Raw genomic sequence first — 269,543 nt, 5'->3', positions numbered from 1 at the left:
GCCCGTTCCCATTACACCCTCCTGGCCAAGCATCACGCAGACTGGGAAGCAAATATTCCCTTGGAACAGTTTTCTAATGGCTCTATCATCTGAGTCCTGCTGTGCAGACTCCCTCAGGAATAAGAGCATATGCATTGTCTGATCACCTAAATGTGCAGTGCGTATATGTAGTGGTGTGTGTGTGTGTGTGTGTGTGTGTGTGTGTGTGTGAGAGAGAGTTCAGAGACCAACATGAGAATGCCTTAAGCAAAACAGAAGTTGTATTTCCTTCTCACATAACAATCAGAGCTGGTAAGAGGTCCAGACCCATGCTTCTCAAATTTTAATATGCACTTGAATCATTTGGGGATCTTCTTAAAATTCAGGTTCCTGATTCACTGGATCTCGGGTGGAGCTGGAGGTTTTGCATTCTAACAAGCTCCCAGGTTGATGGTGAGGCTGCTGGGCTGCAATCCACACGTGGAGGTGCAAGGCCCTGGAGCACTGATTCTCAAATTTTGCTTCCTTCTACCATCATCTGGGGAGATTAGAAAGCTCCCCATGCCCAGGTCTCACCACATAGGATGAAAGCAGAATCTCTAGGGGTGGGACCCAGGCATTAGCACTTTTGAAAGCTCCCCACACAGCAGTCATAGGTTGATAGCAATGATCAAAATGTGCTGGTCAGGAATTTATGGATTTCCTTCCATGGCAGTGGAGTAACTTCTGGGTTAGAGCTCTCTCTGCCTCTCCTCTCCTTTCCTGGGGGAACTCCACTGTCCACTGTTCTCAGTGCTCTTGGCTTTGCCCTCTGAGAAGTTCTTTCATATCCATGAACCTCCTAGGGATCTCAGAGAGTATCCTCTCCTTGGGGTGGCACAGCTTTCACATTCGGCTTCCTCCTGGTGCAGGTTTGGGATCCTAGGGTTACCTTACAAGTCAAATATATATAGAATTTTGGAGTCCAGGCTTGTGGTTTCTTGACAATGCAATTCCCTCAAAACTTAGCGTTGACCCTGTGGGTTCAATTGTGCCCCTAAAAATGATATGTTGAAGTCCTAATGTCTTGTACCTGTGAATGTGATCTTATCTGGAAATAAGATTGTTGCAGAGGTACAGATGTATTTAGTTAGGATGTCATACTGAAGTAGGGTGGGTCCTTAATCCAATATGACTGGTATCTTTATCAGAAGAGGAAAAGAGATACACAGAGAGAGACACACAGGGAGAACACCACATGACAATGCAGGCAGAGAGTGCAGGGTTGGGTCTACAAGCCAAAGACAGCCAGCAATACCAGAAGCTGAGAGCAAGGCAAGGAACAGATTTTCCCCTGGAGCTTTCAGAAAGAACACGGGCTTGCTGATACCTTGATTTTGGACTTCTAACATCCAGGACCGTGAGAGAATAAATTTCTGTTGTTTTCAGCCATTTCACTTTGTAGTAGTTTGTTATGGCAGCCCTAGGAAACTAACAAACACAGTAGGCTTCTGATCTATCTTCTAGTCATTTCCATGGGCAAATAAATACAGCTATGGATTTCGTCTGATGGTACATTGTGCAATAGAGTAGCCACTAGCCATATATGGCTATTTAAGCTTAAATGTAAATTAAAATTAAATAAAAATTCCATTCCTCAGTTGCACTGATCACATTTCAAGTGCTCTGTGGTCACATGTGGTTAGTGGCTACTGCATTAGACATTGCAGATTGTAGAACATTCCCATCAAAACAGAAAGAACTACTGAACACCGTTGGTCTAGTGTATCAGTCAGTTTTTTCCTGCAATAATGTTGCATAGCAACCCCAGAATTTCAGTGGATTATAAAAACAAACATTTTTGGTATCCATGGAACAGCTCAGCTTTAGGTGGCAGGTTGGTTGGACCTGGCTCCAGGCTACAGTTTGTGTTGGGTTTTCTCCACGTGACTCTCATCCTCTTTAGACTCAGGGCATGTTCTTCTCATGACTAACAGCAGGAGAGTAAGAGGGCAGTCTGAGCCACACAAGCACATTTGAAGCCTCTGCTCAGATCATACCTGGCTAACAGTCCACTGGCTAAAAGTGAGTCCCATGGCCAAGCCCAATATCAATGTCTACGGTGAGAGAGGCCCAATAAACTTACATGGCAGATGGTATGTATGTTCACTCCTCTATAATCCTATTATAGAGGAGAGAAGAACTGGGAACAATAATCCAATCTACATCGCCTATACATAGTGCTCCCCCCCTTAAAAGGTAATACTTTCACACGATTAAAAAATAAAAAAGTATATGAAAAAGTATGCAGTGAAAAAGTCTCCCACACCCGACACACTCACCTTGTCCCTTTCCTTTACAGGCAAACTCTTTTCTTAGTTTCCTGTCCATCTGCATGAAAATACAAGCAAAAACATGTATATTTTCTCCCCACCCCCTTTCTTAAACGAGTTCCCTATAAACTGCACTGCCTTATTTCTTTTAAATATATATCTTGGAGATTTTTCCTTATTAGTATACTTAGGTGTAGTTCTTAAACTTACAATCACTTATTTTTACTCTGTTCTGCTCCTCCCCACTTTCTCAGTTTAATGGTGGATTCCTTCAGATGTCTTGAGAAAATGGCTTGTATTGAAAGGCAACACTTTTAATCTGATTTTGCCATTAACTGGCTCCCTATTTGTCCTAGAAGTGCTCTTAGAGGTTCTTGAGAACATTCTGGGGTCTCATCTCTTGCTAAGGATGTTTATTTACAACCACCTTTTACAATTAACTTGCTTTTATCTCTCAAAGTGTTCCAGAGCTGGGAGGTTAGAGTCAAGGCAGCTGCTCTAATTCTTGCAATCCCCTTGGCTGGTGGAAAGGGGGAAATAGGGCAGGGGAGAGCGTGCCCAGTCCTTTTAGAGCTAAAATTAACCGGCGGGGGGGGGGGGTGTCCCGGTCACATTACCTCCACTCCCACCCTCATGGGCCAGAACTGAGTCACATGATCACAACAAGCTAGGTGACCATGCAGGGGAATTATACCACAAAAAGGAAGAAAGAGAATATGCACATAGTAGGTAACAATTAGCAGTCCTTTTCTCAGCGTTTGAGGTCTGTGAGAGGGTACAGTCTGTAGGTCTTAATAAATAAATCTATTTTAAAACTTTATATTGTATTATATAACACACGTGCAGAAAAGTGCACAAATCGTAAAGAGGACGGTTTGATGAACGTTCACAAAGTGAACACGCCTGACTAGCGAGCTCCTTGGTCAAGAAACTGAGCGGTCGGTACCCCCGAGTTTGTTTCCTTGACAGCAAGGCTAACGGCAACGTAATCATGTGGGGGCAGAGCCAAGGGAGGTTTAAGATGATACCCGACAAATAGGACGTGCCTAAACGGAAAAGAGAGCGCCGCGGAGCTCAGTTCTGGAGGCCAGGAAGGGGCTTGGCCCCTGGCCTTACGCACTCGGGGCGGGGCTTGCTGGCCCAGAGTCCCGGCTACAGCGTAGGGGCGTGGTCAGGACGGATGTTGGGGGCGAGGTTAAGCCACAGCCAGGGAGGGCGGGGCCAAGCGCTCCCGAAGGCGGCCTGGGCCACCTGGGGAGAGGTGAAAAGGCCGTCCGGGATTAGAGAGGAGAGGAGGCTTGGAGAACCCCTTGAGATGCGCGGGGGCGGAGTCTCGCGCGATCTGGGCGGACGCTGCGTCGGGGGAGGGGCTTCGCGCCGTTTGGGCGGACGCTGCGGCGAGGGGCGGGGCCAGTGCGCGCGCTCCAAGATGGCGGCGCCCAGTGTGGTAGGGCCGCCTACGAACGTGTTCCCATTCCGCGATGCCCGCGCCGCGCCGGATCCGGTGCTGGAGGCCGGTCCGGTGGCGCACGGGCCACTGCCGGTGCCTCTGGTGCTGGACAACGGGTCGTTCCAGGCCCGCGCAGGCTGGGCATGCCCCGGGCCGGACTCGGGCCCCGAGCCCCGGCTGCAGTTCCGCGCAGTGTGCGCCCGCGGGCGGGGCGGGGCTCGGGGCGGGGCGGGCCCGCAGGTAGGCAACGCGCTGGGCAGCCTGGAGCCGCTCCGCTGGATGCTGCGATCGCCCTTCGACCGCAACGTGCCGGTGAACCTGGAGCTGCAGGAGCTGCTGCTTGACTACAGCTTCCAGCATCTGGGTGTCTCCTCACAGGTGAAGGGCGGGGTGGGGTCGTCCCTGCTCACTCCGCTCTCCGAGGGATAATAGTCACTCCAGTAGTTCTGATTGTCATTTAGTCATTGATTTAGTCAGTCGATCAAATATTAGGCGCCTAACGTGTGTAAGACCTGTGCTAGGCGCTTGGGGTATGGCAGTGAGCAAAAACAACGTCCTTTTCTCTTGGAGCACATATTCGGGCTCGTTTGTTAATACATTAATTTATTATCAGGTATGTATTGAGCATCTACTCTGTGTCAGGCACTTTTCTAGGTGTTTGAAATACGTCCGTGAACGTATCTTCTGTGCTTATGGAGCGGGTGTGGAAAGTCACTCTAGTATGAAAAAACAAACAATAAACGATAGAATTAAGTAGTATATTCTGTGGCATGATAGAAGGACAGGAGAGGGTTGCATGTTTTCAATAAGATGGTTAGCGGGAGGACTCGGGAAGAAGGTGTTGTTTGAGCAGGGACTAAAGGAGATGATTGAGGGAGCGCTCCTTGTGAATATCTGAGGGAATAGTATTCCGGAGAGAGGGCACAGCCAGTAAAAAGGCCCTGAGGCAGGAGTGTGCCCTAATCCTAACTGAGGGCAGCCAGAATGAGGGGGAGGGTAGTCAGTGGAAGAGGAAGTCGGAGAGATAATGAGGGGACAAGTCACACCTTATAGGCTTTTACGCTGAGTGAAATGGGGAGCCGTTGCAGGGTGTTGAACAAAAGAGGGACATGACTTATGTTCCAAAAGGATCACCATAGCTGCTGTATGGAGATGGCCGGGGTCATAGGGTAGAAACAGGGAGACCAGTTAGAAGGCTGTTGCAGTTAGGAGGTGAGGGATGATGGTGACTTAGATGAGGGAGGAGTTGAGCATGTGGTAAGAAGCAGTTGGATTCTGGAGATATTTTGAAGATAGAGCCAGATGATTGGCTGACAGTTTGGATGGGGCTTGACTTAAGTTGACCTTACTTTCATAGTTTCCAAAGCAACTTGCAGGAGAGATGGGTGTTTTACAGTTGCTTCTGATCCAGATTTTTGATTGGAGACCAAAAGCCAGTTGAGCCCTTGCAATAAGGATTTCTGTTTCTTTTTAGGCTTTATTATTATTATTTTTTTGTGTGGTACGCGGGCCTCTCACTGTTGTGGCCTCTCCCGTTGCGGGGCACAGGCTCCGGACGCGCAGGCCCAGCGGCCATGGCTCACGGGCCCAGCCGCTCCGCGGCACATGGGATCTTCCCGAACCGGGGCACGAACCCGTGTCCCCTGCATCGGCAGGCGGATTCTCAATCACTGCGCCACCAGGGAAGCCCTCTTTTTAGGCTTTAAAAGGAGTATTCTCTTAGCACTTACCAGTTTACTCTTTTCTTTCCAAGTAGGGCTGTGTCGATCATCCCATAGTTTTGACAGAAGCCGTGTGCAACCCACTGTATTCACGACAGATGATGTCCGAGCTTCTCTTTGAGTGCTATGGGATTCCTACCGTTGCCTATGGAATAGACAGCCTCTTCAGCTTCTACCACAATAAGCCAAAGAACTTGATTTCCAGCGGGCTCATCATTTCATCTGGATACCAGTGTACACATATTTTACCCATCTTAGAAGGGAGGTGAGTTGCACTTATGGCATTTGGGTGCTGTTTTGAGAAGCATTCAGGAAACGTTTATTGGGCGCCTGATTTAAAGGTGGAGTGGAAAGAGCAAGGACAGGACCATGAACTGGCCTCTGGGCTTAGTTCTGACTTCCCTCACTGTGTGAGTATAGATGTCACTTCATTGTCCATCCTTTGTGACCTCCTGGATCGAATTGGGGTAGATGGTCCCTGAGGTCCAGATCCATAATTCTAGAACTTTATGGTTCTGACTTAATGGTGAGATGGCTAACACTGTACCTGTAGGTAGTAGGTGCTCAATAAAAATGTTCTGGGTAAATTATTTAAATAGATTTAATTTAGACTGTCGTGTTCTGGAGTCACTTTTTTCTTTTTCAAATCCCAGCTTTTTATTTTTATTTATTTGTTTGTTTTTGTCTGTCTTGGGTCTTCGTTTCTGTGCAAGGGCTTTCTCTAGTTGCGGCAAGCGGGGGCCACTCTTCATCGCAGTGCGTGGGCCTCTCACTATCGCGGCCTCTCTTGTTGCGGAGCACAGGCTCCAGACACGCAGGCTCAGTAGTTGTGGCTCATGGTCCCAGCTGCTCCGCAGCATGTGGGATCCTCCCAGACCAGGGCCTGAACCCATGTCCCCTGTGTTAGCAGGCAGACTCTCAACCACTGTGCCACCAGAGAAGCCCTGGAGTCACTTTTTAATAAGAGATTTTTTATGTTTTAATTTAAAGCTATTTAATGACAATCATTTAGACCTTTCTTTTTAACTACTGTACCTGGTACATAATAGGTACTTAATAGATGTTTTCAAGTTCTATAAAAGGTGAGGGTAGTTTCTGTCATGTTTAAAATCTTCTTGTTTTATAGCTGGGTTTTCGTTGTCTGATAAAGAGACTAGGCCGGGGAGGGAGGGATAAATTGAGAATTTGGGATTAACAGATGCACACTACTATACATAAAACAGATAAACAACAAGGATTTACTATATACACACAGAATTCAATATCTTGTAATAATCTATAATGGAAAAGAAACTGAAAAAGAATGTATATATAACTGAATCACTTTGCTGTACACCTGAAACACTGTAAATTAACTACACTTCAATAAAAAATTAAAAATTGAAAAGAGAGAGAGAGAGAGAGAGAGACTAGGTCAGCATCATGCTCTCCTGAGAAGGTTTCTCTTTGCATAGAGATAGAGAGGGTGTGTAAGTAGTGAGAGAAGACCTGGCTTCGGAACTGAAAGCCTGGATTTGCAGCTCTGCTGAGGAGAAGGTACTTCTTCACTGAGTTTCCTAACATATAAACTTGGGAAAAACTGATTTCTCAGGGTTACCTTGAGAATGAAACGAGATAATGTAGATGATGGCACTTTGTAAAACAGTCTGAATATTTAAGTGAAAATAAATGCTGTTGAATTTATTGAGCCCTATAGTGGGAATTTCTCTTGACGTTCTTACAAAAATTTATGAAGAAAAAAGTAATTCTTAGATATTACCAAACCCTCCTGCTATAGAGTTTTCTATCTTACGTAACCAGAATATGCAGAAATTAAAAATAATATTGTTATGTTATATTGAGAAAAGTGATTTTACCCAAAGGCTAAGAAGTGATCAGATTGGGGCATATCATGGTCTGTGCCGGCATCTGCTGGTGAGGTGTGATACAGCCGTGACATTTTAGTACACAGCAAGTTCCTAGTGCTCTGCTCCTCTGACTTTCTCACGTTGAGAAAATAAAGGTACTCTGGTTCTCCTCCCCTTCCCTTCATGTCAGAGGGACCTGGGTCTCTTAGGAGATTACAGTAAGCCATTGTGTATGTGATTACTTAATGTGTTTGCATAAGTAGAAGTGGAGTGTCTAGGGGAGGGGTACTCAAAGTCTGGCCTACACTAGAGGGACTTGGGAAGCTTGTCAAAATGCATATTCCTGGGGAAAATGCATATTTCTAGGCCCTTCCCAGAGCAGATGAGTCCTTCCGAGATGCTTGCCAGAAGTTACCTTCTGAGATGCTTGCCAGAAGTTAGATGTTCATGTGTCTGTTTGGATGTGGTCTAGGAATGCCTGCATTGGGTAAGAGGTTGCACTAAGACAACTTTAAAGTTCCTTCCAACTGTTAGGTTTTATTTCCCCCAGCTGGTCAGTTGCTTCCTTATTAGCCTACATCAAACTATTCTCTGCCCTAGTGCACATGCTCCATATTCTCTCCTCCACATTGCCAAAAATTTCAGTGCTGTTTCCATCCCTTGGTTGTAGGTTGGATGCTAAAAACTGCAAACGCATCAACCTGGGAGGAAGCCAAGCAGCTGGCTACCTCCAGCGTCTCCTGCAGCTGAAGTATCCTGGGCACCTGGCAGCCATCACTCTCAGCCGCATGGAGGAGATCCTGCATGAGCACAGCTACATCGCTAAGGATTATGTGGAAGGTACAAAGAGGATGTTTGCTTGCAGCTTTCAAATGTTGTCTACCTTTGGGGTGTTCCTTAAATTGTTCCCAGGGTGACTCTTTCTCTCTTTTTTTTACTCTTAGTACTTTTTAGCATTCCCTTCCCTTTTTGGTATTTGTTTTCCTAACAGACTTTTTCAATTAATTGATAACTTGCATATGTAGGTTCTTTTTCAACATCGTTTTGGCTACTCTGGTTCCTTTGCCTTTCCATATAAATATTAGGATCAGTTTGTCCATATCTACAAAACAGTTCTGTTGGGATTGTGATTGAAAGAACATTAAATCTGTAGATCAGTTTGTATATAAAACAATAACATTCTAAATGTAGATTCAGATATAATGTTAAATCCAGATTGGGGAGAATTGACATTTTTTTTTTTTTTACTATGTTGAGGCTTCTAATCCATGAACATAGTATGCCTTTCCATTTATCTAGATCTTTATTGATTTTTTTCATCAGCATTTTATAATTTTCAGTGTATAGACCCTGTACATGTTTTATTAGATTTATGCCTTATTATTTCTTTCCTTGTTTTTTTATTTCAGTTTTCAGTTGCTTATTGCTATTGTATAGAAATGCAGTTAATTTTTATGTCTTTACCTTGTATCCTGTGACCTTGTGAAATTTACTAGTTCTAGTTTTTTGTAGATTCCTTGGGAATTTCTAGGTAGACCTGTCATCTGGGAATAGGGACATTTTTATTTCTTCCTTTCCAATCTGTTTGCCTTTGTTTCTTTAGGAGTGGTAAGAGTGGACATTTTTGCCTTGTTCCTAATTGCTGATCTTGTGGTGGGGAAAGCCTTTAGTCTTTCCCTATTAATTATATGATGTTACCTCTAGGTTTTTTTTTTTAACCTCTAGTTTTTTTACAGATATTCTTTATCAAATTGAGGAAGTTTCTTTCTGTGCCTAGTTTTGCTGATCATTTTTATCATGAATGGATTTTGAATTTTGTGAAATGCTTTTTCTGCATCTGATATGATCCTATGGTGTTTGTGCTTTGGACTGTTCATATAGGAGAGTATCATGATTGCTTTTCAAATATTGAACTAGCCTTGATTTGGGGGGATAAACCCCACTTATTCATGTATATTATTTTTTAATATATTGCTGGATCCAATTTGGTAAATTTTGTGAGGTTTTTGTGTATATTCATGAGGAATATTAATCTATACTTTTCTTGTACTGTCTTTGTCTTGTTTTGGTATCATGGCAATGCTGGTCTTATTAAATGAACTAGAAAGTGTTCTCATCTACTTTCTGGAAAAGACTGTAAATAATTGATATTTTTTTTTTCTTTAAATGTTTGATAGAATTCTCCAGTAGAACCATTTGAGCCTGGGGATTTCTTTTTCTGAATGAATTCAGTTTCTTTAATAGAAGTAGGCCTATTTAGGTGATTGCATTGGTGTCTTCTTGTTTGCTTTAGGTTTATTTTGCTCTTTTTTTCTAGTTTCTTAAGGTAGAAGCTTAGATTATTATGATAACTTCTTTTTAATATAGGCATTTAAAGCCTGAATTTCCCTCTCAGCAGTACTTTATCTACATTTCACAGATTTTGGTATGTTATGTTTTCTTTTTTACTGAGTTCACATATTTTCCAATTTCGCTCAAGCCTTTTTTATTTGGAACCATTGATTATTTAGAAATATATTATTTTATATCCAAGTGTTTGGAGACTTCCTTGTTATCTTTCTGTGGTTGATTTCTAGTTTAGTTTCATTATGGTCAAAGCACTTATGTTGTCTGGTATCAGTTAAACTTGTGAAGATTTGTTTTAGGACCCAGGCACGATCTGCTTTGGCGAATATTCCATATACACTTGCAAAGAATTTGTATCCTGCTGTTGTTGGGTGGAGTATTCTGTGATGCCATTTAGGTTCTATTGGTTGATGGTGTTGTTCAGTTCTTCTATACCCCTCTTCATCTTCCATCAAGCCATATTGATTATTAAGAGTGTTGAAATCTCCAGGGATAATTGTGAATTTTCCCATTTCTCCTCTCAGTTCTGTCAGTTTTTGCTTTCAAGTGTCTGAAGCTCTTTTGTCAGGTAAACATTTAGGATTCTTACGCCTTCTTGGCAATTGATCTTTGACCATTATATAGTGTCCCTTTTTATCCCTTGCATTTTTCTTTGCTTTGAAGTCTGCTTGGACATTAACATAGCCACTCCAACTTTCTTTTGATTGGTGTGTCATTCTGACCTTTTAATCTGTATCATTATATTCAAAGTAAGTTTCTTAATAGTTGTGTCCTTTTTTTAAAAAAAATGATCCCTTCTGTCAGTCTCTATCTTTTAATCGATATGTTAAGACCATTTCCAATTAATTTAATTCTTCTTATGTTTGGGTTTAGGTCCACCATTTGATTTTTTGTTTTCTGTTATTCCTTCTCTTTGTTCTTATTGGTCTCTCTTGCCTTCTTTGGGTTATTTGAACGTTTGAAAATTTTTTTTTTGGTATTCCATTTTAATTTGTCTATTGTGTTTTTCTTTTTTTTTTTTTTTTGCGATACACGGGCCTCTCACTGTTGTGGCTTCTCCCATTGTGGAGCACGGGCTCTGGACGCACAGGCTCAGCGGCCATGGCTCACGGGCCCAGGGGCCCAGCCGCTCCATGGCATGTGGGATCTTCCCGGACCAGGACACAAACCCACGTCCCCTGCCTCAGCAGGCGGACTCTCAACCACTGCGCCACCAGGGAAGTCCTATTGTGTTTTTCATTGTATATTTCTCGTGTAGGTTTTTTTAGCTGTTGCTCTAGAGATGACAGTAAACAGGCTTTTCACAGTCTTCTTAGAATCTCTGTTTTACCAGTTCAAGTGGAACATGGAGATGTCAGCATACCAGAGGCCCCCCCCTTTTTCTTTTTTAAATTTATTTATTTTATTTATTTTTGGCCGCATTGGGTCTTCGTTGCTGCTTGAAGGCTTTCTCTAGTTGCGGCAAGCGGGGGCTACTCTTCATTGTGGTGCATGGGCTTCTCACTGCGGTGGCTTCTCCTGTTGCGGAGCACGGGCTCTAGGCGCGCGGGCTTCAGTAGTTGTGGTGCGCAGGCTCAGTAGTTGTGGCTCGTGGGCTCCAGAGCACAGGCTCAGTAGTTGTGACACATGGGCTCAGTTGCTCCACGGCATGTGGGATCTTCCCAGACCAGGGCTCAAACCCGTGTCCCGTGCATTGGCAGGCGGATTCTTAACCACTGTGCCACCAGGGAAGTCCCCAGAGGGCCCTTTATCCTTCCTCCTTTATGTCAGACTTGTCTTCTGTGTCGCATCTACATACATTGGAAACCTATCAGACGTCGTCATGGTTTTTACTTCCAATTGTCAATGTATTGTAAGGAGCTCAAGAGGAGGTTAATCTACTATGTTTAATCAGATTTTCATCATTTCTGTTGCTTTCCCTTCATTTCATGTGCTCTAGATGGTATCCTTTCTGTCTGAAGAACTTTATTTAGCAATTTTCTCAGAGCAGGCATGTTGGCAGGTGTGTCCAGGTCTTATAGCTGCATTTCGCTGATTGGGTGGCTTCAGAGATGGGATGGAGTGTGCTTCCTCCATCTTACCCACACCTGGAACCCTGGAACCCTGGTGCCGACTTTCTAATCTCAGTGCTAATGGTGTTTCCGTTTCCTAACTTCCAAAATCATTGTGTTGAAGAATTGCAGAAATGGCGGTGCCCCGATTACTATGAGAACAATGTCCACAAGATGCAGCTCCCGTTTTCCAGCAAGCTCCTGGGCAGCACCCTGACCTCCGAGGAGAAGCAGGAGAGGCGGCAGCAGCAACTGCGGCGGCTGCAGGAGCTCAACGCGCGGCGGCGGGAGGAGAAGCTGCAGCTGGATCAGGAGCGGCTGGACCGGCTGCTCTACGTGCAGGTGACAGCGTAGCCTCCAGGGCGGGACCTCAGCCTTGCTCCATAAAATGCATCGTGCATCTTTTTGACCTGAGGTCAAGAAGGGGTCTTTGGGGGGGGTGGTCATCCATGTAGAGATCGTGCGTGTAGAGGACGATGTAGCAGCAGGACCTGAGAGCTGTGGACCTGGCTTCGTTGATTTATTTTATCCTTGTGGTCCCCTTTGTTTGATTTTTAACTTTTTGGTTTAAATGTAGCACACGTGATGTGAAGCGCACAAATCTTAAGTGTCCAGCTCAATGAATTTTCACCATTGAAACAGGTGATGTATCCAGGTCAAGAAACAGAGCATTACCAGCAGCCCAGAAGCCTCCCTCAGCCTCCTCTTAGTAACTTTCCCATCTCTTCTCACCCAGAAGCTAACATTTCTGACGTCTGTCCCCATAGATGAGTTTTGTCTGCTCCGGTGGTGCTGGGATGGTGATGCATGGGAGCCCAGAGATGGCTGGGGAGGAGGGCTTCGTTGCGAAGCTTTGATGGTGGGGGGTTCCATGGGGAGGCACGCTCAGGGAGCTCGGGGAGCCCTCTCCCGCCGTCGTTCTCTGTCCAGTTTCTAAGTTCCATCTCCTTCCCGTGCGTGATTGCCCCAACGCACATCTTTGAGGATGGATTGTGACTGCTCGGCTTGCAGGAGCTTCTAGAGGATGGCCAGATGGATCAGTTTCACAAGGCCCTGATAGAGCTGAACATGGACTCCCCGGAAGAGCTGCAGTCCTACATACAGAAGCTCAGTGCTGCAGTGGAGCAGGCGAAGCAGAAGATCCTTCAAGCAGAAGTCAGCCTCGAGGTGGACGTGGTAGACAGCAAGCCAGAGGTACTGCGGGCCTCGGGAGGGAGGTCCCGTGGGGTGCTGTAGAGCAGGGGTCTCCGACCCCCGGGCCGCAGAGCAGGAGGGGAGCAGTGGGCGAGAGGGTGAAGCCTCATCTGCCGCTGCCCGTAGCTCGCGTTACTGCTGGAGCCATACCCCACCGTCTGTGGAAAAATTGTCTTCCGTGAAACCGGTCCTTGGTGCCAGAAAGGTTGGGGACCGCTGGTGTAGAGAGAACAGCCCTTTCTGGGGGCGGGAGGAGTGTCCGGAGAAGGCTGGCCTCAAAGGGGTTGTGACCAGACTCGGGGGAAAGAGAGCAGAGTGGTGTGTGAATCTACGGGGACACGGGTGGGGGCAGGGATGGCACTGACCTTGTACCAACTGAAGTTCTGACCCAAGGGGTTTCAGCTGGTAGAGCTCTGGCCCCCGGGAAGGGGATGTGTACGAGTAGAGTAGGAAGAACATACACACGCCTATCGTGTGGCCCATCTTGAACCTGAACCTGCCCCTCTGATGGTTCCTGGGCAGTTAGTCATATGCCCCCTTAACTTTCTTCTGATCTTCTATTAAATATATCATGGTTGCTCTTTCATGCACCTCCCTTCCATCTCCATGCACCCTAAGGACAGGGTTCATGCTACATGTACAGTTTAGGAATTTTTTACAGCCGCTAATAGTCATGCTCAATAAGATATTTGTGGGTTGATTTAAGATCAGCTTTTTGTTAGTTACTAAACACTAACTCTTTGATCTTCTCTCTGCTTTTTGTTTCCCTGCCAGTGGGCTGTTACTGTTGATGTGGCCAAAAGGGCAGGTGGCGGGGCTGAGATAGGATCCTGGCTAATTCATACCGTAGCGCTGGGCCCCTCATGGTGGAGGGGCTGCCTGCAGGTCACACCTCGGCCCCAAGTCACTGGTTGGCTCTCCTGTCTCTAGAAGTGGACAAAAGTGTTAATAAGTGGACACATTGTTGCTGAATCTGTCATCTTTAGAGTGCTAAAACAAAGGAACTTGTTCATTGCCTTATGACACTTGTGGGGCAAGATTAGCCAGTCCAACTGTTGATTTTTGTTTTTAATCAACTTTACCTATACTTTTAGAAAGAAACAGTCTTGTGGAAAACTCCAGTTTGCTGCTGGATGTAGTGTGGTGCTTACCAGGGACCTCAGGGCCGTCCTTGGCTCGGCAGGCAGCCCGCTTTGCAGTGACTGTGTCTCAGCTGGAGGCTGACTCTCGGTTCCTGCTCTCAGCCTCACCTTCCCCACCTCTCCGACAGTCTGTAGACCACGTGAGGACAGTGACTGGCCGTGAGCATGCGTGACTGATGAAGCAGATCCTGAGTCAGGCTTCGTCGGCACAGCGTACTGGATCACTGAGATCCAGGGTAGAAGTGCCTCGACCACCATCTTATTCTCGCACAGCGTCCCACATCAGCTTCCAGAGAACTAATGTGCCTTTTCTAGTTTGCTCCTTTTCCGGTCTGTGTTTCAGATTGGAGCTGTTGTTTCCTAGGATCCAGATCCACATTGCCTTTGTTGTTTATTCATCTATACTCAGTTTTATCGTGCTTATCAACATGTCCACAGGACATCAGCACCTTTATATCAGAGATGGACCACTAAGCCACATGCACGTGGGGGATTTCAGATTTAAAAAGAAAAAACCAAGCGGCTGTGAAGATCTGATTCCCAAGCAGTCGGGGAACCAGTTTTTCCTTTTCCTTTTTCATTTTTCTGCATTTGTTACATGCCCTGCTTCAGTCACTCTGTTTATTCATTCAGCAGATATTTAGTAAGTCCCTACTTTGTTCTGTGCTCTTAGGGTACATATTCAAATTTCTCTGGGCTTGGGGTGATTTTGAAATGTTGTACTTTAAAAGGTTTCCCTACGTACAACAAATTTGATGAATCGATCTGTCCCCAAAGCTTTAATGGTCAGGGTGATTGTTAGAGATTAGATCGATTACAGTAACACTCGTGGAATAAATTTGGCCATGACACTGGCCAGCCAGTTCTACCTTTCAAAAAGTATTTGTTATATTTTCCAACCATATAATTCTTTTAGAGTGGAGAGAACAGATTTATGTGGACCACAGTTCATATTGAAATGCAATCTAAGCAGTAATGCCTGCACTGGATTAATACAGCTAAATTTTTTAACTTCCTCTGTTTTCTAAAATCCATTTTTTCGGGATTTCCCTGGTGGTCCAGTGGTTAAGACGCCACGCTTCCAATGCAAGGGGCGTTGGTTTGATCCCTGGTCGGGGAACTAAGATCCCACATGATGCGTGGCACGGCCAAAAAAATAAATAAATAAAAATAAAATCCATTTTTTCCTACAGACCAATGCATGCCGGCCCTCGGTATTCTGCAGGTATTCGACGAGGATGTTGTAAAGGAGTAGGCTTCCTTTTGAATACTTTTTTTTTTTTTTTTTTTTTTTGTGGTACGCGGGCCTCTCACTGCTGTGGCCTCTCCCGTTGCGGAGCACAGGCTCCGGACGCGCAGGCTCAGTGGCCATGGCTCATGGGCCCAGCCGCTCTGCGGCATGTGGGATCTTCCCGCACCGGGGCACGAACCCACGTCCCCTGCATCGGCAGGCGGATTCTCAACCACTGCGCCACCAGGGAAGCCCTTGAATACTTTTAAAATATACTTTAAAAATATTTTAAACACTTAAAAAATTTTAAATACTTTTAATATACTTTAAAATACCTCCTAATGAAGTGTTTAAACTAAAAGATGCTGATTTTGCATCGCTACGAGCGCAGTGTAAGGGGATGGGAGGCAGGAGCACAGCGTGCGAGCACCCTTGTTTGTTGGAAAAGACAATGGGCCCAATACAGAAAGTGCTCTGGCCTGACGAGCCAAGATCGGAGCTGCCCGTTCCTTGTTGTTATGCTGCTCCAGGCTGTTCCGGGGAACCATGCTGCATCTTCTCTGAGGGCCTTTGGCAAACTGTTGCTCTGTTCAGTTCCAAAAGAACAGTCATATTTACGTTCCCGCATGCCACCCAGTACACGTGGAGACCCTGGCAAACCCTGGGGGGAGAGAAACGAGCCATGGTAGAGAAATATGTTCTGTCTTAGATGCGTATCGTCGGCATTGAAATTACCAGCTTTGTTCCTCTCTGTGAATCATATGAATTGGGATAAGGAAAATATCTTTTTATCATTTTTAGTGAAGCTAGAAGTTATCTTATTTTTAAGGTGGGATGCTTTTGAATATAGCTAGATATGAAGGTGGATAATAATACTTTTGTCACAGCTGAAGAAGCCTTTTGAAGCCCAGACATTCTGCAATCCTCTTTATTCTAGAGAAATTTGAGGGTTGCCAGGGACTATAGGGGTACAGAGGTGACTAAGATGCAATCCCTGTCCTCCTTGGTACCTCAGAAAACAGGGCTACAGGACCATACTCAGTAATAAAACTTACCAAGTGTGGTGGTAGGTGTGTGTGGGAATACAGAAGGAGTTTTGAGAAAGGATTGGGGTATTTGAGCTGGGCCCTGAAAGATGATTTGATTTCAGCAGATAGCAGATGAGGAAGGAAGGACTTTTTAGATGGAAAGAAGCACACGTGCGGGGAGCAGGGCACATCGGGCACAGAGAGTGTGGGAGATGAAGTTGGAAGGGAGGCCATGGCCACCTATTAAGGTCTTTATCCATCGGCCCGGTTATTATCCTTCAGACAGAGCCTTCGAAGAGTGCTGAGCAAGGCAATGATCTGATGAGATTTTATTTTAGGAAAATAACTGGCGGCAGTTAGGATGATGGCTTTAGGGAGAGCAAGGCTGGAGGTGGGAAGACAGGATTAAAATGCGTGTAGTCATCCAGAAGAGAGCTGATTTTTGTCAGTGGCCTGAAGTTTGTCAGTGTCTCTTGGGGTGGAAGGTGGAGGAGGACACACTTCCAATGTAGGAGCCAAAGATCCTGGTGTCGTTCAGAGTGGCAGTTGCTGATGATAACAGAATATGTGCCAGACCCTGTGCTTGGCGCTTGTGCAAGTATCATCTTGATTAATTTTCACAATTCCGTAAGTACTGTCTTCATTCCCTTTTTATGAATAAGGAAACTGACGTTGAGGCGAGGAAAGAAACGTGCCCAAGGTTGCACAGCTAGCAGCAGCGCAGCTGAGAGACCCGAGCAGTCCGGGTCTAGATTGTCTCTTGTCACTGAGGCTGGGTTGAAAGGCAGCAGGGGAGGTGGCGCTGGGGACTGAGCTTAGGGAGACGATGAGATGGGTTCTGAGCCCCCCATCTCTGGAGTCTCTGTGGGACTCCAGGCAGGACTGTCCAGGACCCAGCTGTGGAAGGACCTAGAATCACACAGGGAGTGGAAAAAGAAGAATGCCTGGGGAAGGCCACTGCTGAGGGGTCGGGTGGAGCCGAAGGGAAGAGTGTAAGGAGAGGTTTAAGACAACCTGCTGACCGGTGACAAAGGGATGGCCTGGTAGCGGTCTGGGGCTCTCTCTACTCCTGCCTCACCAGAAGCCTGCTTCACGTGTCTGCTGCTACATAAAAAACACTCCACACTTAGCGGTGTGAGGCAGCAACTGTGGTAGTGTGCTCATAAATGTGATGGGTCAGGAGTTCAGACAGAGTGGAGCAGGGGTCTCTGGGACCTCAGCCGGGAGGACTTGGACAATTGGGAACTGAACTCTCTGGAGGGTTTTTTCACTTCCCTGGCATCTGGGCTGGGATGACTCAGCGGCTGGACTCCACAGACCTGAGCACCCACATGCAGCCTCCCCGTGCGCTTGGGGCTTCTCAGCGCGGCCACTGACTTCCAGGAGGGAGCTCCCGGGAGGGAGGAGCCAGAGAGCATGTGTCAAGGGGCATTGCATTATTTAAGAGTCACTTTGCGTTTTACCTTTGCAGCTGATATGAATAGGTTCTAGGGAAGTGTAGTTAAGTACTCTGAATTGTGTCGGTAAATTTATGTACGTTATAGATTCTTAGAGTGAGGAGGGCTCTCCTCTCAGGCAGCCTTGGCGGTTGGTGTTGAATCTGCTCGAACCCTCCCAGGACGCCGTCTCATCAGGTAGTCCTTTCTACAATAGCTGTCACTGTTAGAGCCTCCTTCCAGGGAATGCAACAGAGTTCCTTCCTGAAACTTCTCCCCTTTGAGTCTGGAAGGTACAACTCATCTGCCTTTCATGTGGGAGGATGACAGATGCCCTAGGACATCATCCAGAACTATCCCCCCACCCTCCCGACTTCCATTTGTTCAGGTCAAAATTAAAGGTGTCCTAAACCCTCAATTGGGAACCGTGCTGGCATGTCTAGGCCCCGCCCAGGGTCATCGCCATGGAAGAGGAAAGCCTGTTCTGCAGGTCTCCACAGCTGGGAGGCATTCGGCGCCTTGGAGCCTTTAGTCACATCCCCAGCCCAGTGGATCTGCCCTCAAGGGGACTGATTGCTAAGCCTGTTAGTGTTGGCACATAGGTTTATTAATTATTGAGAGATTGACTTGATTTTGCCCGTAGTCCAAGCTGCTTTGTAGGACACCAGCTCTCACACCCTCTCCCCCAGAGCTCTGTGCATGGTGGTGTGACAGGTGCAGGCAGCCAGTCCTCCCCGGGGCGCCAGGCTGGAGCTGCCCCTCAGAAGCCTTCAGAGAAGATGGGAGTTGATGAGGCTTTTCTCAGTGGGAAGGGTAGGGGATAAGAGCGAAGCTCATCCCTGGCTTTTTAGTCTTTTAATCTTGTGTTCACATGTGTTCCTTTTTTTAACAATTTAGAAACTTTTTCATAGTTTTTATGTGTGGATGTACTTTTAGGACATTAGGCAAGATCCAAGTTCTTTTTTTTTTTTTTTTTTTTTTTTTTTTTGCGGTACGCGGGCCTCTCACTGTTGTGGCCTTTCCCGTTGCGGAGCGCAGGCTCAGCGGCCATGGCTCATGGGCCCAGCCGCTCCATGGCATGTGGGATCCTCCCGGACCGGGGCACGAACCCGTGTCCCCTGCATCGGCAGGCGGACTCTCAACCACGGCACCACCAGGGAAGCCCAAGATCCCAGTTCTTTTTGGTGACAGTGAACTCATAGAACTAAGGCTCACTGAATTACAGGTTCTGTCCACTTGTGTTTCTTCTCTTCTCAGACCCCTGACCTGGGGCAGCTCGAACCATCTCTGGAAGACGTGGAAAACATCAACGATTTCGAGCCCTTGTTTTCGGAGGAAACGCCCGAAGTGGAGAAGCCAGTGACCACGGTCCAGGTTGGCCTCCCGTAGCCTCCACCTTGCTTATGCCTTGAAGCTTAACATAAATGACCAGTCAGGTTTAGTCTGCTTCTTTAGGAATACTTTTCCCTAAAATACCAGTTGTGTTTTCTAGAAAGGAGAGTCCCAGTACTGAAAACTTCCAAAGTCAGGGTTTTATTCCTTCCCGTGGTGATTGTTTGGGGCTCCAGCACGAAGCTCTGTGAATCTGTGGAAACAGTCTCCTCCGTGGAAGCATTTGGGCAACTAACTGGGGCCTTTAGACCTGAAGACCAGCTTTTAATGATTTTATTTACATTTAAGCCAGTGTCATAATGCTTCATCCTCTTTTGGGTCTGTGTTTCTGTCATTACAATGGCAGCCAGGTAGACTGGCGTGAGCCTGAGACACACCTGGGAGAAGGCCTCCTCGGTTCTGCGGGCACTGGGGACTGAGCCAGGCACTTGGTCTTCCAGAAGCAGCCTTTCTCAGCTGCTCTTCACCAAGTCTCTTTCCCTGCATCTCACGGACCATTTCATGAAGCAGATGTGTAGCGGTTTATAATCCAAAGGTTGAAGAAGGTAGAAAATTGAATTATCAAATCAAGAGAGTTGGGGAGAGGTTATTCTGGCACAAAGGACAGAAGCTATGTTGGAATAAGAAATGCAGTTAGAAGAAACTGGCAACTGGGATGTTTGTTCTCATGGCCTAAAAATATCTTCTAAACCTTGGGTTTTTAAAGCCCGTGTTTAACTTGGCAGCATATCATCAGCTGTTTGTTGGGACAGAAAGAATTCGAGCTCCAGAAATTATCTTCCAGCCGTCTCTCATCGGGGAGGAGCAGGCCGGCGTAGCTGAGACCCTCCAGTACATTCTGGACAGGTGAGACTGAAACTTCTTTCTTTTACTTCTATTTTCCTGAACCATTTCCTTGAATCTTGAATTGAACAGTGGATTTGATGGCCGGGCATCTCCTTTTCATTGATTTGTTGCACTCAGATTGTATTCTTTCTCTCTCACCAAGTGTGGCACAGAGTTAGGGCTCTCTAATTCATTTCTAAACATGTAAATGCTCAACGTGTAATTGCTTGATTTGAGGAGCTTTAAGAGTTTCTTTGAAAAATTTGGGCAACGTGATATATGTGCATTGGCTTTCCTATAAATCTTCACATTATTGCAGACTAGTGATTCTAAATCACCCTAAAAACATGCAGAACTTAGTTTTTTTTCCCCACCTTGCATTTTATTTATTTAAGTGTTTGCATTTCTACAAGAACATGCCTCCCCTGCACCCATTTATACAGGTATTTTCCTGCAGTGTGAGTTTTCCTAATACAACTTGAACAAGTAGGGAACATGATTTTGTGGTACTCTGGTTGCTATTGGTTAAAACAGGGTGGAAACTTACACCTAGCAAGGAAGAAAAGCCATTGCAACTACTTAGTTTGAGTGGCTTTGAGTTTTATCTAGCAGTGGGTGGGGAAGTGAGCAAACACAAATAAGATAAAACTAGTAGTTAAAAAAAAAAAAAAAAAAAAAAAGCACAAGTGGAGAGATGGCTCCTCAAAAGGAGAGGCAGAACTTCTGGGGGTGATAGAAATGTTCTGTATCTTGGTTGTGGTGGTGGTTACTGTGTAATGGTTACTGCTGTTGATGGGTATATAAATTTGTCAGGCTTCATCCAAATGTATTTAAAGTAATCCTCAATAAAGTCAGTTTTTAAGGAAAACATGTATTAGAAAGGCACATTTTAATCATGCTAAGGAAATGGATTGACCATTCAAATTAAGGTTTTGGCTAGCTATTTGGCATTCTGTAAAGACACAAATGAAAAATGGAAGGCTTTTTTTTTTTTTTTTTTTAACTTTTTGCATAGACATTTTCTGTTTTGTACTGAGAGCTTGCATTTCCACATCCATATTCTCTTCCAATACTCAAGTTGGAGGGACTAGAGCAGAGAAATCATTTTGTCCCCAGGTACCCAAAGGATGTTCAGGAGTTGCTGGTTCAGAACGTTTTCCTCACTGGCGGGAACATGATGTATCCTGGGATGAAGGTCAGAATCGAGAAGGAGCTGTTGGAGATGAGACCCTTTCAGTCTTCCTTTCAGGTACCAATTGTCCATGTTAGCAGCTGTTTCGAAAATAGCCTTAATTATTTGTTTTCTGGTTGCAAAAGTAGTAAAGTGTAAATGAGAAAAATTACTTGATAATTCCATCATCCAGAGATAGCCACTATTAACACGTTTGTGGCTTTCCTTCTGGTCTTCAATCTGTGTTTACTTTTCTTTTTCTTTTTTTTTTACTTTTATTTATGTATTTATTTATTTAATTTTGGCTGCATTGGATCTTCGTTGCCGTTTGCGGGCTTTGTCTAGTTGTGGTGAGCGGGGGCTGCTCTTCGTTGCAGTGCGCGGGCTTCTCACTGCGGTGGCTTCTCTTGTTGCGGAGCACGGGTTCTAGGTGCGCGGGCTTCAGTAGTTGCGGTGATGGGCTTAGTTGCTCTGCAGCATGTGGGATCTTCCCGGACCAGGGATCAAAACTGTGTCCCCTGCATTGGCAGGCAGATTCTTAACCACTGAGCCCCCAGGGAAGCCCTGTGTTTAATTTTTAAAGCAGAATGGAAATCATATTTTACGTATTTCTTTGTTTTAATTGACAAAGGAAGGCCTGCATATAGTAAAAGTTCAGAGAGTACAAAAGAGTGTACATTGAGAATAAGGCATCCGCTAGGAGACTGGGAGATTTTTCTTTCTTTCACATATTTTCTGCACATTTGAATGTATACTGCTTTGTAACCTGAATTTCTTAGCCTTTCGTGAACGTTTTCTCCCGTGTCATTATTCTTCTAAAATACTTTAAAAAATGACTGTATGGTGTGGATGCCCCATAATTTACCTACCAAATTCCAGATCACCAAGAAACATGGTCTGAGCTCCTGCTGCGGACCAGGCACGTTGGGATGCTGAGATGTCCTAGACACCAGATGCCCTGGCCCCAGGGAGCTTGCTCTCCGAGGGGGCAGCAGTCAGATGAATAGGCCGGGATAATGCACAGCGTGAGGGGCATACAGACGTAGGCACCTAGGGAAGGCTTCTTGGAGGTGTCTTCTGAGGATGAGGAGGTGTTTGCCAGGTAGAGAGTGTGGAGGGCAGTGGGCTGGAGAGAGCATTCCAGACGGGGACTAGCAGGGGCAGAGGCTCGGGGGCTGCAAACTTGTTGAGTGGCGAGCAGCTGAGTGTGGCTGGAGCTCATGGCTGTGAAGAGGAGTGGGGGAGGGGAGTGTGCAGGGCACACGTGGTGCAGAGCTTCCACGTCCTGCTGGGGGCTTGGCTGTGGCCCCCTGTGCCGCACGATGTGTTGTGCGTTTAGGGTGTGATCTCGGGGCTTCGGTCCTGACTCCGGCTCCGCCGTCACTGAATTTTGCCAGGCCTCAGTTTTCTCCGCAGTGCGACGGGGATCGTCCTGGTGCCTGTTGCCGGCATTCAGCGCGCCTTGCCTGTCAGGTGCTCAGCCCAGAGCCTGTGTGTGATAAACAGACATCAGCTGCTGTGCTGAGGGTCCCTAAGAACACTCCAGGTTCCACGATTCGCTAGAAGGGCCCACAGGATTCAGCACGTAGTCCTCCTCGTGATCTATCACAGTGAGCACTTCCCGGGTGCAGAGTGAGCGAGCGCCTTCCGCTCGTTCTGTCGCCAGCACTTTCTAAGCCAGAGCGGTCGGGGCTTTTGTGACCCTGATTTTGTTGATGGTCCCTTCTCGCAAGTCTCACCTCATCTTCCTCCACCTGTGCTGATTCCACCTGCCCTTTACTTCAGAAAATTCCAAAACCACCATTCCATCCTGGGACTTCTATGGGTGGGGCAAGGGAGAGGGAGGTGGGAGGTCAGACAGGCGACTCCAGAGAAGAGGAGGCCCGATCAGAGTTGGAAAGCGGTCCGCCCAGTGCCCAGCTCAGCCTAGTTGAGGGGCACTCACAGCGCTGCTGACCCCGGCCCTGCTCTCCTAATAAGCAGTGGCACCCGAGCGCTGGCAGCATCATGGAGAGCCCAGGTCAGCCTCTCTGCTCTCATTTCCCCTGAGGCTTCTTTGCCCCCGCGGCCAGAGCCACCTCGCATCAGCCTCTGCTTCCCTCTGCTGGCAGAGAGGGCATCCCGTCCAGGAAGGCCTTCCCTCCAAGTCTCTCCACCTGACGGCTTGTGGTCTACAGCATGGGGCAGGAGGCAGGGCAGCTGGTCCCTCTCCCACCCTGAGTGGCAGCTCTGACGTTGGTAAAGTAGCTGATAACCACGTATCCGGTGAGCTCGTGTCCGGTAGGCTCTGCATGTTTGCGTGATTTCTTGAAGAGTCTGGAGCACTTCACTCAGCTCTCCTTGGTGGGTGCAGAGGTAGTCCTGCCCCATCTTGGAATTAAAGGGGGCCCTCCTGGGTGTGTATTTCTGGGGATAAAATGTAGGGGCTGTAGCTGGCCTTGCTGAGCATTCAGTCCTCGGACCCTGATGGGAGACGCCCGTCCAGTGAGTGCTCTGCTCGTGTTTCAGGTCCAGCTGGCCTCGAACCCAGTGCTGGACGCCTGGTATGGTGCTCGCGACTGGGCCCTGGACCACCTGGACAATGAGGACGTCTGGATCACCAGGAAGGAATATGAAGAGAAGGGAGGGGGCTACCTCAAGGAGCACTGTGCTTCCAACGTGTACGTCCCCATCCGCCTGCCCAAGCAGGCTTCGCGCTCCACAGAAGCCCAGGCATCCGGCAAAGGCTCGGGGGCCAGCGGAGGCGGGGCCGGCGAGCAGGCGTAGCAGAGGGGCCCCTCCAGGGACCTTGGGCCACATCGGCCAGTGTGACAGGACGGTGACTCTGCCAGCTGTGTCCAGCCCGAGTCTGCTGGGAACATTTGGCTGCAAGATGGATTTCTCCTGGGGAGAACAGTTTAGCGCCACTGGGAGTTACCCTCTGCAACTGTGTTCTTTTGGGGGCGTTGGCGGTGAAGGGACTTTAGGTGGCCTGCTGTCTTTGCTGAGCCATGGATGAGCCGTGGCCTTCACTTCCCGCAGCAGTGAATGAAGACAGGGTGGGGAATGGAGGTGTACAGTCTGCACAGGCTTCCTTCTTACCACATTTTAAAGCCTTTCTTGTTTTTTTTAAAAAAATCCTTTAAATTTTATATTGTCAGTATAGGTAGTCTTCTAAATTTATTCCAAAATTGTGTGAACGTCCAGCAGGTGGAGTTCTTTCACATACAGGTAAAAAGGTAACATTTGTATCCTAAGAGCAATCAACCACAAACTCTCAGGGGCTAGAAATATTTCCTTCCTTCTTCTGTTTCTGCTTAGAAATAAGGAAAAGGGGGCCCAAAGAGGGGAACCGGATAGTACAAAGTCACTCCGTTAGGGCCTGCCCGGTGCCCACTTCTGAATGGGCAGGTGTGGGGCTAGTGGGCCGACTCTTGTTCGTACTTTCTTTGCTGGAAACTTTTCCACGATGTGAGGCCTTCCTACAGTTTTTAAAACTTCTCTTCCTGTGAGTGTGTTGGCTGCTTAACTTTTCAGGTCTTTCCGAAGAGAGAAACAGACTGGAAAAGGTGAGCCGTGGAGCCTTTTCAGTTTAGCCACAACCTCACATTCCCTGGACCTTTGCAGCCTCATCATAAACAGACAGATAACCCCTCTCTTATACAGAGATTGCTTGGTGAGAATTTTAACTCTCAAACACACCCAGTGCTTGAGCCCAGAAGGCTCCAGAGCTGCTAGCGTCCTTGTCACAGAATCCGTACGTTTAAATCCCAGGGGATGTCTGGCCCAGCCCTCTGAGGAGGCCACTTCAGAACCAGTCTGCTGCTGCAGTTCACCAAGGACGGTCACCTGCGTCTCCAGCTCTCCGGAGCTTCAATACCGAAGACCGGGAAGGGCCAGTGGTGGTGGAGGAGGAAGCGGAAGATCCAGGCCGACTCAGGGCCCCCCACGGCCCTGCCGGGGAGCCCCAGGCCGTCCACGGCTGGGCCCAAGGCCCGGTGAGATGGTGAGAGCGAAAGGGAGCTGCCGAGAAAGGACAGATGCGAAGAAGGCAGGCCCCGCCTCCTGGGAGAGCTTTCCATATCACGTTGCTGGGGAGAGGAGTTGTGCTGCCTGCCGTAGGCCTGGGGAGACAGGAGTCTTTCTCCCACAGTCAACATTTTATACAGCCCGAACAGCAGTGCTGAGGTGGAAGGATTGTCCTGGAAGTCCAGCCTTGGTGAGGAAGGACCTTGGGTGGGCAGGTAAGCTGGGCTACAGCATAGTCCAACAACAGGTGTGAAGTCGGGCCTAGTCGGGGTGCCCGTAGCCTGGAACTGAGGAGGTTTGGGGCTGTGGTGAGGCTGGACCTTGAGCTCTCCCGCTTTATCTCTAAGCCCTCACACTGAGCTTGCTGTGACCTCTGCTGACACCTGTCAGCCCTTCCTCACGCAGACCACCAGCAGCACTCATCACGGTACCGAGAGCTTTTTCTTTGCCCCCAGATGGTCTCTTATAGACTGTAAAGTGTTCCCCAAGGGCAGGAAGAGGGTTTCATTCAGCTTGGAGTATCCACAGCCCGGTGCTGGGCCTGGAGGGTGCTGTGGGCTCACAGGATTTTGAAAGAATGACCAACTGGTTGTGTAGATAAATGAATGACTAAATCTGTGAACAAAGACAGTTTGAGACTATCTCGTCCGCCCTGTTGAGAGGAACAAATCAGGGGTCCACACTGAGGGCTTCCCCTTAGCTTGGGAGCCCTACTCATTGAGACATCTCAAGTCTTCCCTGTGACCCTGCCAGGACTGTTTGTGGAGAGAAGGTGGGTGCGGCTGTAGCTGAATAATCTGAGGGCAGCCGTGAAGGAATAGATTCCCATAGCCCAGCTTCGGGCTTCTGTCTGGGTTGTGGGAGGGGGATAGCCCAGGAGAGGGAGAGTCTGGCATGGGGGGTCAGCCCGGCTCTGGGTTTGAGTCAGAGCAACCGTGAAGGTTGATTGGCCACCTAGGGCGATTAGGGCCTCTCTCCCCAGCTAAGATGTGGTAGGGGTGTCCCTCCTTTTGCCCCCACTGCCTTCCATTGGCACTTCTGGAAATAAAAAGTTTTACCAAAGCAACAAAGAAGGCGAAAAGGTAAGAAAATAGAAGTTAAGAGTAATATAAGTGTTAAGTGTTAAAATATAGGCAGAGAACGCTAAACCAAGAAATGGAGAAACTGAATTCATACAAATAGCATATGCAAAGATTATTTCATGCCTCCCTAAGGGATTAAATGAATAAGATGAAGTTTATCATTACAGAACTTCTAATTAAATCATTTCCAGATAATTAGGAAATGGTAGAACAGAGGATTAAAAAATGTAGGCAGAGAGACTGGCTTTTCACTAAATCCATTTCCCTTTCCTTTGGGCACACAGCTGCACTACATTTCCCAGCCTCCCTTGCAGTCAAACAGGTAGCCACTTGACTTACGGCCAGTAGGATATGGACAGAAGAGATATACACCATTTCCAGGGCTGGCTTCCATGAACTTCCCACAAGAGCCTCTCTTTCCCTGTCGTCTGGCTGAATAGAGAGCTGTCTTAAGGCCCAAGAGGAGCATGGGGCCACAAGATGGAGGGATCCGAATCCTTAAATGACTGCTTGGGGCAGAGACCCTGGAGATTCTTCAGTGCATGAGAAATAAACTTACTGTGTTAAGCCACTGAGAGCTTTGGCCTAATCTGTTACAGCAGCTAGCATTACTCTAAAAGTGTAGGTTAAAAATAAATAAAAATAAAACCCATTAACTTCTTGTTAATTAGGGATTCGTTAAGGAGGAAAATTTTTAAAATAACATGAAACAAAGAGAACAGTGTGACAGTTATCCCCTCATTTAGGAAATGGGAATAATTCCTTTTATCCTGTAGTAAGATTAAATGAGATAATGAATGAAATCACCTAAGGATTTCAGGAAAATGGCAGACTAAGCTGACCCAGAAAGACCCCCTTGCACCTGCTACAAAGTTATGCAAAAAGTGGGGATAAAGTAGAACTTAAAAAGTTGTCATGCTGAACTTAGAATCATGGATATCACAGAAAACCTTGGAAATCAGAAATGAATACAAAAAATCATAGCCAGATTGGTAACCAAAAGTTGGCACTGAGGCAAGCCTGAGATTTCAGGGCTTATTTGAAAAATAAGCCCTCAGGGCAGGTAGGGACTACAAGTTTTGAAATGCCTAACCAGGGACCAGATGTGTAGCCTGGGCCCTCATGAAATGAGGAACCTGGGATAAACTCCCTGAATAAATAACACTAATGCAGCAAGGGTAAACCTCAGAGAGACTAGAAATAGAGCATGTAAATATAAACATTAGGGAAAGCCAAATCCAGTAGTAGAAGGAAAGTTTGGGAGTGGGTGGGGTGGGGAGAAGAGGTAGGCTAGTTAATAAAAAGTACAAAATAAAATGGTATAAATGAGTTCAAGTATTAATCATAAAGTAAATGGGCCTATCAAAAGAAACAGATTGGTTTTAAAATACACATATAGTGGTAAGCTGTTTGCAAAAGATGCCTTGAAAACATGATACAAAGATAAAAGGTAGGGCTTCTCTGGTGGCGCAGTGGTTGAGAGTCCGCCTGCCGATGCAGGGGACACGGGTTCGTGCCCCGGTCCGGGAAGATCCCACATGCCGCGGAGCGGCTGGGCCCGTGAGCCATGGCCGCTGAGCCTGCGCGTCCAGAGCCTGTGTTCCGCAACGGGAGAGGCCACAACAGTGAGAGGCCCACGTACTGCAAAAAAAAAAAGGTAAAGGGATGGAAGGTAAACCAGGCAGATGAACACTGAGCAACTTATCTGTTATAGCAATAGTAACATCAGGAAAATAGTCTTTAGAACAAAAAGTATTATTAGAAAGAGAAACTTTACTTAGTAATAAACAATCCACAAAAAGATAGAACGAGCCTGAACCTAACCTATGTGCCCCTGATAAAATAGCCTCAAAGTGTATAAAGCACAAATCGACAGCATCATAAAGTGAAATTCACAAATAGTGCCTGGCTTTTGGGAGATCGTTATTTAGGAGCTGTGATGAAGATGAGATCCAGCAGTGGGGTGGGTCTGGTACTTCTAGCCTCTGGGCTAAGTCCAGTACCTTGGCAGAGCAAAGGAGAACGTTAGGCCAGGCAGCTGTATCTGGACTCCTAGCCTCTCCCTAGGGCCCTCCCAAGGACTGGGCTCACTGAAATGCCGGGATGGGGGTTGATGGTCTTCGGAATGGCTGTGCTCGGGAGGAAGGGAGGACCCTGAGCTGGAAGCCACATCCTTTCATCCTCTAGCAACAGGTTTACCTCCTCTTACCCCTCTGGCCTCTCTGCTGGCCCCTCTGGCCCTCAAAACCCTGTGGGTCGTTCCTATAGAAGCAGGCATATGCAGAGGCTGCTGGATAAAACCCAATAGGAAAAACAGGCAAATCCCTCAAGTGCATTCTGGTAACTTGGGGATTTCTGGGACTTGAGCCTTCCCCTTCCCCCCACTTCATTCTTTCCATTGCTTCCCCTCATTCAGCCTCCTGCAGCCCTTGGCAACCAGGGCAGCCCCAGGATTTCCCCTTGCCCAGCAAACCTCTGTCCTCTTGTCACTCCTCTGCTTGGTGTCTAGGAGCCTCACCTTGGGGAGCAGCCAAGGTCAGGGAGGCCAGGTGAGCATCACAACTCGACTAAGACAGCTGAGCCCTGGGAGGTCACACAGACAGACTCTGGTGTGTTTCCCTTTCTGTTCCCTTCCTTCCATAAAGTCCTCTATTCTCCAATTCAGCTTCTGTTTCTGAGCACCCACCGTGGCCCAGGCACTCTTCTCTCTGCCCCTCGCCCATCTGCCCCTTTTCCTTTTGGGCCCAGGGAGTCCCGTGGAATCTAATTGTCCTGGTGACTCAGGAGACATCTCCCACATTTTCATTGACCAAAGTCACCATGAGTTCAAGATGAGTCTGTGCTATAGGGAAAGTCAGGGCGGTGTAAGTAGTGGTTTGAATTGTGTCCCCTCTTCTCCCAAATGATATGTCCAGGCCCTAAGCCTGTGAATGTGAGCTTATTTGGAAATAGACTCTTTGCAAATGTAATTAAGTTAAGGATCTCGATAACGATATCCTGGATATGGGGTGGGCCCCAGATCCAATGAATGGTGTCCTTATAAGAGGAAGGAGAGGGAGATTTGACAACAAAGGGACAGAGGCCATGTGAAGACAGAGGCAGAGATGTCACAAGTCAGAGAATACCAGGAGCCACTAGAAGCTGGGAGAGGTGAGGATGGCTTCTCCGCTAGAGCCATCATAGAGTGTGGCCTGATGACACCTGATCTGGTATCCAGAACTGTGAGAGAATAAGTCTCTGTTGTTTTAGGTACCAAGCATGTGATAATTTGTTGTGGCCTCCCTGAGAAACTAACAGAGATGGCCAGGTTGAGCCTGGGAGTGAATCTGAGTGTGGATGGGAAGTTGTGAAGCCATAAAGAAGCAAATAAGTTGCCCATAAGAGGGAGGAGTCCTAACAATATCAGAATCTGGATAACAACAAAGGTTTATTCCCCGGTGAGCACTGGCAATGATGGAGAAGAAAGGGAGGGGCTTGGAAAGCACACAGGACCAGAGCTGACAGTCTTGGAAAGGCACCCCTTCTGTGGGTGAGGGAGGCACCGTGGAAGCCAGAGGTGGCGTGAAGGGAAGCACAGAAGGGGCTGGCAATTCGAGACTTAGTAAAGCAAGTTTGGATCAGAGGAAGCCTGACCACAGAAAGGTGCCAAATGGTAAACAATTTGTCTCTCCCTATAGCACCAGGAGGGGGAGCCCTTGAGAAAGCCCAAACCCTCTCCCTGCCCTGCTCCTTGTCCACATCCTCCTGCTGACAGCCGTTTAGGTAAATTTAACATGCCCAAATATGAACATTAATAAAACTGCGGCACTCTTATGGGGATACAGTAAGAAAAGACCAATACTTTTTAGTAGATAGAACCAAAAAGAAAAAAGAAAAGAAATAGCCACTACAGGCAAAAGAAAACTGTAATGCAGCATTCCAGCATGAATTAAAATTAGACAAGCCAGGGGATTCCTTGGCGGTTCAGTGGTTAAGGCTTTGCCTTCCAATGCAGGGGGTGTGGGTTTGATCCCTGGTCAGGGAGCTAAGATCCCACATGCCTCGTGGCCAAAAAAACCAAAACATAGAAAAGAGGCAATATTGTAATAAATTCAATAAAGACTTTTAAAATGGTCCACATCAAAAAAAAATCTTAAAAAAAAATTAGACAAGCCAATGCAAATAAAGTCACAAAGCAAATGAAAAACTTTGAGCAGAGGTAGATGTGAAACGGGAACTGGAAGGACTCAGCAAAGAAACTGAATAAAAAGGAAAAATTATCTCATAAACCTAAATTCAAGATGCACAAGGGTGAAGATATCCAACTGAAAAGAAAGGAAAAAAATGAAAGAAAATTAGAGAAAGTTATAGGTAAGGAAAAGGGCAATGGAAATTGAATCAAACTGAATATAGTTGAAGAAGAAAATTCAACTATATTGACCTGTATTGAAGAGGAATTGAAGAAGAACAGTGGAACAAAATATTTAAAATGGTAATTCAGGGACTTTCCGGTTGGCGCAGTGGTTAAAAATCCACCTGCCAATTCAGGGGACACAGGTTCGATCCCTGGTCCAGGAAGATCCCACGTGCCGCGGAGCACCTAAGCCCATGAGCCACAACTACTGAGCCCGTGTGCCACAACTACTGAAGCCTGTGCTCTAGAGCCCGTGCTCCGCAGCAAGAGAAGCCACCACAATGAGAAAACCGCACACCGCAACGAAGAGTAGCCCCCCACTCGCCGCAACTAGAGAAAGCCCGCGCACAGCAACGAAGACCCAATGCAGCCAAAATTAAATAAATTAATAAAATAAAATAAATAAAATGGTAATTCAATAGAGCTTTTCTCCCTCTGAAAGGAAAACTCCCTGAATGTAAATACTGTAAAGACACACCATGTGCATGGTTGGGAAAACTGACTCAGAAGCGTTAACTCTAAGAAAGATCCTAGCAAAATTATTATGTCAAACTGTAAGTGTTGGTAAAAAAAGAAATCCTCTGGCCTCTAGGAAAAAAAAGACAAGATGACTTACACAATAAAGAAAAATTAAATGGCATCCAACTCTAACAGAAATGAATAAAACCAGAAAGTTGATAAAAGAAACCAAATAATTAAAAAACAAAAATGGTAAAAATAAATCAGCTGGTATGTTTTTTAAAAGTTCAACACAGTTTAAGAACTACTAGAAAACCTACTAGGTAAAGACCAACAAAATTTTAAAACTACTAGGGCTTCCCTGGTGGCGCAGTGGTTGAGAGTCTGCCTGCCGATGCAGGGGACACGGGTTCGTGCCCTGGTCCGGGAAGATCCCACATGCCGCAGAGCGGCTGGGCCCGTGAGCCATGGCCGCTGAGCCTGCGCGTCCGGAGACGAATAGAGAAAGCACAAAGACACAAAATAAAAAAGAAACAATTATCAAAATAGGAAAAAAAGTATAACTACCTTGCACAAGTCTGAGCAAATACATTTGAAAATCTAGGTGAGATAGTTAATTCTTTAGGAAAATGTAATTGGTCCTAATAGAGATACATAAAGTTCAAACAGACCTATTTCCATAGATGAACTAAAGAAAGGTACCCCAGAGCTACCCCCTGAAAGAAAACTCCAAGTCCAATTAAGTTCACAGAATTCTATTAACCTTTAAAGACTAGATATTTCCAATGTTCCTTAAACTTTTTCAGCATGCAGGAAACAGAAGAAACCATCTAAATTATTTTTAGGTAGTGAGTATAACATTGTTATCAAAATCTGATAGATTACCACCGCCCCCGCCCTGTTGCACACACACACAAAGAAAATCATAGCCCAATCTCAAAGATATCAATGAAGTAAACACAAGTGAGTTATTTACAAACAATCTATCAGTACATTTAAAAAAATACTATATGGTGACCAAATGGATTTTATTCCAGGAATGCAGGTGTATCCATGAAATATTAAAAATCTCAGAGGCTTAACACAAGGTTTATTTCCTATGTTGCGTGTTCAGTGAACGTCAGCATGTGTGTAGGTCGGGGGGAATTGTTGTTGGGCACAATCACTGCACACCATCTTAGGATCCTGCCATCTCAACACAAAGCAAGAAAAGAACATCTAGAGTCAAGCACCGGCTCTGAAATGCTTCCACCCAGAAGTAACACATGTCACAGCTACTCCACTTTCATTGACCAAGGCACATCATTTAGCCACGTGTAATTTCTCAGTATTCCATTTCATCTCTATCTAATTGTGCCTCTCTATATTATTTTTTTGGTAGTTGTTCCAAAGATTACAGTCTACATCCTTAATTTGTTACAGTCTGCCATGAATCAATCTGTAACACTTCACATACAATGTAAGAATGTTACCATGTATGACTCCTTTTGCCGCTTTGGGAATTTGCCTTTGGTATCATGTGTTTTACTATTACTTCTGTTCTACTTATGTTTTACTATTACTTACGTTCCACATTACATTGTTAATATTGTTTTATTTAGTCAATAGTCTTGGAGAAATCTAAAAAGATGGTCTTTTACATTTACCTCCTCGTCAGCTCCTCCTGGGACAGGAAAGTTGGGACAGGAGGAGGACGTTTCCTTGGCCACTAATCTCAGCCTGCCCACTCTTCTCAGGAAGGCGGAAAGGGATGGGGGAGGGGGCTTCCCCTGGGGCTGGTGCCTCGCTGTTCCAGAGGAAATGCAGTGGGATCCTCCTGACAGCCATTCCTCAACCTGGACGACAAGAATTGGGGAATGAATTCAGCTGCTTGGCACTCCCCAGCCTGCATAACGTTCTGATAAACACCTGACTGAGGGTGGCCTGTACCTTACCATGCCAGACCTTTCCCAGCCTGGGCAACCATCCGGGGATTGCCTGGGAGTCGGGTTGATGGGCATTCCCTAGCCTGGACAGACTTCTGGAAACTCTTTACTTTTAATGGTGGAGGGAGGTAAAGCTCCTCTTTGCGTGCTGGATCATTCCCCAGCTTGGGACACTTGAGCAGTAATTTGGATTGGATTTCATCGTTGTTTTAAATCTGTAAGGCTTTCTAGTCCAGCAGTATCCGTGCCCTGGTCATTATTCATAGTAAAGGGCATTCCAAGAGTATGAACTAACCCTTTTTGTCGATAGCGATCCTGCCAGCTTTTGTCATAGTCAGTCCTTTAGCCATTGTGAGAAGGTACGCCCAAATGCTAAAACAGGCGGGGTGCGGCCGGGAGGGGATGATCTTCCCCTTTTCTTGGCAGCTTTTCCCACATTCTGGACCTGATAGTAGAAATCTCTTACAAGATTATTATTATTATTATTTTTTTTTTTTTGCGGTATGCGGGCCTCTCACTGTTGTGGCCTCTCCCGTTGCGGAGCACAGGCTCCGGACGCACAGGCCCAGCGGCCATGGCTCACGGGCCCAGTCGCTCCGCGGCATGTGGGATCTTCCCGGACCAGGGCACGAACCCGTGTCTCCTGCATCGGCAGGCGGACTCTCAACCACTGCGCCACCAGGGAAGCCCTCTTACAAGATTATTGAGATACACTGGGAAATTTGGGGACCTACCAACTACACCCAGTTAGTTACTCCTAGCATCCCCTCTGTGTGTGCCAAGGCATGGGTTATGGGACAGATTCTTTGGTACCGCCTAGCAGCTTTCTGGGGAGCATCAACAATGACACAGATGCAAAATTTCACAAAGGTTCTTTTCTGAATTGGGGCTGATTTTGGAGAAGGACCAAATTTTTAAGTGTTTCCAGAGAAATCTGGTTGGATGAAGAAAGTCAGAGCAGAGGTGTATCTTGGGAACCTGAAATAACTTGGTTTTAGCTCTTTGTCAATTCTGGAGGCAGAATCTTAAAACTTCTCATTGCCCTTTTCTTTCACATATTCTGAGTTTGAGTTTGCCCTTCTCACTTCCTGCTATTTAATAGGATTCCAGGGCTTGGCCTTGAGACTGGAGGTCCTCTTATTGACAATTCCTAGTGAAGAGTATCTCAGATAAGAAAGATGTTCCCTCTTTCCCTGCCAGCTTGGAGAAGCAGTCTCCTGAGAGCCGTAGAAAACTGGCCCAAAGAGCCTGTTCTGATAAAATACGGGCTCTCATCCTGTTCGGAATTTGGTTGCAAATGTTAAATGTAACAAAGGATTCTTTTAAGTCACTTGGGTTTTAGAGAAGTCTAATCATGTACTGTTTTTAAAAAATCCTAAAAAAAATGATATCTATAAAATTTTTTAAATCTTAAAAAAAATTGGCAGCCTTGCTTAATTATATGTTGCCCTAGTAATAGCATTTTATTTGACAGCTCTGTTTTTAAAAATGAAGGTACAGCTGTTTTTAAATTGTCTGTATTGGCTAGAAGAGCTTTGCAATTTTCTTCTTTCTCCTATGACTATGATTTTAAATTAACAGTGCATGCTTTCTATATTTGGCTCTGTAATCGTGTATATGTTATACACAATTATGAAACAAACCAATTTCAATTGAGATAAAAGCACAAGCCTTAAAAATCAGAAGCAAAGTAAAACAAATGAAGCTAATTATTAGACATCAAGTTGGTAGCTTACTCACACAGAGAGGTCTTGTTTTAAGTCTTTAATTAGGTGACTTTAAATTAGGTGACTTTACTTTAAGTGACTTTTATTCACAGTAGTGAGAAAAAAACCCAGTAGTTGAATGTACATCTTTAGTGGGATGTATTCTAAGAACAAAAAAGAACTGCAAAGAAATCGTACTGTTTTCAGTAATTATGTTGTTAGTAATAGCATTGGTATAGTTACTGTGCAGATATAAATATTTATGTATATATATGTAAATAATTATGTTAATGTGTTTATGAAGCAAGATTTTCAGCATAAGTTACAAGGCATAAAAATATAAAATCAAAAAATTAAAGTCCTGTAATCCTAAATTTGAATCACAAATATCAGTAAGAGCACATGATGTATTTTCTCTCTAAAAGTATTAATTTCTTAGCTGAAATATGATCTAGAAATAATGAACTGCCCAGTAGCAAGGAATATCCCTCATGTGGCTTCTCAAATGCCATTTCTCATTAAAAGGAACCAGGGCTCCTTGGAGAAATAGCTGATTCCAGTTCTGGGGCAGGAAATATACAAGATGAGACTGGAATAACTTGTTGCATCAGAAAGTGAGGAAACGATCAAAGACTCCTGAAGACTCCTGGGATCACATCAAAAGAACTCAGTGGCTCCCACCCACTGGCCAAAAAATGGGACAACTTGAACATCAGAAAGAACAAAAATGAAGGGTTAAAACATCAAATATTGAAATCCATGAATTCATCATTGGTTACCTTTGGAGGATCCGGCTCATCATTTGAAAACTGATAAAGAGGAAGAAGGGAAAGAAGCAGGCATGGGTCCTGCCTTTCCTGTACAAACTGGGCCCCATGGTAACCATGTAGATGGCAAGGGAGTTTTTCATTATAGAGTTTTTCCAGCTAATGAATGAAGAAAGAATGATAGAATACCGTTATTTGCTAACTCCTGATAATGGCAAGAGACAGAGATCAACGACAGCTGAAAACCATTTGGCAGAAGGCTGATGGCACCTTTGTAATGGATGGATATTGTGTGCCTTCTGGTGTGATACGATGTAGCATACTGAACATCATCCATGAAGTATTCTTACAAAAAAATGTTTAGTCTGAATCTGATCAAGCTTCAGACTTAACTGCCAGTTTATTGGAAATACTGGAGACAGAGAAACCTTGTGTAAATTAGAGTCCCACCAGGATGCAGATGGTGCACTCAGGTTAGGAAAATGAGAAGAGGGTTTGTTACAAAGGTGAAGGCAGAACGTGAAGGATAGCGCAGGATCCTGGAATGAGGGACAGAGAAGCCTTTGCCAGTAGGAGGGAGAAATTACCAGAACCTGGAAGGGGAGGCAGTTGTGTGGAACAGCTGTCTTGAGAGGAACAGTTACCTTCAGTCAAGAAGCACAGCCAACCCAAGGTGGCTTTGCACGGAGGGAGTCGGGGAAATAAACACTCTGACCTCATTCTTCCCCCTCCCTCCCATTCCTACCAGGGCTCCCTATTGGCCAAAGCCAGCTGAAACCAGAGGGCAAGAAAGCCTGGATGATGAAGCCTATTGGGGCAGAGCAATGTGAAGAAGGGTGGAAGGTGGACCTGAATGGGGCAAGTGAGCAAAATCTGTCACAAACATGATAACACCATAGGGTTGCCTTCAACAAAATCCAGAATGCAGAGAACTCGCCAGGATAAACAACCTTCTTCTTCTTCTTCTTTTTTCTTCCATCAAATTACTTGCACAGAAGGGAGGGAAGGGACAAAGTAGGAGAACCTATAAATTAAACATTTTTCCCCTTAACAAATAAATTGCAAAGGGGATAAAAAGAAGGGGACCTGTGTATTAAAAGACATTTGAACCATAACACAGATACAAAGTGTAGACCTGCAGACCCCAGTGCTAATAAATCAACTGGTAAAGAAGATCAACTCCTGGTAAAATCTGGGAAGGCTGAACAGTGTCTGGATATTTGATTGTATGAAAGAATTATTGATAGGTTTTAATTTTTAGATATGACAGTGGTATGGAGACAGAGAGAGAGAGAGAGAGAGAGAGAGAGAAAGAGAGAGAGAGAGCGCTTATGGAGGTACATACTGAAGTATCTGCAGATGAAATGGTATGTCTGGGATTTGCTCCAAAATAATCAAGTGGGGTGGAGGGGAGTGGGAGGGAGGTATAGATGAAACAAGAATAGCCATGTGGTTTTTATCATAAATAGGGGGGATAGGTACATAATGGTGCACTATACTTCTCCCTCTACTTTTTGTATGTGCTTGAAGTTTTCCATTAAAAGAAACAAAAGTAACACTACTCTTGTCTAGCTTCTTTTGTTTGTCTGTAGCGTTTGTTGTAGACATCACTCAATATCACTGCATGTGGAGTTGCTTCTCTTCCACCCTTTAAAAACATGTGCAGAAAAAAATGTGTGTATATCTGCCACAAACGTGATAAAAAAAACCAGGAGAATGCATCCAGGATATCCACATATATGTACACTTCTTACACAAATATTAGCACACTATATAACAGTATACCTTGGAGATCACCCTACATCAATACAAAAACAGCTGCCACATTCTTTTTTCCCTGTCTTTATTTTTATATTATGTTTAATGAATAATGCATTCACAAGATTCTGAAAAACCACTCTCTAATCCTCTGCTCTTCTATACTAAGAAATACGATATAATTGCAGGCGTTTTCCCATAATGGGTGTTTGTTGTTTGACTTTGTGGAGGTGTTTTTCCATGCAGAATTTGTAATGGGCTCAAATCAAGCAGTCTTTTGAAATTGCTTTTGGGTTTCATGTTATCCATAGAAAAGCCTTGCTCACACTGAGAAAACGAAAAACAAAGCCCTACTTTTTCTTCCTATATACTTAGTTATTGTAAACATTTTTATGTAAAAAATAAACTATACAATGGCATAAACATAAGTGGACAACCTAACAAGTTGTAAAGTGAACAGTTATGCAGTCACAATGGTCACGAAAGAACATTGCTTCCCCACCAGGACACTCCAGTATGATCTTTCTTGATCAAAATCTCCTTTCCCCTTGTAGGAAACCACTATACCAATTTCTATAGTATTCCTTTCCGTAACCTTTATAGTTTGACCACCCAATTATGCATCTCTAAACATTGTCTTTACTATGCATCCATGTTGCACATAGCCATGGTTCATTCATTCCCATTACTGTATAGTATTTTGTTGTGTGCTTGTACCATGATTTATTTTTCCGGTTGGAATTTATCTTTGTGCAGGTTTGTGGTAGGGCTCCAGTGGAATTTCTTTTCAGATGACTAGTCAATTATACTAACAGTATTCATTGAGTAATCCATCTTTTCTCCACTGATTTAAATGCCATCTTTATTATTTATTAAATGACCTTATTTTTTCGGTCTACTTTCAGACTCACTCATCTGTCCCATTCATCTCTCTGTCTATTCTTGAATTCATAATGAATTATTACTCTCACTTTATAATACACTTTGAGATGTGGCAGAGTTTATCTTTTCAAATTTTTCTCTCTCTCTTTCCAGGATTTTTCTTGATTTTCCTGCATAATCTTTGGAGTCAGTTTGTTAAGTGCCAAAATAATCCTGTCGGAATACTTATTTGCATCCCATTAAAATTGTAGATTGAAAGATGAAAGATGGTATCTTTTCTTTATTGAATCTTCTAACCAAAAATGGGACTGTGCCTTTTTCCTTTATTCACATAATAGACTTCGAAAGTTGCATTCATATATTTCCATTCTTTGTGAAGCAACCCATTCATTTAAACATTTGAATAGTATTCCATTATGTTTCATGCCATAATTTATTTAATGATTCCACTTTTGAATGGCATATTAATAAATGTTTCCAAGATTATTCTCTTACAAATAGTGCTGCAACAAACATCCTTGCATACACACATATTCAGGAAGGATACACTACCACAAGTGAAACTGCCAGACCAAAGGAGATTTTAAATGTTGACAAATATTGTCAAATCACTGTACAAAAACAATATCAATGTACACTCTCCCTACAGGTATCCACTCATTTTTTCACACTTTGACCAATCCTACATATTTCCAACTTTAAGTGCTTTTTCTAATAATCAGTAAATTATATCACACTATGGCTTTAGTGAATACTTCTTTGATTTCTGGTCATTTATATTTCTTTTGAACATTCCCCATTCACATCCTTTGCCTGGTTTGATAATGGGATATACATCTTCTTCACATGGATTTTGTATATGTTCTTTATTTTGTGTACTTTCCTTTTATTAAATTATGAAACATTTAAGTTTCTTTTAATGTCTCACATTACAGTTTTCTAATTTTCCCCATAAAGATATCATGCAGGTATATTCCTAGATACCTTGTAAGCTTTTATTGTTATTGTAAATGGCATCTTTTGTAAAAGGACATTTTCTAACTGTTTGTTACTGGTATGTAAGAACATAATTGATTTTTTTTTTTCTTTTGCGGTATGCGGGCCTCTCACTGTTGTGGCCTCTCCCGTTGCGGAGCACAGGCTCCGGACGCGCAGGCTCAGTGGCCATGGCTCACGGGCCCAGCCGCTCCGCGGCATGTGGGATCTTCCCGGACCGGGGCACGAACCTGTGTCCCCTGCATCGGCAGGTGGACTCTCAACCACTGCGCCACCAAGGAAGTCCCATAATTGATTTTTATCATGGGTGTTTGTTTATTGATGATGTATCTAACAACCTAGAAGAACTCTTATTAGTACTAATGACCTGAATGAAGAATATTGGATTTTTTAAAAATACTTTTTTCAAATTTATTTTGGCTGTGCCAGGTCTTAGTTGCAGCACATGGGATCTTCACTGTGGCATGTTAAGTTGCAGCTTATGGGATCTTTTTAGTTGTGGCATGTGGACTTCTTAGTTGTGGCATGTGGACTCAGTTGCGGCATGTGGACTTCTTAGTTGCGGCATGCAGACTCTCAGTTGTGACAAGCATGTGGAATCTAGTTCCCCAACCAGGAATCGAACCCAGGCCCCCTGAATTGGGAGCGCAGTCTTACACACTGGACCACCAGAGAAGCCCCACCACTGGATTTTTTTTTAATTTGCTTATTTTTTTTGGCTGTGTTGGGTCTTTGTTGCTGTGCTTGGGCTTCTCATTGCAGTGGCTTCTCTTGTTTCAGAGCACAGGCTCTAGGCATGCAGCCTTCAGTAGTTGTGGCGCATGGGCTCAGTAGTTGTGCTCACTGGCTCTAGAGCGCAGGCTCAGTAGTTGTGGTGCACGGGCTTAGTCACTCCGCGGCATGTGGGATCTTCCCGGACCAGGGCTCGAACCCATGTCCTCTGCATTGGCAGGCGGATTCCCAACCACTGCGCCACCAGGGAAGCCCTGGATTTTTTAATGTATAAAATCACAGACGTGTAGTGTCATGTGGTCAACAAATAATTAAGCAAGTCTTGTGACGCAGGAAATGGGGAGAGGGAGACAGAAGTGCAGACGCTGGAAGAAAGTGGAAGAAGTTGGAAGGAAAAGAGAGACAGAGAGAGAGTCAGAGGAGAGAGAGGCAGGAGGTGGGCAGAGAGCAAGGACTTTGCGCATGTGAAGTAAGTGCACAGGGTGGAAAAGAGGGCTTAAGTAAGTTTCTGGGAATTTTGTATTTCCCTTCATGGTGTTTGAAAAAAAAGTCAAGTTGTAACATTTGGGGGTGGAGTGGGCTGGACCGTGCTTGCATGATGACAGCAGTGTTTTGAGGCTGGACCTCATGGATCTGGCTTATACCTGCTACAAACATGCACAGACCAACCATAAGACTGGCTCTAGAGCAAAAGAACAAGAAAAAAAGAAAATATGCAAAATACTATATTGATATAATAGAGCAGATAACTGGACTGCAGAGAGGCAACATCATGGCCATTCCAACATAAAGAGAAAAACCAGGAAATTAAAGAATAGTTTACGATCATGAAAAACATAGAAAAGAGTTTGGTGATAAAAATATAAAATACGTTAAAGTTAAAATCTATAATGTCCTTGATATACAGTACAGGATTAGAGCAAGAATGTAAAATAATAATAATTATTATTTTATAATAATTAATAAATAACATTATTTAATAATGCCAATATTATTGTTGTTGTAGTTGTTATTATTATAGCTTTCTAGACAGATCTGGTTTGAAATTCTGGATCCTCCACTCACAAGCTGTATGAATTTGGGCAAAGGAAGGCAATCCGTGAGATTGGGAGGCCAGTGAAGAAGGCAAATCTGTGATAAAAACACAGGTTTGTAGAAACAAGACAAAACATGCACACTGGCTCAAGACCATGGGACATCTAGGCCTCAGCTGGGATTCCTGGACCAGGAGGCGTGGCCACGGCGGGCTTGGTCTCTCATCCTCAATCTACCCCAGTTTTGTCCACAAGGTGGCAGTGTTTCAAGAGAGCCAGGCTCAGTACACGAGCACTTTTCAAGCTCCTGCTTTCATTACATTTGCTGGTGTCCCACTGACCACAGCGAGTCACACAGACAAACCCCAAGTCAGTGTGGGAGGGAGCTACACACAAGTGTGGCTATCGGGAGGTGTGGTTCCTTGGGAAGCATTAATGTGATGGCATTACCATGTAATGTAAATACACTGTAACGTGCAAGGCATGCTTGGCCCTCATCAGCTCAGGTCAGACCTTCCCTGGAGCAGCCCAGGCATAAGCAGGTGCGACCAGCAGATGGGACCAGAGCTGGTGGGATGTGAATTATTGCAGGGGACTGATGCTTTGACGAGAGGGTTGAACCAGGGGTGGGAGCAGCACAGAGGAGGTGATCAAAGGGCCAACAAGGAAAGAGGTGACAAACACAGGCTCTGGAGCAGGCAGAGTTGGGTTGGAGTCTTGACTCTGCCACTTACTTGTTCTGTGGCACTGGGCTAATAACTTCCTCACTCCAGCCATTGGTTTCTTCATCTGTAAAACCAACCTCACAGATGGTTGTTAAGAATTAAATAAGCTCAGTAGAACTTAGCCTGGCACAAAGAAGCCGTCCATAAATGGCAGCGGTTGTGACCAGTGTGACAAGGCTGGTGGTAAAGATAATGATGGTCAACTGGGGACAGGGTCAGGGATGCTCTGGATGGGTGAATAAGAGTGCCCATTAGAGAATGGCAGGTGAGGGTGTCCCAGGCAGAGAACACAGCGTATTCAAAGGCATAGGGGTAGGAGGAGTACAATGCTTAGCAAACTCTGATGCCACTGGAGTGCGTGGGGCAACCGCAGGAGGGGTGCCAGGGCACACTGCATTTCCCCCAAGATACCCGTAGTAACATCTCCGACCTCATATAATCTTCTGACAGGGTGACTGTTATGGGTTGAACTGTGTCCCCCAAATTCATATGTTGAAGTCCTAACCCCAGTACCTCAGTGACTGCATTGAAGATAGGGTTTTAAAGAAGTGATTCAGTTAAAATGAGGCCATTAGGGATTAGAGCCCTAAACCCATCCGACTGTTGTGCTTACAGGAGGAGGAAATTTGGACAGACAGAGACACAGGGCGTGTGAGCACATGGGAAAGACCACGTGTCTGCAAGCCAAGGAGAGAGGCCTCAGGAGCAAACAAACGTGCCGGCAACTTTTCTTGGACTTTTAGCCTCCAGAACTGTGAGAAATAAATTTCTATTGTTTAAGCGGTATTTTATTATGGCAGCCTTAGCAAACTAATACAGTGACCTTGACATTCCTCCCATCCTGTGGAGGCCTACGTCCTCTCCCCTTGAAGCTGGGTGGAGACATTCATGCTTGAACCCAGCTGTCATGCTGTGAGGAAGCCCAAGCTAGCCCACACAGAGGGACCGCATCGAGAGAGCCTATGTAGGGGCTCCTGCTGACCATCTAGCTGAGGTCCTAGCTCACAGCCAGCACCAATCGTGAGACATGTGAGTGAAGATGCCTCCAGATGATTCCAGCTCCCAACTGTTGAGTCCTTCCAGCTGATGCCCCAGATACGTGGAACAGAGACAGGCTGTCCCTGCCATGCCCTTTCCAAATTTGGAATTTGGCACAGAATTCATGAGTAGGATAAAATGGTTGTTTACCCTCCTGAATTTTGGGATAGTGTGTAACACAGCGACAGCAATTCCCAAACACTCTTCCAGAGCAGCTACCACCAGCCCGACTTTCTCATATAAAAGCAAAGAGCATCATTGTCCATCCAGTACAACCCAACCCACCCCCCAGCCCCGCCACCAACTTTGCTAGAGAGCTATTGCTGTCACCTGGTGGCCAATAGAAAACATGCACTGTTTTCTCTTTAAAGAGAAACACTTTCATTCATTCATTCATTCATTCTACAAACATTTCACAATTCCTGCCGGTGGTGGGTCAAGGGTAGTTTTTAAAAAAAGCATAATCTAACGTTACTGTTTTTTGTATGCTTTCATCTTTGGTCATGAGATTTCATTTATAACTCCACAATTCCTTACATTCTCTTCCAAAATCCAAAATTCTCTGAAAACGGAAAGGTTTTTCATCGGTTTACAGAAGCTCACTGAGTAGCTAAAACCTAATCTGAACTGACATAAGGCTATTTATATTCTTTCATTAACATTTCACAGCAGAAACATTAATGTTTGATTATGGGGTGCTGACCCAGGGATGTTATATAGTAGATCGCATTAGTTCTCAAAGTGTGGTCCCCAGGCCAGCAGCAGCATCACCTGGGAACTTGCAAAACATAGGAATTCTCAGGCCCACCCCGGACCGATGGAATCAAAACTTCTGGGATGGGCCGCAGACTTCTGTGCTTCACCGAACCCTCCTGGTGATTCTGATTCATGTTCAAGTATGTGAATCACTGATAGAAAGTACATGAAACACATTACATTTATAAAACCCCAAAGTTCTGAATTCCAAAGCACATTTGGCTCCCTTGGTGTCAGATGAGAGATGTCTTGTGGACCTGTATTTTGAAATTTCAAGTCATATTAATGGAAGCCATGAGAATTTTATTTTTTAAAAAGGGGGGGGGGAAGAAAGAGGGAAGATGTTCTTTTTTAAAATTTATTTATTTTATTTTTAATTTTTTTGTGGTACGCGGGCCTCTCACTGTTGTGGCCTCTCCCATTGCGGAGCACAGGCTCCGGACGCGCAGGCTCAGCGGCCATGGCTCACGGGCCCAGCCGCTCCGCGGCATGTGGGATCTTCCCGGACCGGGGCACGAACCCGTATCCCCTGCATCGGTAGGCGGATTCTCAACCACTGCGCCACCAGGGAAGCCCGGAAGATGTTCTTTGAAGGAATGGACAAAGGGTATGATTAATAATAATCCAAGCTAACTTTTGCTGAGTGTTTATAACCTACCAGGCACTGTGCCGGGAGCCTACCCTCGCCGACTCCACACAATGACCTTAGGAGGTAGGGATTTTTTTATCATGCCCATTTTATGAATGCAAAATCTGAGGCAAGGGGAGTGAGCAATTACCAAAGCTTGGAGGGGGCCACCACCAGGAGCCATGGTCTTCAGTCGAGGGACATAGCCAACTCAGATGGCCTCGTTTCTTCTGCCCACTGATCTCCTGCTGGTGCCTCCCTTTGGCCAAACCCTAAAAGAAGCCAGAATACAAGGGAATTCCTACAGCTTAACCCCCAGTGATGCAGAGCAGAGTGAAGGATGGAGAATGGATCTGCAGCGGCCATTCTACTGCCTGTGTAAGTCTCACAATTGGATGCTATTTTGTTCTGAAAATATAAAAGTATCACACTGAAAGTATCCATTTGCAACTTGCCTTTTTTTTCCCACTCACATTTTGTTTTCCAGATTTATCTATGTTGATACAGTTAGCTTTATTTCAGTTCATTTTCTCTGTTGTTTAGAATTCCATCATATTAAAATACCCCTTCATTCATTGGTGTCCACTTCCTTATAGGCAGGCATTTAGAACATTGCCAATCATTTGCGACTTCCGACAAAGCCGCCGAGAAATACCTGTTCCTACACAGGTGGGAGGCTTTCTCCAGGCCAAGTACCCTAAAAGTGGAGTTGCTGGGCCAACCTTCCTAAATAATGCTAAATTCCTCTCCAAGGAGGTGGTACCAGTGTGTGGTCTCCTAACCCCAGAGGTTCCTGTTTCATAGTCCTAGCCTGTCCCAGTATGGAAAGATCTCTTTTGCGGCCATTTCTGACAGCTGTCAGCTTTTCTCTCCTGGATGTTTTTTTTGCATTTCCCTAATCATTCTGAAGTTGAGCATCTCTTCAACCAATCTGTCATTTGGGGATAGACATCTTGCCTTCTTCCTCAGGTTTTGCGTCTTTATCTTCCAAGCCTAGGTTGCAAGAATTCCAAAAGACCTCTCCTGTCTTGTCCAAGGCAGCAACATGTGAAAAGCGCATTGGCTTTCCAACGACTACCTGGGTTGTGAATATTACAGACTCTCTGCAATTCAGTACTGAGGAACCACTTTTTTCCCTTTGGGTGGTGTCTGTCCTTCCCCAGAGGCAAAGAGTAACAAAACAACAATTGAGGGAAGACAAACTAAACCTGAGTTTATAATTTACAAAATTTTATCTAGCCGCATTTTCAAGCGCTGTTTACTGAAGCCCTAGTGTAAGCCAGAACCCGTAATACGTTTTCCCTCGACAGCCCTGTAAAAGGTCACGTCGTTCATTCAGCAAGACCTTCCTGTGCGCCAACCTTTGTTAGGCCCCGGAAATTTAGCAGTAAACAAAACAGACATGATTCCTGATCAGAGATGCTCACCATCTATATACGAGCTTGTTAGGGCTGCCATAATGGTAGACCACACACTGGGGGGGCTTCAACAGCAGAAACTTATTTTCTCACGATTCTGCAGGTTAGAAGTCTGAGATCAAGGTATCAGCAGGGTTGATTTCTTCTAAGGCCTTTTTTCTTGGCTTGTAGCTGACCATCTTCTTCCACTGTCTTCACGTGGTCTTTCCTCTGTGTCTGATATCTTTTTTTGTTTGTTTGTTTTTTGGCCTCACCACATGGCTTGGGGGATCTCAGTCCCCCGACCAGGGACTGAACCTGGGTGCCGGCAGTGAAAGCCCAGAATCCTAACTACTAGGCCACCAGGGAACTCCCAAGTCTCCTCTTCTTATAAGGACACCAGTCATACTGGGTGAGAGCCCAACTCGAGGACTTTATTTCCCCCTTCATCACCTCTTTAAAGGCCGCATCTCCAAATACGGTCACATGCTGAGGCACAGGGGGTTAGGACTGCAACATACGGATTGCATATGGTGGGGACACAATTCAGCCTATAGCACTGTCAGATGGGAGAAGCAGACATGAATCCAGCAGTCACAACCACGTGAACAATTACAGCTGTGGCTTCTGGGACCAAGAGAACCAAAACCAGGGGGTTTGACTGAGGGGCTTCTAGGAAGCCACCTCCAAGGAAGTGACATTTGGGCTAAGACCTGAGAAAAGGGTGGAGGTTAAGCCGAGAACGAGGGGACAACAGGCCAGGAAGAGGGGACAGAATGTGCCAAGAGATGCTAGCACCCGGCGGGGCATTGGAGGAACTGAAAGGCGGCTAGAGGAGGAGGTTGCTGGGGGCACCTCTTGGGATGGTGAAGCCTTGGGCCAGATAAAAATCCAGCCCCACCCCCACCCCATGACTCCCTGCCTGCCTTAAAAGATACAGATCCCAAGCCTCACTCTGGATCTACTGATACTAAACCAGAATCTCCAAGGGCTGGGCCTCAGGAACCTGCATTCCTTCCCACACCCTGAATTGTTTTATTTTGAAAAGATACCCCACTTGCAGAGAAATTGAAAGAAAAGTACAAGGAACCCTTGAATACCCTTCACCTAGATTCACCAATTGTTAACATCTTGGCCCATTTAGGCTTTTCTTTCTCCCTCCTTCGCCCTCTCCTCAGCAGGCATCCCCTAAGAATAAGATAAGGACCTTTTCCTCCGTCACCACAATACCATTATCATGTCTCAGAATATTAACATTAATTCAGAAATGTCATCTAATCTACAAACAACAGTTCAATTCTCCATGTCCAGAAAATTTCTTTTATAGCTATTTACTTTTTCAATCCAGGATCTAATCAAGGTCCACACATTACATATCTACTTTTGGTTATGTCCCTTTCATCTCTTTTAATCTAGAAGAACTCCCCACCTTAGAAACTATTCGCTTTTTAAGAGAGTCCAGGCTAGCGGAATGCCCCACATTCTAGATTTGTCTAAATTTTCCTCATGATTAAAATCAGGTTAAGTATTTTTGGCAAGAATATGACATAGAAGATGTCAAGTACATCTTATTGCATCACAAAGGGGCACACAATGTCAGGTCGAGGCTGGGTTTGATCACTGGCTAAGGGGGAGACTGCTGGGTGTTTCCGTTGTGAAGGTACACTTTCCCCCTTTTTAATCAGTAAATGATCTGATGTGAATATTCCATTACCCAACTTTCCACCCAATGGCTCTAGCATTTGTGGATGAATTGCCTTTTCAATCAATACTTAAGTGGTTGTAAACTGGCATCTGTATTTTTAATAAGTGCCCCAGGCAATTATTCTACTCAGGGAATTTGGGAAACCCTGGGGTGTTACTATCAAGGCAACCGGAGGCTTTGACTAAGACAAAATGGTCATGAGAATCCATCAAATACACATCCCTAGGCCCCATCCTAAACCAAAGAGTGAGAGAGGGGTGCAAAGGACAGGCCTAGGAATCAGCATTTAACACCCTCTTCCTTTCCTTCTGTGGGGTGATTCTGTGCTCCCCAAAGTTAGAGAAGCACAGGCCTAGAGGGTGATCCTTAGCCTGGCTGCACATTGCATTTTTAACAACCCTGAGGAGTATTTGTGATCTGTGTGTATGTTTAAAAGTAAGAGCCCCACGTCCAGAATCTGATTCAAACCGCCTGGGGGAGAGCCTGGGCATCGACATTTTTAAAAAGCTTCCTTATATATATGGCTAACTGAATCACTTTGCTGTACACCTGAAACTGCTACAACATTGGAAATCAACTATACTCCAATATAGAATAAAAAATTGAATTAGAAAAAGAATAAATGTGAGTCATTAGCCATTATAGAAAAAAACAATTGCACACTGTGATATAAGAAATTGATTCTGTGTGGATTGTTAACGTAACTTTAAAGCTAAGTAAACAAATTTCTTAAGAAAAAAAAAAAGCTTCCTTAGTGATTCCAACGTGCTGTCAAGTTGAGAGCCGCTGGGCTAAGACGGTTCTTTCTAAACGGAATATAAAAATGAAAACCCTACGTCCCCTTCTCCTCATTCCCCTTGAACACACAGCAACACAGGACTGAGCTCACCTGCCAGCCGAAAACATCTGGTGTCCTCTCTATGCCACTTATGCGCTCTTTCTTTGGGGCGCTTACAAAACAGGTCAAAGAAAGGTCACTTCCCTCAAAAGCACAGGGACATGGGAAAAAAGACACACACAAAGACAAGCAAGTATTATACAATCGGAGTTTCACAGACCAGGAAACCGACACTCTGGAAGGGGAAATGACTGCCCAGCGAGTTCACGGCAGAGCCCGGACTCCTACCCGGGATGCCTTTCTCCCACCTGGTCATCTTCGCTTGAGCCCATGGGGCACCCTCTGCACTTCCTGCACTTCTGTTGGGTGGGCCTGGCCTGGAGCCAACATCTTCACCGGCAGAATCAGCCACTTATCCAGGCTTACTCTGGGCCAGGCACTGGACAATTGAAGTATAGTTGATTTACAATGTTGTGTGTGTGTGTCTATATATATGAGAAGCATTTTGCTTTTTATTTATTTATTTATTTTAAATTTTTGGCTGCGTTGGGTCTTCGTTTCTGCATGCGGGCTTTCTCTAGCTGCAGTGAGCGGGGGCTACTCTTCGTTGCGGTGCGCGGGCTTCTCATTGCGGTGGCTTCTCTTGTTGCTGAGAACGGGCCCTAGGCACGCAAGCTTCAGTAGTTGCAGCGCGTGGGCTCTAGAGCGCAAGCTCAGGAGTTGTGGTGCACGGGTTAGTTGCTCTGTGGCATGTGGGATCTTCCTGGCCCAGGGCTTGAACCCGTGTCCCCTGCATTGGCAGGAGGATTCTTAACCACTGTGACACCAGGGTATTCCCCATTTTGTTTTTTAGATTCTTTTCCATTATAGGTTATTACAAGATATTGAATATAGTTCCCTGTGCTATACCGTAGGTCCTTGTTGTTTATAGATTTTATACAGAGCGGTTTGTATCTGTTAATCCCAAACTCCTAATTTATCCCTCCCCCGCTTTCCCCTTTCCCCTTTGGTAACTATAAATTTGTTTTCTATGTCTGTCAGTCTATTTCTGTTTTGTAAATAAGTTCAATGTATCATTGTTTTAGATTCTACATAAAAGTGATAGCATAAGATATTTGTCTTTGTCTGACTTCACTTAGCATGATAAACTCTAGGTCCATGCATGTTGCTACAAATGGCATTATTTCATTCTTTTTGATGGCTGAGTAATATTCCATTGTATATATGTACTACATCTTCTCTATCCATTCATCTGTTGATGAACGTTTAGGTTGCTTCCATGTCTTGGCTATAATAAATAGTGCTGTTGTGAATATTGGGGCACATGTATCTTTTTGAATTAGAGTTTTTGTCTTTTCCAGATATACGCCCAGGAGTGGGATTGCTGGATCATATGATAACTCTATTTTTAGTTTTTTAAGGAAAAACTAAAGGGGTTCGTGCAGGGGCACGAACCCTCATCCCCTGCATCGGCAGGCGGACTCTCAACCACTGAGCCACCAGGGAAGCCCCCTCCAACATTTTTCCATAGTCTATTAGAATGTTCATTGGCATTAGACTGTACCCTAATGTCTCATGGACAAAAGATGGCCTCAAACTAAAAGGAGGGACTTTCCTGCCTGGGGCAGAATAGAGAGGTTTAGACATGGTCAGTGTTGCTTTCAAGGACCAGAGTATAGTTTGACTTTTTTTTTGGGGGGGGGGTTAAATACTTTATTGAGATGTAATTCACACACCATATAATTCACCCATTTAAAGTATACAATTTAATGGTTTTTAGTACATTCATAGTCATGTAACTATCACTCCAATCAATTTTAGTACATTTTCATCACACCAAAAAGAAACTGGTTATATGTCAATTATATTTCACTTAAAAAAATAAAGAAAACCAGTGCCCATTATCAGTCACACTCCATTTGCCCCCAATACCCCCTCCCAACTCTAGACAACTACTAATCTACTTTCTGTCTTTATAGATTTGCCTCTTCTAGACATTTTATAGAAATGGTATCATACAATATGTGGTCTTGTGACTGGCTTCCTTCACTTGGCATGTTCTCAAGGTTCATGTTGTGGCATGTATTGGTACTTCACTCATGTTGATTGTCAAATAACATTGCATTGTATGGATACGCTATGTTTTCCAGATCCATTTATCATTCGATGGAGATTTAGACTGTCTCCCTTTTTTGGCTATTATGAATAATGCTGTCATGAACATTTGTGCACAAGTTTGTGTGGACATTGTTTTCACTTCTCTTGGGTATATACCTAGGAGTGGAATTGCTGGGTCAGCCAGAAACTCTATGTTTAACATCTGGGGGGAACTGCCAGACTGTTTTTCAAAGCAGCTATACTATTTTAGATTCCCACCAGCAATGTATGCAGTTTCCAATTTCTCCACATCCTTGTCAACATTTGTTATTACCTGTCTTTTTGATTATAGCCATCCTAATGAGTTTGAAATTGTATCTCATTGTGGTTTTTTTGTTTGTGTTTTGTTTTTGTTTGGCCGCGTGGCTTGTGGTATTTTAGTTCCCTGACCAGGGATTGAACCCGGTCCCGGCTGTGGAAGTGCCAAATCCTAACTACTAGACCCCCAGGGAATTCCCTCATTGCAGTTTTGATTTGCATTTCCTTGATGGCTAATGATGTTGAGCATCTTCTCATGTACTTATTGGCCATTTGTACATCTGCTTTGGAGAAATGTTTATTTTGATTCCTTGCTCATTTTAAAAATTGTTATTTGCCTTTTTATTACTGAGTTGTAAGAGTTCCTTATATATTCTAGATACAAGTCAGATAAATGCTTTGCAAATATTTCCTCCCATTCTGTGGGTTATTGTATTTGTTTGCTAAGGCTGCCATATCAAAATGTCACAAACTGGGTGGCTTAAACAACAGAAATTTATTTCTCACAGTTCTGGAGGCTAGAAGTCCAAGATCAAGGTGTCTGCAGATTTGGTTTCTCCTGAGGCCTCTCTCTTGGACTTGTAGATGACTGTCTTCTTCCTGGGTCCTCACGTGGCCTTTCCCCTGTGCAAGCATCCTTTGTGTCTCTTCCTCTCCTTATAAGGACACTAGGTATATTGGATTAGGGCCCCACCCTCAGGGCCTTAGTTTGACTTAATTACTTCTTTAAAGACCTATCTCCAAACAGAATTATTGATACAGTCTGAGGTACTGGGGGTTAGGACTTCAGCATGTGAATTTTGGGGGAACACAATTCAGCCCATTACAGTTATCTTTTCGCTTTCTTGATGGTGTCCTTTCAAACACAAAAGTTTTTAATTTTAATGAAGTCTGACTTGTCTATTTTTTCCTTTGTTGCTTGTGCTTTAGGTGCCATAGCTAAGAAACCACAACTTAATCCAGGGTCACAATTTATGTCTATGTTTTCTTCTGCGAGTTTCATAGTTTTAGCTCTTATGTTTCAGCCTTATCTGTTTTAATTTTTGTATATGGTGTGAGGTAGGGGGTCCAACCTCATTCTTTTGCATATGGAAATCCAGTTGTCCCAGCACCATTGATTGAAAAGACTATTCTTTAAATTGTCTTGTCACTTTTGTTGAAAATCAATTAGTCATAAAAATAAGGGTTTATATCTGGAATCTCAGTTTTATTCCATTGATCCATGTCTATCCTTATACCATACTGCACTTGTCTTGATTATTGTAGCTTTGTTTTGAAATCAGGAAATGTGAGTCTTCCACCTGCTTCTGAGTATACTTGAACTTTGGATATCAAACATTGTGAGCAGTGTAGATGAACAGCACAGCATGGGGATTTGGGCCCATACTCAAGGCATCATTTCAGGAAGCAGGCTCCAAGTTCTGCACATGCCTTGGAGAGACGGATTCCCGCCCTCTCAGCTCACAGCTCTTCATGATAAATCAATGGAAACATTCTGCAGTGAACAATGATCCCCTTGGGTTATTTTAAACATCACTTTAAGTCTTCCCTACCTGTCCTGCTCTCTAATTGCTCTTCTGAAACGGTGTCATTCACAACTCGATTATTAATGAACTGAGAGGAAGCCAGGGGTTAAATTGGGGAGGAGCTTTCAGAGAAACTGGGGAGGTTGGGGGCCCAGAATAAGCCCAATCCAGAGGTTTTTCACTTCCCCAAGAAAGGTCACGGAGTTTCCTCAACAAACAGGAAATCACTAAACTCAGGTTAAACTGTCAGCCACAGAAGAATGTTGCTATATAATAATGAGTATGGGATTTCTTTGAACAAGAAATTGAATTGAATTAATTGGGTATCACCCCGAAACTCCCCAAACTTAAACCTTCTCTGTGCCCCACTGGCTGGCCCTGGGGTGCCTAGGGTTCTAGTCTGGAGGCTGAGAAAGCTCAGGAAACAAGGTCCTTTGTGCAGAAGAGAACTCTATTGTTCTAAAGCCCCTGTTCAGTGAGTGTGGATTCCAGAGAATGTTTGGGGATGGATTTTTTTCCCTTTTGTTTGTTAACTTTCTCTCCTCTTCCTGGGGGGTGGGGGTGGGGTAGAGAGAAGGGTCTTCTCAACAGCAACTTAAAGATAGTTAAATCCACTGTCCTGTAAAGAAAAGATGGTGTCGAGTCTTCAGCCTAGGAAAGAGGATTGAATTAAATGATAGGAGCCACCGGGTGTTTATTACTTTTTATCTCAGTGAGGCAGCCCCTTTCTAGATCCTGTACCTCCCAAACAGTGGCAGACGTCATTGGAGGTACGACCACTTCCTTCCTCCTTCGCTTCACTTCCTTTCTTCCCAGAAAGAGTAAATGATGCGATTCTACGTCGCAGGCCACGGCCTCCATGCTCCCACTAGTCTGACTCTCGTCTCCCACTCCTCAGTTGGGGGACCTGATCCCACAAACCTGCCCCCAGGGCAAGGCCTGGTTGGGCTCCTTGACGTCCTAGGAAGCCTTCTGACTCAGGCTTCAAGGTAGGAAACTTGAATTGCTGGCACTTGTACTAATGCTGTGTGACCTTGGGTGGTTTACTGCGGCTCTCTGGGCTTCCTGATGCCCTTCCATCAAATGGGAGCAAGAATCCAGTCCTGGGCTTCCCCCTTTCCAAGCTAGTAGTGTTGGAGGGTGGGAGGAAGGCCGTGAGGAAAACTCTTCCGAACCCTGGTCGCTTCTCATCCGCATTCAATTTCCAGCTGCTCAAAGGGTAGGGTGGTGAAGGGGTGGGGAGCACCCAGAGACGCGAGGACCCTTCCTGGAGCTGCTTCGTCGGCCAGGCAGAGTAGAGCGTGCCCACTCCCTTCCCACGAGCTCAGGCCCCGCCTCGGGGGAGGAGCCGAGGGGCGGGGTGGAGGCTCGCGGTCGTGCGGAGCAGGCTTCTGTCGCCGCACTGGCAGCTGCGGCTCGGGGACCGACGGACCGAGCCACGGCCGGGAGCCGCCCGGGGCAGGGCTCGGGAGAGCGGGTGAGTTCCCCCGCCGCGCCGCCTGCTTCCCTGCGTTCTGCAGCTCGACAGGGCGGGGGATGAGGATCGCGGTGAGGAGGCGGTCCCAGCCTCTGAGGGTCTGGCTGGGGGCGTGTGGGGAGCTTTGGCTAAGGGCTGGCGGCAGAAGGTAATTTGGGGGGGGGGAGCCTGGAAAGGCGGGTACCGGGAGCGCAGGACCCGAGAGTCGGGCTGGGGTGGGGGCGTTCTCCCGTGTCTTGCGCGCCAGAGATGAGGCCGGAGTACGGGGCGCAGTGGCAGGTTGTTGGCTGGGGCCGCCGTGGCCGGGTCTTGGGGCGGGCAGGGGGCTCCTCCGCGGGTTCTGGGCTCTTGGGCCGCCGTCTGCCGGGGGGCGCAGTGCCGGGCAGAGGAGCCACAACCAGCACCAGACAGCCCCGGCGCCGAGCCTCGGGCCCGGCACGGGGGCGCCGCCCCCTCGCGCGGCGGCGCTTAGTCCCCGCAGGCGGTGGCAGGGCGCCGGGAGGGCTCCTGCCTGGGCGGGAAAGGTCCCCAGGGCAGGCGGCCCCGAGTGCAGACCCGCCTCCTGCGGGATCCAGCTGACAGCGCCCCGCGGCCCCGGGGAGACCCCGCGCGTGGTTGTTCCCGGCCTCTCCGAAGGGCAGCCGTGCGCCCGCGGCTCGGTCCCCCGCACCTGAAGCGCTCCTCTCCTCCCGAGTCCCGCGCATCGACTCCTGCCGGAGGAGCGCCCCCGAGCGCCTAGGATGGGCAGAAACTGTGCAGCCCTCCCCGGAGAGGTCGCGCAGAGGGGTCTCCCCAAGGTCACCCGGAGCGCCCAGACTGAACTGCCCAGACCGTCCCGAGTGGAGAGCCGGGGGGGGGGCGTTCTCTTCCCACCTTCCCTGAGGCCGACTCTCCGCCTCCTCCTTCTCCAGTCCGGACCGGCTTAGCGGGGAGATGCTGATGATGCAGCTCCCAGCCTCGGGCGGATAATTGGAGCTTTGAATCTGGCCCTCCCGGGAGGGCGGCGCGAAAAGCCCGAGACCCGCTGCTCCCGGGCATCTCTGGAGCCCAAGGAGAGAGACGCGGCTCCATAAGCGCTTCTCAGAACCGAAAACCGAGCTGCTTGCGCGCCCATGTGACTGGATTCCACATAATGGGCCCCTGTTCTCACTGTCAGACGCGCCCACCAGCTCTCAGCGGCCCCAGGCACCAGGTGCCTCCTCTGAATCGCCCTCTGTGGAGGACCCGGACCCCCGAAGTATCAGGCGTCCTTGCCCGCAGGGCGCCCCCGGGAAGGGGCCTGCCGTTGGCCACCTCGGCCAGCGGGGGTACTTCCCTGTGGGCCCTGCCATTTCCTGTGTCTGGTGAAGCACCGGAGGAAAACCCTCCATCAGGGAGGCCTCCTCCGAGACTGGTCATAAAGCTTCTTAGCTCAGACAGTGACTAGCTCTCTGCCCGAGAGGAGGCCCTTGGCCTCGGAGCCTCAGTTGCCTCTAGGAAATGGGGCTAATCAGGCCGTGGGAGGATGGGGAGAGGACCGTGTGAGGTGCTGGGTGCAGCGGAGCTGGGCGTCGGGAACGCTCCTAAGTTAACACCAGCGCGTCTCAGAACGGTTTGGAGTGGGGCGTGTCTCTTTTTAGGCAGGAGCTGAAGTGGAGCCCTGGTGGGTGGTTCTGCAGGGGCTGGGGGTGTTTCCACATCTTCCTCCCTCCGCTCTGTCATAAAGAGGCAGCTTGCGGGCGGCTGGTGGGCGCTGGTGAGTCCTTTCAGCTCTCAGCCTGCTCCCGGGCTTTCCCACACAACCCCCCAGCCCCTCATCTCCCACCTGCTGCCAGGATGTTGGAGGCAAGATGTCAACCAGACACTTTGGACCTTCAACTTCGTACTCTCCTGTGAACTGGAGTCTACCCAACAGTGTCCCCCTCCCTGGAACCTTCCTGACCCCTCTCCTGGTCCCAGCTCCTGCCAGCCTCTGAAATGTCTTCCTTCAGGAAGACCACTTGATCCAGCTTACCCCTCTTTGGTCTCCTCCCTCTGTGCCGTTCATTGGCGGGCTCTGGGTTGGGGCTCCTTGCATCCTTGCACCGTCTGAATCTTCCCTGGCGTGGAGGGACATGGCAAGCAAGACCCAGTGCATGCTCGGACTTTGTTCTCTTTGGTAATTGATGGTGGCGTGGAGGTTAAATTTCTAATCCAGCTGTTAAGTCTGTTCGGGAGCCTGAGCCACAGGGCTAAGAGGATGCTGACGCAGAAAGGTGGGTTTTTCCCCAAGGCAGTAACCTTCTGCAGAACTCATTTGGACGCTTTGGAAACTAGGGCCCCAGGTTCTTCTCAAAACCTGCTCCATACCCAGTGTCAACATTCTCTAACCGAAAGAGACTGCAGCCAGAATGGTTTTATGGATCACAGAAGGCACATACCTGGATTCCTGTGCTGTGTTTGGACCATCAGGAACCTCACCCAACCTTTGACCCCTCTGCCAATCTAGCCACCCCCACCCCCATGCCACCTGCACCCAGGACTTGAAGCACTTGGTGTACAGTGGGTCCCAAGTGGCATTCTTCCAGCAGAGGCTAGGATGACCTTCTTTATCCTGAGTACATCCTAGACACGGGGATTTAAGGAGGACTTGGACAGGCTTGCCTCCTACAGAAAGCCACAAAGTTTGAAGAGCAAGGGAGTCAGATAAGCATAGTTCAAATTACAGGTCTCTACTTAAAAGCTCTGTGACCTGGGTAAATTATTTACTCTCTCTGACTCCTGGTTTTCTCATCTGTAAAATGGGTGTAATAATAATGCCTGCTCTGTGGGGTTGTGAGGATTCTGTGAGCCCGTGATACACAGAAAGTGCTTAGTGCAGCACCTGGTACGGGCAGGAATGCAGGAAATGATTATTATCACCATCACCACCATTTCCGCCTTTGCACTGGGCTCTCACAGGTTCTCCCCTCTCACCCTCACTCCCCCACCCCCTGAGTCTGGGGAAAGTCAGAACCCTTCTGCCTCTAGCCAACAGGACAGGGAAAGCCCCTCAGCCTGGAGGGGGTGGTGCTGATTTCTGGGAATTCAAGTCCAGCATGGGCCTGTCTCTAGGAAGTCTGTCATTTAGCTTTTCTCATCTGGCTGCCTTTTGCAGGATTTGTTGATTCATTCAACAGATATTTACTCCATTCTAGCTATTGTACTTAGCGAGGGATTTCAAGACGAATAAGGCAGCTCTCAGGCTTCTCAATCTAGGGGCAAAAGGTGATCGTGAGGACCCAGCTTCACTGGCAAGAAGAGGAATGAAGAGTAGAGGAGTGGATGAACAGGTGGGCTCAGCTAACGAACCCAGGTTTCACTCCTGAATCTGCCACCTTGTAGCTGGGTGGTGACGGACAGATGCATTACCTCTAGGGTGGTGATGTGAGGAGAAAAGTGAGACCACATGGGCGCTTGCAAATGTTGGCTGCTATTATTAGTAGTCTGCAGTGACCAATTGCAGGTGGGCAAATTGTGCAGTAGGGGCACATTTGAGCCCTTCAGAGACAGTTTTCCAGGTGGTGGCTAATAGGGGGGTGGGCAGCCTGAGCCAAGAGAACAGCTTGTGCAAAGGCACAGGGGCTTAAAAGTGCTTGGTGTCTCGGAGAGCAGTGAGCAGGAGTTACAGCTGGAGCACCGTCACCGTAGGGTGTGACTTAGGGAGGGGCAGGAGGCAAGGCCAGGGAGCAGGGCCATCCTGCCAAGGGGTCCCAAATGATTAAACGCTTGCTCACCCGAAGCAGGCCCCATGCAGCTAACGGAGATGTCTGATTGCAGTCTAGAATTAACTTCTGCAGGCGAGGAAGGGCTGGTCTGTGCACGTTTGCCAGTACATTAACTGTCCTTTCCTCTTCCTTCTACCTGGAAAGCACAGAGCTCCCCTCCTTCTTCCAGAGATGCTTTTGCTACTCCTGCGCCTGTTTCTCTCTTCCTGGGACGTTTCTCATGTGAAGGAAGGGGATGTGGGTGGAGGAAGCGTCACGATCTCGTTCCCTTGACCATAATAAGGTACCAAGTGCTTCTCTGGATGCTGGTCACTGTCCAAGGTCTTTGCTCGTATTGCCATCTAATCCTCATACTGATTTATTGAAGTAGATGCATTTATTCCCACTGAACAGAAGGGGAAACTGAGGCACAGAGGATGAGGTGATTTGCTAAAGGGCACTCAGCTTATAAGTGGCAGGAACTCATGTCTAGAGGTCCCCAAAGTTGCTCTGTGCTATGTGTACCACCTCACGCATGCCCTTGGTAAATATCTAAAGCTGACTGCAGAATGTCTGGCAGTACCCCTGGATGCTGAGCTGTAGGCATCTTGGAGATGGATCACAGTGGGGTGTGGTCCAGGTACCTGGGGGCTGCCCCATTCTCTCCCAACCCTGAGTTTTGGGAAGGCCCTGAGTGCAGGCACTTGGCGATGGGGAGCTGTTCTTGGATGTCTCAGAATTCGGGGCGTCCTTCCTTGGCCCGCTAGGTCCCACAGACGTGCCTTGACGCAGGCAGTTTGCAGCTTGATTGATGTAGCAGGTGGCAGTTGAGCTCCACGGTGACCCCAGGAAGGAATGAGTCTTTTAGGATGGCTGGTTAGAGCATCACGTGAACCACACACCCTACCTGTTTACAGAAGACATCAAAACAAAGGCTCGAATTTCCTTTTCTACAGGAGGCAAAGTTCAGGGCCACGGTTCAAATCCTGCCCCTGCCTTTCACTAGCTTTTGGGTGTTGGCCAGTTTCTTCACTTCCTCGCACCTCAATTTCTTCAACCGGAAATACAAATCATACACACACACACACACACACACACACACACACACACTCACACATATACATACATATGTATATGTATATATATACAATTCAGAGTTGTCATAAGGATTTGTAGCCATGCATAAAATTGACTTCCACATCATAAATATATTGGTATAATATCCACAAAATTTTCCTCCATGGTACTTATCATAATTGTGATTATATGGCTATTTGTGGTCATTATTCTTTTACTCTGTCTCCCCCCCACTAGGCCAGTGGTTCTCAACTGGGGGCAGTTTGGCCCCCCAGGGGACATTTGGCAATGTCTGGAGACATTTTTGGTCGTCACAAGTGGGAAAGTGCAGAGGGGGCAGGGAGCTACTGGCATCTGGTGGGTCAAGGCCAGGAATGCTGCAAGATATCCCACAGTGCCCAGGGCAGCCCCCCAGAACAAAGAATTGTCCCATCCCAAATGTCAATAGTGCCGAAATTGAGAAAGCTTACACTGGACATGAGGCCCCTAAGGTCCGTGACTGTGTCTGATTCATTCAGCCCCGTGTCTCCAGTTGCCCAGCATGATGGCCGGCTCACAGGAGACAATCAATATGCATTAAAGGGATGAATGAGTACTTGGAAGGCCTTATGTCCCTTGGAGTCCCAGAGGTTTGGCTTGCACGACATTTTGAATGGACAGAAGTGATTCAGATGAACTTGAATGATGAATAGCCAGCCGGTCATTCAGGCCCAAGAAATTCAGACCAAGCTATTTTCCTTCCCGAGCAGGTGCTAGGGGGCCCCTATTACCAGCACTGTTGCTACAATCACCGCTGCATTTTGCTCGTATAGACGCAGGACCCACCTTTATCTGGACAAGCAGGGGCGGGGGAATGTAGGTGCTCATAAGGAACGCCCTGTCAGCTGGGCCCTTGGGATTTGCCAAGCTGGGGCGCAGCTGCTGTCAGCTTCCTGTTTTTTTCCCTTTCTGGTGGAATGAAGGAAACCCACTGAATGGCTATTTTTCCACTGACATTTACAGCAATGTGATAGGCCTTGGATTAACGAGGTCAAGCTTCAGTGTGAAATCTGCCCGATAACTTGAAGCCTGGCCAACAGAAGACATGGCTTGTTTTCTTTGGGCATTTGATGTCTTCGGATGGCTTTGGCCAGGCAAGTAGGGGTCACGACTCTATACAAAAGAAGGGAATGTTTTATGCCCCAGAATCATAGAGGCCAGAGTTGTTGTCTCTTTTTCAATTTAGTGGGAAGGTTTATTTTCATGTGAGCTTTGAAATAATTCATTAAAGCAAATGTTCATCATGAGCCTGGATCTGGGCTATTGAAAGGACCAGGCTGTTTTTCCAGGGCTCTCTGGGAGTTTGAAAGAAAGGACTTGACCCCAAAGGGTGTTTGGACAGGTTAGAGGTGCACTTGGATCAGGACTTATTCTGACGGGGGAAGGGGTCTTGAGCACAGGCCTCAAACTTGCTCACAATCCTCAGGTTTCTGTAAAATGCAGAATCGGATGCGTTAGGCCTGGGGCCTGAGCATCTGCATTTATAACAAGCTCCCAGGGGGAGCCATTCTGCTGGTCTGTGAACTGTACTTTGGAGAGCAAGGGTCTGGGGAAGCCCAAGTCTACAGGTGAGGGGTCCCTGGTATCACCCACTCAAGCAAATTCAGCCTGTCGCTCCTGTTCGCCCAGCCATCTGCTGTGCAGGCTGGTTTGCAGGGGAGCAGACTTACTGCTCCCCTTCTCTGTGTGCCCAGGCCTGGGACCAAGCCTGAAGGAAAGGCTGCTTGCCCGCAAGGAGCAACGGAAACAGCCAGACCAGGTGTGAGGGGCTTCTAGCCCTTCCAGAAACGTGTGTCGGGGGACACACTATTCCTGGGTCACCTGGGGCTTGTTAAACACACAGATCCCTTGGCCCTAGCCCAGCCTACCTGAGTCAGAACCAGCCAAGGTGGGACCCTGGGAGTCTGTATTTTTAAAAAGTGTGCCAGGTGATTCTGATTCACAGCCAGGCTGGCAAAGGGGAGGCCAAGAGGAAGAGCTGGCAGCACGTGGAAGTTAATCGCTCAGGAGGCCCGGTGTAAAGTTGTAGCATCGTGTATAGCCTGATGGCACACGGCTGAGGGAGGCAACTAAAGCTAGCCTGCTCCACTTGCCTAGCTCTGTACCCTGCAGGGTTGCATCCTGGAAGGAAGGACATCTTTTTCTTAATACTAATAATAATGGTTAACATTTAGTACTTATTATGAGCCAAGCACTATTTAACTTTTAGTCCTCCTAGCAACTCTAAGAGGTGACCTTACCACGACCCTGATTTTACGGCTGAGGAAAGTGAGGTTCAATGACTTGCCCTTGTCACACAGCCAGTAAGTGGTGGAGTTAGAATTGAATCCAGGACATCTAGCTTCCAAGTCCTTTAAGTTAATCATGACACTGTCTGACTTTGGGCAAAAAATGCTGTTGCACTTCGTAAGCTGTCCCTGCCCTGAGGGAGTGCCTTTCTCTAGTTCTTCCCCAGAGGGTGGAAAAGGCTAGCAGTGACCTTGGCTGGCTCTGGAGTCATACCTTAGTTGGATCCCTGCCCCTGCCACTTACTGTAACCTTGAGAAGCTATTTGCTAACTTTGCTGAGCCTCAACTTACCAATGTGTAAAATAGGAATAATAATCGTATGAGAGGCTATGGTTATTTAGCCTGTGTCTGGCACATAGGATGTACTCGATACATACCAGCAATAATTATTATATTAGTGTCAGTGAAGTCAGTCCCTGGGAGTCATAGCTTCAGAGCAGAGGGGATAGGGGAGCAGAGCCCTGTGTCACTTACATCCCAGGGGCCTGGGTCTGTTGTTTTGTTCACCCTGGTTACTTATGTCTATTACTTACCTAGGCATTCCTAGCCTTTGCTTCTTGGCGCTGGTTACAGGCCCCAGTGTCTGTGCCAGCTTGGTGAGTTCTCAGAATTTCTTGGCTCCCAGAATGTTTCACAGTCTCAGTCAGAACTGGCTTTATTTCTTGCCATCCAAGAGCAAGTAAAAGGCACACATTCTCACATTTACTTTCTTCAGGGCTCTTGGGTCTTCTTGGTGACTTTTCCTGTCCCCAGATTCCTTTCTGGAACTCTGTAGTCATCATTGCCCGCCCCCCCCGCCCTCCCATGAACTGGGCAGAGAAAAAAGGCTTTAGACTACATTGCCTATCGCCTTATTAAGAGAAAGGGAAGAGTTTCTCCAGAATTTCATTTTTTTTAACGTGTGAAATCAAGCTTTTGTTTTCTTATTGCTGTATTTTATGCTTTTTAATTATAAAAAGAAGACAAACTCATTATTAAAATTCAAACCGTACAGAAATGTGGAAAATGGAAAAGGAAATTCCCCCAATCATCATCCACTTACTTCTTTTTCCCCGGAAGAAATCCCTGAATGTTTTATGTCTTTCCATAAATTTCGTATGCATATACAAATCCACATGCATTTACATGTTTATCCTTTTTTCTTTTTAACACATCTGTACAACCCTTTTCTGAAACTTCCCGTTTCAGCTAATTTACCTTAGCATATGTCAACACATATAGATATACCTCAGTCCTAAAGGCTACATGATATTCCTGTAGTAAAAATTTACCATAGTTTGTTTTCTAGTCCCTTGCTGCCAGTGAAGATTACTTTGTTTTTTTTCCTACTACAAGTGTATGATGCTATGACATCCTTGCTTACACAGCATGTATCTTTGTACATTGGTATGATTTTATCTGTAAGGAAAATTCCCTGCAGTTTGAACTATGACATTGTCAAACTGTCCTCCCAAGAGGCCAAACCAATTTCTTTTTTCCTTTTTTTTTTTTTTTTTTTCTTGGCACGGCATGCAAGATCTTAGTTCCCTGACCAGGGATCAAACCCATGCCCCCTGCAGTGGAAGCGCGGCGTCTTAACCACTGGACCTCCAGGGAAGTCCCGAAAACCAATTTCTATTCCCTCGACCATGTGTGTGAATGCCTATTGCCCCAACCCCTTCTCCAACACTGAGTAACTTTAATTTTTGCCAGTCAGATAGGAATAAAATAGAAAGAATGTTTCTAGGTCAAGTTCCACAATACTTCAGATTTTATGACCCTTTAGACCGTGGCTACATAAAGATTGTTAAATATTCAAGAACTACATTTTACTTGGCTTGATGCTTGGAATTAGAGACATAAAATTAAATTAAACCAGCTCCTGCCCTTAGGTTGGTCCCTGTCTCCTGAAGGAAGCAGACAAGTGGGCAAATAAAATAAGAACAAAGCTGTGCTAGAGAAATGTATAAGCTAAGTTCTGTTTGATAAACTCTTCATGACTATCATAAACGAATTTGTAAAATACAGCATACACTATGTCCTGGTGGGAGGGGGGGATACTTGAAATCCTCAGAAGAAAATGACTTGTTAGAAGCAGAAAAATCATGCTGCTTACCCTTAGTGGTGGCAGCAGAAGAGGTGGGCAACTAGGAAGGGATAAGTAATTTTGAAATAGACTTTTTGGTGGTTTCCATGTTTACTAATGAGGTTTGTTTGAGGGAGGCTGTGCAGAAACCCAGCTGAGTTTGCAGCTGGTGCTGATTACCAATCACTCGTACCTGGGCAAATGTGTATGTTAGTCCAGAAAGAGTGAGAGCAAAGGAACAGAAGGCTGGCCTTAAAAATCCACAACCTTGGAGCTCATAGAAGTTGGATGTGGGTGGAATGACTTGGCGGTTACTCCAGGGGTTACAAGGATGCGTGCTCTGAACAGTGCCCACTGTAGATTGGGTGCACAGAATGGGCGTTCAATGAATGAGTGAGCATCAAAGATGTCTGTGTCTTGTAAAAGGGCCTCCTACTTAAAAAGAATAGATCCATTTAGAAAGGGGTTATGACCACCTGATCTTCCCACCTGCGGGAGCCTCGCCTTAGCTATGCATTTCCTTTGGGCTACCTGTCTTGGATAGCTCTTCATTCACTGCAATACCTTAAGAACAACACCCAGCAAGGAGCAGCTGAGAATATCTGAAACAGTGCTGTGGAATGAAACTAACCATCACTTTACAGCAAAGCTTCTAAGCCAGGATCTGTGGAGCCAATTGCAAAGCACGCAGAGTTGAAAAAAGACTGTGGAGCCAGAGACAGTCCTAACTCATCCTTTCATGGATGGCAAGGCAGGGCCCAGCCTGCCTTGCCATCTGGGTCTGGCCCCCACGTTCCTCCAACAGCCAGTTCTATTTTGTCTGGTTTGATTCTATAGCTCTGGGTCCAAGCCAGAGGACCACTCCCTATGATACGACCGATGGAATAATGTCAGTGAATTTCAGTCTCTTGGTCTCCCACCCTCCTGTCTACCCTCTTCCATTTATTGAAAATCTACCACATGCTGGGTGACTCTAGGGTGGGATGAAAAGGTGAATAACATCTATTCCTTGTCTTTCGAGAGCATCTGGTCCAATGGAAGAGGCAGATCTGAAACTAACAATTACTAGTGGAGAGCCAGGACAGAGATGTGGTCAAATGCTTTGGAACTAAAGAGGAGAGAGAAACCCGTCTGGCACAAGGCAGATAAAGAACAATTCGGAGGGAATAAAAGGAGCCTGGAGACAATATTGTGTAAATGAGACGAGGCAAGTCAAGTGCTGAGCGGGGTGCCTGGAAAGCACTTAGGAGATGATAGATATTATCATTACAGCTCTTGGGCTGGCTCTCCAAGAACAAGGAAAAGCTTGCCAGGTGGAGGGAAAGAAGGGTACTCTGCTAGTCCATGGAACAGCATGAATGAAGGTGAGGTGGTGAGCGAGGCAGAGAGAAAACTCCATGGGCTTCGCAGAGGAGAAATCTAAATCTGTGTTCAAATCTTAGTCCTGCCACTCACTCGTTGTGACTTTGGGCATGTCAAGGTGAGCCTCCACTTCCTACTCTATCTACGGGACATAATGAGACCTGTTTTTTTTTTTTTTTTTTTTTTTTTTTGCGGTATGCGGGCCTCTCACTGCTGTGGCCTCTCCCGTTGCGGGGCACAGGCTCCGGACACACAGGCTCAGCGGCCATGGCTCACGGGCTTAGTTGCTCCGCGGCATGTGGGATCTTCCCGGACCAGGGCACGAACCCGTGTCTCCTGCATCGGCAGGCGGATTCTCAACCACTGCGCCACCAGGGAAGCCCGAGACCTGTTTTTAAAGGCTCCTTGTGGGGATTAAAGTTAACTTATGGGCAGGACCTGACACATAGCAGAGTCTCAGCAAATGGTGGGTACCATTGTGGGGTGTGGATCCACCAGACCTATCAAGTGTAGCTGGAAAATTGAGTGTTTAGTGGGCTTGGGGGGCGGGGTGGGAGGGAGGTTAGGATGACCAGAGGTAAAGCTAAACATGTCAAGGCCAGATACTGGATGGTCTGGTCTCTGAGGCTAAGAAGTTTAGACTTTACAGGCACTGGGGAGACACTATATGCTTCCCTGCAAGGGAAATACAGGATCAGACTTGGGTGCAGAAGGAAAACTCTGCCAGTGGTGTGGATTGTGGGTTGGAAGATAAGAGATGGAGGCGAGGAGACCATTTGGGGAAGTGTTGCCTCCCATGGTCCTGTCTTGACAACCCACAGCTCACAGTAGCCAAGTGGAAGCTCTGCTAAGTCCTGCAGACAAGTGCTGCCCGGAGAGGCAAATCAGGGCAGTGGTTCAGAGCATGGGCTTCAGTGTCAAGGCCATGTGGATTTGAATCCTAACCTTGTCACTTACTGGCTGTGTGACCTTGGGCGATTACTTAACCTCACTGAACTTTAGTTTACTCTTCTGTAAAATGAGGATTAATAGTACCTTTCTCATAAGCTTATTGTGGGATTAAATGAGATAGTGTAGATAAAGCAGCTAGCTTAGCTCCAGGAATGTAGTAAGTGTTCAATAAGAGTTAATCATTAAAAATTGAAAAATTGTTTATTTCGCCACGGAACCCTTTTCCACGTAACACCTGTTAACCTCCTCTGGAGCTACTAGTGTTCCACAGAAAACATCCTGCTTTAAACTTTCTGGAGAAGCAGCAGCACTTTCAGCTCCAAGAAATAAATCGTCAAGAGGGTTGCCAAGTTCTAACACAGTGGTTCTTGGATGCGTATTAGACCCACCTGGGGAGCTTTTTAAAAATGTCAAAGCCTGGCTGCACCCCAGACCAACTAAACTGGAATCTCTTGAGATGGGACCCCGTATTTTTAAAATTTTAATGGTTTATTAAGGTAAAACAAACACAGAAATGTACCCACATCCTAAGTGAATGAATTTTCACAGATTGAACATGCCCAGGTAAGTCATATCCTGCTCAAAAAACTGAATATTATCAGCACTTCAGAAGCCCTTCTTCAGTCCCTTCCCAGTCACCCCCACTCCAAAACCACGACTCTGATTGGTAACAACATAGATTCCTTTTGCCTGTTGTTGAATTTTACATAAATGGAATCATATAGTATGCATTTTTGTGTTTGGCTTATTTTGGTTAACAGTGTGAGAGATCCAGATTGTCAAGTGTAATTGTATATTACTCATCCACGCTGCTGGACTATGTTCCATTGTGCGAGTACACCATAATTTTTTTCCCCAAACTACTGGTGGTGGGCATTTTGGATGGTTTACACTTTGGGATTATTACAAATAGTGCTGTCAACATTCTTGTAAGTGCCTTTTGGTAAATGTATATATAAATTTCTGTTGAGGATATTCCTAGTAGTGAAATTGCTAGATTATAGGGCATCATATGTTCAACTTTAGAAGATATTGCTTGAGCAGTTTTTTAAAGTGGCTGTACCAATTTATATTCCCACTCAGTTTATAAGAATTCCTGCCAACCACTGGTATTTTCTGTCTTTAAAAAAAATGAAAAGGCCACTCTGGTGGATATATTAGTAGTCATGCTCTGTGATCTTAATATAAGTTCCCAGCATCTCCAGGTGATTCCAACTTTGTAGCCAAGTTTGAGAACCTCTTTCCTGACAGGTTTTGAAAAAGCAAAACACGCATTAATGGAACGGTATAAAGAGGTGTTATAATGGCAGGTGCCTCCCCATTGACTCTCTTTGATGTCTGTACCCAGAGTTTTTTATAGATCTGATCTGTCTAATCAGCAGGGGAGGATGCTTTTGCTGTGGAAGGAGAATGTAGAGGTGTATTAAACCTGACAGCCTGTGCCTCATTCATGTGTGCTTTATGTGGGCAAATGGTTCCATCAGGAATGATCTGGAAGCTGGGAAGAGCCCATGACAGGACTTCAATCTCTTCTTCCAATTTAAGACCTGAAAGATAAGGGAGGACATGAGAAGTGACAAGTAGTCTATACAGATGTCATCAGATGAAAATATCTGGTCTTTGGGATCAGGATTTAGATTTTATGTTGTATTTTTGCTCCCCAAAGCTTGCCCAAGACCTGGCACTTGGAAGGTGCTCCAAAAAAAAAAAAAAAAGTCATTGAAGTCAATATTAGAACTATGTAACTGGCTCTAATGAAAAGCACAATTCACATAGATGCAGAGAAAGAAGTTGGTGTGGATTTAGCTAATCTGATGAATAGTTTCACATCTCTTCTTTGTGGTTTCTGTGTTGTGGCTGGTATTTCCTATTTGTTCATTTATTACAAGCATATTTTCCTTTATAGCCTTAAAGGAAATAAGGCGTCATTTTGCAGGTAGATCTCTATTGTGCCTTTCCTCTTGAGTTTGAGTCATGTTTTCTTTTTCTCTTGGCCACGCTGAGGCATGTGGAGCTTAGTTCCCCGACCAGGGATTGAACCCACACCCCATACAGTGGAAGCATGGAGTCTTAACCACTGGACCTCCAGGGAAGTCCCTTTCCTGTTTGCTTTAAAAAAATTTTTTTTTCTAGTAATTTTAGGTTACGTCTTGAACATCATGAATGAGACTTGAAGAGACTCTTGGTTCTATTATGTTCCTCATAACAGTAATGACTTTTAAAAAATTCAGTCAGTTAACTTGACCAAACAAACTCTAAATTCAGTTTCCCCCTGGGTAGGCAGCAGCTGAAATCTTTCTTCAGTTCTTTTAGCCTTAGTTTGGCTGCTTGGAACCTGCCCTGCACATGCATCATTCAGAGAGATTTGGACAGAATCTATACTCAGCATTTGGGGCTACCATCTGTGACTCTTTTCTGGGATGCTTTCTCCTCACTTCCCAACTGTAGTTACCTGAACTCTGTGCTTTAATTCCTCAAACGGTAAGAGCAAAGGTCCTCATCCAGGTTGTAGCCAACAGGTACAACACTGACTGAGGCCTGCCCTTGGATAAAACGCTACAAAAACATGGAATTCACCTAGTGCAAATTCCTTTCTTTCATGTGTTGACTCCCCTCCGGTTTCTGTCTGCTTGTGGTTGAACAAATTTAGTGCCTTCCAATAGGTTATATGTATGTGTGTGTGTGTGTGTGTGTGTGTGTGTGTGTGTGTGTGTGGTGTGTAGAGTTCACAATAGTTATATGTGAGGGGGTGGGTCCAATAAGAGCTACTCTGCCATTACCAGAGCAGAACTTTTCTGATCAATAGTTTTGTTCATTAAGGGACCCTTAGGACCCCCATGCTTTATGGCTTAGCACCTAGTAGATGGTAATAAATATTTGTTGATTGGTTAAATGAATGCAGCTTTAAATTAAAAGTGGAAATGAATTAGAGGAGAAAACTACCAGAAGAAAATTCTGAAATTAGTTACTTGTTGATGACATCAGGCATAAAATAGAGTGTTGAGCAATTTGCTGGAGAAAATGATGAGTGAGAGGATTGAAATTATATTAGGGCTCTGAGTGTAGACCAAAGTCTCTAACAAAGTGAACCTGAGATTTCAACACGAGGAGATAAGTTCAGTTGTGACAGTAACATCACTTTCAGGGATTGAATCTATGTCTTATGGAGAATTTTCAATGGAATAAGGGGTCAGAGGGGAAGCAGAGGTATGCTTGGAGTTCTGTACACCCAAGAGGAGCCAAGAGGAGGGAATCAAAGTGAAGGGACTTTGGCTGGAGATCAAAGAGGGGAGGAACGAAAGTAATGTAAAGGCAGGTTACTACAGCTTGCTTCTCTCTGCATGGTGACCTGGAAGGTCACAAATCCCATACAGAGAGACTTCAAAGCCTGTGTATTGGATGGAAACTTCATTTACCCAAATGCGGAGTGTCTGGAAACTTCCTGATTTATTCTACTGACAGCTTCATCTCCCAGAGAGTAGAGGAGAGAAGACAGTTGCTGTCATGAATCTGGTTTGGGAGCTGTTGGGTAAAGTGAAAATGAGAAAGTGCTCACCAAGAAAGGGAACAGTAGTCATAGGGGGCTGAGCGCATAGGGTTTGGAAGGCAGAGTTTTATGAAATTTAGGATGAGATACATATATTTCCTGCCTAAGCCTCCAAAGGTGATGACAGCTCCAATAGTAAGGGAAGTTATGACTGTAATCAATTATCCTCACTCTGCATAGATTTCATTTATTTTCCTGCAAAGAGTTCTCTTCTTGCTTCTGGTCGTGCTTTTGTGGGCCATCTTTCCTGTCTGACATTTTCTCTATTTTCAAGCAGGGAAGATAATAAAAAATACTTAACCATCATGGCATATGATTGAGCAATCAGAAAAGATTCCAGCTATAGACAACTGGAATGGCCCTACTTATGGGTTCCTTAACCTCTCTGAGTCTCAGTTTTCTCCTCTTTAAAATGGGAACAACACCTACCGCAGAGTTGGCACAATGATTCCAAGAGACGTTACATGTAAAGAATTTGACCCATGGAAGATGCGCTGTGCACAGAAGCTACCATTTTTACCCTGCATTCTTTATCTCTGGGTTCATTTCATCTACATATTTTATAGGTTCTGAGATGCTTATGTTTTAGTTTTGCTTTTTTTTTTTTTTAAGTGGATCGGTCTTATTTTACTTTTTTTTTTTTTTTGGCCCACACTATGCAGCGTGTGGGAGCTTAGTTCCCTGACCAGGGATCGAACCCGCACCCCCTGCATTAGAAACGAGGAGTCTTAACCACTGGACTTCCAGGGAAGTCCCACTTATGTTTAGTTTCATTAAGCATATGTTTTTACTCTATACTGATTTCAGCAAGTATTTGCTTTATTACCAATTGATCTGTCTGGTTTGTTAGTCGACATGTCCTCTTATCTCCTTGATGATTAATACCTTGGATTTTCTGAAATCTTGTGTTTCATGAGGAAGATGTTTTAAAGCACTTGTGGTTCTTTTAGAGTTTTTTCCTGGTTTCTTCTCCTTTAATATATGTAGACAAGGGAATTAGACAGACCTGGGTTTGGATCCCAGCTCCACCACTTACTGGCTGTGCAGTTAATTGGTACCCATTGTCTGCATTGCTCTAGCCCTTTGTCTCCTCATTCTTTCTTCCTCCAGGGTAGGACTTTCTCCTTTTAGTCCAATTCTCTGTTTTTTATTGTCCTTGTTTCCTTGGAATTATTCTCCAAACCTCCATGAACAAACTACATGAAAAGCTTTTTAAAATTCCCATCCCAGCTACTTCCTAATTGGCTAAGAACACCCCTGGCTAAAGGGAAGGAGATAGCTCGCTAGGGATATCTTTGAGGTTTCTGAAGTGGAGAGAGGGGCTTCCGCAGACCACAGTCCCCTTCCTCCTTTATGCTGGTAATGCTGTGAAACCCAGGATGCCTAGGATGGATGAGAGAGAGATCCCTGGCTGATAGCGATCCCTGCCCTTCCCTCTTTAACCCCATCCAGTTACCAGCAGAACACTTACCTCCCTACTTTCCAGGGTCAGGGTTGGGAGGGGTGGCAATTCCACAGGGGCTGCCAACCTTTGCTTGAGTTGGCTCAGCATACTGCTTTCTAGAACCAGGATCCAGTCAATTTAAGGGGATGGAGTCATGGAGGACAGGTCTTCATTCTACCCCCTAGTGCAAGTTATTGGAGAAATTCTTACTAGAACCTAAGATATTCTTGATTCCTGTCTACCACTGAGGCCACAGTGACTTTTGTTCTTGGTTGAATGATATATTGATATTGAGGGGCCCTTCCACTCAATCTGATAACTTTCCAGATGTCTGTGTTTGAGGCTAGAGGATTTTGAACAATGAGGCAAAGGCAAGTATTGAAATCCAAGTAGGCAAGCGTGACGTAGAACAGAGTTGCATGCTCAGTATGCATGCAGCCAATTCCCACTCCTTTATCTGTGGCAGACATTACTAATCAATCACAGCCCTCATTCCTCCTGTTATCACATGTGGCCTCATAACCTCTGTCCTCAAAGTGCTCCGAGAAGCCACCACCAACCTAAGAGTTGGCACAACAGAGGAAAGCTCGTCCAAGGATGTCATGCTGAGAGAGGGAGGCAGAGGTGGCAGAGGCCACCCCAGCCTTAGTCGGTGTGAATAGCCATCCCCTATTTAATAAACGTGTAAACCAGGAGGGCATTCTGTAGCCACACGTGGCCTCCTTTGGAAAATGATCCTTCTAGCTGCAAAGGGAGTTTTTATCTCTCTGCAAGGGAGGGGGTGGACCACACTCCCCCAAGCCTGGAGAAGCAGTATGTGTAATTTGACTCCTGTTTCCCCGTGCTTAGCTATTACATAAGCTTCTTTAGAAGACTGGCTGGTTTAGCACCGTGACTGTGACTGACTAATGTGTTCGTAGACATCATGTCATCTTTGCATGTGCCCCATCCTTGGCACCTTTGTTCTGTCCCCTGCAGCCTCCTCCACAGTGGCATTCTTACCCATAAGTAGGTGGGCCTCTCTGTGGGTTCAGGTTCATGGAGAGAAGCTCAGCATGGAAGATGGTTGTGTTCACGGGTTTTCCTTCACCCCTTCGAGCTGTGGCTTCCTTTGAAGATTTCTCAGAGCTGAGTCTGAGACAGCTGCCTCACCTTCACAAGTAGAAATGAATCTAAAACATCGTCAATCAATATCTACTTGCAATGGTTCTTCCACACTGTCTAGCCTGGTGGTTACCGAGTGCTGGGCTGCAAATATACATGATAAGAGTCTTACTGCTAATACAGATGATCTGTCTGCCAGGCTGGGATTGGGGTTCACCGACAGATGATCTGTCTGCCAGGCTGGGATTGGGGTTCACTGAGCCAGTCCCACCTCCAACCCAATATGGACCTTCTCTCTCTGCAGCCTCATGAGTGACCATGGAGTTCCTGGTGGTGGGGACCCCAGCATCACACCATGGCTGGGCTTTGAATCACCAGTGTTAGACAGTTCTTCCTCATTCCAGGCTGATCCTACTTTTTTTTCCCCCTGCGCCACGCAGCATGCAGGATCTTTAGTTCCCTGACCACGGATCGAACCCATGCCCCCTGCAGTGGAAGCATGGAGTCTTAACCACTTTCTGCCAGGAAAGTGCCGGGCTGATCCTACTTCTTCATTTTGCCTGTTTATGATCCCAACTCTGCCCTCTAGAGAACAAAGCTAATCCTTTCATTCACGGCTTTCATTAAGGCCTGGTCCTATATTACCAAAATGGCCCAGCCAGTTCAGACAGAGGTCAACTGGGCTATTATCTCAATGCTGGTCATGATTCTTTTCCTGAGAGAGCTCAAGATGCTTTAGTTGCTTGATCGATCACTCTGTTCTTGTTGAACTTGTGGTTTTCGAGTCCTGCCACCCTCCCCTCTCCTCCATCCTTGCCCCCCACCCCCCAAGGTCTTGCCAAATTGGGTTATAGTAAGTGGGCTTCAGAGAACAGTGACAAATCAAGGCCAAGCCCAGGGCCACCACTCAGAGGTCTGAATGAAGGAGTGCAGCTGGGAGAGGCAGAGTTAAGGAGCAGACCCTCAGGGACCTGAGTCCCACAACGGATTTAAAACCAGGATATCTGTCTAGGACGACTGGGCACAAAATCTAGAAGGTTCATTACAGCAGGGGTAGAACAGAAAGTGCACAAAATCCCATGAGAATGGAGTTGATGGGGGGACAAGGCTAATTTCTAATTCAGATTTTGGAGCAACAAGGGCCCCAGAAGTCTCTTTGTTCATGAGTAAAGCATCTTTATACTGGGGGGTGGGGAGTGAGCAGGAAGGGGGAAATGACGCTATTATTCAAAGGAGCGTGCTGTGGGAGGGTGGAGGTGTGCATCCTTTAGGAGAGAAAGTGGGTCCCAAGTGAGCTCGGAGCAGGGAAAGCCGGTGCAGCGTTTTGTTTTGATTTTTCCCTCATGCTCAATGGTACAGGAAGCACGAGGCGCAAGCACTCACGGCCTTCCTCCAGGGTGCTGCCAAGGTTCGGTGGAGAATAGCTGAAGAACAAGAAAAAAAATCTTAACGTTTTCTGTTAACAGTGTGAACTTTGAGGCACTGTCTGACTCATGTTTTAAAGTCTCTTCAATTTGAATTCACCTTCCTTCGTGTTGTTTTTCTCAAGGCACTGGGCTCGAATCCAAAGATGTGTCAACCAGCCGCTCCTCTGGGATGGAGGCGTCGCAAGGCCTGGGTCCCCTTCCCCCCATCTCAGGGGGCGGGGCTGCCGTGGAAACCTGGCTTTGGCCTTCCCACCCTTCTTCAAGGCTGGCCCTCAGCTTGGGCCTGGAGGGCCATAAGATGGCCATTCTAGGGGAAGTGGAGGTATCTGGTGATATGCCCCAGCAAGAGACCACTCATTCAGGCAACACCTCCTTCTGGGGCTCCCATTCCTGCATCCCTAAAAGTAGCATAAATGTCTGTTAGGGTACTTTTGGCTACAAGTAACAAAATCAATTCAACTGGCTTAAATAATAAAGGAGATAAAGTCCAGAGGTCCCTAAATTAAAGGACCCTGTTTCCCTCCTCTGACTCCCGAGGACTGGTGTTATCCAAAGGCCGGCTTCCAGCCACAACTAGGCTTCATGCTTCCAGTTCATGGGCAGTGGGAAGAGACAGCTTCTGATTGGTCCAGCTTAGGTCATGTGCCTCCCCCCAACCAATCACTCTGGCTGGGCTTGGGCCGCTGCTCAGGGACTCTGGCCAATCAGCACGGAGTGATACTGAGGGAACCACACAGACCATCACCCAGGTGTGTATTTCAATGGGCCCATGCCTTCCTTCTTCTTCTCATTTCCTCAGAGACATATCACCCCCCCCCCAAACAACACTCTTATATAATAGCCTTCTTTTCATTTTGGGGGAGGGGAGGGATTCTGTAGTGCACGCTGTCCAGCCGGCCTCCACGTCGTCCGCAAGCGCAGCCCCTGCTTCCCTACACTGCTTGTTTTTCCTTTTCTGCGGCAGCAGCAGCGAGGGTTAGTGGATACACCAACAGGAATCCAGTTCAGCTTTGTCAGACAGCAGTCAGAGGCTGAATCAAGGCTTACTCCAACTGCCTGTTTCCTGCCTCACTGAGCGTCAAGGGCGTTGGCCTCAGACTTGGGGCTGCCCAGAATCAGGCTACTTTGGTTCATCCACCCAGACCTGACACAGCCACTGGTTGGAAAAATTATCAAGTACCGTACTTTGTTTTCCCCTTGCTTCTGATTCCTCTTTTAACAGCGCACACACTTCCTGGATAACCTCACCCCAACCTGGCCTCTGCGGACCCCTCCCCCACCCGCGTCTCTAGCCCAGCCATTCCATTATCTCGTGTCCCCACATCGTGCCCAGTTCTCTTCAAGATGGTCCATCCAGATGCTCCCATAACACACTGGGCTCAGTATGTCTCCGTGGAGCTGGTTTTCCTCCAGTGAGGTCCTCCTTGGGGATCTCCTTTAAGAGTTAATGATGCCTGGAATTCTCTGGCGGTCGCGTGGTTGGGGCTCCAGGACGCTTCCACTGCAGGGGGCATGGGTTCAATCCCTGGTGGGGGAACTAAGATCTCGCATGCCACGCGCAGCGGCCAATAAATAATAAATAAATAAAAACTCCCCTACCCTTAAAAGAGAGAGAGGAAAAAAAAAGTTGATAGTACCATTGCTCTCCTGGGTTCTGGCAGGTTGGGCTGTGTCCCCATCACCAACCAGGGCTATCTCTGGAAGTACGGGCAGGGTCACTGGGTCTCACGAGGGAGCCAGTCCACAGCTCATAGGAACCAGGACTTCAGTGGGCTGCCCCAGCACCCAGGCCAGTGCCCTGTCTTGGGGGCTGCCCAGCTGCTGTGTTAACAGCACTGATGGCAATTCTTTAATTAGACCAAGCAGGGTTTTCTTGGACGGGGGTGGGAGGAGGTGTGTGGGTCTATTGGGGGAAACTAGGTCACCTGAAAACCAGCAGTCAAGAGGGAGCTGTCCTGGAGCCCCAGCTCCAGGGAACCCAGAGGGGCAAGCGGGGTGGGAGCTGGCAGAGAGAGCAAAGTCAGAGAAAGTGTGCTCTGGCCCCCTTTATTGGCCCTTGGGAGGCATTGTTCTCACCTTTTTCCAGGGGGCTGGGCAACTGCCCTTAATTCCTTTACCCAAGCAAACTGTCCAAGCCAGGGAAGGCACAGCAGTGAGTGCCTTCTGTCTGCATGGGGCCCACCACCCTGAGGCCCAAGGAGGGAGCACTGTACTGGGAGTCAGGCCCAGGGTTCAAGTTTCTGCTCAGTCTGTATATCCCGTGTGTCCTCCACTCCCTTGTGTCTCTGTTTTGTCATCCATCCAATGGGTAGGGACTGTGCCTGTCTTTATCCTGCTGTATACCTAGCTCTTAGTGCAGTCCTGGCCATATGATAGACGCCCAATAAATATTTGTCAGATGAAGTAATGAGCTCCTATGAGTGCTTCTTTTATAAGATTGTTGTCACTGAGGATGAGTGACCAGGACGGTTTCCCAAATGTCAATCACAATTTTTGCCAGCACAAAATACCATCATCATTTAATTTTTCTCTGCTACCACCTTGTAAGATTTCCACTGAAGTAGATTTATTTAAAAAGGAAATTTTATTTCACTACCATAAATAAACACTAACTGTGAAGCCAAATCCACAGGGGAAAAAAAAATCAGTGTTATTACATTCTGTCTCAGATACCATTTCTTGCCCAAGGCTATTAGCCTCTTTCTCTTTGTTTACCAGGGAAATTGACATGGTTATAAACAAAGATGTCTATTAGCAACGACCTATTAGCACTTTCTTCTGGAGGCAATCTGATAGACTGAAAAAGAAATGAAAAGGAGGTAACTTGGTGTCTCTGATTCCATGTTATATTAAGTCTTGTCCTGAACTTTTGAAAATTCCCTCGGTATGGGTTCTCTTCCTACACTTAGGGAAACACCTGGCTGGGATGATGGCTGAGGAAGTTCTTGGAAAAGGATTAAGAGCTTTAACAGGGTGATTGATATGATTATTCTTATCCTCAGTCTCAGCATGTTTTTGGTACCTACCACTTAGTAGGTGATCAGTGAATACTTAATAATGAAGAAATGAGTAACCATCTGTGTACAGAATCTTAGGGCTGAAAGAAATTGTACAGAACACTTAGGCTGATCTGTCATCAGTAGAAATTTTGCTTTCCGGTGAGTGACGGAGAATTTGCCATCTCCAGAGACAGCCACTGGACCACAAGCCCTTGTTCAATTGCCTGTTGGACAGCTCTGGAGGCCAGGTGCCTGTTTTTTTTTTTTTTTTTTTTTTTTGCTGCACACCACTGTTCCCCTATGCCTTGGTCCTGTTCTGCATTGGGGAGACTCACAGACTATCTTCTCTTTCTTGTGCAGATTGGACTTGTGGATATTTGGAGACTGCTGTCTCATTCCGCCTAAGGCAGGGCTTGCAAACTGAAATGACCATAGGAGCTAGCAAGTGATGCCAATTAGTGAAGGAGGTTAGGTGGGAGTAATGGGGGGGTAGTGGGGACTATGGGAAATTAGATGGGCCCCATCTAAAGGGGACAGTCCTACTCCAAACCTGCTGATTATTGCCACGTGAGCCCAGTGTGGCCAGGTACTGAGATGTTCTAAGAGAAGCTGAAAATCTGATTTGGGATATAAAATCTTCAAGTTTTAGAAGTTAGCAATGAATGACAATACTGTAAATCATGGTGTGGGCCAAAAACCAACCAAGCAAACACACAAACACGATGTGGACCACAGGGGACTTTCTGGTTGTCTGGCCTTGTACCACAGGTCGCTCACTGCTTCCCACAAGACTTCTGTTCCGGTTGGCTGGGCAGTCCCATCCACTTCCAGCCATGTTTGTGCGTGTTGGTTCCCAGAATTTCCTCCATGGTGTTCAGCCCCTCTCCATGCCTTTGCACAATGCCAAGCTCCCATGTCTGCCCTCTTCACCTGGTGGACTACTCATCCTTGGAGATTCAAATCAGTTGCCTTCTACCCTGGAAAGCCTTTTCTGAAAACCTTAGGCAGAAAAGGTCTTCCATTTCCTAGCTGTGTGATGTAGGGTAGTTTACTTAATCTCTCTGTGCCTCAGTTTTCTTATCTGTGAAATGGGGATGATAATAGTACCTATCTCATTAGGTCATCAGAAGGATTAGATTCATTTACAGATAGATGACAGACAGGCAGACTTGGGTTTCCTAGAAGGCAGAGCTGATCCTCAATCCATCTGTGAACCAGGACTCATCACAGGGCACGTTGCATTGTTTGATTCCTTAAAGAAGAGGGGGAAAGTAACTATGTGGTCCACTAGCTCCCAGTGAGTTCTGACCATCATGATGATACAGCATGGTTGTGAATTCAACTCTTCTGAGCTCCTTACTTTTAAAAAGGAATATCTAAATGACTAAAGAACAGTGAGCATGCCATATTCTGGCAAAGAAACTGGATCACTCACACATGGCTGGTGGGAATGAAAAAATGGTACAGCCACTTTGGAAAATAGTTTGACGATTTCTTATGAAACTTGTACTCTTGGGTATTTACCCCAGAGAATTGAAAACTTACGTTCACACAAAAACCCGTACATGAATGTGTTAGCTCCAAACTAGAAACAACCCTGATGCTCTTCAATGAGTGAATGGATAAACAGACTGGGGCACATCCATAATGTGGGGGTACCACTCAGCAACCAAAAAGGAATGAACTACTGTTATGCAAAACAACTTGGATGAATCTCAAGGGATGCTGAGTGAAAAAAGTCAATCCCAAAAGGTTACCCACTGCCTGATTCTTTTTTTTTTTTTTTTTTTTTTTTGCGGTATGCGGGCCTCTCACTGCTGTGGCCTCTCCCATTGCGGAGCACAGGCTCCGGACGCGCAGGCCCAGCGGCCGTGGCTCACGGGCCCAGCCGCTCCGCGGCATGCGGGATCCTCCCAGACCGGGGCACGAACCCGCGTCCCCTGCATCGGCAGACGGATTCTCAACCACTGCGCCACCAGGGAAGCCCCTGATTCTTTTCTATAACATTTTTGAAGTGACAAAATTCAAGAGATGGGGAATAGATTAGTGATTGACAAGGGCAAGGACAGGAGTGCATTGGGAGAGGGGGATGAGGGCTCCTTGTGTGATGGAACTGTTTGTATCTGGCTGTGGTGGTGGATACACAAACCTACACTTGTGACAAAATTGCTTAAAACTAAACACACAAATGAATACATATAAAACTGGGGACATCTGAGTAGATTGATAGGCTGTATCAATGTCAGGTTCTTGGTTTCGACACTGTACTGTAGTTTTGCAAGATGTTACCTTTGGGATAAACTAGGTAAAGTTTGCACTGGATCGTTCCACATTATTTGTTACAACCGTATGTAAATTGATAATTATCTCAAAATAAAAAGTTTAACTAATTGAAAAAGCATTGCAAGATACTCAGAACAAAACGAAAGGCAACCAAGGGCAGTTTGCTTGTTTCCTGCTGAGCCTCGCCATTGGCTTACGTTTATCCTTTTTTTAAAAAAAAAAAAATTTATTTACTTATTTATTTTTGGCTGCGTTGGGTCTTCACTGCTACACGGGGGCTACTCTTCGCTGCAGTGTGCGGGCTTCTCATTGCAGTGGCTTCTCTTGTTGTGGAGCTCGGGCTCTAGGCACGAGGGCTTCAGTAGTTGTGGTGTGGGGGCTCATTAGGTGTGGCGCACGGGCTTAGTTGCTCCGTGGTGTGTAGGATCTTCCTGGACCAGGGCTCGAACCCGTGTCCCCTGCATTGGCAGGTGGATTCTTAACCACTGTGCCACCAGGGAAGTCCCTGGCTCATGTTTATCCTTGAGATCAGGTCCACTCAGACCCCAGGAGCCTTTGCCCTCTGAATATTGCCAAGCCAACCCCTTCCCCATTCCTCCTGTGTATGCTCCAGTCTCTTCAGAGAGAGACCTGAAGAACATTCTGAGCTCCTGAGGGTCCAGCCGAAGGCTGAATCCTGGTCTTTAGCCTCCTGAGGACCAGCAGCTCCAGAGTGAAGCAGGGAACCCAGGAGATTAACAATCACTTGCTGGAGCCCAGTGCTATGCCGATCTCCTTTATGACAGTGAGCATTTCCACAGCACCATATGTAGACCTGTACTCAGCATCCTGCAGTCTTCCACCAGCCTTGCCCCCATGGGTTCCCAGATGTGCTGCGTTTACGTGTCCCTGCTTTTCTTCCTCCAAGCTCGTTTCTCTTTGCTATAACTTGTTTCTCTTTGGTATAACTTTTTTGGTCAGCTCTTTCTTCCTTGAACATCCTGTAAATTCTGGGAGGTGGATACAGAATTTTACAGGTGGGAAAACAGGTTTAGAAAGGCTCAAGTTGTTCCAAGACCTTTTCCTTCTTCTGCATCTGAGAGCCCATAGGGTCTGTGCTTACAGGAAGACAGCACCCACTTGGCTTCACACTGAAATTTTGTTGACCTCATGTCGCCCAAGAACTGATGAGAGCAAGAGGTGTGATTTTTTTTTTAAAAAGTCATCCAAAGAGGAAAACTTCAACTAAGGTTTACTAGGTCCCAGTAGTTCAGCAGCTATTTGTGGGTCCTAGGACCCCCTTTATACTCTTCAGATTAAGGTTCCCAACGAGCTTTCGTTTATGTGGATTATATCTGTCAATATCAACCTATTTTGTAATTAATACAGAGACATTTAAAATATAATCCTCATTCCTTTAAAACTAACAATAAACCCCTTCTGTGTTATAAAAATAACCCCCCTATGTGTTATAACAATAGAACAACCTTATATGAAATTACAATATGACCACCCGAAAGTAAGGATTATTATGTGACCGCGATGGAGGTGTTAGCTAACAGTGGTAATCATATAGCAGTATATCAAATCAACATGTTGTACACTTGAAACTTACACAATGTCATAGGTCATTTATACCTCAATTTTAAAAAAAGAAAAAATCGGGCTTCCCTGGTGGCTCAGTGGTTGAGAGTCCGCCTGCCGATGCAGGGGACACGGGTTCGTGCCCCGGTCCGGGAAGATCCCACATGCCGCGGAGCGGCTGGGCCTGTGAGCCATGGCCGCTGAGCCTGCGCGTCCGGAGCCTGTGCTCCGCAACGCGAGAGGCCACAACAGTGAGAGGCCCGCGTACCGCAAAAAAAAAAAAATAATAATAATAATAATAAAGTGGGGGAAAAAAGCGTTTGGAACATGGGGCCGGGTGACATCATCAGCTCGGAGTTTTGAGCCTGATAAGCATGTCCATGTGTGTCTCTCCCCTTCCCCGCCACAGGCTCCAGCATGCGGCCCCAGCCCCCCAGGAGCCCCCATGCTGCCCCGGCCCCCAGCGCGCTGTGCTAGCCTCCAGCCAGGGCGCGGGGAGGCGCGGAGGCCATGGCCAGCCACGTGGACCTGCTGACCGAGCTGCAGCTGCTGGAGAAGGTGCCCACGTTGGAGCGGCTGCGCGCCGCCCAGAAGCGCCGGGCCCAGCAGCTGAAGAAGTGGGCACAGTACGAGCAGGACCTGCAGCATCGCAAGCGCAAGCATGAACGGAAGCGCAGCACGGGCGGCCGGCGAAAGAAGGTGTCCTTCGAGGCCAGCGTGGCCCTGCTGGAGGCCTCGCTTAGGAACGACGCCGAGGAAGGTAGGTCACTCCTGGTCCTGGTTGGTGGGTGGACACCTGGGCCTCTTGGATTCTGGGTTCTGTGCCAGTGGAGGGGAGAGCAGTGTGGGTCTGGCGCTCGCCCACGTTTGGGCAGCCGCACACATCTTAGGAGGTGGATGCTCCTAGGAAGGGCTCTGAAATCTGAGACTTCTTTTTGAAAACAAGAATACCAGCCTTTGGCTAATGAACGCTCATTTTCCTTCCCTCCCACTAATATTGACTGTCAACCTACATCTTGTGCATTACTATTCCAGATATGGTGGTGAACCAGTTGGGTTTGGTTTCTCTCCTCCAGGAGCTCAGTACTCACAGGACTTTGCATTTCCTAAGCTCCTACTCTGTAGGGCAGAACTGTCTGCTGGTCCCTTTAATTCGGTCTTCACTTTAGAGGTAGATGGTTTAGAGGGGTGGAGAACAGCATACATAGGCTCTGAGGTTAGGTGACCCAGGTCTCAACCTGGTTTTGTGAATTATCCCCTGGGTGACCCTGCCAAGTCTCTTCAGCTCCCTGTACCTTAGTTTCTGCCTCTGTAAAATGGGGATAATAATAGTATCCACCTCCAGGGCTTGCTGTGAACACCAAAATAGAGAATACCTGCAAGTCCTTGACATGGTCCCTCCTGTGTAAGTGATTAGTATGTTTTAGTTTATTATATTGTTACTATATTTTATTTCATTATATTTATGTACATTTATATAAAATTATACTTGTATAAAATTACATTTATTTAAAGAGTGTCCAGAAGTCTAGAAACAGAGATGAATGTATACAATGTTGTCCAGGACATTTTCACTCTGTAAAACGGATGAATAAATAAATATGAACACATATATGCATTCATATAATCTGTTTCCAGATTTTATGGATACCCTGTACTTGTTATATTTTATTTAGTTATTGTTATTATGTGTCTTATGATCCAGAGATCATGATACCAAAGAGGCAGGTATAATAATACCCATTTTACAGATGGGGAAACTAAGACCCAGCAAGTTTCAGAAACTTGACCAAGGGAGGAGGGCTGGAATCAGAACTCCCAGGATCCAGGCTCTTGTCCCTGGCTTCATGGCCTCGTGGGCTTGCTCCCTGTTATAAGAGTGAACAGAGGATCGGTGATTTGGCCAAAGCCCTCTTCTCTGAGCATGCTCTGAGGGGTCACGCCTGCTCTCCGTCCAGCTGAGACGTGTCCATGCATCCCGTGTTCCCCTCAGCAGGCTCTGGTCCCTCCCTGTATATGAATCCCTTCTGCCTGTCCTTGGAGGGACCTAGCCATGTTTCCTGGGTCCCTCTGGCCTGTCTCCACACCCTCCCCCCACCGACCCCAGACACTTGGTGCTAAAGCAGCCAATAAGAGAACTGAGGGGTGGAGGCATTTACCACTCCAAAGAGTATTAGGGTTTACAAGAGTATTAGGGTCCTCAGGTTCTAGAACCCTCTAAGAAGCACACTTCCCTTTCTGCCCTGGTTACAGAGAGCTCTGGGAACTGAGTAGAGAGGCATTCCCCGAACCACTCGGCTGCAAAAAGCGCAGCCAGTGCCTGGGGTGAGCAGCCCCAGTGAGAGAGGCGTGAAATCTCAGGCTCCAGGGACGTGGCCCTGCGAGGCTACTTCCCACGTGTCATTTGCCGGGTGACGCGTCGGGTCCCTCCCACTCAGTGGGCGGCACGTCATGACGTCTGATTTTGTCGTGGGCGGCGCTGCATCAGCCCTCCTTTCACACTCATCTTCCACCCCCTTCTCCCCTGACTGAGGCCCCTTTCCCCTTGCTGAAGGGGCTTTTCAGAGGCTCTGTGAGCTGGACGACCGGCTTCTTCGGAGCATCCGTGCCTACCCCCAGCCTTCCGCTTCCCCAGCCCAGGCCCCCGCCCCCTGGCCCGCACCTCGGTGCGCTCCCACGGGGACAGGTTAGAAAGAGTGCTGGGCTTGCGTCCAAGGTCCAGGGACCCCTCGGCCCTGCATGTGTCCTTGAACAGCTTGTTTCACCTCTCCGGGTCCAGTTTCTTAATCTGTAAAAGGGGTTTTGAACGCTTGCCCTCGAGGGGGTGTAGCAAGAATTAGACAAGATCCTGGATGTCACAGCTCTTTGAAAAGTGACCCTGAACCCTATGCCAGCATGGTGATCATTTTAACACACTTTTCCCAATATTTTTTCAAGACTTTAATGTTTTTAAGAACCCAAATACATGCTTCTGGTAAAAATAAAACTACATAGAAATGTAAAAAGTCCCGTCCATCCCTCCCTCCCTTCCTCCCTCCCTCCCTCCCTCCCTCCCTTCTGTGATTACTGCTGCGCTTAGTTTGATGTGTTTCCTTCTAGGCATTTTTCTTACTTACTTAAGTATTTGCAGACTTGGAGAAATAAAGAGCTAGTTTGTGATTTTTGTTTGTTTGGGTTTTTATGTAAGTGATGATATACTCGATACATTATTCTGTAGGTATTTATTTTTACCCAACAGTGTATCTTGGAGGTGTTTTCATGCCTAGTACAATGGGATAATAGGTCTGCATTCTTCTCTTTAATTGCTTCGTAGTATTCTGCAGTATGGATTCACCAGCATTTTGGAACTACTTCCTTTTTGTTAGGCATATAAGTGTTTTCAGTAGTTTGGCTTTTGCCACAGTGAATGTTTTGTGCACACATGCACATGTTTATCTGTATATTAAATCTGAATAAGAAAAGTGATAGATCCCCCGGGCTGGTCCCCTGACAGCCAAGTGAGAGTGGAGGGCCAGAGCACTGCGCCCCGTGGCAGGCAGTTGGAGTGCTGTGGGAGGTGCCCCTGGGGTCCACAGTTATCTGGGCTTTGAGCGGGGGTGTGGAAGCTGCCAGCCGCCAGCAGGCGCTCTCACCAGACTATGCTCAGCTTCCTGGCAGCATGGCCAAGCCCGGTGCTCCCAGCTGGCTAGGACGGCCTCTGCATGCTGGGGAGCTGGTGCTGGGGCAGCTGCTGGGGAATTAGCTGACAGTGGGATGGGAACGTGGGGTAGCAGCTCCCCCGCTCCCCTGAGCTCACAGCAGTGGCTGAGTCAACCTCCTCCACCTGCCAGGGTGATGTGAGTCATTCCTGGAGTAAGGCAGTGCTGGAGAACTCACTGACTTTCCTTCTCTGGCTCCGCATCGCCTCAGGCTAATGTCCGGGCACCAGGGACCCTCCGTGGCCTTGGACTTGTCTGAGCCCCATGTTCCCACTGCTGGGTATCAGTTCCAGCCACCTCCACCTCCTCTGGCTTCCTGCCCAAGCCCTGCGTTCTCTTACCTTTCCACCTTTGCATATGCGGTTCCCCTCTGTCTGGAACACTCTTCCCCTGACTAAGTCCTACACCCTTCAGGTTTAGGTCCTGTGGTAGCTTCTTGGGGAGCTGTCTCTGATCCTTTTCTGTACCCTTTCCCCCATCACTAGGTAGAGCAGAAACTCAGTACACAGCTGACGTTTACTGAGAGGCAGTGCAGTGTCGTGGAGAGAAGCATAGTCTCTGGAGCTAGTTATCCAGGACTCCCCATCCGAGCTCTGCCGTATACTAGCTGTGCAACCTGGGAAATTTCATTAATTTCTTGGTGCCTCGGTTTCCCCCATCTGTAAAAACAAGGATGATATAGTACACGTGCCTTAATTTAATCCTGTAGGATTAAATTGGGTTGACACATGTGGGAGTGGTATGGTAAGAAGTACATATGCTATACATATGATATCACTTATATGTGGAATCTAAAATATGACACAGATGAACTTCTTTACAGAACAGAAACAGACTCACAGACATAGAAAACAAACTTATGGTTGCTAAAGGGGAAAGCGGGTGGGGAGTTTAGGAGTTTAGGATTAGCAGATACAAACTACTGTGTATAAAATAGATAAACAACAAGGTCCTACTGTATAGCACAGGGAACTATATTCAATATCTTGTAATAAACTATAATGGAAAAGAATATGAAAACATATATATGTATAACTGAATCACGTTGCTATACACCGGAAACTAACACAACATTGTAAATTAACTATAATTTTAAAAATTTAAATGAGAAGTACATACGATATAAATTGTTATCCTGCATTATCTATTATTCTACACTTACATAATCTATTATTAGTGTATATTCTGATTGTCATCATTATTATTATTTACCAAGTTCTTGCTTTGTACCAGTCTGCCTGCTTTACAGGCATTATCTCAGTTAATCCTTCCAGCAACCCTCTGAGGTAGAGAGTCAAACTCCATTTTTAAAAATTTGCCCATTTTAAGTGTACAGTTCAATGCTTTTCAATATATTTACAAAGTTGGGAATCCATCACCACAGCCTAGTTTTAGAATATTCCATCGCCCCAGAAAGAAACTTTGAGTCCATTTGTAGTCATTACCAGTTTCTACTCCAGCCCCCGCCCCAGGCAACCACAAATCTATTTTTTGCCTCTATACATTTGCCTTTTCTGGACATCTCATTTACATGGACTTATACACTATGTGATCTTTTGTGATTGGCTTCTTTCATTTAGAATACTGTTTTTCAAGGTACATCTAGGCTGTGGCATGCGTCAAGACTTTATTCCTTTTTATTGCCTTATAGTATTCTGCAGTATTGATGTGCCACATTTTGGGGACCCATTCACCAGTTGATGAACATTTGGATGGTTTCCATTTGGGGTTATGATGAGTAATGCTGCTAAGAACATTTGTATGCAAGTCCTTTTGGGGACGTATGTTTCCATTTCTCTTGGGTAGTTACCTAGGAATGGAATTGTTGGGTCACGTGGTCAATTTATGCTTAACTTTTAAGAAACTGCTAAGCTGTTTTGCAAAATGGCTTCACAATTTTACATTCTCAGACTTCATTTTACAGGTGAAATTGTACATTGTACCCTTTCATGGAAGCTGTGAGAGGCTATGTCACTTGTCAAGATCTCATAGGTTTTAAGTGTCAGACCTGGGACTTGAACCCAGATCTGTTGTCCCTGAAGCCCATGCTTTTAACCACCAGGTGGTCCTGGTACCTCCTGCTTTTAAAAAAAAAAGAAAATAAGAGAACCATTCACTTGTGGTTCTGATCTGTGTCTCTATGGGCCTTAAGGACCCTGGCGTTTCTGCTGGCCTCTTGGGCCCTTAGTATTGCGGGGGGGGGGGGTCCCTGGATAAGTTCTTCATCCCTATAATTTCTTTCTATGGCCACATGAACCATCCTCTCTTGAAACCACCAAACACGTATTAAGTTGTCAGGGCTTCTGTACTTCCCTCAGAATGTGTAGGGTTGCCTTTATGGAAACTCTGTTCACATTGAGGAAAAAGTTTGAGTGATTCTTCTATAGGCTGATTTTAACTCTTCAGCTGTTATTCTCATGGTAAAGGCTTTCAAACATTTTTTTTAAGTGGAAACTTTTCTTTAAATGAAATATTATGCAGAAACCCAATATGTAAAGCACATGAAGGAACTATTCTGGCTGCGGTAGGCGGGGGTTGCTGGCTCCTCAGCCACCTCCCCTCCCCCACCCCACCCCCACAGACTTCTCCCCAACTCCCAGGTGCGTTGGCGGACACCTGGGCTCTGCAAGCCAAGCTTCAACCATTGACTCATCTAAAGAAAACACAGCTCTAACTTTCACTTTTGATGATTTTTGAAAAGGGAAGTTTCTTTTCTCCTAATTATAAAAACAATGCATCCTTACTTGCAGAAAAAATTTAAAATACAGAAAAGAAAACATTAAGAAGAACATAAAATCATGTCCTCCTACTGAAGAGCAACAATCATTGATAATATTTTGGTGTCGTTCTATCAGTCAGAGTCCTGATCGGAAACAGAAGTTGCTCTCACGTGGGGTAATTTGAGAAAAGCTTAATAAAGGAGCAATTTGCAGAGTTCACACTTTTTGGTCTCAAAGCCCCTTTATATTATTAAAAACTGAGAACCCGTAAGAACTTTTAACTGGGTTCTATATCAATATTTACCATATTGGAAATTTAAACTGAGGAATTAAAATAAATGTGTATTCACTGACTAAAACATAAAAATAAATTCATTAACTGTTGTACTAGTTATCCATTGTTGCATAGCAGATGAGCTCAGAATTTAGAAACTTAAAACAATAAATATTTACTGTCTTACACAATTTCTGTGAGTCAAGAACCCTGGAGCAGTTTAGCTTGGGTAATTCTAACTCAGGGTCTCTCATAGGTTTGCAATCACCTCAAGGTTTAACTAGGGCTGGAGAATCCACTTCCAAGATGCCTCACCCACATGGCTCTTGACAGGAGGCCTCAGTTTCTTGCCATATGAGCCTCTCCCTAAAGCTGCTTGAGCGTCCTCTCAACATGGCAGCTGGCTTCCTGCAGAGCCAGTGACCCAAGAGATAGAGCAAGGAGGGAACCACAGTGCCTTTTATGACCTAGCCTTCTAAGTCACATACCATTGTTTCTGCCATATTCTATTCATTAGAAATGATTCACTGAGTCCAACCTACACTCAAGGGGAAGGGAATTAGGCTCTACCTCTTGAAGGGAGGAGAATTTGTGGACATGTTTGAAAACCACCACAAATGTTAACATAAATCTTTTTAAGAGAAATGATATTTTCTTTTTCTTTTTTTTTCTGGATTATCCATTTATTTTAAGGCAAAGGTTTCTTGATACTGACTCAGACTTTGAATATATAATTTTAATCAAAATATTTTAAAAATTCTACTAAATATTCATATAGGAAAGTAAATTAGACTTTTTCACAAATAATCAAGAAATGATATTTTCAAAACGAAAAAAAATAGTGAGGAGAGTAGCCTTGTTTTATGCTTTTGCAAATCTTTTAAAGGTCTGGCTTAATAGAAGACAGCTGGATTCTCTCATCCACTTCTGAGTTCAATCTGTTGTGATATGTTATTTTGGTTGAAGTAAATGAAGAAAATCTTACCTCACACAGATATATAGTTGGAAAAGGGAGGAAATATTTTAATTGCTTTTTCAGATAAATGTGGATATTCTTTGAAATCTCAAATGCAACAGGTATTAGTTTCTTGAAGGTTAATTGCAATGTGGAATCTGAAACTAGATCAATTTTTAGCCTTTCTTATGCTATTATGTTAAAATCCATTGGTTTGTCTTACATTCTGAATGGCTCTTTTATACATGCATACTTTTTCAACATAACGTATTGGTCTGTTAGAAAGTATTGGTTCACTTTTTTGGATATGACACCAAAAGCAAACAAAAGCAACAAAAGCAAAAGTAAACAAGTAGGACTACATCAAACTAAAAGGCTTCTGTACAGCAAAAGAAACAACTAATAAAATGAAGAGGCAACCTACAGAATGGGAGATAATATTTGCAAACCATATATCAGATAAGGAGTTGATATCCAAAGTATATAAAGAACTTATACAACTCAATAGCAAAAAAGCTAAATAATCCAATTTAAAAATGGGCAGAGGACCTGAATAGATATTTTACCAAAGAAGATATACAAATAGCCAACAGGAACATGAAAAGATGCTCAACAAACTAATCATCAGGGAAATGCCAGTCAAAACCACAATGGGATATCACCTCATACCTTTTAGATTGTCTATTAATCAAAAAGATGAGATAATAAGTGTTGGAGAGGGTGTGGAGAAAAGGGAACTCTGTGCACTGTTGGTGGGAATGTAAATTGGTGAAGCCACTGTGGAAAATAGTATGGAGATTCCTTTAAGAATTAAAAATAGAACTACCATATGATCCAGTAATCCCACTTTTGAGTATATATCCAAAGGAAATGAAATCACTACCTTGTAGAGATATCTGCGTTGCAATATTCATTGTAGCATTATTCACTACAACCTAAATGTCCATCAATGAATGAATGGATAAAAAATGTGGTATACACACACACACACACACACACACACACACACACACACGAATATTATTTGGCCATAAAAGAGAAGGAAATACTGCCATTTAGGACAACATGGATGAAACTCGAGGGCATTATGCTAAGTAAAATGTCAGAGAAAGACAAATATTGTATGATATCACTTGACATGTGGAAGTAAAATAGCCAAACTCATAGAAACAGAGTAGAATGGTTATTGCTAGGGGCTGGTAAGGGTGGGGGCCAAAGGGTATAAACTTCCAGTTATAAGATGAATAAGTTCTGGAGATCTAACATACAGCAGGCTGACTATAGTTAACAATAATATATTGTATATTTGGAATTGCTAGGAGAGTAGATCTTAAATGTTCTCACCACACATATGGAAAAAGGGTAATTATCAGAGATAATGGAGGTGTTAACTAACCTTACTGTGGTAATTATTTTGCAATATATACATATCAAATCAACACGTTATACACCTTAAACTTTCACAATCTTATATGTCAATTATATCGCAGTAAACCTGGAGGAAAAAATAAAGTATTGGTTGACTGAGTTATACAGATCTTCTAAATGTTGACACGTTTCATTGTACAATATAAAAAATTTATACTTTTTAACCTATATGGAATATAATCTGCAAAAAACCCCACAAAACTAAATCACTGTGCTGTACACCAGAAACTAATACAATATAGTAAATAAACTATACTTCAATAAAAAATTTATATTATTTTCAACACTAATCTCACCAGAAACTTCTTCCAAGGACTGGGAAACTATAAGGTCATGGTGGTAAAACAAATTTTTGCCTGAAAGCCCAAATTCTATCATTTGCAATAAACATTATCAGTGAGAGGATCTCTTTGTCCTTTTTAGAGAAAAAGACTGATAACCATTGTTTGTCCATGTTCTGGGGGGCTCACATGGGGTGTACGCAGCCCAGTTATCTTCACTCTTGGTATCCGCATTCAAACACAGAGCGACTGTGTGTGAATTTACAAAATAACTTTCACCCTAACATTTATCAGCTCAACAAAATTAGTCATCTACTCTGTGCTTTGAAGAACCTAAGCAAAGTCGTAGTATAAATAAGGGCTGGGGTGGGAGGCCGTGTGTAAGCTATGACACCAGGGAGAGTGCCTCTGAGGAGGTGACTTGGGCTGACCTTTGAATGTGGAGAAAGAGGCAGCCACGTGGGAATCTGGAGGAGAGGGATGAAGGCATGGGATGGGAATGAACTTGAGGACGGAAAGAAGATGGAGGCAGAGAGGTAGCCTGGGGGACATTGACCCCTGAAGATTGTGGTACGACGCGTACATTTAATTGGGTTGAGATGAAAAGCCACTGGTGGGTTTTAAGATGGGGAAGCATGTGGTGAAACAGATTGTGAAAAGCCTTTGCTGGCTGCTAAGTGGAGAAGAGACAGTAGGAGTCTCTTCCTATGGGAGCATGCGTGAGAACAGGGAGGCCTTATCACAAGCTATCTCAGAGGCTTAGGTGAGAGCCTGAGTGTTGGCCGTGGAGATGGAGAAATGAAGAGGTAGAGCCGCCAGGGCTGTGTGTCAGGTGACAAAGGGAAGGACTTGGAGATGACCCTTGGTTTTTGACTTGAGCACCTAAGTGGGTGATGGTGTCGTATTTTGAGACTGGAAAGACTGGGGTGGGGGGGGAGGTGGGAATTTGAAGAGAATCGAGAGTTCTGCGGGGCCATCCAAGTTGACATGCCTTTTTAACATCCAAGGGGAGGTCTCAGGGATGGGTTTAAAAATTTGAGAGTCATCAGCTTACAAATGCAACCTTTTTAAAGTGAAGGGACTGTCTGAGATCATGTAGGAAGTAAGATAGAGCAAAGAAGGGGCCCCAAGAGAAAGCCCTGGGACACCTTAATAGCTACATGTTAAGCCAAGAAGAGGACAAAAGGGGCCAAGAACCATCTGCCAGGGAGGAAGAAAGAAAACTAGGATGGTGTGGCATCTCAGAAGCCTAAGGAAGGAGGTGTTTTTAGAAGAAAGGTGTGTCTGCTGAGTCAAGTGTTGCTTAGAGGTTGACTATTTTATTCTGTCTTTATGTAGTCTTTGCAAAAGAGATTTTAAATGACAACCTCATACAGCTCTGTCTGAGTGTACCATAATTTATGGAACCACTTTCCATATTATTGGATTTTGAGGTTGTTTCTAATTTTTGCTACTATAAATTATGTCATCGTGATTATCATTGTATAAAAGTATTTGGCCACAGCTTTGATGATTTACTTAGAGTAGATTCTCAGAGGTTCAATAGATCCAAGGATATAACATATGCAAAGCTTCAATATACACTGTTTATTTGGTCACCAGAAAGGTTACATCAGTTTACACCCCTATCAGCAGTGGGTACCAGGCCAGCCTGACCTCTGCCTTCCCCATCAACACTGGTCGGTGGCACTAAAAACACACCTTGCTGATATATATGATATATGAAAAATAGTTCTGTGGTCCTAATATGCATATAATTGAGATGTTTGAGGTTGAATACCTATTTATAAGCTTACTGGTCATTTCTTCCTCTGTTTAGATTTTTGTCCATTTTTTCTACTAGTGTGTTTCTTTTTCTTATTGATTTCAATGATTGTATATGTTTGTGTGTGAGGGGGAGAAGGAAAGGGGAAGAATGAAAACAGAGGGGGAGGTGTTAACTGTTGTCATGTATGGTGCAGATATTTCCTGCATTGTGTGTGTGTGTGTGTGCGCGTGCGTGTGTGTGCGCGTGCGTGTGTGTGCGCGTGCGTGCATGTGTGTGCGCGTGCGTGCGTGTGTGTGTGTGTTTGCTTTAACATTTTGTTTATCGTATATATATATATGTTTTATGCCCTGGAGTCCTTAATTTTTATGTAGCCAAACCTAATGATATTTGCTTTTTTTTCCCAATTATTTTGTTCTTTGCTTTCATCCCTCTAAAACAGGGGTCAGAAAACTATGGCTGGAAAGCCAAATCTTCCCACCATCTGTTTTTGTAAATAAAGTCTTACTGACACACAGCCACAGCCATTTGTTGACATACTGTCTCTGCTTTCACAGCATAATGGCAGAGCTGAGTAGGTGCAACAGAGACCATAAGGCCTGCAAAGATGAAAATATTTACTCTCTGGCCCTTTACAGAAAAAGTTTGCTGACTCTTGCTCTAAAGTGTTAGTCCTCATCCAGTGATGTATGTTAACCTTTATGTTCTAGATTTTGCGGGCCTTATTTAAATAAATTAAATGTGTAATCCTTCTGGAATTCATTTGAGTATAAAGTAATAACTGAAAACACTGTCTATCTCTATATTGTTTCCAAAGAATTATCAGTTGTTCAGCATCTTTCCCTTCCCCGTGAGTTTGTGATGCCACCCTCATACTCTAGACCCTTATCTGTGAAGAAGGGTAACTTTCCAAGCTGTTTATTCTGTTCTAACAATCTGTTTTTGTGCCAGTTTTGCACTGTTTTGATCCTTGTAGTTCTATATTGTGGCTTAATGTATGATAGAAAAGTCCTTCTTCATATGGCTCTTCCTTTTCAAAATGTTCCTGGTTATTTTCGGCTGTTCACATAATATTTAAGACCTTTTGGGTTAGTTTTCCCTGCAAAGCTCAAAAATAGATTCCTCCAAAATTGATCAGTATTATAAATGGACACGGGGTTTCAGCTTTTTAAAATGAAAGGAGTTCTGGAGGTGGATGGTGGTGATGGAATATATTTAATACCAATGAACTGTACACTCGAAAATAGTTGAGATGGTAAATTTTATGTTATGTGTGTTTTACCACGATAACAAAAATTGAGAAGAAATTTAACCAGGGACTGATGGGAAGGGAGAAAGAGACATTATTGTCTAATGGGTACAGAGTTTCAGCTCAGGAAGATGAAAAAAGTTCTCAGGATGGATGATGGTGGTGATAGTTGCACAACAGTGTGAATGTACATAATACCACTGAACTGGACACTAAAAGTTGTTAAAATGGTAAATTTTATGTTGTGTATATTTTATCACAATTTAAAAAGTTAATTTGGGCTAAACTGATCTTTGTCATAGTGAGTTTTTCTAAGTAGGTGGGTAGTTCATGTCTCTATTGGGAAAGTATTCTTTTATGTCCTTTAGGAAAGCTCTAGGTTTTTTTGTTTGTTTGTTTTTTCATGTAAGCTCTGTTTATTTCTTGAAAGGAGGGCTTTAAGTTTTTGTATATTAATTTTGTATCAGGCCACTGAGCACCTTAGTCTCAGCTTTTCAGCAGGTTCCTTGGGGGTTTTCTGTGTAGAAAATAACATTATTTGCAGATCCTAGGGTTGTCTGTTTATTCAAACCCTGTTCATTCCAGGGTTTCATTCAGCCTGTCCTGCCTGTATCATCTCCTCCCATCTCTTCTTCCCCTGACTGTTATGAGATGTGACTTTGAGATTTGTGAACATGCTCTATTTTGTCTATATCTTTCCCCAAAGTCTGATCTGACCCACCCTAGGGTGAATGGCTCTGTCAGTTTCCTCGTTCAGGTTGAGTGTGTCTGTTAGTATGACTAAGTTTCCATTGGCTTTTTGGGCAGCCACTGTTGACTCATATTGAGTTTATAAGAAACTAAAGCTCTTGGGTCAGTGTTCCATTAGTGGAGTAACATCTTCCCCATCTGGTCCCAATGCAGTTGATCTTTTTGTTAAAAAAAACTATTTGTTGAAGTGTATTATTCATACAGAAAAGGGAAAAAACTGGTTGAACTTTCATACGCTGAGGATCCCCATGCAACCAGCACTCAGATCAAGAGGCAGAACATCAGCAGCACCCCAGCAACCTTCCTGGACACACAGGTGATTTTCAACATTGAAATCGAGGCTCTAAATTTATCTTGTTGAGTTTTGTTTTGTTTTTTTGGCTGTGTTGTGCGGCTTGTGGGATGGTATTTCCCAGACCAGGGATTGAACCCGGGCCCTCAGCAGTGAAAGCGCAGGGTCCTAACCACTGGACTGCCAGGGAAGTCGCAATCTTGTTGAGTTTTGAGCCCATTATCCACCTGCTCAAATAATTCGGTTGTCTTGAATGATAAATTAAGACTGGTGACAGGAAATCCAACTCAAACTAACACATGTGTATACAGGGGACTACCAAAAAATGTCTCTGAGTAGATGACTGTCAGCAGTTTGAAGTATATATCCTATCTTTTTTGCAACATCAGTAGGAATTATTTCTCCTCTCAATCATGTCATAGGTTCAACAGTCCCAGAACTGAATCTCATTGGCTGAGATTGGCTATATACTTACCTCTCCAGCCAATCACAGTGGCTAGAGCATGAGTACAAAGCTGTGATTGGTCTGATCTGAGTCATATGTCCACCCTTATATATATAAATTTATATATATAAATACCCTTGGAGCTCCTCCCAAAATACATGGACTGGTGCTTGCAGGTATGTTGTACCTACCCCAAGGAAAATTGGGATGCTATTACCAGAAGGAGGGAAAATTGATGCTGTCCAGGCCATAGTTAAATATGTCTACTTCAAATGAAATATTCAAATGAAATATTCATCAACAGTTTCTACTCCATGTTGTTCATAAATGCAATAAACATTTGCCTTCTAGTTCAGAATTGTCCAGTAGAACTTTTTCTGATTATGGAAATGCATTGTCCAGTATAGTAGCTGCTAGTCACATGTGGCTATTGAGCACTTAAAATGTGATGTGTGACTAGGGTGAAAGGAACCAATATTTTCGATTTTACTTAATTTAAAATAATTTAAGTAGTCAACTGTGCTTAGGCTGGAGGCTACTGTATAGGACACCACAGGCCTTGACCATTACTCAAATCCTTGACAAAAATGTTGAACATGGCCAAAGACAAGAGCTTGGGAGCACAACCCCAGAGACTGCCTTCATATTAAGGTATCACAGGCAATCATTACCCACTGGGGATATTTGTTCAACTGAAATGAACTTAACTGTACTGTTATTTGTAGTTGGTATGTGGGAACACCTTCCTTTTCTACAGAAACTTGAAAGAAGAGTTCTCTCTGAGGGTTAAATTATAACAAAACATGTCATGAATCAAAGTAGAGACTCTTGCACAGACATACATGGAACACAGTCTGGACATCTTCAGACCAGCACTGGTGGTTCAATAGTGAATAAGAGACCAGGCCAGGCCAAGCTGGAGCTGAGTCTAGCAAAGTCATTTTGGAGAAAGCACAGTATTCACATGCTTCACAGTAGATAATGTTATAAAAAGAGCTTTGTCAAGAACAGATGCCTAGATTATTCTAAGTGAAATAAGTCAGACAGAGAAAGATAAATACAGTATGATATCACTTATATGTGGAATCTAAAACAACCAAACTCATAGAAACAAAGACTAGAAGAGTGATTACTAGGGACTGTGAGATGGGGGAAATGGGGGAAAGAATAAAAAAGAAACTAGTTTTCTCTCACCTTTTATTTATTTATTTTTAATTTTTTTAATGGTATTTATGTCAGGGAATTAGGATTATAGAGTTTTTTTTTAAATTACAGATTTTCTCCCTCCCCCCCTCCATCCCTCCCTTCCTTCCTCCCCTCCTTCCTCCCTGTTTCTCTCCCTCTCTTCCTCCCTCCCTTCCTTTCTCCTTCCCCTCCCTCCCTCCTTCCTTCCTTTCTTTTTCTTTTTGGCTGCGTTGGGTCTTAGTTGCGGCATGTGGGATCTTTTCGTTGCAGCGCATGGGCTCTTCATTGCAATGCACAGGCTCCTCTCTAGTTGTGGCACGGGGGCTCCAGAGCACGTGGACTCTGTAGTTGCAGCACGCGGCTCTCTAGTTGTGGCGCATGGGCTCAGTAGTTGCGATGCATGGGCTTTGTTGCCCTGCAGCATGTGGGATCTTAGTTCCCAGACTAGGGATCGAACTTGCGTCCCCTGAGTTGGAAGGCGGATTCTTAACCACTGGACCACCAGGGAAGTCCCTCTCTCACCTTTTAAAAAATGTAATTTGTACACTTTGATAGACAGACTTGCTTATTTGTCTGATTTTTAATAATATCAATATTTCTATGCAAAGAGAGAATGCAATGTGTTTTTCAATGGTAGAAAAAAATTGAAGAGCAAAAACTGAAGTTTCTACAGATTGTTACAATATATTCCCTTAGTTTTACAACAATTATGAAACAAGTTATGATCTTGATATGCTTCTGAGTTTGCTGAAGCCAGTTGGAAAGATCTTATTCCATTCCCTTCAACATACCTCTGTTAAACTGATTTCTATACTGAATGTCATTAAAACAAAACAAGGAAACATCATAGGTAAAAGTTATGCCCTGGAAGTACAGTTGTTGTCAATTCAACTTAGGTAGATATGTTAATAAGCAAGAAGCAAGCTCATTTTTTACATTAAAAGCTTTAAATACAGATATAATAGTGTTTATTTTTTCAAAGAGTGTATACAGGCGTGTAATATGGGGAATCTGCTCATGACTTTTTGTTTTATTATAATTGCAAAAAGACAAAAAGTTCTAAGTATAGCAGTGAATCTTTTTTTAAAATTTTAATTTTATATTGGGGTATCATTGATTAATAATGTGTTAGTTTCAGGTGTACAGCAAAGTGATTCAGTTATACATTTATCTATACATCTATCTATACATCTAGTTATACATCTATCTATACATTTATCTATTCTTTCTCGAATTCTAAGTATAACAGTGAATCTTTTAAATCAACATATATACACACTTTCAACAATGTGTACAGTTTTGTACTTTTTCCCTTTTTCCCTCCATTGTTGGTTTGATTATATTTATTCAAGTGTAATTCTATGTCTGTTGAATCCAATTATAAACATTAGGACTTAAAAAAACCCAGATGCCTAGAAAAAGGAGGCTAGGGGATCATTTATGAGCAGTGAGATCTAAATACCGTCCAAGGGAGAGGACAGGGTGACCAACAACTTTGAAGATTACCATCCCGTTGCTAAGGACAATCTGATTATGGAAAAGGAGACTTCAACCCATGTTGACGCAATGCTGTTTAATGTGATGATTATGTATCTCCTTGCAACCCTCTGATTATAATTTGGCGTGCCAGCCAGGTCTGCCTACAGATGCAGAATGAGTCGACCATGCTTAAAGGAGTTTCTGACGTGCAAGACAATTCTCTTTCTCACGTGAAACTGGCATTGTGGTTTTATTCAGTAGCCTTATATGCTTGGATAGTGTGAGATTACTCTTGGGAGAAGAAACCACTTGTAATAGACTGATGAACCACGGTGATGCCATTCTGGGGGATTCAATCAGTTTGGTGCTCTCCTGGAACCTTCTTAAACCTGCCACACCGTGACACCAGCATTTCGCTGGGTGTTGATAGGGAGATATATGAGAGGCTTGTCAAATGCTCACTGAAGTCTAGACGCTTCCTAACGTTGGCATTTGTCAGTCTAGTGACCCTGTGGAGGAGATAAATGAGGTATTTTTAGCATGATTTATTCTTGCTTGGCTTCTAGGAACCACTGTTTCTCTTCTAATGGAGTGAGAAAATGGTCAGTATTTCTGTCAAAGAAACTCAGAGACTCTTTAAATGCACAAACCCTAAGCCCTCCTCTCAACAATCACCAAAGCCAAAGTCATCAACCATGGGGAAGCAGGTTGGGGTTTGAAAAATAGAAGAATGTTCCAGAATCTGCTCAGAGTATTGCATTGTCCAGTGCCTTCATCCCATGATTGTGCCAACAAATAGAGCTGGTCTCACTGCCCATATTTGCTCACTACCATATTTGATGGAGGAATTTGTGTCCAGAGCAGAGGGGAAGATTAAGAAAGGATAGATATGGATAAGACCAGGAGAGTGAAATGGAACTTTTGTCATTTACACAGGAAAAGACAAATGAAACCTAAATTTTTTTTTTTTTTTTTTTTTGCGGTACGCGGGCCTCTCACTATTGTGGCCTCTCCCGTTGTGGAGCACAGGCTCCGGACGCGCAGGCTCAGCGGCCATGGCTCACGGGCCCAGCCGCTCCGCGGCACGTGGGATCCTCCTAGACCAGGGCACAAACCCGTGTCCCCTGCATCGGCAGGCGGCCTCTCAACCACTGCGCCAACAGGGAAGCCCCGAAACCTAAATCTTGATGGAGGAGTGAGGGTTCCCAGTCCCTCAAGAGAACTCCTAGGATACAGGCTTTTTGGCTTAATGACTCTTTTGGGTCCCTGGGCACCATGAAGATAGTAATGGCAGTCCTCTGGGTGAGTCATCATCAAGAACTATGCTGTACTGGTTGGTTGCCTATTATTGTATAACAAACCCGGAAACAAACCACCTAGTGGCTTAAAACAGCTTATTATTTTTCAATGATTCTTTGGAATGACTGGGCAGTTCTTCCACCAGTCTTGGCTGGGTTCACTCATGAGGCTGCAGTGAGCTGCCAGGTAAACCAGTGTTTGGGCTTAGCTGGGATGGCTGGGCTGCTCTCTCCATGCGGTGCTTCATCCTGGACTTCATCTAGCATGGTGGTGTCAGGGTTTCAAGAAGGCAAGTTCTGATACACAAGCATTTATCAAGCCTTTGCCTGCATCGTGTTTGCTGATGTCTCATTGGCCAAAGTAAGTCACATGGCCAAGCGCAGAGTCACTGTGGGAGGAGTCTATACGGCGTGTGGGTACTAATAAGGCATGATTCATTGGGGGCTGTTATTGTTACAGTCTATACACATTCTAGACTTTGCTTTGCCCTAGACTGGAATTCTAGCAACACAATGTGATCACCCTGGACATGGATCAAGCAGTGTGATTGGCTGTTGATTTCCCTGGAAATGTCTGGGATGTATTGTGTGGACCAAACACTGTTACCAGAGTCCTCTATCTGGGAACCCTGGGTCCTGGGTTGAGTATGCCAAGTACGTGATTGACACTGAGTCTAAAACCATGTGGCAGTCAGAATTCAGTGCTGGGGAACAGTGCTCATGCTTATTTAATTTTATTGCTTATTAGCCACATAGCCATGACTGATTTATGTGATTTCATAATATTATGTTGACTCCCCAGTAATTGGGATTAAAGTTTGGATCAATGTTGAAACAGAAACAGGAACAGAAAAATAATCATCAACCAGATGGAACAAATTATTAGTTCACAAATACAGTGTGCTCAATAGATAAAATCTTTCAAAATGTGGATGGCATAGGGGAACTGAATCAAATGGGGGGCCTTGGTGGAAAAGTTGGGAAGTTTTGCAGAGAGGTAGGTAGACTTTGGAGCTTTTGGAGCTTAAGAACAAGGAGTCAGACAAAACTAAGTTTTAATCTCTATTTTGTGACCTTGGGTGAGTTACTTAATCTCTTTGTGCTCAAATTCTACATCTGTAAAGTGGAAAGAATAATGACCGTGGTGATGGGGCTGTGAAGATTAAAGGCTGGACAGTGAACGTAGTCAATGTTGCTATTACTATCATCTGCCACTAGCTTCATTCACAGTGGACCAGAGGCAAGGTTAATATCTCTTTTTCTTTCTAATCTTTCTTCTGTTCACCCTTACTGCCATAATTGCTCTCATTTTCTCTATCTCTCTTTACTCAGTGCCAGCCTCTTATCAGTGATTTACATGAGAATATTCTGGTTGTAGTCATTTACACTTTAGTGTAAACGAGTTAAAAATTTTTTTTTTTACATCAATTTTCATTGTAAGCCAGTGGAAAGTGAGAGGCTTTGGCCACCCCACATACTGTAACACTTAAAAACTGCCTGCATGAGGGAGCCCTTTCAGAGTCCCTAAAACGAAAGGACCTGCCCCCGAAGAACTTCTGTCAGACCACTGACTGAAACCATAGGACTCAAGGTGCCCAGGATTTCCTGGTTTCCGTGTGTCATCTCTTAATTCGTTTTGCTTGGTTTGAGCCATTTAAGTGTTTAGAACCCATCTATAATTACAAAGCTCTTTGGAGGGACCTTAATTGGCTTCTATACATTGCTTTCTCTAACCCTTAGGAATTAACATGATCTGTTCCCTTGTCGTTAAAACAAAACAAAACAAGATGAAAACCTGTATATTATGTCACAAAAGTTCTCCCCAGTTATTTGGCATCTAACGTTTTGTCAAGGAGGCATGGTGGCCAACCTTCATCTGAATGGGCTCGGTTTCTACACAGTCATTTCTTCCAGCTCATGACTCTCTTCTCCATTTGCTGCCCACGGATGCTGAAAATAGCTTGTTTTCTGGCAAGCTTGGGATGAGATTCCTTATGATTTAATCAGATCCATAATGAAGCTCTCCCAGCTTTTAGGAGAGAGCATCCTGAACTGCAGGGATGGTTAGGGGCAGGGCCCTGGTGACGGGGAGGAGCCTCTTGCCTCAGCATCCCACCTGGAACCAGCAGAGCTGGTCCAAGGCTATGCCAACCAACCTGCCAGATTCCTCCTGTGTGTGGTGGAGACTCCTGGCTCTGCCTGGCAATGTTCCATGCCTTTGTACCATGTGGGCTCTGCTTTCCCACTCCCTGTCACCCAGACCAAAGGCCTCTAAGATAATAGGCAGGAAACATTCCATCTCTAAACATCAGCTGCTTGGTCCAGGAAGAGACAGTTTCCTGCAGAGATAAGTATATATAGACTAGGACAGATTTGTCCCAACAAAAGCCAAGATTCCCTTGATTGTTCCAAACTTGTGTTAAGTTAGAAAAATATAACTCTAGATAATATGAGGGTGAGAGAGAAGCTGGAGAGTGGCAGAGTAACTGTGGGATGAGTGACCATGTGAGTGAGCGACAGAGAGTTGAATAATGAAGGAGCAGCTAAGGGAATGGGGAAGTAGCGGCAGAGAAGGGGAGTAGCTGAGGGATGAGGGAGTAGCTGGAGGATGTAAGTAGATAATGAAGGGGAAGTACAAAGTGGGAGTTACTGCAGTGGGACAATAGAAGAGTCCCAGACCTGGCGTGGGAGCAAGTACTATTGGTAGTTCCATTTTACAGATGGATAAACTGAGGCTTAAAAAAGGTCTAGTAATTTGTCCGGGAAAGAGGCAGAGCCAGGACTGTCTGACATCAGAACCTGCACTCTAAGCCTTATCCTGCAATCATGGATCACACCCCTGTGGAGCGTTTATCCCTCTTCAAGAGGCTAGTCCTCCCCATTCACCATTTAACAGCACTTAGCAAGGTCTGGGCCAGGAATGAGGCCTCAGGGAGAGCGCCCTGCTCGAGGAAGGAAACTGAGAAACAAAACAAGTGCCCATGGCCCCTACCTGTGGGTGGATGCAGCTGCCTAGCAGCCATGTTGCAGACTCATTGCTAACGAGGTCTGTCAGATGAAGGCGCAATTAAGAACCGGTCTTGGGACTTCCCTGGTGGCACAGTGGTTGAGAGTCCTCCTGCCAACGCAGGGGGACACAGGTTCGATCTCTGGTCTGGGAGGATCTCACGTGCTGCAACCGGGCCCGTGTGCCACGATTGTTGAGCCTGTGCTCTAGAACTTGCACGTGACAACCACTGAAGCCCACGCGCCCTAGGGTCTGCACGCTGCAACTACTGAGCCCGTGTGCTGCAGGTGCTGAAGCCCGCGCGCCTAGAGCCCGTGCTGCACAACAGGAGAGGCCACTGCAATGAGAGGCCCGTGCACCACAATGGGGAGTGGCCCCTGCTCGCCGCAACTGGAGGGAGGCCATGTGCAGCAACAAAGACCCAACTCAGCCATAAATAAATAAATTAATTTTTTTTAAAAAAAAGAACCAGTCTTTCCCAGGGAGCACCCACCACTGGCAATCAGACCTCATTTGCACTGAGACATTTATAGTCCATGGTGAATTTCCATCATCTGTATAGGATGAGACATAGGAAGAGAAAGCTCCTGGGCGTGGAAGGTTTGTTCTTCTCTCTTCTGTCCTTTCTAGCACATCTCGAGACAGACACCTTGTCAAGCGTCATACCTAGCTGATGTTTTCAAAAGCATTTTGTGACACCAGGTGCCTGGAAAATATTATATAGCAATAATTCCAGGCCTCAGAAAAAAATTTTAATTCAAAAATCTACATGTGGGTCCTAAAGAGCCTGTTCTTATTTCATGAAAGAATGCAATCATGTCATATATGACGTGGTGTCCTATTGCTGCGTCCAAGATAGGCCACTCACTCTGGGAAGCTCTTTTTTGGTAAAACTGGTTTTCACTATAAAAAGCTTAAGGTTAAGCTGTAATTAATGGAAGCGGTTGGATTTTATACAGATAGATCGGTAGGTAAGTTTGGGAACATGTCAGATATTACCATCTTCGTCTCTGTAGCTGAAAATGTATTCATAAAGTCCACATAACTCTGTAGATTTCTTCAAACTACGTTTCTGGTCTTGCTGTGCTCTGGCTAATAAACAGGTTCTGACTAATGGCACTCAGTGACTGATCATGGCATTGACCTGGGCATAGTGACCAGGGCATAGTGGATGGGGGTCTCAAATCCCCCAAGTATTTGAGCCCAGTCTCCTGGTGGCCATGGCTTGGGGACTCTGTCTTGTCAGCTCAGGATGCCATAGCACAATACCATAGACTGGCTGGCTTAAACACCAAAAGTTTATTTTCTCAAAGTTCTAGAGGCTTGGAAGTCCAAGATCAAGGTGCCAGCATGGTTGGTTTCTAATGAGAATCCTTCTCCTGGTTTGCAGACGGCTGCCTTCTCACTGTGTCCTTACTTGGCAGGGAGAGGGAGAGAGCAAGCTCTCTGGTGTGTCTTCTTGTAAGGGCCCTAATCTCATCATGACATGACCTCATCTAAACCTAATCATCTCCCAAGGGCACGACCTCCAAACACCATCACGTTGGGGTTTGGGGCTTCAACGTATGACTTTGATGGGGGGACACAGTTCAGTCCATAGCAAGCACTTTCAAGTGGTCAGGCCAGAGGGCTGGCTTCTTTGCTGCTGCCGAGGTTTCCTGCAATGCTGGAGAAGCTGGCAGGGATTTCCCAAGGTGGGGACACAGAAATCACCCAAGGCTGGGGGTGGCGGTGATTCCAGAGGGCTGGCCATGTTGGAAGAAAGCTCGCTGCTGATTGGGAGAGCTCTGGGGTCCCTAGATCCTGGCAAACTCAGGATGCATCATTTTGAGGGGAGAATCCCAGTCAGAGGGAAAGATTTAAACCCAATTTATTGGGCAAATGAATGGGCCTGGTGGCTGACACCCTCTTTGGGTCATGAGATTTTGAGGAGGGGCATATGATTCAGGTCCACAACACCATGGAGAGGGCAATGGGCTTGTTCATCAAATCTGTGAAGTTACCCAGAGGATTGTCTGGCTCTCATTGGTCCCATGGGGCTTAGAGACTGCCGTGGCTCTGGGTCATGAAGTAGAGACTGTTTCTGGACTCTCCAAGAGGCCGAGGACTAAAGCCTGCTAGCCACGGGGGCCCCCTGGAAGGCACACCACCAAGGGATCTCCCTGGATGTGAGTTGCCCCTCTTGTCTCCCCCCCCCCCACAGCACAGAATACAAGAGGTGTGGAAAAAGAGAAGTTCCCTGACTTCCTGGTCCTGAGACAACCCTGGTCTGACCACAGAGCAACAATGTGTCTCTTATTTCCCCTCAGGTCTGTAGAGCATGACCTTGGCTGGTTTCCTTCTGCCTCAGCCCAAAGGTCCCTGTTGACAGGTTCAGCTCCCTGCGTGACTGTGGGCTCCTGCAGAGCAGGCCCCAGTGCTCCAGGTGCAGGTGAGGGCGTGGGCTTCTCACGCTTCCATTTCTGTCTCCCTGCCCACCCCCCAGCCCTGGCCCCCTCCCTATGCCCCCTTTGACTCTGATGATGGAAAGAACCAGACGCTTTCCACGTTCTGTCGTGTCGTGTCTCCTCGATACGTTATGTGCGTGACTCTGGGCCAGTTGCTTTTCCTGTCTACACCTCAGTTTTTGCATCTAGACAGTGGCTATAATAATAATAATAATAAATTTCTCTCAATGAAATTGTGAGAATTAAATCCAGCTGTTCTTCCATAAAGAACCAGTAATTCCACTCTCAGGTATTTACCCAAGATAATTGAAAACATATGTCCCCACTAATACTTGTGCATGAACATTCATAGCCACAGTATTTATAATAGCCCCAAAGTGGAAATAAGCCAAATGTCCATCAACTGATGAGTGGATAAACAAAATGTGGCCTAGGCACACCATGGAACATTCTGCCATAAAAAGAAATGTTACATGGATGAACCTTGAAAACATGCTAAGTGAAAGAAGCCAGACACAAAAGGCCATATATTGTATGATTCTACTTGTAGGAAATGCCCAGAAGAAGCAAATCTATAGCGACAGAAAGCAGATTAGTGGTTACCTGGGGCTTGGGGTGGCAGTGGGGAATGGGGAGTGGCTGTAATGGGTATGGGGTTTCATTTCGGGGTGATAAAATGTTCTAACATTGATTGTGGTGATGGTTGTACAACACTGTAGATACAGGGGGAAAAAAAATCATTGAATTGTACCTTCTAAATAGGTGGATTGTATGGTTGTGGATTATACCTCAAGTAAAGCTATTTAAATATGAAAAGTTGGGGTGAAAAAAGAAACTTACCAGCACTCGCTCCGTGCCAGAAACTCAAAGTGCTTCATAACTATTCACCCATTGAATCCTCATAACGATCTAGGAGAGGTATCGTTGTCACCCCGCTTTGTTCCACAGTTATGGAAACAAAAGCACAGAGAGGTAAAGTAACTTGCTCAAAGTCACACAGCTAGGTAATGGCACATCTGGGGACTGAACGCAGGCATTCTGATGTGTGACCTCATTGCCACACCAAGCTGCCCCCCTTTTGCAGCAATCCCAGGTCAGACTGTGCATGACAGAGGGGTTCACAGGCCCTCCTCAGCCTGGAAAGACCTCCAGGTTCCCGTACACCTCTCACAAGGGACCTTCTGGGTGGGCTGTGGCCTGGGAGCAGTGCGGGGGGGCTATCAGCTCACACTCATTTTGCTGTTGCTGTTGTGCTTTCTCGGTGAGAAGAGGTGCAGATTGTACTGCTGGTTCTGTGGGGAGTGGGGGAGGCAGCACCTGAGCAGAGCAATGCCCGTTGTTCAACTCCAGTTTCCCTCTCCCGCTCTCCCAGACTTCGCTGTCAGCTCTCACTTTTGTTCTCACCCCTCCCACCTGCAGCTTCTTAGAATCTCCCCAACTGGCCACGAAGAGCCAGCCTGTACCCTCAGCTTGCAACACCCCTCAGGCCAAACAGCCACCGTTGCCCCGGGGTCAGATGGTTGCCCTCCACTGAAAGTTCCAGCTTAGCCAGGTGACTTTGACTTATGAAGCCCTCCAAGTCCCCTTGGAGCCCGACTCCTTGTCACTGTCTCCTTTGGACACGCCCACGCCCATGAGGCCCACCCTCGTTGCATCCCAGCTGGTCAGGGCCCTGAGCCTTAGGGTATGTCCACAGGTTCCCGCAGAGTGACAGTGTTGAGTGCTGACCCCAGAGGCTCGCCACACCGACTCAATTCAGAGTCACATAAGACTCCAAGGCTTGGTGAAGCCCCCGCAGCCTGGTTGGCCACCGAGGAGGCACTGTGAGATGTTTCCATGAGCCAAGAGGCAGAACAGCACATGGAGGGAGGATTTGCGACTCAGCCAGGCCTGGGGTCCAACCCTGATTTTGCCGTGGCCTCAGGCAAGTCACTCCATCTCTCTGAGCCTCAGTTTCACCATCTGTAAAATGGGGACACTAACAGGAAGCTGCAAGGTTTGAACAAGGAAATGTATGTCATGTGCGTGGGCACACTTGCTGGCATACAGCAATCCCTGATAAACAGAATTTTTTATTACTATTAGGATGTCCCCAGCATATATCTGGGCCATGGTTGATGGCTTCTGTTGAAGGCCTTGTGTAGCTCTGGACCTTCCAGCTGGTAATTTTTAGCCCCCAAGATGCCACTTTTGGACTTTGTTTCAGGTTGGTTTGTTCTCTTCTCATTGGTGAACTCTGGGCCCTGTCCATGAGCTGGACTCGAAGCCCCAGAGACCTTGACCCTGAACTGTCCATGACACATGGCCATGTCCCCCAAACCTTACCTCACCCCCCCACCCACTGTGACTTTAAACTCACCCTGAGGGCTTCCCTGGTGGCGCAGTGGTTAAGAATCTGCCTGCCAACGCAGGGGACATGGGTTCAAGCCCTGCTCCGGGAAGATCCCACATGCCGCGGAGCAACTAAGCCCGTGTGCCACAACTACTGAGCCCGTGCACTAGAGCCCGTGAGCCACAACTACTGAGCCTGAGTGCCACAACTACTGAAGCCCATGCACCTATAGCCGGTGCTCCACAACAAGAGAAGCCACCCAATGAGAAGCCCGCGCACCGCAATGAAGAGTAGCCCCCGCTCGCCGCATCTAGAGAAAAGCCCACTCACAGCAACGAAGATCCAAGGCAGCCAAAAATAAAAATAAATTAAACAAACAAACACACACGAAAAACAGCTCACCCTGCACCTCTGAGCCCAGCCTTTTGGGGAGAACCGGGGGATCGGCCTCTCCGGAGAGGAAAGCAGTGCCCACTGCAGTGGGCTGGGCAGTTGGAGAGTCAGACCTCGGTCAGTGACCTGAACCCGGGTACCAGGGTGGGGAGGATGTGGCGCCTAGATGTGTCTGCAGAGAGCCAGGCTCTGAGATGAAGGTAGGAAGTGGGCGTTTCCTAGTGATTCTGAGGCACTAACAGTCTCTGACCCACTTTGGGAGCTCCTGGCACGCAGAAATCGATTTACAGACTGGCACATTCCACTTAATTAGCCTGGCCTCCTTCTGGCTGGGAAAGCACCATTTAATGGGCTGGGTTGGCCTGAAATCATGCCGGTGGCATCAGCCCCAGTCCCTCGGGGCTATCTGTCTCTCAGGCTCTGTCCCCTTAGCCAGGCTGGAATTCAGGACGGCCCGAGTTTCCAATTTGGAGCGTGAGACAGATTCTACCCTTGTATGACCCCAGGGAAACACCTACTTGAACCCGGCAAGTGTGAGACAGCCGTGGGTCCTGGGGTGTGAGGGGACCGGAGGAAGAAGCAGGAGCTTCGCCCCAGCGCACCCTGTCTCCCCAGGCCCCTCAGCCTGCTCCCTGCCCTGGGACACAGATCTCTGACCTCTGACAGACACCTACCCCACGCCCTGCACCGCTGCTGCATCCTTTGCAGCACCACCTGTGTACCAAAGCCCTTTGACCTCGCAGATGAGGAGACTGAGACTCATCAGCGAGGGTGTCCGTTGCCCAGAATTCACACAGCCAGAAGTCAGTGCCTCTGTTCTTCCCTCCAGGGCTCCTGGCTTCTAGTGCAATTGCAACCTGCCCCTGCAGAGCCTGTCTGTATTTTGAGAGCAGCCCTCGTGTTTCAGAAGCTTGTGAAGGCATGATTCCTGCTTCTGGTTTTGGAGGGAGGGTGATCACTCAGGCTATGGGCCCCTGGGGAAGAGAGGAAGTTTCAGATCCTGGGTGTGCGGTCCTCTGTCGGCCGAGTGTGTGTGCAGTGGGAAGGGAGGTGCCCACGGGTTCTAGTACTTACTTGCTAGGTGAACTTCAGCAGTGAACTTGATTCCTCTGAGCCTCTTTCCCTCCTCTGTAAAACAGAGTAACAGCAGCACATATCTCAGGCTTCTGGAGAGGAGTAACTAAGATGACATACCCAGCGCCTTGCACTTAGTAAGTGTCTCAGAAACAGGCAGTGGCTCACCAGTGCTCTTACGGTGAGCTTCTGGGGACCTGGCACAAAGCGGAGCCGCTTGCTTTCCCCTCACCCCATGGACGTCTGAGGTGCAGGCCAAGTAAAATTCATGTAACGTAAAATTAACCATTTTTATTTTTAAACTTCTGGGGGGCCATGCCACGTGGCACGTGGGATCTTAGTTCCAAGACCAGGGATAGAATGCATGCCCCCTGCAGTGGAAGCGCAGAGTCTTAACCACTGGACTGCCAGGGAAGCCCCTAAAATGAACCATTTTAAAGTGTGCAAGTCAGTGGCATTTAGTGCAGTCACAATGTTGTGCTACCTAGTTCCAGAACATTTTCATCACTTCAAAACCCCATACCCCCCCAAAAAAACCCAAAAATCCCATACCCGTTAATAGTTACTCCTCTGCGCCCCCCTCCCCCCAGCCCCTGGCAAACACCAATCTGTGTTCTGTCTCTATGGATTTGCCTATACTGGACATTTCGTGTAAATGGAATCATACGATATGTGAGCTTTTGTGTCTGACTTTATTCACTTAGTATAATCTTTTCAGGGTTCATCCATGTTGTACTGTGTGGTCAGCACTTCATTCCATTTTATGTTTGGATAGTGGACCATTGAATGGATATGCCATATTTTGTTTATCTGTTCATCACTTGATGGAGAAAGTGCTGGTTCTTTTTTCTTTTTTTTTTTTTTTTTTTGCGGTACGCGGGCCTCTCACTGTTGTGGCCTCTCCCGTTATGGAGCAAAGGCTCCGGACGCGCAGGCTCAGTCGCCATGGCTCACGCGCCCAGCCGCTCCGCGGCACGTGGGATCTTCCCGGACCGGGACACGAACCCGTGTCCCCTGCATCGGCAGGCGGATTCTCAACCACTGCGCCACCAGAGAAGCCCGAAAGTGCTGTCTTTAAAAGGGCCTTGAGGAGAGGGCAAGGCTGGGCCCAGACACACACACACACACACACACACACACACACACGCACGCACGCGCGCGCGCGCGCACACAAGCATGCACACACACAGGCTGCAGCCCACCCTAAAGCTGATGGTCAAAGTGCACTGTGGTCACAGCTCCTCTGGCCTCGTCAGCGCATTAATGCTCAAACATTCAACCTGGTGCTGATGGGGATGACAGAGGAAGTGGTTCCGGGGGGGTGGGGATGGTTAAAGATCCACCAGGCACAGAGGACCAGCTTCCTGTGTGGTCCAGCCTGGGAGTCACCGAAGTGCATGGGTCAGATGCGGGGCTCTGGACCGAGACGTTCTGGGCTCAAATCCTGGCTCCTCTGCTTTCTGGGTGACCTTGGGCAAATCACTCAACCTCTTGTGCCTCAGTTTTTCTTTTGGTTAAATGGAAATAATAATACCTACTTAAAAGGGTTGTACTGAGAACTAAATGAAGCCTGCCTTTTAGCACATGTCCACCACAGAGGAAGACTCCAATACATGTCAGCTCTCAGCTGTCATCATTCTTCGATTATATCGGGAGATGTTAAGCCCTAAAGTTGCAGGCTTGCACACACACACACACACACACACACACACACACACACACACACACACACACACATACATCAATGAGGGTATGAAAACTGGCAAAAACTGAGTCCGGTTGATGAATTTTACCAATGTCAATTTCCTGCTCGTGCTATTATAGTTTTGTAAGATGTAGTTACCATTGGGGTAGGCTGGGTGAAGGGGATCTCTTTGTTATTTTTTCAGTCTGCATGTGAATTTAAAATTGTTTCAGAATAACAAGACATGGGATTCACCCACTAGGGTGGGACCTTGGGCTCCTGAGATCAGGGGCAGAAGTGCCAAGGGCATGCAGCTGGTCCCAGGCACTTGCCAGACGTACATACTGGGCTGAGCCAAACCAGACCCAGCCCTTGCCTTGCGGAGGGTCACCAGGATGCATGGTAACAAGACAACCACTCAGATAGAGGGAGCCATGCCATGAGGGTGCATGGCAGGGACCCAGCCCAGTCAGGGGCTCAGTACGGCCACAAGCCTGCAAGTTTAGGGCTTAACATCTCCCGATGTAATGGAAGAATGATGAATTTTCTGGAGTGATGGTAATGTTCTAGACCATCACTGTCCAGTAGGAATACAAGATGTGGGTCACATATGTAATTTTAAATTTTCTGGTAGCAACATTAAAAAAGAAACAAGTGAAACTTTGATAATATATTTTATTTAACCCACTCACTCCAAAATATTATCATTTCAACGTGTCATCAATATTTAAAAATTCGATATCTTGACTGTGTGTGTAGTGGTCACACAAGTCTACATCGGTGATTTTAAGAGATTGCAGAGAGCTGAATACGAAAGGCCACGCACCGTGCCAGCCTTCTTGCCGCCTTCCCAGCTCCAAGGAGCAGCTCCTCCACAGTGACTCTTGTCCAGGGTCCAAAGCAGGCTTGAAGCCTGGGTCTCACTGACCCACAGGTACCCTCATCTTCCCAGGCCACTGGGGGCCGGTGGAGGTTGGGCAGGGTGCAGTGTATGGCTCCACCTGCTGCCCTCCCCTCACTGGAGAACTTGGCACTAAAGCTCCAAGCCCAGATCCATGCCCTGGCCAGCCTCCTGGAGCTTCAAGAACAAAGTGTATTGCACTCAGAGTCCTGGCACTGGGACATGAGGGCACCTGAGCCCCAAATGCAAGAGGAAAGCTGACCCCAGCCCCGAGTTATGTAACGACATCTTTGGAATTTGGCTGCTTTTGAAATGAAATGGGAAAACTACACCCAAACAAGCAGGTATGGGAATTAAATAGGAGAGAAACCTCCCCAGGGTCACCTGTTGGTCAGTCTGAATTCTGAGCATTGAGTTATTCATTCAGCAGATGGCTTGGCACCTACTTTGTGGCAGGTCTCATGGTGGGAGTCTAGAGCAGATGTCCAGTAAATGTTTGTGGAAAGGAGGAGGTGGAGGTTAGAACTCGAGGAAGGAAGGAAGGGAGAGCGGGAGGGAGGGAGGGCAGACAGAAGGAAGGAAGGAAAGATAGACGGACAGAAATGCCCCTGGAGCCCGTAGTCCTGGGACTAAATATTTATAACCCGCTAAGTGCTGGTCGATAGAAGAAAAAATGTGAGCCACATTCTTAATTTCAAATGTTCTAGTAGCACCTTCAAGTAGAAAAGAAACCAGTGAAATTAATTTGTATACTTTCTTTAACTCAATCTATTCTTTCAACATATAATCAGTACAAAAAAATTATTGAGACATTTTCCCCATCTTTGTTTGGTACTAAATCTTCCAAGTCCAGTGAGTGTGTTACACTCACAGCACAAATATTTCAGTCCGGGTGCACATCTCGAGTGCTCCACGGGCCACCGTGAAGGGTGACGGCCGCTCCGGTTGAGGTGCACACGGCCTGCTGAGGGCACTTAATTCAGGGTCAAGGAGGTGGTGCATTCAGTCACATATTCATCGGCTCATTTAATGTTTGCCTCGCGATCGTTGAGCGTCTCCTGCACTGGCATGAGGGCCTGGGTGGGGATCTGGCTGGTGGGAGGAAGGGAAGAATATTCCAGACTGAGAGCAGGGCAGATTGCAGGCTTGAGGAGAGCAGAGCTGGTGTCTGCCTTGTTCACTGCTGTGTGCTCACACCTGGCACAGAGCTGGTACCCAGTGAATATTTGTGGGATGGGGAGGGGGAAGAGAAGTTACGTGTTTCTAGAGCACAGAAGACACAGAAAGGAATGAGGGGAGAGGAGATGGAGCGTCAGGTTGGCTGGGAGCATGTGTTAAACCATTGATTGTCAGGCCTTCCCCCCCAACTCCTGATTCAGTATTTCTGAGGTAGAGCCACAGGATTTATGCTTCTAGCAAATTCCCGGGTGCTGCCGTTCTTGCTGGGACCGCACCGTGAGAACCACTGGGCTGGCTTCTGACAGCGTGGAGGCAGTGGGGAGCCGTGGGAGGTTTTCGAGTAGGAGAGAAGCACATTCAGGTCTGTGAGTTAGGAAGCTGTGTGTGGCTGCTGTCTCCTCCCCCACCTCTCTCCAGCCAGGTCCCTGATACCCTCAGCTCAGGAAGGTGCCTCGAGACCTGGTCCCATCCTCACACAGTGGGGAAGATGGGGTTGTGCCCCTAGAACAGGAAGGGGACCCAGGTGATGACTGACGTGTTTTCAGCACTGTGGGCAGAAATAGAAACCCTTAGTCAACTGTAGGGTTTAGTGAAGAATTTCCCTGGTTAACAGAAATTTGACTGACTCCGAGGGGAGAAGGCGCAGGTTCTAGGGCATCTAGGAGGCCTGGGCTGGTAGCTGAGTGGTCCCCACTCATGATCTCTCCCGAAGTTGTCGTCAACATGTAACCCAGGTTCCCATCATGCGAGGGCTTGTCTGCGGCTTGCAGCTCTGATTCCACAATGGCTCCAACATGGCTGTTGGCAGGAGGCCTCAGTTCCTCATGGTGAGGTCTTTCCAAGGCCGCTTACGTGTCTTCACAACATGGCAGCTTCTTCTCTAGAGTGAGTGGTCCAAGGAGCAAGATGGGACCTGCAATGTCTTCTGTGACCCAGCCTCACAGGTCACACGCCATCCTATAATGACCCATGTCAGTCAGTCCTGTTCAGTGTGGGAAGCAACTGCACAAGCGTGTGAAATCTTAGGAGGAAGGGATGCATCTTGGAGACTGGATGCCACATCCAGGATGCCCTTTGGCTCTACCTTGTGGTCAGCTGACAAGATCTCCAAAGGTGTCCACCACCTAGAACCACCATTCAGTGCCTTGGAGCTTGAAGACTGGGCTCCACGTTCCTATGGGATAACTGCTAGAGTGGGGGGCGAGCCAACTAGCTAAATACTACTACTTCCACTATTGTTATTTATATCGATACTCTATAATCTACTTCTCAGATAACCTTATGAGGTTATAATTCCTCTTTTACAGGTGAGGGAACTGAGGCTCAGATAGAGGCAGTGACATGCCTGAGGTCAGATCACTGGGAAAAGGGGTCTGAATTCTTAGCCACTCCGCCTATGTTTTCATGCCAGGTGCAGTGCTTAGGAAGATTGCCTGCCCCTCAGCGGTACATTTTGGTGGCTTCTCTCCAGGGTAGGAGAGATTGTAGCAAAGGACAGACTAGCCCTTTTATTTGTCTGGCTCAGAGCCTGGTGCTGGGTGTGATGGCAGAACAGAGATGCTCCAGGCTGCAGATCCCCAGCTCTTGAGACCTAGGGTCAGGTTTAGTTCTAAGACATGAAATCACCATGGCAGAGCAAGCCCAGAGTTCAAGTGTGGGGCTACTGGAGTCTCTTACCAGATGAGTGGCTCTGGGCAAGGTAATTAAACTCACTGTGCCTCAGTATCCCTGTTTGTAAAATAGCATCAATCAGAGAGGCTGCCTCCTTCCTGCCCAGGGCAGTGGTAGGGCTTCAGTGAGCTAATTCCTGCACGGTGCTAGGCACACAGGAAGTGCTCAATAACGTGAGCTCCTACCATCACCGGCCCGTTAGACACTGATGTATCTGCTCTCTGTTCCCCCATCTGGCTGAGTCCCGGGGACAGGAGGGTTGAAGGCAGTCCCTTTTAATCTATTGCTGGGAGCTCCAGCAAATGATCCCTGGGTCCCAGGGGAGGACATTCCGAGCAAACGACTCCCAAGTCCCAAACTTAACTACCTCCAGCAGCTGCCCTGGTCCTTCCCCAACCAGGCCTTGCGAAGGACAGTGGGTTCCAGAAGCTCTGGAAAAGCTGCAAACTTGTTCCCCTCCTAGCCCAGCCAGCTCCTCTCTGATAAGAGAGTGGATTTTTCCATTTCCTGCAGCAGAAATGCTCCTGTTTCCCCCCTGCCCATCCAGCTGCCCTGATTTCTGCTCCTGAGCAGGCAGAAGAAGGGTATCTCAACATCACAGGAGATGGTGCAGCAGGAGGGGAGAGTACAAAGGACCAGGGACCCGGGGGCAGGTGGACCTGGTGGCAGGCAGCATACCCTGAGGACAGACATCTCCGTTCTCATGTGACAAGGGAGAGAGTCTGTATCAGAAATGACAAAACAGAACGCCAGCAAATAAAACCCCCAGCCAGCAAACAGGAAGCAGGGTCCGGATAAAAATACCATCTTTTTTGCAGCTGCAGCCTCCACTATGCAGGTTTCAGAAGGTCATGCTCTTGACAGGAAACACGACTGCTTTTGGAGGGCAGAGGCGACTGAGTTAGGGCTGGGGGTGAGACGGTGGGGAGAAAGGTGAGTGACAGCTGGCTCTTGGGGGCTTGTGCCCCCATCTTTCCTTGGCAGGTGAAGACGTTGAGCCTGATTTGCTCACGCGCCTCCTGGCCACGATCCCACGGTCTGCCTTGGACATTCATTGATTTCTTCCTCTCCTACCGGAGACTTTTATTGTGAGAATTAAGTGACTGTGGTTTTCAACATGCTTTGTTAGCGGAAAAGCGCTGCACCAGAGATCAGCCAACTTCTTTTGCAAAGGGCCAGATAAGAAATATTGTAGGTTCTGTGGGTGGTACAGTCTGTTACCACAGAGAAAGCAGCCATAGACAATATATAGAGTATGTGTTTCAGTTACATTTCACTTATGGACACTGATATTTGACTGTCACGTAATTTTCATGAGTCACAAAATATTCTTCTTTGATTTTTTCCCCTTACTATTAAAAAACACAGAAAGCATTCCAAACATGCAAACTGTTCAAAGTGGCAAGATTTGGCCGTTGGACCGTAGTTTGTGAACCTCTTTGCAATACCAACAAAGGGGTTATTATTATTATTGGTTGCTGTTTAACTTCCTACCCAACGCGGGAATCCCAGATTCAGCATTTCCTTCTTGGGGTCAGCCAGCTTGAGACCTCATTTCTGCCCTAGAAACTCTTAGTAAAAATATAGTTCTTACCATTTGGCTACCATTCTGTTTATGGTTTTAGTTTTATAGTGGAATTAGAAAATCCTGATTATAAAGGTAGTCCATACAAAGTTTTAAATGTTTGGAAAATTCTGGCAACCATAAAATAAAAGTCACTGATAGCCACAGTTAATAACTTAATTTTTTTTCCCATTGAGAAGTGTGCGTCTGTGTGGACACAATGCATTTTTCCTTTCCAATCGAGATTGCACTGAATGTATAGTTTTGGTTTTTTGTCTTTCCATTCTATGTTATATATCAAGCATTTTCCTATGTCATTAAAAATTCTTTAAGATACCAGCTGCAGAATATTCCATTATATGGATGTTCCATATTTTACCTAAGCAGTCTCAAATGTTTAAACATTTGGGTTGCTTCCAATATTTCTCAATTATAAGCAGTGTATATAAACAATGCTACTGTGAACATCCTTGTCAATAAGTCTTCCCCTCCCGCCGCCCCCACCTGATCTTTTCTTTAGGGTGTCAAAATTGTGGGTTTGACTTATATACTGACAGTTTGTGTTGCACTGAAATTTGCTTTACTGATTATGACTTCGTAAGTTTTCCTAACTGCTAACAACTTCGCCTTACCCACCTCATCAATAGCCCCAGGCAACCACTGATCTGCTTTCTGTTTATGATTTTATTTTGAAGGATTTTAAAAAAATCAACCTAAAGTTAATTACCTCCTCTTCTTGCCCTGAATTCTATTCTGTATCACAGTGATGTCGCCACCCCCGCATTCCTTGTGTTTGCATTTGCCTGTTTTATATTTGAGCATCCTTTTATTTTCAGTCTCTCTGTTATTTTGTTGGGATGTATCTCTGGTTAGCAGCACATAGTTGAATTTTTTTCTTTTAGGCAACGAAGTCTCTACTGCTTTATAGAGGAGGATAAATGATTTTGTTTATTGTTATGTTTGTGTTTTGGTCATCTAATTTCATGCTTTGTGGCATTTGTGTTTCTGTTGTTTCTTTCATTTTGTGACTTTCATGAATACTATGTTTATTTGCTTTTATCTTTTCCATTGATCTGGAAGATATAAATGCTGATTTTAATTCCTCTGGTGGTTACCTTTAAAATGTTCAAAGATCTTGTTTAATTTCTTCGGTCAGACAGGCAGAAGGAAGCCCAGATTGTGATTTGTCTCTGTCCTGTATAACTCTGTGTTGAGGGTGAGAAGCAAGACACAGCATCTTTAGGAAGAAATTGGGAACTGGGCGGACAGGCATGGGAAGTGGGGGGCTTTGGGACAGCAGAGGGGGATCAGGGAAACCAGATGGAAGGTTCCAAGTGAGCAGATGGGAGCTAAAGGAATTTCCCCCTTCAGAGGAAACTTGTTTTCTCTGCCTAAATATTGATAGGAATGGATTTTATTCTTGGTTCTATTTGGGTGAGGGTCTTTTGTCACTAGTTATGCCGGAACCACCACTTGTGCCTGGAATCACCCAGACCAGAAATGAGTTTCAACAACTTATTAGCTAAGTGAGCTTGAGCAAATCATAGTTTTCTTTTGAATCGGTTGATAATAGCACCTAAGTCATAGGGTTGTCGTGGGGATTAACTGGGATGAGACATGTAATGTCTCAGCATAGTGCCTCGCACGTGAAAAATAGTCAACAAATGCTAGATATTGTTATGATGGCTGTGAAGCCATTTTAGTGTTTATGTGTATGTGGCGCCTACCTGCCGGCCTGGAAATATTTGTTATCTCTTGCTTCCCTGGAGATACGATATAATTGGGCTATTTAAAAAAAAAATTAAGGAGAAGCAGAAAGAGCAATGAGGTGAGAGAGATGGAGTTGGGGAAGCAACAGGAATTCAAGAAGAGGGGTGCAGGGGCTTCCCTGGTGGCGCAGTGGTTGAGAGTCCGCCTGCCGATGCAGGGGATGAGGGTTCGTGCCCCGGTCCGGGAAGATCCCACATGCCGCGGAGCGGCTGGGCCCGTGAGCCATGGCCGCTGAGCCTGCGCGTCTGGAGCCTGTGCTCCGCAACGGGAGAGGCCACAGCAGTGAGAGGCCCGCGTACCGCAAAAAAAAAAAAAAAAAAAAAAAAAGTGCAGGGCGTTTGGGGAGAGGGGAATTGGGATAAAAGCTAATACCTTGGAGAGTTCCTGGGTAGCCGGGCTCTGCAGGGTGGAAGGGAGATGGGGTTCCTGGGTCTGCAGGGAAGCTGCAGGAGGAGCTGCTGGGAGAATTCTGGAAGCAGAATTAGTGAAGAACAGGGACCTGGCACAGCTGGGGTCTGATGTGCTCATGAATGCAATGGGGAAGTTCAGGGTTGTGCTTCTGGACCAGCAGTATCCTTGCCTTGAGTCCCTGAGATAAATTCCTATGGGGGTGGGAGGGTGGGGAGGCCACAAGATACCTATGGGGTGAGGGAGCTGACAGAAGCGGAGGGAGGGAGAGGGACAGAGGGCAGTGCGCACAGGCAGTCTGGAGATTCGATGGAGAAACCTTGCAGACCCATGTCTTCTTCACATTAGATGAGTTAAATGTAGTTCTCCATCCCTTGGAGGAAATCTAGTACATAAATGTCTGCTCCTATATTATGAAGAGATCCTTTCCCACCCTCACGTTTCAGAAAGATGATGCATTTTTCAAGAGGATTAACTGTAGCTTATCCCTGGTTTCTTTTTGTTTGCTTAGTTATTTACTTATTCTTCTTTTTTTAGAGCAGTTGTAATTTCACAGCAAAATTGAGGGAAGGTACAGAGGATTCCCATACACCCCCTGGCCCCATACATGCATAGCCCACCCCCATTATCAACAACACCCATCACAGTGGTACATTCGTTACCATTGATGAGCCTACAAGGACACATCACAATCATCCAAAGACCATAGTTTACATTAGGGTTCACTCTTATGCTGTATATTCTATGGATTTGGACAAATATATCATGACATGTATCCATCATAAAGGTATCACACAGAGTATTTTCAGTGCCTCCCAAATCCTCTGTGCTCTGCCCCTTCATGCCTCCCCCCTCTCCAACTCCTGGCAACCACAGATCCTTTTACTGTCTCCATAGTTTTGCTTTTTCCAAAATGTCATACAGTTAGAATCATACAGTATGTAGCTTTTCACTTTCAGTTAGTAATATGCATTTAAACTTGATAGCCTATTATTATTATTATTATTATTTTTGCGGTACGCGGGCCTCTCACTGTTGTGGCCTCTCCCGTTGCGGAGCACAGGCTCCGGACGCGCAGGCTCAGCGACCATGGCTCATGGGCCCAGCCTCTCCGCGGCATGTGGGACCTTCCCAGACCGGGGCACAAACCCGTATCCCCTGCATCAGCAGGCGGACTCTCAACTACTGCGCCACCAGGGAAGCCCGATAGCTTATTTATTTTTAGCACTGAATAATATTCCATTGTCTGGATGTACCACAGTTTATCTATTTAGTTACTGAAGGACATCTTGGTTACTTCCCAGTTTGGGTGATTATAAATAAAGCTGCCATAAATATCTGTATGTGGGATTTTGTGTGGACATAGTTTTCAACTCCTTTGGGTAATTACCAAGGAGTGTGATTGTTGGATTGTATGGTAGGAGTATGTTTAGTTTTGTAAGAAACCATTGAAAGTGGTTATACCATTTTGCATTCCCACCAGCAATGGATGAGAGTTGTCTATATTTATGTGGGTCTATTTCTGGGCTCTCTATACTATTCCACTGATCTATTTGTCTAATATTTCACCAATATCACACTGCCTTGATTACTATAGTTTTATACTAAGTCTTAAAGTCAGGTAGTGTCAGTCCTTCAACTTTATTTTTCTCCTTCAATATTGTGTTGACTATCCTGGATCTTTTGCCTCTCCATATAAACTTTAGAATCAGTTTGTCAGTATTCATAAAATAACTCATTTTTGATTGGGATTGCATTGAAGCTATAGATCCAGTTGGGAAAAACTGACATCTTGGCAGTATTGAGTCTTCCTATCCATGAAAATGGAATACCTCTCCTTTTATTTAATTTTTAAAATTTCATCCATCTGAGTTTTGTAGTTTTCTTCATATAGATCTTGTACATATTTTGTTAAATTTCCCTGGTATCTTCAGTTTTATCTTCTTATAGAAGAAAAACAATTTTTCTTGTTCATTCTCTCAACAAATATTTGTTGAGCTCTTACTCTAGGTGCCGGATACCCCAGATAAGAAGACGGACAAGATTTACCCACATAGGGTTTATATTCTAAAGGGTCTGAAATCATTTTTCTGGCACACACCTAATACTAGATATAAGTTACATATGTCAAGAGACATCTGGGTAGCTGATATGAGTCTCTGTCAAAAACTCCTGCCCAGCTCAGCCATGTGCCCTGGGCATGGAGTCTCTAGAAAAGAGACGATTATAGCTTCATGTCTGGTGCACCCTTGGCCATCTTGTCCTCACAGTCATGTGGACATCAGAGATGCTAAGACAGAAACTGGCCTCTTTGTATTATATAAGCTATTATATAAGCCAAGGGATGAAGATTCTCTCTGAGATGGAAAAGTCTGTGGCCCAGCCCAGCCTGGGAGCCTTGTTGTCCAGAGGACAAAGCATAAAACACCCCAAGGGAGGATGCTCTGGCCAGTTCTGAGGATTGAGTAGGAGCCAGGCAGGCTCGCCTGAGCTCTGTAATCCTCACATATTGACCAGGAGCCTATGTCACAGTAGCTAGAAAGTTTGTGGTTCCTACTTCTCTATGCCTCCAGAGCTGATAGTCTAGTAAAGACACAGACAAATCATACACAACTACATTATGGTGTTAAGTGTTCTTGTGGAGGGAACAGAAAGCACATGAGCAGGGTACCTGGCCCAGCCTGGGGAGGCTTCATGGAGGAAGTGACACTTAAGCTGAAACCTGGTTAAGAATTAGCCAAGTGAAGTGAAGGCAGAAAAAGAAAGGCAGAGGGAATAGCACACAATAAGGCTTACAAATGCAAGAGAGAGGGTGGTGCATGGGTGGTGCTGAAAGGGTCCATGGTGGTGAGGACGGATGATGCCAGGAGAGGTGAGCAGAGGCCAGGTCATATACAGCCCAAGTAGCCAGTGGCCTCCTCCTTCCTTCCCTTCCATGAATAGAAATTGAATACCTACTGTGTACTGGCTACCATCCTCGGCCCTATGGGTACAGCGATGAATGCAACAGGTGCTGTACTGACCTCACTGGTCTCCCAGGCTGGCAGGGGAATGAGCTTACAGCAGGATGCTCAAGGTCAGCTTGGAGCCCCTTGCTCTCCTTTTAAAATTGAGGTATCATTCACATACTACAAAATTCCCTCTTAAAAGTGTGCAATTTGTGGTCTTTAGTACGTTCACAAGGTTGTACAACAATCACCACTAACTAATTCCAGAAAAATTTCATCAAAAGTGTACCCTGTATTCATGAGCAGTCATTCCTCATTCCCTGCTCCTTTTAGCCCCTGACAACCACTAATCTACTTTCTATCTTTATGGATTTGCCTATTCTAAACATTTCCTGTAAATGGAATCACACAATATGGGGTCTTTCATTACTGGCCTCTTTCAGTTAGCATGATGTTTCAAAGGTACATCCATGGTGTAGCACGTATCAGCATTTCATTCCTTTTTATGGCTACATAATATTCCACTGTGTGACTATACCACATTTCATTTATCCATTCTTCCATTGATGGATATTTGGCTTGTTTCCACTTTGGGGCTATTGTAAATAATGCTACTATAAAATCTGTGTACAAGTTTCTGTGTGGACATACGTGTGCATTCCTCTTGGGTCTATACCTAGGAGTGGAATCACTGGGTCATATGGTAACTCCATGTTTACATTTTGAGGAACTGCCAGACTGTTTTCCACACCAGCTGCACCATTTTACATTCCCGCCAGCAATGTATGAGAGTTCGGATGTCCCCACATCCTTGCCAACACTTTTTATTGTCTGACCCCTCTTCTCAAATGGGCCCTGGAGGGGGGCTACCTAAGGATGAGCAAGGCCTGGCTCCTGGGGCCTGGGCCTGGGGCTGTGACTTTGAGTCCACCCTCCACCATGGCTGAGTCATCGCCCGGGATCTGGGGGTGAACTTCCTGCCTCTGGGATGGGCTACACCAGTCCCTGCAGAAACCATTAGACTTGACTCCACCCTCAGCCCAAGGCGGCTGGGCTTCCATAGAAGCAGCTATTTCTGGCTCTTTCTGCTCGAGGGAGGAGCAGTGGTGGGTAGAAAGGTTGAAGTTGCTCAGTGGAATGATTTGGGAAGCACAGGGCACCGGGGACCCGAGACAACCTTGACTTGGGAGGAGAGGAAAGAGGCTGAGCGTTTTGGCCATTCTGGCATGGTTAAAGCGGTAGGCTGGACCCCCTGCAGCCCTGACAGCACCCTGAGGAGGGGCAGAGGGCGAGGGAGGGCCAGAGGAGTTGGTTTAACCAGACCCCAGGTGCTGGACCCCATGAGACTGAGCAAAGCAGACTTGGGATGTGAGGAAGGGGAGGAAACAGGGCCAGCAGGGGGCACGACTTTCCATGGAGGAGGTGCAGCCTAGTGGGTGGGGTGCAGCAGCCGGAGGCCGGCCATGAGGATGCTTGGTATCAGGGATGGGGTGGGGTCTGCCTAGAATGGAGAGGCAGCAGGAAGACAAACAGAGGAAGTGGTGGAGCTCAGGCTCGAGTCAGCGCCTGAGTTGACACTCATTTGTCACGGGACCTCAGGCTAAGTGTTAACCTCCTGCCCCAGTGTCCTGCCTGCAAACTGCTCTAACAAGAAGGTTCTGGGATGACTGTTAGCGATCATTGTCTTTATTATCATGTACTGAACACTGAACTATTGGCAGTGGTCTTGACCTTTCTTCTAGCTTTTTGTTAATGGCCTTCTTCACGCTAATATCTGCATCCATCTTACACATCTCTTTGCTGCCCACCTTCCCTTCCCCGTGTCCTTGTTTGGCGCAATGTTAGCAAAGTGGTTAAGTGTTCAGCCTTTGGACGTTGAAAAGCCCACGTGCCTAGAGCCCGTGCTCCTTAACAAGAGAAGCCACCGCAATGAGAAGCCCATGCACCGCAACTAAGAGTAGCCCCAGCTCTCCGCAACTAGAGAAAACCCGTGCAGCAAAGAAGACACAACGCAGTCAAAAATAAATAAATAAAAATAAATTTTTAAAAAAATTGTACAGGGCTCCCCTGGTGGCGCAGTGGTTGAGAGTCCGCCTGCCGAGGCAGGGGACACGGGTTCGTGCCCCGGTCTGGGAAGATCCCATATGCCACGGAGCGGCTGGGCCCGTGAGCCATGGCCGCTGAGCCTGCGCGTCTGGAGCCTGTGCTCCACAACGGGAGAGGCCACAACAGTGAGAGTCCCGCGTACCGCAAAAAAAAAAAAAAAAAAAAAAAATTGTACATATTTAAGGCACACAAAGTGATGTTTATCTATATATATATATGTATAGAGAGAGAGAGAGAGAAAGATTAGTATAGTCAAGCTAATTAACATATCCATCTCCTCATATAGTTACCTTTTTGGGGGGGAGATGTTGGTTAAAGGGTACAAAGTTGCCAGTATGTAGAATGAATACATCTATAGACCTAATGTGAAGCATGATGATTATAGTTAATAATGGTGCTGTACTGAGTACTAGAAATTTGCTAAGAGAGTAGATTTCAGGTGCTCTCACTGCAATAGATATTTCTTGAGCCCCTGCTCTGAGTCAGGCTCCATGCTAGACACTGGGGACGCCAGTCAATGGGGTTCCCTGCCCTCATGGAGCCCCCAAAACTAAACAAATAGCTATATAATTAATATATGCTAACTAATGACCCTATAATTATAAATTGCTATAGGAGCTACTGTGAAGCAGAAATGCAGGGTATTACGGGAGAGAATAACTCAGGCAACTCGATTGAGATTGGGGTGATCACAGAAGGCCTCTCAGAGGAGGTGACATTTCAGCTGGAATTGGAAGGAAGAAGAGGAGTTTGCTGGCCCAAGTATGAGAAGAAAGAGCTCCAGGTGCAGGAAACTGTGTGTAAATGCCTTGAGGAGCTCAGTTTTTGTTTCGTTTTGCCTTAAGAAATGGAAGAAACCAGTGTGACTGAATTGGTGAGTGTTTCGGGGAGGGGTGTTTGGGGGGGGTGGGACAAAGTAGGGGTGTGGAGGGTCAGAAACTAGCTCTCACCTCCTAGATCAGCACCTAGGAGGTAGTGGGAGGATGAGGCTTTGTTCCTGGGTGTTGGGTGGGAAAGGAAGCGAGACGGGAGGGGAGGAGGGCTTGGTGAGTGGGTGTCCCGTGAACGTGATAGTGGAAGTCATGTGGCCAGGCGACAGCAGCTCAGCCCCAGGGCGCCCCCAGCAGATGTAGGTTGTCCAAGGTCCACCCCCAGTAAGCAGACACCTCTGCCTTGCTGCCCCTGATCCCCCAAGGCAGGAGCAGGACCCACACCTGTGGTTGCACGTCACTGACCAGCCCGAGGTCAGGAGGTCTGCTCTGTGGGGTGGAGTGGGTCAGGTGGCAAAGAAAACACAAGCCTGTCAGCAGTGATTTCTCCCCAAAGGCAGCCGCCACCAGCTTCCTGCCGAGATGGGCCGGTTCAGCCTCGCTCGCTACAGCTGGAGATGGAGGGGAACAGATGGCCCTGCTTGGCCCAGATTCCAGCCAGATTGCCAGGGAGGTGTGGGTGGAGCGACGGGCTTGGCGCCAGGAGCAGGAATACACGAGGGGAGGGCGGGAGCCACCTCTTTGCCATCGCAGAGGGGTCTTGCCTTCACGGGGGGTGGTGGGGACATTGGCTGTGGCCTCACTGTGGTCCTTGAACCAGCAGACGCTCGGAGCTCCCTGGAGAGAGATGACCTCTGTCTTTTAGGACCAGGTCAAGGGCTCTTGAGAATGCAAGATATCCATGATTACATGTCCAGCACCCAGCAGAGGGTGGGACCAGGCAGGAGCTCAGTGGTTGTTTTTTATTTTTATTTTTAATATAAATGATCATAGTAGCTTTCGGGCATTGTCTTACTTAATCCTCACAGCATCCCCACAGAAAAGATGCTGTTGTGATCCCCATTTTATAGATGAGGACACCGAGGCACAGAGAGAAGGAATAACTTGCCTAAAGCCACAGCTAAAGAAATGTGTGAGGACAGAGGGTCACTTGGACAAACTGATGGGCAAGCCTGGTGTTGGTGCTTTGGGGGCAGACCTGAGTGTGGGCAATCAGGAGAAGTGGTGGACATGCCCAGCTGGAGAGGAGAGCATGCCCTTCTTGTCTTTGTCCTCTCTGAGCCCCAGCCAACCCCTCAGATCCCCCCAAGCCAGTTACCTCCATGTGCAAGGTGCTTGGAGAGCAAGAGAAGAGCCTGGAGGGCTAGGGACACAGGATGGCTAGGTCAGGTTGAGCAGGCTGCGCACTGCACAACTCCAGAGCTAGCCATTCCCATAGACTATGCTGAGAACAGTGCCCTCCGGAATTGTGCAAGGTGGTAGCCCTGTAGGTGGACCACACCATGCAGGACCTTGAAGACTAGGGTCATCAAATCTTTTCTGTAAAGGGCCAGATAGTAAATATTTTAGGTTGTGCGGGCCATACATCTCTGCTGTAAGTACTCAACTCTGGTGTAGTAGGGTAAAAGCATTCACGGGCAATATTTAAATCAATGAGTGAGGATGTGTTCCAAAAAATTTTAATTTATGGAAACAGGCTGCCTGCCAGATATGGCCCTTGCACCATAGTTTGCTGACCCCAGTGAAGGCCAAGGAAGGATTTTGAACTCTATTCTAAGAGCAATGTGGAACCACCAGACGGTTTTAAGGAGGGAGTGAGAGAATGCAACTTTGTGTTTAATTTGGCCCCTGAGATGTCTGACCATGACCCCAGGGCTGCCATGTTTCTTTTGTCCTGGTTGTGGATCCCTGAGTCCTTCTGTCTGCAAGAAGAGGCTTGGCCTGGGACTCGAGGGCCTCTGATGCTTGCAGAGCAGAGGTCACTCTGTCCACTCTCCTTTCCACCTCCTCCCCATGCCAGCTCTCAGCCCGGCTCTGGTTACTCCAGTAATGCTGGTTCGCATTCCTGGCCTCAGGGGCAGAACAGAGCAGCCTTGTGGCTAAGAGCCTGGGCTTAGAAATCAGAGGGTCTGATTTCCTCCACTCGGTTGCATGTGGCTGTGAGCTGCACTTCCCTGACCCTCTGTCTCCTGTTCTCCGTAAGAGTAATTAGACATGAACCCATGAAAGAAAGTGGTTCTGCATTGACCTGGGCGCACAGGAGGCGTCCAGTAAGAAGACACTGTTGATAGAAGAATCATTTTTCTTGCAGAACCCCATAGGCAGGGAAACTTGGCCAGGCCCTGGGTGGTGGGGTCTTTGCTCCAGTGAGTTGTGTCCAGAGCCAGGCTCCCAGCTAAAGCGTTAGTAGAACCACGGAGGGGGCCTTGGCTCATGACTATTGATAGCTCCTTAGAGACGAGGATGACTTGTCCAACCTCTTGGGCTGAGAATAACTGCCCAACATTGGAGTAATTACATGTCTTAGGCTCCCATGCCACACGGAGAACACCCCAATAATTACTGCACACAAAGGCTGCTTTTGGCAGCTGATGCTCAGTTTTTGCCTCAAAGAGTGTCTCCTGGACCGGAAGCCTGGTCAACCACCCACGCCCAAAGGAGAACCTTCCAGAAACCCATCCTGCACAGGGACATCATGGTCACTTCTACTCTCCCAAAGGCCAGCTGTCAGGCCCAGGACAACCCCACCAGCCCGTGGACAGGCTGGGCCACAGTGATCAGTGGCTTTGCCATAGTCTTCAAACATGGCCTTGAGGCTGAGAACGGCTACCATGCATCCTGGTAGGAGGACCCTGCAGGCAGCACTGCATACTCCAGATGCGAGCCGTACGGGTCAGCACTGCACGGTGGTCTGCTGTGCTCGGAGATAGAGAAGCTGTGTACTTGGGCTCAGCTAAGGGGCTGCCAATTAGGTCAGGGTCCTGGAAAGGTTGTTGAGGATTTACCATGTGCCAGGCCTTAAGGAAAGAGCAGTAAGTGCCAGGTCACTGTCCTGCCCTACAGAGGCAGACGCAAAGTCTACCATAATTACTCAAATTGTTATGTAATTATGGTTGTGATAAGGCTATATATGAGATGTATAGAAGCTCTGGGCATGCAGACCAGGGGGAGTGCCTTCATCTGGAGAGTTTGAGGTGAGACGTACAGGATGAGGAGTGAGACAGGTGTGTGTGTGCGTGTGCGTGTGTGTGTGTGTGTATTAGAGACGGATGCATGGATGTGGGTGGTTGGTGGTTGGTGGATGGGTAGGTGGATGGATGCATGCATGGATGAGGGTGGATGGATGGATGGATGGATGGATGGATGATTGCATCTTCCAGGCAATGGGAACAGGCTATGCAAGACTCAGAGGCCAAAGGAAGTATGGTGACTGTGTAGCTGACAAAAGACCATCGTGGAAGGTGTTTGGAGTTTAAGAAGTGAGACTGGAGAGGCAAGTAGGTTAGGAGTCCTGTGTACAGCTGAGCAAGCTGTGCACTGCTCTATCCTGGGCTGGCAGGGTGCCAGTCTCACAGACCACAGTGTCTGTGAGACACTGTGAATGGTTCCCCCTGGAATTGTGCAAGATGGAGGCCTGCAGGCAGGGAACACATCGTGCAGACCTTCTATGCCATAGTAAGAGTTTTGGACGTTGTTCCCAGAGCGATGTGGAGCCACAGAAGGGTTTTAGCTCTTGGTGATGGGGCTAATTTCCATGTATAATGCCCCAAAGCAGCACTGTCCAATAGAAAGTTCTGTGAAGATGGAAGTGTTCTATTTCTGCACTTTCTAATATGATAGCCACCTGTGTCTGTTGACCGCTTGAAATGTGGCCAGAGCGACTGAGGAAGTGAATTCTGAATTTTTATGAGTTAACGTTTGAAAGCCATATGAGCTAGATGTGGCTAGTGGTTCCAGAGGACCTGACTGTCTCTGGTATAAACTGCTGTCACTCTGACCCCCAGCAGCAATGAAAGCATCTAGGGCAAGTCTGCCGGAGATGTCACCTCTTGCCAGGAGGCTGGGTGGAGGCCTCAACCTCCCTTTCACAGGCACCTCTGTTCACACTCAGGCCAAGGGTGCCACTGGGGCTTTGGGTCTGGGACCTGGGACTAATGAAGACGGCCTCCCATCCCCGCTGCTCCGGAGACCTCATCTTCTTCCCCAGCACCCGCTGGGGGTGCCGAGCAGGTATCCAGCCTGCAGAATGGATGGCCTTCCCTCCACCTTTCACAGGTCACTCGAGTTTGTTCCTCCACGGCAGAGGCAAATCTAGGAGGAAACCACTGTGTCCCTGCCCCGTCGCGTGGGTGGTGGGCTGTAGTATGGAGATAGCGCCCCCAGCGGGCCTCAGGGGCTGTGCAGTTTGGCTCGTGTTTTGAGGAAGCCAAACTGGGTGGGTGTGGGAGGGGGCTCAGAGGGGCCAGGCCCAGCCTGCTCCTCCCATTGCAGGACCCAGGCCTCAGTCCCTGGCATCATGAGGGCCTCACACACAAGCTAGCTTGTGTAGTCAAGTTCCTCCATTTGCTCTGCAAACGGCCACCCCTTGGTCACCCCTTCAGCCTAGAGGTGTTGTATTTTCCCACTGCATGGTCCACCCTTGGGAAGGTGGATCTGGGGAAGAGATCTGTGCAGACCTTCCCTTCGGGCTTGGAGCCGTTTGAACAGGGAAGGGTAAGATGGGCCAGAAGAGGAACCGTGGGCTTCAATGGACTCGTCCCATTGGCCCTATGGGCGCCTCACCCAATGGGAGCTGTGCAGCTGGAGGCTGGCCAGAGATGGGTATCCTAAAGCTTGGAGGCCATGGCAGGGGTTCCTGCTGCTGGCTGGAAGGGGCCTGCAGGGCTGGTGGGTTCGCTCGTTTGATGTCAGTCTCCTGCTACCCAGACTCTGAGCCACACCACGAGGGCAGAGCCCATGTCTCTTGCTCCTTGGTGTATTCCAGCATCATTCCGCATGCTGGCATACAGCAGGCGCTTAATATGTGTGTACTGACTTAATGAATGAACGCACTGAAGACTCGCTGTGCTCTGGCCCAAGTTTCTGAGCAGGTGGACATGAATACATTGATATGATGAGGTACCACCAGTATGTGTCTCCCTCTTTCCCTTTGCCCTTGGGTCCAGGATGGGAACTAGGGCTTGAATGGGTTGGGGAGGATGGAGAAGGAGGGAGGGTCCCCGTGGAAAAGGGGAGGGAGTGGTCCTAAGCAAGAGGGATTGGAGTCTGTGGCTAGAGTTCACTTTGCCCTCCCACACCCCAGCTCCCTCCACCCCTCCCACCATCCCTGAAAACACACACACACACACACACACACACACACACACACCTGAGACAAAGGTCTCAGGATGGAGGGCAGTTAAAGCCTCAAGGCTCAGTAGGGCCAAAGCAGGGACATTTGGCACTTATGGGTACAGGGACCTGCAGTGTTAATAAAAATAATAACAACCTCCATAACAAGTGCTGACGTTCAAACCACGTGCCAGACACCGTGCTAAGACCCTGCCACAGCTCACCTCAGTTATTTCGCATGATGTCCTGGTGAGGTGGGATTAACATCATCCCCATTTTATAGAATAGAAAACTGAGGCACAGAGAGGGAAGTGTCTTGACTGAGGTGGCACAGCTAATAAAAACAGCACTTACATTTGAACCCAAGCCATTGGACAGCAGAGTGTATGCTTTCAGTGACTAGAATGTTCTCCCTCTGGACAATAAATGTAAATCGCTTAGCTCTGTGCCTGGCACACAGGAAGTGCTCAATAACCCTTAGCGCCTGTCATTATTATGCAGAGTAAGACAGGCAGTGCTCTCCACCTCTTGAAAATCTTGGACAGGAGATCTGTGTTCTGTGCCTCAGTTTCCTCATCTGTGAAATGGGGAGGTTTTGACACTTACCTCTCACCCCTGTTGTAAGGAGTAAACAAGACTGTTTGTGTCAGGACCTGGGGGAGAGCGGGTCTTACCTGGGTCCCCCGCACCCCTGCACACCTGAAGTGTGACGGGACAGTCACTCCTGTCCCCTCTGTTGCAGTGCGCTACTTCCTGAAGAATAAGGTCAGCCCTGATTTGTGCAACGAGGATGGACTCACAGCCCTGCACCAGGTAAGGACCCGCTGGGGCCCCTGGTTCCCTACTCTCCACCTGGACAGGTACCCCATCTCCCTGCTTTTTCCTGCCCAGAGCCCTCAGGGAGGAGGGGGAGGGGAGTCGCAGCTACCACATCTGAAAGGCTCTTGTCTGCTTTGGAGACGAGTGTGTCTGTTACAGACACGCCCACAGAGCCCCGTGCCCACATGCGCAGCACACACACAGCCTCCGCGGACAGGGAGCCTTTGTACGCTGCATCCTCACTGCCTGGCAAAGGGTTTGACAAACAAAGCAAGTTTGTCTGGAGCTTGACAGTTTACGAAGCACATTTGTTCACACCCACCAATGCATCCATCCACCCCCTTGACAAAAGTGATTGACAGGGGGCTTATGTGACCTTCCTAAGGTCACACAGCCGTGAACTCTGGCCAGGAATCACGTGCTATCAAAACACACATCCTTTCTAGGGCAGCGAGATGGGCCCAGGCCCCTTTGGCTGGGGAGGGGCTGCTCTGGCTGTCACTTGTCACCTGGATGCTGCAACAGCCCCCCTAACTAGTCCCCAGCATTCAGGCAGCCCTGCCCCTGATTCATCCTCCAAGCAGTGGCTTCTGGGATACTCAGACCCAACATTTGCTGATGCTACTCAAAGTGCTCTGGTGTCTTTCCATAACGCTGGGGGTAAGGAACTCCCCTCTGCCCCTGCTGAGCCCACCATGTTTTCTGGCTGCCGGGCCTCCAGCCGCTTGACTTTTCGGTCCCTTGCTCACACGGTACTGCTCCCCGTCGCACTTCACCCAGCGCTCGGGTGTGTGCTCAGCAAGAGCCTGAGAGCTCTGCTGTTACATCCATATCCTTCTTTCTGAGCATCCCTTTGTCATTTCATCCGTTAGCGTGACTGTTTAATGCTGGTCTCCCGTTACCCAGACTCTGCGCTGCACAAGAGCAGAGCCCGTGTCCCTTTCTCATCGGCGCATCCCAGTCTTGCTCCCCATGCTGGCATACGGTCGGTGCTCGATATGTGTGTGCTGAGTTAACGAGTGAACACGCTGAACCTCCCTGTGCTCTGGACCATGTTTTTGATCAGGTGGACTTGAATGCAGCCTGGCGGGTGGGAGGCCAGGCTACTGGAACCCTGGGCTGGGGAGAGCCTCTCCCCAGACTGGCCACCCTCCTACCCACTTGTCCTACCCATAAGCCCTGGGGACAAGTCTCCACCCTCAGCCATCAGCCCAGGGGCTCCCCACGTGTCCTCTTGGCTTCTCTTCCTGTCCCGCAGGGCTTCATGCATCCACAAATTCTAGCTGTGTGACCTTGGGCAAGTTATTTAAGCTCTCTGTGCCTCACTTTCCTCATCTGTAAAAGAGGAATAACAAGTATCCATTTCGTTGGGTTGTTGTGAGGATTAAATAAATACACATAAAAACCCTGTAAGCATCACTTGACACTGGGTTAATATTAGTTATTATTATTATTAAAATTTGTCACATGTTCACTTCTCGGCAAAGCCACTTCACCTATGTGAAGTGTGGTTTGATCGTCACAGCAACTCTTTGAAATATTATTATCCCCATTTTACAGCTCAGGAAACTGAGTTCAGGGCAGCACTGTCCAGCAGAACCTTTATGGTGATGGAATGTTCTGTGTATCGATACTGTCCGGTACGGTAGCCTCTAGCCCCACGTGGCTGTGGAGCCCTGGAAGTGTTGTTCTGAGGATCAAATGAGGCAATGCCTGGCGAGCAAGATGCGTGGCCCTAGTAACTCCTCAAAAAGCTTTAGCTCTTATTATTGACAATGTGACATATTATGACTGCTCTTGCTGGGGCTGTTGTTATTGATGTCATCATTATTGTCACTACTACTCCAATACAAAGAAGGAGCACAGTAAGAAGAGCTTTCCGTGGATTTTCTGCTCTTGGCAACAGGGAGCCTTTCAGAGGTTTGTAAACTGAGAGCAACATGGCTGGATTAACAAAGAAGCTCTCTCTGGCTGAGGTGTGTGGAAGGAGAGTGACAGCGAGGCAGAGAGAGATGATGAAGCCTCAGCCAAGGCAGTGGGGATGGGGACAGCGATGCAGGAGGTGGAATCCACACCTGGTGATAGATTGGACGTGGGAAGTGACGGGGTGGGAGGAGTCATCCAATGCCAGGTGTCATTGCCCACCTTGGGGAATGCAGGAGAGGAGAGGGGGCTGGCCCACTCCATCACGTACCAGCCCCCATTGCGCTCCTGCATCCAGGTCCCAGCCCAGCCCTTGGTCAGGTACAGACTGGCCCAGCCCATGGGCATCCTTCTCACGTGACTGCAATTCTGGATGCATAACCCCCCTGCCGGCCCACGGCCCCGCCCATCCACATGTTTTCTGCAGCCCTCAGGGTGGGATCTCTGGCCCTCCTGTCCCCCGATCCCAGGGGCTGGGCTGCTTCTCCTCCTATGGACCGGGCCATCCCAAACCCATCTCCCTGTGACAGCCTGGGGACCCTCGCCTTTCCCCGCTGCCTCACTCTGGTGCCTTTGGTGCCCTCTGCCGGCGTTGCTGTGTCACTGCATGGTTCTCCCGACTGCCAGAGGCAGCACCCAGCTCCACTGGGTCACACATGCCCCTGCGGTCCGGAGAGGTGTCCCCAGAGCCAGCCAACCCCAGATCGACTGGTGCAGAAAGAGAACCTGGGTCCCTGGCACCATCTGTGCAAATGGCTGCTTCTTTCCCACCGGTCCCTCTGGCACTGGCCCCTGGTTCTGCTGAGAATAGGGGTGGAGGCCGTGGTGCCGCCCCATCTCCATCCCCATCCGCACACCCACCTAGGGCTGTGGGCTCGCACGGGTGTCCCCGCTCCTTCTGTTGGCATCCAGTCACCTCTCCACAGGCCAACGGTCACTTCTCTAGGTTGGACCACCATCATCTCTTACATGGGTGATTCCAGCATAGTTCCTCACCATGTCTCTTCTCCCCTGCAAAGCTTGAGATCGCAATCTCTTCTCCACATGCAACCAGAGGAGGGATTCTTTAAAAAGCAAGCTTGACTGTTCTGCTACTCTGAGTATAACTGCAACATCTCCCATTGCACCGAGGGGTAAGCGCTTCCCTGGATGTGCAGTGCTGAGCACTTTGTCCCCTGCTGGCTTCTCCAGAGGTCACGTGGGATGCATCCTGTAGTTTGTAAAGTGGTTTCCTGTCTTCTACTTCCTCTGTCCTCACTTTTCGCTGCTCATGGCCCTGGCTTGAGGCCCCTCTGTCCCCTTGGAAGCTTTCACCCTCCGCCCCTGGAGTTTGGGAGCTCCAATGGCTGTTGAAACCCTGCATCTCTCTGGGGGCTGCCTTCTCCTTGGGGCTGCCCCATGTGTGGACAAGCAGGGGCACAGACACAGCTGTCTCCTCGCAGGGACTGTATTAGGGCCCCTTAGAGCCTCACACAGAGCTTGGTTTTTTGGTGCGAGGCTTGGTTACTTGGGACTTCCCCAAGAACTAGCTTCTGGGTCAGAAATTCCTAAGTCCGAGATTCCAAACTGTGACCTAGGAGGTCACTGCTGTCAAGGGGGGGTCTCCCCCATCACCCCCATCCCCACCCAACCAACACATGCCCCTGCTTCAGCCCGAGCAGCCCTGCTTGAATTGATTGATTATCTAAGTTAGAGTTCTCCATACAGTTTTGTTGGAAGGAAGCCTTCTGAAATTAAAAAGAAAAGCTTTTAAAGCCTCATTCCAAATTTCATCCCATTCCACCAACATTTGCAAAACATCTTATAGACGACTTTATTTTTAGATTGTCTTTATATTTTTATCTTGTATATTATTAACTTACTCACAAGGAAACAGACTCAGAAAGGTTAAGTGGCTTGCCCAAGATCACACAGCATGTACGTAATGGAGCTGGATTCAAACTCAGGCAGCTTGGCTCTGCTGTCCTTCTTGTGGCCTCTCGAGGGGGAACTTGGTGTGCCCTCGTTACGACCCATGGCCCTGCCGGGAGCTGACCCTGCCTGTGTCCACCTTGCAGTGCTGCATTGACAACTTTGAGGAAATTGTCAAGTTGCTCCTTTCCCACGGTGCCAATGTGAACGCCAAGGACAACGAGCTGTGGACGCCCCTGCATGCCGCGGCCACCTGCGGCCACATCAACCTGGTGAAAGTCCTCGTTCAGTAGTACGTGCCCCTCTCTCCCCCAAGAACAGCCTTCCCTCTCTCTGCCTTTGGTTTTTTCCAAGTTCTTTTTTTTTTTTTTACTTTCATCTCCTCTCTCTCTCTTATTTTTCTGTCTCATTTGGTGCCTGCCACTCTTTCTCGTTCTCACCATATTCCCTTTCCATCTCTGTGTCTTTCTCGTTTTCTCTCCATCTCTGTCTCTTTCCTCCTTGGTATCACTCTGTCTTTTCCACTGTGTCTCTCTTAATTCTCTCTCTCCTTTCATTCTCCCGATATTATTGGGTAAAATACACCTAACATACAATTTACCGTCCTTGGGACTTCCCTGGTGGTGCAATGGTTAAGAATCCTCCTGCCAATTCAGGGGACACGGGTTCAAGCCCTGGTCCAGGAAGATCACACATGCCACGGAGCAACTAAGCCCATGGGCCGCAACTACTGAGCCTGCGTGCCTAGAGCCTGTGCTCCGCAGCAAGAGAAGCCGTCGCAGTGAGAAGCCCGCGCTCTGCAACGAAGAATAGCCCCTGCTCGCTGCAACTAGAGGAAAGCCCACGTGCAGCAACAAAGACCCAATGCAGCCAAAAATAAATTTAAAAATTTATTTTTTGGCTTCCCTGGTGGCGCAGTGGTTGAGAGTCTGCCTGCCAATTCAGGGGACACGGGTTCGAGCCCTGGTCTGGGAAGATCCCACATGCTGCAGAGCAACTGGGCCTGTGAGCCACAATTACTGAGCCTGCGCATCTGGAGCCCGTGCTCCGCAACGGGAGAGGCCACAACAGTGAGAGGCCCGCCTACCGCAAAAAAATAATTTATTTTTAAAAAAAAATTTACCATCCTTTTGTTACAGGCATACATCCCATTTGGTCACAGTAAATAATCTTTCCAATAGGCTGCTGAATTTGGTTTGCTGGGTTTTGTTTTTTGTGTTTTTTTGGCTGTGTCGGGTCTTCACTGCTGCGCACAGGCTTTCTCTAGTTGCGGCAAGCGGGGGCTACTCTTCGTTGCGGTGCGCGGGCTTCTCATTGCGGTGGCTTCTCTTGTTGTGGAGCATGGGCTCTAGGTGCGCGGGCTTCAGTAATTGCAGGACACGGGCTCAGTAGTTGTGGCACGCAGGCTCAGTAGTTGTGGCTAGCGGGCTTAGTTGCTCCGAGGCATGTAGGATCTTCCTGGACCAGGGAATGAACCTGTGTCCCCTACATTGGCAGGCAGATTTTTAACCACTACGCCACCTGGGAAGTCCCTGCTAGTATTTTCTTGAGGACTTTTGCATCAGTGTTCATAAGGGATATCAGTCTGTAGTTTTCTTGTAGTGTCTTCGTCTGTCTTTGTATCGGGGTATCATTTTCTTTTTTCAATCTCTTTTTCTCTGTCTATCCCCATGAGTCTGAATTCATCTCCTCCATGTTTATGTGTTGTTGCCATTTTTGTTTTTCTTGCTATAAAAAAAAAAAAAAGCAAGCATACTTCCTTGGCTCTGCCCACCCACCCCCAAATCATGTCCACCTGCATTTCTCTGGGGCAGAACGTGCTTTGGGGGACACCACGTAACAACGCCTTTCCCAGGAATAAGGCCATTTCCCTCTATAGAGCTCTGACAGTCTTCTCCCATGCTGAAATTCCTTCTAGTCTGCTTAGTTTCTATATGCACACAGAAAAGGCACCATTCAATTTCAAGCATATTTAATTGAATTCATCTAATGATTGGAGGGCACTCAAGCGGGGCCAAGCCCTGTACTGGGCACTGAGCACTCAGGGATGCTAAAGTCCTGAGGAACCACACAGGAAATAGGTGATTTCAGTACCAGAGCCAAGACAGAGAGAGACCCATGGGTTGGGGTCCCAGGAGAGCATCTGAGTGCAGGGATTCAGGAATAGTGGCCGAGTGCAGGTGACCTTTGTCAGAGGTCTCAGCAGAGCAGCCAGGGCCCATCAGGTGGCTACTGGGGGGATAGAGATGCTGCCCTGGCTCAGAGAGGTGGATTAGTTTACCCAAGGGCACACAGGAGCTCAGAGAGGTCCCAGTGGGGGGCTGTTAGGCCAAAGGACTGGCAGGTGGCCCATGCCCACACCTCCGATGAGAACCTGGGTGTGGTTAAGTCTACAGGAGCATCAGGTGGCCACAGTCCAATCTGGGATGGTGTGAGAGGAGAAGGGAGTGGTGCCAGCCTGGTACCGTGGGTCCCCAGCACCGATGTGTACCAGAATCATGGGTTTAAAATACGTAATCCTCAACCCCACCCACTCCACCCCCGAGAGACTCTCTTTCAGGAGGTCCAGAGTGGAGCCCAGGAAGCTGCATTTTATTTCAGTGGTGCCCGGGTGATGCTGCCGCAGGGCATCCCAGAACCATGCACGTAGGAACCAGTGGCCAAAAGGCAGATTCTGCCATGGGGCCCCGGGGCTCTGTCCTGTCCCTATCCTGGTCAGCCTTTTGGGCAGGGACTTAGAGGAGGAGGTAGGGGATAGCTGGGGGTACTTCTGCACTTGGTCCAAGACTGAAATAGAACAAGGAGAAGTGAAAAGTGCTGGCGCATGAAAGGGCCAGGTTTCAGTCTTGACCCTCCCACGTCCTGCCTGTGTGACCTCAGACAAGTGACTGAACCTGTCTGAGTCTTTGTTTCCCTTGCATGAGATGGGGCCAATAATACTGAACCAAGAAGACTATTAAGAGGATTATATCAAATGATGAGTGTAAAGGGCTTAGATCAAGCCCGGCTCTGAGCAGATGCCTGGGAAGCAGTGCTGCTGCCATTAATGTTGTAATTTCTTGTTTGACATCTGTGCCCAAGTGCCTGCCTGCTGGTTCAACAGAGAGGGCAACTGGGGGAAGTCTGCTGGCACAGCTCTCCTGGGATTTTGGCCCCTTCCCACCTGGGGCCCCTGAGATCCTGGAGATGCTATCCTTGCTGGGCTGCACCGTGGTTGGGTTGTGGATGTTGGGGTGCATAGTGGGTTGGGAGTGAGAGGCTGGATGGTAGAGGCAGCCAGACCAACCCTCCGTGCACACAGCTGGCCCTCACCCTGGCCCTCTCTCTGCAGTGGGGCCGACTTGCTTGCTGTCAACTCCGATGGGAACATGCCCTATGACCTCTGCGAGGATGAGCCCACCCTGGATGTCATCGAGACGTGCATGGCGTACCAGGGTAAGGGCGGGGCCGCCCGCGGTGAGGTGGGCTGAGCGCGGGGCTGCGGCTCTCTCACATCAATGCAGGTGAACGAGTTACCTAACAACGTGCGCACTGCCAGCTCAGTGCTCAGGAACGGGGATGGGGCCCCACGATGGTGGTTACCCATGTGATGGGCAAGATGCGGACACAGAAGCACCCTGGAAAACGTGCTGTGCACAAGGGGGCGTTGCTGTCATCTGTGTCACCCCCCACACACGGGTGGCCTCAGCTGGCCGGGTCTCTTCGTCAGCTGTGACTATTGCAGTTCAATAAACGTTCACAATAAAGATATATTCCCATTTGGGAAAAATAATACAAAGTCAAGAACATTCGCAGCTGCCTGCTCTGTGCCAGGCACCGCGCGGGCTGCCAGGGACCCTGGATAAACAAGATGTGGGCTGTTCTCAGCTTACAAATGAGCTTCAGAGAGGAAATGAATGCAGCAATCAGAGAGATCTGCCCACACCCGCCACCCCAGTGCATACCCCTGAAGGACCTCCTCTTTAGAAATAAATCTCAAATCCAGACGCTGGACTGCAGTCCAAGGTCCTGCCTGGGCTCTATGCTTGTGTTTCTTCCCAGATGGCTGTGGGAACTGCCCTTTTGGCCTGCCCGTTCCCTGGCCCTGGCACTTTCCTTGTTCACCTGCAGAACTTCCTAACAATTTTTGTGCCAATCTGGTGAATCTATGGACCCTTCTCAGAATAATATTTTTAAATGCAGTTATCAAAGCCATAGGATTATAAAGGAAACCACTTATATTAAAGTAGAGCTCCCCAAATATTTTTAAATGTGTGAAATAGAAACGTTATTGATTCGTGAAACAATAAGATAACATGATATGAAAATACCTACAGTTTCTGTTGGTGACAGTCAGAGGCACTGCCAATTCTACTGTGAATTTGGCGTACGTTCTAATGGAAGGAAATGCTACATTTCATTTAAAGGTTAATGAAAATAAACAGGTGATCCTTTTTCTATTTCAAGTTTATAGACCTCCCCTAAATTCTAATCCAAGGATGCTTGATCTCATGGACCTTTTTTTCAGAGCAAATCACTCTCTCCTTAAATACCATTAGCAGCTGCTAGTAACACTTAAATTTTTAGCTAGAGATTCAGGCTTGAAAAATGTGTTTCTGTGTCCCTCAACCTCAATTTATTCAGATCTCCATTCAAAAGTTGTAGGTTCAGTAATTCAGTCATTGCCGTAATAAAGATTCATTGAGCAGCGTGCTTGGTGCTGCAAACACAGCTGTAGACGAAATAGAAGAAATTAACAGAGACCTGGTCAGATAGAGGGGTCAGGGGAGGCCAGCTGAGGAGGTGGTCCAGGCTGGACCTAAAGGATGAGATGGAGCCAGGTATTTGAGCAGTTGGAGGAAGGTAGGTGGATGGTAGGGGTGGAAGAACTGTGTGTGTAACAGTAATCAATATTACTACAACGCTGACTGGGTGCCAGGCAGGAAAGGACCTTGTTTGTGGCCCAACACGTGGTGTTTGTATCCACTGGGAGAAATGATCTCTGAGCATATCTATCTACCCCCTTGACTGGCGGACCCTGGGGGACAGGAGCCATGCCTCCCCAACCTTCGCCCCCTCCCCTCCCCCTTGGGTTCTCTGCCTGGGAATGCTGACTCAATGCCCCCTTCCTCACTGCAGGCATCACCCAAGAGAAAATCAATGAGAAGCGGGCAGCTCCTGAGCAGCAGATGATTTCCGACATTCACTGTATGATTGCAGCCGGCCAGGACCTTGACTGGATAGATGCTCAGGGTGCCACACTGGTGAGGAGAGGGGCCAGGCTGGATTGGGCGGGGAGGGGGGGTCAGGACCAGAACCCAGACCAGCTAGAACTGAACTGGGCCAGTGCCGGTGGAGGCCAAGCCTATACAGTTGGGGCCTGTCCATGGCTTTGGACCTCCCCCACCTCTTGGGGCCAAGGATGCCCCTGGAATGTGAGAAGTTAGCAGAGCGGGGCTCAGCCGCTTTGAGAAGCTGGGGCTGGGAGTCGGGAGCCCTGGGTGGGAGGCTTGGCTCTGCCATTCGCCTCTTCTGTCTCTAAGTTTCTCCTTTACCTCAAGCTCCAGGGTCCATCCTGAGTTCATTATTTCCGCCTCCTCCTGTGATGTCTCCTGCTTAAGGACTGGCGCTCTGTTCATCTGCTTGCCCAGGCCACCTTGCTTTGCACTGTTCCTTCCCCTGCCTTAGTGTCCCCTCTCCCACCCCAGTGCTTTGCCTCGCTGGCTGTCCCTGATGTTGCTGCAGCAGCCTCTCCTCTGGGTTCCCTGGCTTCAGAGCCCAGACACCCCCAGGTACCCATTCATCACTGGTTCACCCATCCATCCATCGGTTTGCCCACCCATCGACGTCCTCTATGACGCATGCGGTACTAGACCCTGGAGATGGAGAACAATGGAACCTTCTCTCTCTCTCTAATCTGCCTCGTTAGCTCCGCTCACCCTTTCAGCTCAAGTGTCAGTGACTTGGGAAACCTTCCTGATCTTTCTTCATAGGCTCTCATAGCATATGATACAGCTCAGTATTGTGGAAGGTCTGCTTCTGCAGCCTCTAAACTGAAAATTGGAGCATGGCCTTGGAAGCCCACCCCACCACTCCCAACCTTGGCCATGGCTGGGCACTGCCCTAGGCTTGTGGTCTGTGGGATCATGAGCACTCAGGGGTTCCAGAATCTTCAGCTCACCAGGTAGAGCTCAGCAGTACCAAGTTCCTTCACCATCCCTCAGGCCTGACCTGGTGGCCCAGGTGTGACAACTGGGCTGCTCCTACCTGTTCCTGAGCCCTACCCTCTGCCTCATGCCCTTTTCTTCTTTTTTTTTTTTTTAATTAAAGTTTTTTACATTTAAAATTTATTTATTTTATAGTTGATTTACAATATTATATTAGTTTTGGGTGTATAACATAGTGTTTCAATATTTTTATAGATTATACTCCATTGAAAGTTCTGACAAAACAATAGCCAATATTCCCTGTATTGGACAATATATCTTTGTTGCTTATTTATTTTATACGTAATAGTTTGTATCTCTCAGTCCTCTACCCCATCTTGCCCCTCCCCCATCCCTCTCTATATTGGTGAGTCTGTTTCTGTTTTGTTATATACATTCATTTGTTTAGTTTTTAGATTCCACATATAAGTGATAATATATTTGTCTTTCTCTGTCTGACTTATGTCACTGAAGCATAATACCCTCTAGGTCCATCCACGTTGCTGCAAATGGCAGAATTTCATTCTTTTTTATGGCTGAGTAACATTCCATTGTCTATATATATACCACACCTTCTTTATTCATTCATCTTTGATGGACACTTAGTTTGCTTCCATATCTTGGCAATTGTAAATAATGCTGCTATGAACACTGGGGCGCATGTATCTTTTCAAATTAGCGTTTTCATTTTCTTTGGATATATACCCAGCAGTGGAATGCTGTATCATATGGTAGTTCTATTTTTAGGTTTATGTACCTCATGCCCTTTTCTATGAACAAGGTCCCTGCTCAGATCACCTGCTCAGCCCAGAACTCAAGGATAGAGTCAGGTAGTTGGACTGAACACTGCTGCATGAACGCTGTATGAAATCATGGTCAGGCTGTATCAGGGAGTTGCCCACCGTAGCTGGAGCTCCTCTGGGTCTGTGGCTCAGCCCTCTAGACACAGGGGTCTGCTCCGCTTGGGCTAGCCTCATAGTGGCTCACCCACATGGGCCGGGCACATACTAGGCCTCAGGTCTTCCCAGTAAAGTGGGGAGATGAATAGTACCTTCCTTAAGCATTGTTGGGAGGACTAAATGAGATTCTGCATGGAGAGGCTCAGCACAGAGTCTGTAAATGCTCAATAGATGCTAATGATTAACACATTATTATTATTAACATTATCACTCTACTGTATGTAAAATAGATAAACAACAAGGATCTACTGTATAGCACAGGGAACTATATTCAATATCTTGTAATAACCTATAATGGAGAAGAATCTGAAAAAGAATATATATATATATGTATGTATGTATAATTGAATGACTTTGCTGTACCCCTGAAGCATTGTAAATCAACTGTACTTTAATAAAACAAAAAACCACCAATATTGCTCTCCCAGTCATACCTGTTTATTCCCAGCCATGTATGTGACCCCACAGCTTGTAAAGTCTGGCTGTCCAGCTGTGTGTCATTCTCAACCACTGACAAGCAGCAGATATTTATAAATCAGATAATGATACCAACTTTCACATGTGCCTGTACCAGATCACACCCTGAGTTTTTTCTACAAATTAAAATATAAAGGAAAACCTCCATTTGCCAGAACCTTACAGCCACCTGACCCCAGGATGATGCAGCATCTGGCCATCAGGGCTCTGTTTGAAGGCCATGCTTTCCCCATCCCACTGGCTGGGGCCCTGTTGCCCCAGACTTTGGCCACCCCAAGAGCCCTCTGATTTCCTCCCAGCCTGGCTTCTGCTGGCCTCCTTGGGCTCTCACCTGTCTCCCACCTTGGCTGGGCATTTGGTTTCTCTTTGCCTCGTCTCCTTCTCGCTCCTCCATCCATTCCCACAGTGCATCTTTCATCACTTATGGCTCTCTAAGGATGTTCATCACTTACTGAGGGTTTGTCATGTGCTAACTACTCTATGTATTTTCTGGGAGATTGGGCAAGTGGACAGCTGAGGTCTGCAAGGTGGCATGCATCACCAGAGGCCTTAAATGGTGCCGTGGAGGGGAGATGGGGCCTCAACATGAGCTTTCCCTTATTGGATGTATTGGGTATCTATTGCTGCATAACATACTAACACAACATGTAGCATCTCAAAACAACAATAAATGTTTATTATCTCACATCGTTTCTGTAGGTCAGGGAATTGGGAGCAGCTTAGCTGGGTGGCTCTGGCATGGAGTCTCTCATGAGGTTACAGTCAAGATGTCAGCCAGGGCTGCAGTCATCTGAAGGCTTGACCGGGGCTGGAGGACTCACTTCCAAAGTGGTGTACTCACACGGCTGCAAGTTAGCACTGGCTGTCAGCAGGAAGCCTCAGTTTCTCATCTCTTAGGCTCTCTCCTTAGGGCTGCTTAAGGGTCCTCACAACATGATGGCTGCCTCCCTCTAGAGTGACTGATGCAAGAGAGCCTAAGGTGGAAACAGCAATGACTTTTATGACCTCAGAAATCACACACCACCACTTCACCACATCCCATTTGTTAGAAGTGAGTCACTTGTTCTGGCCCACATTCAAGGAGGGAGGCATTAAGCTTCATCTTTTTTTTTTTCAATTTTTAAAATTTTATTTTTGGCTGCACTGTGTGGCTTGTGGGATCTTAGTTCCCTGACCAGGGATCGAACCCAGGCCCTTGGTAGTGAAAGTGTGGAGTCCTAACCACTGGACCACAGGGAATTCCCTAAGCTTCATCTTTTAAAGAAAGATGTGTCAAAGAATTTGTAGACACACTTTAAAGCCACCCTGTTGGACCTCTGAGACCCCTCTACAGGGCTCAATGCAGAGTAAGGACTCAGTAAATGCTGTTGCCTTAACTATAGGGCTTGAAGACTGGGGAGAAAGGCTCGCCTGTCTGCCTTACCTTCTAGTTCCATGTTGCAGACTCACTAATGCTCTGTAATGTGGCTGGTATCTCCACCTCATTCTATTCCATTCTGCTGGCCCCAAGTATGATCTGGGACTTGGGACAGGGAACAGGCTCTCCTGCCTCCAAATGAGGGACCAGCCCCATGGGAAATGCTCACGTCTTTCCTCTCCTTCAGCTGCACATAGCTGGAGCCAACGGATACCTGCGGGCAGCCGAGCTCCTCCTGGACCATGGGGTGCGCGTGGATGTGAAGGACTGGGATGGCTGGGAACCCCTGCACGCGGCTGCCTTCTGGGGACAGGTAGTTGTCACCCACAGGGCTGTGAAGGAGGCCAGCACAGGGTCAACCTGCTGTCCTTTGGGCTGGAAGTTGGTTCAAAAGAACACAAGACCCACTTAGGGTGTTGGCTACGGCTAGTATGTGGGATATGAAAAGACCTAGGGAGTTTGCAAAAATGATTGACGAGTTGTGTCCTAACGACGACAATCCAATTTGCTGGAAAATTCCCCACATTTCCGCCTTGAATAGTTTCCCCATTTGTTTCCCAGAAAGAAATCTCTGTGGCTTTCACCATTCCTCTTTAAACACCTGACAGCTCTGGAGTTATAGCTGACTCCTTCTTCTGTCCCTTGGTATGGCCCAGACATGCTGGAAGAGGTGTCAAGCCAATTGCATTTGCCGGGATTCCTGGCTTTAGGGGGCAGAGCCTTCCCTGGTAGTCAACTTTGCCCCACTATTCTTTGTATCACATCCTAAGAAGCTTTGAACACTCGCTCTACCTCCTAGGCTTTCTAAGCCCTGGGCAGGGGGGAACCTCGGCTTCTTCCTGTGTTTCAGATGCAGATGGCAGAGCTATTGGTGTCCCATGGGGCCAGTCTCAGTGCTAGGACATCCATGGATGAGATGCCAATAGGTAAGTTCAGGACAACACTTGGTACATACATAAGCATTCATCCATTTTTTGATGAATAGAGGATAAACGGTTAAATATATGGTTGGATAGATGGTGGGTTGGTGTGTGGATGGATAGTTGGATGAATGAATAAATTAATGGGTGGTAGATAGATGGATGGGTAAGTGGATGAATGTATGTATGAATGAATAAGAGGATGGGTGGGTAGAGGATGAGTCTGTGGATGGATGACTGTTTCAGCAAATAGGTAGATGGCTGAATTAAAGGATGAGGTGGATTGAGTGGGTAGGGATGTATGATTTCAGCATCTTTTCATAAGTTCTTCCTTGGGCTACATGGGGTACCTGTTTGTGATACTTTTTGTGGGGAATTAATGACTCCTCTTGGAAGCTTTCAAAGGCGTCTGAATCATTCATTCATACCTGGGAATTGGGACTGTACATGGGACGTGGGTTTCCTCTTCTTACACTCCTCTACGGATCAAGTCGTCGCCCAGGAAATAAGGCTGGCACTGTTTTCTCCCCTCCTCCCATATCCCAAAAGATGCTGGGAGTTTTCAGTGGGTTGGCGTGGCAACTCCTCTGGTCTGGAGGGTCCTCAGGGGCCACAGCCCCCTGCACTATCCCCCACCATGGGCTCCTTTGCCCCTTCAGACCTGTGTGAAGAGGAAGAGTTCAAGGTACTGCTGTTGGAGCTAAAGCACAAGCACGACGTGATCATGAAGTCGCAGTTGAGGCACAAGTCATCCTTGAGCAGGAGGACGTCCAGTGCGGGCAGCCGCGGGTGAGTCAGGGGCAGGGCAGCCGGGGCGCCCGAGGATGCTCCCACCCATGGCGCCTGGATGCAGCCTCTCAGCATCCCCTCCCCCCCCACCCACTCCCCTTAGGAAGGTGGTACGTCGAGCCAGCCTGTCGGACAGAACCAACCTGTACAGGAAGGAGTATGAGGGAGAGGCCATACTATGGCAGCAGAGGAGTGCAGCCGAGGATCGGCGGACCTCCACCTACAATGGGGACATCAGGGAGACCAGGACAGACCAAGAGAATAAGGACCCGGTGAGTGCCTGCCTCCTGCCCTGGCCCCCGTGTTAGTCACTGCCGTGGGAGGGGGACGGGACCCCAGCCTGGTGTTGCTTCTTCATCTCAGAGCCTTCAGAGGGAGGTCAGCTGGCCAGTGCCCTTAAGCCAGCTGGATCCTGTCTGATGTGGGTACCGTGGTTATTGGGGCAAGCAGAGGGTGTGTTCATGTCGGACCTGGGAGACTTGCACACAGTAGGGACTCATAATTGCCAGGGAGTGAGTGATCACCGTGTGCCTTTGGGCTCCAGCAGAAGAGAGATTAAGTTCTGGGCTTCGCGGAAGAAAGATTTAGTAGGGCAGCCACCCTGGGAGAGAGGGCACTACAAATCCTTCGGGGGAAATATAACAAGATGTTGAGAATTGTGTTGAGACATCAGGTGGGAAGAAAATTATTGAAAAATAGTAAGGGGCTGGCAGGTCATCTAAGAAGCCGGCTCTGGGAGGAGCCAGTGGCCTGGGCATTAAACCGCTTTCCTAAGAGGATGCTGTATTAGTTTCTGAGAGCTGCTGTAATGAACTACTGCAAACTTGGTGGCTTGAAGCAACAGAAATGTATTCTCTCCCAGTTCTGGAGGCCAGAAGTCTAAAACTCAAGGTGTCAACAGGGCTGGCTCCATCTGGTGTCTCAGAAGGGAAATCTGTTCCATGCCTCTCTCCTAGCTTTTGACGGCTCAGGCATTCCTTGGCTTTTTGCTAGCAGGCCTCCAGTCACTGCCTCTGTCTTCACATGGCCTTCCTTGTATATGTGTGTGTATCTCTTGTTTTCTCTTAGAAATATACCAGTCATTGGATTAGGGCCCACCCTCATCCAACATGACCTCATCTTTCTTTTTTTTTTCCCTAACATCTTTATTGGAGTAAAATTGCTTTACAATGTTGTGTTAGCTTCTGCTGTATAACAAAGTGAATCCACTGTACGTATACATATATCCCCATATCCCCTCCCTCTTGAGTCTCCCTCCCACCCTCCCTATCCCACCCCTCTAGGTCTCATCCAATGTGACCTCATCTTAATCGAACTGATTACACCTGCAAAGACCCTACTTCCAAATAAGGTTACACTCAGAGATGTGGGGTGGGTATGAGTTTTGGGGGGACACTATTCGACTCAGTACCGATACACTCAGGTCCACGCATGGCTGCATCCTTGCTGAGAGGATTGAGTAGGTTTGAGACCAGAGCAGAATTGCTGGGGACAAGAACGAAGAGGCTGACCATTACAGTAGGGGTCTGCCTTTGTGGCTCTTCCATTACACGATGAGCAGCTGAAAACATTTCTAGCTAGCGTTGCTTTGGAGGGATGCAAAATGTCTCAGTGGGGCGCTGCTTCCCTGCATGAACAGGGAGGTCACATGAGGGCTTGTCTTGCCAGCTGGAGAGAAGGCACCTACTCAAGAGAATCCCCATCAAAGCACTGGCTGGGAGGGAGCCGGCACACGTGGAGCTTTTGTCTTCCTTCTTCCCTAAGCTTGGTTGGGGGTTGGGAGAGAAAAGAGTTGTAGATGAAAATCGAATCACAGTTCAAATGCCTCCCAGCTATGCTTTAATTATTTGTTCTTTGTGATTGGTGTGTAACTTGTGTAAGGTACACAAATCTTAAATGAATTTTTCAATAAACTTACAAACACATACCTTCCGATGAAAGTATAGAGCATTTTTGTCATCCCAGAAGGCTCCCCTGTTCCCTTTTCCAAGGACTTCTCCCACCCCAAAGGTAGCCACTATTTAACTTGGAGCACTAAAGATTGGTTTTGCACCTTCATCTGCATATGAATGGCCCCAGGCAGTCTATGGTCCTTTGTGTTTTGTTTCTTTGTATCTCCGAGATACCTCCACGTGGTGGCATTCAACAGCAGTTCATTCTTTTTCATTGCTCCGTAAATTCTATTATTTACATATTCTACAAGTTATGTGTCCATTCGTCCGTTGGTGGACATTTGGGTTGTTTCCAGCTTGGGCTATTTTGAATAAAGCTGCTCCAAACATCCTTGTATGTGTCTTTTGGTGGACACAAGCACTGATTTCTGTAGGGTATTTACCAAGGAATGCGGTGTGAGTCACAGGGTAGGCGATAGGTACCTTTCAAAGATCCTGCCAAGCAGTTTTCCAAAGCACTTGTACCTGTCTGCTCTCCCTTCAGCAGTGAATGCACCTTTCTTGCCAGCTGTTGGTATAGTTAGTTCTTTTCCTGTGAGCCATCCTGCTGGGGTTGCTGTGTAGCTCAAATTTTTAATTTGTTTCTCCCTGATGGTGGATGATGTGGAACCTTTTCTTGTGCTTATTGGCCAACTGATTATCTCTTTGTGCTTCATCTATTCTTTAGCCCTTTTTTATTGGGTTGTTTATCTTTTCCTTATTGATTCATAGGAGAGACTGAGATTCTGAAAGAAACTCTCAGGGAAGCAACCGCCCCTCCTCCTCCACGCCTGCTCCTTTCCGTGTGTTTATTCAGATCTCACAGGCCCCCGGATTCTCTCAGAAGTGCTCATTGAAGGAGAGTTTCATAAACCATTAGCCCTGTAGGGAATAGGGCGGGGGGACATGGATGCTGGAGACCAGCCTGAGTTAGGCCTGAGTTTGTTGTTGTTGTTAATTTCTGGAGATTCCTCATCAAGCCTCCAGTTTGTTTGGAGTTGAGTGAAGGCAATCAGATGGGCCACTTGGCCTCAGGGGCTGGAGTTTCAGACCAGAGAGGAGAAGACAGGGTACAGAGATGGCATAGCCAGAAGCAGGCAGTCCTCTCCCAGATGCTCAGAAGTCCTGTCCCAAGGAACCTGTCAGAGTCCAGGGTCCCTGTCCCAGCCCCAGAAGGAACAAGGAGATCACGGGATACAGCTGCAAAGCTCAAAGCTCCTTCCTTTTTTGTTCCTACTACCTTTCAAGGCCTTAGGTGCCGTCAAGGACATGATAGTCTATAAGGTAGGGATTCTCAAAGTGTGGTCCCTGGACCAGCAGTGTCAGTGTCACCTGGGAACTTGTTAGAAATGCAGATTCTCAGGCCCCACCCCAGATGCACCAAATCATAATCCCTGGGGCTGGGGCCCAGCACTCTGTGTTTTAACCAGCCCTCCAGAGGGTTATGATGCATGCACGAATTTGAGAACCACTGATCTAAGGGAGTATTTGCTCAGCCTGACTCCCAAGTCAGGTTTCTGCCAAGGCTCTGCACTGTTAGACCCCAGGGCTGGCTTGGGTACATAGTTTTGGCAGAGCTGATTCACTGATAGCAGGCACAGCAGTAATAAGACAACCCCGGCTCTTCAACCAGTGGTTCACAATCTTAACTGTACAAGAAAATCACCTTGGGGTGGTGTTTTGTTTTTGTTTTTAAAAAACCTGATGTCCAGGCTGCAGTCCCAACTGATTAAATCAGAATCTCCAGGCTTGGGACTCAGGCATTGTATTAATTAATTAATTTATTAATCTTTGGCTGCATTGGGTCTTCATCGTTGCGCGCGGGCTTTCTCTAGTTGCGGCGAACACGGGCTACTCTTGGCTGCAGTGCGCGGGCTTCTCATTGCGGTGGCTTCACTTGTTGTGGAGCACGGGCACGTGGGCTTCAGTAGTTGTGGCACTTGGGATCAGTAGTTGTGGCTCACGGGCTCTAGAGCGCACGCTCAGTAGTTGTGGTGCACGGGCTTAGTTGCTCTGTGGCATGTGGATCTTCCTGGACCAGAGATTGAACGCTTGTCCCCTGCATTGGCAGGCGGATTCTTAACCACTGTGCCACCAGGGAAGTCCCTATTTATCTATTTAATGAATAGACTTTATGTATTTATTTACTTTTGGAGTAGTTTTAGGTTTACAGAAAAATAAGTGGGGGGACTTCCCTGGTGGTCCAATGATTAAGACTCCACACTTCCACTGCAGGGGTATGGGTTTGATCCCTCGTCGGGTAACTAAGATGCCACACGCTGCAATACAGCCAAAAAAAAGAAAAAAGAAAAAGAAAAATAAGTGGGAAGTACAGACAGTTCCAATGTACCCTCGTTATCATGCTCCCCTGTTTCCACTATTATTAACCTCTTGCTTTAGTGTAGTATACATGTTATCATTGATGAGCCAGTATTGATACATTATATTAACTAAAGTCCATAGTTTCCATTAGGGTTCACTTTTCTGGTTGTACGTTCTATGGATTTTAACAAATATATAATGTCATGTGTCCATTATTAAAGTGTCATACAGAATATTTTCATTGCCTTAAAAATCCCTGATGCTGGGCTTCCCTGGTGGCGCAGTGGTTGAGAATCCGCCTGCCGATGCAGGAGACACGGGTTCGTGCCCTGGTCTGGGAAGATCCCACGTGCCGCGGAGCAACTAAGCCCGTGAGCCATGGCCGCTAGGCCTGCACGTCCGGAGCCTGTGCTCCGCAACGGGAGAGGCCACAACAGTGAGAGGCCCGCGTACCGCAAAAAAAAAAAAATCCCTGATGCTCCCTATTCATCCCTTCCCAACCCCAGGCAATCACTGATCTTTTTACCGTCTCCAAAGTTTTGCCTTTTCCAAAATCATACAGTATGTTGATTGAATCACACAGTATGTTGCTTTTCACATTGGCATTGTATAAGTGTTTAAAGTCTCCCAGATGATTTCAATATGCACTCAACGCTGAGAACGAGTGTCTTCCATCCCTGCTACTCAAATTATTCGCAGGAACTTGTTAGAAATGCAGAAATTCGGGTCCCAACCCAGACCTAGGGAATCAGAATATACATTTTAACAAGAGCCCCAGGTGACTCATATGCACATGAAAGTATGAGAAGCACTGATTTAGACCATCAAGGATCCGCATCTCCCATCCCATATGTCATCAGTTTGCCTGCATAGTTCAGAAGAAGCCACTGAAGAAACACACACATAAATGGAAATTTTCTATGGGAAGCATCCCTCTCCTTACCATATTTTAATCTAATTATATATCTCTTGGAGATCTTTCCAAGAAATCAGATTCTTGGAATCACAAGTCAGCACATAAGAGACTTTCCTTCATTTTTTCCTACCAGTTCCAGAACAGTCTAATACAAGTACTTGCCATAATTTCCCACCTGCCTAATGATGATTTTCATGCTCCCCTGAGGGAATCTATCTGTGAAACAAAGTCCTAGAGATGGGCATGCTTGCGCAAAGTATATATTTTTCTTAAAAATAAAATTTTTTTTTTTTTGGTGGATGGTGTGACATTGTCCTCCAAAGAAGTTGTGGCAGTTGACACTCTTGTCTACCTCCCACACCCTTGCAAGCACTGAATAATAGCAAACTTTAAAAATATTTGTCGGGAATTCTCTGGCAGTCCAGTGGTTAGGACTCTGTGCTTTCACTGCTGAAGGCCCGGGTTGGATCTCTGGTCAGGGAACTGAGATTCCACAAGCCACTCAGTACGCTTCCCCGCCAACCAAAAAAAAAAAAACAAATTTGTTGGGACTTCCATGATGGTCCAGTGGTTAAGAATCCACCTTCCAATGCAGGGGACAGAGGTTCGATCCCTGGTCAGGATCCGGGCAACTAAGCCCGCGTGCCACAACTACTGAGCCCGCGTACCGCAACCAAGACCCGACACAGCCAAAAACAAATAATAAATAAGTGAATATTTTTAAAAAATTTGTCAATGTGATGGGTTAAAATATTTTGTTGTTTAAATTTTTATGTCATTAACTATTTGTGAGATTGAATATTTTTCCTATATTTATATGCTATATAGATCTACATTTTGCTGTGATCTGCATATTAACGTCCTTTGCCTGTTTTTTCTGTCGGGTAGTTGGGCTTTTTCAAATGGACTTCTAAGAGCTCTTTATACATTTGGAAATTAGTCCCTTTTCTGTCTTATAGGTCGTAAATATATTTCTAGTTTTTCATGTGTCTTTTGACTTTGTGATTTTTGCTATGCTTTATATTTTTGTCACTGTCAGATGGATCTACCTTTTAGTCATAGTTTCTAGGCTGCAGCTACTTTTAAAACTCTTACTACCCAGGGATTTCTAGGTATAAAAGATCTCTGGGTAAGAGCCTCTTCCATTTGTAGTGGAGATATACCGGGGATAAGAGGAAGGATTACAAGTGACCAAAAACCCAACTAAAATCGACTTATACAAAAAAGAGATGCATTGGCTTATGTAACTGGAAAGTCTGGGGCCAAGTGGATCCAGGGGCTCAAAACATATCATCAGGCTGCCGTCTCTCTCTCTCAGTCTCTGTCTCTCTCTCAGTTTTCCTTAGTGCCAGCTTCACAGCCAAGTAGACCCTTTGAAACGGTATCTTCCCAGTACATCATTCTTACCAGCACAGTTCCTACAGAAATGGATCTGCTCTTTCCCAACTTTTCTAGCACAAGTCCCAGGGTTGAGTTTCACTCAACCAATTTCAGTCAGGAACCCACCCCTGAACCAATTCCTGTAGGGAGTTTATTGATTGGCCAGGCCTGGGGTCATGGTCTTTCGCCGGGAGCAAAGATGCGAATTGGTCATCTCTACCAAAACCCATAGACAGGTGAGTTCCCCAAAGGAAAATAGAAGTCTTATTACCCAGGTAGGGAAAACGGGTGAGGACGGGCCCAATCATGCTTTCAGCAGAGGCACAAGTGGGGTATGGGTTCAGATCCTCCAGCCAGCTGGTAACTTTGTCCTTCTCACCCTCAAGAACCCCAGGCTGGAGAAGCCCGTGCTGCTCTCCGAGTTTCCTACCAAGATCCCGCGAAGTGAAATGGACGTGCCTGTTGAGAACGGCCTCCGGGCTCCGGTCAGCACCTACCAGTATGCGCTGTCCAACGGGGACGTCTGGAAAGTGCATGAGGTGCCGGACTACAACATGGCCTATGGCAACCCTGGCATGGCCGATGCCACCCCGCCCTGGAGCGGCTACAAGGAACAGAGCCCCCAGACGCTTCTGGAGCTGAAGCGGCAGCGGGCTGCAGCCAAGCTGCTCAGCCACCCCTTCCTGAGCACCCACCTGGGTAGCGGCATGGCCAGGACGGGTGAGGGCAGCAGCGAAGGCAAGGCCCCCTTGATCGGAGGCAGAACTTCCCCGTACAGCAGCAATGGGACCTCGGTGTATTACACGGTCACCAGTGGAGACCCCCCACTCTTGAAGTTCAAGGCCCCCATGGAGGAAATGGAGGAGAAGGTCCACGGCTGCTGCCGCATCTCCTAGTCCCTGAGGGATGGATGCTTTGGGGAGAGGGTCCCTGGAATCCAGGCCAGCCCAGCAGCCCTGGCTGGGGAGGCTTCAGAGGGCAGCTGCGGGGAGGTGGGCTCTGCTTTCCAGAGGAACGCTAACCTCACCTCTCAGCCAGCTGCCCATAGCATCACCACTTCCCGTGGTTCTGCTGCTTGCCGCATTGTCTGCCATCAAAAACAAGGCCCATAGTGGCTTCCTGACTCATCCTGCTGTCAGATTTCGGGAGGGCGGGCTGGGATTCCAGTTCTGTTGTTGGTAAAGGCTTCTCTGGACCAGTACTCACATGTGACATATCAATACACACACACACACAGACACACGCACGCACACACAATCAACATGTATAGGGATGACACAGCAGGGCTCATGGGAAGCAGGTGGGACTGAGAATTTGTGGGCTCTTCCCAAGAGGACTGAAGTTAAGACTCAGAGTTTTGTCGCCACTGCCAACATGGCTTTAGCAGGGGAGGAGGCCTGATAAGCTGATACCTGTCAGCCTGCCCAGAGCCCTACCAGGGTTTGGTATCGTCATCCACATCTGGCAGGAACAGGAGGTCCTCTCTGTGTCCAGAGGGAGCTATGCGCCCACATGGGGTGGATGACACAGGCATAGGCCTGCTTCCCACAGCCTTGTTTGTGCCAAGTGCCAGCTGTGTGAGTGCCCAGGGGCCAAGGTGGAAAACCTGGCTATTTCAATCCTGCAATTATCCAAATCATACTTTGCTCTTGGGTGGAAGCATCAAAAAATGGAGGGGAGAGAGAACAAAGGTAGTGTTTCCAAAAGTGTATTTGATGAAAGAATTCTTTTAGGCTACAAAGCTCCAGCTTGGGAAGGGGGTCCACTGAATTAGCTTTCTCTCCTGAACAGTATCACGATCACTAGGCTTTACTGACTGGTGTTGGACAAATGAAGCTAAGTGAGAAACTTCAGTTGGAAGCGCTTTTCCAGGGAGAGAGGCGAGTTCATGTTGTTAATTTCTGCAGACATCTCTGGTAACCATGACAGAGCCCGGCGCCCTGGCCAACCTTTGTGAATATTCGGCTGATTTCAGTCCAGCCTGTCTCAGCCGGCCCTCCTCAGACTAAGCCATCCGAGTGAGCAGTGGGGGGCTGCTGGGGCCCCTACCTCTCCCAGAGTGAATGCTCAGCACTCCCAGCCCAGCTTTGCTTTTTCTGGAATGCTTGGTGAGACGGGTTTGCCAGTTGGCCCTCGTGAGTTCCTGCCTGGCCCGGGGGCTCCCATCCTGCTCCTGTCAGAGTGGTAACAGCCCAAGGCTGAAAATCCAAGGTGCACATGGTCCAACACCCCGCACTGCATTCAGGAGAGCGGTGGTGGGGCTGTAGTTGGGTCTTGCCCCAGCTCTACTATTTCATAGCCCCAATCTTTCTGATGCTGGGGAGGGAAGCCTATGAGGGACAGGCTGCCTGCCACCTCTCCACTGCATTCTCTCATGAGCCCCTTTGAAATTGTTGCCCATGAGTTGAGCACTGTCCGCGGGCTCAGCCAAAACCTTCTGGTATAACTAACGAACTGCAGGTTTGTTTCCTGCTCTGTGCACCCTTTACTTGTCTAAAACTACCTCTTTAGAGCTCTGAAGGGGCCCCTGAGGTCCAGATTCTGGAATTTGGGGGACAAATCTGGGTTTCCTTTAACACTTTTCTTTCTGAGCTTATGAGAAATTCTCACCGAGGGACACCTGGGCCAGAGGCTGGGGCTGGAGGAGCCCCCTTGTGCCACAGTCCTAGTAATGAGGTCTGCTGTTTGTCCCGGTCCTCCACTGTGGCCACCATGGCTCCCATAGCCCAGAGGCAGAGCTGGATCCCAAGGGCCTTGCTGATGCTTTACCAGGAGCAGGGCAGCTGGGTCAGAGAACAGTGCTCCTGGATGCAGGGAGAGTCATAGCACCAGGCCACTCCCACCCCAGCTCCAGGACAGATCCAGTCCAGGGTGGAAAGGCAGGTCAGGCGACTGCAGACAGCTGTGTGTGACGCCTGCCACATACCTGGGGTCTCGGGCTGACTCTGTATCATCCCATCCTATGGCTGGAGCAGGGCAGGGATGATTCAAAATACACATACCTTTTAGGCTTCAAAACAGTGTTCAGATCAGACTGACACTGAAATTCCTCTTGAGCCGACTTGAGCTGCAAGCTAGGAGGTGCTGAGGGAAGACACACGCTCCTGGGAGAGAGCTGTGTACGTTTTCAGATCTGTTTGCTCAGGGGCCAGAGACGGAAGGTATTTATTGCCCTCTCTGAGCCCTTCTGGCTATTCCCTCCTTCCTCCTTTGCTTCCTGCCTCCTGGGCCATTTCTCTCCCACCCAGAAGGCTGGGAATCCCAGCTGATCCCCTAACAGGAGCCAACTGCAGACTCTTGGGCTTTAGCTCATGTTTTCAGTCGAGGATAAACCATTCCCTTCAAGTACCTGGGAGGACTCTCCCTGTGGGTCTCCTTGGTGTTGAGGGACAAGGTCATTCATTTATTCACTCATGTAGTTTATTGAGTAGCTGTGACTCACCAGGCACTATGTTAGGTTCCAGGAATAAAGGAGGAATGAGACAGTGAGGAGACTGCTCTTTACAGCTCTCATCCTTTATGAACCATTCAATTCACCTGAGACAGAAAGGCTGCATCCTAGTCCAGCAACCCTTTGCTTTTCTTTTTTCTTTTTCCTTTTTTTTTTTTTTTTTTTTTTTTTTTTTTGCGGTAGGCGGGCCTCTCACTGCTGTGGCCTCTCCCGTTGCAGAGCACAGGCTCCGGACGCGCAGGCTCAGCGGCCATGGCTCACGGGCCCAGCCGCTCCGCGGCATGTGGGATCTTCCCGGACCGGGGCACGAACCCGTGTCCCCTGCATCGGCAGGCGGACTCTCAACCACTGCGCCACCAGGGAAGCCCCCCTTTGCTTTTCTGCTACTAGAATCCCTAGTGTATGAATTCCTTTAGCTGGGAAGCTGCTGACATGGCCACCCCTGGATAAGATTTGCCACTAAATGGAGATGCTGGATCTTGGGTTCCAGGCAGATACCATCCCAAGTCCACCTGGAACTTTCAAGAATAACTGCCTTTAGGCCAGCATCTTTCAGCCACTGTGTAATACCAGTTTGAAGTCAGTGTCTAGAAGAACAAGGAGTCTGGAATTTGTTGCCAAATGCATCTCAGGTTCTTAAGCTCATTGTCTTTTCCTCATTTTTGCTCATTTATTACCTAGTCCTGCCCCACCAATGGATATTGGGAGGAAAAGGAGCTTCTCCTTTAATATCGAAAACTTTCCTCATGAGTCTGCCTCTACTCCTGGCAGGTGTGGATCAAGGAGCAGGGAGAAAGCTGGCAAGGTCGACCAGATGCCCAGCTCCCGCTTAGACCCAGGTCTGGTGGCAGTTCCTAGCAGATTAAAGGAGGCTACTTCTAAAGCATGTGCCACATGGCTCCCTGTGAGCTCTGGCCCTTGCTCCCACCTTATGCCCTAAACAACTGAAAATTGGTGGCTATCACCAGAGAGTGAGTTTCTGGCCTGAGAGTAGCTCCAGGAAGTTGAGTGCACCCTAAGCCCAGGTCTTCTGAAGACTTCAGGATGTAATTCTCCACCAAATAAGCAGCATTGGTGAAACTGCTCTGTACTGTTTGATCAATTTCAATAGGCTTAGAAAAGTTAACAAAGCTGTGTCCCCTGTCCTACCCTCCAGTTTGCTGGCCTTGTAATAACATGAGACCATTTTGGTTGTTCGTGTCAGATATCTTTTGATCTTGAGTTCTCCCTCCTACTTGCTTTCCCAGAGCAGAATACTGGGACACTTTCCAGAAGGGCACTCCTTACAGGATGCCCAGAAGGACTGTATTTAATTCTTGCTATTGTGGCTTGGGGACAGCCTCCCCTCCCCCAGGGCACATAAGAGCAAAGAGTCATGTGGTCAGTGGGTGACTCCGCAGAAGTGACCGCCTCTGCTAGAAGCTTTCCTCGACAGTCTCTTGTTAGCCAGTTGGCCGGAGGGCCTGCTTCCCATGGGCATTGCAAGTGCCACAGTGCGGGACCTGGCTCTGTGCACCCCGGAAAAGTCTGCAGACCCACAGCCCTCCGCAATAATTCACCAGACCAGAAGCCACTGATGTACAGAGAACATTTAAGAAAAATGTATTTTATGTGAAAAAGAAAGTTAAAACTCTGTATACTGTATCAGCAGCTTTGTGTAAAAATGGCAATCAAGAGAGTCTAATATATTTAAAACTTTTTTTAAAAAAAATCCTTGTGGATCTTTGATATTGTATTGAAGTAACTTCCAGGTAGCACCACGCCATGCAACAGTGGTGAGCCCCGTGTTCGAGACTGTGGCTCGACCACACCCCAGAGGGGAGTGCCCCTGGAGTTGCTTCCAGCTGCCAAGGCCTGTGACAGAATTCGCTGTTAAGAGTTTTTAATTAAGATTATTAAATTCCTTTTAATAACACCTGTTTAGTGTGGCTGTGGTCATTGCTATGAGCTCTCTTGAACCCTAATGATTTGAATTCACAAAACAGTAGTGCCTGGGATAAAGGACAGGGGAGGATTCCAGATCCCTGATCCCACCACAGAGGGCTCTCCCAGTTGGCCCCTGAATCAGCGGGAGCTCTGAGGGCTCAGATACAGAGAGGTATCTTTCTAGACTGCAAGAAAGTGAAACCTGGTGAAGTCAAGAAAAAGAAGGGTGGTTGAAAATGAGCTTCACTCTGTCAAATGCTTCTTTTGAAATTAACTTGGAGCCCTATAATAGCTCATATAACATTTTTCCCCACACTTTCAAATGGTTGTCTGATGACACATTTGTATGTAACAGGGCTGCCTTTCTCTTCTGTTCTCTTCTTGGAGTGCACTGACCTGTCCTATCCTCTTCTCCCTACTCCACCTCAGTCCTTCTCCTCATACAGTTTATAGTGGGGAAGTAAAATACTACATACGACTTCACATTATTACAACAATTCAGCAGGTGAGACAGTGGTTATTCTCACTTCTGACCTTAGGCAATGGAGACATTGACAAACTCTATGATTGTGCAGCCCCAGACAGTGGTCATTGTTTTCATCACATACAGAAGTTTGTTGGTGTCTTGGAAGAGGATGAAAAAGGATGCTGTCTTGGACCCTTCTGGATGCTGGCTGCCAGAGCAGGGACACATAGCAATCTCCACACTCGGGCTTGAAAAATTTCATAAACAGGCTGGGTATGGGGAGAGAGGGGAAGAACGGAAGTATCTTTGTAGCAGAGGACATTCATCCATTTAAAAAGTATATTGAGGACTTCCCTGGTGGCGCAGTGGTTAAGAATCTGCCTGCCAATGCAGGGGACACGGGTTCGAGCCCTGGTCCGGGACGATCCCACATGCCACGGAGCAACTAAGCCCGTGCACCACAGCTACTGAGCCTGTGCTCTGGAGCCCGCGAGCCACAACTACGGAGCCCACATGCCACAACTACTGAAGGCTGCGTGCCTACAGCTTGTGCTCTGCAACAAGAGAAGCCACTGCAATGAGAAGCCCACGCACTGCAACTAGAGAAAGCCCATGTGCAGCAACGAAGACCCAACGCAGCCAAAAATAAATAAATTTATCTTTAAAAAAGTATATTGATACATGATAATGGTAACGTCTCACATTTCTGAAGCACTTTACAGTTGTATATATGTCTTCTCATTTACACAAAGAAAATGAGGCCTAAAAATGAGCTATTAGATTTAACACCGTGGAGCTCATGACGATCTTTGTTTTTTGTAAGATTTTTTTTTTTTGATGTGGACCATTTTAAAAGTCTTTATTGAACTTGTTATAATACTGCTTCTGTTTTTTATGTTTTGGTTGTTTTGGCCGCGAGGCATGTGGGTTCCTAGCTCCCCGACCAGGGATCAAACCTGCAACCCCTGCATTGGAAGGCAAAGTCTTAAGCACTGGACTGCCAGGGAAGTCCCTCACGATGATCTTGACAAGAGGTTTTGGTTGGCCAGTGTAGGAATCAGCTTGATTGGACAGGATTCAAGACAGAATGGGAGGAAGACTGGAGATGGCAAGTACAGACAACTCGTTTGAGGCTTTGTGCTATAAAAGTGAGAGAGAAATGGGGGAGACATAGGTTAGTAGTAGGGGGATTGGCAACTACTGCCCAAATGGAAGGACTGCCATTAGATAGGCTCACAGACAGTACATCCATAGTAACGGAAGGCCCAGTATGTGGGCAGAGATGCAGACAGGTAGGAAGATGTGGTGGGAGCATGTGGAACTATCTTCTCTGACTGCTATTATTTTCTCAGTGAAATAGAAAGCAAACTCTAAAAGTAAGAATGAGAGAGGAAAAGGTAGAGAGAAGTAGGGAAATAGAGGCTAGCAGGCAACCTTAAGGGTCCACTTCAGACCATGAATTTCAGGCACAGCTGGTGGGCATGATTGTGTCTTTCTTTTCCCCTGCACTGTATGGCGGCCTGGGTGCAGGAGGAAAGTAGGTGGAGAGTGGGGTTTAACCAGGTTTGGGGTTTTGCCAGGCAAAAAACGAGGAGGTGAGGGACTTCCCTGGCAGTTCTGTGGTTAAGACTTTGCCTTCCAATGCAGGGGGTGCGGGTTTCATCCCTGGTTGGGGAGCTAATATCCCACATGCCTGGCGGCCAAAAAGCCAAAACATAAAACAGAAGCAATATTGTAACAAATTCAATAAAGACGTTAAAAATGGTCCACATCAAAAAAAAAAATCTTAAAAACAAAAGAAAACGATCAGGTGAGAGAAGAGAAAGCTACCTGAAGGTGTAATCAAAGGAGTGGTTATTATGACGGACCGGTATTTTTGAACGAATGAATGAATGATTTCAATGCTGGGGAGTGGCTGGCCTCACCCAAGCTCTGAGAGACCCGGAGAAGCACGGTCAAGTGGGTCAGTGTGCCCCGAGCAGGTCCCAGCCTCTCCTCCCAGTTCACATTCCTGACCTCCCTGGACCTTGTAGGGCCGCGCTGTGGGGTGGCCGGCAGGGGGAGCGCGAGGATGGCTGTGGTCCGGCTCTCCGGCTTCAGTTCGGTATCCCTGCCTGCCCCACCGCCCCGGGTACCACGGCCACTCAGGCCTGACATCCGCTCTGTAGTTGATCTTGATGAACTCGGCTCCCCGCAGGACCAAAGCAGGAAGGCTACCTCGGAACAGGAACGTAGTCTCCAAGACTAAATTCCGCTGAGCAACCACGGAGCAAGAACGTGATCCCAGCCGCAGTCCTGAGCCTCTGAGGAGGCGCTGGGTGGGGCAGGGCTGCGGGGCGGGGTCGGGACGGGCCGCGGGGCAGCCAATAGCACGTCAGGGGGCGGAGTCACGGAGACGTGCACTGCGTCCGGACTCTGCCGTTTCAACAAGGCAGCCAATGGGAGATCCGGGGCGGGGCGGCGCGGCCAATGGCGCGGGCCGGTTAGATTCAAAGGTGCCTATAAAGCGTCCTGCACTCCCGTACCGGCCCTAGCCGGCTTGTGTCCGAATGCTGTCATGGCTCTGCGGTCCGATGGTCTGGAAGAACTGCCCGCAGCCTTCCTGTCGCCGTGCGGGCCGCCCAACCCGGCCGAGCTGTACAGCGAGGAGCGGCGCTTGGCGCTCGAGGAGCTGGTGGCGGGCGGCCCCGATGCTTTCGCGGCCTTCCTGCGACGCGAGCGCCTCGGCCGCTTCCTAAACCCCGACGAGGTGCGCGCCATCCTAGGCGCGGCCGAGCGGCCCGGCGAGGAGGGCGCGGCAGCGGGGGCCGAGGACTCCTTCGGCTCGTCGCACGACTGCTCCTCCGGCACCTACTTCCCCGAGCAGTCGGACCTGGAGCCGCCGCTGCTGGAGCTCGGCTGGCCCTCCTTCTATAAGGGCGCCTACCGCGGGGCCACGCGCGTCGAGGCTCACTTCCAGCCCCGCTGCATGGGCGCCCGCGGCCCCTATGGCTGCAAGGACGCGCTGCGCCAGCAGCTCCGCTCGGCGCGAGAGGTGAGCGCCGCCGCCCGGCTCCTCGGGTCACCTCGGTCCCCGGTCTGACGGGACACTCCCTTCAAAAATGGGAAACTGAGGTCTGCTAGGAGCGCAAGCCGGGTGGTCCCGGGGTCCCCGACTCGCCCCACTCTGCGTGTATCCCCTCGGATCCCCGATCTCCTCCCTGGCCGCTCCTCGTGGCAGGGGACAGTGGGAGAAGTGTCGGTCCCCCCAAATGCGGATTGTGCCCAAGTTCCAACTCCTAACATTCACATTCCCTGGGAGGGTGATCAGAAATCCTGCTAGTTCCAGCTTTCAGTTAAAACCAGTTGTCAGACTGGCTGTCAGTCAACTCTAGATCCCACTTTCAGGAGCTTCTTAGGAGATGCAATACCTAAGAAGCGCATAACCTAGGGGAAAATTCCTGAAAGTTGTCCCCAGAGACAACTGCGGGGCATTAGGAATCTATCATTGCTAGTCACCTGCACGTGTCTTTTGTTGTAGAAAGCAGATACCTGCCAGAGTGGCAAAGTGAGCCTCGACCCTTTTCCCTCCTGCCGGCCTGGAGGGGAAGTTGCTCCTTCAGTGAATGGGTGGGGAAGGGAGTTTGCATTTTCATAGGCTGGAAAAAAAAATTGCAGATACCCCTGCATTAAGTCATCATCTCTCTCTTCACAGTGGGTTTTCGTGCAGTTGTCTGACTCTTAGTGTGACAAGGTATTGGGGTGCAGTGGGAGGTTTTGTCTCCCTGCCAGCCAGGATGAGACTGCAGCAGGGTGCTGGGTACTAGGGGTCTGGGAGGAAGAATGCGGCACAGAAGGTGGGAGGGATGGGTAAGGTGTGGCAGCAGACACATTCCTCCAGAGCCATGATCAACTGCCACCTTGCTTGCCCAACTTCCTGGCTGTCTGCCTGTGCCAGAGACATGGCAGGTAAAGCCCCAGGCCATGGTAAGACTTGTTAGGGCTCATACCTGAGTGTGTCTGGCTGTGGTTATGATATCTGTGCATCAAGGCAGTTGAAGTAGCCAAGAAGGGACAAGCCCTGACTTACCAGTGTTCCTACGCCGGGTGCTCTTTGCCTGATGGTGGGGTTGCAGTGGGTAGGGGGTACAGTAGGCTAGTGCCTTGCCTTTGTGGGAGTAGGTGTGGGCTCCAGCTAGGCTATTTTCGGTCCTGCGGTGCTTTGGGTGTGCTGAGGGTCCTTTTGATGCAACAGACACTTGTTGGTTCAGGGGAAAGATTGAAAAGATGGAAAAAGACACCATTTTAGGATAGGTGTGCATTCCCAACGATCACGTCTAGGGGGAGAACTTGCGCACTTGGAATTTGAGAAAAGTAATGAACGGGTCTCCATGAAAGAGAGAGGAATTGCCCTAGCCTCTTGCTTACATCCAATTTTTAGTGGTAGTGGAGGGGCACTGGAGCTAAGACCAGAGAGAAGACTGTCCATCAACTCATGCTGGTTTTAGAAGGGGCTCAAGGCTGATGCTCAGACACCTTTGTCTTGTAGGCATTCTGTAATGCATTCCTGGGTAGAACCTCCTGCCTTGCCCTGTGCCCTAGTCCAGCTACACTCTTATATGTTCAAGATTCTGTATTTGGAACCTGGGCAGTTTTAACTGAGAAAGGTGGTACGTTACCTTTAAATCTGATGAGTATTTTCAAGGTCTCTGCCATATGCCAGATTGCTTGCTTATTCAGAGCCTACTGTGTATTGGACACTGTGCCCCAGGGGCTGGGGCCACAGGTGAAGGACATGATCCTTGCTTGCACTTGAGAGTTGACAGTCTGCTGGCGGGAAGCAGTGAGGAAGTTGCTGCAGGATGAAGAAAGAAAGCTTTAGGAGTGATGGTGACCTTGGAGCTGGGTCCAAGAGGATGGGTGGGGCTTGCCAGACCAGAGGATAGGGACTGGGCCAGAAGTGTGAAAACACCTGGCATTTTGGGAGGCAGCCAAGTTCCTCACAGCTGGAGCAGAGAGTATGTGGGAATTAATGGTAGGAGAGGAGGCTGAAGGGAAAGACTGACGCCAGACTGTCGAGGGCTTCGCACGCTACTGGAAGGAGCATTGGGGAGCCATCGAAGGTTTAGAGGGAGGAGAGGAGCTGATCAGATTGGTGTTCCTGAGCAGTAAATCCTGGTGAGAGCAGGAAGGAGGATGGGTTAGAGAGGGGTGAGACTGGAGTTGAGGTGGTAGTAAGGAGAGGCTTAGGGATCTACATGTGAGAAGGGGTCTGTGCTAAGGCAGTGCTGGGGCTCGGGCAGGGGGAGAATTTTAGGTAGAATTGACAGGACTTGGTCATTTGATGGACCGGAAGGGTAGTGAGGGAGAGGGCAGGAAAGTAGGCAAGGCCAAGGAGAAGGTATAGGAAGAACTGAGTTTTTTTAGCTTGGGTGAGTGGTGATGCTACGAAATTAGAATACAGGAGAAGAATGAGGCTGGGGGTAAGGATGGGGAGATGAGTGGGATTTGAGACACGCTAAACTTGAGGTCTCAGACACCATCTCTTTTATGTAAAAACAAAACAAAACAAAACCCCCAAACATAATAATGCTTCTCTGCCAGGTACTGTTCCGAGTAACCCTAAGGTAGGTGCGATTATTAGCTCCATTTTGCGGCTGATGAAACTGAGGCATCGAGAAGTTAAGTTGCCCCGAGGTCACACAGCCAGGGAATGACAGAGCCAGGACTCAAACCGAGGCACAGCATCTCTTAACCACTGTCAGCCACCACGCTCTGCCTTGTGCCATGTGGAGATAAGGAGGCGTCACTGTCTGCAGGTGGACAGAGATCTATGGAGGAGACAGGTGTTAGGGAGCTAGTCTGGTGGCTGGTCCAGTGCTGCTGCTCCAGGTAGAGTTGTGGGTTGTATACACAGGAGTGGCTGTGTCACTTCGACTACATCCTTTGAAGTCCAGTACCTATGACGGCGAGGACTGTGGAGATGTAGGTCTCAGGCTGTTCCCGGATGAGATGAGAAGCCATTCTGCGTCTGTGTTCAGTTGGCGGAAGTGCTTGACGGTGTGATTGAGCACTTTTAAAGGGTCAGTTTCTGTGCTACGCTCTTTACCTGGACTCTCTCAGTTAACCTTCCCCAACCGAAGAGGAGGCCACAATTAAGAAGAGACCAGGCACAGAGACAATAAGTAGCTTCCCCAAGATACAGTTAGTGTGGGACAGAGCTGGAGCCCATCTGCCTGGCCCCTGAGCCCGGGCTCTCGGCCACTCACCACTCCACAGGGCCCCCTGCCATGAGGGAGGGTTGGTGTGTTGGTAGTTTTCAATAAGCTGGGGGTTTTTAAGGGTTTCTTAAGATTTGAACTTTTAATTTCCATGTTGCATATTGAAGAAAAAGGAAAATGACGATGACAGGACTGACTAGATCTCCCCTTGGCAGGAAGGAGACTGGAGTGGTCAGGGTACAGGCGCAAGAAGCCAGGCTCAGTTGGTAAATGGTGGTGTCTGATCCTGGCTCTGCAGCCTCAACGGATGGTTCTGGGATGGGTCCTCATCCAGGACTCATGTTGCCGTTTGAGCCGTTTAGGCTTGTAGGGCCTCTGGCACCGAACAGTGCTCAGTAGGTACAGCGGAACCTCATGTGCACCATTGATCATTCAGCAAGTGAGTTTGCCTGCCTATCTGCTCAGCAAGGGCTTGTCCCAGGGTAGGTGGGACCAGGGCTGTGAACCTGCCAGTTCTGCCGTCGGCTCAGTTTCTGCGCACCTTTCAAAGCGTGGGTCTGCTGCGTTGAGTGAGGTACAGCACCTAGAAACACACAAGTTATGTGCAGCGTGGCTTCTGAATACAAGTTGACCTGGTGCTCAGTTGAGCTTCACCAAAGCTGGAGGAAGTACTGTTTTGGACTGCCCCCCCCCCCCCCCCCCCCCCCTGCCTTTGGACTTCTTGAGAGCTGAGATGTTTGCTCTTAGGAGAATTTTGAACTACACAGGATTTCCCCCTTACACACGTACTCTAGAATCTATCCCTGTACTACTGTATTTGTTGATAAGTCATTCATTTCTTTGTCTCTTTTGCCATGTGAATCAGCGTTGGGCTGGGCTCTGGCCCCCATAAATCGGGTGGGAGTGGAGACCTTGCCGCAAGTACTGTGTGCCCTCACTTGGTGATGTGCTGTTATTGCCGAGGCTCTTGGGATATTCCTAGTGTCCGGATGGGAGCTCAAAGACAAAGCTCACCCTGTTAGGAGGTCCCGCACTCTCCAGAGCCATCGCTCTTACCAGCTGCCCATTCCCTACAAGCTTTTGTTCCAAAGGGGCACTTTTGCTGTGACCTCACCCTTGGGCATCCTTTTGATAACCTGAGCATTTGTAAAAAGCTGTCATTGTGTTGACAAAGAGTCCTGCCTCCTAGGAGGAGTAAGAGCTGTGGAATCTGTTGGAGGCCCCTGGTGTGCGCGTGGATGTATCTAAATTAAGGCCCTCCTGATCTGGCACAGTCCTCCTCTGAGTTGCAATTGAACCTGTGCAGTGTGATCAGTTCCTATTCGGAGCCCAGGGCAGGCTTTCTCAACCTCATCACTATTGACGTTTCGGACAGGGTAACCCTCTTTGTTCTGAGGGGTTGTCCTGTGCATTGTGGGATGCTGAGTAGTATCCCTGGCCTCCACCCAGTGGATGCCAGAAGCACTGGCCCCTGCCAGAAAATAGTCATCACGTTCAAAAATGTCTCCCCCCAGGGCTTCCCTGGTGGCGCAGTGGTTGAGAATCCATCCGCCTGCTGATGCAGGGGACACGGGTTCGTGCCCTGGTCCGGGAGGATCCCACGTGCCGCGGAGCGACTGGGCCCGTGAGCCATGGCCGCTAGGCCTGCGCGTCCGGAGCCTGTGCTCCGCAACGGGAGAGGCCACAACAGTGAGAAATGTCTCCCCTGGGGAGGGGGTCAGGGGAAGAAGGAGTTACTGCTTTAATGGTTAGAGTTTCAGCTGGGGGTGATAAAAAAGTTTTGGAAACAGATAGTGGTGAGGGCTGACGACACTGCAAATGTAATTAAGGCCACTGAATTGTACGCTTAGGAATTGTTAAGATGGCAATATTATATATGTTACATATTTTACAATTTTAAAAAGTGTCCCCAGACGTTGCCAAATGTCCTCTGAGGGGCAAAATTGCCCTTGGTTGAGAACCACTGTCCTAGGAAATCTCACCCATGCGTGAGATGCTGCCCACCAGACTAAGTGTGGCTGCTTTTTATCCCTTCCTTTTGGTTCTGTGTGTCAGGTTAAGGGTTTCGGAGTCTTTCGCCATTTCATTTGTTTCTTCTTTTCAATTGTGGTAAAATATATGTAACAAAATTTAGCACTTTTTTAAAGTGTACAGATGAGTGGATTAAGGACCTTCACCATCACCACGTGCACCCATCACCACCATCCAGGGCCAGAACTTGCTTATCTTCCCAAGAGGAACCTCTGTTCCCACTGAACTGTAACTCCCCATTCCCTCCTCCTCTCAGCCCCCAGCAACCGCTGTTCTGTTTTCTGTCTGCCATTTCATTTCTTTATTCTTTTCACCCGGCATCGATTGGGCAGTAGAGAAGCTGCAGAATTATTCTCTGGTTCCTTTATGGATAAAGCATAAGTTCTCTCAGGAAGAAAAGTAGTAGGCCTTCTGGTTTTTTTAAAGTCCGGATGCAAATGATAGAACCTCTGGAGGGGAATCTGGCAATATTCAGCAAAATTTCAGTTGTATTTACCCATTGACCTAGCAATTCCACGTCTGTGTATCTGTCCCAAAGATACACTGGCGAAAAATAGGAATAGGCCTATGCAGTTGGCTATTTGTTGCAGCACTGATTATAACAGCAAAGGCTGGAAGGGCTCAAACATCCGTCAGTGGCAGATGGGTGAGTAAACAGACCCTTCTGCACAGTGGAGTGGCTAAGCTCTGAAAAGGGATGAGCGCTAGCTCTGTTGCCTGTGATTAAGTGGCTAGAACTGCAGTGACCAGTGCGGCAGCCATTGGCCACCTGTGGCTATTTAAGTTTATGTGACTTAAAAGGAAATACATTAAAAAACTCAGTTCCTCGATTGCACTAGTCATATTTTGAGTATTTAATCACTGCTTATGGCTGGTGGCGGCCGTGTTGGACAGCGCAGATACAGAACCTCCACCATCTCAGAAGGTTCTGCTGGGACAGCACTGGTCTAGAGCAACGCGTATCATACGCTGCCTGTTATCTACAGGGGGGATATGAGCATATGCATATACATATGTACACACACATATACGTACTCTTTTAGTAACATAAATGAGTGTGTGTACACGTGCATACTTATTTATATATTTTTTTAAATGGCAGAAACCAAAAACTAGTTGAAGTTATTATCTTTGTGGGGAGGGCAGAAGGGAAGGGAGAGGGATGGAAGCTAGGTGTCTCTGGATGTAGCGTGTTTTGTGTATTGGATTTGGGAGCCAGGCAGATGTTTTACGTAATTATATTTAAAAAAATAACTCACGATGATAAGCCCCTTCCCCCGCAAAACGTCTCTTAACGCTTTCCCCTCCCTTTGAAAAAGCTCAGCCCGCCTGTGTACTTCATGCTGGAATAGTGCAGAGGAAATGTTGCTGTATGTGGCTGGTCCCTGCACCCCTGGGGGCATTGAAAAATTGGTTTACCCACCCCTGCCTTCCCAGAGGGGCCCCAGGCCCCTCTCTGCAGATAGAGGCTCCATCGGCAATTTAATCTGATACTTCAATTGCTAATTTTATAACAGCCCATGAAACTCAGAGAAAACAAGGCGCAGGAATGAATTTAGGTTTTGCTGTGGAAATTGACATCCTTTTTGTCTTTAAACCCTGAAGGTGATATCAAGATCATTATTGAAAGATTTCATTTTAATTTTTAAGATAAATTTATTTATTTATTTCTGTTTGGCTGCGATGGGTCTTCGTTGCTGCACGCGGTCTTTCTCTAGTTGCGGCGAGCGGGGACTACTCTTGGCTGCAGTGCGTGGGCTTCTCATCGCGGTGGCTTCGCTTGTTGCGGAGCGCGGCCTCTAGGCACCTGGGCTTCAGTAGTTGTGGTGCGTGGGGTCAGTAGTTTTGGCTCGTGGGCTCTAGAGAGCAGGCTCAGTAGCTGTGACACACGGGCTTAGTTGCTCCGTGGCATGTGGGATCTTCCCTGGACCAGGGCTGGAACCCGTATCCCCTGCATTGGCAGGTGGATTCTTAACCACTGTGCTACCAGAGGAGCCCCATTATTTAAAGATGTTAAAAGAAATTTCCAGGAGAAAATTTCTGTTAAAATCTGTAATACATGGGGGGAAAGTATAGGTCTTTGTTGTTTGTTTGTTTGTTTGTTTGCAAGAAGGTCTCCAGAAGAGGCAGGAGCCCTGGGGACTCGACTGGAAGTCGAGTTGGGTGTCACTCAGTCAGCGTGAGGAATTCAGCAGGCAGGCTCTTGTTGACCACCAGACAGGCTGATGCATCTTTGCACGTGCATAGACCTTTGATAGAATTGCAAGCGTCTCTCACATGTGTCCTTGCTTTATGACCATGGGTGGGAAGGGAGAGAAACTGAGGTGCAGTGAGAAGGGGTGAGTGACACAAACTTCCTGCTCCAGGCAGAGGAAGAGCTGGACTGAGAACAGGAATGACCGACCCTGAGTGGCCCCCGAGGCTGCTCAAGTGCCTGCTCAGAGCCCTGCCCCGCCCGTCGAGGGTGTGTGAATCAGATGACAGAGCTCAGAGGAGCCGTGTTTGAGGATGCTGAGCTCAGGTAGAATGACTTGGCCATGGTCGGTGGCAGAATTAGGACTAAGACTATGACAGCTGCCATAAAAGGGCTTTCTGTGTGCCAGGAACTGTCAAGTGTTCTCTCTTGACCAAACCCACTGCAAACACTACAAGTTGGGTAGCATTATTTGCATGTTGTAGAAGCCAACAGAACGGAAGGAACTTGCTAGAGGGTACACGGTGATCAGAAGTGGAGGAGCCTGCATCCACGTCCAGGTCTAACTCTGTAGCCTGTTCATGTAGCGTCTGTGCCTGATTTAGTCAATTCGGAGTTAGTCAGCAAAACTGCCCGCAGAAAGAAGTGCCTGCTGTCCTAGGGCATTTCAAGTTGCCTGACGTTTGCTCTGCAAGTTATTTTGTGTGTTTAGCGATCATCCTTTGTGATGGGCTCAATCTCATATACTTTATGGAATACTCTAATGATTCTTCCAGGATTTAGTCTAAGCTTTCAGTCATTTGAAGACTGAACATTAGATTTGTTTGTGATAATGTTTAATCTAACGCTTTTTTTTTTCTTTTTTGGCCACACCGTGCAGCATGTGGGATCTTAGTTCCCTGACCAGGGATCGAACCTGTGCCCGCTGCATTGGAAGCACGGAGTCTTAGCCACTGGACTGCCAGGGAAGTCCTAATCTAACACTTTTTAATAGGTAGCTCTGGGGTCAGCTGGGCTGAAATTCCAGCTTCTGCGTTTGCCTAAGTGTGTCACCTTGAACAAGTCACCGAACCCCTGCACGCTTTATTTTTCTTATCAGTAAATTGGAGATAACAATTAACGGGGGTTTTCAAATCTCGAGATACCTCTTTAGAGCTTCTGGCAAACAGAAAAGATTCCAGTTCTGCGTGAAAAGTAACATAAACAGGGTCTGTGCAGAATACCCCAGGGACTGCTACCTGTAACCACGTGGATCACCGGGTCCCATGGTATAAATCATCGAGGGATGGTTAGGAGTGACTGAGGGAGGTAAGGCTTGAGGTTTTGTCACCTGCAATGATGACATGGGACTTGATGCAGGCGTGGCTGCTGTAGATGTGGCTGGAGAAGAGCAGGAACAGCGTGGGGACTGGCAGCAGACCAACCATCCAGGCTCCGACAGCTGGCTGTTTCCTCTTTAGGTGTCATGTTAGGACCAACATGCGCTGAGTTGCAGATGGGCTTTTGACCCTGGATCGGACGCTCACAAGCCACCACTTAGGCTCTTTGTAGCATAGGCTGGGACAGGGCAATACCCACCGTGACCATGTGGGCACTTGATGAGCATGGGATGCCCGCCTGCCCACGTGTCTCTCCTTTGTCCATCCTGCAGTATGGCTCAGGGAGTGGGAGTGATGACCGCTTTCAAGTCCAGGTGCACTTCTAGGGCCTAGCAGCCTGCAACATGGACACCAACACCTAGGAGATGTGGCCAGCCCTGCAAAGCAGACACTCAGCTGGCCAGCGAATGAGCCCAGGTCATTGCTCAGTTCAGAGAGGAGTCTGTCCCTTCACAGACTTGAGAAACCCCAGGTCTAGTTCAGCTGCGGCTGGGGTTGGTTGCATGGGGGCGGGGGTGGGGTGGGGCTGAGGGCAAAGAGTAAGGGGGAGCGGGGATGGGGTCTGGAAGGAAGGTGGGCCTTCCTGCTGACTGCTTCCATCCATAGGGCTGTTCTTCCTCCAGAAGTCTTTTAAGGATCCTGCTCTAGAAAGAGGAGGGGAATGTTGGGTGCAGGGGGAGTCAGAGGGAGAAGCATCTCCATCTACCCTCTAAGTACCCCATGGGCGTTGAAACCCAATTATTTTCAACACACAGGAAAGATTGAAGCTTCAAAACCAAACAATGAAACTAAGGGCAAATTAGATACTGACTCACTACCTAACAAAGGTGGTATTTGCACAATTGTTTTGTTAAATGATTAATCAAAATTCAGTTTGGCAGGCGCCTTATGCTGTGAGCCCCGCTCCTGGGGCCCTGCTTCCAGCAACCCTCCAGCCCTCTCTAGACCGGCCAGCTGGGCCCGCTTCCTCGGCTCTGTCCCAGTGGCACCTGGGTGCACGTCCATCGGCCCTGTCGCACTCACCTCCTGTCTCTCCTGAGGTCGGGGGACTGACCCCAGATTGATTTTCTCTCACTTTCTCTTATGAGCTCGACTCATTCTCACATGTGTGTATTCAGAACCCCTTTATGAGGTTCTACTGCCACCTCAAAATCAGTTTCAAAACCTCTCTCTCTCAAGATTGTTTCTGTTTCCTGTTTGTATGGACCTGAATCAGCCTCCCTCCACCCCCATCTCTCCTCCCTCACCCAGGGAGAACATTGCTTACCTTTCCCCGGTCCCCTTTCCCTTCTCTGTGACCCTCAGGGCTTCCTGCCTGGCCGACTGTCAAAACCTCTATCTCTGATTTTTATTCTTTCAGTCTTTAGTCCTCCTAAACATTTACTGAACCTAAATAGCTACCTAAGTGCCTGCTGTGTTTCAGGTACTTAGGTATGTGGCCCTGTGTTGCAGGGAGGGGGTCCACATCTCCAACCAACACTTCCAGCATCAGCTTCTTCTGTCCTGTTGGGTTCATCACTAAACTCATCACTTATCCTAAACCTCCTCCCCTCCATGGCCTATATGTTCCTGACACCTTGGTTGGAGTCCTAGGCCTTCCGTGCTCCTGCGCACTCACCTGTCTCTCGGTCACGTCCTGTCACTCCCTCTCATGCATACTCTGCATTCCAGCCAGACTGAGACATAGCCCATCATTTCCTACATCTTCCTCTGTCATCATGTGGCTTCCTGCCGGATGCTGTCTGCTTTGCTTCTCCCCTGTCCAAATTGTCCTGAATTGTGATTCAACTCGAAGGCCATCTCCTCCAGGAATGAGATGAGAATCCTCCTTTTCTCTCCTTTGGTAAACATTTGAGGGCCTGTGTTGGGTCTACGCCTGCAAGGGAGATGCTTTACTGTCTCCCCCACCCCCAAAGCGTTCCCCTGATTTCCTTGCCTGTTACAGTACATATCATTTTCCTTCCCTGCAGCCCGTGTCCTCTCTTTATGGGTAAGTCAGGTGCATGTCGAATCCTTTATAGCCATCTTTCTACCTAGCACAGGGTTCAGCCCACTGTAGACTCTGAGGTGCTGGCTGCATTTGAACAGCTATTTCATGCCTGAGCTAAGCCCCTTTCCATGCTTTGTCTCATTTAATCCTCACAACAGCCCTCTGATGTGGATGCTAGATGATATTATCCGTATCTTCCAGAGGAGGAAACTGAGACTCAGAGAGGTTAAGCAACTTGCCCAGAGTCACACAGCAGTAAGCCACAGAGCTGGGATCTGTGCCCACGCCTTTCTGCCTTTTAACCAGTAAGTTGTTTGGCCTGAATTAGTGGGATAGATAATCTCCAAAAAGTATGTATAAAAATGCATTGGAGGATAAAAACTTCTGAAGATGCCACCAATTTAGAAGGAACACTTTTTATTTTCTAAATCACTGTCTCCAGTGGGGTTTAGCTGTACCCTTTGCCAAGAATAGCTCACAGCTGGGACTTCGGCAACATTGGAGAAAGGGAACCAGAGAGATAAATTGTCTTTCCCAGACTCCCTCACCGCAATGACTTCCTGGGAGCTGGCATTTCTGGGTCCCTCCTCCTGGTGGACAAGACTCTGAGGTGTTAGAGATGGACAGTAAAATCGTCTCTTTGTCTCTGCACTTCTTTTTTTAAAAAAATTTATTTATTTATTTTTTTGGTGGGGGGGCTGCGTTGGGTCTTCGTTGCTGCACGCGGGCTTTCTCTAGTTGCGGCGAGCAGGGGCTACTCTTCGTTGCAGTGCGCGGGCTTCTCACTGTGGTGGCTTCTCTTGTGGAGCACAGGCTCTAGGTGCACGGACCTCAGTAGTTGTGACATGTGGACTCAGTAGTTGTGGCTCGCGGGCTCTAGAGCGCAGGCTCCGTAGTGTGGCGCATGGGCCCAGGTGCTCTGTGGCATGTGGGGTCTTCCTGGACCAGGGACCGAACCCGTGTCCTCTGCACTGGCAGGCGGATTCTTAACCACTGTGCCACCAGGGAAGCCCCTCTGCACTTCTTTGATACCCAAATACTTAAGGGGTAATGACTCTCGGGTACTGACCTGAGTCCTCTGGGCCCACAGAGATGAATCAGTCCCGTTGAGGGGTCTCTGCTCTCACAGACCTGTAAGTCAGTCACCTTAACGTTCAGGAAAGGAGTTAATGTGATTGGAAGAGACTCATGTTTTTACTGATGAGGTTACGAGGAGGGCGGTACATTGCAGCCCCAGCCTGCAGAAGAGCTCCAAACCTTGGCTTCGGGGAGAGGTTTCCTAAGGTGACAGTCCTGGCTCTGACCCAATGCAGGAGCTTGTACGAGACCCGCATGTTTTGGTTCCCCCTCAGACCTGCCAGGAATTAGCTGATGGCCATGCTTTCAAACCTGCAGAGGGTGTGATTAGAGGCTTTGCTGCTGGAGCGGCCTCTGTTTAAGCAGGAAAGCCAGGAGCTGGGAGATGTTTCCCTGCGCTGAACTGTCTGGATGGCTTAAGCTCTGGACTGGTCAAGCGAATCAATGAACAGATACCAGAGGGATCTCTTGTACTGGGCACTTGATGTGGCATAGTCATTTAATGCTCATGACAAATCTATTTAGCAGCGAAGGAAACAGACTTTCGAAGCAGCTGTAATCTACCTAAGGCCATGTGGCTGAGGGGGCCCTTAACTGTGGTCTGTGCTGAGTGGGGAAAATTGATCAGGAGGCACAAATGGAGCTGGGTCGTTGGGGAGCAGAAAGTACTGGTCCAAGCTGCAGGGCAGCATCCTTAGGACATATTTCCGTGCTGTTGTTGCGGGCTTACGCTGCGGACAGATACCAGAGAACTTCAGAGACCACCTTTTACAGAGGAGGGGCTGGCACTCTGGAAGCCGTTTGGTTAGACCCTGACAGGTGGAGGGAGCAGACCTATTTGAAGAGGCGACGTGCAGCCACAGAGGCAGGAGGTGAGGATCGACTCGCCTGGCTCAGCCAGTTTCACGCCACGAGTTGGTGGTGGATGAGGTGGCCCTTTCTAGATTATAATAGAAAACCATATTATGATCCAAAATCAGATAATAAAATCAGACTTGGAGACTGGTATACCCAAAAGGGGGGCCTCAGAGAGACTCTAAGTTTTTACATACCTGTTTTACAGCCATAGACAACAAGTCACGTGTCTAAAATGATGGTGGGTTTAGCCGCGGAACCTAGATATCTTGCTGGTCTGAGCTGAGCTTGTGAGATGGGTGTTTTAGTAAAGGAAGAGAGTTGAATGGAACAAGTTCATAGGAGGTCAAAGTAGTGGATGAATCTATGGTTTTGAGAAATTTGCAGTGTGGAGGAGAGTGGCTGGGTCAAGTCCAAATTTGTAGCATACAGTGGGCTGAGCATCTTTGGAGATGGACAAGAGTCCACGGTGAGAGGAAAACTGATACCGCAGAAGGAGAAGGAAGGAAGGGGGTTGTAGGACAGGGATCCTTTCCCAGCTCTGAGACAGGGTCCAGAGTCCGGACAACGAGCTGTAAGGTGGTGTCCTTGTGGGTTGACCGCTGGCTCTTCTCTCTGCCCCGCGCCCTAGGTGATTGCAGTGGTTATGGATGTTTTCACGGACATCGACATCTTCCGAGACCTGCAGGAAATCTGTCGGCAACGGGGAGTTGCTGTCTACATCCTTCTGGACCAGACCCTGCTCTCTCAGTTTTTGGATATGTGCATGGATATGAAAGTTCATCCTGAAGAGGAAAAGGTTTGTGTTACACTGTTTCTAGTTTCACCACAATCAGCAAATAATGACTGAGCATCCGTGATCTCCCCGTTGGTGGTGGTCTCCCCGTTGTAAGGGAGGGACCTGAGGCCGTGAGAAAAGTCATTTGCCTGAAGCCTCACAGGAAAGAAAGACAGAGTCAGGTTCAGACCTTGGCCTCTCCCTCACATCACGATGCCTTTTAATGGGGAGCTTTTCTGTTGATGGCAAGATGCTGCCTTGGAAGCTGCTGCTTTTGACTGCAGCACTGGTAGGCTCCAATTTTAGTTGTAAGGACTACCATTTACGGAGTCCTGCTGTGTTCTTGGCACTGTTCTAGGCTCTTGACAATGTTATGCAACTTAAATCCTCACAGCAGCCCCATCAGGTGAGTGGCGTTATACCTGTGTTTCATATTGGGAAGTGGTGATACCAAGAGCCCAGTGTCTACAACTAGAAAGTAGTGGGATGGAGTTTCTCCATCTGTCGGCCTGCCTGCAGCCCCAGTGTTCTTAAATCACTGTCACATGCTGCCTCTCGTTTCTCATTATTATAAAATTAGACTTTTTATGTCCTTTTCTCTGAGCATGAAAGTAATTTGAGCTTAAGTATTTAAATAAATGTAAGGTTATGTAACTTAGCAAGCTTGTTCTCTCCAGTAGAAAGAGGCAAGAAAAATAGTCATTTATTACATCATTCACTTTTTAAAAATTAAGCAACTTAAGAGCTTCGGAACTTAATTCATCAACTTGGTTCATCACCTTAATTCATCAACTTAGTTTCTCACCTATGTGAGCACCTACTCTGAGCTACTCATTGTTCCAGGTACTGGAAACAAGGCAGTGAGCAAAGCGAGTGAAGAGGTTGGACTTTGGTTCTATAGGCTGCTGCATAGGGGACATGAACTTACTGCCTTGTTATTATCAAGCAGTTTGGTTTACACAATTTTGACTGTTTAACTTCTCTTGAGAGCTCTTGTTGGCTGTTCTCCCTCAAGAGGAAACAGGATTGGGTTTCATTAGGTAGCTACTAACTTGTCACTAGTGCTTCAAAGCAAATCCATGACGGAGGTAAGGCTTGGAGCTTGGAGATGGAATGAAACAGTCAGCCCTGTGACCTGACAGGCAATTGAAAACTGTGTCAGGTGGGGCTTCCCTGGTGGTGCAGTGGTTGGGAGTCTGCCTGCCAGTGCAGGGGACACGAGTTCGAGCCCTGGTCCGGGCGGATCCCGCCGCGGCTGGGCCCGTGAGCCACAACTGCTGAGCCTGTGCTCTAGGGCCCGTGAGCCACAACTACCGAGCCCATGTGCCACAACTACTGAAGCCTGCGCGCTTAGAAGAGAAGCCACCGCAATGAGAAGCCCGCGCACTGCAATAAATAGTAGAAGCCAGCGCGCAGCAATGAAGACCCAATGCAGCCAAAATAAATAAATAAGTACATTTATTTAAAAAAAAAAAAAATGTGTCAGGTGGACCCAGGGGAAATGCAAGTCAGGCCTGGAAAGCGCATTGTCATCTAACCAGATGTTCAGTCCATGCCTGCTCTGCCGCAGAGCCTGGTGAAGAAATTGAAGGTGTCGATTTCAAGGTGCTCTTGCTGTAATTGAGGCTGTGTGTGGGCAGCAGGAAGATCACAGAATATCCTGGCCATGACTTTGATCGAGTGACTGGCTCTGATTCATCCACTCAGCAGAAATCTAGGAGTATTTGCTGACTCGGTTGCCCGCTGAGTTGGGTGCTGCCTTTGTGGGTGTCTGGATCCTCTAGGAAGGGTCAAAGGGAGATCTGTCTTTTTGGCCTCACGCATGTTCATCATGTCTTAACTTCTTCCTCGGGAAGCACCACTTTGCCATGGTGGCTTCTCTCACCAGGGCCTGTGTGTGCTGGTGAATCTGCCCCTCACGAGAAGTGGGGGTGACTTCTTCTGCCCTGGTGCTGCGGCTGGTCCAGAATGTTGGGTGTCCTGCCTGCAGGAGCTTGGTCACACGTTTGTGTGCAGGCACTCAGAAGTGCTTTGATTGTAAATCAACTATACTCCAATGTAAAATAAAAATTTTTTTTAATTAAAAAAAAAAAAGTGCTTTGACCACAATCACAGACAGAGGCCTACATAGCATTCAGGTAATTTCCAAAGGGAAAGATGCACAAAACCACCCTGAAATCTGCCCACAGTGATATTCTTTATGCTTGTTATTATATGTTGACCCTTTTATTTTTTTTTTGCGGTACACGGGCCTCTCACTGTTGTGGCCTCTCCCGTTGCAGAGCACAGGCTCCGGACTCACAGGCTCAGCGGCCATGGCTCACGGGCCCAGCCGCTCCGCGGCATGTGGGATCTTCCCTGATCGGGGCACAAACCCGTGTCCCCTGCATCGGCAGGCGGACTCTCAACCACTGCGCCACCAGGGAAGCCCTATATGTTGACCCTTTGAAGCTCTGCTCAGGGTTCGTCCGGGAAGCCCTCCCCTGTCAGCTCCATGTGCACCTCTATGGAAGTTTCTCGGTTTTTTGTCTGTTTGTTTTAATTTTCATTTTGAAAGAATTTGATTTACAAAGGAGTTAGAAAAATAATATAAGGCATCCCTGAATACTCTTTGCCCAAATTTTCTAAATGTTTACATCTTACAAACCTCAGTACAAATTTCAAATTCAGGAAATAAACTTGATATAGTACTATTATCTACTCTGTAGACATGATAAATTTCACTCATCATTCCATGAATGCTGGTTTTCTTATCCAGGATCCAATCTGGGACCATATCTTGCATTTAGTTGTCATTTCTTCTTAGCTTCTTCTCATCTGGAGCTGTTCCTCTCTTTCTTTGTCTTTTAGAGTCTTGATGTTTTTGAAGAATACTAGCCAGTTTTCTGTAGAATTTGGGTTTATGTGATGTTTCCCCATGGTTAAATTCATATTACGCATTTTGGTAAGAATATCGCAGAAACAATGTTATGCTATGCCCTAATTTTTTTGTTTTGTCTTTTGTTTTTATTTTGAAGTAACGATAGATTCACAGAAGTTGCAAAGATAGTACGTAGAGGTTTCCATGTATCCTTCACTCAGTTTCCCCCAATAGTTATACCTTATGTAACTTATAGCACAATATCACAGCCTGGAAATTGACATGGGTACCATGTGTGTCTATTGTTTTGTGCCATTTTATCACACGTATACATATGTGTACCCACCACTGCCAGTAGAATACAGAGCTTTTCAATCACCACAAAGATCTCCCTCATGCTACCTCTTTATAGTCACATCCACTCCCCTCTCTGTGCCCTCCCCTGCATCTTTCACCCCTGGCAACCACTAATTTGTTCCCCATCTCTGTAATTTTGTCATTTAGAGAATGTTATCTAAATGGAATTATACAGTGTGTGACCTTTTGAGGCTGGCTTTTTTTCACGCCCCTGAGATCTGTCCAAATTGTTGTGTGTATCAAGAGATTGTTCCTTTTTATTGCTGAACTGTATCATATGGTATGGTTGAACCATGGTTTGTTTAACCTTTCACCCATTGAAGGGACATTAGGGTAGTTTCCAGTTTTTTACTGTTATGAATAAAGTTGCTATGAATATTTGTGTACACGTTTTTGTGTAGATGTAGGTTTTCACTTCTTTGGATGTTGTTATGTCTTGCTATAGTGTTTAATCATTACTTTAAAAAAAAATGTATTTATTTATTTATTTGTTTTTGGCTGCATTGGGTCTTTGTTGCTGCGCATGGGCTTTCCCTAGTTGCAGAAAGCGAGGGGTCCTCTTCATTGCAGTGTGCAGGCTTCTCACTGCGGTGGCTTCTCTTGTTGCGGAGCACAGGCCCTAGGCGCGCAGGCTTGTCCTGTCTTCCTGTTCTCCACACCCATTATGGTGTGGGGTAAGTGTGGATGGGCTATTCTTTGTTTATTTATTTAAAACCCACCTATAGAAGTTTGAGGTTCTTTTCTATTTATTTATTTATTTGTTTGTTTATTTATTTATGGCTGTGCTGGGTCTTCGTTGCTGCACGTGGGCTTTCTCTAGTTGTGTCGAGCAGGGGCTACTCTTTGTTGTGGTGCACGGGCTTCTCACTGGGGTGGCTTCTCTTGTTGCAGAGCACCGGCTCTAGGTGTGCGGGCTCTAGTAGTTGTGGCACGGGGGCTCAGTAGTTGTGGTGCACAGGCTTAGTTGCTCCGCAGCATGTGGGAATCTTCCCTGACTAGGGACCGAACCCGTGTACCCTGCATTGACAGACGGATTCTTAACCACTGCGCCACCAGGGGAGTCCTGGGCTGTTATTTATTAGCAATGCTATTAAACTAAAGAGGAGGAGAAACCTCAGCTTAGCTTCTTTAAACCTTTGTTAAAATGTTATCTATCACTGGCATGTTTTCTTTGATGATTTTATCCCCCCACATTTTGTTTCAAAGTCATTTCTTGGATTCTATTGTTCAGTGTCTCCAAAAAGTGAATCTTCTAGAGCATGTGTCCACATGAACCGAAGGTCTCAAAAATAAGTATGCATGCATGAAAAAGCATTCAAGAAGATGAACTAAATGTGAAGTAGCGTTACTTGAGTCCTGAGAATCATCTGGTGTGTGTGCTGTGGGTGTTGTTACCGAATGGTGACCGTGAACCACTCATCTGCTAGTAAGCTTGTCTGTTTGGAAATTGTAAACTAAGGCTTCTTTTATCATGTGCTCACTGGATCATTCATTTCTTCTTCTCCCACTTCCCCCACCAACAGCTGATGACAGTTCGGACGATTACAGGAAATATTTACTATGCAAGGTCAGGAACTAAAATTGTTGGGAAGGTTCATGAAAAGTTCACACTGATCGATGGCATTCGTGTGGCTACAGGCTCCTACAGGTGAGTTTCTGACTTGTCCATGCTTATTAATCTAAACTTTTCAGAGGAAGTGTGCTATATAAAGGTAAAAACTGCTTTTTCCTCTCAGCGTGAGCCTTTATGGGCAAGCCTTCTGCTATGTGTGCATCTGTGTGTGTGAGCCTGTTAATCAAAGCCTCCTCCTCTGGAAGGTGGTCGGCCTGGGATCCCCTCCCCTGCCTCTTGGTCCACAAACCTAAAGTACAGAGGTTGAAACTTGCCTGGAGACCCAACAGTGAGGGAGTCCTAGATTCAAGACTCAGCCAGGACTGCAGTGGATGAATTGGGGGTTAACAGAGACAGGAACAGTCTCAACTCCTGTTCCTTGGGGACTTTGACTCCCCCTTGTCCCTGCCCACTTGAAGGGAAGGGTAGTTGCAGGCATCAGCCTCAGTGCAGAGGGCACAGCTGAAGCTGCCCCCTTGATTTAATCCTTCACCTTGCTTCAAGCCTTGTGATTTGGTGCTTTAGTCTAGAAAGTACTGATCCATGCTTCTGGCTCCACCTTTGAAGTCTCACGTTGGCACTGCATCTGAGGGTAGAGAGTAGGGAAGTTGAATGGAGGGTGGAGACAAAGAGTGGTAAACACCAATCTCCAGAGGTTAAGATACACCATTTTTACTTAGGTCTCTCTGATGGTGGTGTGTTCTGCCACCTCTGTGTTAGACTCTGATGTTATAAGTGAAGTGTGTCACTACAGTTTAAAAAAGAAAAACGGGGACTTCCTGGTGGTCCAGTGGTTAAGACTCCGCACTTCCCCTTCAGGGATCATGGGTTTGATCCCTGGTTGGGGAGCTAAGAGCCTGCCTGCTGCACGGCCCCCCGCCCCCCGAAAAAAGAAGGATAGAAAAACCTATTTTTGAAGAAGCATGCATCCCTGAGTGATAACTATGTGTCAGCCCTGGGTAAAGGTGGGTGTGCAAAGGCTTGTGCAAGATGAGGCCAGCAGATCAAGGAACGCTTGGTCTCTTTCTTTTCAAACAGTACTGGCATTGCTTGCAACAAAATTTGAACTCTTCTTGGAGACTTTCTTTCATAAGATGTTTGGAAATAACAGGAGGAAACTAGATTTTTACCCAAAGTAGGATTTTTCTGTATTACCCAAACTTAGCTCCAATGGTTTTTTGGCTGTTCTAAAATATAAAAATTACCCCCTACAAATGAAACATGCTGCCATTGAGGATAAGGATGAGGATGGCTGCTATTTGTTGAGGACATTGTAAAATCCTGGTGTTAGGTGTCCTGTTTACAAGATTTCACTGAGGGTTTCTTCCTTCTCAGGCTCTGAAGGCAGCTGTCAAGGTGAATTTGCATTAGCCTAGGTTCTTGGTCGCAAGAGACAGAGTTGCTACTATGTTTTATGATTTCTTATGTAAAACACCCTACTCCTGATACAAATTTCTGTATCAGTGCGGTGACTTCAAGTGCAGAAAGCTAACTCAAACTGCTGTATGCAAAAAGGAATTTACTGGCTCACATAACTTGAAAGTGCAGAAAAGGACCGTTTGTTTTCAACTCACCTTGACGTAGGGGCCATGCATTCATCAGAACACTGTCTCCTGGTTCTGCTTTTCTCTAGTTGATCTTTATTCTCTGTCAGACTCTCCATCTGCGGGCAAAGATCCAGGCTTCCTCACGTGGCCTTCAGTAGCTATTTCTCAAAGAGGCAGACTTTCTTTCTCTCTGCACTGGTATCAGTCCTCGCAAAATTCCCTGGCTCTCGCTAGCTCACATGCCCACCCTGCATAGGTCCCCGCATCCCAGGGAATAGGATACTGCGGCCAGCCTGGCTCACCTGCCCACCCCTGTTGTGACTGGAGAGGGTGCATACATGAAGCTGTGTGGGCTGGGAGGGGGCAGGGTTCTGTTACCATGGGAAGGAGGAGGTACGCTGGACAGGCAGGGGCGCATGGCCACTTGTCAGCTCTAAACCTGCGTTGAGGAACAGTGTCATTGTTAGAATGACAGTCCTGTCTCCCTTTGTGAAAACGGCAGCATGGAGGAGGGACTGGGGCCCAGTCTAGGCTCTGCCACTAGCTTCCACCTGTGATGTCGCTAGGCACCTTCCTCGCTTCTCATGCTAAGGGGTGCTGGCCTAAGTGCTTTAGGAGCCCTTTCTAGTTTTTAGCAACTCTGAGGCTGAGGGGTGTAAATTTTAGCCTGTTGGTTGAACAGTGGCCTTTTTACTCTTGTGTTAACGCATTCCTAGGTTATGTATTGTGTTAAGGCAACTTGCATTCACACTACATGGTAGGTGTGCTGGCACCAGAGTTGTGACTTATGTCTCAGGATATCTGGGCTTTATATTCAGGTTGACAATAAGTAAATGAAGATCACTCATCCTTACCAGCTTCTATCTGTTTGTTTTTAATCCTCAAGTTTTACATGGACGGATGGCAAATTAAACAGCAGCAACCTGGTCATTCTGTCCGGCCAAGTGGTTGAACATTTTGACCTAGAGTTCCGAATCCTGTACGCACAGTCAAAGCCCATCAGCTCCCAACTCCTATCCAGCTTCCGGATCAGCGGTAGGTTTGACCATCTCATCGACCAGAAACCACTGTGCAAGGAGCTCACGCTGGGCAACCTGCTGCGGCTACGGCTGGCCAGGCTCTCGAGCAGCCCCAGGAAGGCCAAGCCGGGCTGTGAGGAGGGCCCAGCAGAGGCCGGGCGCAAGGACTCTGAGGCCTCCACCATCAGTGAGGAGGGCTGCTTCAGCAGCCGCAGAGACGGGCCGGAGGGCGGGAGGGTGACCGATGCCGCCACTCAGACGGAGCCAGGAGAGGAGACGCCCGCCGTGAGCAGGAGTGACGTGGGGACACAAGCCAGCATGGCCACGGCATGCACTGGCACCCAGACTGACATGAACAAGAACGTTCTCTCCTTTCTGGGAACCCAGGCTAAAGAGGGGTCAGCAGTATCAAAGATGTCTGTGTCGCGAGCCTCCAGTTTGAGGTCTTCCGCCTCTCTGTCCTCCCAAGGCTCTGTGGCCAGCTCCATCGGCTCCCAGACTTCCCTCAGAGCCAATGACGTCGTCACACCTGGACACCCCAGGTACTGGAGCACCCCCCACTTGGATCTGTGCTCTAGAGACTCATTCAGAAAGTTGACTATAGAGCGGCAGTGTCACTTCGCTGGAATCAGGTCCCGGCTCAACCATGCGCTGGCCATGCTTTCAAGGAGAACGTTCCTTACTGAAAACTACCTCAGTTTTAATTCTGGAAGTTTTGCCAGATCATCAGCTAATTTGCTGTCTGTTAGAGAAGTCACGCTTTATCCCTCCTATCAGTGACTGCTCCACACGTTCAGGGCGCCTGGCTTCACCGGGCTTGCAGTAGATGTCGCTGGAGCATCCCGCTTTATAGAATGTCTCCTGTCCTAATTGCCTTTCTTTCACCCTGATTTTCTTTGAATTCTGTAAACTGCACATTATTTTACATGCTTTATTTTTATTTTGTTCTTTTCATGTATAAGCAAGGTCTTGGTTTTATGGTTTCAACACTATGGGTACAGTTTCTTTGCACGATTTTAATACTGATCTCTCTTCAAGAGAATGTTTCAGCGTTCTCAGGTAATTCAGATAAGAGATAAAATATGTGTTTCATTTTTCTAGGTTTGTATGCCCTATTGTTTTCGAGGTTTGGAACGCTAGTTTTCATGATCAATATCCTGTTTAGGAAAAAACTCAAAACTCTGTTTCTTAAGTGTTTATCTATTCTTTAGGATATCTGTGTTCTTAGCATTAAACAGATGTGAACAACTCTTGTTTGGTGGTTGCTCATGTCCGTTTTTTTGTTTTATTCTTCTCTCTGGCACTTTTCTGTTTAACTGTAGGAATGTGTTACAAGTAAATGCACCTACTATCTATTTGTGCAGTTTTTGGTTTTTTTTTTTTTTAAATAGTCTTGGGGTGGAGGAGTAGATGATCCAAATTATAAAAGAGAAAATATCCGTTTAAAACTTAGATGGGGGCTTCCCTGGCGGCGCAGTGGTTAGGAATCCACCTGCCAACGCAGGGGACGCGGGTTCTAGCGGGTTCTAGCCCACATGCCGCAGAGCAACTAAGCCTGTGCACCACAACTACTGAGCCTGCGCTCTAGAGCCCGTGAGCCACAACTACTGAAGCCCGCGCACCTAGAGCCCGTGCTCTGCAACAAGAGAAGCCACCGCAGTGAGAAGCCCACGCACTGCAACGAAGAGTAGCCCCCGCTGGCTGCAGCTAGAGGAAGCCTGCACTCAACGAAGACCCAACACAGCCATAAATTAAAATAATAATAATAATAATAAAAAGATGACAGAAAACAAGCGTCAGGGTCATACCTTCCTTAGCGATATGAATATTGATGTCACTAGCTCTATAGTTTGAATGAGGAAACTTGCCGGAAATCGCAGGTTTCTTCATGTGCTCTAGCTTGTCTTTTTCAAAGAAGAAGCTTGAGCTATTTAGACAAGGACCTTAGTTCTGTTCTTCTCTGCCAGAGAAGGAGGCCTCAGTGTTCATTCCTGGATTCACCCTGATATTAACTGTAGTGGCCCCATGAGCCTAATTTCATCAGATGGGTCTATTGACAAAGATTTAGCAATCTAATATCCTGGAGTAGGGGTGAAAGAGGGCACTGACAATTATCCCAGATTCCTAGTCCAGTGGCAGGCAATGCAACTGGTTTCTACACCCTGCTAATCAGGATTGGTATGCCTATCCTGTTTTTGTCTAGTCTCCTTTGTGTGTGCAGGTGAAATGTAGAGAGTTAGGTGATGGCTTCCTTCTTCTGATCTGACTGGAGCAGAAGAGGTCTGTAATAGGGGAGGGTGTTGTCTGCCACATAGACACGTGCTAATGCATCCAGATCCTGAGCACGCCTGCGGGTTTCCATGTGTGCACCAGGATTCCCTTCCAGTCGCCAGGTTTGCTGGGTTAGTGCCATAATTTGGACCGGGAAGCAGGCAGGACAACTGGTTCCTGTCTGGTTGTAAACAATTCTGGCCCAAGCCTCAAATAAACATATTGTTATCTGAAACCATTTACAGATTTAGATAATTTCCTATGTGCTATCTGTGACCCTCTCATCAGTGCAGTGATTGGACAGCTGTTATTCTCAGTTTTCAGGTGAAGGAACTGAAGCTCAGATTAAGTAGCATATTCAGGGTCACATGATTGGTAAATGGTGACACAAGCATTTACCCACAGGTTTTCAGATTCTGAGTTGATTGCTCTGTGATGTGACTATTTCTCTACAGGGAGTATGGAGGCATTAGAGCGTGTAGCTTTTTTTGTTGTTGTTTAAATTAAAAAACTTCTTTTGGCCATGCCACGTGGCTTATAGGATCTTAGTTCCCCGACTAGGGATTGAACCCGCACCCTCGGCAGTGAAAGCATGGAGTTGTAACCACTGGACGGCCAGGAGATTCCCGGGTGTACCTTGAGAGGTGGCAGTCAATGCAATGGTGAATTGAAAGCACTAAAACTTAAGCTCATTAACAAATATAGGTACGTTTGAAATTTCCACTCTGTGTGTTCTGTGGAGCTTTTAATAGGCATTCATAAAAAAGTCTCTGCGTTCAGTTTGGGAAATGGATCAAATAAATCTAAACAGGATTCTTTGTTGCGGGACTACTCAGACTCTGGAATGGGGTAATTATCACCGTGGCTTTCTCAAGAGGAGGGCAGGAATATGGCCTATTACAAACTGACTTGACTACAGAGCCCTCTTTTTGTGGAGTAGGATGCAAAGCCATTATTTTCTGAAAGTGTTGCCAGCGATTAGAAATAAGAAAAAGAGGTATATGGAATCCTAAGAAAATGGCTTGGTCTCTCAGAGTAAGCAAAGCTTTTCTGGCTCTTGAGTGTGGACAGAAAATCATCACAGGGTGGAATTTCTCAAGGTGAGATCTGAGGACCACCTTCATCAGAGTCAGCTGGGGACCTTGTTTAAAATGTTGATTTATTGGCCCTACTTCCAGGGGAGGGGAGGGTGAGTATGGCAGATTGTTTGGTTCAAAGATATGTTGTTGTCTTGCATGTGGAAATGTCTGCTCCTTATTCCTTTGGAAGCAGGAATACATCCATAACATGCTACATTTATTTTTTTATTTTTTTTGCTGTATGCGGGCCTCTCACTGCTGTGGCCTCTCCCGTTGCGGAGCACAGGCTCCGGACGCGCAGGCTCAGCGGCCATGGCTCACGGGCTTAGTTGCTCCGCGGCATGTGGGATCTTCCCGGACCAGGGCACGAACCCGTGACCCCTGCATCGGCAGGCGGATTCTCAACCACTGCGCCACCAGGGAAGCCCAACATGCTACATTTAAAAAGGAGTTCTCAGGGCTGCCAATCTTACAGTAGAGGTTGAGTAGTAGTATATTTCTCCTACATTAAAAAAAAAAAAATGTGTTGCCCCTCCCTGGGAGAGAATTACATGTCCATATCTGTTTAATGTCAGACTTGGCCATAAATATTTCAGTATATATGTCTGAAAGATAAAAAAACATAACCACAATACCTCCATCACACCTAAACAACTTTGATAAAAATTTCTCAATATCGTCAAATAGTCAGTGTTCAGACTCTGCTGTCTCGTTATTTTCTGCCTGATGAGTTGTCTGAATTAGAGAGCTGTACAGTTTGAAGTTCAACCCAATCAGATGGCAGGGTCGACATGGTTGAAAAGCTGAAGGGGTCACAACTGGAAAGATGGCCACCCCACCTCTGTGGGCCTTTGGGTTGGGGAGTATCTTTTTTTATTTATGGGACTTCAAGCAACTAACAAGGAAACCTAAGGTACAAGATCACATAAGTCAAAAGTTACGTGAAAGAAACCAGAGGGCGGGGATGAAAAAAAGAATCAGGAAGAAGGAGGCTATCAGTGTATGGCGCCATGACCGACACATTTTGGGCAGGCCACACACTTTAAGCTTCTCAGTAGCCAAGGCAGAAAGAGAAAACCGGTCAGATCCACCATCCACAGTGTCCATAAGATTAAAGTAACTCCAGGTACGGGAAGAACAATTCTAAGATCAGGTAAGAATTTCTCACAAGGATTCTCATAAAAATGATACTGTGAAGTGTTCAGATAATAAACACAATGATATGTTCTGGGGTGTGCCCAAACACCAGACCCCACAAGGGCAGTTGTCTAAAGCCGTAAAGGAGTTGAATGTATTCAGACGTGTTCCGTGAGCATGGAATACATACCTTATGTTGAGTATGTTCACAGAGGCATTGTTATTCTAGGTTCCCTGGCGCCACACGACCTGGAAATATACCCCCGTTTGCCTGGCAGAGGTCCAGTTTTTGCCCGTGAACTCCCTGCTTTCATTCTCTGAAGGATTCCAATTTGAACAATAAAGCAAGCATGCAGACATCCTATCTAGAAAGCCCCTGGCAGACCTGGCCCTCCCCAACTTGTCCAGTTCCATAGATGCGCAAAATTCCTCAGGCCAACATCATAGAGACCCGCCTAGTATTTAGCTGAGTCTCTTCTAGTGGATTCTCCACACCTCTACCCAAATCCTTGGAGCTGAGTAAACACTTTTGCTTATGCTAATACTTGTGTGAACCCGATCATTTGTATGCAAGTGAACAAACCAGACAGGTTTACATATGTTACAGGTTGCCGAGGGCTACACCTTAGATGCAGTGGAAAAGCCCCGTGTAGTACAATTCAGGAAAAGCAATTCTGCAAAGAACTACCACTTTTCAGAATGGGGGATAGCTAGGCTCTCTCGTCTGATCTGGCTTCATGGAGGAGACCCAAGGGCAGTTAGGATTTTTCTTAGGAAGCCAAGAGTTCTAGAGTTAAGAGTAAGTCCCCTCCATTACGAACGAGTTCCATTCCTAGAGCGCGTTCATAAGTCCAATCTGTAAGTCCAACAGTTAGCCTAGGTACCCAACTAACACAATCGGCTATATAGTATAGTGCTGTAATAGGTTTGTAATATTTTTCACAGAAATAATACATAAAAAAACCAAAAAATAAACCATTTTAAATTTTACAGTACCTTGAAAAGTACGGTAGTACAGTACAACAGCTGGCATATAGGGGCTGGGCTGGAATTGAGTGAACAGGTAAGAAGGGTTACTGACTGGAGGAGGAGAGGAGGGGGGAGATGGTAGAGCTGAAGGATCATCAGCAACAGGAGACGGAGGGCGAGCTGCAATTCCACTCACGCCTGACGTGAGTTGGTGGCACAGGTTCTGGTTCAATTCTATCTACCCTCTTGAAAAAACGATCCAGTGATGTCTGGGTAGTAGCTCTTTTTTTCTCGTCATAGATGACACGGTAGCACTGGCCTGCATTCTGAACGGCTGCTGCGACCTTCGTGTACTGTTCTACGTTTAGGTCCTGTGCCTCAAAAACTAACAGTGCCTCCTCAAATAAAGAAAACCCCCTTGCCATTTCCTGCGTCGTGAATCTCTTCGGTTCTTCAGTTACTTCTGCCTCTTGTCTCTCTTCGTCCTTTTCCCTGGGCTTCCAATTCCATCAGGTCTTCATTAGTAAGCTCCTCGTGTTGCACAGCAACAGTACTGTAAAGTACACAAAAGCACAACCACTTGTAGAGGGTGCATGCACTTGACAATGTATGCCACACACGTGAACTAACTTAGACTGGATATGTGAACACATGTTCGCATCTTTGAAAGTTTGCCACTTGAAGGTTCGTACGTAGGGGATTTACTGCACATGAATACATGGATGGCGACCTATTATTTTTGCTTCATTCATTCGACCTCTGATAATCTCACTCTCAGAAATCCCTCTGAGGAAGCATTCTGTGTCCAGCTCTCAGTCCATGTGGTCCTGGTGAAGCTGAGCACACCCGATTTGGGGAGGAGTGTATGACCCAGGTTGAAGCTAGTCAGTACGCCATATTCCCTGGCCCTAGTGATTGATTCAGGGATGGATATGTGGCCAGCCAGATACTTTGGCCGGGAAGTTTTGGAAAGAGGCTTGATGCTGAGAGGATGTGACATGAGTTGACATGGCCGTCTAGTTACTATGTGACACCTGGGTCAGCAGAAGGCAGAATGTTATGATCAGAAGCCCTGATCATGTCCTATGTGTCCCAATGCAGCTGTGTCTCAAATCAGAACTACTTGGACTTTTTAGATTACATGAGCTATTTTTGCCTATGAGAGAATGGATTGGGTTTTTTACTACTGGTTACATAAAAGCCTTAACTGGTACACAGATGAAAACTCCTAAATCCTATGCCTCCTAAACATGGCCAAGATGGTTGGATGGGAAATACTTCAAAGCAGAAAGTACCAGTTAACCACCATAGGCAGAGAAAAACTTCTAAAATGTACCTATGGAGCATTTTGAGGAGTATCTTTGTGTATCTTTGTGTATCCAAATCTATCATTTGGAAGTTGCAAAATGTAACACAATGATCAAACTTTCATGTAATTGTGGGCAATAAGCTAAATAAATTCTGGATGCCATCTCAAGAAATATGGTTTTAATTTTTAGAGTATTTTAGGCCATTCTTTCTGAAAATAGTTAATTAAGAAAGGTAAGATAGTCCATTGAGACCATTCCTAGTTTGTCGCAAGAAAACCACATCATCAACATCTAGGTTATTACTTAGGTGTTTTCCCTAGTAGAAGTCTTTGAAAGCAAAACAATGCATTCGAGACCACTGGGCTCAGAACTTTCTGAGGGAGAACTAATTCTCATTGAGGAGAGCTAAGCTCTAACGGTTTTTTTTTTTTTTTTTTTGTGGTACGCGGGCCTCTCACTGTTGTGGCCTCTCCCGTTTCGGGGCACAGGCTCCGGACGCGCAGGCTCAGCGGCCATGGTTCACGGGCCCAGCCGCTCCGCGGCATGTGGGATCTTCCCGTACCGGGGCACGAACCCGTATCCCCTGCATCGGCAGGCGGATTCTCAACCACTGCGCCACCAGGGAAGCCCTGCTCTAACGGTTTTAAATGGTCCATGTGGTTGAAAACCACTGGCCTGGGAATTAGAAAGCCTGAATTCTAGTTTCAGTTCTGATACTAAATTAGCTCATTGATTCTGATGAAGTCCTTTTAACCTCCATGGGCCTCAGTTTTTTCTTCTATAAAACAGAATTTAGACTAGACAATTAAAGTCTCCTCCAGCTTTAAGATTATGATCCAGTAATTTGGGCATGTCTACTATACTATCTCTTTGTAAATAGGAAGTCTTCATATAAGTCATAGAGTAATTTATGAAACACAGGAATAGTAAAAAGTGGCATTTATTTCATTTTCCCTTGTATTTATGTATAAACCCTGTTTTGTATACTTGGGCCCTTAGTGAAAATCAGACAAAAAAAAAAACAAGGAAGAATCAATGTCATTAAGAATTAAAATTAAGTATAAAGCATGATGTTCATGTATACATTACTCAATAGTCCCTTTATAATTGGGCTATAATAAGAATATGACATGATGCTTGTTCTCAAGAAGCCTCCAGTGTAATAGTGCAGGCAGATTAACTACAGTTCAGCTAAATAAGTGTTAAATCACAAAAGTGAGCACACAGGTCTGCAGAGGGAGAATACTTAAGTTGGATCGTGAATTTAGAGAAGTCTTCTTAGAGCTGACTCTTAGAAGGATATTAAAGGATTGATGGAGAATTCTAGGCACAGTGATTATCACTGAAAATAGTGAACCCTATTTTCATTATTATGGAACTAAATCAAAAGGGATATTTGGAAATGGGTGTATGTATGTAAAGTCTGATTTTTCCCCTGGTGGATTTGCTCTGAGTTACCAGGAGCTAACATTGAATGCCTGCTGTGTCTTACGCAGTAAGGCTTTACGTGTTCTCTCATTTAATACCACCTTTTTTTTTTTTTTTTTTTTTGTTGTGGCCTCTCCCGTTGCGGGGCACAGGCTCTGGATGCGCAGGCTCAGAGGCCATGGCTCGGCCCAGCCGCACCGCGGCATGTGGGATCTTCCTGGACCAGGGCACGAACCCATGGTCCCCTGCATCGGCAGGCGGACTCTCAACCACTGCGCCACCAGGGAAGCCCAATACAACCTTTTTAAACCTCATTTTACAACTTAGATTGGATGACAGCCAGGAGCTAGGAAATGGCAAAGTTAGGATTCCAAATCATGTCTACTTGTCTCCAAAGTCCTTGATCTTTCCATGACTATGCCATTTCTCTCAAAAGAATGCAGAATTTTCTTCACAGCTCTAAAGCGCATAGATTCTGAAGCCTCTTACTTCTGTCCAATTAGGTTCCTATCCATTAAACATTTCCTATTACTCGAACTTATTAGCTCTCATTTGGATTAGTAGAATCTTTCTCAAACTAGTTGCTGGAAAGAATCATCTGTGGAGTGGCTCGAAATGCAGGTTCCCAGGCCATGCCCCTGGAAATTCTGATTCGGGATTGATTGGGGTCTAGAATCTATTTTTCACAAGCATTTGAATCATGAGTAGTCAAACTAGAGGAAACATTGGGCTAGTGCCCTAGCCTAACAAATCTACCCATTTCTAAGTTTCTTATATCAATCCATTCCCCCTTCCCCTTTTCAGCATTACTCTCAAGGTCCCTAAAGACTTGCATACTGTTTCCACTATTTACTGATAATAATAAACACTACTGTTTATCGAGCACTTACTCATATACTCCCACGACATCCTCCCCGCACACCCCGCCGCCTTGGACAGAAGCTCCATGAAAGAAGAGACTGAAACTGCAGTACCTGGGCGCACAGTAGGCGCCCAACATCTACTGAACCGGAAAACCCTCAGGGTAGTTACTATTATTATCCTCCAATCCGAAAATCTGGAGACTAAAAGAAATAGTACAGGGCTTCGCTGGTGGCGCAGTGGTTAAGGATCGGCCTGCCAATGCACGGAACATGGCTTCGAGCCCTGGTCCGGGAAGATCCCACATGCCGCGGAGCAGCTAAGCCCGTGCGCCACAACTACTGAAGCCTGCACGCCTAGAGCCCGTGCTCCGCAACGAGAAGCCACCACAATGAGAAGCCCGCGTACCTCAACGAAGAGTAGCCCCTGCTCGCCACAACGAGAAAGCCCGCGTGCAGCAAAGACCCAACGCAGCCAAAAAATTAAAAAATAAAATAAAATTAGTAAGTATAAAAGTGTCTCAACTTTGAAAATGACAACATTTATTATAACTCTGCAAACATAGCTTAAATCCTGCCTCCAGTGCCCTGAGAGGTAGTCTGCAACCTATGCTCACGCACCTGCAGAGCTAGAAAACTCACTGCTGGAGGCAGCTCCAAAATATCTTGCCACCCTCTGGTTCTAATTCTGACCCTTAAGGCTGTGCTGAACTCCCTTAGTTACTCTTGCATATGACAACTCTTGGAGAAAAAAAAAAAGAAATAGTACAGCTGTGATAGCTTGTAACGTAACATTAATCTGGGATACACTGCCTCCTTGCCCACCGAGTGACGCAGGCGGCGACAAACTCTCGTGCCAGCGGTCCCTTCCCAAAGCTCGCCCTTTCCGAGATGCGCGGCCGCCACCCAAGGAACGCCATGCTCCTAGGGAGGCCACTTAAAACCCAGGTCCCTCACGCTAATGAGGCGGAGAAGCGCGCCCTTTTCTACAATATGGCGGATCGGGTCACGTGGGCCCCGCGGCGGGGCTAAAACGCACGTCACGTGGCTCGGAGGGGGCGGTGGCCACGGGGGCGTGGCGGTAACACCTCGGAACCTCCAGGGCCCGGGCTCCTCGTGGGCCACGCCCCGTGGCCCCTAAGGGGCTAGTGCGCAGAGGAGGGGGTGGAGCCTTCTTCGGACCTTTCACCTCAGCATGGCTGCGCCCTTAGGACCGGTGAAGTTCTGGAGACCTGGTAAGGCCCTTGGTGGAACGCTGGGCAGATGCGGCAGCTTGATTTCGGTCTTGGCCCCGCGGCCGGCGTCCTGGCGCCTGCGGCCCTGCTCGCAGGCCTGACCTCAGCGAGCTGGCCACCGCTGTTGTGGTGGTCCTGAGGGATTCAGGGATCCGCCCCCAGCCGGGGAAGAAGTTCACCGTGTGACCTCGTTCCAGTCTCTCAGCCTCCACAGACCTCGTTTTCCTCACTCCTGATGCCTGTCTTGCCCAACCCGTGCGATGGGGAAAAGCTAAAGCGCCCACCCATGTCCTGTTACCGCCCTGGGGCTACGCTGGGGCCGGACTGGGGGTGCTGCTCGCGGTTTAGGAGTTCATGTTAGGAAATCAGACTGCCTGGGTTGGAATTCTCGGCTCTGCCGTAGAGTAGCAGAGTTCCTTTGGGCAAGTCATTTAACCCTTCTTAGCCTTCTTACCTGTGAGATGGGCAGAATAGTAACATCTATCCTGTGGGCTGGAATAACGAGCACGACGCATTGTTTGATGTAGAGGAAGTGATCATTAAGAGGGAAAGTATCTTAGTCTGTTTTGGGGTTTCTGTCCACCCCAAGTGTCTGCCAGAAAGTGAACATACCCCTTGGTATTGGCTGTCACCCACTCCCCCTCTTGCAGGCTAACACCATTCTCAGCCGCAAAATGATTTGCTTGTTTTGTTTGAATTTACTCATTAGTCAGGATTTTATTGAATGTTTACGTGCCAGACCCTTCCTCCTGTTCCATCAGTTTCCTGTGAAAAACAAAAGTTTCTTAAAGGGTTACCAGCTTGTTTTTTTCCCACCAGCACCTCCGCAGGTCTGGATGTGCACAGTATTGTATATTGCAGCAAAAATGAAATAAGACAGAGAAGGTACTATAAGGGAAGCTTTTAAAGGGTATTTTACAGTGGTTCCCAGAAATTCTGAACGTGCCTATCAGTGATGATGAACATAAACCTAAGCAAGGGTTGTGTTAATTCTTTTTTTAAAATCTGTAGCTTGTCCCCTAACGATAATTTTATGATTCAGCATTTAATTATCCATCCTGAGTTTTATTTGCAGCCAAAGCTAAGATCCCATTAGATAATGGGATATCCTCTATTTTATTTATTCAAGCCTTTAATAACAGGTCAAAGTGTAAAGTACAATAAAGGCCTAAATGAATTGTTGAAAATCAGACCAGCTACTCTTTTGGTTAAAGAACATGGGATTATTCTAAGAGTTCTATTCCATTATTTAGTTCATTCACTGAAGTTATACTTACTGAACACCTCGCCCTGTGGTTAGGAGACAAATATGGATGACTAGGGCTCTGCTCTGCTCTCAAGATTTATACTCTCTTTCTATTATAATATGAAGTTGGATATCCTCTTTAAGAGATTTTAAAGTGAGGCAGAAAAAGGCGTTGGTAAAGAAGATGAGCTCTACTAGGGTCAGACTGTAGAGACCATCCTGACTACTATTTACGAACTTGGTGATTTGGGAAAATCACGGTTACCCCATCTGTAAATTGGGAATGACACCTACCCAAAGGATTGTTTTGAGGATTAAATGAGAATACACATCAAGCTCTTAGCACTAGATACATATTAACTATTATAATTACTTAGAAGTGTAGAAGAGGGGGGAAGTTTGAATGTGTGGATAAGAAATACTTCATCAAGACAGTGATATTTTTGAGGTGAACGTTGAAGCACAAATGAGGCTTTGTTCTGCAGAGGTAGGAGAATGGAGCTCTGAAGGGTGTAGCATGAACAAAGGCAAAGTGGGGTGGTACCTCAGCAGTGTCCAAAACAATTGAGTAGCGTGGTGTTTAGTGGCAGGGTATATTTTGGGGTTTAGTAGGAGATGAAGCCAGAAAGGTAAGTAGGGGCCTCATTGTGAGAAGTCTCCATGCAAGTTGAAGAATTTGGGTTTCACTGTTTTTAAGCAGGAGGTAACACAATGAGGTTTATTTTTGGAAGATAACTCTGGCCTTGGTGAGCAGAATGCTTGGTGGAGGAAATTAGAGTCAGGGACACCCTTAAGAGAAGGTGCTACTAAAATCGAGAAGGGATATTGAAAACCTCAATTCTGGCATGTGAGCAGTAGGGAGGGACCTTATGGGAGAGATTTTAGAGGCAGATGTGGGGGAAGGTAAAGTCGGTAATGACTCAGATTTCTGGATTCAGTGACTCTCTTGGTAAGTGGTTCTCAAATTTTGCTGTATAGTTGAATCACTTGGGAAGCTTTTAAAACTCCTGCTGTTCAGTTATACCCCCATGGTAATAAATTAGAAGTCCGGAGGGGCTAGGAATCAGGCGTCAGTATTTTTTAAAAGATCCCCAGGTAATTCAAGTGTGCATCAAAGTTTGGGAACCACTGTTCTAGGTAAACTGTTGTCATTCACTGAGATGGGAATGGATTTAGTGCACACTTATTGGGCCCTTTGTGCTAGTCACTTTTACTTCCGTTATCTTATTAAGCGGTAACAATATCTTAAAAATTTTTTTTTTTTATTATTTATTTTTGGCTGCATTGGGTCTTTGTTGCTGTGTGCGGGCTTTCTCTAGTTGCGGCGAGCGGGGGCTACTTTTCGTTGCAGTGCGCGGGCTTCTCATTGCGGTGGCTTCTCTTGTTGCGGAGCACGGGCTCTAGGTGTGTGGGCTTCAGTAGCTGTGTCTCGTGAGCCCTAGAGTGCGTGCTTAGTAGTAGTGGCGCACGGGCTTAGTTGCCCCACGGCATGTGGGATCTTCCTGGACCAGGGATTGAACCCGTGTCCCCTGCATTGGCAGGCAGATTCTTAACCACTGCGCCACCGGGGAAGTCCTGGTCACAATATCTTGTGATGGAGATATTACTCTCATTTTACAGATTAGGAAACTGAAGTTGAAGATACGAAAATAGGATGTGGGAAATACACGGTGAAGGTCAGGGAAGTGAGTGAGACTGGGTATAAGGCTAGATGAGTATGTCCTATAGGCTGGGAGTCACAAGCTCAGGTAGCTACAGGGGGCCTCTGGGACAATCTAAATAAGTGAAGGTGCTGGGTGGAAATAATAGGGAGTGGTGGGAACTGTGGCAAACTAGAACGTGTGTACACTGATACGTGTACAGTATTGATTACACTGAAGCCTACACATGCTATCTAAAGCAGGAAGCTGTAGGTGGTTCCACCCAATTGGTGTCGTATGGGCTCAATATCCAGATTAGAATGGGAAATTTTTACATGTTTTAAATGAATGATTTCAAACGTTTTAACAGTGACATATTTGGGGTCCTTGAGTAACTAGTTTGTGATCTCTACCAATTTGTGATCTCTGCCTTAAGATCTTTGTATGAGCTGCGTGAGGTTTTTGTAGAAAAAAGTTTGACTTGATTTGCTAGGACAAGTGGATCAGAAGGGCCTGGCCATTTTCCTTCCTTCATTCAACAGATATTTAATGACAAAATCAGTGTTTGACAATGTGCCTGGCAAACGCTTTATAGCAACAGCTTTAAAGATTTTTTGACCTGATATACAGTAAGACATGTGTTGTGACCCAGCATAGGTACACATAATGTACTGTGTTGTGATTCAGCATGCATGCACATACACACACACAACTAAAAAGAGTTGTACAAAAATAATACTGCTTCTTGGGGTGCACTCTGATACTTTCTATTCTATTTCTAGTTCATCTTTAAAAAGTGCTAGTAGCCATGACCCACTACATGAGTTTCCTAACCCATTTCCTAACCCATTAATGGGTCACCACTCAAACTGAAAAATTGGGTTAGAGGGACTGCTGGATTGGTGGGGGGCGGCGCTTTTATCAGCCTTGTTTTATAGAGGGGGAAATGGTTTACAAGAATTACAAACTTGTTACTTGCTTAAGCACTGAGAATGTTCCCAAGGGAAAAACCAAACCATAGGCAGCCAGAATGGGCCATGGGATGTATATATAGTGGGGAAGCAGGCCTGGTTTGGTTGAATGAAGTCTTTTGTGTGGAGGAGACATGTTCCTCATTGATTGACAGTAGCTGTTCTCATAAAAGACCTCATAACTGAATGTACTGAGGTGAACTTGGCTGTAGGTTAGAGACAGGAGGGATGGGGTAGTCAGGAAGACACCTAGGTGGATTAAACCTTGGTGTGGGAGGAAGTAAGAGACGTTGCGGGAGCAATGTTAAAAGATTCTAGACATGCTGTAGGGGCTTCCCTGGTGGCGCAGTGGTTAAGAATCCATCTGCCAATGCAGGGGACACGGGTTCGAGCCCTGGTCTGGGAAGATCCCACATGCCGCGGAGCAACTAAGCCCATGCGCCACAACTACTGAGCCTGCACTCTAGAGCCTGTGAACCACAACTACTGAAGCCCGCGCACCACAACTACTGAAGCCCGCGCACCACAACGAAGAGTAGCCCCTGCTTGCCGCAACTAGAGAAAGCCCGCGCACAGCAACAAAGACCCAATGCAGCTAAAAATAAATATAAATTTTTAAAAAATTATAAAAAAATCAAAGATTCTAGACATGCTATAAAGGTTTAAAATGTTTGGAAAAGGAGGGAATTCAGGACAAAAGCAGAGCTGATGAGCATAAGCTATTTCTTTGCTCTAGTTTTCTTGGGTGAAGATTACAAGGAGTTAATCAGAGGTAGTAATAATAAGGATAGAAAGGAAAGGAAACTCACCTCTTTGAGCACAGGCTTTATTCCAGGTCCTGTTCTATCTTTTATCTTGTTGAAAGGAAGGTAAACATTTTGGCAAAACAATACAGCAGTGCCCCACTTACCTGATTTTTGGCAACCTTGGACCTCTGGAACACAATTATGTTCCTAGAAACTAAAGGAAAAGGGATCAGAGATCTACAGCAGTGATTCTAAATTTAGCTCTAAGGTGTCTCTGGACCTCCAGCATTTTGTGTTGTAATAAATTACATTCTGGTGTATTTTTCAGGAGATGGAGTTCATAGCCTTTATTAGATTGTCGAAGGGATCTGGGACCCCTCAAAAATGTAAAAATAAATCACTGGGCTAAATATTCTTATCACAAAGCCTCTGTACTTTCACATAGCACCACAGATTCTGAGTTCAGAAAACCCGGGAGGTGATAGTATTGGGTAATTATCCCTGTAGCACCCCTGACAGAGAGGGCTGTGAACTTCTGGCGGGGGTCGTTATTTTTTTTATTTTATTTTTTTTTTTTTTGTGGTACGCAGGCCTCTCACTGTTGTGGCCTCTCCCATTGCGGAGCGCAGGCTCCGGATGCACAGGCTCAGCGACCATGGCTCACGGGCCCAGGCGCTCTGCGGCATGTGGGATCTTCCCGGACCGGGGCACGAACCCGCGTCCCCTGCATCGGCAGGCGGATTCTCAACCACTGCGCCACCAGGGAAGCCCGGGGGTCGTTATTGATTCACAAAGGTGGCATACCCCTGTACTGAACAAGTCTAACTTTTAGAGATAACTTCCTTATGTTGAGTTGAATTCTGAACGCTGTATCATTTACTTATTGCTCTGAGTTCTGTCTTGGACTGCACGAACAATTTGGTGTGAAAAGTTACAGAGGCTGATGATAAAAATTGAACCCATGTTCCTCCTAAGGCATTTTCCTTTTCAGGCTAAAAGTTGTATGTTGAACAACTTTTCATGGGGGGATATGGCTTCCCTATTCTTCACCACCCTGAGGCCCAGTTTTTCGTTGTTTTTACCAAGAAGCCACTGTGGGTATCTGGTGTTTAATGTCCTCAGCACAGTGGCTTCTTGGACCAGCACTTCCCAACCAACCCCTGCAATTCTGTGATTCAGATAGGCGCTGCCGCTTATTGCACCCCACTCCAGGGCCGTGGTTGATTGCGTCAGGCTGGGCAGCGGCCCTAAGCTGGGAGAAAAAGAGCCTTCCTCATCTCCCAAACAGACAACACGCACCTGGGACTCCTGGTTCCCTTCACTGCGTCTTTCTCCCTTACCGCTTTATGCACTAAGTTATGTTCCTTTGGGAAGAAGAGTAAGAGAAGCAGGTAAGCTGCACCAGGGTAAGGCTGGCATCTGTAGTGTTCCCTGCTGTATCTCTGGCACATCCATCCTTCCTGGGTGAGTGAGTGAGAGTGATTGGTGGAGGAAATGTGAACCTGAGCTCTGGCCCTGGAAGCAGGCTTAATCCCAGCTCCTGTAGAGAAGCCAGCCCCAGGGACTGAAAGGAGCTGTCGAGAGGGGCAGAGAGAGAAGGAAGAAGGCCAGGCAGCATTTGAGCCCCCGATCGGTGCCCGTTGACCCTGAACCTTGCTGCCATCCTATGGTGATAGGATTCATCGTTTGCCTCAGCTAATTTCCACTAGGTTTCTGCCACTTTTATTAAGAGTTTGGTAATAATAGCAGCATGGTGGCCAGAACTCAATACATTGTCCTCCGTAATGTACAGTTGCGTGTGGCCCGTTTGGAGCCCAATAGGTCTGCCATCTCCTTTGTTCTTGACACCTCAGTGAGGCTCGTCTGTAGTCTCATAGGCGCCTTTCTAGATGCTTTCCTGAAATTACAGTTTAATACCTTTTAGTAGTTTGAGATTAAAATGCAGTGCTTCTGTTGTATATCTTCATCTTTGAATTTGTAACTTTCACACAATTTTTCTGTTCCTTATATCAGAGAATCTGAAAAGAACATTTCTGTTGCAGGTACAGAGGGACCAGGTGTCAGCATCTCTGAAGAGAGACAAAGTCTAGCTGAAAACTCTGCAACGACTTTTGTTTACAATCCTTATGCTGCCCTTTCTATAGAGCAGCAGAGGCAGAAGCTGCCGGTGTTCAAGGTACATTTAATAAGTATGTTCAGTCGTCGGCCTGAAGCAACCTGCAGTAGCTTTTTTTTTTTTAAATTAATTAATTAATTTTTTTGGCTGGGTTGGGTCTTCGTTGCTGTGCGCAGGCTTTCTCTAGTTGTGGAGAGCGGGGGCTACTCTTCATTGCGGTGCGCTGGCTTCTCATTGTGGTGGCTTCTCTTGTTGTGGAGCACGGGCTCTAGGCGCACAGGCTTCAGTAATTGTGGCTCACGGGCTTAGTTGCCCCATGGCATGTGAGATCTTCCCGGACCAGGGATCGAACCTGTGTCCCCCTGCATTGGCAGGCAGATTCGCAACCACTGCACCAGCAGGGAAGTCCCCTGCAGTAGATTTATACTTGGCACTGAAGTGAATAGTGTCCTCTTACTCTTAATGATCCTTTAGAATGCAGCAAGCTCAGAGGTACCCTTATCTGAATGGATCATCTGTTCAAAATATGTGTGTCTTAGTTAACTTTATAAGTCTGGAAAGTCCTTACAGTTTTTTTGGGTTAGATCTTACATATTGGAAAAAGTGGAAGAAATGAAATGACATTCTTTTTTCCCCTCTTTGCTTTCAGTTATGGACAAGTTCAAACATTCAGAAAAGTAGAGAAAACAGCACAGCGAACTCTTATGCATCCATCTTCAACAAATTACCAACATGTGGCCAATTTTAGCTTTCTTTTTAAAGGCATATTTCTTTACCCAGGATTAATTAGAAATACAAGGTTGTTTCTGTTGAAGAGATTAACTCCCACTGAGATAGTGATGGGATTTTGGTATGGTTATTACATACCATGTGTATCCAGACACATGATTTTTTTAATCTCATGAAATGGACATATACTCATAAGAGACCAAAGTGTAAACTAGAATTAAGAATATATTCGTTTACAGTGAGCCGTGGTTCTCCAGTACAGATAATACAGTCCATGGACACACTTTTCTCCCCGTTGCCAAGTCCACGTGGGAAGCCAAATTGTAATCAGGAAGTGGGCTCAGAGCCAAAGACGGTTTAGATATAGTTGAAGGATATTTATTTCCTGTCGCCTCTGATGAAGGGTGATGAACTCTCCCTGCCTTGTATGATGTCTCTGGAGTGACCCGAGTAAGTGGGGCCACCAGCGCCTGTGTCTCTCTTTCTTCCGGACAGTGTTGGGTGAAAGCTGCCCAAGTCTTTGCACTTAGGGAGTTTTTTTGTCTAGACTGTGCTAATAATGCCTCTTCTATTAATACATTATTTCTCCAAATGGATATGAAACAGCCGCCTTCTGAATTTTGCCAAGTCACCTCTATCAGACTTTTCTGTGGCCCCAAACGTTTTAGTTACTCCTATACTGATAGTTGCTGGGTTTCTTCTACAGGTGATTAACCTCATCCATTATGTGTAAATGTAAACCAGTTTGACCCTCAGGAGATAAGATTATAGGTTCCCCATTGAGGAGCACAGTTTGAGCTGTGATGAAGTGTCTGGCCTCGAGCTGGACTTTAGAGTTCAAACCTAGGCTTCATCATTTGTGTGCTGTGTGGCCTTGCTTCACTGCCTGAGCTTCTGTTTACTTATCTGTCATATGGGACTAATGGTACCTTCCTCATAGGATTGTTATGAGGACTAGATGAGATAAGCCACATATAGCATTTAGTAAGATATCTGACATGTAGTAAACGTTGAAGTACAAGGATAATTATTGTTTACTGAGTATTTAATTTTCTTGACTCTTCTTCATCCTCCAACTGTACTTATAATAAATGAAATAACATTAAAAAATGAAAGCAAGAAGGTATTAATAACATATTGAAATTAAAATGGTAAGAAAAGGGGTGTAAGTTATTGATAAAAATCAAAGCAGAGGGCTCCCCTGGTGGCACAGTGGTTGAGAGTCTGCTTGCTGATGCAGGGTACACGGGTTCGTGCCCCGGTCCGGGAAGATCCCACATGCCGCGGAGCGGCTGGGCCCGTGAGCCATGGCCGCTGAGCCTGCGTGTCCGGAGCCTGTGCTCCGCAACGGGAGAGGCCACAATAGTGAGAGGCCCGCGTACCGCAAAAAAAAAAAAAAAAAAAAAAAAAAAAAAAATCAAAGCAGAGCTTAAGCGTAGTTACAATCTCATAAAATGTTAAAGATAAAGCTAGGAGACCAAAAGGATAAAATGTTACCCATTCACCACTGCTGCCCCCATTAAAACTAAAAGTGAAAATTCCTTTTAAAAATTTTTTAAAGATTTTATTTGACGTGGACCATTTTTAAAGTCTTTATTGAATTTGTTACAATATTGCTTCTGTTTTATGTTTTGAGGCATGTGGGATCTTAGCTCCCTGACCAGGGATGGAACCTGCACCCCCTGCCTCAGAAGGAGAAGTCTTAACCACTGGACTGCCAGGGAAGTCCCAGTGAAAATAGCTTCAAAAATAGAAGTTGAAACTAAAGCAGCAGTAAATCAAAGGCTCACCCCCCCCTTTACCCCAATGCCATTTCAAGGCAGCCTTCTCCTTGGCTACGTCCTGTAGGCTGGCGTTCTCTTTGGGCCCTGAGCACTGCTGTGCAAGGCTGTCCTCTTACTTCCTTAAACGCAACCTCGCTGAGGCTCAGTCTGGTCCTCTGCACCAGCTCTCCTTGATTTCCCTGCCTGTGCCTGTCGGTGGTACTGTCATTCTCCCATTCTCCAAACTGGAAATAGTTTTGTCATCTCTCTTGAGTGTCACACGTCGGTCTCTCCACTTGCCATGCTTCGTATTTAGCACATGAAGTATGAGTTAATGCCTTCAGTTTCTTCATGCTTAAATCAATCTTGTATATTGCTGCCCAATTTTCTCGGAACACTTACAGCATGTCCTGCCTCCTGGCTAAAGTCCAGATGCTAGCTCTACGTTCAAGGCTTTCACAGTGCGGCCCTAACTACACCTATCGTAATTCATTTCCAAGTCAAACCTGGAGCCTTTCGTGGCTTCTTCTAGCACACCTCGAATAGAGTTCATATAGTTTGCCTATTTCCATCTTCTTTCCTTTACTTATGTCATTTCCCTTTCCTGGAGTACCATGTGTGTGTCTCTCTGTATTCAAATTTGCTTTCAAGTTTTCCTTGAACACCCACCCATCCATCCATCTATTCAACCATTCACCCAGCAGATGGATTTACAAAATATCATTTACAAAATATCTGTGAAGAACCCAAACCTTTCCCCTTTCTCTGCCCAAAACAAGAGGAAGCACAGAGTCCAAGCAATCGACAGGAAAGCATCTAGATGAGTCCCAGAGTACCTGCAGCAGAATCTCCTTTGGGTGTTTGTAGAAATGCAGATTCCTGGGCTTCACCCTAGCCCTACTGAATCAAAAACCCTGAGGGTAGGGCTAGGAATCTTCATTTTTAGCAAATATCCTAAAAGATTTTTACACTAAGATTTGAGAACTACGTATTTAGACCCTAAATAATGCTAAATTCAAAACCCCAAACAGTCAATACCTTATTTAGCCAGGAAGGCAGCATCCTGTGTCTCCCAATCTTCACCAAACACATTGTTGGTGAGTCAGATGAGCTGAGCAGTGATCAGAGTGGGAGAATTTGGCAGGTTTTTACTTCATTCCAAACCAGGAATTTATGGAATACCTTTATGACTTTCCAGATCATCGGGTATGTCTGTAATCAAATGTGGGTACAGAAATACATTCTGAAGCTAAGTACATGGGATCTTGGAATTATCTGTGACTTTTCAGTGGCCAGATCAGTGTTTCTGCTCCTACTGAATGGGTTTAGGAAGGCCCAATTGAAATATAGATGTAACCTATGGTTGCTTTATTGAGAACTTGGCCTTAGAGGTAGAGACAAAAGCATATTATTTTTTAAAATTTTTAATTAATTTTTTTGTGGTACGCGGGCCTCTCACTGTTGTGGTCTCTCTTGTTGCGGAGCACAGGCTCCAGACACACAGGCTCAGCGGCCACGGCTCACGGGCCCAGCCGTTCCGCAGCATGTGGGATCCTCCTGGACCGAGGCATGAACCCGTGTCCCCTGCATCGGCAGGTGGACTCTCAACCACTGCACCACCAGGGAAGCCCGAAAACATATTCTTTTTGTTTGTTTTCACAAGTTAATAAATGAAAAAAAATTAAATTAAGGAATACATGCATGTCGAGCAAAATTTAAAGGTCTCCTTCACACCCTGCTCCCCGGCCACTTTCTTCTGCTCGCTGGAGACAGTATAGTTACCAGTTTCTTGTTTTGTTTTTCCTCAGAGTAGCTTATACATAAAGAAGCATATATGTATTTATCCTTTCTTTTTAAAAATTTATTTATTTTTGGCTGCATTGGGTCTTCGTTGCTGCGCGCGGGCTTTTTCTAGCTGCGGCGAGCGGGGGCTACTCTGTGTTGCGGAGCACGGGCTCCAGGCGGGCAGGCTTCAGTAGCTGTGGCATGCTGGCTCAGTAGTTGTGGCGCACGGGCCCAGTTGTCCCGCAGCATGTGGGATCTTCCCGGACCAGGGCTTGAACCCGCGTGCCCTGAATCAGCAGGCAGATTCTAAACCATTGCACCACGAGGCAAGTACCTACCCTTTCTTTAAAAACACAAAGAGTAGTGTATCATTCACACTATCCTGCACTTTGCTTTCTTACCATAGCAGACCTCATTGAGCGTTCCACATCAGTACAAATAGACATTTGTTCTTTTTAACAACTGTGCATTATTCCATTATTGAAGTGTTCCACAGCTGTGTAACCACTCCCCTGTTGATGAACATTTAGGCTGTTTGAATTTTTGACTCTTATAAACAATACGCAGTGAGTATGCTTGTACATACATCTTTGTTCACATGTATTAGGATGTCTGTAGTATAACTTCTTATAAGTGGAAATCTTGAATCAAAGGGTATGTGCGTTATATATTTTGATAAGTTATTACACTCAGTTGCAGTTGTATCACCTTGTACTGACACCAACAGTACCTGCAATGTGTTTTGATGTATATTAGAAATATATTTTGATAGTTCTTTTAAAAATATCCTTCCCTTTGGGAAACAGCTCATTTCATAATGTTTAAATATCTTTGTTTAGGTCTTTCGAGAAAATGTATGTCTATTTACAATGTTTGGTTATATTTTTTCAGCTTAGGAATCATATATTGTACTTGATAGAAAACTATCAAACAGTGGTGATTGTTGGAGAAACAGGATGTGGGAAAAGCACGCAGATTCCACAAGTGAGTACATTTAAATGTGTCTTTATACTTAGATTTGATTGGAAAGATTTTGTAACTTGAGAACTCTCTTTACCATTTTTTTGCATTTTTAAGATCTCCTCTCAGAGAGTAAATAGTCAACCCAACTAGGTGTTTTTTATTAAACTTTTGAACTTTTATTTAGAGGAAGTAATGGTCATCTTCAATTTATTATAATTCTAAAATAATAATAGAATAGCCATACTCTGAAAGGAATAATGGAAACTCATTTGAAGAGGTGTAATGCATAGTTTTTGTCCTCAAATTATTGCAGTTGAAGAGGTGATGTAAGATGGATGCCACTATAGTTGTGAATAAAGATTGACTGTTATAGAATTATGTAGTGCTATGGAAGAAACCTCTCTTACAGGACAAAATTATATCTGGTGTGGATAGAAGTGGAAAGAAGGATCAGGAAAGGTCTCATAAAAGAAATGACATTTGAAATTGGGGAAAAAATATTGAAAAGAAAAAAAAGACAAAGAAATAGACCTTGAATGATCAGTGGGAGTTGGCTGGGAAGATGTGCTCATCCAGTGAACATTGTGGTTAGAGGTACTGGGGTGGAGAAGTGCTTGGGGCTCAACAGAGTGGACAGGTAAGATCAAGAGTGGAAAGATAGGATGAAGTCAAAGTGTGTCTTAAGAGCTTCGACTTGGGGGGGTGAAGAATGATATTTAAGTGGTCAGGGGTAAGAGTCCTTGTAGGTTTTTCTTTCCTTTTTTAATATAGATTTTTAAAAAAAGTTAATTTATTTTATTTATTTATTTTTGTCCGCGTTGGGTCTTCACTGCTGCACGCGGGCTTTCTCTAGTTGCGGCAAGCAGGGGCTACTCTTCATTGTGGTGCGCAGGCTTCTCATTGCGGTGGCTTCCCTTGTTGCGGAGCACAGGCTCTCGGCGCACGGGCTGCAGTAGTTGTAGCATGCGGGCTCAGTGGTTGTGGCTCGCGGGCTCTGGAGCGCAGGCTCAGTAGTTGTGGCACACGGGCCTAGTGGCTCCACGACACGTGGGATCTTCCCGGACTAGGGCTCGAACCCACGTCCCCTGTATTGGCAGGCGGATTCTTAACCACTGCGCCACCAGGGAAGTCCCTTAATATAGATTTTTATTGAAGTATAAAATACATATCAGAAAGTACCTGTATCATAATTGTACAGCTTGATAAACCTTCACAAGTGAATACAACTGTGCTACCAGTGCTCAGATCAAGGAACAGAACATCACCAGAGTCTCGGAAGCCCCCATGTCCCCTTATGGTCTCCTGCCCTTTCTTCCTGCCCCCACAAACATACGCACAAGGGTGATATTTATTGTCTTCTAGCACTATAGATGAGTTCTGCATTTTTTGAACTCTTATAAAGAAAAAAAAAAAACTTCTTTTGCCCAACCCAATAATAGATTTAGGATGGGGCCCAGACATAGGAATTTCTTAAAAGTTCCCCAGATGATCTAATGTGCAGCTGGGGAAAGATAGGCAGAAGGGAATGACCTAGAGGGAAAAGGACAGCAGAGGAGATGGTGACCTCGAGGGAGAACATATGTGCAGTTGGTGTCAAGACCCTAGCAGATTACTTGCTTCTTAAAGAGAGACACAGGAGAAGGGCCATGTTAAATTACTGAGAGATTATCAGCAAGAGAGTGATATTAATAACAATGATAATAAACCAAGTAACAGTAAGTAATAATTATAATAAGTGCTACATGAAGTGATCCACATATTAACCTATTTAATCCTCAGTGACCTTGTGACGTAGGCACTGTTGTTATCTTCATTTTACAGATGAGGACACTGTAGAAAGTGGTGAGGTGGGGGAATATAGAACAGAGGTGGACGGCCGTGTGAGATTAGATGAGTTTAGTTTGTTTTGGAATTAGTCAGTATGGTTATTTAGTCAGCTGAGGATAAACTCTGCTATGTAACGAAGAACCTGAAAATCTCCGTGGCTTGAGCGCAAAGGTGTTTTTCTTCCTCATACTCTGTGGTTTTCTTGGGTTGATGACCCAAGGTATGGACTGTTCCACGTGATCACTGGGACCTAGGATGACGGCACAGCTCCCGTCTGGGACGTGTGGATCTTGTAGTAGGTGGCAGAGTCAGGGGCTGGCTCTTAAACCCGCAGACTGGGAGTGGCGCTTCTCACATTCATTGGTCACAGCAAATTACATGGCCAGGTCTGATAGCAGTCGGGTGGTAGTGCATACAGTCTTCCAAAAGGAATGGGTACAAGATACTTGGATCAGTAATACAATATAGCACAACGATCTGGTCATTTCCCCCAGCAAAGCTTAGCTACCAGGGAGCAGAGAGCACCTGCTGAGGGGTTGAGTCCAGGGAGAAGAATGTTCTGAAGGGGAGAGAGGAATAGGGTCTGAGGATCCAGCCTGGGCAGTATGGCAGCAAACACAGGTAGTTTTTTTTTTTTTTTTTTTAAGTTTTATTTTAATATTTTTAATTTTGGGGGAAAGTTTAATAGATTCACATGGTTTAAAGTTCAAAAGACGCAAAAGGATATAAAAAGAGAAAGATGTCTCTTCTGCTCTCTCTTCTGATACTTCCTTTATGCAGATGCAATTGATGTTACAAGTTTCTTGGGTAGAGCTTTGTTAATTGGTTTTACACGGAAATGTGGTTTTACAGAGAAATATATAAATATATATTCCTCCCCTTTTAAAAATGTAAATGGTAGTATCTATACATGCTTTATGTAACTTGTTTTATTTTTTTCCACTTAATGTATCAGTCTCTTTTTAGTTGCATAGATTCCACATAATTTATTTTACCAGTTCCCAGTTGGTAGACATTTAGGTTGTTTCCAGTTTTGTGTTATCACAATGATGCAGTGAGTCAATTTGCATCTATCTCAGTTTGCACACATATGGGTATATTTATAGAATAAATGAGGTAGTTATGGAGTTGCTGGGTCAACGGGCACATGCATTTGAATTTAATTATTATTTTTAAAAAATTTATTTTTGGCTGCACTGGTCTTCGTTGCTGCACATGGGCTTTCTCTAGTTGCAGCTGGTGGGGGCTACTCTTTGTTGCAGTGCGTGGGCTTCTCATTGCGGTGGGTTCTCTTGTTGCAGAGCACGGGCTCCAGGCATGCGGGCTTCAGTAGTTGTGGTACGTGGGCTTCAGTAGTTGTGGCATGCAGGCTCCAGAGCGCAGGCTAAGTAGTTGTGGCACACGGGCTTAGTTTACTCCGCGACATGTAGGATCTTTCTGGAGCAGGGCACGAACCTGTGTCCCCTGCATTGGCAGGCAGATTCTTAACCACTGCGCCACCAAGAAAGTCCCTGAATTTAATTATTTTTTTTTTTTTTTTTTTTTTTTTTTGCGGTATGCGGGCCTCTCACTGTTGTGGCCTCTCCCGTTGCGGAGCACAGGCTCCGGACGCGCAGGCCCAGCGGCCATGGCTCACGGGCTCAGTTGCTCCGCGGCATGTGGGATCTTCCCGGACCAGGGCACGAACCCGTGTCTCCTGCATCGGCAGGCGGATTCTCAACCACTGCGCCACCAGGGAAGCCCTGAATTTAATTATTTTTAAGGAACTGTATTTTTAAAATAAGCATTGTAATTTTTGAACAGGAAATACATCATGGTACAAAATGTAAAAAGCACAAAAGGATAAGTGGTAAAAAGTGAATCTCCTAAGCTTTGCTGGTGAAAATAGATTACGTTATTGGTCCAAATATCTGCTCTCCCTCCTGTGGTAGGATTATTCCTCTTCCTTACCACTCAGTTCCACTTCTCTGAGACAGTCACAGTTTCCAGCTTCTGTGGAGCTAAATATGAGTTATGGCCTAGGAAAACTGGAAAGGCTGAGGAACTAAAGGTCATGGCAAGAATATGAGCAGGTTTTTGTCAACAAATTGTTTTGAAATTTCACAGACTATATGTGGAAGTTAAGATGATATTTTTGCCTAGAGCTCTGTCAAAACAATGGACTGAAAACAAGCTTTTTACAACAATTTTTATGAGTACCATCTTCTAGTGGGTGGAGTTCTTCCTAATCCCACTCTAACAAGAAGACCAGATTTGGTAACCCTTAAAAAGAGTGGAGGGAACTGAGATGGAATTCATTCAATAACCTCCCTCTGTGACATCCACAGTTTCCTTTTTTTTTTTTTTAAAACCACCCATCATTGGTTTTTAGTATGGGCACAGATTTGTGCAACCATCACCACAATTACTCTTCTTTTTTTAAAATTTATTTATTTAATTTATTTATTTTTGGCTGTGTTGGGTATTCGTTGCTACGTGTGGGCTTTCTCTAGTTGCGGCAAGCGGGGGCTACTCTTCGTTGAGGTGCGTAGGCTTCTCATTGTGATGGCTTTTCTCATTGCAGAGCACCGGCTCTAGGTGTGTGGGCTTCAGTAGTTGTGGCACACAGGTTCAGTAGTTGTGGCTCGCGGGCTCTAGAGTGCAGGCTTGGTAGTTGTGGCACATTAGCTTAGTTGCTCTGTGGCATGTGGGATCTTCCCGGACCAGGGATCAAACCCGTGTCCCCTGCATTGGCAGGCAGATTCTCAACCACTGTGCCACCAGGGAAGCCACATCCACTGACTCTTGATGTCAACACTATACCTGCTTTTGCAGCATCTTTAAATTTCCACCTGTAAGCAACCATAAGCAGGCAGAAGTCTAAATCCCAGGTGTATTGAGAGACTGGCTTCATGGACAGATTTATTATTATGCAAATTGTTTTTCTTTCCCCTAACACTGGTACTAAGAGATTGACTACGAGAGTGTGTGTGTTTTATTTTGGATGGTAGAACTGTGTCCTGGTTATATGGCTTTGGTTTGCTGAGCTTGAATCCTAGCTCTTAGATTTTTACCTGTGTCCTCGGGCAAAGCATATGACCTCTTTGTTTCCTTATCTCTAAATTGCTGATGGTGCTATTACCTTCCAAATTGGATTTGTTGTGAGGATTAAATGGGGTTATGCATACCAAACAGTTCCTGGCACTTAGTGATGTACTCAGTGAATCTTAGGCATTATTCTTGTAGTTCTGTTTCTGAATTTGTGTTGATTGGGGTGGTTGGTAGTATTTTGTGTATGTATTCAGTGCAAGAGAGACATTTCACAGTTTTGATAGCAAAAACCCTACATTAGCTAAAACACTCTGTTCCTTACAGGCATTTTAAAAATTATTATTTTTAGCTAATTTTAGACTAACAGGAAAGTTGCAAAAATAATACAGAATTCCCTTAGACCCCTTACCCCACTTCCCCAACTACAGTAATCAAAAGCAGGACAGTAACAATAGCAGTAATCAGACTACAGATCTTATTTAAAGCTCATCAGTTTCCCCACCAGAGCTGCTTCTCAGAAGATCCAGGATCCTTCTCCCTGGTCTCCTCCAGTCTATGAAAGTTCCCCATTCTTTCTTCATCTTCTATGACCTTGACATTTTTGAAGAGTACCAGGCATTTATTTTATAGAATGTCCTTCAGTTTGGGTTTGTGTGACATTTTCTCATGACCAGAATGAGCTGATGCATTTTTGGCAAGAATCCCATAGAAATGATGTGTCCTTCTTAGTGCATTCTATCAAGAGGGTTGACATGATGGTCTTACCACTGGTGAGGATAATTTGATCCCTTTGTTAAGGTGCCAGGTTTCATCTGTAAAGTTACTGTCTTTCCCTTTGTAGTTGATAAATATCTTGGAGGAGATATTTTTAGAATGCAAATAATCTGCTTTTCAAACTATCACCTACTAATTTTAGCATCCCTCAGTAGATCTTGTCTGCAGCAGTTACTCAGGTGTTTCTCTAATGAATGATTTTCTCTATTCCCATTTCCTTTTACATTTATTAAATGGAATCTTCTGTAAGGAAGAACTGTCCTTTCTCCCTCACTTATTTATTTATTCAATTATTTATGTGTATCAGTATGGATTCATGGATATTTATTTTATTCTATGGGTTAAAATCCAATACTACCATTATTTTGTTGGTCAGAATGGTCCAGCTTTGGTCATTAGGAGCTCCTTCAGTTTGGCTCCTGTGTTCTTTCTACAAGCCTCCATTCATATTTTTGAACACTTCCTTACTTTCTAATAACACAAATTGTTTCAGTCTTGTCTTATGTTTTTCCTGCACTAGCCTTGGGATCAACCACTTCTCCAAGGAGCCCTGGTTCCTTTTATTGGAGAACGGTGTTTAAAAATCAAGATTTGGGTGCTAGGGTGCTCATTGTTACTGAGGTGTCATTGCTATAAGTCTCAGTGGGCAGATTTAGGAAATATATATGAATACTAAATCCCTACATAATCCCACTTATATATCTGTATATATATTAAAAATCATGAATTTATGCTGATACTTCGTTGATTCCAATCCCACATCATAGGGCTCATTCTAGCCTTTCCTTATTTGTAACTCTTCTTCAGCAGTGAGAAACTCCATCCTCATTGTCTACAATGTATTTATTTATTTGTTAAATTCTAAAGGACACATAAAATATCTTCAGAATTCCTAACCCATACCCCTGACATTTACTAAGTAGATTACAGCACTTAGGTACAGTTTTTTCCATCTCTGGCCTTCAGTCAAGATACTGTTTTCAGTTACTTAGGTTGGCTCTTTTTTTCTCCACCCCCTTCAGTGTGATCAGTTATTCATTTGTAATACAGAGAGGATCATTTGATAGTGTTTGCATTTCTTTTGGTTTCCCTCCACATCCTGGTTGGTTTTGTGTATTCATTTGGGTACTTGAAGAGTACGTGCAACATGACTGTGGTTCTGAGAGTCAGAGCTACACAAAAAGCTCTACTCAAAGCATTGCCCCTCCCTCTTCGTCCCTGCTGCCATGTTTCATTCCTCCCTTTTGCCACCCCTTTCCTACCAGTCCTCCATAGTCAACCATTCTCTAGTTTCTAGTTTGTCCTTCCTTTATTTCTTTTGAACAAATGAGCAGATACATGTATGTAACAGCATTTTAACTCTTTTTCTGTTATAGAAGTAATATATATTGATTGTAAAACAACTTAGACATTCTGAAAACAGGTAACTCTGATAACCCCCGTTATCCATTTTGGATTTTAAAAAGCATATAATCAAGTAAATACATAAGAAATAAGTATATGTGGCAAATAAATACAGAAATAAATCAGATAATAAATATAATCAAATTTAATGTATACTAATAAAATCTAATGGGATATATACATGTATATAAAGTCTGATTTTTTTTTTGCAATAACAAATGTTGTTTTATTGGTCTTGTTTAAAAAATCTAATTATTTTTATTTACTCTGACTAAAATATTTTGTATGGTTGATATTTATTGAATTGTCTCTGTGTGTACTTTAAAATTCTTTGTTCTACAGATTTAGCACTGTTCCGAGTGACCCATGGATAGTTTTTTTATTCCTTGAGACAGCTGTAGTATGGGGAAATTTTGTAAGACTGGGGAGTCAGAATGTTGAATTTATGCCTTAGTTCTTCTGATTATCACCTCTGTTGTGAACTTAAGCACATGACCTAACATTTCAAAACCTCAGATGCCTCATTTGCAAAATAGTTTTTTAAATCTCTGCTGGGAGAAGAACCATCTGTTAATTCTTTTCTCAGTGATTTTAACATAATCCAGAGTCATCTTGGGGAGATTGTTTCTGGAGAAGTGGTGTCAGGTGTATACTGAAATGTGATTTTATTTGTAGTACCTTGCAGAAGCTGGCTGGACAGCCGAAGGAAGAGTGGTGGGAGTGACCCAGCCCCGAAGAGTGGCTGCTGTTACAGTGAGTTTCTCTTTTGTTGTAAAGACTTTGTTTGTGTCTTCTATTTCAGTGACTTTTTCCTTGTTTCCTGAAAGCTGCAAATGAATATGATTTGCAGCTCCTCAAGAATTTAATTCTTCACTTGAAAAAGAACTCTGTGCTTATTTTTGTAAAATTGATACCTGTACATTATGAATTTTTATGTAGTAATAAAGTACAGAAGTCAAAACAAAAAAAGTGATTAAAAAAAAACAAACCCCAAACCCAAATCTCACCACCCAGTTTGAACATTTGTGAACATCATTTCAAGTTTCTCTTTTATGTTCACATAAAAATGAATGGTTGGCTGGATGGATAGAAATGATTTTATAAAAATGGGTTCATAGCCATACATTTGCTTTTGTTGAATTTAACAAAAGAGGACATAAAAATGAATGGTTGGCTGGATGGATAGAAATGATTTTATAAAAATGGGTTCATAGCCATACATTTGCTTTTGTTGAATTTAACAAAAGAGGAAACTGCAGTGAAACAGGACTAATTACTGAACTTTGGATAAATAATTTTTCACTACAAGAGAATTTATTAAAGCTTGGAAACTAAGACAAAGGATTACAAAAAGCTTTAGGGTGTTACTTATTTTTGGAACTACGTTGCCTATCACAAGAGTAAATTAGCGCACTGATTCTTTCTACTGTTCCTCCCTCCATTTGTGATAAATGCAGTGCTATAATTTTTATTTCAAGTTTTATAAATATATATTTTCTGTAATCGTAACTCCCACAGGTATTTAACTTTAATTCTAGTTTAATAATTTTCCAAGGTTTTGCCAACTTTGAATTGCTCATTTCACTTTATTTCTTGATTGACTGAATTTTACATGCCTGAGAATGTTTGATTGTGGTCTTTGTTGATATAAAATTCTTGATTCATCCTCTCTAGGAGCTGTGCAGACACTGCTCCATTGTCTTTTGGCCTGGAGGATCACTGTATAGAAATAGTCTGAGGTCCAGTGGAGTTTTTCCACTCCCTACCTTCCTGGCCTACTTTTTCTGCTTGAATGCTTGTAACATGCTTGTTTTTGTACCAGGATATGTCTTGATGCTGATTGTTCTGTCTCATTTTTTCTTAAATGTGAAAGAACAAATTTTAATCTTCAGGCTCAATCTCATTATATCAGGCAGGGTTTCATCCATTGTTTCTTGGCACACTTTTCTGGTCCATTTATTTTTTTCTCTTTTCTAAGAGCACCAATTGAGTATATATTAGATCCCCTTTGTCTCTTTTTAGTATTTAGCACCCTCTCTGGAATCATCTGTTTTCCAGTTTGTTTTGTGATATTTCTTCAAGCCTGTCCACAATGTTCATGATTGTTTTTAGTCAAATTTATTCTATTTTGATTCCTTTGTATCTTTATCTGGGTCTCATAATCACTGCTTTGAATACTTTTTTGTTTCTTTACTAGCTAGAGAAGTGACTATTTAGAATGGGTGGAGATATTACAATACATTACAAATTTTAAAAGCTGATAATACCACAAACATTTTTTAAAAATCCAGAAAATAACATAGTATTTTTATTAATTAACTGACACATTTCTGTAAATCTTTTTTCCTGCAATTTTTGGCTCTGTCCCCACTGACCACCTACCTCTTCACTTGACAATTTCCCATTATCTTCCTTCAGAGAGAGTAGAGCAGTATTTTAATGTTTCTCTAGCATGGGTGATTTAGATTTGCTTTTTATTATTGATACTGTGGAGAACCTCCTTTGGCTTTGTAGCATTGTGTAAATTTATTTGGAAAAAGCCTCTCTGTAACTTCTTTCATGTTCAGGCTGTGAGATTTGGAGGATGTCCACAGATTGGTTTCTGACCTGTACATTTGAGACCTTGTTTCTCCTCAACTGTGCTTTGACTTTGTCTCTTCTTTAAGTTGTTTTAGCTTAAGCTTATGATTTCTTTGAAACTGGATTTCTTTGGCTGAATTCTACTTCTGTTTCTTTGGGTGATACTTTTGCAATTTCTTTTTTAAACTGCCTTTTTGCTCATGTTCCTTTTTTTCCTTCTTTCTTAGTTGGCTTTAATGCAGTGGGCTGTGTTGGTATTTTTATGATAACTACTTATCTTTGAGTGGGCTCATTTGCTAGCTGCAGAATGGTGAGGTGGTTCTGGTCTGGCCTCTCACCAAATCTCTTATTGTCCTTTGCTATTGGATTGCCTGCCTTCTCCTTCAACTCCCCCTCCTTTGTGATTCTTTGCTGTCAAAGTGGGTCTCCACTGAGACATTTCCTGTGTCTCCTGGGTCTGAACACACTACTGCTTCTTGTCTTCCTAATAATACAAGGCTTGTCAGCCCTGCCTTTTAAGGAGGTAACACATTAAGGAAGCCAGCAGCCTGCTCTGGTTGTGAGGAGGCCTGGGCCTCTCTTCTAGATTCAGACCTCACAGTATTTGGCAACTGTGTTTCCTAGTTTATTGTTTGGGCTCCTGCCAGTTTCCTTCTTTCATTAGAGATGCAGGTTTTGGTTGATAATATGTTTTATTTATTTATTTGTTTGTTTTAAATTAGCTCTGAGAGAGGGAAATGGGGGCAAAGATGCCTTTATTTTGCCATCTCTACCTGGACAAGAAGTTAATTCTGTTTCCTTGAGTTATTTTTACTCCTTATTGAGTTTTAATTATTGTGTAATTCTTTTTCCTCAAAGTTCATTTTAATTGTCTTCAAAGTTAGACATTATTGATAAACATTTCCCAAGTCTTCTGTATGTATGTGTAAAAATGGAGTTAACGGTTTGGCAACTAGATTGCAATGTTAGACGTAACCTTTTTATGTCATGAAAGATGATTCACTTACTTAAAACATTTGAACAATTTTTTCTGTTTGTGGTTTGGAATCCCAGCTCTTAATCAATTTGCATTTTTCCTCCAAATTTGTAGCCATGGACAATTTCCATGAAACCACATGCTTTCTCTTAAAGAACAAAGAGTATATAAATTAGCTGTGTAGTATTAATAGAGCTGTCCAGTTTGAAATGCTACATCTCAGAAAGTACTTTGTGTGCAGACTAAAATCTGAAAACAGTCTCAGAGCCTAAGAACAGATTACACAAGCCATTGCCTGATCTTTGCGAGAGGCAGTTCCTTAATGAGTATGTTCATTGGATTCATATAATCTGGGTTTGACTTCAAGACCATGCCCTGCCTTGATTTATGATTCAGGACAAGCTCTAAGCCTGTCTTATTTCAGTTTCTTTCTTTGTAAAAAAGAGGGTCTCTTGCCCACCTCATGGACTGTGTACATGTTTAATGGATAAAATTTGTGAAAGCTTGGAGCACAGCACCTGCCCATAGGAGGTGCTCAGTGATTGGTGACTGGTTTTTCTTTTGACCTCCTTTTCCTATATCTATTTGTTTCTATTAAAAAGATATGTTTATCCAGTCTAATTGATGAGGTTATTTGGACTAGAACTTAAACAGTCGAGGTAAAAATCTATTAAAGAGCCAACAGAATATGGCCTTTCAAATGTGCAGTGGTGTGATCATACATGATAAAATTTCTAAAAAGGAATTTGAAATTAAAATCCATTTTGTAGCAAATGTATACAAATAGTAAAATAATAAGAGTAAATATGTTTGGCTTCATAAAATGATTACATTTTTATGGAGAGGTTGGTTCATTTTTGCTCATTCTTATGAGCTGGTTTTCCCCATAAGCTCCAGTATCTCTATGCATACATTCGCTGTTTGTACCATTTTTCAAGATTTATAGTTTAGTGTTCTGTAGGGTTGAAATTGAAACAGTAACAATAACAAAACTGTCCCTGTGAAACACTGGTTATTGGGAACTATAACCTCCAGAGGTAGAGCAGTGTAGGTTGAATTTCTGGTTTCATAAGATGTTTTGAAAGACTACATGGTGTACACCAGCTGCTCGATGACTGATTCTGTTTTGGCCTCTTAGATCTGTAATTTCAGGTCATCTGGCAGAACCACTTCTGATCCTCATCTGCTCTTCAGTTTCTTAAACACCAATGGTCAGATAACGCCCAGTGTGCTAGGCTCGCAGAGCTGCGTGCAGGGAGCCTCTGGGCTCCTGAGCCTGGGGCTGCTGCGGCCCGATGGCTGTAGCTGAAAGCTCTGCCTCAGGACACCTCCTGTGTCAGTTCATGTTCCAAACTCAGGATGCAGGGACTACATGGGGAGGTTGCCTCACCTGTGAAAGGAGGAGACGAGATGCATGGGGGTCGGTTGGTGGGCCGGGTCCCCAGGAAACTTCCATAATTTTGTTTCCCTTTGCTTCTTTATTAGTTAGATAGTTTACATAATGAGCATTAAACTCTCTTTTCTTTCAAGGTAAACGAAGTTATAAGCATTATTGTTCTTCCACTTTTATGTTTATTCAGTATTTCGGATATTTTCTATTAATAAGTTAATAGCCTTTGAATGGCCTTCTGGAGTAGTAGGAGATCTTGCGGTTGGATTCGTTTTTCTCTTTCCTACCCTCACCTTTTATTTGTCATCTATTGGTAGGTGAAAAATATATCTGTAGTTTATGGTCTTCATAATACATTATGTATTTTGTTTTCTGCTTTTACTTTATTACGTTAACTTGGATCCTTTGTTTATCTTCTCATCTGCCTTTTGTATAGTTTTCAACCTGCATTCTTGTCTCTATTTCCCCTTTTAATAGTTTTGGTAGCTGGGACTCTGTTGCAAAGTGTTTTAGATTATCTTGCTCTGGAAATGTTACTCTTTCGCTTCCAAAGAGAAGTGAGCATGGCCAAGTATTGAATTTGATCGTTCTTGTTCCCTTGCCTTCATGGTCCAGTGGAAGTTGTTTTATTTCAAGGCATGAAGACATGGAAATTTGTCCCTAGTTGGTGTGTTAAAGAAAGCTTTAGGAATAGGGTGAATCTTGAAATTTCTTTTTCCCTTTTTGCTTCACCCACCAGGAAATCTAGAGCTGAATTTGTGGCTCAACTTAAATAACTTAGGCCTATCTGTGTTTGAAAAATTTTCTCATTGACTTTGATCTTTTGAATTTTGTCTGTAATTCCTTTGATCCTAATCTGTAACATATTTACAGGATTCCATTTTTATTCTTATAAGTTGCCTCAAGTCAATTGTAGAATGAGGTGAGATACATAGAGTTGATAGCTGCAAGGTTTATCAGACTGGTTTTCTAATAACCTGCCCCTTCTCTTCTCATTTTCCACTGTGTTCAACATACTATTTAAAAAATAAGTGACCTTTAGATTTTTCCGTACTATGTGCTCTGGGCAGTAATTTCTGTGTCTCTATTTTCAGCATGATCTTTCTTCCCAAAGGTTGCAGGGAGAGTGGCTGAGGAAAGGGGTGCGGTGCTGGGCCACGAGGTGGGCTACTGCATCCGCTTTGATGACTGCACCAGCCCACTGGCTACGAGAATTAAGGTGAGGTGCGGAGCTGCTTTTCCTATTGTGAATAAGGAAGATTCTTTGCGGGGAGATAAAAACATGCAGCCATTGCTGCCGACTGAGGCACTGATACTGTGGCAGAAAGTGTATGAGAGCATCCTGGCCCTCAGGGAATTTAGTCTGCTGGGAGGTGCAGAGCACTTTCCGAGTCCTCGCATCTTAGCCCAGAAAGGACCTTGGAAGTAGAGTTAAGCCCTTGGTTCTCCAGATGAGGAGGTTGAGGACCTGGGAGGTCGAATGACCTACCTGACATTACGTGCGCATTGGTGATGGAACCATAACTCAAAACTGACCTTTCTCATGTTTGTTTTATTGTTTTCCCACCAATCCACATAGCTCACTAAATATAGAAACTTACCTGTAAAACACTTAAAAACAGGAACAAATACTGGGTGGGCCGAAAGGTTTGTTTGTTTTTTTCCCGTAAGATGGCTCTAGTAGCACTTAGTTGTCTTTAACTTCATTCGAGACAATTTTGATAAATTGTGTGTGACAGCTATCATAATCAGCGTGCGTTAAAAAAACATCAAAATTGGTGAATTTTTGTGTAGCCATTTTAATATTGAAGATGGAAGAAAAGAAGCAGCACTTTCGGCATATTATGCTTTATTATTTCAAGAAAGGTAAAAACGTAAAAAAAAAGATTTGTGCAGTGTATAGAGAAGGTGCTGTGACTGATTGAATGTGTCAAAAGTGGTTTGCGAAGTTTCGTGCTGGAGATTTCTTGCTGGACGATGCTCCATGGTCAGGTAGACCGGTCGAAGTTGATAGTGATTAAATTGAAACAGTAATTGAGAAGAATCAATGTTATACCGTGCAGGAAATAACCAACATACCCAAAATATCCAAATCAAACGTTGGAAATCATTTGCACCAGCTTGGTTATGTGAATCGCTTTGATGTTTGGGTTCCACGTAAGTTAAGCGAAGAGAACCTTCTGGATCGTATTTCTGCATGTGATTCTCTACCTAAATGTGATGAAAATGTTGCGTTTTTAAAGCAAATTGTGACAGCCAATGAAAAGTGGATACTGTACAACAGTGTGGAACGGAGGAGATGGTGGGGCAAGCGAAATGAACCACCACCAACCACAGCAAAGGCCGGTCTTCATCCAAAGAAGGTGATGTTGTGTATATGGTGGGACTGGAAGGGAGTCCTCCGTTATGAGCTCCTCTGGACAACCAAACGATTAATTCCAACAAGTACTGCTCCCAATTAGACCAACTGAAAGCGGCACTCGATGAAAAGCATCTGGAATTAATCAACAGAAAATGCATAATCTTCCATCAGGATACTGCAAGACTGCATGTTTCTTTGATGACCAGGCAAAAACTGTTACAGCTTTGCTGGGAAGTTCTGATTCATCTGCTGTATTCACCAGACATTGCACCTTTGGATTTCCTTTTATTTCGGTCTTTACAAAATTCTTTCTTTTTAAATAAATTTATTTATTTACTTATTTTATTTTTGGCTGCGTTGGGTCTTGGTTACTAGGAGCAGGCTTTCTCTAGTTGTGGTGAGCGGGGGCTACTCTTTTGGGGTGCGCGGGCTTCTCATTGCGGAGCACGGGCTCTAGGCGTGCAGGCTTCAGTAGTTGTGGCTTGTAGGCCTAGATGCTCCGCGGCATGGGGGAATCTCCCCTGACCAGGGCTAGAACCTGTGTCCCCTGCATTGGCAGGTGGACTCTTAACCACTGTGCCACCAGGGAGGTCCCTACAAAATTCTCTTAATGGAAAACATTTCAATTCCCTGAAAGACTGTAAAAGGCACCTGGAATAGTTCTTTGCTCAAAAAGGTAAAAAGTTTTGGGAAGATGGGATTATGAAGTTGCCTGAAAAATGGCAGAAGGTAGTGGAACAAAACGGTGAATACATTGTTCAATAAAGTTCTTGGTGAAAGTGAAGAATATGTCTTTTATTTTTACTAAAAAACCAAAGGCACTTTTTGCCCCATCCAATAGTATAAATTGATAAAGTGTAGGATTCGCAAATGTTATTTGCACTAATTAGAACTTTCCCATTTTCACATGATAATGGATTTTATATGTATGTACTTTGACCTCGTTGCTACTAGTAAAATAATTAGCCCCAATAGTAATCAGTGTAAATCAACTCAGCAGTGTCCACTGTGTATACCACTGTGCGAATCAGAGTCTCCCCAGTACTGTAAACAATGAATGAAATTGCTCTGATGAAATGAATACTGGTTGTTAGAAACTCAGTTACCTCAGCTTGCAACAGAGGAAAGCTGAAAATAGATGATCTAAATGTAGTGATTTGTAAAAATGTGGGCCTTGTTTTCTAAGTTTATGTATTTTGTTACCTTTGACATTCATTTTGCTAGGTAAAGGGGTTATTCTTCTATACCATCAAATATATTTACACGAGCTAAATTTTAGATAAGTTTCAGTGGACTGCATAACCAAATGATTCTTTCTAGAGGGTCTTTCATGAAAAGTTTTGTATTCCATTGGGTAGTAATTTCAGGGCACCCAGTTCTAGACTGGTGGTCTGTCATTGGTGGCAAGTTCTCATTTTCACTCCTATGTGTGTATGTGGCAGCTCGTGTCAGGTCCAAGAAAGATATGATGGAAAGGCACCCTGCTTTGAAAAACAAAACAAAAAGTAAAAATACTAAGATACAGTATGTGAGGGAAATGTTTAACTTGTTAAAGTACGGAACTGTTTTTGGGTGAGAATAACAGCATCTAGTTGTTACTGCATTTTTCTGAAGCATTTTATAAGCATTCATTAAGCTTAAATGATAATAGCTGCCATTCTTGAGCTCTCTGTGTGTGCTAGGGCCTGTGCTAAGCACTGTACATGTACTGTCTCACTCAATTCTCACAATAACCCTGTGAGGTGGATTCTTTTATTCTCTCCATTTTGCAAGTGAGGAATCAGGCTCAGAGAGGGTAAGTAACATGCCCACGGTTCACACAGCTAATAAGATGTAGAGCCGAGATTGGAACTCCCAGCAGCCTGACACGATAGCTTGTGTTCTTAACCACAACCCCATCCAGCCTCCCTAAAATAATATCAGATGAAGTTGAGGTTAATAACCTCAAGAGCTGCAAGTCTTTGGTCTTTGGGGATGTTGTAGGAACAGTGATCTCAGACTCACAGCATCCCCCTGGGCAGACACAGGTTTGCCTTCACTGCCTGTTCATCAGCAGCAGTACCAGTGGTACAGGCTTAGAGGAAGTGGGGCTTAGCCACTTCCTCTGAGCAAATGCATGTGAAATTTTGCTAAAAGATTTGCAAGCCCCATCTGAGGATCCCGTCTTCGAAATCTTGTTTGTGAACCATTCCATTGCTTGATAACCAAAATGTTGGGGTGTTTTCTCACAGTCCTTGGTGGGAATTGTCTTGTACACACACTGATGATGAGGTTGTATGTGTTTTAGTTGTACTTGAACTTTTTGAATTATTTCTGAACCTTTGTGTTTCTGTGTTTTAGTTTCTGACCGATGGAATGCTGGTCAGGGAAATGATGGTTGATCCATTGTTAACAAAATACAGGTAAATGTGTTTTTCCTGTGATAAGTTTCCTAAAGTTTCAAAAGTACACAAGTAGATTGAGAAGCATTTGTGTTAATAGATGGGATTCGCGACCATGCTCAGCTTTCCCAAAGCTTTTCTCCTTACTTTGGCTGTTAACCACCCGTGATGTTCTTTTCAGAATTTACAGTCACAACTGGGCTCATTAAAATCCCTGTCATTATTTGAACAGTCTGTTGACTTGTTTTTATCTTGCTGCAGGGTGACTGCAGAGGCACAGCGCAGAACCTGGCAGCATTTTGTTGAATGTAATATGCAGAGTCCAAATAATTATTTATACTTTCCCTTTCCTTGTGTGTCTCTGTCCATTGTTCATGGTGTTAAAGTGGTCCCACTCTGGCCCTGTGGTATTCTGGGAAAGGATATCACATTTGACTCACTGGTTCACACACGTGGCACAGCTGAGACCATGTGCCTCTTCGTGCTGTTTTCTGCAGTTTAACAGCCTTTGGGTGGGTGGGCTGTGTCCCGATTTTTATGTGCTCTGTGGGGTTACATGTTATATTGGAATTTAAAATCATGTATTAGATCCTGTTGGAATCCAGTGTGGGTGGTAATACTCTTTAGAAGTAGCAATAAATACACCATTTTCTTCACCAAGGTATGTTGATGTCACCATTTTTATTAGCTTAAGAGTTACCTCCTTGTCAAAGAGGAGTTACCTAGCGTTACTTTTGCTACAAGGTGATCGCATGGGGGCTAAATACCCAGCAGTCCCTTTGATGGTCTGGATGGGCTTGTGCAGTGGTTGGTTTGACGCTTACTGAGATTGTCCCTCTGATTCTAGTGTCATCATGCTGGATGAAGCCCACGAGAGGACCTTGTACACCGACATTGCCATTGGCCTGCTGAAAAAGGTACAGCTTTGCTTTTGTTTTTGTTTTGTTTGTTGTTTGATTAGGAAAGTCATTGTAGTAATTTAGAAAATCCAACAAAATACGGAGGAAAAAAATGAAAATCATCTATCATCCTATTCATTCAGAGACAGTCACCGGTAGAATGTTGGTATGTTCCCTTCTCTTCTTTTTTCTTTGTGCATCTTTTTGTGTGTGTACATGCGTCTGTTTTGGCAAGTGGGGATTGGATTGTATGTTCTAAGTTGTCTCTTGCATATTTTTCTTAACGTTACATCAAGATCATTTTCCTGTGTGGTTAAATATTCTGTGAAGACATTATTTTTAGTGGCTATTTAATCACGTCTCTACCATAAAGTATTTGACTCATCCGTTACTGTTAGGCATTTATATGGCTTCCAGGTCTGAAGTTATTTTAAATAATGTTGCAAGGAGCACTCTTGTAGTTAAATATGTTGCATTTCTGTTTCCTTTCATTCTTTCACTATTTATTATAAGAGATTTCAAGCACACCCCAGGGTAGAGAGAAGGATTTAATGACCCCCATGTGCCCATCATCCGGCTTCAACAGTTACAGCCCACAGCCAATTTTGTTTCAACCTTACCTGCATCCTCTCTTCCCTTCCTGTATTTTCTGGTTGTTTTCTTTGGACAAATTCCCATTCGCAGGAGTCTAGAAAGAGGTGATAGAGCATGGACTCTGGGTCAGACTGCCTGGCTTCAAATCTGACTCTGCTGAGTCTACTCATCTCTAAAATGGGACAGATACAAGTTTCTCTCTCTGTGCTGGTTTACTTTCCTATCTGATAGCCACTAGCCACCTTAGATTTTAATTAATTGAAATAGAATAAAATAAAAAATTCAATTCTTTAGTCACACTGGCTATATTCCAAGGGCTCTGTAGCCACATGTAGCTAGTGGCTACTGCATTGAGCAGAACCTCTCTGTCTTTGAAGAGTGTTCTCTTAGAGCAGCCCTATGACATAATTTGTTGTGAGGCTGAACTTAGAAAATGTAAAATTATTAAGATGGCACCTGACACAGGGTCACAAATAGACTGTGAGGTAACTTTCCCATTGGGAGGATGTCCACAGCTGGGTGAGGGGAAGGTGGGCTGGATTTCAGAGGCCCCTAGCCTCTTTGTGCAGTGCATATACTATACAACTGTACTCAGAGACCCGGGAATAGCACATAATTTAGTATATGCTATTGCTGTTGTTATTGTTATTTTCATTATTAATTTATTCCTTGGCCAAAGATTTAGACTTTTTGATACTTACGACCAGTTATCCCACCAGGTTATTGCCTTCTGAGGAATGGTATAACAAGGGGGCCTATTTCACTGAATCTTTGCTAACACTGAAAATAAATCTTCGCCAATGTGATGGATGAAAAAATAATTCCATTGTTGTTATACATTTTTGCTATAATTTATTTGATCATTTCTCCTATGCCTGTTGATCATCTGTTTCTTTGAATAACTGTTAGTATCTTTTGTCCATATTTCTGTCTCGATGTTATCATTTATTGTTTGTTTGCTTTTGATGTATTTTTTCATACTTTAACTGTATATACATAGATTCTGACTATCCAGAGACCCAGGTGTCAGGAAAAAAATGGTTTTACTTCTGGTAAATTCAGATTCAGCTTTTACAGCTCCTTTATACTCTCTATCCAATTTTTTTTTTTTTAGCTTTTTATCTTGGAAAATTTTGTCACACAGTTAGAAAGAATAGTCGAATGAGCCACCTTTTCACCTTGACTTAACAGTTATCAATTTGTGGTTGTTCTTCTTTCATCTTTAAGCTCCCCCCTCCCCCGGCAAAAAAGTACACACATTGGATTATTTTGTAATAAATTTCAGATATCAGATTATCTCATCTGTAAGTATTGCACTATTATCATTGTCTTTTTTTATGTCTTCTTTTTTAGATTCAGAAAAAACGAGGGGATCTTCGATTGATTGTGGCTTCAGCCACCTTGGATGCAGAGGTATGAGCATTTCCCCCTCTCGCCCTCTGTCCCCGGTTAGCACTGGGATTGTTGGACATGTCCTGGGGAAGCTACCTGCAGCAAGAGCTTATCTTTGGCAGGATGGCCTGCCTACCTTCCTTACGGGGCCATCCGATGTCCTAGATTCCATGTGATCAGAGGAAACTCCTTTTCAGCTTGTGGGTGGAAACTAGCCTGTAATTAATTGAGTTCATAATTACCTATTTGTCTTGTTTCTCTACATACTATGTTTTTCCCTACACAGGCAATTTCTTTTTATTACTCTAGTAGGAGGCTATATTTCTTGAATTTATGACTTTAGCATTTATATTGGGGGTACAGTTGAAGTTTTCCTTGTACAAATAATAATTTCCACACTATAATTTTTTATGGCTAAGTTTACATTATTTTTCTCTTTTTAAAAAAAAATTTTAATTGAAGTATAATTGATTTACAATGTTGTGTTAATTTCTTTTTTTAAAAGATTTTTAAAAAATAAATAATTTATTTATGTATTTGTTTTGGCTGCATTGGGTCCTCGCCTCTGCACGTCTAGCCACAGTGAGCAGGCGCCACTCCTTGCTGTGGCGCATGGGCCCCTCACCGCGGTGGCCTCCCCCGTTGCAGAGCACGGGCTCTAGGCGCGCAGGTTTCCGTAGTTGTGGCACGTGGGCTCGGTAGTTGTGGATCACGGGCTTCAGAGCACAGGCTCAGCAATTGTGGTACACGGGCCTAGTTGCTCCACGGCACGTGGGATCCTCCCGGACCAGGGCTCGAACCTGTGTCCCCAGCATTGGCCAGCAGATTTCCACCCACTGCGCCACCAGGGAAGCCCCTGTTGTGTTAATTTCTGCTGTACAGCAAAGTGATTCAGTTATACATAAAAATATATATGTTTCTTTTTAATATTCTTTCCCATTATGGTTTATCATGGGATATTGAATATAGTTCTCTGTGCTATGCAGTAGGTCCTTGTTGTTTATCCATTCTTATTTTTAAAATAACTTTATTTGTTTACTGATTTTTGGCTGCATTGCATCTTCGTTGCGGCGCACGGGCTTTCTCTAGTTGCGGCAAGCACGGGCTCCTCTCCCTTGCAGTGCGTGGGCTTCTTATTGTGGTGGCTTCTCTTGTTGTGGAGCACGGGCTCTAGGCGTGCGGGCTTCTGTAGGTGTGGCACGTGGGCTCAGTAGTTGTGGCTTGCAGGCTCTAGAGTGCAGGTTCAGTAGTTGTGGTGCACGGGCTTAGTTGCTCTGCAGCATGTGGGCTCTTCCCAGACCAGGGCTCGAACCCATGTCCCCTGCATTGGCAGGCGGTGTTTATCCATTCTATATATAAAAATGTATATCTGCTAACCCCAACCTCCCTCTCCATCCCTCCTCAAACCACCCCCCCTTATTTTTCTCTAAATGACTAATATTTTAGTTCAGACAGCAGTTCAGCTCAACACATAATTTTGACCACTTGCTACACGCACACACACACACACACACACACACACACACACACAGATCACAGTTCTGGCTACAGGTGATTCATACACTTCCTGACTTCTCCAGGAAGCAGACACATAAATAGATATTTGAGGTTCAGTTTGTTCAAGGTGCTGAGACAGCCAAGGAGGGGGTGCTCACTCTCTAGACATCTGGAGGATGTCCAGAAGCTTTCGCACAGGAGGGACATCCCACCTGGGTTGGCAAGATGCACAGAAGTTCACCAGATGGGCGGGGGTGGGGAAGTGGGGAAGTGCATCCTAAACATGCCCAGAACCACGGGGGCATGAAACCATGTGTTCAAGGGGCTGTGAGTCAAGTATGAGGTGGGAGTCGTACCTCGCCCGTGGCCCCCACGGGGGCTGATGTGCCCCGTTCACCTCTCTGTCTCCTTCCAGCTCCTTCAGCGCTCCTCATCTTGCTGCCTCACCTTGCTGTTCCCCAGAAAGACCTAAGCATGCTTCTGCTCTCGGTGGGGGGACCTCTTTCTAGACCTCTCTTACCCCAGACGTTCTCATGGCTTTGCACTCATTTCATTCCAGTCTTGATCAGATAGTAGCTCCTCATTTTTTCCGTTTAGCACTTCTCACTAGCTAACATATGCATATCTGGGTGTTCGTTTATTGTATGTCTCCCATCACTAAAATGTAAGCACCGTGAAGACTGGGACTCTGACTGTCTTACTCTATGTTATCCCTTTCATCTAAAACAGTGTCTGGCACGACAGAGCAGGGACTTTGGGTTGAATGAATCTTAGTTGAATGGAAAGCGATGGGAGATTCAAATGGAGAGGCTGGTGGGGGTCAGATGGTGGGAGGCCTTACAGGCCACGGGAAGGAGGAAGGACTCACCCTGCTTTTCAGGAGCCCCAGCAGAGAGTGAGGCATAGCAGTGACTTGATTGCATTTGGGTTCTAGAAAGATCACTCTGGGTGCTGTGTAGAAGAGATAACAGATGTGGAGATCCCAGTCAGGAGGGCAGTTCTGTAATGCAGCTGAGATGAAAAGGGCCTGGCTCTTGGTATCCCTGTGGCTTCTGGGATGCAGAACAACTGGAGGGAGGAAAACCTCAGCATGGCTGAGAGAGATGCCTGCATGTGCCCTGGCTGGTTTCTCGGACCTTCTCACGGGCTGTAGGAGTCAGTTGTCTTAGGTCTGCCCACCATAACTCTTGGGTTAAAGCTCTCTGTTGCCCTCTTTGATGAATTCTTACACCCTTCACCCATGATACGGGCTGGAATGCTATTTTGAAGGCTGCACCTGACCTCATCTCCTATTATCTCCTCCATGACTAAGTTGCCCAGAACATCTTCTCTATTTTACCCCTTATGTTCGTCACCATCCCCCTTTTAAAAATTATTCCCAATAGTTTTTATTGTGCTTGAAGTCTATAACATCCAAGCCTTTTCTTAGAATCATTGTTAATACTAATTTCTTGCTTACTTTTTTTTCGCCTTTCATTGTCTTTGGTTGTGGCATGGAGATTTAAAAACATAGCTCCTTTCTTTTCTGCCTACTGTAGTTGATAGAGACGGACTTCCTGGAAGTGATTTTTTTTTAGGTGGGAAAGTGGAATGTAGGAGTTGTGTCACACCTTGAGCGCGCCAGGACGCAGGGGTTGCTGGGATGTCGGCAGCATTCACGGGGTCCTTGGGTGGGCTCGGCCAGTGAGGGGGGAGTGAGGTCTGTGTGTGAGTGAGGGGGGACCCAGGTGGGTGTGGGTACACGTGGGGTGTGGAATGTGTTCCCAGGTGAGAGAGAGCGAGGAAGAGGAAGGAGTGGGCTGAAGTGGATGAGAGAGGAAGAGTGTGTGGCCGTGGGAGTGGGATAGGGCGTGGCTCAGGTAACATTTTGCCCTAGAGGCCCAGGGGGACCAGAACTCATCCCCGGTCCCCCAGCTGCTGGATCTGTGGGCGACGGACTCATTCCAAGCTCCAGTGCCTGGAGGGATAGATACCACCCGCTCTGGTTTCGCTCAGGGTGTGGGGTGGCCCAGCCTGCAGGTGAGGACACCAGTGACGGCGGCTGGGAAGCAGAGGCAAATGGGGTTTGACGGGAGCTGAGCAGACAGTCGCCTTGATTGGTTTAGCTGTTTTTGAGCCTAATTAAGTCAGCAATTACAGAATATGACCGGGTATAACTACGAAGTATTTATTGACCATTGTATCACATGGTGTTGTTTTTCTTTTATTGGCTTCCATTCACACGGCAGAAAATATGATCGCTGACAGCTCCCGCAGTGTTTTGTCACCGGTCCAGCTTGAAGAGAGAATAATTTCTCTTTCTAGATTCCTCAAGAAGGAATTTGGGGTCTGCTGGGGTCAGGAATCCGCTTGGGACCATTCTGCATGGGCCAGGGGTGGGCAGGTCATGTCGGCGTGGCTGTTGGGGTCCAGTCCTGTGGGTCAGATCAGAGCCGCTGCCGGGAGGAAGCTGGTGAGCTGGGAAGGCAGTGCACCAGGCGTCCACGTCGTTTACGTTCCATTTCGTAGACGAGCCTCTTCCTCTGTGTCATTTTATGTTTCTCACCATGTGTCTGTGTCAGTGTGATCCATGTCTTTGAAACTTGACTTAAACTCTTATTTTCTAGGTGGGTTGAACCCATTTCACTCCTCCTGGTCCTTCTGCCTCAAGATGCATACACTGCTGATACTATATTTATTTGCTTTCTAATCCATATTTTATATTTCCAAATAAAGATAAAAGATACAGATCTTAAGGATAAAAATCTCATGCCTTCTCACTTAATGCTGAGTTTGATTTCTTGAAAGAGTAACTCCCTGTCTTTACCCCTCAGCACCACAGATTCCTTAACAGAGGAGGTGTAGCCGTCTACTCTCACAACAGTGTTAAGCCTTCATCCTCCTCCCTGTTCTGCTTGCCTTTTTGGTCCAAAAAGCCCGTCTGCTAAGCCTTTTTAAAAATCCTTCTCTTCCGCCTGCAGCTTCTGGAGCTCCACCTTCTCCCCTCTCTCCGCCTCCTTGATGTCTTCCCCAGGCTCCCTTGCTGGCTGCTCTTCCTTCTCCAGGCTGTTCATCTTCATGGCCCCTGGTTCAGCGGATGCTTCCACTTTCGGCCTCTTAACTGGGCTCCTTCGCTCCAGCCTGGGCTGCCAGCAGCGGGCTAGTCACAGACCATGAAACTCATGGACCCACGACTCCTACAAACTCGTGGCTCTCAGCAGCTCTACGGCAGTCCCTTTCTCATTGTCATAGTCATTTGGGCTCAGGACATTCATTGCTTTAGGAAGTTGCTTCTTCTCTGTGTGTGTGTGTGCGCGCGCGCGTGTGTGTGTGTGTGTTTAGCTTTAGGAAGTTTTTACCCCCGATTGAGTAAGAAGTAATTCCATCGTCCCCATTGCTTTAGGAAGTTGCTTCTTTGTGTGTGTGTGTGTGTGTGTGTGTGTGTGTGTTTGTGTGTGTGTGTGTGTTTAGCTTTAGGAAGTTTTTAGCCCCGATTGAGTAAGAAGTAATTCCATCGTCCCCAGCATGCACGTGTGCCCTCACACTCACGGTGGCCAGGTCCCATCTGTCACACTTCTGGAATGCATTGCTTTCACACTGCCCCCGTTCATGCTTTCATTCTTTGTCCTCTGAGCTGTTGTAATAGCTTCCTTAACTAGTCGGCTGGGCTCCAACCTCTGATCGCCCCCACCCTTCTCCAGGATGGCCTCCAGACTCAGGGATGCAGAACAGGTCTGATCACCTCACACCCATCTTCGCTACCCTTGTCTTGCCCGTCTAATAAAGTGCCTGTGGAGTATGACATTTGGACCACTTCAGAATGATCACTACGATCACTTAACGAGTACTGTTCGAGGCCAGACCTGTGCCAAGTGCAGTCAGCCACACTTTATAGGAGCAGCAGCCTTGCAGGGTGTAGAGAGCAGTGCATCCATTTTGTCAATGAGACAACCAACTCAGAGATGAGACGGGCCTGCCCTAGACCTTGAGCTGTCTCCTCCATCAGGGGCCCCTTTGCATCTTAGTCTACGCTCTGCTGTCATCCTAGGAAGGGGGTACCTCTTCTCCTTCCTAGCTGGTAATAATCGTCCTCATCCTTTCAGGCTTAGCCAGGGGATACTGCTGCCTCCAGGAAGCCCTCCCTACAGCCAGTCATTATTGGTCTTTCTTCCTCCCCGAATTGTAACTCGCAGCTCTTTTCTGGTCATCCAGTCACTGGCCCTCGGTTTATGTTACGATTGGTCCTTTGCACTCCTTCCTCCCTGGCTTATTCACTCTCTGGGGGAGTGGGATGGAATCTCTTCTCCCTTGTTTGTGCATCACTTGTAGCGTGCCCATGCTGTGCACACCACAGGACACAGGAAGGCTGAAGTCGCTTGCAGAGAGTTTACCCGGAAGAAGCGTGGAGAGTGGTGCCATGTGGTTCTTCATAGCACAGTGCAGTTCTTTTGTTGGCCTGAGTCTTGTTTTCTTATGCCTGTGCTTACTCTTTTCACACACAACTTTGAGGTTAACGTGTAGCATCCAGCTATTTTGTAGTTCAATCCAGTGGACTCTTTTAGAAGTGCTCCTCCAAGCCCTTTCACAATGCGCTCGATGCAGGTCCTCAGGGCACCCCTGGGCTCCCAGTTTCCAGGAGCAGGTGTGGGTGTGTTTAGGGAAGATACCTGGGAACTAAAGAAGACAGGCCTTGTGATCACATGGCCAGGCCTCCTAGGAGAAGAGAAAGTGATGCTGGGCCAGGCCTCGGGGGATCGGAAGGTCACTGAGAGTCAGATAATGGTGTGCTCCATCTTACAGGATGTCTGTGCCCCTGCAGCTAGACAGCAGCCAGCCCCCCTCCAGCACTCTGTGTCCTGCCGGCTTGGTCACTCGGTTCTTCTCGGTCTCAACTTCTCTGTGTGTCTTGGGTCACATGCCCCAAGAGGGCATCTTTGGTGGAGTTTCCCTCCCCCATTGTTGGCCAGTGCTCTCACGTCAGGCCTCCCTATAGACTGCAGGTCTGATGGTCAAGTGCCGTTGAAGAGGACGTGGTCACCTATTCAGGAGGAATTGCCAAGAGCCACTCTTCTCAACAGGGTCCTGTGGGAGCATCGGAGAAGTGAATGCTTGCCAACCTGCCCCATACAAAGTGTTGTGCTACTTCCTGTGGGGCATATAAAGATGGAGAGGACTCTGTCCCTGTGCATATAGAGTACATGCAGATCTGTAACTGTGCTACCAGGGGCACATCTACTGTTCATAGACGTGTACGCTTCCTTTATACACTGACAACTTGTGTGATCAGAGCTGTGCTTTCCAGATCAGAGCTACACATCAACCTGATTTAATCCATATTAAACTTGAGTTACGCCTTCTGACCTAATTTTCTGTTAAATAAAATATGGGGGTTGGGGGCGGAGGGTGTGGGTGGGTTAAGATCAATAGCACAGCTGCATGTTGACTCAGATGCACTGCTGAATGCAGTTTGGAAATCTCACTTTTATCATTTCTATCAAGTCTTCAATAAAGAGTCTGTCATTGAAATGTGATTCTCCAAAATTGCAATAATAAAAATATGATTTTTAATAATTATTTTGTAACCCCCTAGTCTGTATTATATATATCCAATCCCTACTCCCCACCCTCTGCTCTGCCAGTTTTATATTGTTTTCTTTCTTTCCATGAGTTACTATGAACCTTTTTTTTTTGAGAGGAATGAAGAATTGATTTTTTTTTTCTTCTAGAAATTTTGGGATTTCTTTAATCAAAATGACACCAGTGACCCAACCAGGGATACGTGCGTGATCCTTACGGTGGAAGGGCGAACATTCCCCGTGGATATCTTTTATCTACAAAGGTTTGTTGATCGTTGCATTTTTAATGAGCGCGATTAGAAAACTAGGCCTGTTCTGTGGGATGAGAAGCAATTGCATCTGCTTGCGGCTCTGAGGGCGATGTGCCAGACTGCTGAGGAGGGACGGGTGTGTTTTGCACCTCCCATCATTGATAGGGTGTTCTGGAGCCCTGCTCAGTATCACTGCTGGATTTCGTTTAAACTCTCCATGCTGATGTGCAGGTTTCTATGACTCTGTGGTCCCTGGGCTCAGCTGGAAAGAGCCAAATGGTAACAGTGTCGCAGGGAGGAGGGTTCTATAGTTGTCGGAACTGGGCTTTACAAGACTGTCTGTCAGCTTGGGCAGTATTAGTGATTTGAATCATTTGGTTCTCAGCTCTTTACATCTTAGCAAGAAGGCCTGCTTGATATTTTTGGGAGGAGCCTCCTTGGACAGGAAGGAGTCATCCTAATTCCTACCCCTAGTCACTGGACAGACAAAGACCAGGAGCCTGGGCCAGTGGCAGATGAATCCAGAGAGTTGTGGGCTTGACTTCTGAGTGATTCAAGTGGGACAGGATACCCATTAGCTCCTGTCAGACATGCTGCCAGTGGTCAGGAGGGGAAATAGAAAGAGTATGGGATTCAGCACTGGGACCACAGATCTAGTTTCCCTGGCCAGGCATCCTTGCATGCTAAAGATAGGACATCTGTTTGCCTGGGTTTATTGCTTTTATGTCTCTGCAAATAAAGCCAAAAATCATAGTTTACATGTAATTATGGATTGTTTTTGAATGCCACATTTAAAAAAAGAATGAATGTTTATTTTATCCATAATTATTCATATATTGATTACCTGCTGGGCAGGCCCAAACTAACTTTCACGAGGCTTTGCTGCCAGATTACTAGGGTAATTGATCTATAATTAATGAGCATATTCTAGTGATGAATTTATCTCACACAACTTTTCAGTCCTGTTCCAGATTATATCAAATCAACTGTAGAAACTGTGATGAAAATTCACCAGACAGAGGGAGATGGAGACATATTAGCATTTCTCACTGGCCAGGTAATTCCGTCGGACCTTTTCTCTGTGGTGAACAGACATGTTAAGGCAGCACTAGAATTTATACAGAGGCCTGTTACTTTACTTAGCCACTGATTTCATGTTATATTGTATTTTGTGGTTACTTGATTACATAAAAAATGGTTTAGTTTGATGTCATTCATCTATTAACTCAATTGCCAGAGAGTCATTAGTTCCTGCCTGTTCTGTCTGCAGAGGGTTAAATGTATTTTAAATTTATTAGCTAATTCCAGAGAAAATTAGAGAGTTCAATGGGCCGTTTTGATACCAGAATTGAATACTGCATGAGGTACATTTTGTGCATCCTTGTTGCTGCTGCAGCCCCTTTTCCCAACGATACCTTTGCAGCTCAGCCTGGAGGGGACAGGTAGGCACATCACTGGAAAAACAACTGAACAAGCCCAAATGCTCACTCAAGATTGTAGCTCTGTTCAGAACTACCTTCTAGTTGTAATCATTTCCACTGTCAAACATTTTCCATGGTTCAGTAATCTTTTCTAGGGAAAGCTTATAGTGATTTTGTATGCCACAACTTGTCCGTATGTATGCCACGCTGTTTGCCACAGAGCATAAAAAAAAAACTCACTAAAAGTCATAGTTTTGGTGTATCAGGAATTCTTCTGTTGACTGCAGATAGTGTAGATTTCAGTGATTAACCTGACAGGTGCAGACTTTCACTCCCGTCGGCACCATTGTTCGGTAGCATTTGATCGAATACCACCCCAGCGTGGAACGTGATGGCTCTGACAGTCATGAATCTGACCACATTTAAAATCCTCATCCCAACCTTCATTTTCTTGCAGCATGATGAAATGACATGCTTCAAATTGATCTCATTTTCTTTGGTTCCTGGTTCGATGATTTTAGGAAGAGGTAGAAACTGTTGTGTCTATGCTGATTGAGCAAGCTCGAGCACTGGGTCGGACTGGGATGAAGAGACACCTTCGGGTTCTCCCCATGTACGCGGGACTGCCTTCCTTCGAGCAAATGAAAGTGTTTGAAAGGGTGTCACGCACTGTCAGAAAGGTGAGACTAACCCGAGGACCAAGGACTATAATCACGTTGGTGCTCCTTTGCTATCCACTAGAAAGATTTATTTTATTTTATTAAAAACATTTTTTTTAAATTGAAGTAGAGTTGATTTACAATGTTGTGCCAGGCTCTGCTGTGCAGCAAAGTGACTCAGCCACACACATACGTACATTCTTTTTTACATTCTTTTCCATTATGGTTTATCCCAGGAGACTGGATATAGTTCCCTGTGCTATGCATTACGACCTTGTTGTTTATCCCTTCTAAACGTAACAGTTTGTATCTGCCAACCCCAAACTCCCAGTCCATCCCTCTCCCTCCCCCCACCCCCTTGGCAACCACAAGTCTGTTCTCTACGTCTGTGAGTCTGTTTCTGTTTTGTAGATAGGTTCATTTGTGCCATATTTTAGATTCCACATATAAGTGATATTATACGATGTTTGTCTTTCTCTTTCTGACTGACTTCATTTCGTATGATAATCTCAAGTTGCATCCGTGTTGCTGCAGATGGCATTATTTCACTCTTTTTTATGGCTGAGTAGTATTCCATTGTATATATGTACCACACCTTCTTTATTCATTCATCTGTCGATGGACATTTAGGTTGTTTCCATGTTTTGGCTGTTGTGAACAGTGCTGCTGTGAACATAGGGGTGCATGTATCTTTCTGAATTACAGTTTTGTCCGGGTATATGGAAAGATTTATTTTAAATTGAAGTAAAATTTGCCAAATAGGAAGGTCTCTTTAAGAACTTAAAGTCCATGTTTCTGTGCAGCAGATCGAAAAGCGCACAATAAATAATGTGTTGCAAAGATTTCTAACCCTGCCCCACGTAAGGTTTAGTAATTATCAGAGCAGGTGACTTCTCTTTGCTTTTCTTCCTGCCTAATCTTTCCCCATCATGTGATACTACCTTGGTTTAAAGGACTGTCTTGGTGGATCGTGATCAGTCAAGCACACTAGATTAGTTTCTACAAAATGGTTTCTAAACCATTTGTTTGAAGCATCAGTTTGCCTATAGAGCCAAGTTTGAGTCAGTTAATTCAAGGTATGGCTTAAACATCCTTGGCCTTGAAATTGGGGTGGGGAAGGGTGTGGTGAGAAGCATCGGTTTAAAGGAGCCAGTAGGCAGCCAGTCTGCTTCCTGTTCATCGCCTCCCTGGGCCTTGCTCTGTTTTCCCTTCCGTCAGATGAGGAAGGTACAGAACTGGCCCGAAGTCAGCTTAGAGTAGCTATTTATCAGCAGGTGGCAGAGAACACAGTAGGTGAGGGATGACAGGTCTGAGGATCCCCTCCCAACTTCAGGCCACTTGCAAGAGGACACCTTGCCTCCTGGCCATTGGGACAGAGCAGCTCAAGTCTGTCCAGTCAAACGTGACCTGCAGCCAACTAGTCAGGAGGCCTGGGTTACCGTGTGCCCTAGGATGAGTTACTCAACCCTGAGGCCCAGTTTTCTCAGCTGTAAAGCATGAATAACAGTAAGTTTTAACTTTTTTTTTTTTTTTTTTTTGCGGTACGCGGGCCTCTCACTGTTGTGGCCTCTCCCGTTGCGGAGCGCAGGCTCCGGACGTGCAGGTTCAGCGGCCATGGCTCACAGGCCCAGCCGCTCCGCGGCACGTGGGATCCTCCTGGACTGGGGCACGAACCCACGTCCCCTGCATCGGCAGGCGGCCTCTCAACCACTGCGCCACCAGGGAAGCCCAACAGTAACTTTTAGATAGATGATTTTATAGCATAAAATCCTGACTCTAGTATGTAAAAATGGTAGGAAGATTTTTAATAAAATGATCAATGTAAAAGTGCCCGAAAAAAGTTCTAAGTGCTATCTGTACGTGTCTCCTGCTGCTTCACAACATCCAGGGGCAGCGCCCAGTGCCCTTAGAATAAAATGCAAACCCCTCACACGGCCCAGAGACTGTGCATGATCTGGTCCCCGCCTCCCTCCTAAGCTCATCTTGTATTTATTTACTCTGGTCTCTGGTTGCATTGGCTGTTTCTCCTTCCTCTGCCTGGATCCCTGTAGGGCTGGCTGCTGCTTATTACTCAGGTCTCAGCCCCAAATCATCTTTTAGAGAGGCTTTCCCTGGCCATCTAACCTGAAGTAGCACACTCCATTATTATAATATAATATATGATGTATACATTGAATGCTACATAATATTAGAGTCTTACCCTGTTGCATTTTCTTCCCAGTCACTCTCTTGTTTATGTTCATTATTTCTCTACCCAAACACTCATACTGGAATGTAGACTCTTGTTCATCATACATTCCTGGCAGCTTGAAGAGTGCCTGGCAACGTGCAGACCCTCAGAAAGCAGTTAGAATGTGAGTGAGCAAATGACTAGACATGTACAAGGTGGTGATTTACTTAAGTTGTACAAAAGGTAAAAACTAACAATTGTTGAATGTTACTCTGGGCCAAGTACTCCAGGTACCAGGCTGTAATCACTTCATGTATATTTCACATTTAATCCCCTTAAGAACCCCCGGAGGGGGTAAATATTATTATGAAGACAAGGAAACATGTTCAGGAGGTTAAGTAATTTGTTCAAGGTCCCACACTTAGGGACAATTCAAACCCAGGGCACCCTAACCCCAAAACTCATTATGCCCTATCCAGGATACCAAACTGCCTCTCACAGGTTCTGCACTGTCAGAAATGTCTTTAAATCTTTTAGGATTTTGATTAGTTTATTCTGAGTGAAAAGAACCAAATAACTTTTACCCTTACTCTCCTTCCTGTGGGGAGCCTAGGTGATAGTGGCCACCAATGTAGCAGAAACCTCCATCACAATCAGCGGGATTGTGTATGTGATTGACTGTGGCTTTGTGAAACTCCGAGCCTACAACCCTAGGACAGCTATTGAGTGCTTGGTGGTGGTCCCAGTGTCCCAGGCATCAGCCAGCCAGCGAGCAGGACGTGGTGGCCGCAGCCGCTCAGGAAAGTGTTACCGCCTTTATACAGGTAAGTTTGGCTTTTTTTTTTTTCTTAACGAGTTTTGACTTTCTAATACTCAGCCTGGGCATCAGAGAATATTACAGATATCTACCATCATAGGCAAAACTTAACATAAGATCCAGACTTCCCCCACCAGGCCCTCGGTAATCTGGCCTCCACCGCCTTCCTCCCTCCAAATGTGTCACTTCTTTGCTACCGCTCCCTGCTGGCCAAAGCTGGACCATGAATCACTGGTTATTTGACATCTCTTTTCTAACCTAGTGTCTGTGCCTCAGCCTCTCTATAGCTGTGTGACGTGTAGCTTGGGCCCTGCGGCTCAGGTCCTGTCTTTCTTACCTTTCCCTTAGCTTCGTGTGCCATTTTCTTGTTCTGGGATCCTTGAATCCTGTGGGTCCTCGCATTGGGTTCCATCTTTTTCTTTAAATGTTTATTTATTTATTTTCTTATTAGTCATCCATTTTATACACATCAGTGTACACATGTCAGTCCCAATCTCCCAGTTCATCCCCCCACCACCACCCCCCCACCGCCGCTGGGTTCCATCTTTACCTCTGGTTCAGAGCATCTTTGCAGAGCGAAACTGGCAGGATCTCTCCTGAGGCTCATTGATAGAAAGCAATTAGTTGGTCAACTCCTGCTCTGTGCCATGCACCATGCTAGGCTCTGAGGGAGCAAAATGAAATGACAAGACTGTCCCAGCTCTGAAGGAGCTTTCTCTCCAGCTAGATGACAGCCTTACCTACGGAAAATGATGTCCCCAGAGCTGCTCTTTCCTTCTTTGTACTTCTCTTTTGTGGACAGTGGTATCAAGGTTTCTCTCAGTTGTCCAGACTTAATTTTCAAATCATTTTTAATTCCCTCCTCTGCCCAATATCCATCTGCAGTCATGTACCAGATCCAGGGGGTTTTACCACTTATCTCTTCTTTGCTTTCTGGTTACCGTCATCCTTGTTCAGTCCTTGACATCATTTATTCGTTTAGCAAATGTTTACAGAGCACCTGCTCTGTGCCAAGCATGGAGACGAGGCTTGGAAATCTAGGGCTAGGTGAGACATAGTCTGTGGCCACGTGACTGACAGCTTGGTGGTGGAGATAGGCTCATGAACAGATCAGCATATTATGGGGTGATAGGGTCACCTTACTGGAATGAGCCTTGGAAGCAGAGAGCAGGGAGTTATCCTGTTGGAGCGGGCGCCGCAGTTGGTAATTGAGCCCAGTCTTATTGGCAGCCCAGTAGTTAATCCAGGTGAAGGGATAGCAGTGGAGATTAGATTCCAGCACACCAGGCTGAGGGAGTGGAATGTACCAGTACTTGGAGGGGAGGAAGGGGGTAAAGAGGATTCATGGGAGGGAGGGGGAAGGCAGAGCCTGAAACCAGAGAGGTGAGGGTCTTCTACTGAAGGTGCTAAGGAGGAATGATGGAAGTGCAAAGAGGAGAACCAGGGCTAAAAGAGGAACTGAAATACGGGGAGGACGGAGTTTTAAGAAAACAAACAAACAAACAAACAAACTATTAAGGTGAAATTTACATAACATGAAATTAACCATTTTAATTGGACAGTTCAGTGGCATTTATTATGGTTCACAGTGTGCAAACACCACCTTTATCTAGTTTCAAAACATTTTCATCACTCCAAAGTAAAACTAACCCATTAAGCAGTTTTTCCTCCATCTCTCCCTGCCCCCAGCCGCCGACAGCCACCAACCAACAGTCTTTGTTCTGTCTTTCTGGATTGACAGTCGGCCCTCCGTATCTGCAGATTCAACCAACTACACACTGAAAATATTTGGGAAGAAAATCCCAGAAAGTTCCAGAAAGCAAAACTTGAATTTGCCCGCACACCAGCAACTGTTTACATAGCGTTTACATTGTATTAGGTACTATAAGTAATCTAGAGATGATTTAAAGTATTCAGGAGGATGTGTGTAGCTTATATGCAAATACTGCGCCATTTTATATAAGGGACTTGAGCATCCTCAGATTTTGGTATTGGCAGTGGGGGAGAAGGGTGTCCTGGAACCAATCTCCTGTGGATACCAAGGGAAGACTGTATCTGTTTTGGATATTTCATATAAATTAAATCATATAATATGTTTTGCGTCTGGTTTCTTTCATTCAACGTAATGTTTTCCAGGTTCATTTACGTTGTATTAGTACTTCAATCCTTTTTGTGGCTGAATAATATTATATGGATGTACCACAATTTGTTTATTCATTAGCTGATGGCTGTTTCCACCTTTTGGCTATTGTGGATAGTGCTGCTATGAACAGCATGTATGTGTACTTGTTTGAGTACCTGTTTTTTTCTTTTTTTTTTTTTTTTTTGCGGTACACGGGCCTCTCCCTGCTGTGGCCTCTCCCGTTGCGGAGCACAGGCTCCGGACGCGCAGGCTCAGCGGCCATGGCTCGGCCCAGCCACTCCGCGGCATGTGGGATCTTCCCGGACCAGGGCACGAACCCGCGTCCCCTGCATTGGCAGGTGGACTGTCAACCACTGCGCCACCAGGGAAACCCTGAGTACCTGTTTTTAATTCCTTTGGGTATACACCTAGGAGTGGAATTGCAGGGTCATACGGTAATTCTTTGTTTAACTTGAGGAACTCAAGTTACTTTTAAAGAAGAAATGGCCAGCATCATCTCATGCTCCAAATAAACCAGTAGACTGTGGACTAAAGATTGGCAAGTGGATTTGGTTAAAAGGTCACTGGAGTCCTTAGCATGAGCAGTTTTAGTGGAGGTGAGGTTGAGGAGAGGCCATGTAATGGGCTACGTTAGATCCAGCCTCTAGGCTTTCTCCGCTAGCCTGCTTCCAGAAAACGCAGCTCTGAGCAGGGTGCTACCTGCTCAGACCCTTAACAGTTTCCCAGGACCTTACGGGACTATTTCTAGCTTGTCTTCTCCTGTTGTCCACCAGCACCCACCCTACGCTGCATCCCTGCTGAGCTGCACTCTTCTTGGACATACCTTCTGTTTTCCCACATCCACCTCTCAAACCTTTGATACCTGTCCATGGGCTGTTTCCTCTGCCCAGCAGATCCTCCTTATCCTTGAAATCCTCTCTCACATATCAGTGCCCTCAAATGCCTTCTCCCACCAGCTGTCCTTCCTTCTTCCCTCTGCCTCCATTTCTCTTTGGGAGGACCCCTCACTGGGACCTAGCCTGTTCCTCATCTTGGTCCCAGGCCCCTTTGAATCACTGAAACTTCTCAAGAGCCATTGGCCTACAGCTCCTGCAGCTCTTGGCCCAATGCCTTGTGTACTTGAGTTCTCAGTAGAGTTTAATTGAGTGTCATTGAACTCTTAGGAAGCACCTACTTCCTGTGAGCGTCTTCTCAGCAGGATCGTCCTCTTCTCTGATAACTTTGTTTCTGCCTTGGTCAGCAGTGTGCTTGGAAAATGTGGTTATCCTACCAAAAGTCTATCCCCTAAGCACTCTTTTTTTTTTTGCGGTACGCGGGCCTCTCACCGTTGTGGCCTCTCCCGTTGCGGAGCACAGGCTTCAGACGCGCAGGCTCAGCGGCCATGGCTCACGGGCCCAGCCGCTCCGCGGCACGTGGGATCCTCCCGGACCGGGGCACGAACCCGTGTCCCCTGCATCGGCAGGCGGATTCTCAACCACTGCGCCACCAGGGAAGCCCCCCAAACACTCTTGAAACTTGATGGGAATATCCCATTTGGAACTTCCTGCTGTTGCCTGTTACCCAGAACCTTCCAAGTAGACCCAAGCATTTGGCAATTTGTATCAGTCAGTTCACAGAGTATTTATTGTCTGTTTTCTCAAATTAAAGCTTTCTGAAGTCCTTCAGTGGTAGTGCTGTTTCTTCGTGACACCTTTTGTTTTGTTCTGATTTTTCTCTAGTTAACTAAAGATTTATGATCTGAATGGAAGTTGAGCCACCTTTGTGTGAAAGAGGGTGTGCACAGTTCAAGTGTTGACTGATGTGGAAGGATTTTGTATATAATCCTCCTCTATATGATCCTTAAGCTTTCTGAATATACACAAAAAGGATTTAATCTCTTCCTACCTGTTTTTTCCCCACCCTTTTTATCTAGCTTTAATAAAAAGGCTTCCCAGAGTCTCTTTCCTCCCTCTCCCCTCTCCTGCCCCTCCCATCTTGGCACCTCTGGACCTGGTGGTGCTTTTTCCTCAAAAGATGTTTGAGGACACCTTTTATTCCTGATGGTGCATGTAAGCATTCATTAATCTGTTTGGGGCAGCATCAGATTCTGCAAGTGACGTGTGTGCCTGGCTCAATTTAGAAAGTTAGATTTGGACAAATTTTGCTCTTTATAAGGTTTGGTCATTTAAAAAATATTTTGGAGATACTTTGGTTATGTTCTAGTTATATTTGATGATTTATCTTGAAATTGTTCTTTGCTTTTATGTGTAGTTCTGGCCTGCTTGACTTACTCCATCCCAAGCAGAAGGAATGGGAATGGGCCACCCATAGTGATTCAGCAAATACTTGTTGCTTTGATTTAATGTTTTGCTAACAAGAAGCACATTTTAATTTTATTTTTATTAATTAATTAATTTATTTTTGGCTGCATTGGGTCTTCGTTGCTGCGTGTGAGCTTTCTCTAGTTGTGGTGAGCGGGGGCTACTCTCCGTTGTGGTGCGCGGGCTTCTCACTGCGGTGGCTTATCTTGTTGCGGAGCACAGGCTCTAGGCACACCAGCTTCCGTAGTTGTGGCATGCGGGCTCAGTAGTTGTGGCTCGTGGGCTCTAGAGTGCAGGCTCAGTAGTTGTGGTGCATGGGCTTAGTTGCTCTGCGGCATGTGGGATCTTCCCAGACCAGGGCTCGAACCCGTGTCCCCTCCATAGGCAGACGGATTCTTAACCACTGTGCCACCAGGGAAGTCCAAGAACCACATTTTAAAAAGCATTCTAAAGTAAAAGGAGAAACTTTATTATAAAGATATATTGTTCAAATGTATTTATCTAAGGTATTTAAAAAATAGAAGAATCTTTCCTAAATAGGAAACAACTTTATATCACAGTATCATATGCATCTAATGATTGCATTTGATTGTGACATTTGATCCCAAACAGTTCTGATTTCTTATCCTCAGAGGAAGCCTTTGACCAGCTGCCTCAATCCACCGTTCCTGAGATGCAGCGGAGCAATCTGGCCCCTGTCATCCTGCAGCTGAAAGCTCTGGGGATTGACAACGTCCTCAGGTTCCACTTCATGTCGGTAAGTCCTGCCTTCTGTCTGTCTGGGAGGCCAGAGTGCTTCCAGGGGAGTGTCAGGACATTGATACAGAGCGTGCTGCCTTTCTGGGCTTTTTCACTGAGCTCGTGTGTTGTGTGCAGGGTTCAGGGAATATAGCCAGACGAGGCTGACACAATTCTGTTCTTGTCTGTTGGGGGAAAGAGACAACTAAGTGGGTAATGGCAGTGCCTGTGCCCGGTGCTCTGAGAGACAAAGGAAAGGCCCGCAGCCCAGTTAGTCATGTCTGAGGCGAGACCTGAAACCCAAGTGGGATCTCAGCAGGTCGGGAGAAGTGGAGTTATCCAGGGCAGGAGTGTGTGTGTAGGCCTAGGTGCCCAAGTGTCATGACTGGGGGAGCCAAGAGGGCTCTGGTAGAGCTGCAGGGAAAGTCCCTATGGCCGATTGCACTTCTGATTATTTCCCAAGGTCAGTTTCCAGGAGTGGGATTATTGGGTCAAAGGGCCATGGTCATTTCTTAGATCCTTGATACAAGGCCGAATTCCTTTACAGGTATAAACTCCAGCAGCGCGTGAATGCCCGACTCACTATACCCCAATCATGCCATGTTATTTTCTTTTAGAGTTTTGCTAATTTGATTGGTGGGGGGAAGGAGGAAAAATATTATCTGTATCTATCTTTTTTGATTTCTCATAAGATTCAAAAAAATTATTGGCCACTTTATATTTTTTCTGAAATATAAGAAGAAATCTACAAAATCTTACCTAGCAATATCTAAATGCAAATTGATAAGCCATTTATCTGTTAGAATTCGTGTTTATTAGTGATTAAGAGTCCGTTAACTATTAAACACATTAACCTTTGTCTATAGTATTTCTTGCAAACAGTTCTTCTGATTGTATTGTATTGTATTTTGTTGTTTGTTTGTCTATGTGCAGCCATTCTAAGCAAAGATAGTAATATCTTTCTATCTTTACCTCTGTGATTTCTTCTCTTATTCTTGTGCTTATGAAGCATTTCCCCATATCTAGGTCAGTTAATAAATATTCACTCGTGTTTTCTTCTTGAATTTTTATGATTTGAAAGCTTGCATTTTTAACTCCTTATTATATACCAACTCTGTTGGTATATGATGTGTAACAAGGCTAGATTCCTGGATGCTGAAGTCCCTAGTGTAGCATGTCATGATAAACCAGGCAAATGACAGAAGAGAATGTAACAATATCTTCTGCTTTCCCAAAGAAAACATACTTATTTCTCATAAGTATGGAGAAAATATACGCTTTGAATGTTGGTATAGAGTACAAGAAATTATACAGAAAAATGAACAGTATATGCAAATCAAAAGCTTATGAAAAGCTCCACATCTCAGATTAAAGGAAAACATAAGGGCAAAAAGGACAGATCATTGTCTCCGAAACTATAGAGTTTTCAAACGTCCTTGTGAATACATCGAACACCCACTAAAGAAAAAGCTAAAGGAAAGGGAACAGCACAAATAGTAGCTAATGTGAGAACATGTTTGGCTTCTCTAGGAGAGCTAAATGCAAATTGAAATAGCTGTACCACTTTACATTAATTGAATGATCAAACATAACGAAAAATGATAAAATCCAAAGCTGACACAGTTTGGGGAAAGTGGTTTTATATTCTGTTTCAGTCCTCATGGAGGACTTTCTGACATTATTTTATGAGCTGTAGAAATGCTTGGTATTTCTTCTCAGGGAATTTTCTCCTGAAAAAAATAATTCAAAAGGAACAAAGAACTTACATGTAGGATGATGTTTGTAGTATCATTTTATATTAAATTAAAAATATAATAACGAAAATCATAAGCTTTCAGACAACTGAAAAATGAGGAAAATACATATAAATTCATCTTCATATATTGCCTTCTGGTTATTTCCTCCTGAAATTCTGTTTTTTCACAGTTGAAATCACAGGGTACGTATAATTTTGTATATTTAGCAGTGATGATTACAGTAGCAAAGAACTAAAAGACTCAATTGCCCAGTAGTAAGAAAGTTGCTTATTTCACAGTGTATGACCTTGTCAGAACAGTATGCAGTTGTCCCGGGTATTTGCTGTGAAGTGTCCATGGGTACAAGAAACAGAGGGAACAGAAAAGCAGGCAGTGAGGAAAACAAGCTAAGATTATACACACGCAGTCCTTCCAACTACATTAAAACAGCGTTTGCATATGATCCCGAATCAGATGAGGCCATAGAGAAATACTAGTAAATGTGTGTTGAGGTGAAAATACTCTGGATGTGATTGGAGAAGGGGACGGGTAAAGGTGTGGGTTGTTTTGATTGATGATGAATTCAAAGAGCAGAATTCATCGGGCTTGGTGATTGACTGGAAACAGGGCCAAAGATTGAAAGGAGTCGAAGAGAGCCTGTCCATTTTGTTCTGTAATTATTCAGAACCACATTCAGTGCTTGAGCTATCCATTATTCATGTAATCTCAGTGTAATAAAAGATCCCAGAGGGGTTAAGCTCCTCTGTTTAGGTGCTGTGTGTATGTTGCCTCTTAGTAAATAAAGTAGGATGTCGTGGGCACTGAGGAAAGGCTAGTGAATCAATTACATGATTTAGTCAACAGTGATTTGTTGAATCCCCAGTGTATAGTGAATCAGGTCTCGTTCCTACCCTCCTCTGTGTGTGCGTGCAGTCAGCACAACTTTGAGAAGCACAGCTTTGTTCTTTGGCGGTCAGTGGGTGGGGTAGAGTGGAAAGAATGAGACCTGACTCTGAATTCTGACCTTGCCACCAACCGCCTCCAGGATCTTGTTCAAATGTCTTTTACTTTTTGTTACTCACTTTCCTCATCTGTAAAATTGAGCTAAAACAGCGTGATACTTAAAATACATGTGTTGGGAATGCATTTAAGGAAAAAAAACACTACGCAGTTTGCAAAAGGACTATAATTTTATTATGTGGCTTATAGATGAAATAATTTAGAGGGCGATAGTAACGATGCTTGGTACTTAGTAGACGCTCAGTAAAGGCGTGTGGCAGGAAAGAACATAGTAAGGATCCAGAGACTCCGACTGAAGGTCACGATATCAGCTTTGCTCAGCTTCAAATTGTCTAGCATTCTCTTTTCAGGAATTCAAATTTAACCGATGTCAGTTACCCCCCAGAGGCAGGGCCTGGGGTAGGGCTGTGGGTGATGCCAAGGTGAATCATCCACCAATACTGCAGTATCATGGGGCTTCTTAGAAGTCTGAGACACGAAGTAAAAATTAGAAATGTTTGATGAGAGTTTAGGGAAAGAAAGCAAAGACGTAGTTCAAGGTAAGAACCCATCGCTTCTGATGGAGGGGAGCATGAGGGAAAGCTTCGAAGGAAATGTTTAGTCAAGCTGAGATTAAAGAGAAAATAGTACTAAGGGTGCTGGGAGGGAGAGGAAGGACATTTCAAGAGCAGAAGCCTGGAGGTTGGGAAGTCTGGGGCATGTTAGAGAGAAGAGTGGATCGAGCAGGAAAGTCACATTATTATGGCTGTTACCTGATGAAGTTAACTTAGGAGGGTTTTTGTGTTTTTTTACAGCCCCCTCCAGCACAGTCGATGGTTCAGGCGTTGGAGTTACTCTATGCTCTGGGAGGTATGCCTGTCTTTTATTCTGTGTTTTCTTATCTGCTTATTAATATGTGATATTAGTTAGGTTGTATTCACTCTAGGGCTCTTAGTATCTTCAAGGCTGGGATTGATTCTTCCTCTATATGTATGATCCTCTTAGTGACACGTAAGCTCATCCAAATAAGAAGGTGGGACCGTGATTAATGAAGTCCAGTCGTGACAATGAATTTATAAAGCCTGTCAGTACATCAGAAGCTATGAATAACCATCGCCACAGCTACACTTCCAAGAGACCTCTGGAAGATTCTCTACCAGTATTTCACATGTTACCTCTCTGGGCCTTTTTCTCTGTCCCTCGACCCCATTCTGAAATCTGGCTCTGTGTTCTCTCCCTAACTCCCCTTCCTTCCACTGCTGGAGTTCCCTGTGGAGAATTGGGTAGCATACCAGGCTGTGGTATTGTTTGGGCAAGGAAACACCACGTTATGGAGGAACTTCTATTCTCTTGTCTGAAAATGTGGTATTTACCTTAAGATAGAGAAAACTGTGGCCTGAATTTACCTCTTCAGGAAGTTTGTGTCTTTTCTGTGAATGTTGCCTCAGGTGAATATAATATCCACTTCAGTATTAAATTTCAGTGGAGGTTTTGTTCTTTGAGATTCTTTCTTTCTCTCTTTTTTAAATTTGGTTCTCAGTGTCTTTATTGAGGTATAATTCATATGCTGTATAATTTACCCATTTAAAATGTACAATTCAGTGCTTTTTTGGAGAAATGTCTATTCAAATCCTTTGTTCATTTTTACTTGGGGTGTTGTCTTTTCATTATCGAGTTGGAGGAGTTCTTTATATATACTGGATACACGTTTCTTATCAGATCTGTGATTGTAAATATTCCTCCCATTCTGTGGGTTGGCTTTTCACTTTCTTGATGGTATTGTTGGTAATACAAAAGTTTTAAGTTTTTATGTGGTTCAGTTTATGTATTCTTTCTTTCATTGCTTGTGCTTTTGGTGTCTTACCTAAGAAATCATTTCCTAATCCTTGGGCATGAAGATCTCTCCTAGGTTTTCTCTGAAGAGTTTTTATAGTTTTACTTCTTACATTTAGTAGGTCTGTGATCCATTTTGAGTTAATTTTTTTTGTATAGGGTGAGGTAGGGGTCCATCTTCATTATATTTATGATACCTTCCTGTGGAGGAATAGCCAATTATTGATTAAAAAAATCTTCAGTGATTTAAAAGGCCTTTAGGATCTATATCACATCAGCCCTGAGTGAGCATATGCCAGAAAAGGTTTCCATCCTCTGTTCTCAAGCATGTGATAGGAACTTGAAAGCAAAGTCTCCTGGGATAATCTGAAATGTGTATGAGAGAATATCCACTATTTAGAAGTTTTTCATTTGGACTGATTTTCCTCCAAACAGAACGAAATTTAAAATATTTTAAATGTCTTCACTGCTCTAACTAAGCTGGAAAAGGTAGAGGAAAACACCCAACTTAAATTTATTTATAAGCTGAATTATCACCTTCAAAGAGATGATTATGTGGGAACAGAAGAGAAATGACCTTTTCTGTCTTGCCCTGAGGTCTGCAGCAGGTGTTTTTTTTTTTTTTTTTTTTTGTGGTACGCGGGCCTCTCACTGCTGTGGCCTCTCCTGTTGCGGAGCAGAGGCTCCGGACGCGCAGGCTCAGCGGCCATGGCTCACGGGCCCAGCCGCTCCGCGGCACGTGGGATCTTCCCGGACCGGGGCACGAACCCGTGTCCCCTGCATCGGCAGGCGGCCTCTCAACCACTGCGCCACCAGGGAAGCCCTGCAGCAGGTGTTTTAATGCTCCATCTTGGGAATAGTCTAAACCATAGTAAAACGAGAGTCTCTATCTTGGGAATACACTACCTGAAAATTGGCTATTGGTAAAGAGGCGAGGATGGATGTGAGGAATTGAAGGAGTCAGCCCAGTTCAGCAAACGGCCCGGGAGGCAATTGGATAAAGAGCTCTGGTGTTGGCACCAAAGAGAGAGCCGGGCGTGTGTTTAGACTCATAGTCATCAGCTTTGTAATTGCTCACAAATTTCTGAGAGGCCTGGGACATCTGTGGCCTCTCAGAAATTGGCCATGGATAAAGGTCCAGAGGTGATGCAGAGAGAACAGCAGGAGAGGTGGCAGAGAAGCAGGGGAGTGGGGAATCATGGAAGCTGGGGAAGAGTGTTTGCAGGGAGCTGTGGTCAGCAGATTCAAAGGCTGCTGGGGACCCTGAGGAAAGTGCCCTTTGTGTTTGGCACTGTCTGGTTGTCGGTCCCTTGGGAAGGGCAGTCTCTGGGGAGGAGTGGGACCAGGGGAGGGTGGGAGCAGGAGGAGGCTGAGGCCATTTCCTTACAATTAAGTCCTTGCATAGAGGCCATCAGAAGTATCAGTTTTTCAAAATTGAGCATTCAAGAGCACTGAGGAAATCTTTTCTTCTTTTATTGTAACAGCACTCTGGGTCAGGTTGAGGTTGGATACCTTTGTTTAGCATACATCATCTTTTATTCTCCCAACAACTGTGCATCTTCCAGCACCATGGTACATGCCTTCTGCTTTTTGTTGCTGTTCTTACGGCAGGGCTGGACAAAGACTGTCGCCTAACTGAGCCGCTTGGCATGAGAATAGCAGAGTTTCCTTTGAATCCCATGTTTGCAAAAATGCTGCTTGAATCAGGTAGGTGGAGACCAACAGTCCTCGTTGATTTTATTTTGTCTGCGAGTTGTTTCCCAAATTCTGTGCACCCTGGGGAAGAGAGCACAGTACATTTTGAGCAGTGAAGGAGCTTTCATCTAAGGTTTGGGGCACGTGGCTAACTCGTGATTCAAGGTCAGTAGTCATTAATTTAGTTAACACTTTTATTTGTTTCCTGTGGGTCTAGTACAGACACCTGATTTTTTTTTTAACAGGGATTTAAAAAAAATTTATGGTATAACATACAGAACATAAAATTTACCATGTTAATCATTTTTGAGTGTACAGTTCTGTAGCATTAAGTACATTCACGTTATTATTCAACCACCACCATCATCTGTCTCTGGAACTTCTTCATTTTTTTCAAACTGGAGCTCTGTACCCATTGAGCACTAACTCCCCTTTCTGTCCTCCCCCAGCCCCTGCAGCAACAGTTCTGCCTTCTGTCTCTATGAAATATGACTATTCTAGGAACCTCATAGAAGTAGAATCATACAATATTTGTCCTTTTGTGACTGACTTTTTCACTTGGTATAATAATGTCGTCAAGGTTCATTTATGTTGTAGCACGTGTCAGAATTTCTTTTTAAAGGCTGAATAATATCCCATTATATGGATAGACCATTCATCTGTTGGTGGACACCCAGGGAGCCACCACCTTTTGACTATTGTGAATAATGCTGCTGTGAACATGGGTGTGCAAGTATGTGTTTGAGTCCCTGCTTTCACTTCTTTGAGGTGTATACTGAGAGTGGAATTGCTAGATCATCTGAATATTTTGAGGAATCAGCGCACCGTCTTCCACAGTGGCTGCACCATTTTGTATTCCCACCACCAAGGCACAAGGGTCCCAGCTTCTCTGACACCTTCAGATTTTTGTGAGAATATGAGTTAAGGGATAAAAGTGTATAACCTGGAGATCTTCTAATACTTAGAAGTCAAAATCGTGTAGAGCAGGGGACCCCAACCCCCAGGCCACGGACTGGTACCAGTCTGCGGCCTGTCAGGAACTGGGCCGCACAGCAGGAGGTGAGGGGTGGGCGTGCGATGGAAGCTTCGTCTGCCGCCCCCCATCGCTCGCATTCCCGCCTGAAACGCCCCCTGCCCCCCGCCAGTGGAAAAATTGTCTTCCTCGAAACCAGTCCCTGGTGCCAAAAAGGTTGGGGACCGCTGCTCTAGAGACTGTGGTTTGTCACACATTTCCCTGTGCTCCCCACCCCCCCAGAGCCTAGGGAAGGGAAATACTCATTGTTTCTTACTTTTGTCTAACTTTATATTCTCTGGCAATAGACCAAGCTGTATGTCAGACTAAGCATGGTGAAAGTTAGCTGTAACTGTGTTTTGGAGCAACCAGGCTTACACTGAGAAGCAGGATTCTAAGCGTGGGGCTGGGGAAGTAGGTCACTCACGAGGCCAGAAGCTGCAGGGAGCATGCGGCGCCGTTCGCGCTCTCTGTCTAACGCCCCGGGGGGGCTCATTGCCGCAGACTCCGTGTCCAGGTGGCAGCAGCTGCATCCCATAGCGTGCTTCCCTGGTCTAGTTATGCCTCGGGCTTGCCGGGTGAAACGGGCCCTGCCGAGAGGGAGGCCACCTCTTAGAAGGGTCCAGGAACAGAGGGACAGCACGAGGGACACAGCCCCCGTATTCCCCGCCCCTTCTCCCTCTCAGGCTTTCTGCCAGGATTCTAGGTGTCCACATTGAGTAGGAGCAGGTGTGGAGCTGACCTGCCCCAGTGATGGGGCCATGCTGGCCCCCATTGAGCCTCACGGCAGAGTCCCTCGGTGCGGCCCCCGCGGAGTGGGGTCCTTCCAGGCCTCCTTCCATCTGGACCATGTATAGGACATCCCATTTGGCAGGGTGAAGTGTTTATATGTTACAAGCTTTAAAAATCAAGCTATGTGTAAATAGATGATCTTAGTTTACAATGTGGTGTAAGGAAAATGTCAGAAAACATCTTTTACTTCTCACTGACACGTCGTATGTTTGAAATCAAACATGCTTTCTGGTTTATAGGAAATTTTGGCTGTTCTCAGGAAATTCTAAGCATTGCCGCCATGATGCAGATCCAGAATGTCTTTGTGGTCCCCTCAAACCAGAAGTCTCAGGCTGTAAGTCCGACGGTTCATTCGAGTCTCGCTCACTTTGCACTTTCTTTTGTTAAAATGGCCCAGGAGCTGCTGGTGACAGAGCAGCTTATGTTTTGAGGGTTAACTGCGTGCCTGACGTGCCAAACATTTTACGTGAGTCATGTCATTTTATCTTCACCATGGACCTGGGAGGGAGGTACTACTATCGTCAGTTTTAGAGACGGAGGCACAGAAAAGTTAGGTAACTTATGCATGGTTGCACAGCCAGAATTGATGGAGTTGCCTTTCACAGTCCAAAGCCCCAAATCTTAACCATTGTCCTACTGACTTTCTAAGGGAAGTTTTTTTTTTTTTTTAAAAGGCTGCTCTGAGAGCAACCTTGGTGGGCACGTTAGTGATATAAGGAGTCAGTGCCGGGGCACAGCAGGCTGGGCAAGTCAAGCTGCTGACAAGGCCCTCCCAAAGGCCCAGGCATCTGTGACAACTAGAAGGGTGAACGCTGGAAAGACTGTGAAGGAGAAATTACACTATTGAAGAGCACCGGGGAAGCGAGGCGTCCTGATGGAGGGAGGCCCAAGATGAGCTCAGAGCCGGTTCCTGCTGGAAGAGTCGAGAAGCAGAAGCGGAGAGCAGGGAGGCGAGAAACTTCCTTATGGACCGTTACCATCTTCCCTGACAGTTGCATAGCTGCAGGTTACGAAGTTTTCGTGCCTGGATGGTTCTGTTGTTTGTTTGCTTTTCTGTTAGCCTTTCTAACAGTCCTACCTCAGGACAGGCAAATTCATTTTCAAGACGAGGAAAGTGAAGTTCTAAGCACTGTATCTAAAATTGCAACATATACCCCTCCCGTCTCCGTCCCCTGCCACTGCTTTATTTCTCTCCTCTAGCTGTTCTTACCACCTACCATACTATATATTTTGCTTATTTATCCTGTTTGTTGTTTTTCTCCCACCACTGTCACATTCACCGTTATATCCCAAATGCATAGAACAGTGCCTGGCCTATAGTAGGTGCTCAGGAAATATCTGTTACTGAATGAATGGAAGGAAGGTGAATTATGTGGTATTTGATACAAGGAGCAAATTCTGAAGTCAATAAATGTATTTGTGTACTTGTATATATATTGGATACGCCGTTCCTTGAACCCACGGGAGCAGATGGCATTGCCCAGGATCTCACAGAAAGAAAAACTTAGGGACTGGGTCTGAAAGGACTGCACAGCTCGTGGTGGCTTAGGAATATAGAGTGTCTTCCATGCTCCAGACAGCCGGCCTCCTGCCCTTCTGGAGCTTACCTTCTATCAGGGGCTGGGAGGAGTTCTTCTGAAAGAGAAGATACTGACTGGATAGAGGAGGAGAGGGACAAGAGCACTGTCATTTATCTAACACCTGTGCCAGGTACTTTATGGTGGATTATCTTAATCCCATAGCAGTCTTGATACACAAGTTTAATATTCCAATTTTCTAGATAAGGAAATTGAGGCTGAGAAAGGTTAGGTGACCAATCTGAGGTCTTTCAGGAAAGGTCAGAGTCAGGATGGGTTTAAACCAGGTCTTCCTGACTCTACAAGCCGTGAGCTATTCTTTGTGTAATGTTGCCTCCAGGACAAGAGGCTCAGAAGAGTCAACTTCTAAACATTGTGTTTATTCTCTCCAGATTCGAGTGCACCGGAAATTTGCTGTGGAGGAGGGCGATCATCTTACCATGCTCAATGTGTATGAAGCATTCATCAAGGTAAGCACGGCTGCCACTCAAAAGGCCCCCCCCACGCGCCCGTCCACTGCGAGTGAGCTAGGGGCAAGGATTCCGGAAGTGTAGTTTATAAAAGAATGGCCAACGGGCCTCTATTTTCCTATTAGATTATTGCCAGAACTTCTAATCCACGATGGTTTCTTGCTTCCCCTGCATAGCCGTCTGGCCCCCAGCAGTGGGTCAGAGGCTCGGCCTTCCTTGGCTCACCCTTTCCTCACTCCGTCTCACACCCACCCCATGTTCCTGGACAACACTGTCTGACATTTGAGTAGTAGGAAGTTCTGATATATTTTCTGCAAATAAATGAGGCTGAGAGCAACTTGTGGTCTTGAATCTTCAAAGCTGTCTACGTGAGTTTGAGATTTCACACAGCCACCACTGCTCCAGCTGCCAGACAAGCTGTGAGAAGACATTTAGTCGGGGATCCACGTATACTTACATACCCTACCCAGATTTAGCCATGGTGATGGTAATTTTTGTTGTTCTTAGTAGTCTGTAAAACTAGGAGCAAATAATACAGCTTGAAGTCCTCACTAAAAATTGCTAAAAAGAGAGATCTAATGATGATGAAAACAATGAGAAAAGAAAACAATATATAAACTTCTTATATAAAGGAAAGGATGTTAAGGGGGAAATGAGACATTTCAGATGTTCAGTATCTTGTCTTTACTTCTTAAATAATTTCTTTTAGAAGGGGAGAAATACTAAGTTTTTGTTTTCCCAGAGATTTGAAGCGAGATTATTTAGTTAATGAACAGTTTTCAGAAAACCGAATCTCTTATTGAGATTATTAATTGTGGATTAAGTTGCTTAAAATTGATTTGTGCAAAAGCGGTGCACCATTTCCAGCTTCCTCTACCAGGAGAAAGCGGGTCCAGGGCTACAGTGCATTATTCTATAGTTGCCTTCTGGGAAAGTCCTCTTTGAATTATATTTTCTTACATAAAAACACCTTCCTCCCTGGCTTATAATTTCAGAGGTACATTCCCACAGCAATAATTTAGGATATAATGATCATACTTCAGAATATAGAACAAAACTAAGTACTGTTGATAGAAAAATCATACTTTGGGGATTAAATAATAGTAATTTGCAAATTATTTCTAAATTGGCAAGTGTCGTATTACTTGCCTGTTGTCAAAGTGATCAATTCAAGCCGGCCAGAGAGGGAACATTGATTTGCAAAGAACTGCAGGGAAGGGGTTCTGTCTGGTAGCTGGCCACTCCCTTGGGTATTTAAGATCGAAAACAATTCTGCTTGTCACTCAGTTCTCACTTGCCCTTTAGCGCAGAGAGTGAGATCGGAGAGCAGTCAGGTGCTGAGCACGGTGGTCAACGTCTGTTTAGAGAGCTGGGGCAAACGAGGGCCCGTTACGATCTGCAGATCTTGTCCCATTGAGTAAGCAAGCGGGGGCAGAGACATGAATGACCTCCACCACGTAGCCTCAGTTGAGACCTTTCCTGTGCTCTTCTCACCCTCCCTCTATCTGGGTTGTCCTGTAGCACAACAAGAACTCCCAGTGGTGTCAGGAGCATTTCCTGAATTACAAGGGTCTCGTCAGAGCCGTGACAGTGAGGGAGCAATTGAAAAAGCTTCTTGTCAAGTTTCAAGTGCCCAAGAAATCCAGTGAAGGTAAGAATACACTGTCACCACCATTGACGCCCCTCTGTAGTAGCATTCTTGGAGTTCTTAGGCTGGGCTGGTGTGAGGCAGCACAGTGTACTCTGGACCCACACCGGGTTCATGCTTTGAATTGCCCGTGTTGGTGAAAAGCCGCATGTGAGAGTAGCATATTTTCCCCCAAGGAGGTCCATTTTTATTTCTGAGGGCTATTCTTGGGGAAAAATTTAACAAGCCCTGACAACACTTTAAGAATCATTAACAATCACATCATTGTACATTACATGGTCGATTATCCCAGGTAGGCTTTGCAAGAAAGATGACTTTTTTTTTTTTTTTTTTTTTTTTTGCGGTATGCGGGCCTCTCACTGTTGTGGCCTCTCCCGTTGCGGAGCACAGGCTCCGGATGCGCAGGCCTAGCGGCCATGGCTCACGGGCTTAGTTGCTCCGCGGCACGTGGGATCTTCCCGGACCAGGGCACGAACCCGTGTCTCCTGCATCGGCAGGCGGATTCTCCACCACTGCGCCACCAGGGAAGCCCAAGAAAGATGACTTTTAAGTGGACAACATTTATGGCCATTCCACATAAACTGCATTTTATTTTCAGTTACAGGTATTACTAAAGCAAGGGCCGTGTGTTTAGCCTAGGCAGGCACTGGGGTAAAAGATGGAAGTGTTGTGTAAGACACAGTTTCTGGCCTCTAGTAGTGACAGTGACCACTGAGGACACACTAGGTTACACCACGGCAGGGGTTCTACTTAATATTCTCTACTCACTCTCCTACTCTGAGGTGTGGGTGATGTTATCCTTATTTTACAGAGGAGTTGTTAGGTCCCAGGGAGAAGTTAATTTAAGTTCAGGACCACACAGCTGGCAACCAGCGAAGCCAGGTCTGTGTGGCTCAGACTGTTGAGGGGGTGATGTGTCTGCTCAGCCGTTCAGCAATTGTCTTTCGAGCACCTCCTGGGTGCCAGGCCCTCAACCGCACTCTCAGCACCACTAGCGCTCACTGACATTTCTGAAGCGCCTGTAGTAGGCCTGGCAGTGTCGTGGGTGTTTTCATACGTGAATTCGTTTAGTGCTCACGACACTCCAGTGAAACACGCGCTGCTGTTACCCCCATTCTACAGATGAGAAAAGTGGGCTCAGGCGACGAGTGACTTGCTGCACGAAGGTCCCACGCAGTGAGCGTACAGTGGAATCAGAACTCAGGCAGTTTTATTCCAGAGCTTTATTTTGCCTTTATATTAAGAGCAACTAATTACATGATGACGAAGACATGGTTCTTACTCTCAGGAAACAGTGCAGTGAAGGGAGAGTTTCCTACAGAGACCCGCTGCAGCAGTATGAGATTATCAGTTGTCTTAGAAGCTACGGGAGTAGACGTTTGAGTGACCGTGGCGGACAGCAGTGGGGGCTCTAGTAGGAACGCGGGCAAGAAGGAATCCAGGTTGGGGCTCTGACCTGGGAGGCCTCACAGTGGGCCGCGAGTGGTGGCAGAAGTCCAGTTGAGTTTACTGGTTGAATTAGAAACCAGTGGCAAAGGGCTTGCTAGGCAGGGAGGACTGTGGAGACAAGTGCTGGGAGAGAGGAGCCTATAAGATGCTCAGAGAGTATTGATGGATGACCAAGCTCACAAGAGAGGGAAGAGTTGAAACCTGGGTGATTGGGTAACGTTGGTGTCATCAATAGAAACAGGAAGCTCACGGGGGCACCTAACTGGAGAGAAGCCGGTCAAGCACCTGTCGCCCAGCAGATAGAGGACAAGGTGCATCTGCATCTTTGTTTCTTAACCTCTTCTTCATTGTCAACCTGAAACAGCAGAAATGTGTCTTGGGGGGCTCCGAGGAGCTCCGGTTCTTTATGTCTCAGCACAGAAAGAATTCAGTGAGAGGCAAAGTGATAGATAAGAAGTGATTTATCAGAATAGGACACTTGTGAGGCTTACAAGCAGGCGGGCGAGAGGCTGCCACGCCGAGAACTTAGTGGGCTACAGTTTTATAATCAAAGGAAGAGTGGGGAGGGGGAGGAGACCACCTTCTTCCTCATTCTTGAGTAGACGTCAAGCTTCCATCATCAGCTCCTCCTCCATGTCGGGTGAGGGAGTTTTCTTGTCCCTACGTGGTGGAACCGGGACTGTCATGGCGCAGTGGAAATGAGCAAAACGGCGGTAACGTATACTAAAATAGGGTAAATCATCTCAGGTTTCCGTATAATGTCACCTGTCCTTAACGTTTTTGTTTTTAGTGTGCACAGAGAAGCATGTCCTAGGAATCACTAACGTACTGGGCTCACTGGGCAGGATGTGGGTCTCATTCCACCATTGTTTTATTGTTTCGGGGCATGTCTCATGCTTCTGTTGCACGGTTTTGTTGCTAAGCAAGCCGGCTTGGTTTTGTGGTTAAGCAAACCTGCTTTCTTGAGTGATCATTAACTTACAGGGGGTCTCCCAACTTTTTCTCTACTTACAGTCCCCTAGTAGGCTTAACTATTTAATCACCTCCTTTGTCCCTTTACTCTGTCCCTATCGAACCCCTCACCCAGGAGAAAAGTTACATTGAATTTCAGCTCTTCCTAACGAGAGAAGTTAAATACTAAGGAATAAGATTTTGTAAGATAAGGTTGAGCTCTGGAGGGCCACAATCATTGTAATATCTAAGATTCCCTACTACCCTGCTCTCAAGAGCCCATTTTTACCCCTTGGAAGTGATATCATCCTGATAACAATACACGTTCTACATAGAAATTTCTTTTGGGCAATTGGAGAGAAGGGACTGAATCTAGGATCAAATTGTGGTTAGAAATGTAGATTTGAGATTTATCAGTTCTGTGCTGAAGAACAATAGAGAAAATCATGGAAATTCAATAAATTACATGCAAATTTAAAACTTCTAGATGTTAAAGAAAGCAAACAGTGAAAAATATTTTCAGCAGATATGAGATAAAAATTTTAAAACTTGATGACAGAATGAGTTTATTTAACATATTTTTAAATAATGTTCTAGCTTTTTTTTGCCATACTGCATGGCTTATGGGGTCTTAGTTCCCCAACCAGGGATTGAACCGCACCCTTGGCAGTGAAAGCACAGAGTCCTAACCACTGGACTGCCAGGGAATTCCCTGTTTAACATATTAAGAAAAAAAAAAAAAACCCACTAGTTTCCAAGTTGATAAGTGGGCAAAGGAATGGAATGGAAAATTCACAAAAGAAGAAATACAGACAGTAATCAAATAAATGTACAATAAAAGAAGGGGTACCTACCTTTTTGCTAGAACATTGCTGGTAAGAATGCAGTGAAACCAACATTCTTATGCATTGTTGACGGCTTTGTAAATTATACCACCTTTTGGGTACTTATTTACCAATGTACTATATTTTATTGGATCCAAGACACCATCATTTGTAAGACACACCATTATTTTATGTATCACTAAGAAAGAAAAAAATGCTGCCAATTATAATACAATTGCTGTCCTGATTTCAGTGAGTTAAAGTATAAAAAAGGGTGGGTCTTAGAATTGATGAAATACGTATCATAAGCCATATAGATGACATTATCGTTTTGTACAATAATTTGGATATATCCTGTGGAAATCATCTAATGAATGGGCAGGCTTTATCCTTGGAAGATGTTAACTATAGCAACACAGCCACCAATTAAAATGAGATGTTTGAAAATTTTGAAGAATTACAAACTGTAGCTATAACCACAGAAATAATATTGTAGTGCTAGTGTCCCAGGTTGTGTCTTATGGAAGGAACATCATTCCTGTAAAATGCTCTCCCAAAAGGGAGTTCCGAGGTCACTGGCCAGCCTGTGGAGTGCTCTGTAGGTTCTGGTGCTCAGCCTTGGTCTTGTCGTCTGTGGCCCGGAGAGGGGTTGGGGGCCCCAGGTTAAGGGAACAGTCCAGCGTATTTCCTTCAGCAGCCATTGTGGGAGGGTGGAGACCTCCGTAGATGGTGCCAGGGCAGGTGTCCAGCACTGGGAAGCGTGGGGCTGGGACCCGTCCAGGAGATGGTTGCGAGGTAGCTCGAAGCAGCCTGGGATGGGCCTCACGGCACAGGCCTGAGCACACAGAGCATAGGGCAGAAGAAGTCTCACCCATCGCTCTGTTTGCTACCTTGTGTAGGTGATCCAGATCCGGTTCTGAGGTGCATTGTTTCCGGATTTTTTGCAAATGCCGCGAGGTTTCATTCTACTGGAGCTTATAGGTAACATGATATTTTGTGAAGTCTTTTGTGAAGTCACTTAAGGCATTGAAATCTTATAAAAACTAATCCAGACCCCATAGCAAGGTGACATGCAGGGCAAGTAGAGAAATTAAATCACTTTTCTTTATTTGTGTCATGCCTCTTCCTAAAGATGCATTGAGGTTAGCTGTATAGCTTTAAGTGAAATGTCTTAACTTTATGGAAATGATTCTCAAATACTCAGCCCATCTACATGTTGTAGGAGGATGACAGTTACAAGTCTGGAAGCTGGTAATATTTCCATTCTAATCAGAGAATAATAGGACCAGAGAGAACTATTAAAGATGATCTTTCCTGGAGAAGTTACTTTTGCCCTTGGGCAGTTCCTGATGTTTTTCGAGATCTGCAGAACTGCAGCTACCCAGATAGATAGTGGCCACATTTGAATGTTGGCAAGTATTTCTTCATGTGCTGGCCACCCCTCCCACTGCTACAGACTTCAGCCTGTCTCTTCCAGTTCCATTTTCTAGGCATAGAAAAATCACTGAGCATTGATGCCCTCCAATAACCTCTAGGATATTCAAATGTGGTAAAAGCTAACACATAGTTTAGGCCTCTTTTCTCTAACTGAATCTTTCCAGTTCTTTGAATTGTTATTTTTAGTCTGTCTTTTCTGAGCTCGTTTTAGTCTCATAACTTCATTGTAGCCGGTTTAAAGTGCAGTGATCATGACGATCCCTTCTTTAATAAGGGAGCAGTCAAAAGGCTTTCTCCCCAGCTTGTCTTTGGATTTCCTCCATATATTGTCATTAGCTTTTTCCCCTCAGAACATATGACAGTCCTGTGATCCTGCAGTCACCATGATGTCCCGTCCCGGACACGGGGCTTTGTTAATGAGCCCAGAGTTGCGTTGGGCTCCTTTGTTTTTTTTTTTGGCAGCCAGGTCTCCTCCATCTGTTATCCTAGAAGCTGACTGTTTGATCCTCAGTATAGCACTTTACATTTGTCTCTAGTGTGTTCTGTTTGTTATTCCAGGCCAAGTAGTCTAGCCTATCAGTATCATGATTCTGTTGACCATTGTATGAGCTCCCCCTCCTGTTTGAGGCAGCTCTGGAGAGGCCTGTGATCTTCTCCAGTGAGTGCCGTTATTTTGTTGTCATCTGATTGCCCCGCTCTCCTCAAGAGTATTAATTAGCAACTTCTACTAGCATTTACAGAATTCTTTCGCCAGTGTCCTCAACAAAAATACAGGCTACCTAATAGGCTTCGTGGTGGTTGGTCCCTTTGAGACAAAGTTCAGTGGCAGTCATCTGATAGGACAGCCGGGACCCCAGGCGCTGGCTTTATTTCAGTGCCAGAGATGAGCTGGGTCACGGCCTTGAGGCACTTGCCTGACACATAGGTCCCTGGCACCCACAGAAGCACTCTGTAATTATGGTTTGGGCAGCAGCATCCTAATCCATAAAGGTTCTCTTGTGAGCTCATCTTACCAATAGTTGTGTGCATGGTAAATATTTTTTGAATTAAATTGAATCAAGTCTGAGTTGCAATTTGAAATATTATCTCAGAGAAGTGGATAGTCCAATATTGAGCTTTCTTTTTTTCTCCTATTATAATCTCCCCCATTAGACAATCTTTACTGTTTATCTTTACTATTTAACCTGTTTAATGGAAAAGTTTATAGATGTAATAGTATATATTATTTCTGTCCTCAAGGAAATTTTTGAAAGAGAACCTACAGAAGATAAACATAAACATAGGCGGAGCAATGTATTTCTCGGTTATTTATTTATTTATTTATTTATTTTGCGGTACGCGGGCCTCTCACTGTTGTGGCCTCTCCCGTTGCGGAGCACAGGCTCCGGACGCGCAGGCTCAGCGGCCACGGCTCACGGGCCCAGCCGCTCCGCGGCACGTGGGATCTTCCCGGACCGGGGCACGAACCCGCGTCCCCTGCATCGGCAGGCGGACTCTCAACCACTGTGCCGCCAGGGAAGCCCTCGGTTATTTTTTTGAATGTCCATGTGTTGCTTTTCTTCTCCCTTTTCTGCGTGATTTATTCTTGATTTCTAGAGTGATAGCGGGGGAGGGGGATCATAAAGTGCACAAGAGAAGATGGAGAGAATAGTTTCGTTTGTGTGAAGTACAACCTGCATGCATTTTTGATGACGTTGAACGCGTCTGTGGGAAGGTCTTGCTGTAAGTGTTTAAAATGTACTTGAGACAAAATTGTTCTGCTTCCCAAGGACCATCCGTGATGATCATGAATTGCACATCCACCCTGCATCGGTCCTCTACGCAGAGAAGCCGCCCCGCTGGTAAGCCCCTTCCTGCTCCTCTGCCTTGTAAGTGTGTTGAAGTCAAGGCCTAGTTCTTATTCGTCTCTGGGTCCCTGGCGCCTGGAGTACAGGCGCCCAGTCCACGTTTGCTGACTTTGTTCTACTGTGATCGGCTATAGAATTTCTGCTCTATCAAGGATCCCTTTAAGCCAGTGGTCTTATTCCTCTGCTCACTCATCCACTCAGCAAACATTCATGTTCACCCACGGACTAGGTGCTCTATCCTTGCTCTGGGCACAGTTGTGCAGAGAGGAGTTCAGGTCCCAGCCCACAGCCTGACAGACACAGATGGGTTCCAGTACCTGGGGAGAAAGACTTTGATAGAGGGGTGTATTTGATAGGTGGCTGAGGTTGGCACTTCATGTGCCAGGGAGTCAGGGCTGGCTGCTTCAGGGAGGAGGTAATACTTGCTCTGGAAACTGATATCTTTTTTTCTTTTTTTTTTGGCCATATGGTGTGGCATGCGGGATCTTAGTTCCCCGACCAGGGATTGAACCCATGCCCCCTGCAGTGGAAGTGCGGAGTCTTAACTACTGGACCACCAGGGAAGTCCCTGGAAACTGATATGTATATTAATATATGCACTCCTAAAATCTGGGGATTTAAATTACCTTCTTGGCTCTTTGGTGTCTGTTACCTGAGCCTCAGGCAAGCCTATTTTATAGAAGTATAATTTATATAGATCGAAAGAGTATTGACAACTGTGTTCCCCACGTAACCCATACTCCTAGTAAGATATAGAGTACTTTCATCTCTCCAGAAAGTTCCCTTGTGTCTCTTTACAGTTAATTCCCAGCTCCTTTCAGAATCAGTGAGCCTTTGCTTCTGTTTCTGCATTTTCTAATACATTAGGCTCTGTTCAGAGTTCTGTAAATAAAAGCATAAGGATCCAGAGAGTCCTGTGCTGAGAGTCTCCTCTGTAAAACGGACACACTGGTGCCCTCCACTCAGGTCATGAGGCTTAAGTGAGCAGCACGAATGCATTTGTTTAGTGTAGTGCCTGGCCCACGGAATAGATAGAAACACGTTAAAGGTAAAGGGGAGGGCTTCCCTGGTGGCGCAGTGGTTGAGAATCCGCCTGCCGATGCAGGAGACACGGGTTCGTGCCCTGGTCCGGGAGGATCCCACATGCCGCGGAGCAACTAAGCCCGTGAGCCATGGCCGCTAGGCCTGTGCGTCCGGAGCCTGTGCTCCACAACGGGAGAGGCCACAACAGTGAGAGGCCCGCATACCGCAAAAAAAAAAAAAAAAAAAATAGGTAAAGGGGAAAAAACTCATCATCTCTGATTGTTGTGGTTCTGACTCTCATTATAAGATGTAGGAAATTAGCTCATGTTTTCTTCTTGTTTCAGGGTTATCTACAATGAAGTTATCCAAACCTCCAAGTATTACATGAGAGATGTGACCGCCATTGAATCTGCTTGGTTATTGGAGCTGGCCCCTCACTTTTATCAACAAGGAACGGTAGGAGTGAACCGAGCCTGTCCCCCAGAACCACCTGTTACCTGCCTCTTTGTATTTTTAAATACACTTTTATTTTCCAGTTTAATGTCCTAAACTTGCTGTCCCCTCCTCCCACCCCACAGTGGTACATGGGGTGAAAGGCCATTACCATGGTCCCAGACCGTTCTGGGTGAAAGCACCATACCGTTGCTCGTGGTGAAGTGCATTTAAACATAAACCCCTCCAACTTACACGGCAAAAAAAGAGAATGTATCTTCAGCTCTTTCCCTCTCCCTCTGCTCTTCTAAACCATTTCCAAAGAAGTTCTGTCACACTGGACTGTGTTCACAGGAAGCAGCACAAAGATTTTCCGATGAGGATTGCCTCGCCAAGGCAGTAAACACACGTGCAAGCGTAAACCCGAGGCGGTTTAGACACGTGGTGGGAGATGCTGAGCGCCGGCGTCGCCGTGTATACAGTATATGCTCTTCTTCGCATTAATTCAGCATCTCTGTCATCTCTGATCTATTTTGCTTTTAGACGGTTTTCCTACCTCGTTATGGGTCACATTTTCCTGCTTCTCTTGTCTAGTAATTTGTCGTTGTATGCTGGACATTATAGGTGCTTTGTTGTGAAAAGTTGATTTTGTTGTTTTTATAGAATATTGAGTTTTTTCCTAGTAGACAGTACTGGCAGATCAGTTTAATTCCACCAAGGCCTGATTTTAGTCTTTTTCAGGCAGATCTAGAGTAGCCCTACTCCTAAGACATGGGCTTTTTGATGCCTCAGCTGCATGCCTAGGATGTTCATTGAGGTCTTTGCACTCTGGCTGCTCAGAGCTCCGGTGTCTCCAGCACTGTACAAACCTCCAAATCTCGGTATCAGGTCAGAACGCCCCAGTAACTAGTCTCTGCCAGCCTTATGGAACCTTGGCCTTCACATGTGCAGCTTAGCTTTCAGCCAAAGACTTAAGGGTGGTAGCTCTGGGTAGGGCTCTGGAACTCCTCCTTTCTGATGCCCTGTCCTGCAGGTTCCAGCTGGCTCAGCAGCTCTGAACTCTGATCTGTGTCCCCTCTGCCCAACTACGCTGTTCTCTATGTAGGGTTCATTTCCCTATGACAAGGTTTGGAGGGCCATGCAGAGACCTGGGGTGACTATAAAGCTCGCCTCGAGTGTTTCCTTTCTCTCAGGATTACAGCCCTGTGCTGTTATTACCCAGTGCCTGAAAATGATTGCTTCAGATATTTTGTCCAGTTTCACCATCGTTTACCGCAGAAGGGAAACCAAAACCTGTTACTTCATCAAGGCTGTAACCAGACTACCGTGTTTTCAAACCAAAATTTGGCTTGATTGGTATATTTTAAAATTGGGAGATTTCACATTAAATGTGGATTTCAAGATTCTCTTGAAAGAAATACTAAATGTGCTGACTTTCTGAGCCTCAGTTACTGCCTGGCAGCAATCAGCAGGGGCTGAGCAATGGCTGGCTGCCTGCGGTGGGTGAGCGACTCTCTCCAGGTCCTGCCTCATTTGTTTATTTCACTTGCTCAACTGTTGAGTTGTGATCCTATAAATGGAAGGATCTTCACATCCCTCTCGCTCCAGCAATGGTAAGGGAAATTGTCCTTTTAAGATCTGATGGTATTTAAATCTGAAACAACACGACAAAAAAACCTTTCAGACCTGCATCATTCTTCACGTGTCCTCACCCAGACATTTTAGCTAGAAATGAGATCAACTGCAGGGACTGAGAAAAACGTGGTGTGTTGTCGCTGCCGTACCGGGCTGATAAGAATAAACCTGAAGTGAAAGAAAATCTTTTTCCTGCAAACCACTCAGGTGGAAAGCAGCAGACTTCAGAAGGCCAAGAGCCGCCGTTAGAAATGCAGACGAGAGGTTAAGGGGAAGGGTGCACCGTGAGGGTGCTTGTTAGAGTAGCAGGAATCAGGCACTTAGAGAAGGGTGATTCTGAAGTGGCCTCAGGTTCAGTTAAGACTCTTGGAGAACAGAATTAACCTAGAAGCGGAGTCAAAGTGACAGTTTCTCTCAGTCGAACACAAAGTTAAAGAGCAGATTGCCCCAGAATTTTGGAGAAAATGACAATGCCACATTTGTCTTTTTTCTCCAAATGCCTGTTTTTCAGCTCCTCCGCTCCACTCTGATGACTGCCTGTGATCAGAGTGTTCTTAGAGAGGCCGGGACCTCAGAATTCACCTAGGTGGACCACCTCATTTTACAGGCGAGGGCCCTAACCCTTCCCACACCCCAAGAAACTTGGTCCCTCCCTAACTAAACAGTCCACAGGCACTTCTGTTACTAACTTGTCCAAAATGGATGGATTTCTCCAAGAGCCCTGCTGCTCTCCAGTGGCCGCCCATGTATGGTTGGATGGTCCTTTGTCGAGCATAGTGTAGCACCTCGCAACCATGCACAGCCCACAGATCCTCCCCGGCTCTGTTCCTGGCATCTTTGGTGACTTTCCATTACCACTGTTTTTCAGAGCGTTGCCCTCACCCTGTAAAGAGGCCTGAAGTGGTCCAGAGTCAGCTTTGTTTATATTCAACATTCTCCTCAGAAATGAGCACCAGAAATGGTCCCGCAGGCATGATGACCTCACCCCCCATTCCCAAGCTAAGGCTGTGGGCGTCTACCATTAGTGGGAGGGGTCACGTCAGGTGAAGTGCACAGAGGAGGGAATTTGGAGAAATTCTGGAAGACCCACAGCTGGAGAGGGGAAGGACAGGGGGACCTGTTCAGAGATTTGCCTTTCAAGTCCTTAAATTGTTTCTCCTGATTCTGAGATACCTTTGGAATCTAGGGAAATCCCTCTTCACCAGGGCCTTTGCAAGAATCCATACTGGTCCTTTCTTGGGCATAAGCGGTTAGAGAGTGTGGCTTCTTGCAGCTCGTTTACCCCTATGTCCTGTTCACTCGGCCACCCATCCTGTCGTGCTTGGTGGGGTGCTTCATCTTGTTTTGCACCTGCATTCTTTCAGGGCCCGCAGTTCTCTGTCGGCGAGGGGGATGGCTGTCTTGAGGCCATTGTAGGTGCACTAAGAAATGGGGTTTGGGCACGGAGTGTGCTGGAGTTGGCGGGCCTGCTCTGCTGGCAGTCGGCGGGTTGGGGATTCCTCGTGTGAAGATCCTGCTGCATGTTAGGGCAGCACATCTGGGATATCTCCTGGTTGTTGGTGTATGATTATTAAGCGGGTATCAGGGATATCTCAGCTGGTGAACAGAGGACCTTTATTGAAATCTTCCATTTATACTCCCTGCCTCAAATTAATATTTTAGGATTTCTAGCACTTTTGGCTTTACTTTAGAGTGTAAAGAATGCTTGTCTCGGGCTTCCCTGGTGGCGCAGTGGTTGAGAGTCCGCCTGCCAATGCAGGGGACACGGGTTCGTGCCCCGGTCCGGGAAGATCCCACATGCCGCGGAGCGGCTGGGCCCGTGAGCCATGGCCGCTGAGCCTGCGCATCCGGAGCCTGTGCTCCGCAATGGGAGAGGCCACAGCGGTGAGAGGCCCGCGTACGACAAAAAAAAAAAAAAAAAAAAAAAAAAAAAAAAAAAAAAAAAGAATGCTTGTCTCCCCCAGTCCTATTATCTGATGCCCGTGATTATAATGTTATGCTTCCTGGGTTATTTATACTGGTAGAGAGTGACATTTCTAAAAGAAAAACGTGTCACCAGGAAGTGTCCTTTTCCTGTGTGTCTTCCCCACTCTTGCGCAGGGCTCTATGAGAGTAGGGCCTCGAGCTCAGGTACCTGACTTTAGTTGGCTGACCTCTTTGTCCCTAAGGGGAGAAGACCTTCCCTTGACCGTTCTCAAGAAATTCTAGGGAACGTGAGGTGATCTGTGGCCCGAGCCCAGGCCCCAGAGCAGCACGGATATTGGGCTGCAGTGCTGGCCGCGGGGCCTGGGGTGGAGGGAGAGCCCCGTCTCACTGACAGCTGCCCGCAGAGCCCCGGGGGCCCACGTTGAGCCAGGGTGTCCTGACCTCGGGCTGTGTGGCTTACTGAAGGCCCGTTTCCTTTGTTGGTCACTTGGGCTTTTTTCCTCTATTGCCTGAGGGGCAGGGCATTTACTGAGAAGGTGTGGGCCAGATGGAGGCTTTGATTTGGTCACTTCCGTGGGAACCATGCTGAAGTCTGCTTCCTTTGTCTGACCAACCCCAGTGATGACGTTTTCTCTTCTCTTGTAGCACCTGTCCCTAAAAGCCAAGAGGGCCAAGGTCCAGGACCAGTGAGCAGAGCTGGGCTGCCGCTGCAGGGGCTGCTTGGTGCCCTCTCCTCCACTCTGCCGCCCCCCGCCCCAGGGTTGGGGGGCTGGTCACGGCTCCTGTGGACCGTTCATCGGCCTTTAAGTGGGCTGCAGCCCGTTCACAGCCCCTTTCCGCCCCTCAGCATCTGCATTCCTCGCTGGGATCCCAGAGGAGTTTGTGCCTGGGAGGGCATCCTGCCTCCAGGGGGCTGGAAGGCCCGCGCGCGCTCTTTGCTCACCCAGCAGCCTCCCTGGCCCAGCGTGCCACTGCCACCAGGCATGCAGTCCTGGCCCAGCTTTGTGGGGAATGAGGAGGGAAGCAGGCTGCCGCAGGCTGAAGCACCACGTGGAGGCGGGCAGAGGGTTTGCTGGGCTGGCTTTGCTTTCCCTGCTGGGGTCCCGGCTCCATTGACCACTGAGGTCCGCGGCCAGGTATGAACAAGCGTGTATCTGTGAAAGCCTGAGACCCTGGAAACGTGGTGGATTTCTATCAGAATCACCCAGGGGCCAGGGGCATGTCTGGTGGGCACAGGGTCCCCCAAACGAAGCAGCTTCTGTTTGCCCTCTGCCCGTGTCACTATCTGTCAGCGGTCAGGAGGCTTGCGAGGCTTGGCGATTGACAGAGAGGACCCATGCGTGCTGTGCTCTGTTAACACAGGGTTTCTCTGCTTCACAAGCGGGCTTAGCTTCCCCTCCGTGCACGGTACCATGTCCTGATGCCATTAGTGAAAGCTCATCAGCTCAAACCCCATCCCGGATCCTCTGTAGCAGAAATTCACAACAGTTTAGAGGCTCTAAGCTTCTGTAGCTCAGGAACATAACTTGTACTTTTGCCTTTTGTTTCCTTGGGTTCTTGTGAGAATGCCAGACAGGGGCAGGGGCTCTTCCAGCAGGCACTGGTGTCATTGTCCCCCGGGCTGCTTTGCTGTGATGATGTTTGCATTTCAACCCATGACTGATACAGATTGTTCTCCCCTTACTGTTTCAATGACATTTATTTTAAAAACACGTAGCTCGAGAGTTTATTTTTGTACTGATGTTAGTTTGGATGAGCCACTTTTGGCACCAAATGTGTATGTCACTTTTATTTCTGTTTTATAAACATGTAAATAATAGTGATAACTTGTTAATAATAGTAAACCTTTATACTTAAAGTAAACGTATTCCCTCCCTTCCATGGTTCTCGTGGTCTGTGTTTTAAGATGGTCCAGTTAATTCTTCCCAGCGAGGGCTTGACATTAGCTAAGAAACCAGTTGCTTGGTACACAGCAGCTTTGGGGGGTCACATGGCCACAGGAAGCTCCATGAAGCAAGATTATGTGACCAAATGCCCTCCAGAGCTTGTTAGGGCAAACGTGGGATGTTATTTAGATGAAGTCCCAAGGAAGTGCTAATTCCTCCCAGTTTCCGATTGGGACCCTTGTGGAGGAAGGTCAGAAATACTTTTATAAAGTCTGAATTTAGGACCAGGGCTGATCCTAAAGAGCTTCCGTTGGGGTGGAAGGGGGAAGAAGAGGTGCAGAATCCACATCCTCTGGTGGGTGAGACTGCAGATCAAAACAGGAGATAAAATAACAACAGTCCTGGGTGCAGCCCGGAGCCAGCACGGCGTCACTGGCCGCCTCTGCCTGTGTGTCCCTGAACCCAAGCACATCTGTGCCCCTGTACCCGTAGCAGGGCACGCCTCTGAGCTTTGTACCCTGTTTCACGTCACAGCCTCGTGTGTGGAGCGGAACCATCACCGTCAGAGGCTTGCAACCACGAAATCATGGCCTTGGCCTGGGGCCTTCTTTACACGTATCTGCAGGACCACATGACCTCATGAGAGAGCAATGACCCAGCCTGGCTGAGAGAGGCCAGCGGGGCCCGATGGCCTAGCAAGCTCACAAGACTTTGTCCCCAAGTCATTCGACAAGAATGAGTCCCCACAAGCCCCACATGGGTTTTCAGATATCGTTAGTGGCATTTCCACAGTACTGCAGTGTCCTCCTCCTGAAGTGAGCTGCTCGGGTGAGGCGGAGGAGGGGAGTGGTGTCCTGGAGGCGCAGAGATGGCGCTTTCTGTGCTTGTCCACACCCCGCTGGTTCTTTCTAGAAGCTGGTCTCCCTGAGGGCTGGATGGAGCTGTCCCAAGGAGCCCCTGGTCCGGCCAGTGCTCCTGCCTGTCTCAGTGCAGTCGTCAGATGCTGGCTGAGCACCGGGGCTGCGTGCATGGCACAGGGACGGGGGGGAGAGACGTTTGGTGACGCGTGACTGGGTGAGGGGACCAGCACCGAGGCAGGGGACGAAGATGACAGTATTGAGAGATTGCAGAGGCCACGGCGGTGGTCAGAAGCCAGGCAGCATCCAAAAGAAGCTTCCCCACAACAAGACCCTTTTCCTTGTGAACATACAGATCGTGCTCACGTTCCGCTGCCCTGTCTGTCCCCTCCCAGTTGAGCCTTTCACTTTGGCCATGAACGTGGAGAGTCCCCCAGTCCCCCAGCTCCACGCTCTGGCATCAGCACAGCCTGTGACCAGCGCTGTTGTCCCTTGGTGGCCCACATGCTTCCATGCAGTCTGGGTTCCCCTGCCTTCTGTCCCGGTTCCCAGCTCCGTTTTTCAGGACGCAGTGCTGACGGCTTCTGGTCACTCGTTTCGTGGGGTTGAGTGGTGCGGCACAGGTCTGAGGTGCCTGAATTCGGATGACCGAGAGACCCCGTCCTGGAACTATTGAACCAGGTCTCTGACCGTGGGACCCGGGAGTCTGCAGTTGGAAAAGCTCCAGGCCAGATGATCCTAGTCATGTGGTGGATTGGGAACCACTGATAAAGGAGACAGATGTCACGAGGACATCAACCCAGGGAGGGAGGTGAGCCACCAGCTGGGCAGTCAGGAGGAGCGTCAGACTTGAGTGACAGTTGTTATATGGGTGGTACTCTAACCTATGCCAGGATCCACCCCAAGACCACTGGCCTGTTCCCCTAAAGCTCTGATCAGTGGGGTTGGAATTCAACTCCAGGCGGGCTGTGATGGTGGGCGCCGATGTCGGCCCACGATGAGTTTTTCCGACTGCCCTCTCCAAGTGACAGGTGTGATAATAAGCATTTCAGAAAGCTTAAAGTTATTCTATATAAAAGATCGTCCCATGCTTTAGTTTTTGTGTGTGTGTGTGTGTGCCAAAACGTTCTTTTAGAAAATGTTCTTTCTTTTAGAAAATGATGGTGATTTTAGATGGTAGTTTAAAAAGGTGTTTTCCTCGGAAAAATAAAACATCAACAATCTTACATGAGTCTCCCAATTAAAAACCAATTCAAAATAAAAACAGAAACTGGTTGATGAAATCCCCAAGTCCAGGAACCACTGGATTGTGGGCTAAGTGGACTGTGTGGGCCAGCGGGCAACGTCAGCGCCAAGCATCATAGCTCTGGGGAAATGGGCCGCCTCGCCAAGCAACTGAATTGCAAGTGAGCTTCTGGAGCAGCAGGAGGACTGCCTGTCTTGACATAATTGGAAGGATTCAAGGCAGCAGCGCCAGCCCGCAGATCCCTTACTTCACCTTTAGATAAGATCAGATACTTCCCACTCTCCAGTGAATCACCTGGGTGTTTCCTCAGCCTTCCAACTTGGGCTGAAACAGGATGATGGAACTCTGGATTTCCTATCTGTTTAATCTGTTTTTTCCTGTCATTGGAACCGGAAATAGCCAATCCAATCATTTCATACTCAAGCCGGCCACTTCGGGGTAAGTAGCTAGTCTGGGTGGAGGTGTCCTGGAGAGGGCTTGTCCCTGGGTCCTCATGGTCACTATCTGGCAAGCCAGGGGGATGTTCTGGCACCTCTGGTGAATCACGGAGATGTGGCCTTCTGTGTTCTTGGGTGGTATTGAACTTGTTCAAACAGGCTGTCTTCTTGCCTGCTAAAGACATTCCAGGGCATCCTTTTCCCTGGCCCTATGGCATGTGTGGCCTCAGCCTCACTTGTGGGCTCAGCTGAAGGCAGAGAGTGAGCCAGAGAGGCAGGGAGATTCACAGAGGAGTTGGTGTGGTGGTGAGGGGCTCGCTGGGGAGAATGCCCCAGAATCTCCAGAGCCAGGCGAAGGCCCAGCATGGGCTGCTGCCCACGGCTTGTCCATGGACCGTGGTCTAGGCAGTGGCTTTGAATACAAAGGTCCTGGCCAGGATTTTCCCTGGCCCCAGACTGATGGGGAGAACCATTACCTGGTCCAAAGGCAGCCCAGGACCCTGCTTCCGGCCCAATGCACCTGGCCCCCAGGGCCCCCAGGGGAAGGACTTGGCTGGCAAGGAATTACCAGTCTGCCTTCAGTTGGTTCCTTTGAGCCTTTTTCTCTCCATTTCCACTTGCTTTGTTTTCAGTTCTGAAGTACAGTCGGGTTTTCTTAGTACCTGCCCTGACTGTGTTTACTCTTGGCTCTTTGTTTTCATGTGTGTGTATGCTTTGTCCCTTTAACCTTTATTTCTCTGGCTTCTGCATTATTTCCCTTTTTGCCATGAAGTTTAAAAAAGAATATAGATGTATGTGATTTGCTTCATGTTTATACTGTTTTAAAAAGCATTTTTACCTTCACATTTATTTTAATTTCTTGATCTTCTTTACACTCTACTTATTTGTTTCTAACTTTTATTTTGTACTTTTAGGTTAAAAAAAATCTCATTCACTTTTTTGTTTTTGTTCTATAAATATTCAACTATTTTCATTTTTTTCATTTTAACTTATTAGTTTTTAAACTCACCTTAACAATTTACTTCCCATTTCATTTTACTTTAGTTACTTTCTTCCTTTATATCTTAGTTTGCTTAATTTGTGTCTGTGGTTGGCAAAAGGCCTAACAGTAGGTGTGAGAGCAGGAGAGAGGATGTTTGCAATGGTTGAAACCAGCAAAAGATTCACTGTCAAGAATGTACAAGGAATATACAATAAGAAAAAGACAACCCAACAGGAAAAAATGGGCAAAAGGGAATGAACAATTTATAGAAGCAGACCCCAAAGTCTACCAAGCCTATGAAAAGCTGTTCAAATTAATCATCAGAGAAACACAAAACTAAAAGCAACAATCCAGTATCACTTTGCACCCATCAGTTTAGCAAAACTTTCAAAGGTGGGTAATGCCAAGTGTTGGCAGGGATGTGAGGACCGATGGAGAGCCGTCTGGCACAACTCATCACATGAGGTGTGTGCTTGTCCCCCAGTCCAGAAATCCCGTGTCTGGGTGAATGTTCCCCACAGAACCCTCACCTGGGTCCATGAGGAGACATGTGTAAGGAGGCTCGCCCAGGGCGGTTGTGGTGGGAGGGTGGTAGCGGCGGAGACGGCGGGGGTGGAGGAATGCCCATCGCCAGGAGAATGTGTGGGAAAACTCGGTGGATGATGGCGTGGAGTCCTGGAGTATATGGAGCCGTTTCAAGCCACAGACAGCATATAGCACAGACCTGCAAAGCAGCTGAGTGAGAAAAGTAAGAAACATGCTGTAGTACCATGTACAAACGCTGAAAATACATGCACACAAGAAACAATACAGTGTTTGCAAAAACCTGTACAAACGAAAAGAGGCACATTAGAAGGGTTGCCTGTGTGGGGGTGAGGGGAGCATGGGAGTGAGGAATGGGGACAAAAGAAAATGAAAAGCAAAATGAAGCAAGATAGGATGGAAGAAGTCACCTCGTGTTCATCTGCAAGAGACCTGGGTTTTAGGCCATGTATCCATCCCTTCCTTCCTTCCCATCCTTCCTTCCTTCCTTCCTTCCTCCCTCCCTCCCTTTCCCCCCTCTCTCTCTTTCTTTCTTCCTTTCTTTCTTTCTTTCTTTTCTTTCATTTATTTATGGCTGTGTTGGGTCTTCATTGCTGCATGCGGGCTTTCTCTAGTTGCAGTGAGGGGGGCTGCTCTTTGTTGCAGTGTGCGGGCTTCTCATTGCGGTGGCTTCTCGTTGCAGAGCACGGCCTCTAGGCGCGTGGGCTTCAGTAGCGGCATGCAGGCTCAGTAGTTGTGGCTCGTGGGCTGTAGAGTGCAGGCTCAGTAGTTGTGGCACACGGGCTTAGTTGCTCCGCGGCATGTGGGATCTTCCCAGACCAGGGCTTGAACCCGTGTCCCCTGCATTGGCAGGTGGATTCTTAACCACTGCACCACCAGGGAAGTCCTGACATGTATCCTTTCTTATTCAAGGGCCCAGGCAGCTGGCAGGTATGCAGGGTTGGCCACCCTTATTGGTGTTGACCTCAGTGGGCCTGCTGCTGGCCTTCCAGCTCAGATCTGTGCTGGAACCTCTTCTGTCCTGGATGTGATGCTCCAAGGACCACCATGACCTGCCTTAATGCTTACATTCTCCATCACAGCGATTTCCTACTCAGCTCTTGTTCTCGTTGTGACACCCTTTTAACGAAAACTCTACATACCTCCACTGTGGAGTTAGTTTTCACTGGCCATCTGAAAACCTGCAACAGCAGTGGGCCTTGGATGACCACCAAGGAAGGAGAGGCATGCAGCCCCTGTGGTCCCTCTCAGGAGAGGCAAATGAATTCACTGGAAAAACCCTCCCCAAATTTATAAATAGACAGACGCCAGAGTGGATGGTAGCTTGTGGGATTTATCTGGGCAAAGCTTAGCCATATTTCCAAGACAGATTATATCCTTGTGAGTCCTTCCTTTTGATCAGCATCCTTAAGATGGAATCGATGCTCTCAGCCCACAGGGACTGTTATCCTCCATTTCAGCTCTTGGCACTGTGCTTCTGGAGCCTTCTTGCCCAAGTCAGCCTGGAGGCCAAAATAACAGGATATGCCAAGGCTTTGAAAATCCTTTGATGATCTTTGATCATCTGAGGAGCTTGTGAGCTTCAGCTGTGTTTGCTGCCCCCAGGTGGGGCTCCCTCTCTCCTTGTTATTGGCTTGCTGGACATTTAGAACCAGTTTAATGAGCACTGATGCCTGGTTTTCTAAGAATTGCCTTGTAGGGGGAGAAATCTGGGCCAGGTTAACGAGGCAACATGCAAATCCGAAGAGGCCACCAGGGAACTTATTAAATGTAAGTCTTACTCTAAACTTTTCATTGCTTGGAGAAAGGATGTTATCAATCATCCTGGGTGTTCCTGACTTGGGCTGCAGACTCAGAAGGAAGAACGGTTACTCATCCCAATTACTGAGATTCTGGAACAGTTAAAACCAAGGTCAGCCATCCTGAACTATGACAATGCCTGGCCCAGTTCTGAGGGGACACAGATGGTGTAAAATTTTGACATTTGATCTTTGCCAGTTGATTAGTCTGTTCCAGCCAGAATTAGGATGAGAGGGTCCTGCTTTCATCCTGACTCTCTGCTGACTGTTCTCCTGGTTTGTGCCCAGATGGCATTCTGACACCCATGAATAACTCCTGCAGGACACGACGACACGTATCTGTGATAGCACGACTGGAGGTCTTCTGAGTGGTGGGGGGCAAGTGGACTGAAATCTGAGTCAGAAGACCTGGATTCAACACAGAAAACAACTCAGCCATAGAAAAGGACAAAACAACACCATTTGCAGCAACATGGATGCAACTAAGGATTATTCTAGGTGAAGTAAGTCAGACAGAGAAAGTCAAATACCATGTGATATCACTTATATGTGGAATCTAAAATATGGCACAAATGAACCTACCTCTGAAACAGAAACAGACTCACAGACACAGAGAACAGACTTGTCGTTGCCAAGGGGGAGGAGGGGTGGGGGAGGGATGGATTGGGAGTTTGTAGACGCAAACTATTACATATAGAATAAACAACTATTACATATAGAAGGGATAAACAACAAGGTCCTACTGTATATAGCACAGGGAACTATATTCAATGTCCTGG

General features: G+C 46.2%; 4 protein-coding genes and 2 non-coding genes across 23 annotated transcripts; all 6 read left to right on the top strand.

Annotated features, from left to right (window-relative positions):
• Positions 1-3,712: 3,712 nt before the first annotated feature.
• On the top strand, positions 3,713-42,407 carry ACTR5 (actin related protein 5). 15 transcript variants are annotated; one of them, XR_010836353.1, is made up of 11 exons: positions 3,713-4,119; positions 5,498-5,727; positions 7,980-8,149; positions 11,831-12,048; positions 12,718-12,900; positions 18,995-19,111; positions 19,836-19,975; positions 21,071-21,203; positions 23,634-24,780; positions 24,879-25,348; positions 26,500-26,786. XR_010836353.1 is itself a non-coding variant. In XM_059036305.2 (9 exons), exons 1-9 carry the CDS (start codon positions 3,721-3,723, stop codon positions 23,889-23,891), a joined length of 1,848 nt encoding a protein of 615 aa, XP_058892288.1. In that variant the 5' UTR covers positions 3,713-3,720; the 3' UTR covers positions 23,892-26,786. The 15 variants fall into 15 exon arrangements, 7 of the variants coding, with proteins under 7 accessions (XP_058892288.1, XP_066868362.1, XP_066868365.1 ...); XR_010836354.1 differs by having other exon boundaries at positions 25,481-26,786; XR_010836352.1 differs by lacking the exon at positions 26,500-26,786 and adding an exon at positions 36,214-36,984 and having other exon boundaries at positions 23,634-25,348.
• A 10,847-nt stretch (positions 42,408-53,254) lies between these two features.
• PPP1R16B (protein phosphatase 1 regulatory subunit 16B) lies at positions 53,255-153,944 on the top strand. The gene is made up of 11 exons (XM_059036618.2): positions 53,255-53,372; positions 79,635-79,985; positions 127,372-127,442; positions 131,429-131,574; positions 134,614-134,717; positions 136,401-136,525; positions 140,508-140,633; positions 141,171-141,246; positions 141,900-142,029; positions 142,133-142,301; positions 148,965-153,944. The coding sequence occupies exons 2-11, from the start codon at positions 79,736-79,738 to the stop codon at positions 149,472-149,474; spliced, it is 1,707 nt and encodes a 568-aa protein (XP_058892601.1). The 5' UTR covers positions 53,255-53,372; positions 79,635-79,735; the 3' UTR covers positions 149,475-153,944.
• A 3,010-nt stretch (positions 153,945-156,954) lies between these two features.
• Positions 156,955-179,674, top strand: FAM83D (family with sequence similarity 83 member D). The gene is made up of 4 exons (XM_059036620.2): positions 156,955-157,455; positions 170,779-170,946; positions 175,666-175,790; positions 178,188-179,674. Exons 1-4 carry the CDS (start codon positions 156,979-156,981, stop codon positions 179,098-179,100), a joined length of 1,683 nt encoding a protein of 560 aa, XP_058892603.1. The 5' UTR covers positions 156,955-156,978; the 3' UTR covers positions 179,101-179,674.
• A 2,148-nt stretch (positions 179,675-181,822) lies between these two features.
• LOC131741910 (small nucleolar RNA U109) lies at positions 181,823-181,901 on the top strand. The gene has a single exon (XR_009331264.1). It is a non-coding gene; the product is annotated as a small nucleolar RNA U109 (small nucleolar RNA).
• Positions 181,902-182,051: 150 nt separating this feature from the next.
• On the top strand, positions 182,052-182,180 carry LOC131741909 (small nucleolar RNA U109). The gene has a single exon (XR_009331263.1). It is a non-coding gene; the product is annotated as a small nucleolar RNA U109 (small nucleolar RNA).
• A 6,258-nt stretch (positions 182,181-188,438) lies between these two features.
• Positions 188,439-262,894, top strand: DHX35 (DEAH-box helicase 35). 4 transcript variants are annotated; one of them, XM_059036616.2, is made up of 22 exons: positions 188,439-188,609; positions 195,255-195,388; positions 200,497-200,589; positions 208,279-208,356; positions 213,664-213,768; positions 217,252-217,313; positions 218,140-218,209; positions 220,139-220,198; positions 227,380-227,492; positions 228,441-228,537; positions 229,423-229,581; positions 232,344-232,554; positions 237,623-237,747; positions 241,279-241,333; positions 243,908-244,003; positions 246,035-246,129; positions 247,765-247,842; positions 249,364-249,493; positions 253,614-253,695; positions 255,921-255,992; positions 257,366-257,477; positions 261,660-262,894. In XM_059036616.2, the coding sequence occupies exons 1-22, from the start codon at positions 188,570-188,572 to the stop codon at positions 261,702-261,704; spliced, it is 2,112 nt and encodes a 703-aa protein (XP_058892599.1). In that variant the 5' UTR covers positions 188,439-188,569; the 3' UTR covers positions 261,705-262,894. The 4 variants fall into 4 exon arrangements, with proteins under 4 accessions (XP_058892599.1, XP_058892598.1, XP_066868423.1 ...); XM_059036615.2 differs by lacking the exon at positions 261,660-262,894 and having other exon boundaries at positions 257,366-257,577; XM_067012322.1 differs by lacking the exon at positions 213,664-213,768 and having other exon boundaries at positions 188,478-188,609; positions 261,660-262,893.
• The last annotated feature ends 6,649 nt before the right edge of the window (positions 262,895-269,543 follow it).

Source organism: Kogia breviceps, chromosome 14 (genome assembly GCF_026419965.1).
Source record: "Kogia breviceps isolate mKogBre1 chromosome 14, mKogBre1 haplotype 1, whole genome shotgun sequence".
NCBI classification, from domain to species: Eukaryota; Metazoa; Chordata; class Mammalia; order Artiodactyla; family Physeteridae; genus Kogia; species Kogia breviceps.
Note: the sequence above shows the minus strand (reverse complement) of the source record. Positions and strands in the feature narration are given on the sequence as shown.

Coding starts and splice junctions, on each gene's coding strand:
- ACTR5 (XM_059036305.2), top strand. CDS start 3,721: ATGGCGGCGCCCAGTGTGGTAGGGCCGCCTACGAACGTGTTCCCATTC. Junction 19,976..21,070: donor CTCCAGTACATTCTGGACAG/GTGAGACTGAAA, acceptor TTTTGTCCCCAG/GTACCCAAAGGATGTTCAGG. Junction 21,204..23,633: donor CCTTTCAGTCTTCCTTTCAG/GTACCAATTGTC, acceptor CTCGTGTTTCAG/GTCCAGCTGGCCTCGAACCC.
- PPP1R16B (XM_059036618.2), top strand. CDS start 79,736: ATGGCCAGCCACGTGGACCTGCTGACCGAGCTGCAGCTGCTGGAGAAG. Junction 136,526..140,507: donor ATGCTCAGGGTGCCACACTG/GTGAGGAGAGGG, acceptor CCTCTCCTTCAG/CTGCACATAGCTGGAGCCAA. Junction 142,302..148,964: donor ACCAAGAGAATAAGGACCCG/GTGAGTGCCTGC, acceptor CTCACCCTCAAG/AACCCCAGGCTGGAGAAGCC.
- FAM83D (XM_059036620.2), top strand. CDS start 156,979: ATGGCTCTGCGGTCCGATGGTCTGGAAGAACTGCCCGCAGCCTTCCTG. Junction 157,456..170,778: donor AGCTCCGCTCGGCGCGAGAG/GTGAGCGCCGCC, acceptor CCCGCGCCCTAG/GTGATTGCAGTGGTTATGGA. Junction 170,947..175,665: donor TTCATCCTGAAGAGGAAAAG/GTTTGTGTTACA, acceptor CCCCACCAACAG/CTGATGACAGTTCGGACGAT.
- DHX35 (XM_059036615.2), top strand. CDS start 188,570: ATGGCTGCGCCCTTAGGACCGGTGAAGTTCTGGAGACCTG. Junction 241,334..243,907: donor GTTACTCTATGCTCTGGGAG/GTATGCCTGTCT, acceptor TTCTTACGGCAG/GGCTGGACAAAGACTGTCGC. Junction 253,696..255,920: donor CATTCTACTGGAGCTTATAG/GTAACATGATAT, acceptor CTGCTTCCCAAG/GACCATCCGTGATGATCATG.